Below are 287,262 nucleotides of genomic sequence, written 5' to 3' on the forward strand. Positions count from 1 at the left end.
TTTGCTGGGAATCTAAAACTGCTCTAGAAAATGAAGTTTATTAATTAAAAATAAAATTCATTCTTCAGTCCCACCAGCCAGCCACATTTCAAGGCCTCACATGTGGCCAGTGGCTACCGTATTGCCAGCGCAGATGAGGAAAGTTCTCCAGGACAGCACTGCTGCGGAAGATGAGTTCTGCAGGGTCTGAGCTGGTCTGACCCATTTTGTACAATTGTTTCCAGCATTTTCTCTCGAGGTCTAGCACTGCTTCTTCCCTCATTAACTTCTCCCCTTGTTCAGAGATTTAAAAGGTGGGCAGTGTTTGAATCCCACCCCTGCACTTCCAGGGAGTGAGTCTTTAGCTTCTGAGACTGATAACCCCCGATAAACTGGGAAGACCAATGTGACTGTCGGCTGAAAAAGTTGAAGGACCTTGAAAAAGTTCAAGGTCAAAGGTCTGCCAACTTCAACGAAAGCCAGAACAAAATTTGCCAGACCTTCACTTCCTGGCCAGACTTTTCACACTGATCACCTATCAATACGTTCTATATAATTTCCGATTTTATTTGGCTTATTTGTAACATGATGTCCTAAATTTGATTATTTCCAACACAAATTTCTGCGTGAAAACAGAGCTCTTCAAAACAGAAGGCTGCTATGTGTGGCTTTTTTTTTTTTTAAGCAAGTCATTTGATTTAAGGAAAAAAATTTAGCTGCGAAGTAATCACTATTTTCACTTGAGAGAATGAATTTCATTCCTCTGTCTTACAGAGAACTAACGGCCATGGAAGTGGGTCACAGAGTGGGGGAAAAAGCTCCTTTATGGAATGTTAAACATCTGTGCACAAGGCCTGGGTTCTCCAGAATAAGCAGCGTGCAAATGAGGCACGCAAAACCTTTCCACGCCAACGATGCTGCATAAAGATTCCATACTGGAAAAGTTTCACATAAGCTATTAGTAACTTACAACCCAAAGAAATAAAGCATCATTTCTCCTTTTTCAAGGTAAGTTTTACCACCTTTTATTTATAAAACATTTTGGGGATTAAGAAAAGAGCATTGTGTTTTTGGCCAGACTCTCACTGGCCTCGGGCTTCCTCCAGCACTTCGGTTTGTCCAAAGGAAACGTCTCTGGGTACCTGGGGTCGGGGAGGAGGGGGTGGAAGGTGCTCGGGGAAAACCAGACCGATCCCACCGAGAAGCATGGGAACATTTTTCAAAGAAAATTAGACAAATGACCACGTCTGTAGACATTTGAGCTTTTAAATGTTGATTTAAGTAGAAACAAGGTTTTACCAGTCATCTTTAGCTGGGGTGGGGATGATTAAAGTTCATTCCTCTTGTGGAATCCTTTGAAGATATTTTCTCTCCCACCAAACCTGCCCATCATCTGCTCATCCTCATCTTCCTCTCGGGCCTTCTTCTCTTCTTCCTTGGCCTGTATGGCATCCATCTCCCTTTCTGGGCCCTGGAGAAAGAAACAAAGACCCCGGCAGCTGGGGATTATGCTTCCTGTGGGCTGATTGGGTGTCAGCATGCAGCCTACCCCTGCCTTCTAGAAGCCTCCACACCAGCTGGGGATTGGCTGAAAAAGAACCCCCCAGTAATCAGGTCCCAATTCCTGGAACCTGTAAATGTAACCTTATACCTATGGGGAAAGGGTCTTTGCAGATGTGATTAAATTAAGCATGTTGAGATGAAGAATTTCTACTGGATTATCAGGTGGATGCTAAATTCTATCATAATGTTCTCATAAGAGAGGGGCAGAGGGAGATTTGACACAAACAGAGACAGAAGAGGAGAAGGACATGTGAAGATGGGAGCAAAGATTAGAAGGGTGCGGCCACAAACCAAGGAGCACCAGGACCCATCAGGAGCTGCAAGAGGCGAAGTAAGCGTTCTCCCCTAGAGCCTTTAGAGGGAGCAAGGCCCTGCTGATGCCTTGATTTAAGCCTATTGATACTGATTTTGGAATTCTGGCCTCCAGAATTGGAGAGAATACATTTGTGATGTTTTAAGCCAGCAAGTTTGTGGTGATTTGTTATGGCAGCCCCAGGAAATGGATACACCCTCCTTCTTCTATTCCCAGAGCACCTGGGCCGGTCCTTCAACCAGCTGACAAGTGAATGAGTAATGAGAAGAGGACTCAGAGCCTGAATGAGCAATTCCAGATATGTGTGATTAAAAGAAGGGTTAGATGAGTGAAGACACGTCAAGAAATGTCCCATAGTCATTCCTGAAAAAAGAGTTTAGGAAGGCTTTGCTGCAGAAATCAGATTCAAGAAGAAATGGCTCGGGACGTTCCTGGTGGTCCAGTGGGTAAGACTCCGCGCTTCCAGTTCAGGGGGCCCGGGGTTCGATCCCTGGTCGGGGAATTAGATCCCGCATGCATGCCGCAACTAAGAAGCCCGCCTGCCACAACTAAGACACGGTGCAGCCAAAATAAATAAATAAATAATTTTAAAAAAAGGAAAACAGAAGAAAGGGCTCATGAGAAAATCACTTAGCGATAACCACCTTTCATCAGTGGAGGGGAAATTTTCCCCTGAAATGCCTTAAAATGTTCAATTTTTTTTTTTTTTTTTACGGTACGCGGGCCTCTCACTGTTGTGGCCTCTCCCATTGCGGAGCACAGGCTCCGGACGCGCAGGCTCAGCAGCCATGGCTCACGGGCCCAGCTGCTCTGCGGCATGTGGGATCTTCCCAGACTGGGGCACAAACCCGTGTCCCCTGCATTGGCAGGCGGACTCTCAACCACTGCGCCACCAGGGAAGCCCTCAAATTTTAAGCACCTGCTTTGCAGTTGGTCCCAGTGTGACGGACATGACACAGAAGACGCCTTATCAGTGAAAATAAGGGAATGAGGAGATTTTGATTAAAAGCAGGAAGATGTTTTGTGTATCACCCTTAACTTAAACTCACCGGCATGCAATTTAACAACCCAAAGTTTCTGGCTTAAACAGTGTGGAGGGTCCTCCAAGACCTTGCTCTCTCAGTCATGGCACTCCCAGAAGACACTGACCACTCTCTCCTTATGGGTGAGCGGCGCCACCATTTAGTTATTGGCGCTTAGCAACATGAGAAACAAAATGTTTATGCCCATTAAAAGCATACATTTTAGTGTCAATACTCTAGCTCCAAAGAGTTATAAATGAATTTGTACTGATGGAAGATATTTTATCTTCTTTATGTGAAGGCAGAGCTAAGTTTTTAAGTTGGTTTCTCAGGATAGGGGCCTCAAAATACACACTAAAAAAAAAATACAGGAGTGCTTCACACTTGAGGGAATAGAAAGGCAAAGCACAGAGTGGTCAAGGACACTTACAATGCACTTATCTGACAAAGAACTTGACAGAATATATAAAGAACACCTACAACTAAATAAGAAAAGGTCAAATAACCCAATGCGAAAGTGGGCAAGCGACATAAACAGGCTGTATCAACCATATGTTTCTCTTGCTTTGATATCTGGGGCCTTGCTGACCCAGGAGGGATGGCCCCTCCAAGGGGGCCCATTCTTAGAGATAGTAAATGCCAAAAAGCACTCTTTTCATATGCAAACTACATTCAGAGCTCACATCCCTAACGACCTCCACTACTGGGCTCAATTCAGGGCTGATTTCTCCTTGCCTTAATTATCCCACAGCCAGGTACTAGACAACCAGTACCCCAGAGCCCACTGAAATTCTTAAAACTAGCCAATCCTAAGCCTGCTTATCCAGCTTCATCTGTTCCTTCCTGCAAAAAACCAAAACAAAGTTTTTTGCCTACATCTTCCACACTCTCCCTGTGCCACCTGACCAAACCTGGTGCTTCCCCATGTGGCCCTGAATGGCATGGCGTGGCCCCTCCTCTGGGGATCTGTGAGTAAAATAAACCATCTTTTTGATGGAGGTCATCTCCTGATCTGCTGGCCTCACCATACCTGAATAATAACAAAACTTACATATTAAAACACAGGTATTTCACAGAAAAGGATCTCCAAATGGCCACAAAAGCCATGAAACAGTACCCACCTTCATTCGTCATCAGGGAAATGCAAACAAAACAGAGATACCACTACACACCTATAGAAACCCACAGTCCCCAGTGCTGGTGAGACTGGAGAGACTGAAAAACAGTGCAGCCCCTCTGGAAACAGGTTGGCAATTTCTCATAGAGTTAAAGATACACCATACAACTCAGCAACCCCCTCCTGGGTATTTACCCAAGAAAAATAAAAGCACACGTCCACACAAAAAAACTATACGCAACATTGATAGCAGTTTTGGTCATACTGTTAAAAACTGGAAACACCCCTGGGACTTCCCTGGTGGTGCAGTGGTTAGGACTCCACTGCTGCCACTGCAGGAGGTGCGGCTTCGATCCCTGGTCAGGGAACTAAGATTCCGCATGCCCCGTGGTGCAGCCAAAAAAAAAAAAAGAAAAAAGAAAAAAAATTGGAAACAACCCAAATGTCCATCAGCTGGTGAGCAGGTAAACTACTCAGTAATAAGAAGATACAAACTACTGAGTGAACCTCAGCAACACGGAGGAATCTTGGAGACACTACGCTTGGTGTAAGAAGCAGGCTCAAAAAGACTCCATACTATATGATTCCATTTATATGACATTCTGGAAAAGGCAAAACTATAGGGACATAAACAACAAGGATCTACTGTATAGCACAGGGAACTATATTCAATATCTTGCAATAACCTATAATGGAAAAGAATCTGAAAAAGTATATATATTCTGAATCTGAAAAAGAATATACATTTATAAATAAATCACTTTGCTGTACACCTGAAACTAACACAACGTTGTAAATGAACTATACTTCAAAAATACTATAAGACGGATATCAGATCAGTGATTGCTGGAGTAGGGGAGGGCTTGGTTACAAGGAGACTTTTTGGGGTGGTGAAAGTGTTGTACATCTTGATTTTTAGTGGTGGTTTCATAACTATATGTGTTTGTCAGAATTCACAGAACTGTACATTTCACAGTATGTAAATTATACTTCAATAAAACTGACTCATCAACAACAACTGACAGTAATACCTAGCATGGCCAAAGATGCGATACAATTGAAATTCTCGACGATGAGGAAGGGAATGTAAACAGGATGACACACTGAAAACGTTTGTGTAAGAACTGGTGACCCAGCCTGTCCACTCCTGGGCATGTGTCCATTGAAAGACATGTACAGGAATGATGGGAACAGCTTTATCCATGAGGCCACAAATTGGAAGCATCCCAAAGCTGCATCCACAGAGAATGGATACATACCTTCTGGAATATTCACAAAGGAAGAACAAGCTACTGCTGTATGCAAAAATATGAATGAACTTCGCAACACTACCTGAATGAATAAATAATGGGTAGCTACATTTACATAAATTTCAAAAGGAGTCAAATCCATCTACAGTGATGGAAGTGGAACCATTATTCCTTTGAGGGTGGGTGCTTGCTGGGAGGGGTCGTGAGGAGGTTCCCGGAGCTCTGGCGACCTTCTATATCTTGATCTGGGTGGGGTGTTCATTAGTAAAAATTCATCAAGGCTTTTCCTATATGTGAGACTTAAGTACAGAAATAACTGTATTATGAAAGAAAAGTTCATTGTGTTCATTGTACCTTGGTTTCACCCCAGGTGGCCTTGCCAAAATTCTCAGCGTACTCTTCATCATCTGTGATCAGGAAGTTATCGAAGATGGTTCCGGATCTCACCTGTGGATAAAAATAAGGCCTTCGTTACTGATGTGAAAAATGAAACTTTCCACAAAATAAACAGCTGTAATTTGCTCAGTACTGTAACAGTGATTAGCTGTCAATAGTAGGACATGCAGATACCCTTTTCTAGAATATCTATTCCCTCCAGAGCACTGGTTCTCAAACTTGGCTGCATATGGGGACCACCAAGAACATTTAAAAAAACTCCTAATGCCTGGTCTCACCCCCAGGGATGTTGATTTAGCTGGTCTGGGGTACCACCGGGGCACTGAGACTTTCAAGAACTCCCCAGTGACTCGAGCATTCAGTGATGTTTGAGAACCGATGCTCGAGAACCTTCCTGTGCAAACTGTGAGCCATGGATGGGCAACATCAGCACCGCCAGGGAGCTTGCTGGGGATGCAGAATCTCAGGCTCCACCCTGGACATGCTACATCTGAAACTTCAGTCTTATCCTAAAGCTGACAGGCACCACAAGGTCAGCTCCAGGCAAATTCCCAGGGAGCAGCAAGGCAGACAAGAAGTACCCAGGGCAGGAAGGATGTCCATTTTGTCTACGACTGTATGTCTTGGGTCCAGGTAGGGGTGCCCGGCACACAACAGGAGCTCAAATACTAGCTATGTGAATTAAGGAGTTTAGGCTGAAGTCCAGAGTTATTAAACTAAAGCGAATTTAAAACCAAGTGACCTGCCAAAGCTCCAGTCCAATGGCACCAATGTTCTCAAATTCTGAGAGGTCATATTCCGTCAAATAATTGGTGTTTTTCATCTTCTGATGGAGCCAAACATCTTTGTCTATGCCCTCTGGTTTCAGGCCATCCTGCAACAACAAACTGTATGTGGTCGACCCTGGGGACACGGGTGGGGAGGGGGCTGGAGGGAAGAAGATGCCACGCACTTGGTATGGAGGCTTCTGCAGCATCGGTGCCTGCCAGTCCCCATCCAGTTCGCTGTTCCAGTCACTCGGCTTGCTGGCCCTGGCATCCAGAAGGTGCTTCTCCCAGTCCTTAAAATATGTGTAGGGGGAAAAAATTTAGATTCTCAGATTTGAGAAAGGAAATTCTTAACTCCCAAGAGGCAGGGGCACACCTGTGACCCTGGTTGCACTTTTCCCCGTGTCCTCCTCCATTTGATGGTCGAAGGGCTAAGTGCTGGGGTTCCCTCCCTCACCGGGGGCTTCAGGACCACGCACTGCCTGCTTTTTCTCCCTAACCGCACCTATGATGACAGCACTCTTCCCATGCTGTTGAGAGGAACGGTGCTGTGGAAAACTCGAAATAGTGGCCAAAGTTAAAATGATGGGGCAAAAAGTGATGTTGGGAAGACGGGCCATATTTACTGCTGATTAGGTTAAGTCTGTACTTCTACATCATGGTCATATATGGACTGTTCCAGAGAGAGGCTGGACAACTAAGGAATGTCCCAAGATTTACCTGAGGACTGCTGGGTAGCAGGAGAAAAGCAGTTATATTATTCAGCCCTTATATATATACTCACACTATACACATATATATAAAACACAGGGGACTTCCCTGGTGGTCCAGTGGTAAAGAATCCGCCTTACAATGCAGGGGATGCGGGTTCAATCCCTGGTCAGGGAACTAAGATCCCACATGCCACGGGGCAACTAAGTCCGTGCGCCACAACTACTGAGCTCATGTGCCTCAACTGGAGCCCATGTGCTGCAACTTAGAGAGCCCACGTGCTCTGGAACCTGCGCCCCACAGCTAGAGAGAAGCTCGCACACCACAACGAAGAGCTCGCATGCCACAACTAAGACCCGATGCAGCCAAAACAGTAATAATAAATAAAATAAATAAATAAATAATAAATCTTAACAAATAAAACACAGGTATACACATACTTATATACACACATACACATATATACATATTTCTACACATGCATATATACACATGTCTATGTGAAGGTGACTTAATAGGTGTTGAATACATTTTTTTTGTTTTTTTAAATGGAGCTTTCTTTCTTTTTCTTCCTCCCTCCCTCTCTCTCTCTCTCTCTCTCTCTCCTTCTTTCTTTCTTTCTTTCCCCACCACACGGCTTGCAGCTTGCAGGATTTTAGTTCCCCGACCAGGGATCCAATCCATGCCACCTGCAATGGAAGCAGTGGAGTCCTAACCATTGGACCGCCAGGGAAGTCCCAAATAAATATTTGTTGAATAAATGAATGGATGAGAAAAATTTGCTCTGGATTAATAATAATTCAGATAAACACATCAAAGCATAAAAATGGTGTACAATGATGTTTTCTCTTTCAGAATAACTGAGAAATAGTAAAAGTGTTGCACTGAGACTGTGGCTTTTCCACGTTACTCTAGAACTTCTCAACGATGGCACATGGCAGTTAATCATCTCTCCTACTGCTCTTTGCCCCGACCCCAACTGGCAACAGGTGAGCCAGTCTTGTGTTGGGATCCAGGAAATGATTACAACTCAGTCAGTAGCCGACTCTCTATAATGAGGGTTATCAAATGGTAACACCATAAAGAACCACACTGTTTAGGAGATCACACAGAACTGAACATATGGACAGAACACGGCCAGTTTGGGAACGAGCTTTCTGAAAGGATGATTTGGCTCTTCTGGGGACCTGCCTCATGTACACCCGGCACCAAGGCACACCTGCACTGCTAGGATGGCATCCTTGTAGCCCAGAGGCAGCCAGGATTTCAGTCCTAAGACCCGTATCTCCTGAGCTTGGGAGCCTCAGCGTCAGTTTCTTTGCCATTCTGTACCTTGTTTAAAGTAAATGCTCTTTCCAGGTGAAAAACTACTTTTTTTACTTTGGTTTGAAGGTAAGAAAGGGAGAGTAAAACTTCCCGCCTTTTTTTTTTTTCTTGAGAAATGATGGGGAAGCCTTATATGATTGGGATTTTACTCTAATCTGAAGACATTCTCATTGATTGGACACATGGATTCCAAATTCATGGAAGTTTACTTTTGATCATCTATGAAAGAAAAGGGTTGCCAAATAATTTAAGTCTAAACAAGATGCCATTTTAATTTCATAATTACATTCCATCTATGATGAAGTATTTGACTATTAGACAGCAATGCCACTAGTATTTTAAGTTGCCAGAAATTAATTGTAAACATCAGTTATAGTACTCTCAGTTATGGCAAAGACAATTGTCTTAAGATAAATAGCTTACATTTTGGCATAATGTTTGGTGTACAAAGAAGAATGTTACAACAATGACTAACGTAAATGGAAAAAAAAAAAAGTAGCTTAATAGCAGGTTGAGTTCCCCAAAAGATTTCTCAACGTCCTAAGTCTCAGAATCTGGGAATGTGACCTTATTAGGAAAAAAGGGTCTTTGCAGATGTAATTAAGGTAAGGATCTCTAGACAGGTCATTCTATAATTCTGGATTATCCAGGTAGGCCCTAAATCCAATGACAAATGTCCTTATAAGAGAAAGAAGAGACACAAAAAGAATAGAAGGCTATGTGGAAAAGGAGGCAAAGATCGGAGTGATGTGTCTACAGCCAAGGAACGCTGGGAGTCACCAAAAGCTGGAAGAAGCGAAGGATTCTCCCCTAGACCCTTCAGACGGAGTGTGCGGCCCTGCTGATTTCTGACTTCTGGCTTCAAGAAGAACTGAAAGAATACATCTCTGTTGTTTCAAGCCCCCAGTTTGTGGTCCTTTTTATGGCAGCCCTAGGAAACTAATATATACCTGTTACGATAATTGATTCTTGGTTGGCAGTCACACGTATGATGCTCAAAAATACTTATGCTCAAATGCAGAATGACAAGAAAATCATTTTTATAAAGGTTGCTGATACATTTTCCTTTTTTAAAAAAAAATTGGTTACAAAAACAAACCCTACTTGCTTTCATCTCAGATATTTTAACTCTTTCACAATACCTTGAAGTGTGCAGCCTGTGTGGCTGGTCTCAGCATGTGTGCTCTGAGGAGGGCACTTTGATTGTTCTAATGCTGTCATCATGATTCCCAGCCATGCAGCAATTGTACGGTACTTGGGTACTTACGAACTACACTTGTACACTTTCTAGCAGTTCTGCGGGAAAAATCCACACCTGGGATTTGCCCTCTGTAGCCTGGTCCCAGTCCTTAGACTCTGCTGAAGCCTTCTCCATTTTCTTCAGTGATGTGAGCTGCCAGTCATACTCTATGCTGCCGGATTCAATCGACTGACCATCAATTTTCACTTCGTAAGTGAGGTCTGGTCTTAAAATCAGAGTGTAGAGGTGTGTGAAGCCATCAACCTGAATGTTTTGGGGGAGAAAAGGAAAAGAATAAGACCCTTAACGTTTCAAGGCAGGTCTAGATATGCAGCATAAATCGTCATGGGTCAAAGCCTTGTTGTAAACAGAAAGCAGAGACGTTCTAGAAATAGGGGTTGACTTGACAATGAAAGGGTGTCCTACAGAAGACTCACCCCTTTGTAGAATACTTCCTCACTACTGGCAGCCTTCTCTTGAGTGGCTGATTCCCTTTTGTGCAAAGACAATGGCTTTCACCTATAATCCCCCAGGCAGTTATGATGGGGTGATTGGTGTAAACCGAGGGACCAGTGTGTTGTTGGACTTAAGAAAAGTTATATGCAAAACAACTTCTGGCTCTGCATTCTGAAAGACACCAAATGAAGCCCACTCTATTTCTCAACACAAGGGAGAATTTTTAACTCTCTGTGTTGTCCAACAATTTAAGCTTGGGGAGGGCAGGCCTGGTGTGCCTTTTGGTCATGGTTAAAGCCCCAGGCTGGACACAAGGAAAGCATTTAACATTCAATAAAGGAAGGCTGGGGACTTCCCTGGTGGTCCAGTGGTTAAGACTCCACGCTTCCACTGCAGGGGGCACGGGTTGGATCCCTGGTTGGGGAACTAAGATCCTGCATGCCACACAGTGTGGCCAAAAATAAATAAATAAATAAAATAAAAAATAAAGGAGGGCTGGAAGGTGGATGGGAGGGTGTCTGGGGAGGCTGGGGGTGACCAGGACGTATCTGACTGTCAGCAGCAGAGGGGACCCCTGCACCATACCCCAACAGCAGCAGCATCACTGGGGGAACATGGGCAATGCCCATTCCCAGGTCAGCCCCGAACTGCTGCATCAGAGCCTCGTGGACCCTCTGGCCACTTTCATAGGCCCTCCAGGGTCTCTGACGCTGCTCAAGTTTGGGAACCACTGCCCCAGTATAAAGGCTCTGTCAGGAGGAGTCTCTCCCTGCTAAGAACCCAATCAAAACGTCTTTTCAATACCCCTCTGCTCTGCCACACCGCAGACAATGACTCTGTCCCGGGACCAGTATTACAGCCTACTCTGTGTCCCCCTCAACCCTTGTAGCCTGCCGTGACAGCTGAGTGCACAATTCTCCAAACGCTTTCCCCCTGCTCTCTGCCTGCCTTTGTCTCCACTTGTCTTTCTTAATTTAGACTTTGGGCTTGCTGGCCCCATGGCTGGCACCCTCTGGGATTTGTCCACCGGCCCAGAGCCTCCTGAGGGGTAACATCGACACCCACACATATGCAAACAGCTTCAAGCCAACATCTTTAATCCCAACCATCAGCCGAGTTTCAGACCCAAAGTTTCCAACAATTTATTCGACACCTCTACCTCAATGTCTGCCTGGATTTCACAACCAACTGTTCTAAACATGCCCCCTGAGTCTGCCCTGACCCCTTTCTTGGCCTTTATTTCCCCTCAGAGCAACGCCACTGAGAGTCATCATCCATACCCTCAGCACCCAGAATCCAAACATCATCAAGACGTGTGGACCCTACACCTGAATCATCTGTCAAAACGCTCCCGTGTTCTGCATCCCGCTGAAGCCTTGACCTAACAATCTCACCCATCTCCCTGTCTGTTGATCGCCACCCCTTCCTCCCTAGAACATCCGAGGTCTTTTTTTTTTTTGGCTGTGTCGGGTCTTAGTTGCAGAGTGCGGGCTCTTCCTTGCCGCGGGCGGGCTTCTTTCTAGTTGTGGCATGCTGGTTTTCACTTCGCTAGTTGTAGCACTCAGGCTCCAGGGTGCATGGGCTCTGTAGTTGTGGTGCGCGGGTTCTAGAGTGCATGGGCTCTGTAGTTTGCAGCACGCAGGCTCTCTAGTTGAGGCTCGTGAGCTCAGTAGTTGTGGCGTGTGGGCTTAGTTGCCCCGCAGCATGTGGGATCTTAGTTCCCTGACCAGGGATCGAACCTGTGTCCCCTGCATTGGAAGGTGGATTCTTTACCACTGGACCACCAGGGAAGTACCTTTTTTTTTTTTTTTTTTGGTAGGTCTTTTTTCTTTCTATCCTTTTTTGTTCTTTTCTCTTGTGGTTTGATGACCATCTTCAGTGTTGTGCTTGGGTTGCTTTTTCTTTTTTGTGTGTGTATCTATTGTAGTTTGGGGGTTTGCTGTTCCCATGAGGTTTTGATATAGCAGACTATACATTTACAAGGTTGTTTTAAGTTTCTAGTCTCTTTCCTGCCTAGAGGAGTTCCTTTAGCATTTGTTACAAAGCTGGTCTGGTGGTGCTGAATTCTCTTAGCTTTTGCTTGTCTGTAAAGCTTTTGATTTCTCCGTCAAATCTGAATGAGAGCCTTGCTGGGTAGAGTGTTCCTGGTTGTAGGTTCTTCCCTTTCATCACTTTAAATATATCGTCACTCCCTTCTGGCTTGCAGAATTTCTGCTGAGAAATCAGCTGTTAACCTTATGGGAGTTCCCTGGCATGTTGTCATTTTTCCCTTGTTGCTTTTAATCATTTTTCTCTGCCTTTAATTTTTGTCAATTTGATTACTATGTGTCTCAGTGTGTTTCTCCTTGGGTTTATCCTGCCTGGGACATTCCGCACTTCCTGGACTTGGGTGGCTATTTCCTTTCCCAGGTTAGGGAAGTTTTCAACTATCATCTCTTCAAATATTTTCTCGGGTCCTTTCTCTCTCTCTCCTCCTTCTGGGACCCCTATAATGCGAATGTTGGTGCATTTAACATTGTTCCAGAAGTCTCTTAGGCTGTCTTCATTTCTTTTCATTCTTTTTTCTTTATTCTGTTCTGCAGCAGTGATTTCCACCATTCTGTCTTCCAGGTCACTTATCCATTCTTCTCCCTCAGTTATTCTGCTATCAATTCCTTCTGGTGTATTTTTCATTTCAGTTATTGTATTGTTCATCTTTGTTCTTTAATTCTTCTAGTTCTGTGTTAAACATTTCTTGCATCTTCTCAATCCTTGACTCCATTCTTTTTCAAAGGTCCTGGATCATCTTCACTATCATTATTCTGAATTCTTTTTCTGGAATTTAGTTGTTTTTCTGGGTTTTTATCTTGGTCCTTCATCTGGGACATAATCCTCTGCCTTTTCATTTCATCTATCTTTCTCTGATTGTGGTTTTCCTTCGGCAGGCTGCAGGATTGTAGTTCTTCTTGTGTCTGCTGTCTGCCCTCTGGTGGTTGAGGCTATCTAAGAGGCTCGTGCAAGCTTCCTGATGGGAGGGACTGGTGATGGGTAGAGCTGGGTGTTGCTCTGGTGGGCAGAGCTCAGTAAAACTTTAATCCACTTGTCTGCTGATGGGCGGGGCTGTGTTCCCTCGCTGTTGGTTGTTTGGCCTGAGTAGGCTCTTTGGTGGGGCTAATGGAGGACCCCGGGAGGGCTCACGCCAATGAGTACTTCCCATAACTTCTGCTGCCAGTGTCCTTGTCCCTGCAGTGAGCCACAGCCGCCCACCCCCTCCTCTGCAGACCAATCAACATTAGCAGGTAGGTCTGGTTCAGTCTCCTATGGGGTCACTGCTCCTTCCCCCGGGTCCTGGTGCGCACAAGACTTTGTGTGTGCCCTCTAAGAGTGGAGTCTCTGTTTCCCCCAGTCTTGTTGAAGTCCTGCAATCAAATCCCACTAGCTTTCAAAGTCCAATTCTCTGGGGATTCCTCCTCCTGTTGCCAGACCCCCAGGTTGGGAAGTCTAACATGGGGCTCAGAACCTTCACTCCAGTGGTAAACTTCTGTGGTATAATTGTTCTCCAGTTTGTGAGTTGCCCACCCAGCAGTTAGGGGATTTGATTTTATTGTGATTGCAGCCCTCCTACCATCTCATTGTGGCTTCTCCTTTGTCTTTGGATGTGGTGTATCTTTTTTGGTGAGTTCCAGTGTCTTCCTGTCGATGATTGTTCAGCAGTTAGTGGTGATGCCAGTGTTCTCGCAAGACGGAGTGAGCGCACATCTGTCTACTCCGCTATCTTGAATCAATCTCCTGAGGTATTTTTTTTAACAATGCAGGCCAGACCTCCTCCTTGAAAATCCTTGAGGGCTGACCACTGCGTTTCTTTTACAGCATTGCAGAGTGAATCGGAGCCCCGAGAAGATAACCTTGCTCCTCACCGAGGAGTCCGTGATGCTGACTAGCTGCTATGATCCAAGGCTCCAAGGCTCCTTCAGCAGACTTGTCTCTATTTTTCTAACAGGCTGCAGAAATACCAATACCTGCCTGAGGGAGTTGTGCGCCTGCCAGCGCCACTCAGGGCCCCGCAGGCTTGCTGCCCGCAAGTGACCGAGCTCTGGCCTCCCAGGCACAGTCCAGGCCAGACCTCACAGCCTCCATCTGGTAGTGTCATCCCCTTTCTCTCCTGCATGCCTGAGCTGCAACTGAACAAATGCTCGGGAATCATATCATGAAGACTGGTCCTCTGGTCCAACACTAAGGTGGAGGAGGAAGACTTGGATTTTGAGCTCCCCTCCATGCTCAAGGGAGGGGTGTCAGGCCTCTGAGTACATGGGGGACCTGCTGATCCTTTAGAACCATCAAGTCAGCAGGCAGGACCCGGTGAGAAACCATGCTGCCAACAGAGACTCACTGGGGCTTTGTGAGGGTGCCGAGCGCCCCCTGCTCAGGTAGAGACTGAATAAGGGACAGTTACGGATGCTTCCGTTCCTTGCTGTCAATGATCTTGAAATACACTGGCCTCCTGCCCAGATGCACAGAGGCTATGGGTGCTGGGGATGCCTCGGGGGACAGGTCCCTGCTTCCTGGTGCTTACCTTCAAAGTGTCGGGGGATGAGCTTTAGGGAGTGTACTTCCCCTTCACAGGCCCACACACCAGGGACTTAATGTAAGCTGCCTCTTTGGAGAAGCCCCGGGTAGGGCCATTGAGTTATAAACAGGCCCTAAGACCTAAAATGTCATTTTCACAGGATCCCCTGGGTAAAAATGTAAAGCATGTATGCATTCATTTTAGAAATATTCCCATTTTAAATTGTTTTGGTATTTTGAAGATTAATTTCACCAGAATTTTTTTTCACCCTGAATATTTCATTCCTTAATGATGATGGGTATAGCTGAAACGTGAGCATCCTGTCGTAACCCTTATGGGGCATTTTATAAATCAACGTCATGGCTCACAGTGAGAAGTGTACCCTCCCGGTGGGTAAAAACTTTGGAAACCAAACCAATCAAAGTGGTGGACAAGTGTCTCTAACAGGCCTGCTAAACTGGAAAGCAGGGACAGGACAGACAAGGCCCATCCATAGTTCACTTAAATAGTTTAAGGTCAAAACTATTTTCTATAAACTTACGTTATTATCTGGCAAGAGTTAACATGATCACTGATTTGAATATGAAAGAATTTACCTTACACCTGATTGATTTCTTGTTTGAGTGATACTGATTCTTGAAATGTAAAATAACATGAACTTTCTTGACATCAAATCCACAAATATCGGGTCCTACAAAAAAAAATATTAACTGCTCTCAATTTCCTTCTGTCATGCATCAACACAGGATATCCCCAACCATTCTCCTGAAATAATATACAAGGCACAGGAAGCTTACATGTCTGGGAATAATCAGATGTTCTTGTGGAGATATTTAAACGGATGGTGACACTCAGTTCAGGTCACGGTCAGTGCAGCCACTTTGGATTGGAGTGTAAGACAGAATGTGAGGAAGAAAAGGAAGGTCTAACAACACTCTAGTAAGCGTTCTCCCATGTGCTGTCTGAGCCTCAGGCCCTCACTCTGAAGCTCTGACCAAGGCTCCTGTACCCATAGGAGGGCTTCAGAGCTGTACTGACTGGCTCCGATCCCAGTTCTCCTTCACTGTTGAGATATATTTGCAACTAACATATTCACCTCCCATGCCTCAGGGTCCTGGTCTGTAAAATAGGGGTGTTAATCTTGACTTCACAAAGCTATTTTGCCAATTCAAGGGGCTAATGTATGTAAAGCTTTTAGTATGGCAATGCTCAATACTTGTTGTTATTATTGTTATGCTCCAAGACAACACACATACGTATATATATATTTTCTTAAAGATAACACCACATCTTAAGCAAAAAAGAGGTTATAATCAGTACGTAGGTTCCAATGAACTGTGAAATTTATAAAGAGTTCTATTCAAAGTTAATGATTTTTGCTTTTGACAAAATTCAACACCCATTTATGATAAAAACCTTACAGAAAGTAGGCATAGAGGGAACTTCCCTCAACATAATAAAGGCCATATATGACAAACCCACAGCCAACGTTGTTCTCAATGGTGAATAACTGAAACCATTTCCTCTAAGATCAGGAACATGACAAGGTTGTCCACTCTCACCACTATTATTCAACATAGTTTTGGAAGTTTTAGCCACAGCAATCAGAGAAGAAAAAGAAATAAAAGGAATCCAAATCAGAAGAGAAGAAGTAAAGCTGTCACTGTTTGCAGATGACATGATACTTTACATAGAGAATCCTAAAGAGGCTAGCAGATAACTACTAGAGCTAATCAATGAATTTGGTAAAGTAGCAGGATACAAAATTAATGCACAGAAATCTCTTTCATTCCTATACACTAATGATGAAAAATTTGAAAGAGAAATTAAGGAAACATTGCAACAAAAAGAATAAAATACCTAGGAATAAACCTACCTAAGGAGACAAAAGACCTGTATGCAGAAATCTATAAGACACTGATGAAAGAAGCTAAAGATGATACAAACAGATGGAGAGATATACCATGTTCTTGGATTGGAAGAATCAACATTGTGAAAATGACTCTACTACCCAAAGCAATCTACAGATTCAGTGCAATCCCTATCAAACTACCAATGGCATTTTCCAGAGAACTAGAACAAAAAATTTCACAATTTGTATGAAAACACAAAAGACACCGAATAGCCAAAGCAATATTGAGAAAGAAAAATGGAGCTGGAGGAATCAGGCTCCTGGACTTCAGACAACACTACAAAACTACAGTCATCAAGACAGTATGGTACTGGCACAAAAACAGAAATATAGATCAATGGAACAGGATAGAAAGCCCAGCCCAGAGATAAACTCACGCACATATGGTCACCTTATTTTTGATAAAGACAGCCTCTTCAATAAGTGGTGCTGGGAAAACTGGACAGCTACATGTAAAAGAATGAAATTAGAACACTTCCTAACACCATACACGAAAATAAACTCAAAATGGATTAAAGGGCTTCCCTGGTGGCTCAGTGGTTGAGAGTCCGCCTGCCGATGCAGGGGACACAGGTTCATGCCCTGGTTCAGGAAGATCCCACATGCCGCGGAGTGGCTGGGCCCGTGAGCCATGGCCGCTGAGCCTGCGCGTCCGGAGCCTGTGCTCCACAATGGTAGAGGCCACAACGGTGAGAGGCCCGCGTACCGAAAAAAAAAAAAAAGGATTAAAGACCTAAATGTAAGGCCAGACACTATAAAACTCTTAGAGGAAAACATAGGCACAGCACTCTATGACATAAATCACAGCAAGATCCTTTTTGACCTACCTCCTAGAGAAATGGAAATAAAAATAAATAAACAGGACCTAATAAAACTTAAAAGCTTTTGCACAGCAAAGGAAACCATAAACAAGATGAAAAGACAACCCTCAGAATGGAAGAAAATATTTGCAAATGAAGCAACTGACAACGGATTAATCTCCAAATTTTACAAACAGCTCATGCAGCTCAATATCAGAAAAACAAACAACCCACTCCAAAAATGGGCAGAAGACCTAAATAGACATTTCTCCAGAGAAGATATACAGATTGCCAACAAACACATGAAAGGATGCTCAACATCACTAATCATTAGAGAAATGCAAATCAAAACTACAATGATTTATTACCTCACACCAGTTAGAATGGCCATCATCAAAAAATCTACAAACAATAAATGCTGGAGAGGGTGTGGAGAAAAGGGAACCCTTGTGCACTGTTGGTGGGAATGTAAATTGATACAGGCACTATGGAGAACAGTATGGAGGTTCCTTTAAGAACTAAAAATAGGGCTTCCCTGGTGGCGCAGTGGCTGGGACTCCACCTGCCGATGCAGAGGACACGGGTTCGTGTCCCAGTCCGGGAAGATCCCACATGCCGCGGAGCGGCTAGGCCCGTGAGCCATGGCCACTGAGCCTGCGCGTCCGGAGCCTGTGCTCCGCAACAGGAGAGGCCACAACAGTGAGAGGCCCGCGTACCGCAAAACAACAACAACAACAAACTAAAAATAGAACTACCATACAACACAGCAATCCCACTCCTGGGCATATACCCTGAGGAAACCATAATTCAAAAAGAGTCATGTACCACAGTGTTCATTGCAACTCTATTTACAATAGCCAGGATATGAAAGCAACCTAAGTGTCCATCAACAGATGAATGGATAAAGGAGATGTGGCACATATATACAATGGAATATTACTCAGCCATAAAAAGAAACAAAATTGAGTTATTTGTAGTGAGGTGGATGGACCTAGAGTCTGTCATACAGAGTGAAGTAAGTCAGAAAGAGAAAAACAATAGCGTATGCTAACACACATATACGGAATCTAAAAGAAAAGGTTCTGAAGAACCTAGGGGCAGGACAGGAATAAAGTCGCAGACGTAGAAAATGGACTTGAGAACACGGGGAGGAGGAAGGCTAAGCTGGGAAGAAGTGAGAGAGTGGCATGGACTTAAATATACTACCAAATGTAAAATACATAGCTAGTGGGAAGCAGCTGCATAGCATAGGGAGATCAGCTCGGTGCTTTGTGACCTTCTAGAGGGGTGGGATAGGGAGGGTGGGAGGGAGATGCAAGAGGGAGGAGATATGGGGATATATGTATATGTATAGTTGATTTACTTTGTTATAAAGCAGTAAGTAACACACCATTGTAAAGCAATTATACCCCAACAAAGATGTTAAAAAAAAAAGTTAACGATTTTTAAATTGCCACGTAAGTTTCAGTCACTAAGGAAATGGAATGCTGTAGGACACTGTATTCCCGGCTCAGAGACAAAGAAGTTCTGAATATTCTAAGCAAGGTTTACAGGAGGGATCTGGAAAATCTGTGAAACCTTCCGAGACTGTTTGGAATTACCCTGCTGCGGCTTCATTGACTTTAAGCCATAGGAATGTACTAAAGTATCTGCGTGTCTTTCTGTCTCAGACAGAATTCCACCACATCCACTGACCCAGGCCTGCACCCACCCCTGTGAACGAACCCTGTGTAAACACAAGCAGATGACTGTGACTTCTTCTAGAACTTGCAGTGATGAACCTCCAGATTAAATAAGAGAGATCTAGGCTGCACATAATTACTTAAAGAATATTATGAATTTGCCAGAGTAGATGCGACGTTTTACTTGGAAATACCATCTACGGAACCGACAAAGAACACCACATCTATCTCCTGGTTGAGTTCCCGGAGGACGCGTGGTTTATGTAATTTCCTTTTTTGTCACTGCTGGAAAACATTCCTGTTCAATTTTTTAAAACAAAAGCTATGTAAACTATTTGTATGAAAGTCTATTATCTCAGGATTGAAACATGAAATTTATTTTTCCTTCGAAATTGGTCAGAATTTTCCTCTCTATTCCTAAGCACCTACACACTTTTACTATTAAATTCAGCTTCAGAATGTGCCCAGATCTGACCAGAAAAATCTGGACATTTTCCATTAACAGCGATCATAAAATAGTTATGCAGTAATGGAGTTTTGTGAACAATGGGGTAGGCAGATGGGCTCTGAAATTGGGCTGATCTGCCTTTGGGCAAGTATTTTAATCTTTCTGACCCTCAGTTTCCTTATTTGCAAAATGGGGCTGTGTTACCCATTTCCTAGGGTTTTACACATAATCTAAGATTGCATGGGTAAGGCCCCTGGCAAGGGCCCAATAAAACATATTTCTCTTTTCCTCTTCAACACTAGCAAGCTGCTCTCAAACCAAAGGAAAGAGCTGAGAAATCACAGGAAGTGTTCGAATAGTGACACAATGGGTTTGGGTAAAATGTAACTGATTTTGAGTTAAAAGCAAAATAATGCGGAAAATTTATATATATATATATTTTACTCCAACATATGCTGCTTTGCAATTTAAATGTAGCAGACATGCTGTGTATATTTAAAAGTAGTATTTTGGTGGATATTTGTGGTTATTTTGTTTACTAAATCTAACTAAATCAAATATTTGTGAAATCATCTCTAATTCAATAGGTATTATTTTTTTGCCAGATATCTCTGCCATCCTGTTTTAAGAGAATAATAGCCATAACCAAAACATTTAAATTTATTTTTTAATCTAAATAAAGACCTTTTCCATTCCAGATTTTAAATTCAAGAGTAAATGTGAGGGTCTTCCCTGGTGGTGCAGTGTTTAGGAGTCTGCCTGCCAGTGCAGGGGACACAGGTTTGAGCCCTGGTCTGGGAGGATCCCACATGCCGCAGAGCAACTAAGCCTGTGTGCCACAACTACTGAGCCTGTCCTCTAGAGCCCAAGCCACAACTACTGAGCCCACATGCGGTGACTACTGAAGCCCACGGGCCTAGAGCCTGTGCTCTGTAACAAGAAAAGCCACCGCAATGAGAAGCCCACATACCATAATGAAGAGTAGCCCCCGCTCGCTGCAACTAGAGAAAGCCCGCACACAACAATGAAGACCCAATACAGCCATAAATAAATAAATAAATATTTTAAAAAAGAGTAAATGTGAGGCGTGGTAGGTAGAGAGAACTCTGGGCAGGGAGTCAGGGAGTGCGCAATCTGTGGAAACTTTGGATCAATCTAATGCTCTGTCCTTGGAGAAGTTGCCTCACTCTCCAAAATGACAGAGCAGAATTAGATCTAAATCTAATAAGTAATCTAATATGTAATAAAATAATATTCTTTTTACTTCTACAATAACATCAAGACCAGCTGTATATAAATATAAGGACAGCATAACTAGGTGTCTGAAGCCGGATCCTGATCACGAAAAAATTTAAAATAAGCATGGGAAAACGTCACATGAGAGAAAATAATTTTAAAGAATAAGTCCCCAAATCTGGATTATGGATGGATATTTTAAAAATACATTTTCATCCTTAAAGCTTTTTCTTTTCCACCTTTTTTTTTATTGTGGCAAAATACGTACAACACAAAATTTACCATCTTAGCCATTTTTAGTGTACAGTTCAGTGGTATTAAACACATTCACATTGTTAGGCAACCATCACCACCATCAATCCCCATAACACTTGTCATTTTGTAAAACTTAAACTCTATACCCATTAAGCAATAACTCTCCATCTTTCCTTCTCCCAAGTCCCTGGCAACCATCATTCTACTTTCTACCTCTATGAGTTTGACTACTCTAAGTATCTTCCACCAAAGGGGAAATCACAGCCTCGGAGGGGCAGGTACTTAGAGAATCCATCTTCCTGAGTCACCTCTCAGCAAACCCTACTTTCAAGTCCCTGGATATCCTGTCTCACTTCAGCTTTAGTGTGAACAGGATGTGTAAGACATGGGGACACTGAAATGGGAGGGCAGGACAGTGCCACCAAAATTGTGCCCCAGCGCGGCTCACCGAATGACCCGCCGACACCAAGGCTGTTCTGGGGAGTTGGCTGCTGCCTGAACGTGGTTCTGGCAAAGAAAGAGGTGAGATGGGCTTTTAGGCTGTGACAGCATTAAAAATCATCAGCCATGGAGTTCCTTTGTCATGCAATTCCCAAACCCTTTTAATTTATTGAGGCAAAATTCACATCACATAAAATCAACCATTTTATTTATTTATTTTCTTTCTTTCTTTCTTTCTTCCTTTTTCTCTCTTTTTTTGGTTACACCGCACAGCTTGCAGAATCTTAGTTCCTCAACCAGGGATGGAACCTGGAACCTTGGTAGTAAAAGTGCAGTCCTAACCACTGGACCACCAAGGAATTACCTCTTAAAAAAATATATATATATATAGTTTAATTTTTATTTTATATTGGAGTATATTTGATTTACAATGTTGTGTTAGTTTCAGGTGTACAGCAAAGTGATTCAGTTATACATATATCTACTCTTTTTCAGATTATTTTCCCATATAGGTTATTACAGAGTATTGAGTAGCGTTCCCTGTGCTATACAGTTGATTATTAAAACCAACTTGTTGATTATCTAAAAACCAACCATTTTATTTATTTATTTTTATTTATTTATTTTTGGCTGTGTTGGGTCTTCATTGCAGTGCCCTGGCTTTCTCTAGTTGTGGCGAGTAAGGGCTACTCTTTGTTGTGTCACACGGGCTTCTCATTGCGGTGGCTTCTCTTGTCGCAGAACACAGGCTCTAGGTGCGCAGGCTTCAGTAGTTGTGGCACATGGGCTCAGTAATTGTGGCTCACAGGCTCTAGAGCACAGGCTCAGTAGTTGTGGTGCATGGGCTTAGTTGCTCTGTGGCATGTAGGATCTTCCCGGATCAGGGATCAAATCCGTGTCCCCTGCATTGGCAGGCAGATTCCCAACCACTGTGCCACCAGGGAAGTTCCAGTTATTGAAATTTTGATAGGGATTGGACTGAATTGTTTTGGAACTTGTAGATTGCTTTGGGTAGTATTGACATTTTAACAATATTAAGTCTTCCAATCCACAAACATAGGATGTGTTCCCATTTATTTATGTCTTAATTTCTTCCAGCAATAGTGTATAGTTTTCATTAGACAAGTCTCTCACTTCCTTGGTTAAGATGATTACTAAGTATTTTACTCCTTTGGATGTCACTGTAAATGACATTGTTTTTGTAATTTCCTTTTCAAATTATTCATTGTGTACAGGAATGCAACTGGTTTTGGTTTTGTTTTTTAACATGTTGACTTTGTATCCTGTTACTTTGCTGAATTCATTCATTAGTTCTAATGGGGTTTTTCTGTGCAAGCTTTAGGGTTTCTACACATCATATCATCTGCAAACAGATAATTTTACTTCTTCTGTTCCAATTTCTTTTCTTTTTCTTGCCTAATTGCTCTGGCTAAAACTTCCAGTACTATGTTGAATAGAAGTGGGAAAACAGGCATCCTTGCCTTGTTCAGATCTTAGAGGAAACACTTCGAGTTTTTCTGAGTATGTTCACTGTGGGGTTTTCATATATGCCTTTTATTACATTGAATTAGTTTCCTTTTATTCCTATTTTGTTGAGTGTTTTTTTTATCATGAAAAGGTGTTGAATTTTGTCAAATGCTTTTTCTGCATCAAATGTGATGATCATTTTTCCCCGTTCATTCTGTTGATGTGGCATATTACATTGATTTTCATATGCCAAACCATACTTGCATCCTAGGAATAAATGCCACTTGGTCATGTTGTATAATTCTTTTAGTATGCTGCTGAATTCTGTTTAGTAGTATATTGTTGAGGATTTCCATCAGTGTTATCTTGTAGTGTCTTTGGTTTTGGTATTTGGGTAATGTTGGCATCATAGAATGAGTTAAGAAGTGTTCCCTCCTCTTCAATTTTTTGGAAAAGTTTGAGAAGGATTGGTATTCTTTCAATGTTTGGTAGAATTCACCAGCAAAACCGTCAGATTCAGAGCCAGCCTTCCTTCCTTCCTTCCTTCCTTCCTTCCTTTTCTCTTCCAGTTTTATTGAAATATTATTGCCATACAGAACTGTATAAGCTTAATATACACAACATAATGATTTGACTTACATATACCATGAAATGATGACCACAATAAATTTAGTGAACATCCATCATCTCATATAGGTACAGAATTTTAAAAAAAGTATTTTTTCCTTGTGGTGAGAACTCTTAGGATTTACTCTATCAACAACTTTCATATATAACATTCAGCAGTGTTAAGAATATTAATCATATTGTACATTACAACCCTAGTATTTGTCTTATAACTGAAAGTTTGTACCTTTTGACCACCTTCATCCCATTCCCCCTCCTCCATGCCCACCTCTGGTAACCACAAATCTGATCTCCTTTTCTATGAGTTTGCTTGTGAAGTATAATTGTCCTAGAACATTATGTTAGTTCCTGATGCAGAAAATAGTGATTCAATATTTTTATACATTACAGAATTGTCACCATGATAAGTCTAATTACGTTGTTACCATACAAAGAAGCTACATTATTATATATGACTATATAATATATGACTATATTCCCCATGCTGTACATTTCATCCCTGTGGCTCACTTATTTTGCACCTGGAAATTTGTACCTCTTAATCTTCATCACCTACTTTACTCATCCTTTCACCCTCCTCCCCTCTGGCAACCACCTGTTCTCTACATTTATGACTCTCTATTTTGTTATATTTGTTCATTTGCTTTGTTTTTTAGATTCCACATATCAATGAAATCATATAGTATTTGTCTTTGTCTGACTTACTTCACTTAGCATAAAACTCTCTAAGTCCATCTGTGTTGTCACAAATAGAAATATTTCATTCCTTTTTATGACTAAGTAATATTCCATTGTATATATACATCTTCTTTATCCACTCATTTATTGATGGGCACTTATATTCCTTCCATATCTTGGTTAATGGAAATAATGCTGCAATGAACATAGGGGAGCATATATCTTTTCAAATTAGTGTTTTTGTTTTCTTTGGAAAAATACCCAGTGTGGAATTGTGGGATCGTATGTCAGGTCTATTTTTAATTTTTTTAAATGAACCTCCATCCATTTTCTATAGTGGCTGCACCAATTTAAATTCCCACCAAAAGAGCACAAGATTTCCCTTTTCTCCACACCCTCACTAACACTTGTTATTTGTTGTCTTTTTGATAATAGCCATTCTGACAGGTGTGAGGTGATATCTCATTGTGGTTTTGATTTGCATTTCTCTGATGATTAGTGATGTTGAACATCTTTCATGTGTCTTTTGGCCATCTGTATGTCTTCTTTGGAAAAATGTCAATTCAGGTCCTCTGCCCATTTTTTAATTGGGCTTTTTTTTTTGATGTTGAGTTCTATGAATTGTTTATTTTGGATATTAACTCTTTATCAAATCTATCATTTGCAAATCTCCTATCCCACTCAGTAGGCTGCCTTTTCATTTTGTTTGTGCTTTCCTTCACTGTGCAAAGGCTTTTGAGTTTGATGTAGTCCCATTTATTTATTTCTGCTTTTGTTTCCCTTGCCTGAGGAAACAGATGCAAAAAAAATATTGCTTAAGCTGAAGTCAAAGAGCATACTGCCTGTTTTCTTCTAGGAGTTTTATGGTTTCAGGTTGTAACTTAAGTCTTTAATCCATTTTGAGTTTATTTTTGTATATAGTGAGAGAGTAGCCCAGTTTTCCCAAAACTGTTTATTGAAGAGGCTGTCTTTTTCCCATTGCAAGCTTTTGCCTTTTTTGTTGTGGATTAATTGACATATATAAGCATGGGTTCATTTCTGGAATCTTTATTCTGTTTCACTGATCTATGTGTTTGTTTCTGTGCCAGTACCATACTGTTTTGATTACTATAAGCTTTGTTGTATAGTTTGAAATCAGGGAGTGTTGTATCTCCATCTTTGTTACTCTTTCTCAAAACTGTTCTGCCTATTTGGGGTCTTTTGTGTTTCCATACAGATTTTAGAATTATTTGTTCTCGTTTGTGAAAAATGCCATTGGTATTTTGATAGGGATTGCATTGAATCTGTATATTGCCTTGGGGAAGATGGATATTTTAACAATATTAATTCTTCCAATCCATGAGGTATACCTTTCAATTTGTTTGTGTCATCTTCAATTTCTTTCTTCAGTGCCTTATAGTTTTCTGAGCACAGGACTTTTACCTCCTTAGATTTATTCCTAAGTATTTTATTCTTTTTGATGCAACTGTAAATGGGTTTGTTTTCCTAATTTTTCTGATAGTTTGTTGTTGGTGTATGGAAAGAAAAGATTTCTGTATATTAATTTTATATCCTGCAGTTTTACTGAATTTATTAGTTCTAGTAGTATTTTGGCAGTGTCTTTAGTATTGTCTATGTATAGTATCATGTCATCTGCACGCAGTGACAGTTGTACCTCTTCCTTTCTAATTTGGATTCATTTTATTTCTTTTTCTTCTCTGATTGCTGTAGCCAGGACTTCCAATACTATGTTGAATAAAAGTGGCAAGAGTGGGCATCCTTATCTCATTCCTGATCTTAGAGGAAATGCTTTCAGCTTTTCACCACTGAATATAATGTTGGCTGTAGGTTTGTCATATATGGCCTTTATTATGTTGAGGTATATTCCCCATATACTCAGTTTGTTGAGACAAGGCTTTTTTTTGTTGGGATAATTTTGTTTACTGCTTCAATTTCCTTAGGACTTATAGGTCTATTCAGATTTCTTATTTCTTTGTGATTGAGTCTTGGTAGGTTTTGTGTTTCTAGGAATTTGTCCCTTTCATCTAGGTTATCCAACTTTTTGGTGTACAAATATTCATAGTGCTCTCTTCTAATCCCTTTTATTTCTGTAGACAAGGTAGTAACATCCCCACTTTCATTTCTGATTTTAGTAATTTGAGTCTTCTCTCTTCTTCCCTTAGCCCATCTAGCTAGTTATTGATGTCACAAAGTTACATCTTTATATGCTGTGTCCCCTAAAACATAAACTAATAATTCTTTAAAATGCATTAGTCTCTTAAATTATGTAGAAAACTAGATTTGTAGTTACAAACCAAAGTTTCAGTAATATTAGCTTTTACACAAATAATTGTTTTTCCTTAAATGTATTAGTCTCTTAAATCATGTAGAAAACAAAAAGTGTAGTTATAAACCATTGTTAAATAATACTAGCTTTTATAATTATATTTACCTTTATTGAGATTTTTATTTCTCCATATAGGTTCGAGTTACTGTCTAGTGAGTGTCCTTTCATTTCACCTTGCAGGACTCCCTTGAGCATTTCTTGCAAGGCAGTTCTAGTGGTTACAAACTCCCTCAGCTTTTCTGTCTTAATTTTTCCACATATTTGAAGGACAGTTCTGCCAAATACGAGTTTTCGTTGAGAGTTTTTTTTTCTTTTCACTTTGAATCCACTATCTTCTGGCCTCCAAACTTTCTGATGAGAAATCTGCTGATAAGCTTATTGCAAATGCCTTGTATGTGATGATTTGCTTCCCTTTTGCTGCTTTCAACATTCTTTGTCTTTGCTGTTTGCAAGTTTGATTACACTGTGTCTTGGTGTGGACCTCTTTGAGTTCATCTTACCTGGAGTTCATAGAGCTTCTTGGATATTTATATTCATGTATATCATCAAATGTGGAAGTTTTCAGCCTTTGTTTTTTCAAATATTCTCTCCCTCTGCTCCTTTTTCTCTCTTCTCCTTCTGTGCCTCCCACAATGTGTACACGTTGGTCTGTTTGATGGTGTCCCACAGGTCCCTTAGCCTCTGTTTGCTCTCCTTCAATCTTGTTTCTTTCTGCTCCTCAGCCTTGATAATTTCCATTATCCTATCTTCAAGATCTCTGATTCTTTCTTCTGCTTGCTCAAATCTGCCTTTGACTCTTCTAGTGAACTCTTCATGTTAGTTTACTTTTCAGCTCCAGAATTTGATTTTGGTTTCTTGTTAAGTATTCTATCTCCTTACTGATATTTCCATTTTACTCTCATTTTTCTTGACTTTCACTACATCTTCACTTAGTTCTTTTAGCATCATTCAGTTATTTAAGTCTAACAGATCTGCCATTAGGTCTTTTTTTCAGGGACAGTTTATGTTGATTTATCCTTCTCATTTGAATGGGCCACACTTTCCTGTTTCTTTGTATACCTTGTGATTATTTGTTAAACACTGGACATATGAGTCTAATAATGAATGTTAAGTCTGGAAATCAGATTCTCCTCCTTCCGCAGGGTTTGCTGTGTTGTTGTTGGTTTTTTGACTGATTGTTGAAGGCTGGCTCTGTACCAAGCGTCAGCCTGGGATGTAAACTTCAGGTTTTCTCAGGTCTTTTCTGAGTGTTTTCCTGTGTATGTGTGGTCACTTTCTAATTTTCCCTGCATATGTAGTTGTTTTTTAATGTCTTAGTCTTTAATGTCTACCTTCCTAAAGGGGAAAAGGTGAAAAATGAAGGGTGGGAGGGAAGGGTTCTGGCCCTTTAAGTCTCCTGGAAATCATTTCAGCTGGAGGGGGAAAGGCTTGTAACAATGGGGGTGTGTTTAACAACAATGGCTGCCCATCTCTTTTTCTGCACCTCTGCAACAAGAAGGGGCAATCAGCCATCAGAGTTCAGATCCTTGATATTCGGAGGACAGGGTCCTTTTTGCCTACCCTGGCTCCTGTAAAAGCTGCTCCAGGAACCTGGTGCACAGCTGTCTGTTTGCCATATGGCTGGAGGTGGGAATGGGTAGGTACTACTGTGCTAAGAACTGAAATTCACCCAAATTGACCTCCCCAGTTTTCTACTGGAAGTTGCAATACTTCCACAGACTCCATAGTTCCCTAACTGTTACATCAGACAGATTATGCCAGTGCAAGAATGTTGTCTTGTCTAGGTGGGGAGACAGATTCCTGGTGCTTCCTATTCCCCCATCTTCCCAGAATCCTCTTCATTCTTAAACGTTTTTGAATCCACACATTTCAGTTATGTCTAGTTCCTGCAGCCCAATGTGGTCCCTTCCCAATTCCAGCACAGATGTTAATCAATTACTCCTAGTGTCAGGAGACATTTAATGTATTCCAGGGGTCAATGATCTCCTTTTTCTGTAAGGAGCCAGACAGTAAATATTTTTGGTTTTGTGAGCTATATACTCTCTGTCATGACCATTCAACTCTGCCACTACTGCTTGAAAGCAGTCATAGACAAGACGTAAATGAACTGAGTGAGGCTGCATTCCAATAAGACTTCATTTGTGGACACTGAAATTTGAGTTTCGTATTATTTTCATGGGTTAAAAGTATTGTCCTTCTTTTGATTTTTTTAATCATCCAAAAATGTTAAGAAGCAGGAAGTTCCCTGGTTGCCTAGTGGTTAGGATTCTGGGCTTTCACTGCTGTGGCCCGGATTCAATCCCTGGTCGGGGAACTGAGATCCTGCAAGCCATGCAGTGCAGCCAAAAAATTTAAAAACCCATTCTCAGTTCATGGGCCATAACAAACACAGGCTGTGGGCCGATTTGGCCCATGGCCAAGGTTTACTGACTCCTGAGGCATTCAAAATACTTGGGGCTACATTAATGTTGAATAAATAACTTTCTCCCAAGAACAACAGAATGGAACAGCCGCCTTTTTTTAATACTAATTAGGTTTAACAGTACTAGAAACCTTTAGTTAGATAAACTCAACACAACTATAGCAAAGTCAGTCTAAGGATCCTACAGGTGGAAGGGTTTTCAAAATCACAGGAAATGGTTGTCCATACTATCTAAACTCACCAAACATAATATAGTACTGGGATTTTCCATTCAGGTTCTTCTGATCCACGTCTGCAGGGAAGAGCTTAATGTAGCCCCCTCCACAGTCCATCTTCTGTTCATGTTTCACGGTGTACTGAATGATCAGAGTCTTCCCTTTATTGCTAAATGGTTTGAACCGTGCAGAGATGGCGTAGAATCGGCTATTTTGAGTGGTCTGCAGACCTTTAAATAAAAAGTACTCATGAAGGATTAGGAATGACACTGCTCGGCAATGCAGGGAATTACATGGTTGTCCTCCCCCACCCCGATAATAAACCTTCCAACCATTTATGTTGATCCTGCACCTATAGCACATTTGTACAATGATATACAATGGGCATATCACTAACAGGCTCTCGCCACAGAACTTCTAGTTCACATACTCATGTACATGTTTTTGTACTTAATATACCACTGTTAGGTCTTAAGTTATAAAAACACTTCAGCTCTAACTGACAAATATGCAATCTAATTATAGATAAAAGATTAATTTTGCTTCATTTTCCAAGGGGTAGGAATGTACAAGGAAGCTTTGTAACAACTGGATTAAACAATGGAACATTCTACTTCTTTTCCTTCTCATCTTAAAACAGCTATTTAAGAGACACAACGGCTGATGGAGGACAGATTGCTAATCTGGGGGGGAAAAAAGTGCTTCACTGCACTGGATGAGCTGGTCCTTGGGTGTCATCTGTGTGGTGGCTCTTTTTATGAAGATACCATCCTTTTGTCATCTGAATCTTCTTGTACTTTATAAATTTAGCTGTTCACTTCAAGACCAAAAACCCCTTTTCAGTAGCCAAAAGGCTCTGTACCAATTCCTTATCTTATACTGGAGTATAAAACAAACCTGACAAGGACCTACTGTATAGCACAGGGAACTCTACTCAATATTTTGTAATAACCTATAAGAGAAAAGAATCTGAAATATATATAACTGTACTGTACACCTAAGACTAACATATTATAAATCAACTATACTTAAATTAAAAAAAAAAAGACAAACCTGAAAACAGAGCCAGTCTTCTTATAACCTACCCTTCCTTGTAACATACTCCAGCCTCCATAACTGCCTATGCTGAGAGCCATCATTAATGAACCTGGCATTTTGCGTCAGTATGTCTAAGACTGAACTCACGGTTGACTCCTCACTCCCAAACCTATCTCTCTCTCTCTCTCTCCTACATTCTTCCCCCACTCTTCCCTTTCTCAGGTGATCTGTAGCCCCTTCCCCTACCATCCAGGCAATTCCTAAGGCCATCTGACTCACCACCTCCCTCTGAGTCTCACCACACTCCTCAGCCACCACCATCACCTCTCACCCATCTCTGTCTGGTTAAATTCTATTGATCTTTCCATCCATGGCTTCTATGTTACGGTCCTGGGAGACCACAATGAAAGGGGTCAAATTAACCAGTATCCTCAGTGCCTTGCCTGTGTCTGCTCTCAGTAGACAAGTGCTGGAATGAATGAAACGCACAGAGTCTCAGGATTCCAGGTTGGAGGAAGGAAAAACATTGTGGGAAAAAAACAAATGACAACCTCGCTCCCTGTACAAGCTTCACAGACCACCTTGTTATTTTCACTCCATTTTTGCCATCACAGCCTGACAATTTGGAACAACGTGTATCCACAAAACAATGAAGGCAACACTGGAGTAACAGAGCCAAGATGGAAGTTGAGTGGAAGGTGGTAAAGAGGAAAATTTTTTAATCTAAATCAGGGGTTGGCAAACTTTTTTCTGTTAAGGCCAGGGAATGAATGCTTTACACTTTGGGAGCCATTCCTTCTCCATCCTAATTACTCATTTCTGCCTTTGCAGCCTGAAAGCCATAGACTGTATGCAAATGAAGGAGCATGAATGTGTTCCACTAACACTTTATTTATGGACCCTGAAATTTCAGGCATTTCATTGAATTTTGTGTAATTTTTATGCATCACAAAATACTATTCCCCTTTCTATTTTTCTCCAACAATTAAAAAACGTAGAAACCACTCTCAGCTAACTGGTTGTACAAAAAACAGGCAGTAGAGGAGCTTTAGTTTGCCTACCTTTGATCATCAGGAATGAGAAGTCAGAATACAGGTTATCCTTGGTACTTGGAGACTACTGACTTGGGGGGGGGCAAGCCAGAAGGGAAGACTCTGGGGGTGGAGGTGGGGCCTGAAAACGTTCCTATCTTGACCTCGGTGTGCAGTTGTAAACATTCGTCCTATTGGACCCCCAAAGATCCGTGTGCTTGACGGCATATAACTTTTACCCTGTTTTTCTTTTTAACGTGAAAATAAAAATGAGAAGTACCTTCTAAATTTTTTCCTTCTGTAGGGCAGGACCCTCGGCTCTCCAAACCCATTTGACTAGTGCTTGTAAAGAGGGGGTATCTTGGTCAAGAAAAGAGAAGACAAAAAGACCCTACCCATGCCTGTTTCCCGACCTGTGAAATGGGTGTTAGGGCTGTGCCACACCTACCTTGAAAGGTTGCTATGGGGGTTTAACATTCACCTTGATTTTCTCACGATTCCTACACTAACCTTTGTCTTTCTCTTTATGACCATAAAATTTCCCGGACGAGAGTCTAAAATACCCAAATTGGGAGTCATTGGTGGACTGCACCCATCGGTTCCTCCAGCGCTCTGTTGGGGGTAAATAACACCGGTTAGGGCTGAAAACTGTTAATTTGGGTGGTGGGGAGAGTGTTGGGGTCCCTCGAGGCCTCGAAGCTTCGAGGTTTTGCCACCACCGATACCTCGGCGACAGGCGGGGGCAATGGCAACTTGGGCCATCCGTTGGGCACTGGGGTATGAGGGAGCTTAAGCCTCCGCCACCGGCGGAGCCCCTTCACCTCCATCTAGAAAGTCCTCCTGGAAGTAGACTGTGGCCAGCGCCACCCGCAGCACACAGACTGCCCACAGCGGGACACGAGCGTCGGCCATGGAGAAGGCGCGGCCACCTCCTCTCATAACCGTCCCTTTGCGCCCAGGCGTCTCCGCGGCGCGCCGGGCCCTTCCCGGAACTACTCCCGTCATGCCTTGCGATTATGACCCGAGACACCATTGGGCCTTGACGCGCGGTGCACGCCGTGTCCCCCTTCAAACTACCATTCCCATGATGCCTCGCGATAGTGACATGGAGCGCTATTGGTCGTTGGGGCGCGGGGTGCACCGGGAGGTGTAGTCTCTTTCGCCCTGGCGCCTTTGCCGGGGTCAACGGTCCCTTCTGGCCCGAGGGTCCGGCCGAGAGCGGTGGCGGCGTCCGCGGAAGGACTTCGTGGGAGGAGGTTGGCGGGGTTGGCTGGGCGGTGGCCGGGCTTAATGCCCGGGCTCAATGCCCGGGCTCGGGAGAGGAGTTGCAGGGAAACGGGACGCGCTCCGGGGCTGGGCAGGTCGGGCGGCGGGAGAGCGGCCTAGCGCCTCATTTTCCTCGTCTGGGGCCCATGAGCGAGCGTGGTACGGTGTGGGTCGCTCCAGGCCTGGGGGAAGAGCTCGATGGTCTGAGGGGCGACTGTGTTTTCAAATTTTGGTTTATTTATTTTTAACAACTTTATTGATAATTCATTTACATACCATACAGTTCACCCCTCCTAAGGGTACAATTCCCGTTATTTTTAGTAAATTTACCAAGTGGTGCAAACATCACTACCATCCAGCTTTAGAACTTGTCAGTCACCCCAAGTGTCCCCTTTGCAGTCTATCTCCGCTACCACTCCCAGTCTCAGGCAACCACTGATGGGCTGAGTCTATAGATTTACCTTTTCTGGACAATCCTTATAACTGGAATTATACAGTGTGCGGTTTTTTGCATCATCTGGTATTTTCCCTTAGTATGGTGTGTTTGACGTATATGCGTGTTGTGTGTGTCATTATTTGTTCTTTTTTATTACTGAGTAGTATCTCATTTATGGATGGACCTCAGTTCTCATCCATTCACTAGTTAATGGATATTTGGGTTGTTTCCACTTATTGTCTATTATGAATAAGAACTATTATGAACATTTGCTTACATTTCAGTTATCTTGGGCTTCATGGGAGTAGAATTGCTGGATCATAAAGTAATGATGTTTAACTTTTTGAGGAACTACCAGACCGTTTTCCAGGTTGTCAGCTGCATCATTTTATAGTCTCTTCCAAAGGGGTATGAAGGTTCCAATTTCTTCATACCCTCCACCAACCATTTGTTATTTTCTGTAGTTTTGATTATAGCCACCCTCGTAGGTATGAAGTAGATCTTATAGTGGTTTTGATTTGAATTTCCTTCATGGCTGATGTTGAACATCTTTTCACGTGCTTATTGGCCATTTATATATATATATTTTTTGGTGAAATATTGGTTCACATCTTTTACCTATTGGTTTATTTTTAATTATGTGTTTTAAAAATACATCTATTTATGAAACTAACACAATATTGTAAATCAACTGTACTTCAATAAAAATTTTTTAATTAAAAAATATATATTTTAGTTGTGGTAAAATGTACATAACATGAAATTTACCCTTTTAAACATTATTGATTTATTTTTAAAATTATCTTATTTTATTTTATTTATTTATTTTGGCTGTGCTGTGCAGCTTGTGGGATCTCAGTTCCTGGAGCAGGGATTGAACCCAGGCCATGGCAGTGAAAGCCTGGAATCCTAACCACTAGGCCACCAGAGAGAAATCCCTTTTTCTTAAAATTCTTTTTAAAAAAATTATTTATTTTAATTAATTTTTTATTAAAAAATTTTTTTTAAACCTAGGGAAACTTTCAGAAGAACTAGATGCCAGAAAACCTGGCCTGGTGGTCAGGCTTTTCCTCTGACCCACATAGTGCCCTGGGCCTTGCCTACAAAAATACTCACAAGGATAGCTGTTGATGTTGTTCCAGTGCTTTCTACTTCCCCTTCACCATGTCCTTCCAGCTAAAAGTTAGCCGGTTATGCAGGTAGTCCAAATACTGTCATTACTGCTATCTAAATTTTATTGTATGCTTATTCCATGCCCCACACTGAACATAGGAATCCTGTGAGGCTAATAGTTATTATTCCCTTTTTACAGATGAGCAGGCTGAGGCACAGAGTGGTTAAGTAACTTGACCAGGGTCACTCACACTAGGAATTCTGCACTGTTTCTTTTGGGTGTGATTTTTGATTCACTGACTCCTGTGGTCAGGCCTGTGCTGGGCACTTATAGTACACGGGGTGGTTAAGATGGGGATGAGCAAGTAAGCACACTGGTCAGAGAAACAGACAGTAAAATAATAAAAATAATTCATTCTTGTACAGAATCTTAGGGGCTGGGTTAAATGCCTTGCACAAAATATTTGAACTCAGCTTTGAAAGGTATATAAGATGTATGGTAGCCAGGTTTAACAAATCAAAATACTGGACACCCAATTGAATTTCAGTTTCAGATAAACAACAAATAGTTTTTTAGTATAAAAATATTTAGGGCTCCCCTGGTGGTGCGGTGGTTAAGAATCCGCCTGCCAATGCAGGGGACACGGGTTCGAGCACTGGTGCGGGAAGATCCCACATGCCATGGAGCAACTAAGCCCGTGTGCCACAACTACTGAGCCTGAGCTCTGGAGCCCGCAAGCCACAACTACTGAGCCTGCATGCTGCAACTACTGAAGCCTGCGTGCCTGGAGCCCATCCTCTGCAACAAGAGAAGCCACTGCAATGAGAAGCCCATGCACCGGAACAAAGAGTAGCCCCCACTCGCCGCAACTAGAGAGAGCTGCACACAGCAACGAAGAACCAAAGCAGCCAAAAATAAATAAATAAATAAATTAAAAAAAATTTGAACATTACCTTTTAGGATAAAAATATTTGGGTCATACTTACATTTCTTAAATTATTTGCTATTTATCTGAAATTCAAATAACTGGGTGTCCTGTATTTAGTCTGGCAATCCCAATAAGGTTGTTTTCCAAGTGGACAGAGTGGGGGGAAGAAAAGGCTTTTTGGGTTCTCACAGTAAATTTTTTGAAATAAAAGTAACAAATGGCCTTGCTAAAACATTCAAACAGCATGGAGCTGAGGCATGGTTGTGCATCTTTTCTGCCTCACAGATCATTATGCTGGAGACATTATCTTGCACACAGGTCTTCCCCCATTCCTTTTAACAGGTGCATAGTATTCCATTGTCTGCCTTTGGTCATCTGGACTTCATTGAGCCTGTGTGGATGGGATCAGGATTCTGACGAGTACAAACAATGCTGCCAAGACATCCCTTGAACATACATCTCTATGGGCATTGTAGGGAAATTCCCAGACGTGGAATTGTGGTGTCACAGGGTCTGTGCATTTCACATTTTCATTGCTGTTGCCAGGTTCCTCACTAAAGGGCCTGCAGCAAACACACACCCATGCCATATTTTTCCATTTTTTTAAGTCTTTAAAATCTTTTGAAACCTTGGTAAATCTTGGAGTGAATTGTTCATATTCCTTCAGGGGCACATGGGAACTCTGAGAATATGATGGAAACGCTGGCCCTTTTTCCCAGAAAACTGTACGCCAGCACACACATACAACACATGGCCGACCTTTGGTGGGGGGGTCTGTGTCTGTCCATAGCCCCCATCCCTGCTCCCAGGGCAGTAGTTCACACACTGTAAGTAAAATAAGATTTCTGGGGAGCTCATTAAATATACAGATTGTGTTTCAACAGCTCTTTTTGAGAGAACTGAGGACACTTGGATAAAGGAGGAGACCAGACTTGGGGTGCAACTGGGTAATAGGACTCACTTGGAGCAGAGGTGGGGTAACTGGAGAGGCAGTGAAGCACTGTAGGGGCGAGTGGGACCTTTGGAATTGGCCTGAGCTTTGAATTTGGCTCTGTTACTCGCTGGCCAGGTGACCTAACCTGTGGAGGCCTTCATTTCCTTCCTCTTCTCTATGAAAGAGGCATGACAACGACCAACTCTCAGTGTTGAGTGAGGATTAAATGAGATACTGTAGCTCTGAGCAGAGTGCTAGGCATACTGCTGGGCCTGAGAAGCACTGGCTCTCGTCTTTAATATGTAACGTGTCTCACTTAAGACCTGGCCTTGAACGGCATAGTTCAATGATAACGTACCAGGTGTCTTATTATTTTCGTTGCCATCATCGGGCTTGAAGGGGAGGCTCTGGCCAGATGGCAAAGGGGGATGTGGCCTCTCCCAGGTGGTGGGAAGCGTTGAGAGATTTGAATGTGCAGTCTGAACATCAGGTATTCTTACTGTAAGTTTTCTTTCTTTACTCCCTAGAATGGCTTCAATAAGAAAAACCAGCCGTACTGTGCGTGATATCTTTGGCGACTTCAGTGATATTTCCTTAGAAGATTCAAGGATGGAAGAAATCCAGAACTTGGAAATCAGTAGAAGTCTTACCAAAATAGCACCCGGTCCAAGCAGATTTCTAAAAAGAAACCAGACTATGGGTGGAAAACACTTATTCCCGAAAGAGAATGCTTTCCTGGGGAGTGGGCCCTGGCTGTCTTCAGGTAGAGCTTCGACCACTGCCTCGAAGGTCAGGGCCAACGCTGCGCTCACAAAGCTGGCCCAGATAGAAACCAAGATCAGGAACCGGAAGGTGCAGATGGATTTGTCTGACGTGGAATCTGACCTGAAGACCTCTGAGGACTGGCTTCCTAGCAGAGCAGACGAAAATCCCCCTAGAAGGACGGTTGACCTTTCTTCACAGAACACAGACAAAACCTCCCAGAAACAGGCCCTTGAAATTCCTGTCCCTGAGAGTGACATGCCGAGTGGGAAGGTCAGTAGGTTTCTAAAGAAGAGAGAAGCACCTGTGGAAAAGATATCCCCTGAAGCACATGTTGGGAAAGAGAGGGATCTTCAAACACCCAAAGAGAAAAAACCTCCTAGAAGACTGGATTCTCCAGACAGTGATGAAGAGGAAATGAAAGAGTTGCTAGGAAGCTTGATGGAATCTTCTAGCGAAAAACAAGCATCCACAAATCAGGGTTTCACCAGCACCAAAGTCAGTGAGAAAGAACAAACAAAACTAGTCTCGGTAAGGTTTGCATGTATTTATTTTGTACTTGTATGTACTTTGCATTTGTACCTTTCTATCATAGCACTAGAGACTTTTGAAGAGAGCCATCACCCGTAAACACTCAGAAAGTGTTTGATGAGGAGAGGTTGGGTTTCAGCCAATCACGGGTACCCATTGCTGGTCTGCTCTGTAAGGGACAGGATTTGGGACACGTCAGGCAGTTTTGCACTATGTGGAGCCTCGTAGCTGTATACACCCCAGGACAGCACTTTGTATGACTGATCCAACACCAGCTGTGATCACTGCCATTGGTGATCCATGCCTATTTGTTGGTTGTACCACACGGGAATCACTACATTGGGAAGGCTGCATTTCCATCTTCCAACTGTTCAATGCCAATGAACAGTTCAGTGGCATTAAGTGCATTCACGATGTTGTGTAACCACCACCTCTGTCTAGTTCCAAAACGTTTTCATCATGCCAAAAGGAGACCCTTACCCAGTAATCCCTCCCTGTTTCCCCCTCCCCCAGACCCTAACAACCACTAATCTGCTTTGTGTCACTGTGGGTTTGCCTGTTCTAGACATCTCGTGTAATGGAATTATACAACCTGTGGCCTTTTGTGTCTGGTTTCTTTCCCTTAGCATGATGTTTACGAGGTTCACTCACATTGTAGCATGTGTCAGTGCTTCATTCGTTTCTATGGCTGAGTAATATTCCGTTGTGTGGATGGACCACATTTTATTTATCCATTTGTCCACTGACGGACATTTGGGTTGTTTCCACCTTTTGGCGATTGTGAATAGTATACAAGTATCTGTTTGAGTCCCTGTTTTCAATTCTTTGGGTTTATACCTAGGAGTCGAACTCTTGGGTCTTGTAGTAATTCTGTGTGTAACTTATCGAGGAACAGAAAAACTGTTTCCCACAGTGACTGCACCGTTTTACATTCCCACCAGCAGTGTATGAGGGTTCCAATTTCTCCACATCCTCACCAACACTTGTTATTTTTTGTTATTTATTTATTTTTTTTGGTTATAGCCATCCTAGTTGGTGTGAAGTGATGGGAAGGCTGCATTTTAAGGGGAAAAATCTGCATATTGATTTTGACTCTGTTGAAGATCCATGTTCTCAGGGGCCTTAGTTTAGAAAATGTGTAATTAACAATATGTATTTGAAAGCAAAGTGAATTTTTCTGATTATTTGTGGAGTATGTCTAATCCCAGTATTATCTTGTCTAAATGTTGTACCTTGACTTCCAGAGATGAGGGGAAGGGAAAGAAAGGGGCAGAGAGGGATAATGATTTGATCACCAAGGACTCATGCTCTCCACCAGCCATGATGTCCGATGATAAGGACTTATGTAGCGTATGTTTGGTAATTTCCCTTCTTTTGTTTCCACCAAAGTAGGATCAGATCCCAAATCAACTGAGAGTCCTTTCGCTGCCCAGGAAGGATCTTTCCAGCTCAAAGCCATTTCCGACATCACGTCTGCCAACCTCACGGTCAGCAGATGGGACCCTTCACAGTGCTGGCTCGAGAACTTGCTCCCCACAGATTCCCATTTCAGAGGACACAGCCTCCCACACGGCATCACTTTCCATCCCCGGAGCCTTTCCGAAGTCTGTGCCCTCAACAGTGGGGGATGGCAAGCTCTCGTCCTCCCCAAGAAGGAGTGAGTCTGGGCCTCAGGATGAGTCTCCCTCAGAAGCCGCCGATGAAAGTCTAAATGGTAACCCTCATCCCTGCGCAGAGTTGTCACCCTGGGGCAGGAAGGGCAAGACCGCCTCTAGGATCCCTGGTGTGGTGGTCACAGGGTATTGTCATGAGGGGTGCGAGTCACACCCTTGGCTTCCTGACCTTCTTTCCTAGTTGAGGGGCTATGTCAGATTTTTTTGTTCTGTCTTTAAAGCCTTCTTCTAGTAACCCTACCCAATGACAGAGCAAAAACGGAAATCCTTCTAGAGCCTCGTGCAAGAGGACGGCAATGCAGTTTTCCTTGTTGTAAAAGAGAAATTTGCTTCCTTTCCTTTTTAACTTCAGAAAAAGAAACCAATCTCTAACCAGTCACAAACTTTTCTTTTTATAAATTTATTTATTTATTTTTGGCTGCATTGGGTCTTCGTTGCTGCGCACAGGCTTTCTCTAGTTGCGGCGAGCAGGGACTACTCTTCATTGTGGTGTGCGGGCTTCTCATTGTGGTGGCTTCTCTTGTTGCAGAGCACAGGTTCTAGGCACGCGGACTTCAGTAGTTGTGGCTCGCGAGCTCTAGAGCGCAGGCTCAGTAGTTGTGGCGCACGGGCTTAGTTGCTCCACGGCATGTGGGATCTTCCAGGGCCAGGGCTCGAACCCGTGTCCCCTGCATTGGCAGGTGGATTCCTAACCACTGCGCCACCAGGGAAGTCCCTCATAAACATTTTTATTATTTCACCATCATTGAACGTGATTTTTATTTTAACATTGTATGTATTTAAGGAAGAGCAGAAAGAAAAAGATGTGCAGCCAACATTGATTTCTCCCATCTGGTGCCTGATCATCAAATCCGAGTTCAATAACTGTGTCTCGAGTACCTGCTGTGTGCCAGCACGTGCCAGGCATCATGGTGTCAGGAACAGGATGACAAACAAGCCAACTGTCCCCTGACCCCAAGTGCCAGGGTGATCCGTAGCCTGTGAATCAGTTGTAGGGGAGGAAAAATAGCTTTTTCCTTGTGTCCTTCTGGGTTCTTGGCTGGGGCTCTGTGACCAAAGACAGGTTAACAGGAGAAGAGCGTTCAGATATTAAATAAATATTTAATGTACGTTTTATGTGACACAGGAGCCTTCATAAGGAAATGGAAACCTGAAGAAACGGTCGCGCCTTCTGCTAGGTTTGATGGGAGAATAGTTGTGGGAGAATGTGATAGATGGAAGGGTATGAGCCAAGGGTAGTAGATGAGGGGATGTAGTTGGGGTTGCTCAGTGTTCCCCCATCTTGGACATAAGGATGCTCCTTTCCTCCAGGTAGAGGGAAGGCACATCTTCTTACCTGAGAGCCTTACGACCTGATTCAGGGGAGAAGGTCAGGGAGTCCTTGCAGCCCCTGCTGTGTCTCAGATTCCTGCAGGTCAAAATATTCAAGATGCCAAGGTACCACCACATAGGGGGTGGGGAGGAGAAGCACGGCCAGCAAGAGTCCCTGCCACGCGCCCTCGTGAGGGTTGGAGAAGGCAGTGAAACAGGCTCACGGATGTGAGGAAATCCCTTTGAGCCCCCTCAGGGGCCACCATCGGTCGGATGCCATTTGGCACCTCACCGATACGGTCTCGTATCTTTGGGCGCAAGGGGCTGGTGAGTGGGTGTCCACGCCAGCCTGGCAGGTGGGTGAGAAGGTGGGTGTAGCTGGTGGGGCAGGTGCCCATCCAGGCTGCCCCTCAGCCCTCCAGGAACCCAAGTTCCTGCCCTCCTGGGCCGCCCATCCAGGCTGCCCCTCAGCCCTCGCTGCTGGCCTGGAGGGCCCCCTCGGTGTCCAGACCCCACCTTCCCTCATTCTGATGCAGCCTCAAGGGAGGCACGTAGCAGGGAGTGGTGAGTACAAGTCTGAGTTTGGGGTCCAGCATACTTGAGGTGGACATCCTTGCTCCGCCTCTTTCTGGCCGTGCAGTGTCAGGCTCTCTGTGCCATGGTCTCCACATCTGTAACGTGGGGCAGAGCTGTGTCAGTGAGCTGGTGCCTGTGGAGTGCCTCAGTGGGGCCTCCTGCTTAGTAAGTGTGTGCATGTCCAGGTTGGTTGATGTGACAATAACGTCATTCCTCAGCCAATGACAACACTGTTCCAGAGAACTCGTCCACAGTCTCCTGCAGTGCCTTGGCCCGAGCCGGCTGGGATGGCTTAGTTCAGAGGCTCTGTCCATGAACGTATCTCTGGACTTACGTGTGACGTGCATTGTGGTAACTGGCAGTGTTAGAGGAGCTCGGAGGCGGGGGCGAGACCCTCACGCTAGAATGATGAGCTGGGCTTTGATCTGGGTCTTATGCTGCCAGACGGCTGCACTCAGCTGACCTTTCCAAAGAGAGTAGACGGCTCAGTCTTCCATCTCCTGCTCATCCCCAGCGCTGTGCCACCTGCGGGAGGGCCCTGCTCCTGTCTGCTCCTGCTAACTGTCCCCTGCTTGTTCCTAGAATTGGGGGTCTCGTCCTGCCTCCTCAGGGAGACTCATCCCTCCAACCTAGCATGTGCCCTCCGTGGAAGCCTCTAGACACCTTAGGCCCTCTTCGGAAGTGTCTGTTCAACTCAGCCATGATTGGATCATGTACCTGCTTGAGTTTTGAGGCCCCGCAGGGTGGACCCCCCCCCCGCACTGCACCCTTCCCATCCCCAGTTGTGTGCGCACGCGCGCGCGCGCGCACACACACACACACACACACACACACACACACACACACACACACACACACACACACACACACACACACACACACACACACACACACACACAGCGCCTCTGTGCCTCGGGCCTGAAATGAGCCACATGATGGGGTCCCTGCGAATACTGGCAGCCAGTCGGCCTCCCCCGTCCTGGGGAGGAGTGGGCTCACATACTGATGGGGCAGAAACCCGCTGGGACACCCGAACTGCGCAGAGCCTTCCTCCTCCTGAGTAACCTGCACCCAAGGCATTTGGGCGCTGGTGACTGGCCAGCTGGCACCACAGTTAAGTGTCCTTGACTTGCTTTAAATGAGAACTTAGGACGAGGTGCCAGTCCCCCTCTTCTACCTCAAGCACATGTGTCACTAGGTGTCCTTCCTTGCATCATGATCATCTCCTCTGTCTAGGCCAGAGGCCGAGAGGTCCGTGGTCTGTGTTTTGTTTCTTTGTTTTGCTTTGTTCTTTGGCCTCACTGCACATCCTGTGGGATCTTAGTTCCTTAGTTCCCCAACCAGGGGTTGAACCCGGGCCCTCAGCAGTGAAAACGAAGAGTCCTAACAACTGGGAATTTCCCCACCGTCTGGTTTTTTTTTTTTTCCTTTGCACTGGGTCCTGCAGATCCTGTGGCCAGACCTGGTGTCAGCTCCTCCTTCCCCAGCCAAGTCTCCAACCCCCTTGAGGTTATAACTCCCTCCTCGCAGACCTCCAGGGCCCCTGCACACATGTTCACAATACTTGGCTCTTCTTTTATTTAAAAAAAATTTTTTTAATGTTTTATTTATTTATTTTTGGCTGCGTTCGGTCTTCATTGCTGTGTGCGGGCTTTCTTCTAGTTGCGACGAGCGGGGGCTACTCTTTGTTGCAGAGCATGGGCTTCTCATTGGGGTGACTTCTCTTGTTGCAGAGCACGGGCTCTAGGGCGCATGGGCTTCAGTAGTTGTGGCTCGTGGGCTTACTTGCTCTGTGGCATTTGAGATCTTCCTGGACCAGGGTTTGAACCCATGTCCCCTGCACTGGCAGGCAGATTCTTAACCAGTGCGCCACCAGGGAAGCCCAGTCGTCTGTTCTTATGAATAAAGTTTTTTGTTTTTTGTTTTTTTGGCCGCACCGTGTGGCATGTGGGATCTCAGTTCCCCGACCAGGGATCGAACCCGCATCCCCTGCTTTGGAAGGCCGGAGTCTTAACTGAAGAACCATGGGGGAAGTCCCTATAAATAAAGTTTTACTGGGACACAGCCATACCCATTTGTTTACACATGGTCTGTGGCGGCTTTTGAATCATGAGGGCAGAGCTGAGCAATGGTGACAGAGACAGACTAGCCCGAAAAGCCAAAAATATTTATGACCTAGCCCTTTAGAGAAAAAGTGCTTGGATCCCTGGGCTCACTTTCTGAGGACAGGGACTGTACGCCTTCTGCTCTTCCCGTCCCTAGCACTTAGCCCGGTGCCTACAACAGGATGGTAAATGCATGTGGAGTAAATATCGACATGTTACATTTTTGATTACAGATTTGAGAATAAACATTTTATCCCTTGATGATCTGGCTCCAGCCCTCAGTGAGAAATCAGACTTGGAACAGAAAGTAAGTACAAAAAACTGATTTTTCGTTTTAGGTCTTTGGGTAGAACAGCTTGCAACCGTTATGCCTCATTTAGGTCAGTGGTTCTCACCTCGGGGCGACTGCTCCCCTAGGGGACACTTGGCAATGTCTGGCAACACTGTGGTCATGACTGGGGTGCAGGGTGCTACTGGCATTCAGTGGGTAGTGGTCAGGGATGTCCTGTGCCAGTGTCCCACAATGCATAGGATGGCCCCCGCTGCAAAGAATGTTCGTGTCTCAAATGTCAGCGTGCCATGGGTAGAGACCCTGATCTAGGTAATAACAGGATAGAGCTACTTAACATATCAGAAGATTAAAGCAGATCCCACTTCAACTTCCCCACAACTAACCTGTACTTGTTGCATCGCCCCGTGGTGATTCTTTCCATATTAGTAACCACCTCATTATCAACGCATGTTTTGATAATACATAATAATGACCCTTTAACAGATTTCACCCACGTGCCAGCTACACGTGCTCACAACATCAGTGCTAAGTGCAGCAGCCTCGTGCTGAAGGGTTTCAAGAGTTCTGCTCGCGGATACACAAGAGAAGGAAAAGACCTACAAAAACAAACCCAGAACAATTAAGAAAATGGTAATAGGAACATACATATCGAAATTACCTTAAACGTAAATGGATTAAATGCTCCAACCAAAAGACATAGACTGGCTGAATGGATACAAAAACAAGACCTATATATATGTTGTCTACGAGAGACCCGCTTCGGACCTAGGGACACATATAGACTGAAAGTGAGGGGATGGAAAAAGATATTCCATGCAACTGGAAATCAAAAGAAAGTTGGAGTAGCAATTCTCATATCAGACAAAAGTGACTTTAAAATAAAGACTATTAGAAGAGACAAAGAAGGACACTACATAATGATCAAGGGCTCAATCCAAGAAGAAGATATAACAGTGGTAAATATTTATGCACCCAACATAGGAGCACCTCAGTACATAAGGCAAATGCTAACAGCCATAAAAAGGAAAATCGACAGTAACACAATCATAGTAGGGGACTTTAACACCCCACTTTCACCAATGGACAGATCATCCAAAATGTAAATAAATAAGGAAACACAAGCTTTAAATGACACATGGACTTAACTGATATTTATAGGACATTCCACCCAAAAACAACAGAATACACTTTCTTCTCAAGTGCTCATGGAACATTCTCCAGGATAGACCATATCTTGGGTCACAAATCAAGCCTTGGTAAATTTAAGAAAATTGCAATTATGTCAAGTATCTTTTCCGACCACAATGCATTGAGACTACATATCAATTACAAGAAAAAGACTGTAAAAAATACAAACACATGGAGGCTAAACAACATGTTACTAAATAACCAATAGATCACTGAAGAAATCAAAGAGGAAATCAAAAAATACCTAGAAATAAATGACACGATGACGCAAAACATGGGATGCAGAAAAAGCAGTTCTAAGCGAGAAGTTTATAGCAGTACAATCCTACCTCAGGAAACAAGAAAAATCTCAAATAAACAACCTAACCTTACATCTAAAGCAATTAGAGAAAGAAGAACAAAAATCCCCCAAAGTTAGCAGAAGGAAAGAAATCATAAAGATCAGATCAGAAATAAATGAAAAAGAAATGAAGGAAACAATAGCAAAGATCAATAAAATGAAAAGCTCGTTGTTTGAGAAGATAAAATTGATAAACCGTTAGCCAGACTGATCAAGAAAAAAAAGGGAGAAGACTCAAATCAACAAAATTAGAAATGAAAAAGGAGAAGTAACAACTGACACTGCAGAAATACAAAGGATCATGAGAGATTACTACAAGCAACTATATGCCAATAAAATGGACAACCTGGAAGAAATGGACAAATTCTTAGAAAAGTACCACCTTCCAAGACTGAACCAGGAAGAAATAGAAAATATAAACAGATCAATCACAAGCACTGAAATTGAGACCGTGATTAAAAATCTTCCAACAGGGCTTCCCTGGTGGCGCAGTAGTTGAGACTCCGCCTGCCGATGCAGGGGACATGGGTTCGTGACCCGGTCCAGGAAGATCCCACATGCCGCGGAGCAGCTGGGCCCATGAGCCATGGCCACTGAGCCTGAGCATCCGGAGCCTGTGCTCCATAACGGGAGAGGCCGCAACAGTGAGAGGCCTGCATACCGCAAAAAAAAAAAAAAGAAAAAAAATCTTCCAACAAACAAAAGCCCAGGACCAGAAGGCTTCACAGGTGAATTCTATCAAACATTTAGAGAAGAGCTAACACCCATCCTTCTCAAACTCTTCCAAAATATAGCAGAGGGAGGAACACTTCCAAACTCATTCTACGAGGCCACCATCACCCTGATACCAAACCCAGACAAAGGTGTCACAAAAAAAGAGAACTACAGGCCAATATCACTGATGAACATAGATGCAAAAATCCTCAACAAAATACTAGCAAACAGAATCCAACAACACATTAAAAGGATCATACACCACAATCAAGTGGTGTTTGTCTCAGGAATGCAAGGATTCTTCAATATATGCAAATAAATCAATGTGATACACCATATTAACAAATTGAAGGATAAAAACCATATGATAATCTCAGTAGATGCATAAAAAGCTTTTGACAAAATTCAACACCCATTTATGATAAAAACTCTCCAGAAAGTAGGCATAGATGGAACCTACCTCAACATAATATAGGCCATATATGACAAACCCACAGCCAACATTCTCAATGGTGAAAAACTGAAACCATTTCCTCTAAGATCAGGAAGAAGACAAGGTTGCCCACTCTCACCACTATTATTCAGCATAGTTTTGAAAGTTTTAGCCACAGCAATCAGAGAAGAAAAAGAAATAAAAGGAATCCAAATCAGAAAAGAAGAAGTAAAGCTGTCACTGTTTGCAGACATTACATAGAGAATCCTCAAGATGCCACCAGAAAACTACTAGAGCTAATTAATGAATTTGATAGAGTGGCAGGATACAAAACTAATGTACAGAAATATCTTGCATTCCTGTACACTAATGATGAAAAATGATGATGAAAGAGAAATTAAGGAAACACTCCCATTTACCATTGCAACAAAAAGAATAATAAACCTACCTAAGGAGACCTTGTATGCAGAAAACTATAAGACACTGATGAAAGAATTAAAGATGATACAAACAGATGGAGAGATATACCATGTTCTTGGATTGGAAGAATCAACATTGTGAAAATGACTCTACTACCCAAAGCAATCTACAGATTCAGTGCAATCCCTATCAAACTACCAATGGCATTTTCCAGAGAACTAGAACAAAAAATTTCACAATTTGTATGGAAACACAAAAGACCCCGAAAAGCCAAAGCAATCTTGAGAAAGAAAAACGGAGCTGGAGAATCAGGCTCCCTGACTTCAGACTATACTACAAAGCTACAGTCATCAAGACAGTATGGTATTAGCACAAAAACAGAATATAGATCAATGGAACAGACAGCCCAGAGATAAGCCCACGCACATATGGTCACCTTATCTTTGATAAAGGAGGCAAGAATATACAATGGAGAAAAGACAGCCTCTTCAATAAGTGGTGTTGGGAAAACTGGACAGCTACACATAAAAGAATGAAATTAGAACACTTCTTAACACCATACACAAAAATGAACTCACAATGGATTAAAGATCTAAATATAAGGCGAGACACTATAAAACTCTTAGAGGAAAACATACACAGAACACCCTATGACATAAATCACAGCAAGATCCTTTTTGACCGACCTCCTAGATAAATGGAAATAAAAACAAAAATAAACAAATGGGACCTAATGAAACTTAAAGACTTTTGCACAGCAAAGGGAACCATAAACAAGACGAAAAGAAAACCCTCAGAATGGGAGAAAATATTTGCAAACGAAGCAACTGACCAAGGGTTAATCTCCAAAATATACAAGCAGCTCATGCAGCTCAATATCAAAAAAACAAACAAACAGCCCTATCCAAAAATGGGCAGAAGACCTAAATAGACATTTCTCCAAAGAAGATACACAGATTGCCAACAAACACATGAAAGGATGCCCAACATCACTAATCATTAGAGAAATGCAAATCAAAACTACAATGAGGTATCACCTCACACCAGTCAGAATGGCCATGATCAAAAAATCTACAAACAATAAATGCTGGAGAGGGTGTGGAGAAAAGGGAGCCCTCTTGCACTGTTGGTGGGAATGTAAATTGATACAGCCACTGTAGAGAACAGTATGGCGGTTCCCTAAGAAACTAAAAATAGAACTACCGTATGACCAAGCAATCCCACTACTGGGCATATACCCTGAGAAAACCATAATTCAAAAAGAGCCATGTACACAATGTTCATTGCAGCAGTCTTTACAATAGCCAGGACATGGAAGCGTCCATTGACAGACGAATGGATAAAGAAGATGTGGCACATATATACAATGGAATATTACTCAGCCATAAAAAGAAATGAAATTGTCATTTGTAGTGAGGTGGGTGGATGTAGAGTCTGTCCTACAGAGTGAAGTAAGTCAGAAAGAAAAACAAACACCATATGCTAACACATACATATGGAACCTTAAAAAAAAAAACGTTCTGATGAACCTATTCCTGTCCCTACGTTCTGATGAACCTAGGGACAGGAATAAAGATGCAGATATAGAGAATGGACTTGAGGACACTGGGAGGGGGAAGGGTCAGCTGAGAGTAACTTTGACGTATACACCAGCAAATGTAAAATAGATATTACATTTATTTTACATTTATCCCTAGTGGGAACAGCTGCATAGCACAGGGAGATCAGCTCGGTGCTTTGTGACCACCTAAAGGGGTGGGATAGGGAGGGTGGGAAGGAGATGCAAGAGGGAGGGGATATGGGGATAAATGTATACATATAGCTGATTCACTTTGTTATACAGCAGAAACTAGCACAACATTGTAAAGCAATTATACTCCAATAAAGATGTTTAAAAAAAAAAAAAAGAGTTCAGCTCACGATACTCAGCCTGCCTAAATCTAGGAAGGACAGCGTGGACCCTCACCTCCTGGGCCCTTGGGGTGTCCTCATCCTAACGCAGTTGTATTCCGAGCTTGTTCATTCGAAAACACTTTCCAGTGACCTCTGCCATCCTTTGTTTTAGAAAGGTCAGGGGGAAAAGGCATCCAGCAAAAACCCCTGGGCTGGGGCCCCCCGCTCTGGAAGCAAGATTTCTGAGTGCCTGAGCCAGCGGTCCGTCTCGTCCCTTGGACCCAAGGGCACTTCTAGCCTGGGGTCAAAGTCTCAGGAACCTACGGCCAGCACAGTGAGCTCGGCTTATTCGGATGATTTTGAAAAATCCCCCAGTCCAACAGCATCTGAGTCGACGCCCCATTCTGAGGAGTCTCCTGACAGGACGCTGGCGACTTGGTCTGAATTTTCTGCAAGCCTGAAGACAGACCTTCCTCCACCAACTCCCAAGTCTCGGAAAAAGTGGGCCAGGGGTGTTACAAGAGTCATGGTGAAGGAGATGGCTGTGCAGACCCTCGATCCCGCCTTCACCTACCAGTGGGCTAAGGGTAAGCATGTTGGTTGGAGGAGGGAGGGGCAGGCCAGAGGCAGCGACAGGCAGGAACCCTGGGGCCAGGAGGTCTGGGTTGTCGTCATTAGTCAGCTGGGGGGACCTCAGCACCCTGTTTCCTCTCCCACAGAAGAGGGGGCTCCTTGGGTACTCTCCACTGTCTTCCAAGCTCTAAAACACTGAAGGGTTTCAAACCAAAGACTAAGGCAGTGGTTCTCAGCTGGGGTGATCCTGGCCCCAGGGGACAGACATCGGCAAGGTCTGGGTGACGGGAAGCCTATGGGTGGAGGCCAGGAGTGCTGCTCAACATCCTGCAGTGGCCAGGACGGCCTGGCCAGAGAGTGACCGTGCCCCAAATGTCAGTGTTACCCAGGGTGACAGGAACCGCCTTCTGGGACAGCATGTGCTCAGGCACTTTGTGGGGCCCCAGCATGGGGGCTCCAAGGGCTGCTGTGTTGCCCAGCTGGCTGGTTGTCTGAACTCGCTGCGTTTGTCGGTGGATTCTCTTCTGGGGTGCAGCCGGCACTGCTCATCTTTTCTCGTGTCCCCAGCATTGGTCTTGGCCCTTGCGGATGGAAAGGTCGCTTTCTTTTAGCGAGTCTCCTGCTCCCTTTTCTTGTCTAGACAACACCCGCAATACGGACGGAGCTTGTTTCCAGACTGTGCGCTGGGGTGCGGTTCTCCCTTTGTCTGTTCATTTGGATTTGGGGGCTTAGTCATACATCCACTGGGACCTCACACCTGGCTGGGGCGTGACTGTTCTGTTTCTCAGGGAGGAAGATCAGTCAGACGAGCCAACTCAGATCACTAGAAGGTGTTCAAGGGGATTTTAAACCCTGGTTCTGTGTCCCTCTCCAGGTCCTCCTGCTGCCTTTCTGACAGCCTAGCCTGTGGGCAGCAAATGTGCCCATTTTTGTTTCTTTTTTTGCAATTTAAAGAGATGGACACGGGGTGGGGGGAAGGGCAAGCTGGGACGAAGTGAGAGAGTGGCATGGACATATATACACTACCAAACGTAAAATAGATAGCTAGTGGGAAGCAGCCGCATAGCACAGGGAGATCAGCTCGGTGCTTTGTGACCACCTAGAGGGGTGGGATAGGGAGGGTGGGAGGGAGACTCCAGAGGGAGGGGATATGGGGATATATGTATATGTATAGCTGATTCACTTTGTTATACAGCAGAAACTAACACACCATTGTGAAGCAATTATACTCCAATAAAGATGTTTTTAAAAAAAAGTGAAAAATAAAAAATAAAGAGATGCTTTCATAAAACATTGGTGGTGCTGATTTCCTAGACGCGGCCTGACTTTGAAAGGAGGGAGAAAAAAGGCAGCATAAATCAGCCAGCCAGTTAGAATCCAGGGAACATTCCGAAGCCCTTAAATAGCTGGGGAAGGAGGGCAGAGCCAGGGGAGGGCACGATGCCACAGTTGTCAGCCGTGCTGAGCTGTGGTGACCACTTCAGCCAGCACACCTGACTTGTATATTGAACAGGGAGAACCTACCAGAAAGATGGAGGCAGGTTTGGGAAATTTTTAAAAGGGGTAACGGTTAAAAAAGCAAGGAGGGTGGCCATCACATTCAGAAAGAGAAAAGGACAGATTCATGTAGCTTATTTCAGCCTCACACGTGTTGATGAGAAAGTCATTTGTCTGAATCCTGCCCACTCACCTCTCCCCCTTTGTCCTTGGGACAGCGGCCGGCGTAGCGGCCATCGGACCAGCCCTGGGAGGTGCCTATGTGGACCCCTCGCCCATCGCCAGCCACGTCATCAGTGCGGACGCCATAGAAGGTAACAGCCCAGTTCACCTTGTGGGTCCCTTAGGTCGAGGACACCGATGTTGGACAGAACAGGAAGGCTACCAGGAACATACCTATGAGCCTTCCACCCCCACAGGGCCATCTTTATTTTGTGTGTTCCCCTCAGAGCCTTTCTGTCCAGAATCCATAGGTGTTTTCCTCTGGAAGACACTCAGCCAGTACTGAGCGGCCCAGCCCTGTGGACGCGACACTTGCCTCCTTGCTGAGTGTGGGAGAGTCGTGGGGCCCTGGGGAGGCCCAGCCCAGCCTTGGGCAATAGGAAGACGCCCAGCAGCCACCTTGGGAAACCCAGTCTGTGTCAGGTCCCGCAGGGCTGCTGATGACTCGCATGACACAAGCAAGGATCCATCTAGAACCTGCTTTTTTCCCCCCATTTCCATTTTCTTAACATTTTTAGAAGATGAAGATATTAAAATATATTGGTTGTAATATGTGAAATATTTATATCCTTCAAAAAAATCTCCTGTTTTTAAACACAATATTAACCTCAACATTTTTTCCATGTTACTGTGTAGTCTTAGTAATGATCATTTTTAACAGTTGCAGTTATTTTTTTTTTTAATTTTTTTAATTTTAATTTTATTTTTTGGCTACAGTGGGTCTTCGTTGCTGAGCGGGGGATACTCTTTGTCACGGTGCGCGGGCTTCTCATTGCGGTGGCTTCTCTTGTTGCGGAGCACGGGCTCTAGGCGCGCCGGCTTCAGTAGTTGTGGCGCGCGGGCTCAGTAGTTGTGGCTTGCGGGCTCTAGAGCGCAGGCTCAGTAGTTGTGGCGCACGGACTTTGTTGCTCCACGGCATGTAGGATCTTCCCGGACCAGGGCTCGAACCCGTGTCCCCTGCATTGGCAGGCGGATTCTTAACCACTGCGCCACCAGGGAAGCCCCGGTTGCAGTTATTTTTAATTGTACTTTTATTTAGTTAATTATTATATTTTAATTGCATTTTAAATTATTTTAATTATGTGTTTAAAAATTCATAGTGTAAAATTTACCCTCTTCCACATTTTTAAGTGTACAGTTCAGGAGTGTCAGATTCGCACTGTGCGGTTGCAGTTTGGGGAGCCGTGTCACTGGCCTTCTTTCCTTGTGTTGGACGCCGAGGTGAGGCTTCCGGTTCTGCCTGGGAGCTGAGCTGAGGGTGTGAGATCCACACAAAGTCAGCGAAGAGAGCGGTTCCTTTACTACTGAGTAGAGAGAGGCACAGAATAGGCGAGTCCTTTGCTGCTTCTGAAGGTGGCAGCAGCTGCAGAGAGCATCCCGACACAGTCCACGGTTGGGGGCTGCAGGGCCCTTGCGGGGAGCGGGTCTGGCCAGGGGGATGGGGCCCCGGGGGCTGCCGACTGACACGGAACCCGGTGCAGCCCTGACAGCGTACAGCCCCACCGTGTTCGCGCTCAACGATGTGCTGAAGCAGCAACTGAGCCTGACACAGCAGTTCATCGAGGCCAGCCGGCACCTGCATGCATCCCTCCTGCGCTCCCTGGACCGGGACTCATTCCATTACCACACCCTGGAGGAAACCAAAGAGGTGACCATGGTGCAGCTAACCCTTCCCGGGAAAGAGAGGGCAGGCGGCTTCCCACGCTCAGCCCGGGGTGGCGGGGACGCTGGGGGCCCCGCCACCTTCACCTTCAGTCCTCGTGGAAGGAGTCCTGTTCTCTCTTTGGCCATGACCAGGGCTGGTGCGGGGCAGGGGCACTGAGAGCCAGCCGCAGCCCAGGCTCTGTGTGACCTTGGACCAAAGGTGACCTCCTCGGTGAGGGTCCTGTCCCTCTACCTACCGTTCCCGTGGGCCACCACAGGCAGGGCCCCTCTCCTCAGTCCCAAGGGCTAAGTTCAAGAGATGTCACACTCACCTCTATTTTTCCCTCCAAAATTTATTTTTTTGTCTGATTACAAAAAGTATTGTATAAAAATTTTGTTGGAGATATGTAGCCTATAAAGTTCTCCATAATTTCAGAGATAACTATTACCAACTTGATATATATAGTCTTTAGATTTTTCCTATGTAAAATATAAACTGTTATGTACATGTACAATATTATATCTTACATATTTTATACTATGTATAAAATATATAGAAGAGGTATAGTATTTATATATAATAACATGATATATATATTTCTTTACAGAAATGGCATCATACTATATGAGTTGTTCTGCATGGTGATTTTTATCATTTTATCTACAAATATTTCAGTATATATTTCTTAAAAATAAAGACTTTAAAAAAATAGTCACAATGCCAGTATACCAAAACCAAATTAACTTTTCTTTTTGGTTTTGCTTGTGGGATCTTAGTTTCCTGACTAGGGATCAAACCCGTGCCCTTGGCAGTGAAAGTGCAGAGTCCTAACCACCGGACAGCCAGGGAATTCCTGCAGCACTTTTTTTTTTTTTGGCTGCGTTGGGTCTTTCTTGCTGCGTGTCGGCTTTTTTCTAGTTGCAGCGAGCAGGGGCTACTCTTCATTGTGGTGTACAGGCTTCTAATTAGGTGGCTTCTCCTGTTGCAGAGCATGGGCTCTAGGCGCGCGGGCTTCAGTAGTTGTGGCTCGTGGGCTCTAGAGTGCAGTCTCAGTAGTTGTGGCACACAGGCTTAGTTGTTCCGCGGCATGTGGGATCCTCCTGGACCAGGGCTCGAACCCATGTCCCCTGCATTGGCAGGCAGATTCTTAACCACTGCGCCACCAGGGAAGCCCTAAGTTTTCTTGATATCATTAGATATCCAGTGTTCAGATTTCCACTCATCTCATAAAAGTTGTACCTTTTTCTCCTGTTTATTTCATCAGTGTCCAAAGTGGTACATCAAGATCGTTTGGGGCTCCCCTGGTGGCGCAGTGGTTGAGAGTCCACCTGCCAATGCAGGGGATGCGGGTTCGTGCCCCGGTCTGGGAAGATCCCACATGCCGCAGAGCGGCTGGGCCCGTGAGCCATGGCCGCTGAGCCTGCGCGTCCGGAGCCTGTGCTCCACAACGGGAGAGGCAACAACAGTGAGAGGCCCGCGTACCGCAAAAAAAAAATCATTTGATGTCTTAATCTAGAGCAGTGGTTCTCAGTCCTGAGCAGCGTCAGACCCCTGAGGGCCTGACCACTGGGGTTGTGTTGGCAGCAGGGTGGGCCTAGCAGTGGGCGTTTCTCCCATGGGCCCATTGGGGACCCACTTTGAGAACCACTGCTCTAGAGGTCTTCCCCCCTCCCCCATCTCTTTTGTTTCCTTGCAGTTTACTGGTTGGAAGAAAACAGGTTGTCCTGGGACTTCCCTGGCGGTCCAGTGGTTAAGACTCTGCGCTTCCAATGCAGGGGGTGTGGGTTCGATCCCTGGTTGGGGAACAAAGATCCCACATGCCGCACGGTGTGGCCAAGAAAAAGAAAGAAAATAGGTTATCTGACGGTTTCCCACATTCTGGACTGGGCTGATTGCTCCCTAGTGGGGTCCTTTTAACTTGTTCCTCTGTTGGATGTGCATCAGTTGATTGGATGCAGGCTGAAGTGATCTGACTACGTCACCTGCCTGCAGCCCACGTGTGGCTGCCTGCTCTCTGCTCCAGGCCCACACCCTGAGAGTGGCACCCAAGTCCTTCTCCCCAACCTGTGTCCTCTGAGGGCACCCCGGGTAGCCCTGCCCCTCACCACGGTCCCTTTTCCCTTCCAGGCTCAGTCAAGTCTCACCCCTTGCAGGGTACCTGCCCGGAGGCTGCCTGGGTTCACCTCTCCTCTTCTGTTTCCATTGCCACCTGGCATCCCTTTATTTTTTCTGTTAGCCCCTGGGGATAGGCACCATCTCCAGGACCCAAAGCCTCAGTAGACTGAGGCAGCAGTGGTGATGGCTTCCCTGTGTGTCCTCTGCCCCACAGTACATCAGGCAACACAGGCCCACCCCGCTGACCATGGAGGAGGCCCTGGAGGAGGTGAAGAAGGAGCTGTGAACGCCGGGAGGTGAGACAGACTCATGGGTCTAAGGAGCTGGTCCTGTAAACCAGCCGTGATGCTCACACCTTAGTTCCCAGGGGACATTCCCAGTGGTGGGGGCAGGTGGCACCCAGGACTCACCTGAGAGGAATCCCAGCTGCAGCCTTTTCTAGCTGAGTAGTTGAGCCTTCCCAGCCCCCATTTCCTCAGTGTGCATGGCACCTGAGAGGATGTACCACAGGCCAGTGGAAATGGAACCCCAGGTGGAGCTGTCACCACTCGTGGCAGGACAGAGGATGCCAGCCTGTCTGGAGCCACGAGGAAACAGGACCAGGCGTCCACGCCGGGGACTCCCAGGAGACACCAGGGCAGAGCTTCTGACCCGACTCCACAATTCAGACAAAGTCTGCACTCAGGACGCACCTCCTCCCTCCTCAGCCTGAGCACGCTTCTTGACTTAAATACACAGAGGAAAAAGGTCTTTAAAAAAAAAGTCTTTATTTGAAGGCAAAACAGTAAAATCCACAAGAAATTGTTAACAACACGTTTACATTTTATCCTGAATCAGACACGTTTGAACAATTCACAGCTACAGGAAATCTAGAACAAAATCAAATATTTTATCACATCAGGTGGAAAAGTTGGAGAAAATTTTGCATCTCATTGAAAAGAATTTTTCAAAAATGTTTCTGTACAAATAAATGGCACCGCACCAAGCTGCCTGCGGATGCTGAGTGCAGCCGATCCCAGGCGGTCACTCAGCAGCTCCCGGCAGAGGCGGCTCCCTCCAGCCTCACCTCCCTTTGGGGGCGGCTTGGGGCAGGCAAAGGAAGTGACAGAGCAGGAAGCAGGGCCGGTGGTCACTCTCCACACTCTGGATGTGAATGGGCCATTGCACGTGAGTGCTGGTGTGCGGGTTCCTCTCCGTGAAAAACACAAGTAGAGACACGAAGGGTACATATTCTCCAAGGGCGTCATCATTATGTGACCTGGAGATGCCTCAGATAAGTTTCTTCAGAACCTTTTGTTTCTGCAGGGAACAGCAAATGGCTAACGTTCAAACAAAAACAAAAAACAAAACAAAAAAAACCACTTCAACTTAAACAGCTTAAGTAACTAAGGGCTAGTATGTCTCAGAGGAATCAGGTTTCAAATTATCTCACTGGGTATCAACCTAGATCAGTATTTTTTTCTAAAACTAAACCATCTGGAGTAAAAATGAAAACCCTGTTTAACTTTGCAAATCAAAAAGGTTTTGTTTTTCCATTTTTAGAGTGAGCAGTACCAGCGCCTGGCCTGAGCCTTCTCACAACACAACTGATGGGGGGAGTGGGAGGGCCGGCCCCTTGGGCTGGGCTGGCGTGTGCCCTCAGGGCCCCTCCTCCATGCACTCCCACTGGTTTTAGAGGCTCAGGCTGAGGGGAGATGTGAGACAGCCGTTCCTGCAGATGACAAGAATTCTTATCCAGGGGCCTTATGTTTCTCGCTTCACTGTCCAGGGAAATAAGCTCATGGTCGAGTTGGCTGGGCATCTCCTCGTGACTCTTGCTGCTACGTTAGAGCTGGTTTGCAGGTGGGGCCTGGGCCTTCCGCGCCATCAAGCGTGGCACTCGTCACAAGGCCTGCCGAAGTCTTCCTTCTCTTCTGTCGCTCCCCACAGATGGAGACAGTGTGAGAACCGAGCTGTCCCTACCATCTTCCACTGCCAGTAAACCAAGAAGGGTCCAACCGTCCTCGCTGCCGGTGGCCGGCCACTGGCGTGGCTCCCTGCCCACGCCGCGCCTACTTGCACTCGTCCCTGGCCTTCATGCGGGCGATGAAGGAATAGCTCTTGTTCCTGCGGTAGTTCTCGTAGGGGTCGTCCAGGGCCACACCCACGCCCTTGTACTGGTCCCACTTATCCCGGACGTCCCCCCCCTTGATGGGGTCCTGGATTCCTTGCTCTTTCACGCCGAGGCCGCCAGATCCACTCCAGCCTGAAGAAGAGAGGGATGAGTGGTTACGACCCACAGAGGAAGCTGAAATTGTGGTGCATTTACCCTGACATGAAGTTAAATGGAAATGCGTTTGGAGAGTCAAACGACATGCAGACGTGCAGTTTATAAATGGGGAACTAAGGGTAGTAAGAAAGGACGCTCAGTAAAAACCCTGCAGGCTCAGAAGTTGGTCATGAGTTGGAGCTTCCTCTGACTTCATCATCCCCCAACCCTGAATGCCCAGAGCGGATTGTTCTGTCTTCCCAGGAACCTTACCCATTTTCACCAGCATCTGATGTCCTTTGTTCTCTTCCCCGAGCCTGGAGTCAGGTATAGGAGGTGCTGAATTAGAACCCAGACCAGCCGAGGAACTAAAATTAAGACAGGTTACGTCTTTTAAAAAAGAGCTGATACATTTATTGGAATGAAAACTTAGAATATTACAGCGTGTAGCTTATACGTAGGGTCACCAGCGTGAGATGGACACACACACACACATTTCGTGTCTCTAGCTTTCTTCTTTATCCTCTTCGCCGGCAGATAAGGGGGTTCCCTAAGACGGCGGCCCCTGCCTCACACTCAGCGGCACAGCCAGGCCACACTGGACCGGTAAAACGGTTAGAAAATAGCGCAGCCACTGCCTCAGGCTTTACAACGTGACTGCAGAGGTAACAGCGAGGTGTGAGATGAGGTGCCACTGTCACTGTGCTAGTGCTCAGGGGCCCCGAGGTGCTGCCTTGGCGCGGGCCACCGCCAGCGCGTCTTCTAACAACACGTTTCAACATTCACAGCAAAGCATCAGAGGGTTCCAGCGCTACCAGAGGTCATTCTGACAGTTAAGACAGAAATCTTACGGCGGGGTGGGGCTCCTGGACCGCGACCGACGTCTCCTTCCCGGGGAATAGGACTTGGACCGAGAGCGCGAGCGGGTCCGGGAGCGGCTTTGTGAGGAGCGTGATCGGCTGCGGCTCCTGCGGGGCCAGGGGAGAGGAGGCGGGTCAGCGCAGCTGCTGAGGAGCCTCAGGCCTTGCATCCCGAGAGGCGGGCCCCTGCCTACCTGGATCTGGAGCGGGAGTAGGAACGGGAGCAGGAACGAGACCTTGACCTTGAATAGGAGCCGGAAGACTTGGAGGACCTCGAGTTGGAGCGGGAGGAGGAGCGCCCTCGGCTTTTGGATCTGCTCCGAGACCTTGAGGGTCCGCTGCGGGGACAGGCCTGGTGAGCTGGAGCCCCTCCATGGACTGCGCCCAGCCCGCCCCAACCCCCAACTCTAAAAGACCCCTGATGTGCCCAGTCCAGGTGCAGACACACCCTTTCACATCAGGGTTGAATACAGACAATGACAAGCTTCTCTCTCGTACTGGTGTTTTAACTTCGGCCTTGTGGGAAACAGCTCCTGGTGGCTCACAGCACCTTTATTGTAGGGTGCCAGGCCCACGACCCCGGCAGAGGCCAGAGCTGACCCCCCTTTGCCTGTGCCGGGCACGACACCACAGCTCGCCACAGGCAAAGGCAGGGCTTGCTCCCAGCTGACCTAGGACGAGATGCACTGCGGAGGCCTGACCTCCACACAGGTGGTGGGGTGGGCGTGTGCGCTCTTACCTGTTCCTCTTCTCCTGGCCTTTCCTCCGCCGGGCCCGCATTTTCGCTCGGAAGAACTCATAGAGGCCGTTCTGCTCCCAGCCTTCACTGTAAGACATGGGCGTCCCCTGTATGAACGCAAGCCTCTCTCCCACAGGGAACTTGTGAAAAAGTCACCAGGAATAAGCCCTACCCGACAGGCCTTCCCTGTTTCACTCAGGATGCTGAGCAAGGCCCAGCACAGAAAGCACTCGGGTGGTCATTGCCACAGGGCTGCCCCTTCTCAGAGGAGCGACCAGGCCCAGAGGCCAGGCCGCCCGCTGGGAGGTGGAGAGGCTGGACTGCACTCCCAGCGCTTCGTGGCTCCCACGCCTTTCCACGCTGGGCTTTCTCCAAATAGTTGAAGAGGGTCTCAGGGTTATTGTAACTGGGGACGAGAACTCTTGATTTGTAGGTGGATAGGCCCGTGGCCCCAAACAGGGCAGAAGGCGATTTTAACTGAAGTGAGGAGGCCGCTGGAGGAGGGGATCCCGAGGTAAGCTCTTGTCCTGATATCGCTAATGTGATAAAAGCCTTTTATTTATGGCACACATCACGCAAGCTGGGGGAGAAACGGCATCTCCTAACCACACTTTCTCACCTGGGCCTCACACCGCCCTGGGTGGAAGGTGCGACAGTTCGGAGTCTTTCTTGTGAAGCAAACTGAGGAAGACGGGCCAGGAGAGGGGACAGGGGCCTCCCCTCCCATCACCAGCCCCAGCGCCTGGTCTCCCGCAGCCCCGTACCTGTTCCTGGGTCTGTCGTGTGAGGGAGGGCTGTAGAAGGCCTCCACGGCCGCCAGCAGCCTCTCACTGGGTGGCATGGGGGGTGGGAGGCGGATGTCTTTAGGATCCAAAGGCTTGTACTCGTGGTCTTCCAGCTGCAGCAGAGAACACAGCTGTCACTGCTCCCTGCTGGAGCCCATCCAGGGAACTGCGGGGGCTGGGGGAGTCGGGGAGCCGGAGAGCCGGGGGCAGGACACAGTTGCCCTGCGCATCAGAGTGCCTCATCCGGCCCTTCCTGGGAAACCCCACCCTCCTGGAGGGTTTGGCCACACCAGTACTTCAATTCCTAAATGGGGTGGTTGAGGGCTCCATGGAAGTCGATGGAAGCTACAGAATTCTCTCTACAAAAATGCAGAGGAGACGTGGCCTCCAAGCTCAGGTGAAGGAAAGACCCCTGTTAATTCACCGACACACCGTGGATCCCAGACACCCTCCCCTGCCAACCACCGCCCTGTGCCCAGGCGCCTACCCCAGGGGCCCTGCTATGTGCCCCTTTCTCTGCTCCAGCTCCTACCCCGAGGGCAGCCCCGCTGGCCCCTCTGCCTCCCCTTGCTGCCCCAGTGTGACCTGTCTCAGCTTCCAGTATGCTAATGTCTCAGAGGGGCTGGGGAGTGGCAGTGACCAGTACAGCCAGCATGACCCTCAGAGCGCCCTGAGCCCCAGCCCTGGCTCCCTTCTGACCCCCTCTCCTGCCTTGCTCACCTTGCTCAGCTGGAGACCACCCCTTTTCTGAGAAATCCCTGTCATCAGCCCCTGGGCAAGGTGACTTCCAAAGGCCAGGACCAAGAGGACCTGCACCTCACGCCCAGCCCAGCCCACTCTGAGCAGCTACCAAACTTGCAGCCCCAGGAGGGAGGCTCGGAGGAAGCAGAGGCGGACACGGGCCTTGCTCGCAGCCACATGTGAGCACGCGAGGCGGTGCTGCTGGCTCAGGCACATCCTCTCTGACTACTTGTCAGGCTCGCTGGGGTGCGGGAAATGAGAGGGGCAGGGGCCCTGGGAAGCAGTGTTTTGTAGCCAATCGGGAAATGGGTTCCACCTGTGAACTTTCCACGTGGAGACCGAGCATTCAAGGCTAAGCTTGGCATTCAACTCTGCAACATTACCTTCACAAGGGGGGCCATCAGCCCGGCAGGGAGATCGAAGTAGGGCACGTTGGGGACCAGGCTGGGGTCGTCGTGGTTGATGTGGGGAGGGCCCTGTCGCCGCATATGAGGGGGCTGCCCGTTGAAGCCGTGGGGAGGAGGGCCGAAGTCAGGGTGCTGGGGCCCACCCCAAGGTGGGTGCTCGTTGATCCCAGGGTGAGGCATGCGGTGGCCAGGATGGTGGTGAGGGGGTCCCATCTCTGCAAAACAGAAACTTGACTCAGGCCTACCGCAAAGTCGAGAGCTGGGCAACGCCAACAGCCCGGTCGAGATCTCCAGGGTAATAAGCGCCAGTGGAAAGGGGCTCAGAGTGGGGCAAGGACACCCACACCCACTTCCTGGGCAGCCCTGCCCAGCACCAACCCTCCGGCTGCTTCATTCACTGCTCAGGGCCACACAGCAACGGAGGAGGAGCCGGGGCTCAGAGTGGCCTGTCCTGCACCCATAGCAGCACCTGACAGACCTCACGGGTGAAAGAAGGAACCACAAGGGAAATCACATAACCTTCAAACAGCCATGTTATGAGCCAAACCGTGTCCCCTGCAAATTCACCCCCAGTACCTCAGAACGTGACTGCATTTGGGAATGGAGCCTGTAATGAGATGACTACTTTAGATGAGGTCCTATGAGTGGGCCCTGATCCAATACTGACTGATGTCTTTCTAAGAAAAGGAGATTAAGAGACAAACACACACAGAGAAGACCACGGGAAGACACAGGGAGAGGACAGCCATCTACAAGCCACGGGGAGAGGCCTCAGTAGAAACCAACCCCGCTGACACCTTAATCTCGGACCTCCAGCCTCCAAAACTAACTGTCAGAGAAGAATTCCCTGTTGTTGGAGGCACCCAGTCCATGGGACTCTGTTGCAGCAGCCCCAAGACACTCACACAAGCAAGAAACCTGCTACTGGTCTCCAAGCTCAATTTACAGCCAAGAATGGATTTGAGGATAAAGGTTGAAGAGTAGGAGAGTTGAAATGAAATTTTTTAGTAAACACAAGATCGAGAAAACTAAAGATTCTTCAAAAAGAAAACAGAACACCTGACGAAAACAGCAAGACGAGGAGCAGGGAATGGCACAAGAGCTGCCGGGCCTGGACTCAGTGGCTCGCTCACTACCTGTCTGTCCACCGTGGGGACTAGGGAGTTCCTTTTCCTTTCAGAACCCCATCGTCCTTCCTCTTTTGCGAGATACAGGGCCTCACACCTCAATAGCTGGCCTGGTGCCTTGGCGGTGCCCACACCAGGGTTGCCGGTCTGCCCTCCTCTCCCCACCTTCCTGAGGGACTGAGCTGGGCTCCTCTGGCCCTCCTCCTGTCACCCTGGCTCAGGGCACACCAGGCCACACGGCAGGACCGCCAGCAGTGCCACCAGCCCGCTCAGAAGGCCGGTCCGTCAGGCGCCTCTTCCAGGCCCTGCCGGCGAGTGATCTGACCTTCTCAGGGATCACAAGGCAGGAGAGGGACGTGATCCCTGGCCCGAGGACGGTGCCCCCGAGGGCGACCTTGCACTCACCGGCTTGGAAGTCCCCCTGAGGGTAGTCAAAGCGGTGAGGGTAGGGCGGCCGCTCGAAGGGGTGCCGAGGGGGGAAGTCGTCCTGCATGAAGCGGGGCGGGAAGCGGTTGAAGTTGTGTGGGTGTGGCGGCTGGCTGAACTGCGGGTGCTGCTGGTGGGGCGGGAAGGGCCCGCGGAAGTGTGGCGGCCGCTGCATGCGGAAGGGCGGCTCCCGCTGGCCCCCGCCCCAGGGTGGCTGCTCGTGCTGGCTGTTCCAGGGGCCCTCGAACTGGTTGTTCCAGTTGGGGTCGGGCTGACTGTTCCAGGGGGCGTCGCGCTGGCCATTCCAGCCAGGGTCCCCACGCTGCTCGCCCCACATTCCCTCGTGGCTGTTGTTCCAGGGCGGGCAGTGGGGCGGCCCGCCCTGGTGGTGTGGGTAGGGGGGCTGCTCAGGAGGCTGCAAGGCAAAGAGCAGACGTGAGACCCAGCCTGCACTGGGCACGTGGGGCACCCAGCAGACACCTGCCGACCTCAGTCTCCGGCGGTGGAGGTGGCCCGGCCCCAAGCACAGCACCCCCCGGAGCTGCAGGCCTACAGCCTGGCTGGGCGCTGCCACCTTCACTCTGACGCGTGCAGAGGATGCTGTGGTGCCCGCCCGTCCCCCAGGCCCAGACTCTCAAGTGCTGTACCTGCACCTGGGCTGGGGAGCACCCCCTGACCCCATGCCTGACAGAAGCTGGGGGATGAACAACAGCCCACGAGCCCCTCAGTGGGACAGTGCAGGGGTGCGGCCCCACCACTCCCAGGGCACAGAGGCTGAGCCGCAGGGCCCACGGCAGAGCCCGCCCTGACGACACCCCGTCCCTGCCTGTTCTCCCTTCCCTGTCACTTCTCTTCCCTACGCTGCCTCCTGGGGTCACCTGCCCTCTCACACCCTTATCTCAGAGTCTGCTGTGTTTCCAGGAAATGGCTTTCTGTAAGTTGAAGACCATAAGCCCTGGAGCTTGCCCAGCTGCTGCTTTGAAGACTTAAAGAGCCAGGACTGCAACCCAAACTCAGGGCCAGGGTGGCCTGTGCCTGGATGAGGCTGCCCAGAGGGCCTCCTCTAGGGTCAGGGCTGGGTGGCTCCACTGACCACAAGCACAGGGAGGCCGGCCCCGGCCGCCACACCCTCAGGTTTTCAAGAGAAGCCAAGAAGGCAGATTTTCAATATGGCAGCTATTTCAATATGTAAGACACCACGTGGGCAGCCCAGGCTGTGGTTTCCTATTGTGGACTGTGGGTGCACTGCTGGCCTTCAGTGGGGGAGCCCCACTGTTGTGAGCCTAACCTGCCGGTCCCCAAAAAGACTGAGCCGGGAGGCACTAGGGGCATCTGTTTCCACACCAACGAAAGGAGGGAAGTGCCCCCGCATGAGAGGGCACCCAACACTGCAGGGCTCACAGCAGGCACCCAGAGGCGGGAGCTGTCTTTGTGGGGATGCCCCGTCTTTTGTGATGTTAAATCTCTTGTCCGGAAGCTGAGGGTGGGCTGGGGGGACTCACAGCCATGACACTGCACTTGCCAGCCCAGAACTGTCTCCCTTACGCCCCCTCCACACAGGGTCAACCAGGAGGGCCACGTCCACTATGCCTGGTCGAGAGGCAAGTGGACACCCAGAGCTAGACCGGATTGCTCTACCCAGGTCCAGTGGCCAGAGAGCAAGCTGCGGGGTGTTTTCCAGTCATGTTATGCTGGATGAGAATGACCCCTGCCCTGGCCTAGAAGTTTCTGACTCCAAGAAACCTGGAGGGAGAGAAGAATGGACCAGCACCCCAGTCCCACAAAATGCTGCTAGCCTGGTATTTCTTTCCTTACGAAAGCACCATGTTCTTTCTAGGGTGATGAGATGTTGACACTGCTGGTCAAACGAGTTAAAAAGGGAAGGAAACAAATCGCCTTGCTGTACTTCATGGTGTGAAACTTCTCAGCATTCACAGGAAAATGGGGACCTGTGTTACAGAGAAGCCCAGAAAACCAAACCTCCCGGGAAGGATGTAAAGGCCCAACTTTCTTCCCAGCTCAGTTCCCATACTTCGGGGAGACTATCACCTTCTTGCCACCCCCCCAAACCCCAGGCCCTGCTGCAGAACCTCGTTGCCCAGGGAGCCCTAAAAGCCCATCAACCCGCATAGCAGCCATCACCCACCTGCCTGCCGTCCAGCTGAACCCAAGTGTGCCCCACCTGACCCTGCAACAAGTTCTAAGAGATACCTGCTGTTGGCCCCAAGGAGCAACGGGGTGAGGCTGGTCAAACCACGGGGGCTTGTTAGGTGGGATCTGGTCATGGGGCCCAGGGCCCCGGGGGCCGGTGGCAGCAGGGTCCTGGACCCCTCCTGAGGCGTCGTACTCGGAAGAGCCGGGTATCTGGATAGGAGGCTTGTTGTCATCTAGAACCAGGCAAAAAAGCACTCAGAGAAGGTGGCAGCAGGAGGCCCCAACCGAAATGATCTTCAGCAAGCACCCAGGGCCAACCCAGGCTGGGCTTACTGCCCACTAAACCCTTGCTTCTTGACCCCACTGAAAACTGCCATTGCCTCCGGGAAGGCAACACGAAGAGAGGCCTGACCTTGGCCAGGAAACACCCCTCACTCCTTTGAACGCTTTACAATAAGTATCCTACTTATTGATCGATAAGCCATACTGATTTTACTTTGCTCAATAGTTTTTATCAATTAAAATTTTTATTTGATTTTTGGCCGTGCTGGGTCTTTGTTGCTACGCGCAGGCTTTCTCTAGTTGCAGCGAGCGGGGGCTACTCTTCGTTGCGGTGCGCGGGCTTCTCATTGTGGTGGCTTCTCTTGTTACGGAGCACGGGCTCTAGGCGCACGGGCTTCAGTAGTTGTGGCACATGGGTCCAGTAGTTGTGGCACACGGGTTCAGCAGTTGTGGCACACGGGTTTAGTAGTTGTGGCTTGAAGGCTCTAGAGTGCAGGCCAGTAGTTGTGGCGCACGGGCTTAGTTGCTACACGGCACGTGGGATCTTCCCAGACCAGGGCTCGAACCCATGTGCCCTGCATTGACAGGTGGATTCTTAACCACTGCGCCACCAGGGAAGCCCCCATCATCTCTTTATTAAGTACCCTTTTTGCATCTAGTTGAAAGATTTCTTCCCATCTGATGTTAGATTTTCTGGTATTAAACCATCCTTATATATTCCTGAGACATATCCTATTTGGTCATGACACATCTTTTAAATACTTTGCTAGATTTCACCTGCTAAGACTTCACTGGGTTGGCCAAGAAATACCTTCAGTTTTTAAGTAAAAATAAAAGACACGTTTTTCATTTTCACCAAGAACTTTATTTTTTTTTAATTAATTAATTTATTTTTGGTGGTGTTGGGTCTTCGTTTCTGTGCAAGGGCTCTCTGTAGGTGTGGCGAGCGGGGGCCAGTCTTCGTGCGGTGCGCGGGCCTCTCACTGTCGTGGCCTCTCCTCTTGCGGAGCACAGGCTCCAGAAACGCAGGCTCAGTAGTTGTGGCTCACGGGCCCAGCTGCTCCACAGCATGTGGGATCCTCCCAGATCAGGGCTCAAACCCGTGTCCCCTGCATTGGCCGGCAGACTCGACCAATACGCCACCAGGGAAGCCCCAAGACCTTTACTGAACAATGTATTGACCCTTTTGTTCCACTACCTCCTGCCATTTTTCAGGCAACTTCATAATTCCATCTTCCCAAAACTTTTTATCTTTTTGAGCAAAGGACTGTTCCAGGTGCCTTTTACAGTGTTCCAGGGAATTGAAAATTTTTCCATTAAGAGAATTTTGTAAAGACCAAAATAAATGGAAATCCGAAGGTGCAACGTCTGGTGAATACAGCGGATGAATCAGAACTTCCCAGCCAAGCTATTAACAGTTTTTGGCTAGTCATCAAAGAAGCATGCAGTCTTGTGTTATCCTGATGGAAGATCATGCATTTTCTGTTGACTAACTCTGGACGCTTTCCGTCGAGTGCTGCTTTCATTTGGTCTAACTGGGAGCAGTACTTGTTGGAATTAATCGTTTGGTTTTCCGAAGAAGCTCATAATAGAGGACTCCCTTCCAATCCCACCATATACACAATGTCACCTTCTTTGAATGAAGACCGGCCTTTGGTGTGGTTGGTGGTGGTTCATTTCACTTGCCCCACAATCTCTTCCTTTCCACACTATTGTACAGTATCTACTTTTCATCGCCCGTCACATGTTTTAAAAACGGAACGTTTTCATTATGTTTAAGTAGAGAATTGCATGCGGAAATACGGTCAAGAAGGTTTTTTCACTTAACTTATGTAGAACCCAAACATCAAAGCGATTAACATAACCAAGTTAGTGCAAATGATTTTCAACGCTTGATTTGGATGTTCTGAGTATGCTGGCTATCTCCCGCGTGGTATAACGTTGATTGCTCTCAATTAATGTCTTAATCTGATCTTTATCAACTTCAACTGGTCTACCCGATGGTGGAGCACCGTCCAGCGAGATATCTCCAGCACGAAATTTCGCAAACCACCTTTGACACGTTTTGATCAGTCACAGCACCTTCTCTATACACTGCAGAAATCTTTTTTTGCATTTCGGTTGTGTTTTTACCTTTCTTGAAATGATAAACTGTAATATGTCAAAAATGTTGCCTTTTTTTTTTCTATCTTCAGTATTAAACGGGCTACACAAAAATTCACCAATTTTGATGTCTTTTTTAAAATGCACGCTGATATGACAGCTGTCACATACAATCTAACAAAATTGTTTTGAATGAAGTTAAAGACAACTAAGTGCTATCAGAGCCATCTTATGGAAAAAACCGAACGAACCTTTTGGCCAACCCAATATTTACTAATTCTTCATCTTTGCTCAGAAGTGACACTAGGTTACATTTTTCTTTCTTTCCCTGTCCATGTCCATCTGGTATCAGTTATCCTAGCCTCGAAAATTGACTTAGAGAGCTTTCCTCTCCATTCTCTGGGATGGTTTTATAGGAGAACTGTCTCAGTTGTAAGGGCGTGGTTACACTTACCTGTGAAATTACCTGCCTGGTGCTTGTAAATAGATTAGAATCTGCTCCTCGGATTGGGCCTGAGACCACAGAACCAGACCCCTTCCTGGGGGAGGAGACTGCTGTCTGGAGGCTGCCTCCTGGGGGCAGGTGCTCAGGGAGCCACGTACCAGGCTGGGTGGTTGGCGGGATGGCCGGGGCAGGCGTGGGGGCGGGGGGCGGCGCAGGCGGCGGCGGCGTGGCCTTGACTTCAGCTTCCATTTGCGGCATCTGGATCTGCGGCTGCGGCTGCTGCTGCTGCTGCTGCTGCTGGGCCAGGCTGTTGACAAACTCCTCATGCTGTGTCTTGAGGGTCTGGATCTGCTGCTGGAAGGCCAGCTGCACCGGCTGGACCACCGAGGAGTACTCATTGATGAGGGTTGCCTGATGGAGAGCAGGGCAGCCGGCACTCAGGACATGAGACTCAAAGTCCGAGACCCTATGGAGCAGCACGGGGACAAATGCCTGGGGAGCACCCAGAAGGTTGGGGTGATGCTACGGGCAGCAAGGCCCAGGGACCCAGGGCAAGCAGGCGATTGTCACGTAAAACAATCAACTTGAGCTTGACAACCACAGAGCATCTCAATCTAGCCGGACTTGGTGACTTTTGGTGCTGGGCAGTTTAGAATTCCCTAACAATGGGAATAAGCAAGGACAGCCGTGCCCTGGAGTGCCACGCAGACATTAAAATCCCACCACTGACAAACGTCCTAGGACATGCTCACAGGCGGTACTTCTTACTCACTGTATGGCTTTGAGCAAGTCACAACCTCCCCGGAGCCTCAACTTCCTCACCTGAAAAATTGGACAATAACGGGACCTACCTCCGAGGACTCGGGGAAAATGCAGTGAAAGGAACTTGGGTGACTCAGTAACCATGAGCTGCTACCGCCAACTCAATAGGAGAAAAGCAGTGAATATCACTGTGGTATGGTGGTATGAGCCCATTTTTATTTATCAATTAAAAAAAGGGAGTAAAACTTAGAAAAAGTCTGAAATGTACTTTCCTCATTTGCCTTTCTGAGCATGAAAGCTTCTCCCCTGTAGGGAGGGTGGCAGTCAGGAGCATCACCGAGGAAACGGTCAACATATAGCTTCTCACATTCAACCAGACCTGTGCAGGAAGACATCTTCCGGCCTGGGAAAAGGGGGTGTGAACTGTGCCTTTCACCCAAGCAGCTGTAGATGGGGTAGCAACGCTGGCACCACAGGAGAGGTGACCAAGGAGATCCGGCCCTCCTCTCCCTGCTCTGCGACCCCGACCTCTGAGCAGATGTCCCCTCAGAGAGAAAATGTGCACACGGGACACCGTGCACAACACGATGACTGTGGCAGCCTAGACTATGCCAGGGTTTCCTCATGCTCCCATCACACCTGGAGGACCAGAGCAAATGGGCCAAAGGCACCCCTGAGAGCAGAGCCTAAAGCAGGTAACCTGGTCACAAGCTCACCAGGAAAAGTCTGGCGGGCTCGCCTGGGAGGGCTCACTGGCTGCTGTGGACGGGGTGGGGGCCCCCGAAGCTGCTCCTCAGACTCTGCCTCCCACCCCTCACCACCACCCCAGGGGCACGCCGGGGAGTCCAGCTGGGAAAATGCCACCAGGACTCTGAGGTCACCACCCTACTGGTGGTGCCCAGCCCCCAACTTCAGGGAGCAGCACACACCTGGTACTGGCCGAGCCCCAGGGCCGGGCTCTGTAACTGCTGGATGATGGAGTCGTCAAAGTAGCCGTTCTTCTCCCAGAGCTGCAGGAGCTGGACGTTGGGGAGGAGGGAAAGGCCATGTCAGGGGAAAAACGAGTGCCACCCCCCTAGCCCCTGCTCATCTCCCGCCCCCCCGCCCCCCGCCGGCTGCCCCTTGTACCCGGGCAATCTTCTGCTGCTTGTCCTCCTCCACGGCCAAGAAGCTGGTACAGTAGATGGGCACCACGACCTTCTGCAGGGCGGCCAGCAGCTCCCGGGCCTGCTTGCGCTGGCTGTGAGGGAGAGACCTTCCGCGCGTCAGGGCCCTGGGGCGGGACCCGGCCACGCGCCCGTTACCATCGCGGCTCCAGCCACAGCACCCTCTGCCTTCTTGGGACACGGGCCCCCAACCCGGCTGGGACAAGGGCTGGGCTCCCCACAAGATGGATGGACGGCAGTGGGAGGAGGGAAAGAACACAGCCTGGGGACTTTCAGAGCAAGGCCTCTCACCCTGGTCCCCTTATCAGTAAGATAACCCTTCTCTCCCAGGGTGGCATGAGGATGGACAGACGCAGGCCTGTGAGAGCCCCAGCTGCCCACAAAGGCTGAGCTGGGGTTGCTGTAGGTATAGGGCCTTGTCCATGCAGCCTCACTCGGCACTGTCACCCCCTAGGCACGAGGAAACCTGGGCTGGGACCCCACCTTCCACGAGGCAGAGGGAGTGTGCGGGCTGCCAGATGCCTAGGAGCCTGAGGCCTGACAGGGTGAGGCGGCCTCTCGGGGGGCACGCCGCTGAAATGAGCGTGGAGGGCCCGCAGCTGTACAATGAGGTGGCAGAGCCCGGGGAAGAAGGTGGGCAGCTAGAACCCCTCTCAGAGGCGAGCTCACCAGAGGGAGCTCAGAGAGAGCAGCAAGTGCCCGGGGCCGGGAAGCCAGGTTGGGGGAGGGAGGGCAGCCCAGGCAGGAGGACGGGGCGAGCGCACTGGGCTTCCAGACAGTGAGGCTCAGGAAGCGGGTGGCTGGAGAAGTGCCAGAAACAGGGCTGTCTCTGCAGATCTGCCCTGAGCCAGCGGAGCGGCTGGCGGAGCAGGAGGCAGACAAGGTTCCGAACAGCTACTTATTTCCCAATGGCAGAGAAATAGGGGAAAGTGATGTAGGGAGCGCGGAGTGACACCGGAACCGCCCACATGGCACATGAAGCGGGGAGGGGCAGGGCCCAGCTGCACGTGGGCAGAAGGGGCAAGACCTGGGTCTGAGTCTGCTGCCCTCACAGGAGCTGTCCCCCAGCCAGCCAAGTTCAAAGACAAATGTGGCAGCCAGTCTTCACAGCTACAGGCTAGCCTTACTAGCACCACGAGCTTTCCCCTGTCTCTGGCCTAGGCATCTGGTTTCTCGACTTAACCTTTGTCAAAAGGCACCGAAGAGGCCATGTGGAAGTAAACACTGGCCTGGCCTTAGGAGGGCTGGGGGGTGGGGGTGGGGGGAAGAGGGTCAGCCAGGGGGACCCTATGGGAAGGTTCCTGAAGCAGAGCAGAGTCAGGTGACTGGGGTGTGCATAGGTCAGTGAAAGGGAGCTGGCAGCTGACAGAGACACTGAAAAACACCCAGAAACTGCCCTGAGAGCAAGGAGTGAGGGGACAGTGGCCCCAGGTGGGGCGAGGGGTCTGGGGTAGTGGCTGAGGTGGTGGGGGGTGCGGGTGGCTGTCCTCCCGATGGAGGGCTTGTGGCTCAGACCGACCCTCCCCCTGGGTCTTCGGAAGAGTGGTTCCCAGTCCCGGGACAGGCCAGGCTCTGGAGCGCAGAGCATTGGCCGGGAGAGGGAGAAGGAGCAGGAGGGAAGGCGGAGCTGGCAGGGCCCTCACCAGTGGTGCAGCACATCATTGATCAAGTAGATGAGGTGCAGCCGCAGCTCGAAGTGCGCCCCATCGGCCGTGATGCGGTTCCGGAGGTGGCCCGCCATCAGCTCGCAGTGAGGTGGGGACTTGGCGTTGCTGAACATCCAGTTCTTCCCAGCCTGCAACAGCCAGGGTGGTGGGTGAGTGGGGCTGGCCTTCTCCAGGCCAAAGTGTGTACAGACGCCCGGGAATGTCGGACGGCCTCTGCCTGCCTTCCACCTTTCTTGGTGGGGGAGCCCACGGAAGTGCTCATGCGGGAAGGAGATGCGGAGACGGGGTGCCCCTAGAGCAGCCCTGGACCAGACTGGCTGCAGGAGCTCCCACCTAGTCAGGAGCACCAGGTTCTGGGAGCACGCCCCCAGCCCCACCCCGCCCTCACCGAGATGGCATCTTTGGTGCAGGTGTCGATGATGGGCTGCAACAGGTTGTCAAACTCGTTCATGTCCAGCTGGGTCTCCTCCAGGAGCTTCTGCATCTGCTGTTCCACCGCGTGGGCCACGGCTGCTGTCACCTGCTCCTAAAAGGCCAAGTGGGACCGAGACTGTGTGAGGAGGGACCTTGGCCCAGGCCCAGCCAGGCTGGCCCCCAACACTCACGCCCAAAACCTGAGACACGCATCTGTAAGTCATGGCTGTAACACGCAGAGCAGGCAGAGGATAAAGCCAGACAAGATACAGGGGGATACAATGTCTCCCCGGAGATGACAGACAGAAAGATTAAGACCCAGAGGAACAAGGAACCTCTGCACATCAATTCACCAAAAAAAGAAAGAAAAATGAGTGGCAGGTGTGAACACGGTATGGCGAGGACAAATATAAACAGTCACCAGTCAAGTAAAAGCAGAACAACCTCACTAGCAACCAGGGAGTCCGAAATTAAAACATGACGCCAGACTTCTGCCCGTTAGGTTAGCAAACTGAGATATGGCTGAGACCCGGTGCTGCTGGGGGGACAGGCAGTCAGCCCAGGGCTGGCTGAAGCCAGACTGCCCAGTCTGTGACGAGCTCCGTATGGAAACTGAGGGTAAGCATTCTGGAGCGTTTTGTTTTCAATAATACAACCGTAACTTACGTCTTGATCCAGTACTAAAATTGGGGCTGGCGTTTCAGATATCTTTTCATTCATCTTATGTTTCTGGCAACTTATCCTATTGTATTTGGCCAAAGTACCAGACTGTGATGGATTGGGACAAAAGGGTCCTTCCCCACAACAGCTTGGGGTGACCTAACTAGCAGGAGCTGGTGCCAGTGGCACCAGAGGCCACCTGGATTCTCTGTCACACAATTTCCAATGTGCAGTCTCACTTGTCACATCCACTCCAGCACAACGGGTGTGTGGGTATCAAAGCTCGTGCAGTGACCTCACTGGGATGAGAAGCAACCTCCGTGTCCAGCATCGGGGTCAAGCTAAACACAACATGGGCGGTGGCAGCACTGGAGGGATAATGACTGTCAGGCGCCGAGCCCTGGACAACGGGACATCCCCGTCCTCAGCGCTGACACCAAATATTAGCGTCAATGTACAGATACAAAAACTGAGGCACAGAGGGTGAACTCTGGGTACCCACCTCAGGTCAAGAGGGGCGGGGGAGGGGGAGGAGCCGGCCCGTACCTGTCTGAGGGCCAGCAGGTGCTGCTCCTGCTGCTGCAGGTTCCACTGGCTCTGCTGGATGAGCTCGTCCATGGATGGGGTGCCCTGGGCTGGCGGGATGGGCGCCGCGGGGGCCAGCGGGGGCTGTGGCAGCGGTGGCAGGGCCGTGGCCGCTTCCAGCTCTGGGGCCTGCTGCTTGCAGATGACTGGCAGGAGAGGAGGAGAGGTGGCCCCTGTGAGGAGGTGGCTGGGGTCCAGGTATCCCCTTGGCCGCCTCTTGGGCAGCTCTGAGCCCCGGGGGCTCCCCTCCCTATACTCGCCACCCAGAACAGGGACCCCTGCGACGTGCCGCTGCCATGCGTGCCCTGTATCATGGGGCCTAGCCCTGGACCCCTTCTGCCTTCCTGCTCGTCCTCTCCTCGGAGACCTTTGGGACTGTCATCTCACCACTCGTTAGCCAACACCGTCCAGCCTTGCCCACTGTCCTTCGGCCCAGAGGAAGCCTGAGCCCACCCCCTCCACCTTCTCCACACCTTGCCTGGGCCTGAAGCAACAGCCCCTCCCCGAGGGAGTCTCTCAACCCCCAGCAACCTCCGCAGCTATTTCTAACGCCTGCTGTCCCCCAGTCTACTCTCCCCGTTCAAGACAGCAAAGCCACTGGACCTCTGGATGGCGACCAGCAAACCCACGCACCTGCGGCCCTACGGCAGGAGCACGGCAGCACCCGACACATGCTGTGGCCCCCCTACACCCCACCCTTTGCCTTCCTTCCACTGACTCTACTCCTCTGCGTTCAAGGGTCAATCCATATTGAGGCGACGTGGGATGCCCTATCCTGCTAGCAGGAGATTGCATTGGGCAGGTGCAGGCCCCAAACCTCGCCAGATGAGACGGGAGGGGAGGACTTGGGGGAAGGGTCCCTGGACAAGATGGCCTCCCCCTCTGCATTTGGGCCTCGGCTGGTCTGAGCGTGACCACGCTCTGCTGGAGCCCTTCTGAGTCCCACTCTAAGGGGGCCCAGCCTTTGGACAGAGCCATAAAAGGACGGTGGGGTGGAGGGTGTCATCCAGGGCCCACCATTGCTTAGGTCTGAGGCAGGCCTTCACCAAAGGCACCTTATGGGACCACCCCCACCCCCTGACTTGCGCTCTGGATCCTACCCTCCCAGAGACGCTGCTTCAGGAAATGTGTCCTCTCGCTCTCCTTCCTTCATTTTCTCTCTTTACTAACTCTGCCCCAGCAACATCTAAACACACCCAAGTCTTTGATCTTCAAAAGCTCCCTCTTCATCCATGCCCCGCTCTCGACAATTTTACAACCAAGATTCATCTTCAATTCTTCATCTCCCCTTTATCTCAACCCACGGAGGTCTGGCTCCGCCCACCCACCCCACCCCGAAAGCCACTGCAGTCATCCCCACTCAGCCTGATGGCCCCGTCTCAGCTCTTGTCTCACGTGGCCGGTGTGGCCATCCCCTTGGCCCCTTCTTCCTCTATCCGACCCTCACATACTGAGATGCCCGGTCTGAGAATTAAGCCCCCTCCTCTGAGCAAGCCCCTAGGGGAACATGACATCTTCCTGTGGCTGCAGTTATAAAGTGCACTCTATGACCCCTAAATCTATCATCGCCATCCTGGATTCCTCAAGCTTTGGCTCTAATTACAGACCAAATAGCCACTGCTTTCCACAGGCACCTCAAACAGGCATGGGTTCCCTCTCACCCTGCGTTCCACTCCCTCCAAAGCTCCCCTTCTGATCCGTGGCTGGCACAGCTACACCACGTACCCGAGCCAGAAGTGAGAAGGTTCATGCACCTTTCTCTCCCTTGCACTTCACACTAACAAGCTGCCCCACACAGTCAAGTCACCCTCCTAGATCACATGCCAATCTATCTGTGTCCCGCCATCACTGCCATGACTCTGCTGTCACCTGCATCAACCTGGGAACTGGTTTCCCTGCATCCAGTCCTGCCTCCCCTCTCCTTCTCTACTCTGCGGCTGTAGTGCCGCTGCTCAAAGTGTGGTTCAAGGGCCAGCCCCAGGTGACGCCAAGACTAGACAAGCACAGAAATGGCGAGGGAGTGTTTTGGCACTTTTACAGCAATTTGATGTTTCATGATGCATGTTTTTTTCCCCATTTTTTTCTTTTCTTGGTCGTGCCACGTGACTTTCGGGATCTTAGCTCCCCGAGCAGGGATCGAACCTGGGCCCTGGCAGTGAAAGCGCCAAGTCCTAACCACTGGACCGCCAGGGAACTCCCATCATCGTTCACATTTTTATTGTACTTTGCCAAACTGTACTTTTTGCAACAGATCAGAAAAAAACAAAAAACAGTCCTTCACCAGAGTCTGTGAGGCGCCAACCTCAAGCGGTCCCAGGACTCAGTCTTCTCAAACCACCAGGGTGAAGGGCTGGCTACAGAGTGGCTAGCCCTGCTCCAGAACACAGTTCTGAAACCCTTCTACAGCTTCCCCAAAGCTTCCAGAAATCCTAAGTCCTTGGTAAGCCAGCCCTCCCTGCTGTGCACCCTCACTTCTGGCCGCTCCAAGAATCCCTCCTTCTCTGGGCTTCAGGCACCCTGAGCTTTTGCCCCCCTCCTCCCAGCCCCTCCTAAGGCTCATGCCTCCATCCCAACACTCCTGGCTCCTCAGTTTCCGTGTGTCTAACTCTGACACGGACTTTAATGGCAACGGAGATATTCTTACCTGCAGAAAGCATTTCCTGAGTCCCGATCTTCCCCTGCTAGAAACACCCCAACTTCCCCCCATATGGCACCAAGTCCCAAGCAGCCCCCGAATTCTGACTTTCAGGGTGGGAGTGCTCCCCTCGCAGGGGAAGCAGCTCTCACCTCATGGTCACTCGAACCCAAACACCATCCTCCCCTGCCCAGTTATGCCACCGGCATCAATATCCAACTGGCGCTTCAGTTCACAGATTCTACCCCTTAACCCCACCTGTCCCCAAGCCCACTGCCTTTACTCAACTCGCCGACTCAATTCAGACTTTACCACCAATTGCCATCCCAGCCTCCACTCACGCTCCCTCCAGCCTGTTCTCCACGCAGGCCACACAAACCCGACCCACCTCTCCCTTGTTTCAACCTCCCTTGTGGCTTCCCACTGCCTACAGCAGAGGTTTTAAAGTTGACGTGCTGGGGCTAAGGAACGGTTGCTCCAGAAACACATAAATGGGTACATTTTGCCTAGGCAACCTGAAATCTTCCCCACCCTTATCTCAAACCTTAAACAGGCACCAGAAGAACCCCTGGATTAAGGAAGAAAACCCAAACTTTCCCCTGGAAACTTTCCCACTCCAGATCAACCCCCTCCCCCATCTACACACATCTACACTCCAGCTATGCTAGGCCTCTTATGATTCCTCTCCTGGCTCTCAAAACACACTGTGCTTGTTCAAGCCACTGTACTTTGCTATGTCTTACAAACTATCGATCACCTACTACCTGCTACCTATTAGGCACAACACTGACCCAAACAAGGTCTGGTTGGCCTCAGGGAGCTTGTAGTCCAGGGAGCATTCACCTTTCAATGTCCACCTACTTGGCAATCTGAAACACAACGTTTTCTAGAAGCTAGAGATTTGCTACTGAACAATACAGATGTGAACTCAGGGACTATCTATCTGTTATTCAAAGACCAGCTAGGATAACTGACCTCATCTTAAATTCTCTTAATTTCAAGCCGGAACCTTGAAGCCCAAACCAGTGAACATAAACAGCTGCAAAGAACTAAAGCCCACAGGACAATTAGTTTTGATCTGGACTGCAACCATCTGAAATGCACAAAAACCTTGCTGGACCGACAGAGAGCCCGCAAAGGGGGCTGGACGGTACCTGCCAGGAGGGTCCCACCCAGTCCGGCTTCTATCACTTCCTCCCTGGAAAACACTGAAGCAGTCACTCTACTCGCTGATCTCAGTCATCATGTTTGCAAAACAACAGAAATCCCTGATACGGAGCCCAGAAGGAGAATCGATAACCTCGATCTCCATGACACTCGGGCCCTGCAGCCGCAGGGCTGTGGGAACAGCCGAAAGAATCGTGAAGGCCAAACTAACTCATTTTCACAGAGAAATAGCATGCGACCCAAAAGAAGGCGTTTTGTGGCAGAGCCCGAAATTGGAACCAGAGAAAGGATTCGTTCGAGGGGGCGCCCTGAGAGCTGGAGAGGACTCACGCTGCTGCTGCTCTAGAGCCAACTTGCACTTGTAGTAACTGTAGAACTCGCCTCCGAACAGAAACGAGAATTTCGGGTTATCCTTCTGCTTCTCCATAGTCATCTTTTCAAACTCGGGACCGTTCCGGGCCACGAACTGGGCCAGCTTGTCGATGACATTTCGGAGTTCCTGGTCTGGAAGACGGAGAAAAGGCCACGCGGAGCGTCAGCGAGGACCGCCCAAATCCGGGGGCCCTGGCTTCCCGGCCCGCGTCCGCGGGGCCGGGGTCCCTAGGGGTGGGCCCAGGAGCAGCCGCCCTTGTACGGGTCCCGATAGGGGCCAGAAGCGCTCCGGGAATGCGGGGATCCGCGGGAGAGGCCGCAGGCGAACCCGGGAGGCCGAGCCCCGCCCCCTCCTAGGCCCGGGGACCCCGAAAGGCGGGGCGGGTCAACAAGGGATTCCGGGGAGAGAGAAACGGCCCCCGAGCCCGGGCTGGGCCTCACCATCGGGCGGCAGCGGCATCTCCATGGCTCCGGCCGCGGGGAACGTCCTCCACCACCACTCGATCGCCCACCAGGGCCGTCTGCGGAAGCCGGCCGGAAGTGGCGCGAGGGAGCCTTTTACGGCTGGCCTCGCGGGCTGCTTCCGCCCGCCACTTACGGCCGTCGCCGGGAAACCCCGGAAGTGAGGGCACAAGGCGGGAGGGAAGAAGCCGCGCGAGGCCGGGCGCGCAGGAGGGGCTCGCGAAGTGTACGCGCAAGGGCTTTCTCGCGCATGTGCGGAGTGGGCTGTTGTCGTGCGACGCCCAGGAGCTGCTAGAACTGAGCGGACGGCTGTTAGCCGCGGCCGGGGCGTTTTCTCAGCTCAGCGTTGCAACCCGAAGGCTTGACCGGCCTCGTTCTCCGCGGGACTAGGGAGCCTGGGGTGTTCCTGCCCCGGTCAAGGCCTGTTTCCTCCTCGCGGGGCGGCGGTAAGGAAAATACGAGGTGACGTGCGTCTGGGCGGCTCCTGGGCCGCGACGCCTGTCACATGCTCCCGGGGCCGCCCGGAGGCAGAAGCAGAACCGGGAGGCTATGGGCTTGGCGGGGATGTAATTGAGCTTATTGAGGTTCAAAAGAGCCTCCCGCTCGATTTCTTTCCCTCGATCAAACGTTTTGATAAGGAAGACTTCAGGGCGAGCGGACCCCACCCGCACCCCCGCCGGCCTCAGACTGAGTGCGCCTCTTTGGGGCTCGTGTGGCTTCTGTGCAGTCATTCAAGCAGCGGGGAAGGAGTGAGCGTCCAGGACCTACGGGTGCTGGGCCTTCTACACTGCGCGTCCGGAGGGCAGGGCGCCATCCTGCAAGATGCATTTACGTTGCATCCAAAACGATGATGGTAAAGATAACGCATGCTAATTGTGGGGAAAATTAACAAGCCGCAGCAAACATTAGGGAAATGTAGACTGTGGACTTGCCCCGTAATGTGACTCTCGCCGTTAACATTAACACTTTAGTTGGCTATACCTCTGTATTTTATGAAAATATATATCTTTGTGTTTTAGATACATTTCTTTTTTGTTGCTACGTAACTTCTGACGCTTATGGATTGTCTCCTGTACGTCAGATATTGCCTTAGACCAGAGGCTGGCAAACGTTTTCTATAAAGGGCCAGATAGCAAATATTTTAGGCTCTTCTGGCCAAGAGCCAAAATTGAGGCTATTGTGTAGTGCTTATATAACCAAAGAGAAAAATGTCCAGAACACTTTTATTGGTGGAATATAAAATATAGCAATTGAGTACAGTTTAAATAATTTAGGTCTAATGAGAAGAATGGAATGCTTTTCTGGGGATTCCAAGTCAGTCTTTCCTGTCATCAATTGATTGCAAATGTTCACCTGTAAAGACCATTCTTGGTTCACAAAAAGGCAGGCTGGGGCTTCCCTGGTGGTGCAGTGGTTGAGAGTCCGCCTGCCGATGCAGGGGACGCGTGTTCGTGCCCCGGTCCTGGAAGATCCCACATGCCGTGGAGCGGCTGGGCCCGTGAGCCATGGCCGCTGAGCCTGCGCGTCCGGAGCCTGTGCTCCGCAACGGGAGAGGCCACAACAGTGAGAGGCCCGCGTACCACAAAAAAACAACAAAAAAAAGGCAGGTTGGATGTTGCTTGTGGATGAAACAATGAACAAGTCAGACCTAAGTTCTTGCTCTCATGAGCCCACGGTCTGGGTAGGCAGAGAGACCCATAGATCAGTAAACAAATATATCATCTCAAAGGTGTTATTGAGGAAAACAGAGGGTGCTAAGACCATGATAAGGTAGGAGGGTGGTGCCTACACTGATAGGGTTATCTGAGAAGGCCCTTGGGCGGTGAGGTTTGCACTGAGATCCCACTCCGGAACCAGCTATGTGAACAGTCCAGGCAGGGGGAATGTTCTGTTTAGTAAATGCTCAGTAATCTGGATAGTGTGATTTTTCCATGCCAGTAAAGAACTGTATCAAGAAGCTTTAACTTCTGATCCACCACGGATAGATTTCAGAGATAGCACTCGTTTTTGTGAGTTGAAGATACACAGCACTTATCAGATTCTTAACGGGATCTGTGAACCAAAACACGTTACAAATCTGGTCATTTTTAATGACTGCATAGAACAATGTGGTGTGGATTTACCATAATTTTTTGAAGCCAGACACCATGGAGTCTCTTGAGTTGGTTCTACTTTTAAACCACTATTAAAAGTTTTAGTGTATACATAGATCTTGTGGTCAAAGGGTTTGCACTTTTAATGCTGACGTTGCTCAACTGTCCACCAGAAAGGTTGTACACCCATGACTACTGCTATCATACATTCATCTCATAGTGTTTAAAATGCCATTTGAGACTGGATATGTAAGCATCACAAGGCCTCCCCCAGGCTCCTTTCAGTGGGCCAAATCAGAATTCGTTGGTCAGGAGAAAGCAGTAGAGAGAGTTGCTAGAAGTAGAGGCTCCTGCAGACCGACATGGTCTCCAAGGACCTGGGAACAAAACTCTTAAGTAAGCAAGTAAAATGCACCCCCCTTGGTGAGATGAACTTGCTGAGGGGCCCACCTAACAAGGAAAAAGGAAAGAATTTAAAACCCACACGCATACCCACTTCGGTCCTGCAAATGTGCTGTGAGGAATTTATCCTAGATTAGAAGCATGTGCAACATTGTGCGCTGCAAACTCATCCCATTAAAATAGTATTTAATGTGCAGCAGTAGGGGTTGGTTAATTGTAGCACATCTTATAATACCATGTACACAGACAGAATCAAGGGATATTTAGTAACAAGGGAAATGTTTCTAGCATATTTTTTTAAAGCAGTTTACAAAATAATATGCACAGTATGCCAGTTTTGAAAAAAGTGCATATATCCTCTCCAGCGGCAACTGCTGTGTCCAGCTTCCTGTGTATCTTTTCAGAAATAAACTATTCACAAGCACCTTTATATATCTCAGCGATATATTTTGGAAGTTGTTCTTTATCCCATTCTTTTTGACATCTGTATAGTCTAGATAATTTTTTGGCTTTAATAATTTTTTTCTAACTTAAAAAATATATAGACTATAAAAATATATAGACCAGAAAAGTTGTTACTAAAAAAAGTAGGGGGTTGACTGAGGAAATCTAGGCCCATCTAGACCTATGGTCTCAGTAAAGCAAAGCTTGGTGTGACTGTCACCTCATCTGCAGTAACTGAATCCCATGTGATCAACTAGCTGAAGCCATGGCAGGAGGAATGTCCTGTGGGAACAGAGAAGGTGGTCCTGTCCTGTCCTAGACATGAGCATTCCTTGGGCCTGATCATGTGTCACCAAACGAACTTCTGGTCACAAAGGAGCTGCCCTGGGGAGAGAAAGGAGGAGTCCAGTGTCTGGGAGCAGACATCCCTGAGGAGGGGTTCGGGCTCTGGCATCTGAGCAATGAGGCTGTCCTTAAACCTGGCCCTGCCTGACTTATAAGGCAGTGACACCATCCCCAGTAGAGCCTCTTGAGGCCCTGCTGGAACCACAGCAGACAACTGCAAAGTGACTTGGGTCATCTGGACATCAGGGCTCCTTCAGGGTCTTACTTTAGCAGTGTGGCCGAGGCAACTGAATTGAAAGGATCCCCTTTGATTGCACCAGCTCCTCTTCGGAGTGTATGACAAACGTGAGGAAAAACAAAACCACTCACTTCATTGAGGCTGCTTTGCAGGGCAAAGGGCCCTGGGCTTGGAGTCAGACACTTGGGTTCCAGGCGTGTTCCATGGGCCAAGCCTGACTTTCTCTGTTGCCATTTCCCTCTGTAAAATAGGGCTAATACCTGCCTTTTGGGTCCTGATAGTTAAACAAGCATATATAATATAAAATGTGCAAATAAAATACTCTGTGAATTGAAAATGCAAGCCAAAACATTCCCATATGCCGCTTGAATAATTACCCTGTACTTCCTTTAGCATTTTCTGCCCCGCCTCCAACACAGCACTTGTGTGCTCCTTAGTCACACATCCATAAATTAAGCTGAGTGCTCTGAGGGTAGAAGGCTTACGTATCTGTTTCCTGTACTTGGCACAATATGGCAGTTTTGAAAAAAGTGCATATATCCTCTCCAGAGGCAACTGCTGTGTCCGGCTTCCTGTGTATCCTTTCAGAGATAAACTATTCACAAGCACCTTTATATATCTCAGCGATATATTTTGGTGCTCAGTAAATCACTGAACAAAAGGATTGTGAATTAAAAGGATGTGGGCACTTGTTTTAGGAGAAACTCCTACCCATCAACTGTGATTGAAGGAAATTGTCTGTTGGGAGTGGTTTCTGAGTAGTATGGGGGGAAATGGGCTTGGAGGCAGACTTCAGTGTGATCCTGGACAAATGACTTAACCCCTCTGGGCCTCACAAGGTGAAGAGTAATCCTTTGTGGATTGTGTGTGAAAAGCCCACACGTAGCAGGTACTCTGTTGTTCCTCATACAGATGTAAGCACAGCTCTCACAACATTCTTGGATTTTCCATGTTATTCTGTTCAATAAAGGCATGTCATTAACTGTTAAGCTGTGATTCTAGTTTTATCCTACTGGCTCATGAATTCACAAGTCACGTGTTTAAATTTTGGCTTAGAAAAGATAAAAAAGTTGCAATACACCTGAATGTGGGAACCAAGTTGGTTTGCTCTTTCTGCCTCTTACACGTTTTGTTGCTGGGCACACTGACGACAGGGTCACTCAGAAAGGGACCCTCACTGACAAACTGGGACCAATCTTGATTCCCTGGAGACCACCATTTATTTTTGGTAAATGCCAGCCACGAATATACACAGTATCATTCCCACAGAACAGTCTATAGCAAGAAAAGTCCTGAAAACAAGGTGACAATTGAAAAAAAGAATTCACAATGTTCAGATTCTTCAATAATTTAATGTTCTATGTCCTTAAGGCTGTTAGACCTTAAGGTGTCCAGGTCTGGTTATGTCCCAGTGATGACAGAGGGCCTGTTGCATGATGTATGCCAAATACACAGTAAAATCCAGAAATTCCAAGTGCTTCTTCATTTGAACCTATTTGGCTTCTCTCCTTTGTAACAGGGGTTTGATTTTCCCAATAACGAATGAATTAAAATAAGGTGCTTAAAAATTCCACACTGAGTCTCAAGATAGTGAACAAACACTATTTAAAAATGCCCTCTGAGCCTCAGTTTCCCCTTCTGTAAAACGAAGGAGTTGGGTTTGAGTTAGTTTTGCAGACCATACCACGGATGGGTGAACTAGCTGTCACAGTCCCTGGCAATGAGGAGGTGAGGGGAACCCAGCTGCAAATGTGGATTTGAGAGTGGGGTGGAGGGTTGAGCAAGGGCAGCAAGTGGCTGGAAAACTGGCCTTCAGGAGGTCAGTGTCAGCTTTGAACTTTCAAGTCTCAAAAGTATGTCTTTGTCTTTTGATCTGATGATTTGGTCTAATATGATTGTCTCTCATTCCAGTGTATGTACTCACTGTAGATTTATGTACAGAACTAAATATCCCATTTATTCATGTATAAACCGTAATAAAACCAGTCAGATATTTCCCCTCACCAGCAGATCTTGCACTGGAAAAGGAAAACAAATATACACATTTCAGCAACCTCAGAAATTTCATTAAACCTGCATAGAGGCATAATTCATTTTGGAGTTCAATTATACGTTCAAGAAATCAGCTCCTATCATAAAGACAACTACTGTAATGTCTATGCTGTGCAAAATTATCCCCATTTATTGTGGTTCAACTGCAGACTCTACTGCCTCTGGTGAAGGCACTCAGCAGGTTCTTTTCACAAATAACACCCTTCAGAACGGCCCCTTCCTGTTTTACACAGCATTGTCTCAGAACTTGTGGCCAAAGTAATTCAAAAGCAAGACAACGACAAACAGGGACTCCTTAGGCCAGTGGTACTGAACTCACAGGCCACAAGGGGTCCCTGTGACCTCTCCAGGAGTCGCCCATTCATAAGCTGACAAAAGTGTAACCTCTAAGTACAAAATTCTAATTACCAAAACAAACAGGAGTCAAGCGGTACTTCCTTGAAACAGAACCGTCTCACATGCCAGGAGGTAAAGGGTGACCCGATATCCCATCTGCTGATCAAGCCAAGTGCCTGTTCAAGAGGCCGGGGACAGGGCTGAAGGAAGAAGGCTGCCATCAGCGAAGACCCTCAGAGCCAAGCAAGTGGTCCTTTCCGAGGGCACAGTCTCTAGTGATGCCAGGTGTCCCGACCTGGACCTCAGCACATGGGTTACCCACTAGGGTCACATAATTTTCCTCGAGTGATTTTGCCAAAACCCAAACTTTTTCTTGACCAAAGACTGATTTGGCAAACCAAATCCTAGCTTGGTGCTTGCCGCTTCACTGGGACATGATTCAGATCCTAATGCAAACACCACAAGAACAGCTAATGGAAATCAGAGCACTGAGCTCTCATCTATGACACGAACTATCGAGATGACATTCTTGATTTATCTCACTTTCAGGGACTGCTCACTAGAAAAGCTAGTGACCAGCTTTTCAAAACACTTCCTTGCTACTAAACGCAGCAATGTGCCGAGACAGGCATCGCCAGCAACTTTTCTTGTTTTTAAATGCTTAAAAACAAAAGGGTTTTCCAACCATAAGCTGATCCTCATGCATCCTGCATCCCCTAAGGGGGATGGGGGCATAAAAGCACAGACAGCTACAAAATTTGCCCTAGGAAAATGCAAGATCCTCATAAAGCCAACATCACCCCCCCAAACATCCTACTAAGTCAGCACAGAAGTGGTGAAAGCTCAAGAAACAAAACAAATATAGAAATAGAGCCTGAAACACTGAACACGATTTCCTCATGATCCTTCTCACAGCCCTGTGTCCCCTCCTCCTTGCTGCTCCGAGAGGAGAGATGCCCTGCTCCACCAACGGAAGAGGGAGCCCAGGAGACAGTGGCCACCTTTCCCTCTGGATCCGGGCACACGCCACCTCTGACTTTTGTGTCAGAATTAGGCTCTAAGAATTCAATGCTAATTACAATAGCTTTGCACTGGGGAACATTTGCCAGAACTGCAAACAGCCATGGGCTGATCAGAAAGCTGAGTCCATCTTTGTGGCTGGAGATGTTTTCAATAACCGTTACACTCCTCTGCTCCATGGCTGCACCAGTCCTACGCCTACCTGAGCAGTGGAATTAAAGCTGCTAGCCTGTCACCAAGCACCACCCTTGCCACCCTCCCTGCAAACCACCTCTTGCCCACTCCGAGGTCTGTGTCCTTTCCAGAGAGGGTCCTGGCTGTTATCTGGAAAACAGAACAAGAACTCTGAAAAACATGACTTGGGAAGTAAGTCCACACAGAAAGGTAAAAGCCGGACGAGATTTCCATATGGCGACGCAGCCCTCAGAAGACAGACTCCAGGAAGAAAGGGCATGAAACACCGGAGCTCGGGAGCAGTGGTCCCCACTGCAGGGACGGCGTCCTGCTGCCCCCAGGGGGCCGGGAACCCCAGGGTCTTCTGATGGTTCTGCACCATCCCCCCTTGGCTGGGTTGTACATTCACTGGTTGTCAGAAGTTTCTGGTACTGCTGGGGGGTAAGAGGGAGGATTGGCAGAACGTCCTGCCCTGGTCGCTAGACTCTACACGTCGTAACGGTTCAAAGTGTACGAGTTTGGGTAGCTCTGCCGGCTGTACTGGAAGTGATCTGTCAAGATGTTGTTGCGGCCGTACTGATAGTCCCCGTGCTGGGGGAAGAGAATGCCGTTGTGGGGCTTCTCCAGGGCGCTCCGATGATGCTCCTTACTGCTCAGGTCCCCCGTCGTGACGGGGAGGAGGTGCTTCCGGGCTTGCTGATTCGCATCATACTTGGTCTGCGAGGTCAAGAGAGCAGTGAGACCACTGGCTCCTTGTCCAGGACACGCACAGAGGACAGAGGGGAGCTCGAGATTCACAGCCAAGCAGCCTTCAAGGCCAACACAAGTGTCATCCCTAGCGGGGCTGGGCATGGCCAGTGAACTGTTACTGGACCGGCCCTACCTGTCAGCCATCCCACAGCCTTACATCGGAACAAACAATCTTCGCAAGGAGGGAGGGAAATTCCTGATAAAGCCTCAGTAGACCCGAGAGCCACACTGGACTGAGGCATGAGCCTGGGGTCATCTACGCAGGAAAAGGAAGCCCCGGGCAGAGGGGGCTGAGCGTAGACCATAAACCAGTCAGTGGCAAAGCTGGCAGCTGGAACCCGGGCCTCTTAGTTCCTGGTGAGGCCCCTTCCATTCCCCGCCCCGGCCAACTCTTGGTAGACTCCCTGGGAGTCCCGGGGGACAGCCTCCCCCCACCCCAGACTCACCTTGTTGTACAGAAAGACTCCCAGGATGGCCGTCATCATGCCCAGGACGTTGGTGCTGGTGACTGGGTTTCGCAGCATGATCAGGGACACTGTGATGACCATGATTCTCTTGGTGGCGTTGGCGACCGAGTAGCTCAGAGGGCTGATGAGGTTGAGGATGCTGAAGGCAATGACGTTCTGGGCAAAGTTACAGAAGCCGCTGACAGCCAGGAGCAGAAGCATCCAAGGCCACTGGGACACATAGGTCTACAGAGACGGGGGAGCGAGAACAGCACTGCGGTCACACGCTTGCCCTGGCAGGGGGGGTGACACACAGCGGCTTATCAGGGTCACACATTCGCTGGGGAACAGACCCAGGTAGGGTCATCATGTGATACCAGGTGCTTTATCTATACAACCTCTGACCTTCACGACACTCTGCATGGAGCAACAATAATAATGATCACCACCCTTTCCTGCTGAGGAAGCGGAGGTTCGGGGGGACATCAGCTACCCAAGGGGTGCAGAGTATGACACAAACCAAAGCCTTCCCTCATCCCTGTCCAGTGAGGGCCGGGGCTCTGGGTTAGCAGAGCGAGGTCTGCATTCTGGACATCACCTCAGTCTGTGTGGGCTGCTAAGACAAAATACCACAGGCTGAGGGTGCTTACAAACAACAGATGTTTATTTCTCACAGTTCTGGAGGCTGGAAGTTCAAGATCAAGGCGCCAGTAGATTCCGCATCTGGTGAGAGCCCTTTTCCTGGTTCAGGGTGGCACCTTCTCACTGGGCCCTCACATGGCGGAAGTGGTGAGGGAGCTCTCTGGGGTCTCTCATAAGGGCATGAATCCCATTCATGATGGCTCCACCCTCATGACCTAATCAGCTCCCAAAGGCCCCACCTCCCGACACCATCACACTGAGAGTTAGGCTTCAACATATGAATTTGGTGGGGGGTGACAGACATTTAAACCATAGCAGACATGATGCATTGTATAAAATGGGGAGGTCCTGGGAAGGCAGCCTCTGGGTGTGTGAAGACCCTCCCCTCCCCGCCCAAGGCTGGGAGCCAGAGGCTCTGGGTCTGCCCCATTGCTGGGAACCCCCCCGGGCAAGCTGCTCGACCTCTCTGTTTCCTTCATCTATGAAATGGGAAAGACTGACCCCTGATAAGTCCACACAGCGCTGCTGCTATGAGGATCAAATGCAATCATGGCTTTGAAAGTGCTTTAAAACAATCCCAAGGCCAAACAAACAGGAGGTGATGCTATCGTCAAAATTTTAGTTACCATTTGACCCTCACCAGAAGTAAGCTACTCTAATGAAGGGGGCCCAGAAGAAACCACAACTAGCAGACGTCGGGGCCACAGAACTCCTCAAAGAGCCTGGGCTGATCCCAGGCCAGTTCCCAGGCTGCTCCGGCCTTTGACAGAGGAGGATGCAGCTGGGTCCGCCCAGGACAGTGGTGTCTAGTGGCCCTGCCAGGATGGGAGCTGCAGCAATCTTAGGGCAGCGGCCTGATTCTATCTCTACCACCCTCTGATAGGGAACGATCACGTAGTCCTCTTAAAGGTGAGGGAGATCTGAGTAGGCGACCTGCTCAGAATTGCCCAGAACGTTGCCCTAGTTGGGATAATAGCCTCTGTAAGGCATGTGAGCCCACCAGCACGCCTTCAGGGTGGGCTGGCCTGTTCTCCCAGCAGTTCTTCCCTGAGGTGACCCATATGGACTTCCAAGCTATTTTTACAAGGCAGCCAGCTTGCAAAGATATCTATCTTGCAGGAAAGGAACCCAGGCAATCCAGCTTTTTAAAAGAACTGACATAACAATAAAGTCAAGTGTTTCTTCCTCCCGGTGGATAGTTCCATGTGTTTTCACACATATATTGACTCATGTAGCCAACACTGCAATCAGGATTCAGAACAGCTCCATCACCCCATAACACTCCCCAGGGCTTCTTTGTGCAAACCCCCTCCCCCAACCCAGGCAACCACTGCTATGTTCCTCATGATAGGTTCATCTTTTGGAGACTGTCCTATAAATGGAATGATACAGCATGGAACCTTCTCAGACAGGTTTCTTTCATTCAGCATAATGCCTCTAACCGCCCCCCCCCCAAGTTGTTGTAAGGGATGACAGTTGTTATTGCTGAGAAATGTTCTGCTGTACAAACATACCGAAGTTACCTTAACCATTCACCCGTTGAGTGACATTTGGGTTGTTTCCAATACTTTGTGATCATGAATAGAGTTGCTATAAACATTCATGTACAGGCTTCTGTGTGAATGTGAGTTTCATTTCTAGAGTAAATACCCAGGAGTGAGACTGCTGGGACATATGGTCAGTGTATGTTTAACTTCAGAAGAAACTCCCAAATGTTTTCCAGAGTGGCTGCATGACTTTGCACTTGCTCCAACGATATATGAGAATTCCAGTTGTGGCCCAGCCTCGACAAACATGGTACTGCCAGTACTTTTCATTGTAGCCATCCTACTGGATACGAAGTAGCACCTCATCTTGGTTTTAATTTGCTTTTCCCTAATGACTAATGATGTTGAACATATTTCACATGCCATCTGTACAATCACGATGGTGAAGTTCAAGTCTTTTGCCCATTTTTAAACAAGTTGTTTTCCTACTATTGAATTTTGAGAGTTCTTCATATATCCTGAACATAAGTCCTCTGTCAGTATCGCATTGGCAAATATTTTTTCCCAGTCTGTAGCTTGTCTTTCTTTCACTTAATAGTGTATTGGAAAGCGAAAGTTTTTAATTTTGAGGAAGCCCCCATTTACCAATTATTTTCTTTATGGACTTTGCTTTTGGTGTAATGTCTAAGAACTAATCCCAAGTCGTGAAGATTTTTCTTCTGTTTTCTTCTAAAGGTTATCATTTTTGCTCTTAAATTTAAGTCTAGAGTACATTATGAATTAAATTTTGTATAATGTGTGAGGTTGAAGTCAAGCCTCAGTTTTTGCTTATGGATGCCCAATTGTTCCAACACCATTTTTTAAAGAAACTATCCTCTCTCCATTGAATTGCCTTTGAACCTGCATCAAAGATCAGTTACCCATATTTGTGAGTATAAGTTCAAACTGCCTATTCTGCTCCACTGATTGATGTCTCTCTCCACCAATATCCATACCTTTATACTAAGCCTTCAAATTATGTAGTGTGATTCCTCCAACTTTATTCTTCTCTCTCAAACTTATTTGGCTATTCCAGTTCTCTTGCCAGTCAATGTATGTAAATTTTCCAATCAGCTTTTCTATATTAAAAAATTTTTAATATATATAGGTATATATCTATCTCCATGTATACACACACGCACAGATAGATTAGTATCTCAACTTTTTTTTCATTTACACCTTTGACAAGGAGAAAAATTAAAATTTAAGTAGTGATTTATAGTTGAATTAATACTAAAGAATAAAATTTTGTTGGGTATAGAGAATTTTATTTTGTCCTTTCAAATCTGTATTTCTTTTTCTTGTCTTGTTGCCCTGGCTACGATGTCAAGTATGATGTGGAATATGCATGTTGAAAGTAAACATCTTTACCTTATTCCTGAACTTAGGGGGAAAAGCCTTCAATCTTTCATCATTATGATGTTAACTATATATGCCCTTGATCAAGTTGAGGTAGTTTCCTTCTATTTCTAGTTTGTTGACTTTTTAAAACTCATGACTGGATGTTGGACTTTGTCAAATGCCTTTTCTGCATCAGTTGGTATGAATACATGATTTTTGTTAGACTATTATAGTAGATTACACTGACTGATTTTCAAGTATTGAATTAGCTTTGCATTCTTGATTGAAATCCCACTTTTTCATAGTGTAGCATGGTTTTTATATATCACTGCATTTGATTTGTTCTAATACTTTGTTAAGAACTTTTGCCTCCGTGTTCATGAGGGATTTTGGTCTTTTTCTTGGTTTTGTTATGAACCAAAGGTGTTCCTTTCCTTTTCTGTTTTCTGGAGGAGATTGTGTAGAACTGGTGTTTATTTTTCCTTAAGTGTTTGGTAGAAATTACCAGTAAAACCATCTGGGCCTGATGACTTCTTTTTAGAAGGTTTTAAACTACGAATTCAATTTCTTTAATAGCTCTGAGACTCAGGTTATCTTTTTCATCTTGAGTGGGTGCGTTTTGATAGTTTGTGGTTTATGAGGAACTGGTCTATTTCATCTATTGTTGAATTTATGTGTATAGAGCTGTCAGTAGTATTCTTACGGTTTTAAGGTCTGTGAGTTCTGCAGTGCTATTCCCTCTTTCATTCCTCATATTTGTAGTGTCTTCTCTCTCTCTCTCTCGTTTTTGGTCAGTTTTGCTTAAGTTGAAAAAAATTTTTTTCTCCCTGAGACTTCCTCTTTGGCCCAGGGATTATTTAGAAATGTGCTGTTTAATTTCCAAGTGTTTGGAGATTTTTTCATTACCTTTCTGTCATTTACTTCCGATTTCATCATGATCAGAGAATATATTTTGCATGTTTCCAATCCTTTTGTTAAGGTTTGTTTTGTAACAAAGAATATGATCTTGGTGAATGTTCCACATGTACACTTGAAAGAATGACTATTCTGCTGCTCTTGGGTAGCGTATTCTGGAAATGTCAATGAGACATCCAGTTGGTTGACTGTGGCATTCAGTTCTTTATTCTTGCTGATTTTCTATAGTTCTGTTGATTTTGAAGATTCTATATTTGCTGGATATAATCTGTTGATAGTTCCTTAGTGTCAGTACTTTAAAAAAAATGTTATTCTACTTTTGCTTTTCATTGTTTCTGACGAGAAACCCGCAGTCATCCAAACTGCTGTTCTATAAATACTGCATCGTTTTTCTCTGGCTGTTTTCAAAGATTTTTTCTTTGTCTTTTCATCTTTTTCTCTCTGTGGTTTCAACTGGATAATTTCTATTGATTTATCTTCAAGTTATGGACTTTCCTCTGTCACCTCCATTCTGCTTAGCCCATCCAGTGAGTGTTTAAGCTGTTCCTTCCATTCTGGAACTTCCATTCGGTTCTATCTATCTTCTGTTCTTCCCATTTGTTTCAAGAGCATTCTTGGAGCATGATTATATATCATTGCTTTAAAGTCTTTGTCCAATAATTCCAACATCTGGGTCATCCCAGTGTTGGCATCTGTTGATTATCTTTTCCCACAAGACTTGAAATTTTCCTGGTTCTTCATATGCCAAGTAATTTTGGATTACATCCTGGACAGTTAGAATATTATAAGACTGTAGGTCTCATTTAAGTCCCATGGGGAACGTCAATATTTGGTTTTAGCAGACTCAGTTGGGTTCGGGCTACAAGCTTGAGCAGCCTCCTGTGGGTTGTGGTTCCAATGTCAGTTCTGTTTTCAAAGCCTTTTCAGTGGTACACAGCTCTGTCCTGAGTGTGCTCTACCCAGTTGTCACTCTTGGTCCTGGGTAGTAGTCTATCCTGTCTTTGTATGCTGCTAGGATCAGATTCCCACGTGTGCAGCTCAGGAGTGGGCCCAGGATTTCATGTTTTATGAGGTCACTTTCTCTGGGTTCCTCCTCTCCATGTCTCCTTGGTACTTTATGGTTTCTGAGGGCTCCCTCTTTCAGTCCTCCAGTCAGAAAGTTGGAATTAATTACCCCATTCTGCTGTGTCTTTCCCACAACTGCACCTCCTTTCGGGGGCCAAGCAGTGGGAGGATGAAGGGAGAAAAAAAATGCAATGGGGCTAATCCCATCCTTTGACTGCAGAGGGAGGCTGCCCCCCTCAGCATCTCAGGTGCCCGTGGGACCTGCTGCCGCCACTACCATGGGATTGCTGGGGGCCTGGGATGCGAGAGAACAAAGGAAACAGAGAAAATGGGGGATTTCCTCTACTCTCTCTGAACATCAGGAATCTCCTTTCCCCGTCTGCAAGCCAGCATAGAGGGCTTTTGACTCTCTTCTTCCCCAGTGCCCACTTCTGCATTTCCGGCTGCCTTGAGTCCAGGCTGGAGACACAGGAGGCAAAAGAAAGGCAAACTCACAGATGGCTCAGTGGTACTTTGCAATCTGGCTTTTTCTACCAGCCTGCCTGCTCCCATTTACTTTCCAGTTTTCAAATACCTGTTTCACACATCGTGTCCAAACTTTAAAACTAGGCTTCCTGCTCCCAAGTCTGGTGATCCGTGCCTGGCTTCAGCTGAACTGTTGGCATCAGGGCTGGGCGTGTCTGGGAACTGCCCTCTGTAGCCTTTCTTGGTAACATGGCGAATAGCAGGCCCCAGCTGATATTCTCCAACCTGAACCTCCTTCCTCCTACTATGGAGCGCCACACTGGAACAGAGCTAACTCACCTGGCTGAGAGACACAGGGCAGAGAGGAGGAGCCCCGACAGGAACCCCGCCTTCAGGCGGCAGCACTGTGGACTACTGCATGCTCCTAGGGCTGCTGTTAAAACGCACAAGGTCCCCATCAAGGTAAAAATTAGATGGCCTCAATGAGAAAAACTAGAAGAAAACCGAAAAATATCCAAAATACAAGAGAAACGCAAAGCAAAGAGAGCAGACAAAAAAATAAAAGAGAGAGAGCAGAGCAAAGCCTACGTATACCTGTTTGTGTGTATACACACAGACCCCAATGAGTTGTAACAGGACAGTGTAACAGAACTGAAGCCAAAACTATAGACAATACTATGCAGTCAATAAAAGGAACAAAAAAGACCTAACAGGTCAGTATGGAGTGATCTTCAGGACATGTCATTGAGTGAAAAGAGCAAGGCACTCTTTCCTAAGTATCTAAAAAGCTACTTTTTGTGTAAGGAGGAGGTAGGTATGAACACACTTGGCCCTCAGTATCTGTGGGGCGTTGGTTCCAGGAGCCCCCAATCTGAGGATGCTCAAAGTCTCTCATATAAAATGGCGTAGTACAATTTATAGTCGACCCTCCGTATCTGTGGGTTTCACATCTGCAGATTCAACCAACCTCGGATGAAAATTTTGATCCTGGGTTGAATACGGGGACTCGAAACCCATGGATATGGAGGGCCGACCGTATATAGAAATTTGCTTATGTCTGCGAAAAGAAACACTGAGAGGGTAAACCAAGATCATAAAAATGGCTACTTATAGGGGTCGGCAGTGGGGAGGCAACAGGGACTGAAGTTAGACTTCTTTGAATAAACCCTGTCATATCATTTGGGTTTAGAAATATAAAGGTTTGATATATTCAGTGAGGAAAAAAAATTGCCTAGAAATTGAAAACAAATGGAAGTAAAGGAACCCAAATGCACAAGAAGTTGGTGACAGAGGCACATAGTGAAAACAATTATTTCAAGTGCCCTTAGAACACAGTATTCCAGTTGTACGTCTGTAACGAAACCTGTTTTAAGGACAGACAGAGCTGCCAAGAAATCTTTACTGTTTCTCTGTACACTACCTGCAGTTGCCTGGTAGGGAGTCTCACTCTGAAGCAGTTATATGTGTGTACAGTAGAATCACGTATGAACAGTTTCCGTAGTGTATTGCGAATGAGAAACGTTGTGAGAAACCAAGTGTACCAGGAAAGACACACACACGCAAAATCAAAGCAGTAATAAATGCTGCAATGTTAAACTGGACTTAGAATGAATCAGGATAAGCTCTCCCCTCCACCACCAGATACGTCTTTCCTGGTTTTTTACTGCCAAGTCTTAAAAACAATGACAACCCAACAGCAGTGAGCACACGTGGCACTGAGATGGTATCTCTAAACACGAATCTCTCTCTGCTAAAAGCAACCCGGGTCCCTGAAGGAGTGGCTGATTGCAGGTCTGGGATGGGAGGCGCACAAGATGAGGGAGGACGTCCTGTGGGGCCAAAAGTTACCCAAGGCTGATATGTGCTATCAGAAGGGCAGGGAGCCAATAAGAAGGACTCCATCAGCCCAGACAAGATACTCTGAATATTTAACAAAATAACACATACAACTGACAAACACAAGTTCACAATGATACTGAAAAGTAAATAAATCCAAGAACCCTCCTTCACCCAAAAGAAACCCTCAACTCCCTGGTTAACACTCCCTGGTTTTCTTTACTTTGAAAACTGGTAACTAGAAGGAAAGAGAAGTAGTAAACTGCTTTTCGTGCACTGTACTTTCAGGTAACAAACTAGTTCCAGCTGATGATGGAAAGTTCTTCACAGAAACATTACAGCTAATCAACATGGAAGGGAAGTTAGAACACAGAGCCACAGTTGCCTCACCTGGAAACCAGAGATAACCTCCACTACATCCATAGGTGGTGGTAGGGATTAAAGACCAATGTCAAGAATCCAGTCAGACCTCATTAAGCCCTAATAAACACTGACTCCACCTAACTCGGGCCTGGAAGAACCTCCTTCTTATCACTGTCACCTGCATTAGTTTCTAGCACATTCTCTGGAGGCTGGTCCTGTAGGTGGTGGGAAGATGCTCTTTCCTGTGCCTAGAGAGCTATGGATACATCTGGTGCCAATGGAAGTACAGAGATGACACCAAGAAAGGACTCGAGCAGTGCAAGCACAGTTTCCAAAAGGCAAAGTGAGATCTGAACCAGACTGTCAAGATGGGAAACTTGCTTGTGCTTGTTTTCTTCCTTGAATGTACTGGCACAAATGCAGCAGCTATCAGCAGCTAGGATCTAGCATGACAGAGAAGGAAATGCACAGGCAGCCTTCTCGCTCAACTGCAAGCGGTGTGAGTCATCAAAGGGCTGAGGGCTAAAAGGGCTGCCTATCAGAGGCCTCAGATGCCCCAAAGTCAACACAGAGGCATAACCCCCTGACAAAGGGCCTACTTTGGAACCAGTTAAGAAAAGGCCATGTTCTTGACACAGGCCAACTCACCAGGTCGCTGCTGACCAGGAAAGCCGAGAGGTCCACCAGGACCCACGTGGGGATCATAAAAAAGACGGCATGGCAGCCCAAGATGTTCAGCAGCCGGAGATGGTGGATCCTTGAATCTCTTAATACCTGAAGGGAGAAAACCTCTTTAAAGGCTGATCGAAACTATTAAGTGGCAAGAGGGGCTCCGCTTACCCAGGCCCCAAACATGGTGACTGTACATTAACTCTGACATCTGACCTTGACTGCCAAACCTGAAAGTGCACCTATGACGAGACACACAGCCCATGTCCAAAACAGGCACGATGTTTCGTACATGAAGGATGGAGAAAAGAAACAAAACAAAACAAAACAAAAACAAAAAACACCAACACTCAATGCTGGTGAAGCTACAGTAAAACAGGCACTCTGAAGTGGCACTGGTTAATGTCTAAATTGGCATAAAGTATATCAAGAGCCATAAACATCTCATACCCTCTGACCCAAGAACTGTAAACCTATCCAAAGGAAATAACCTGAGAGACAGAAAAATGTTATGCACCAAGACGTTCATTACAATATTATTTATAGTGAATAGCTGGAAATAATCTGCGTCTGCAACAGGGAAACTGACTGCGTTACTTGTGACACCTGAAAAGATGTGATTATTACTGGAGTTAGGAGCAATAACTTTCAATGATATGGGAGCATGCAGTGTTGCAATAATAAATGAACGAAGCAGAATTTGAAAAGTATGTATAATATTACAAATCTAAAAACTGTGCAGGAAAAAACTCTAGCATTAATAGTAGTTCTCCTTAGGGGACAGCACTGCGACTTTCCTCAGTAAAGAGGAAACCCTGCGGCAGAGGGCAGGTCTCTCTTGATTCTTTGTCTCCAGCACCTACTGTGGTGCCTGGCACACAGTGGGTGCTCAATAAGTTTTCTGATTTCTTTTCATTGGGCTTTTCTCCATTTTTTCACATTGAATGTAGGCGAACTTTATAATAAAAAAACAAAAAAGCTATTTAAAAACCAAACAAATAGAAAACCAGCAGAAGGGCAACAGGATTTGTTTTGTTCCAACACCGAAGAAATCCCTACTTGGCCACTTTTTTTTAGATGCCACCCGCACACCCCTGCAACACCAGGTGCACCCTGGATGGCACCCAAATACCTTTTTGGAGAAAATATTCTGAAGCGAGAAGCACAGTGTGGCAGCAAGGGCACTGACAAGCCCCCACATGTCGAAGGACAACTCCGTGACAGTGGCCAGCAGGACGCCGCTGATGATGGGGATGAGTGACAGGTACACCTGTGAGAGGAGGGCAGGAGGGGCTGATGGGCCAGGGTTGAGCTGGGCCACCCAACACAGATGACCAGAGGAAAGCCTCAGCTGCTGTCTTTTCCCTCCCCAAAAGGACACTGCCTACCCCTTTTAACAACGGTGTTAGCCACGACAGTGATGCTCTAGGGGGCGCTGAGGGGGGTAGGACGCAGATGGTTCTCGGAGTACCTGAGGGCAGGGCTGTATCACTGTGGGTGGCCCCACCCCCTATACCATCACCCCCATTAAGAGCCACAAACCAGGGCTGGTCTCAATAGGATCTATCCAGCTGCTGCCACCAACACACCAGGGTCTGAAACTTCAATCGTCTGAAAGGCTGGCCGGGTCCCTCTTATTTTGGGCTCTTCCAACATGCAGTTATCCCTGGTAGGGACACTCCCCCGACACCTTCTCCAGCTGGAGACCTCCTTTCCCTTCAGGTGTCAGTTCACAAACACAAGAACTTTCCCTGACTCACCTCCCCCTAGACGCTGTCAGTTTCCTCTGCTGTGTGTTCCAGGGAATAGCGCTCTCCATTCACTATAAGCGCCCTTTACATTGTCTGCGTCCCTGCACTCGCTTAGGGCAGCTCCTTGTTCACTGCTCCTGGTGCCCAGCACACGGCAGGCAACCCAGTAACTGCTGGCCGAAAGAACGAGTAGCGAGTGCCATGATAGGGGGCCTTCCAGAAGGCTCAAGCTTTCCAGGGCCTAGGGCAAGGAATGGCCCTGGAACTCTGGTGGCTAAAATGGGATCCATTCCCCACACTTAGCTCTTCTTACTCCTGGCTCATCCTTCTACAAAGGATACTCTTAAAGCACTTGGGAGACTTTAGGAGGGGGTGGTGAGGCTTCCACCCCACCAACGCCCACACACAGGGCCGAGGGAAGCCTCTGAATTCCAGAATTCCTGCTCCCCCCACTACTGGCTGTCGCCCTCAGGCTCTCCCTTTTGAAGTCCCATTTCTTCCCCAGAGATCAGGAATGATTACCCAGCTTATCCAAACAGGGTGGGGCCACACTTACTCTATCATTATCCTTAGTCTCCTGCCTAAGCCATTCCCCTGTCTTTCCTCTCTGTGTAAGGTTCTGGCTTCCCGCCCAAGCCGGGTACAATGTCCCTTACAACAGGAAACCTGATAAACACAATGTGATATGGAGAGATGCAGCCGCACACCTCTCAGGCAACTCCTGACCTGGGGAGACAAGTCACACCTGACGTCACCCTGCGGGTGGGCTGCAGAGCGCGCCCAGATCTTGCAGGGGAAAAGACTGGCTGAAAGAAAACATCAGCCAGAGGTGGCCCCATTTCTATAAGCTGATCCAGGGCACCGCCGTTCTAAGTTACATAAAATACAGGATGCCAGAAACCAACCACATAGGAAAGAGGAGCTCTGTCCAGCATGAAATGGATTCCAGCTGGGACAACAGGAGTCCCACTTCCACTTAAGGACACAGGGGAAGGCTGTCTCTGGCTGACTCCACAGCTTCTCTCCCTCCAAGCCAGGAAATACCCAGGCCTGGCATCTTGAACAGACCCTGAATTGTGCCCGGAGCATCTTCCCTATGCAGCCCTGGGTTCTGCGTGTTGTTTTCACTTCCATTCCCAGACATTCACAATTCCTGGCTGTTTTTATTGTGAAGACTTTGCTGGGCTTTGCCAAAATCGGACTCCTCTGACTAGCATTTCACTTCTGACCCCAGAAGTCCCAACCTGACTGCTATCTCTTGCAAAGATGTGAAACTCTGTCAGAGTTCCGTTCCAGCAAGGAGTCGGATGTTCCAAGGGTGTTCCAACCCTGACCCCACTGGAGGGGCATGGGGTGTCTGGTCAGGATGGGACCAAGTTATCCAAGTTGCCTACCAGCAACCCCAGGTAGGTAATCAAAACAGGAAGGAACTTGAGATGGATGGCAGCATCCTGAGATCACCCAACAGAGACAACTCAGGAACACACACCCCACACACCACTGCCCCCAGGGTGATTCCAGAACATTAGCAGCAAAAGAGCCACCAGAGGTCTCTAAGCTGACTTCCTTCCTTGACAGGAAGCCAGGCAGCCTGCAGGCCAGGAACCTGGACCACGTCACCAGCTGGGCAACAGCCGGAAAGCCCTTGGGGCCCCCACTGGCCCAGAGCCCTCCTGGGTTACCTTGGTGCTCTGTTTCTCCTTCATGATGATCCGGGACAGGAGGACCACCCAGATGGGCATGGTGGCCTTGACTGCAAAGAGAGGCAAGGGGCGTTCAGGGAGCTGTTCTAGTCCCAGACCCACCCTGGGACTCTGTCCCAACTCCACTGGAGGGGCGGGAAGGCTTGGCAGCCCCTCAACCTGCTTCAGCTCTTCTATTTCTGTGGGCCTTCCCCCTAACCCAACAGTTCTGATCCGCCCTGCTCAGCTCCCAGCATTCTTCTCAGCCCCTTCCTTTCCCGAGACCCCTGTGCGTGTCCCTCTCTTGCTAAAAGCTTTTGGCGGCCTCCAGCGCCTTCCGGACATTAGCTGACTTCTCAGCCCGGCATTCCTGACCGTCGACTGCACCCCGGCCGGCGCGCTCCTACCCAAGAGCCGAAGCCCCAGGCGGCGTGCCCCGGCCGCCTTCCCCTAGGCCAGGTTTGGCACCCACCGGTGTGCGCGTAGGACACGGGCACCTTCCAGATGCTGACGTGCGCAGACACTGACGCGAAGTACTTGCCGAAGGCGAGCGGCAGCACGTAGCGCGGGTAGAAGCGCGGTGGCAGGAGCGGGCCCGGCGACTGATGCGGACCGGGCCCAGGGCCCGAGACTGGCGGCGCCGGGGGCACGCGCCAGGCGCGGAGCAGAGGCGGGAGCCCCGCGCACAACGCCAGGATGTGGCACAGCGACACGGTCACGGGGAACGGGAAGGCGCTCAGGATCACCTTGTTGACTACATTGCCGCCCGCGCTCAGCGCGTACCACAGCAGGCACAGCGCCGCCACCCGCGCGCCCTCGCGCGCCCCGCCGCTACCGCCCGCGGCTCCTGGGCCCCCGGCGCCAGCGCCCACTCCCACCGCCGCCGCCACCGCCATCCTCCCCGAGCACCCACCCCTTCCCGCCCGTCCGACGGCCCGACGCCGGGCGGGGGTGGGGCCGGACGGGAGCGGGAGCGCCAGCCAACGCCGCTCCCCATTGGCTGCCACCTCTTGCGTCACTGACACGCGCCGGCAGACGCGCCCGCCACCACGTAGCGCGCGCAGGCCCCGCCCCCTCCGGAAGCCCACAGGGGGAGGGAGGGGCCTGTCCCGGAAGCGGAAGGAAGGAACGGGGACCGTAAAGCCACAAGGGCTCTTCAAGCGGTGGGGTGGCCCGGGGGACCGGGGACGGGGGCCCAGAGCACAAGCAGGAGGGGCGGGCGGGAGCGTTAGGCCCCGCCACGTCGGTGTCCGTGAGCGGGCGATCGAGTTCGTGGGTCAAACCTCGATGTCCGGGCTGCATCGGCGCCCCCCAGCCAGATTCCTGATGGCCGGCGGCGGACAACGAAGGTAAAAGACCAGACCTTTCGGGGAGAGAAACCGAATTGTAAAAACCTCTCCTTGGGCCAAATTCTTTCTGCAAACCGGGAGCGAACTCCCGTGGCTGGACTCCAACAGAGGGGCCAATCTCAGAGCGCCCCGGAGCACGTTCTGGGAACTCGATGTGCGCTGTGCGGTGAAACGAAGATGGTATTACCATCTTCGTTTCACCGACTGACGGACCGAAGCCCAGAGAAGGGAAGCGACGTGGCTTAGATCCTCCGGCCAATTTGGGAGCCGTGATAATGGCAGCCTCCTCGGGCACCTGTCTCTAGGGGATCTGCAGGAGGGAGGGGCGTGATGCTGGCCCCGACTGCTGACGCCCAAGGACCGGCTGGGATAGAGCAGCCCCAAGCCGCAACGGAGGAAAACAAAACGGTGTTTTCAGCAAGATGATCTTATACTGAAGGACTTTGTTCGAAAAATCATGTACTTCCAACTTTTGGGGGGACAGGGAATGTTAAAATTTCCTTCTACTGTGTCCTTACTTGGCAAATTAAAAAGTGACAGCCCAACTTGATCCCCAAATGTTGGTGGCAGGTCTTAGCTTAGCCTTGTGTTCTCAAAGGCAGGCAATATTTGTACCCTAGGGCTGACCAGATACTCAGACACAGGACAGGTGGTCCCTGGAGGGGGTGGGGGAGCAGTGACCTCCCTCAAAGCCTAGGCCTGAGAGAAGGACAGGCTCATGGGATGCCAACCTGCACCCTAATAGTTTCCAGCTGTGCCTGTGACCCTTTGTCACAAGAATAATGTCACCCTCAGGATACCCACATGTCAGCTGGCCATATTACAAAGTGAGAAAACAGGCACAGTGGACTTAGGAAACTAGTTACTCCACAGCACAAATGGTCCTGCTGACATGCTTTCCTTTTTTCCACCCTAAAGTCTGATGATTTAATTTAGTCCTCACAACTCTGGGGTAGCACTTGCAGCTCCCAAATGGGGACAGGTGCACAGCAGTAAAGTGATTAGCCCAGATCCATACAGATGGTAGACGGCAGGGGCAGAGTTCAACCTCACACTGCCCTTAAAGTTACTTCACCTACTTTTTCTAGGAGTGGGTGTGTCCTGCACCACGGCTATGTCAGAATTCCCCATTGGCTCTGAAACTGTGGTTCTGGGTTGACTGAATGTTCCTGGACCCCATGGTTTGCCCTGTGGGGCTGCCCCTCTAAAGGGGTAGCTGCTTCCTTACCTGTGAAATTAAGTAGATATGGACAAGACCTATTCCAGAGTGAAAAAAACTAGAAAGCCGAAGCATACAGTTTCAGAGACAAGGGGGACGAATTAAAAGATTATCAAGGAAGTCAAGGAAGAAAAGTTATTTTTTAAAAAGTCAGCCCCAGCCAGACAGTAAGACAGCCCCAGGCCTGCATGGGGAGCTGGCAGCCTGGGGCTAGCTAGGGCCAAGGGCTAGGCTGCCAAACACAGCTTGGAGCCATGCCATTTAAGAACTACAAATATTTTAGGGGGTTAAGACAAGGTCAGTGAGACCTGGGTTGTGGAGCCGGCTTGGGAGGGCTTCTTTCTGGGGAAGATGAGGTCTGGATGGAGACAGATGTGGCCCCTTGTTCTGTCACCCAAAGCTAGCAGGTGACTCTAGAGATGGGAGAGGCATCTTGGCCCTGAGTGAATGAAAGGCAAGGTGAGGTCAGTCTCCATGCAGAAGGCTAATAGGCTGACTTTGTGACTTTGCCCTGCCCACCTCCCCATGGTCTGGCTAGCTGTGGGGCCTGAACCGTGGATATGGGGTCCAGGTCTTGGCTAATCCAGAATCCAGAAAGGGCTGATATGGCTGTAAAGGACCAAATTAAAAACAGTTCTCAGACTGGTTTGTGCAAATGTTTTTTTTTTTTATTTCCACATTTATATCACAAGGTGTCCATTTACTGGACCAAATAGCAAAGTTGCTCCCTTCTGCATCCTGAGAACACAGAAGTCTAGGTACTGTACATTCACTAAGGCTCCTTGTTTTTGCAAATCGCGTTTATGACAAATAACCATAAGGCAAACGAATCTAAAGGAATGGTTATGAGTGTTTCCAGCGTACAGACAGGTCTCTTCTCACCCAACAGTACAGCTTACACACCAGTAGCACCCACGGTTACTTTTGTGTTTTCTGGGGAGGAGACTCTAGAAAGGTGAACTTTTCTAGATATGTGCAGGAAGGGGAAAATGAAGAGGGAGGAACAAGGAACGTTATTCGTTTGATGGTCAGATGGAAGAGGGGGGTAAAATAAACTCCAGAAAACTTAAATTTTTGCAGCATTTCTTTAAAAATTGGGTTGTAACTGAAACCAGATACAAATGTGTGGACACCCAGGGAGCATGGGTCAAACTGGCTGGCAAGCTGGCCTGCCTGATGCCAGCAGCTCGCTACAGCTGAGAAGCTTCTGGCACCATGATGGAAAAGCTGGCCAGGTGGGGTGCAAACAGAGGCCACAGCGTTGCCCACTGCCTCAAACACTCAGGGCCATGTTAAAAAACAGAAAATGCAGAGATGAGATGCGTGCTTCTGTTGCTGTGTTAAAGGTAACCTCTTCCACAGGTTTTCTGTGCCTGCCTGCAACTGAGGTCCCAGCTCACCGGGGGCTGGGAAGCGTCCACACCTCTTCCGGGGTGGGGGGGCTAACGCTTTTTATAGCTAGTTTGCTATAGAGTTCTGAACTCACTTTGTTGGCCTTCCTTCCACGCGGTCCTTCCTTTGCAATTTTGTTAGTAAACTGGTAGCAGCATTTCACAAAAGAAGGAGAATTTTGAGGGAAGAGCACAGAGAGACCTAGAGACTCTCGTTCCCTCTCCCTCCCACCCCAGGCCGGACCTCCCCCCACCCTCCGGATTCCCAACCACTGGAGGCGCCGGGCTCTATGGCTGACTGCAAGGTGGGAATGCACTTAGAGCCCGACAGGCCAGTCAGTCCAAGCAGACATAAGGCAGAATGTTCAACCGCCCGTCGTCGCCGTGCGGGTCGAGCGATATGCACTGCGTCCAGTCATACCAGTTACCCTGTGTGTCATGACACCCGTTCACCCCCGGCCACTGATGGGCCTGGATCCTGTCCAGATCGTCCTGCGTGACCTCACGGCTTAGCCCTGGGAGGTCCGTGGGTGGGCTGTGAGGCACCAGCACGTGCGGCTTCCGGGCCCCGCGCCGAGTGCTCTCCTCCTGCTTCAGGTACTCGGACATGAAGTGGTGAGCGCCCGGGGTCTGTGCACCCGACGACGAGAGCAGGCTGCTCTGCTGGCTCAGGTAGGACTGGATGATCTCGTTGCGCGACAGCTCCTTCCAGTTCGTCTGTTCAAAAGGGCTCTGGAGGCTGGCCTTGGCCTCGGGCTTGTCCAGCTCTGTCCTCGGCTGCTCCGTGTGCACAGGGCTGTTGGCCCGCACTGGCTCTTTCTGGGTCAGAGGTTTGATCTGTCTCGTCATGGGGTCAAAGGTGAGCTTCCGCTCTTTTAACCGGACAGGCTTGACACCTGCCTCGGCCACCTGCCCGTCCAAGTTAACCGTGTAGTCACGAGGCCGGTACCTCTTCTTCTTTTTGCTGTCCGAGCCACCGGAGGAGGCAGCATCGCTGTCTGCCTTGGAGGAGTCCGGGGAGAAGCCTGCCCGGGGCAGGAGGGGCTCGGCCGGTGGCAGCCCTGCCTTGCAGCCCGACCCCGCGAGCCGCTGGTGGCCCTCAGGCTGCTCCAGCCAGCGCACCGGGCTCTCTGCGCTGGGCAGCAGCTCGAGCCGCCGCACGGGGGGCGTGGACGGCTGGGCCAGCGGAAGCGGTGACGGCACCTGTGTGGCATCGAGTGACTGGGGCCGAGGCGAGGGACTGGGCATGGAGCCCTTGTATGTGTACGGGCTCCGCTGCCGGGCAAAGGAGCCCTCGTGCCGTGAGTTCCGGGGACTGAAAGAGCAGCGAGGCGGCCCCTTGGGGTGGGGGGGACCTGGAGTCTCGTCCACCCTGTCCAGCTGCTGCAGCACCACAGCCTTCGTCTGCAAGCAGGGCCTGGGGGGCTTGCCCAGACCCGGGGAGCTGGTGTGTGGCCTCACGGCATTGACGGGGATCTTGCCACTGTGCTTGTCATTCTCGCTGTGCTCCAGGCGGCTGCCCTCGGGGCCCACGTGCCCGCTGCTGTCCAGGGGGCCGGGGAAGCTCTCAGGGCTCCCACTGATCCCATTGGTGGGAAGGGGGGACGAGTTGGCTACCAGGGAGTCGTGGCTCACTTTGGAGACCCTGGGAGGTGGCCCAGGGTGACCGAGGTCGCGCTGGTCCCCCCGGCGCTTGCGGCTGCCCAGCCTGTCCAGCCGCTGCCCGGGCAGCCTCTGGATGTCATTGCGGTTCTTCAGGTCATGGATGCTCTTGGGCGGGCCGCCCGCCCCTGCCTCTGGCCGGCAGTTATGGGCACCCCCGTTGGCCGAGCCGGGGGCACCCGCCAGCCCCCGCAGTGCAGCCTCATTCTGGTGCACGGGCTCGATGAGCTTCTGCCAGCTCCGCAGCAGCTTCTTGGCCCGCTTGGCGAGCTCCTCGTTCTTCGTCTTCTTGCGGACGTCGTTGATGAGCTTCCCAAGTCGGGTTTCCTACAGCCAGAGAGAGACGATGACACACTTTTAGGACAGGGACACCCCATGAAAAGGGAGCTGAGACAGAAATGGGGGGAAGGGCCCCATGTCTCTGAAATGACCCCACTGGCCCCTAAACCACTGGCCTCCCAGACACAAAACCTACGAGGATTTTGGGTCCCTTGTGACATTTAAATTCTCAACTCCCAAGTCCTCAGACCTTATGGTCCCAGAGACGGCAGTCTCAGAAGCATCATCTCACAGGCTCCCAACTCCTGGAGGCTGTGGACGGACCATTTAAGGCTACTGCAAAGCATCCTGGGGGAGCACGTTGTGGCAAAGGCAACAGCAAACAGAGGGCCCTGAGCCAGCGTCACTCACTGGAACCTCTGCTGGGCATGCACCCCAGGGTGTGCAGGGCCTCCTGCAGAGAAAGGGGCCCCAGACTAAAGCCACCCATTTCCTGCAGTGCCTGTGGGAAGATGGTACTCTTGGAGCATGTGCTGTGGGCTGGCACAGTGCAGGCCAGGAGGGCATGCCCCCCTCACTCCTCTTAAGGACCCACTGGGCCAGTGAGCAAAGTCTCTGAGGCTCCAAGAAGCCAGGAAAGACCTGGGTTGGGGCAGCCCAGGCCCGGCCCTCACTGCCCTCCCTAGTGTTCAGGCCAGAAATGCTCACCTCCAGTGCCTCTTTGGTAATGGGGTATTTCTCCAGGCTGGAGATGACTTCCTGCACCGCCACCATGTTCCGGATCTGCAAAACAAGAGCTACTGGTCAGACCCCAGGCACTTCTCCCCATGCCAGCCTGCTCCAGAATGCTCCCTTTCCCGAGAGCCAGTGGAGCCAGCATCACCAAAGCCCCCACCTCGTGCAGCCTCCTACCTGCTCCCAGGGGCCAGCATGGCACCCAGTGCACACCCTCCAGTCTGCCTCCTCTAGTGCATGGTGACCAGTTTACCATGAGCCTGTCTATGGACACGCCCACCTGTCCAAGTGGCTGTCACACAACTGAGATTCACTGTGTTTGTGAAACAAGATTCCCCTTCATATGGGAGATGCACTCAAATCTGCCATCTGATGGGAGGTTGAAAGATGTATCAAATAAAGTGCACCAAGTTGAAAAGAGCCATACATAATAATCTAATCAATTTAGTTAAATTAATGAGATCTCCAGAGTTCATCTAAAGACGCCACAAGGAGAGCAAAAGTCAAAGTGGGAGAAGACCAATGCCACAGGGCCCCGAGGTTCCATCTGGAGCATACAGAGAACTTGGGCCAGGAGACACGAATAAGAACTGGACAAAACAGGAGATCGTGCAGCAGTGCTCAACTCTCTTAGTCATCAGCAGATGCAGACCGAACCCACCAGTGACTGCTACACTGCATACACACCTGACAGGTGGAAATGGGGTCTGACAATACCAGGTAGTTCTGGGGTGCAGCCAACTCTGGGGAGCGATGGGGCTGTGTCTAGTCAAATCAAACACGTGCATATCTCATGACCAAGCAATTCTATCCCTCACACGATACTTGCTACGAGCCAGGCCCTGTTCTACCAAGGCCTGTTTCCACATAGCACTACCTTGTTGAATTATCACAACCTCAAGGGGAAGGTACTATTATTACCATCACACTTAATGAATGGGGATGGCACAGAAAGGTGTGGGTCATGTGGTCATATGTTATAACGACACCAATGTCTTCCAGGAGTTGAAGGAACAGACTGAGAAATTCAAGAGCACTAGAAATGAGCACACTGCAGCTTCAGTGCATTAACAAGGTGAAGTTCAAACCACGAAGGATGAAAAGTCACAGAAAATACATATTGTTGATTCCAATTACACCAAGCATCACAGCACACTCAAAAATTAACTCAAAATGAATCCCAGACCTAAATGTGAAAGCAAAAACTCTAAGGCTTCTAGAATAAACAGGAGAATACCTTTTCAACCTTGGGGTAGACAAAGATTTCTTAGGAGCCCCAAAGCACTAATATCCAAGAAAAATACAGACTGGGCAGTGAGGAGGCCAGTCCCACAGGGACGAGGCCACCCTCTCCCTGTCCCCAGCCCTGGGATTCTGGCCCTGACAGGGTCCTGGGCTTGCCACATGGCCTGTCTCCACTCCAGTGACCTCACCCTGGTATATTTAGAGCCCTGGGTCCCCACAAACTTATGAACCAGCAATCCCCGCAGAGCGAGCCCAGCGGCACAGAGTGTCCTTGTCCTTGGGCAGACACTGTCCTGCTGCCAGACAGGAGGGGGGAGGCAGAACACCTGAGCAACCCTAGGGGCTGGCAGCAAGCTGGCACTGTAGACCTCACACAGCTGGAGACCCTCCTGGAAGCTGCACAGGGGCAGGGATGCGGTAAGGCTTGCGGGCCCCACTGTCACAGCTGAGCAGCTCCTGCACTCGGGCGGGTGTGCAAGAGAGGCTTTCGGCTTTGAGGAGGCTCTCAGGCTCTCGGCCCTGTGGAAAGTGCTACGTCCTCTGCCTTCTTCTTTCTGCCCCTGCTGCGTTGAAGTTCAGGACCCCTGGGGGCTCATCCCTCTGGCTCCGCTCTGGCCCCCACTCTAGCCATGATGGCAAGGGCACTGAGCACTGTGTGGGGAGCATCACCTGGCATTCTGGAGGCAGTCAGGCCCTTGGGACCAGGAAGTGGACCAAGCCCTGCCCTCACCACACCAAACAGGCAGGAGTCCTGGGGTCTATGCAGTGCCAGGTTGGGCCTCCGGCCTCAGACACAGCAGACAGTGACACCCCGGCAGCCTGTGGCCCTTGCCTCCCACCCTCGATGAGAGGACCCTGTGCATAGCAGGGACGCCAAGGCTCAGATATAGATAGCCAAGGGGAGGCTCCCATCCAGGCTCCAGGCCTATAAAAAGTCCAGCACAGGACCCGTGGGGCAGGGAGATGGGTGTCAGGTACCAGGCAGGCCAGGGGTACCTGTGGTGAGGGCAGCATCTGAGCAGGGCCTCCCAGGGTGGACAGGAGAAGCCCCAACACCTCAGGAGATGGTGAAATGGCACCAAAGCCCTGGAGAGGGGAGAGGGGTCCAGAGCAAAGACAGTGGCATAAGTCAGGAGGCCAGGAGGACGAACAGACCCAGGGGAAGTAAGCTGGCTACACAACCTGCCTTCCATTAACTTCAGCCACTGTGGGAGCTAAACTGCTCCCACTACCCCAACAGGCCACCCTGTTACTAGGTACTTCCTGGCACCCATCTGTCTGAAAATACACTCACTCACGATCACAGCAGAGACCATGCCATTACTGTGTGGGGAGGAAGCCTCTGAGCTACTCCCAGGCACTGCTCTCAAAGAGGGCTTTGGGGCAGCTCTACAGGTCATAGTGCTCAAGGGTCACTCACACCCTCTTGCTGTCAGGAATAGCCTGGCACATCTGTGGCCCTTCTGTCCTTTGGATATCTCCCTTGGGATTCATTCCCAGGGAATGAAGTCAAACCAAAACTAATAAACAAAAAAACCACCTCTCAAAACTATATGCCAAACAGCTTTCCCCAAAAGGGCAGAATTCACACATGAGGGACATCTGAACACCTGCAGCCTCATCTTCTCATTAGGGCTCCTTCAACAGATACAGATTAATGTGAATTTCCTCAATAATTAGTGAAGCCAAATGTCACCTCCTTTCTACTAATGCTAACTTCCCATGTGAACTGCTCACTGTCCCAGCCCACTTACTTTCATTATTTGACTGGCCTCTTTATTGCAAGTAAATACCGTCCCAGGGTGGTGATGTCTGCCCCTGTGCACACAAGTGCCTAAATGTGCTCAGGGCTGGCGCTGCAGAGGGAGGTGTCAGGAGCGGGGAGGGCTACTCTGGAAGGGCAGGGCGCAGGTGAGGTGAGCCAGGCAGCGGGGGAGCACTCAGAGCAGAGCAAAGGCAGGGCAGGAAGTCAGTGGGCAGCCCAGGGTGTGGCCCAGGTGAACACAGTCAGCTGGTGACCACTGGTGGAACTGACTCTGTCACTACTGCACCGAGTGCTTGCGGATCCTAGACTGGAGATTCATGAGGGACAATCAGGTATCCACGGTCAGAAAGGAAAGCGAACGAACAACCATCCCAGGCAGAAAGGAGGTGAAGCAGCCAGTGTCTCCACATGGAACACACGGACACCCCCTAAACTGGCCTCCTCCAGGCCGGCTCAGGGAGAGGAGAGAAAGAACCCTCCTCAAACTGTCCTCACTCACACCTCAGGGACGCCCAGGGGCACACGCTGGGAGGCGGGGAGGGAACGCTCCTCACCACTGACCCAGTTCCCAGGGTTCTTATGCAGACCTCCCACCACGTGAGAACCAAGGGCAGGCGGGGAAGCATCAAGGCCTACCTTCTAGTGAGCCCCTCATCACTTGCTAAGTCACTACTCCAGCCAGCCTAACCCACGACATTTGCTGCTGAACTCACGGGAGGAAGGAAGGGGCGCTGGACACGCACAGGTGACAGGACCAAGGCAGGACAGCAGCCCTCAGAAGCAGCCTGGGTAAAAGTGTGGACTACACAGTACAGGATGCCACCACTCCCACATCACACGTCTGAAAACTGTTCTGTGAACTGGTTCAGTGGTCTGAACCTGGATCCACATGCAGAGGTGGGGACGGCTCAGGGGGGACAGACCCACCACTGACCAGCCTCCTCCTCGTGGTAATTCAGGGGATAGGCCCAGGCCCTGAGTAATTACCACCCTGTGGGGGATTTCCAGTCCTGATGTGAAACAAGGAACTGAGACTTCTTTGGAGTCCGCAAGGCCCCTTGCTCACTGCTCCCTTTTCTCCAGGCATCAAGGGCTCCTGCTCCACCCAAAATCCCCAATCTCTCACTAATTAAGCTGGACCTGTGCAGCCCTGGTGGCAAAGAGGAAACCCTGTACTCCCCAAGTCCAAGCACTGGTGAGACTCAAGGGCAGTAAGCCAGGGCAGGCCCACCCAGCCTGACTCTTCACAGGACCACTACTTGTTGGGTTCCTCCAGGGGCCAAGGTCTCTAGCTTTTCTCCCTTGAAACTCTACTTTACAGATAAGAAAAAACTGAGGGTCCAGGAAGGTAAAAGAGGTCCAGTGCTCACCACGCAGCTAGAAGGCAGTGGAGTGTGGCTTTATGCTAGCCTGGCACAGGGTCTGCCCAACACACACGGCCCAGCTGGTGCTTTACTAGGTAGGGTGAGGGAGGGCACCCAGACACCACCAGGCTGGTGATGCTGGCATCCCACCCACATACTCTCCCCGACTTGCCACAGCAGGGAAATGCACAGGTTACAAGAGTTCCACACAGGGCTGGCTTCATGCCCAGCAGGACCTATGGATGGCCAGGCTGCCTCTGTCTACCCCCAGGGTGCACTGGAGCCAGAGAGGTCCCCACGCCCACCCACAACATCAGGGGCTTGAGCCCACCCTCAACGCTTGCCCTAAGCTGCAGGACACCTGGTAAATGACAATGGCACTGGAGCCTCTCCCTGCCAGGCCCTGGAAGGAAATGGCACACACCGAGGATGGACTCACCCCGCCTGTCTAGCCAGGCCCTGACCACACTGTGGCCCTGCATCTATGCAGCACAGCCCACACCAACTCCTTCAGTGGGCTCAAAGCCCGCCGGGTCAGCAGCAAAAACTAGTTCGCTTTAAAACCAACCATGTGTAAGTCACTTTTTTTTCTTTTTCTTTTTAAAGCAGAATAGTCTAGACTAGAATTTACAAAACCCACTTAGCTCGAAAGGCTTTGGAAGTGTTCATCAGCAAGCAAGCTGTCCTTCCAAACCAAAACACGACACAGATGGCACCCAGAAGCAAGCAAACCTCGAGCCTTTCAATGTGCTGAGCATTGTAAGGCCATCCTTGGCTGAGTCACTGTGCCCTGCAAGCCACACAGTGGGCGTCAGTCGTGTCCACGTGGATGAAAGAGGCTTTGCCAGGCGAGTGCGTATCTGTGATTTGGTTCCAGTCTCACTCTTTTCAGCCACAGCAAGTCTTCCCGCTTCTGATGAACTCCACATGTTCCCAAGGTGGGTGCTATTCTGTGACTCTAACTGCTTCTACTGCAAGTCAGTGCAAGAGGCGGTGCCTGCATCTCCCAGAGAGCCTGGCGGTGACCAGCCCGTGTCCCACCCCATCTCCCTGAGCGAGGAAAAGAAGTCAATGTGCCTTGATTCTACCTCTCAGGTCGGAAGGTGCAGCCTCCTGGCCCTGTTCTGCCTTGCCTGGTACCACAGCCAGGCAGGAGCCAGGGGAACCTCCCTCAGGCAGGTGTCATGCCAGCGCCCTGCCTGGCAAAGCTGCCTTCCTCTGCCAGGACCCTATGGGAATCTCGCACTCACAAGGGTGAAGTTTCTCTCATTCACGGCTTCTGAGAGGAAGAACGACACTGGGGCAGGGGCTGTGTCTCAGCCGCAGCCACCAAGCTCACCACTTGCAAAAGCACAAAAGCACTTCCTCATCGGTGGGGCCCATCTGCTCCCCAGGAGCATCCACAGCTGGAGGATGGCCACTGCCTGCGTGGCCCTGACTGTTGTACACTCACAGCCCGCAGAGCGCCCATGGCCAGAGCAGCCGATTGCAGCTGCAACTTGGCCCAGAGGCAGCAGGCAGAGCACTGCTTGCACCTAATGAGCAGCCCAGGAAGAGGAAGCCCAGGGCCTAGGACAGCAGCCATGAGCGGCTACCATCAGTGGGACCTCTCCGAGAGGCTTGCAGAGGTGAGAAAGGGCCCTCTCCACAGTGCTGGTCCTCTCTCTCAACTGTCCCAGCAGCTATTCCCAACAAAACTACAAACTTAAATGCTCTTGAACTCTGAATCAGGTCAACATACAATTCTTGTTGTAATTCAGCCCTTTCTGAGAGCACAAGAGCTCTCAACATGTCATCTGGGAGCTGGTTCATTCCTACACTGATACAACTGGATAGTCAGAAAGCCAAGCAGAGCGTTTTCTATCTGCATCCATGCTCGCAGAAGGGTCCAGGTGGCAGTGCATCTGATGACAGCACGCCGGGTGAGGTTTCCTCCCTCTCAGCCGTGCTCTCGTGGGAACAGCCAGTAAGAATACTAGCTGCGCAAGACGAAACACCCGACGCCCAGGGGAGGGGCACACACAGTGCTCGGCCCACACACACGTAGAATACAGGCGATCCAAAACTAGAACAAACCAGCTTTTTAGGAAGTGATGGGGCCAACCTCCAAGAGAATGCTAAGTGAAACAGCAAGGTGACAGCAGTGCACTCTTGTGCTGCCGGTGAAATACGCCTGGTGCTGTGGCTGGGCAGAGAAGCAGCCGGGGCTGGGCAGAGACAGCCGGGCCAGACCTGGCTTCCAATGCTGGTCCAACTAATAAGACTTAAAGCAAGACCAGCCACCAACCTGAGCCCAGCTCTCCCTCTGGCAGCCGGAAAGCCTGGGCGGAATGTTGGGAAAACCACAGACTGTGTTTGTAGATCCTCAGTGGCACACTGACCACCATCCTGGGAGACTGTGCCCACAGTGGTCAGGCCAGGAGAGGGTCCTGTGCACTGTCCGCCAGGCCGCTCTGGGGTTTCTAAGATCCCTTCAGGCAGCACAGTGCCTAGTGTGGCGCCAAAAGTCTGCCAGTCTGCTCCTGGGCTGCTACAGGATCCTGAGAACAGGGGATATCCAAGAATTTCCCTCAACAAGTCACCAAATGCAGGCCTGGAGGATGCAGGAAGGGCTGGTTATGGCCCAGTCCTGAGGCATATGTAGAAATGGCCAGTGGCAAGGACAGAAGTAACAGGTGAGGCACCACAACTGAGGCTCAGCTGAGCGGCCAGGAGCACCAAAGTGGCGGTATCAAGCAGGCTCCTTTAGGACATGAGAAGGACTATGGAGAAGAGAACCAAGGACATACCCCTTCTCAGAGGGCCTCAAGCCCAGAACTAGTCCCAGAACCTGAGGCTGCCAAGCCTAGATGGGTAAAAGTGACCACACCCACAACCGACGACCAGGACTCCCGTGGTAAGCAGTAAGAGTGTGCTACAGACACGTGACTGACTCGCAGGGTCTGGTGGCCCTCACTTTCCTGGGCACTCCACACGGGGTCACCAATGTCTGTTCTGAGCTGGGTGGATGTGAAAAGAGTAACAGGAACTGCCAGAGCCTGGGTGGGGGCCACACTGGTTAAGTCATTTGGTGAGTCACAGGGTTAAGTACGGAGGAGCCCATGTCACCTTCCACAGAACAGGAATCTGTGAGATCCGCAAACTCACCAGGCCCTAAAGGTAATTGAGGGAGGGTATGCCTGTCCTACATGACACAGCAACCATCAGGCAGGACATGGTCTAATGGGCTGCGTGAACTCCATATCACATGCTCCAGGGCAAAAAGCACCAGAGAAGACTGTACACAGGAGTTGAGCAGAGAGCTCTGAGCCCACCCACCTATTCCCTCAGCCACTAAGTGGGAAGATGACAGAAGCTTCCTACAGGCTCCTGGGAGGGGGACAAGAGATACACACATGAACACCCAGGACAGGGCCTGGCTGGCACACAGTAAGCGCTCAAGAAAGGGGGTCACCACAGAGCCTGTCATGGGACTTGAGAGGGATCAGGTTCAAGGCCACCTCTTTCCCCCACCTGCTGCCCTGGGCTCTGTGTGGAGCTAGAAGAACAGCAGTGGGCATGGGGACTTTCTCAGTGGGCATTCCTGCAACAGGGGCCACCGTGGAGAAGACCAAGGACATCGTCACATGGAACAGGAAGGTAAGTCTGTGCACTGTATCAAACATCATGTAAGGATGAACACTCATACCCCAGGACCCAGCAATTCCACTCTGGGGTAGGGACCAACAGAAATGTGAGCATGCATGTGCTGAGAATGGTCAGAGCAGCCATATTCAGAACAGCCCCATCTGAAAACCACCCACGTGGCCACCAACAGTATAATGGATGACTAAATCATGGTCTAGCCATTCAACGTCGAATGAACACATTACTGCTACTCACAACATCAAAGATAAATCTCAAAACAGGCTGAGTGAAAAAGCCAGATACAAAAGAATACATTCTGTACTGGATTGGAAGCTCAAAAGCAGGCAAGACTTGTCCATGGTGACGGAAGTCAGGGAAGTTGGGGGTGCAGAGACACTAGGAGAGGGAACAAGAATGGCTTCTGGGGAGAAGCTCTATTCCATGACCTGGGTAGGGGTTTCTAGGGTATGTTCACTTCATAAACGTTCACTGAGATGTAATACTTACAACTTGTGTACTTTTCTGGATATATGCTACACTTTAATGAAAAATTGGTCTTAGAGGCCATCCCATCCTAGAAACAGATGCCAGCGCTACTGGGGTTGAAAAGGAGGGAGAGGTGTTGGCGAGCCAGCCCCTCACCCCCCACTCGGCAGCAGAGACCCTCTCAAGGTCTGAGAACTACCGCACCAGGAGCCCAGGCTACCTCTGAGATACCCAGTGTGTGCGACGCTTCACAGCTCACAGAGAAAGGTGTCCACACGCTCCTATCCTGGGCAGAGGCCAGTCTGAGGAAAACAAGGGCGCTCTTTAGGTTCCATGGAAGGAGCACCGAGCAGGTCAGAGTCCCCAGGAAGGAGCAAGCTCTAAAGTTACTGGAGAGAGGCAGGCAGGCAGGCAGCAACCACTGCCTGGGCATTACTAGCCAGCATCCTGGGTGGGTGGGCAGGCGGGCCTCTGTCTCCTACCACACAGTGGTTCTCTCCTGAGACCACAGACTTCCAAAGTAGGTGTTATGCCACTTCCACAATGAGGAAGCCAGGGTGCCCATTACACACCTGGCCACAGTTTCATTACTAACCTAACCTGCTAATCCTGTGCAGTTAGCCCATACCTGCCTCCACACAACAGGCCATCAGCAAGTCGTATTGGTGACAAGGGCAGAAACAGCTGGCTCAAGGGAGAACAGTGGAACAATTTGGATGAGGAAAATTCTGCATGCCTACACCAGGAATGAAGATAGCAAAGAAAGACTAGATATTAAAGTGGGGGAGGCAGATAACATTCAAAACTCAACTTTATCTGCCATATTAAGAGGCCAAAAATGAAAAGCCTTATGATCATTTCAATAGATGTAGAAAAAACATTTGACAAAATTAAACATCCATTCCTGATGAAAACTCTCAGTTGGCTAGGAGTGGAAGAGAACTTCCTCAGCTTGATAATACCCACGGCTAACATCATACATGATGGTGAAGGGCTGAATGTTTTCCCCCAGAAACAGGTACAAAACAAGGACATGTGCTCACCACTTCTATTCAGTCTCATCAGGAGATTCCAGCTAGTGCAATAAGGCAAGGAAAAGAGATAAAGAAAGGGAGGGAGGGAGGGAGGGAGGAAGAAAAACCATCCAGTTTGGAAAGGGGGAAGTAAAACTGTCTTTATTCACAAATAACAGAACAGTCTATATAGAAAATCTTATAGAATCTACAAAATAAGAATAAGTGAGTTTAGCAAGGTGGCAGGATATAAGTTCAATATAAAATTCCACTGTATTTCTATATGCAAGCAACATTCAGAAACTGAAAATTTAAAAACCAATTCCATTTACAATAGCAATTAAAACTATGAAGAAAATAGATAGCTAGTGGGAAGTAGCTGCATAGCACAGGGAGACCAGCTCAGTGCTTTGTGTCTACCTAGAGGGGTAGAACAGGGAGGATGGGAGGGAGGCTCAAGAGGGAGGAGATATGGGGATATATGTATATGTATGGCTGATTCACTTTGTTATACAGCAGAAACTAACACACCATTGTAAAGCAATTATACTCCAATAAAGATGTTAAAAAAAAACAACTATGAAGAACTTACAGATAAATTTGACAAAAGATGTAAGACCTCAACACTGAAAAGTACCAAACATGGCTGAGGGACACTACGAGAGGCCTCAATTAATGGAAAGATATACCAAGTTAATAGCATGGAAGAGTCAATATTGTTAAGATGTCAGTTCTCCCCCAAACTGATCTATAGATTCAATGCAATCCCAATCGGAATTCCAGCAGGGTCTTTGGGAGAGATTGACAAGTTCATTCTAAAATGTATATGGAAACACAAAGGTCCTAGAATAGCTAACAAACTTTGAAAAAAAGAAAATCAGAAGCCCCCATTATCTGATTTTGAAGACATTATATAGTCAAGACAGTGTGGTATTAGAGCAAAAACAAACAAACAGATCAATGGAACAGAGTAGAGTCCATTTAACAGGTCCACACATACATGGGCAGCTGATTCTTAACAATAGTGGTAAGGCAATTCAGAAGTGAACGAATAATCTTTCAACAAATAGTGCTGGAATAACTGGATAGCCATAGGCAAAAAACAACAACACTGAAACAAAACATCAAATCCTTGACCTCTATCTCATAAGACATACGAAAATTAACACAAAATGGATCATAAACCTAAATATAAGAGTTAAAACTACATAATATACAGAAGAAAACACAGGAGGAAAATCTTAGTGACCTTGGGTTTAAAAGGCAAAGACTTTAGTAATATGAAACAAAAAGTACAAACTATAGAGAAAACAAACTGGATTTCATCAAAATTGAAAATCTTTGCCCTTCAAAAGATGACACTGTTATGAAAATGAAAAGCCAAGCCACCACTGGGAGAAAATATACATGAATCATATATCTAAGAAAGGACTTGTCTCTAGAATATATAAAAATCTCTTTCAATTCAATAATTAGGCAAAGAACCCAAGGGGGAAAAAATGCTCAGCACTATTAGCCATCAGGGAAATTCAAATTTAAAACACCATGAGATACCACTACATACCTATTAAAATAGCTAAAATTAAAAAAGATTGACCACATGGAGTGCTCATCAAAATGTGGGACAACTGAAACTCTCATACACTGCTGGTGGGGTGGGAGTATAACATGGTATAATCACCTTGGAAGACATTTTGACAGATTATTAAGCAACCCAAAAGTCCATCAACACAAGAATGGATAAACAAATTGTAGTATATCCATAAAATTAAATGTTAGCAACAGAAAAGAATGAACTATTCATATATATACAACATGCATGAATCTCAAAATAAATATTAATGAAAGAAGAGCCCAGACACCACCCTGCCAAAAAAGTACATACTGCATGATTTCACAAAATTCTAGAAAAGGCAAATTAATCTACAGTGACAGTAAATCAGCAGTTGCCTGGGGATGGGGGTGGGCTGAAGGGAAGATTACAATGGGACAAGAAAAAACTTTTGGAAATATCTATTACCATGACTGTGATGATGGCTTCTCAAGTGTATTTACAGATCAAAATATATTTAATTGTACACTTTAAGTGTGCACAGTTTATTGTATGTCAATTATACCTCAGAGTTGTAAAGCAACTATGGAGGCAGATGACAGATGCAACAGGTCCTAGAAAAAGGAAGAGGGGTGGGAGGCAAAGAGAAGGAACACTTCTTTGTTGGAGGTTAGGCATCAGATGCCCCTCCTGGGCTCAGCCCTCCCTGGGGAGGAAGGTCAGACAGAAAGTTCCTTCCCCCCTCATGAAGATGAAATGAAGAAGCCTGTCATGCCTGGGCCTCCCAGGGGTATCATAAGGACTGCATGACAAAGGCACGTGTGTATAACGCACTCCTAAAAGCAGCAGGCATCAATCCATATATATGTTTTTTTCCTGGACATTCTGCTTGCCCCTGCAACACCTGTGCATCAACAGACTGCACATCCTAACTGTGGGCTTGGAAAAGGTGACTCCTGGCTTTCCTTCAGAAAACGCACTATGGCTGGAGCTGGGTGACAGTGTCTTATAGGTTGTGAAATGAAAGGCTCACTAGCCGCCGAGGACTGAACTTCAGGACATGTGCCCTCCTCAGCCTGCCTGTGGGGTTTTGTCATACTTCAACTGGAAACCCAGGAGAGGGAGCCAACTTCCCATGCTCACATGGGAAAGGCCAGCGGCCACAAATATCTACAGAAAGTCTTAGGCAAACAGCAGTCTGTTCTCCCCTCAAACAGTTGGTGTGAGCGATAACCTGTCTCCATCCTCCTGACATGAAAACAGCCTCAAAGCATCTGACAGCTTTTTTTCCCCCCTCACTCTTCATGGTTTTCTGCAATGTATTAAGCTTCTGTGACTGAAAGTGTCTGAAATCCTGACTTCCCTCAAGACAGCTGAGCTAGACCCTTACTACTCTCAAGTGTGAGTGAATGGATGAATGAATGAATGAAGGATGGATAGATAAATGAAGCCCCATCTTACTGTCCTTGGTTGCTGGGCACCATGTTTACTCCAATATTATAAACATCTCAGGGGTCTCCCTCTGCAGCAAGTCAGGATGTGCAGTCACCAAGTAAGTATCTCGAGAGCAAACAGGCCTTGTCCAGTTTCCAGCTGTCATCTGTACTGGCCACCCCACAAGGCTCATGGGAACAGGGAGGTGACTCTCAGTGCTCCTCACACAACCCCCATGGAAGACAAGGCCAAGGGTACCATGGCTGGGTGGCCGGCAGAGGGAAAGCTGAGGCAAGGGCAGGAGAAGGCTGTGACCAGGGTGGCACAGGCTCTGATACTGCTCCAGGCAAACACGTTTGCTCAGCAGGGCCCAATGGCTTTGGAGAGAGTCTCCCATTTTCAACACAGTTGTCCTAGACGTCACCACAACCACAAATACTTTCTCCAAATTACCTTCTTGGCCACCCTGAAATGATTCCGATGGGTTACATAAAGCAGGAGCAAGGAAAGCCAGGTGAGAATTTTGTGGAGGCAACATTAAAGCAATGGGGGGAACCAAACATCACAATCCACCATGGTAATTCAGTGACAGCATGATCCACAAGCAGCAGCACTGCATGGCATGGCGGATGAGTGGAAGTTTGCTGGTAGAAGGTGATGGAGGACCACCATGGCTCCCGAGGTCACTTGCTACCAAAAGCCAAACCAGCCGCTTCCTCCCAACCTTCCTTGCTGGGGACCCTGGGAAAGCATGACACCCAACAGCAGCCCCCGCTGGGCTGGCGTGGACCCCCATCGGCACTGCTTGCCTCACCCCAAACCACCTGCATCCCACAGGGCAAGGGGTGGCAAAATGGATCCTGAGGACAAGAGCCTGCCCCATGGCTAAATGTCACAGGACAGCCCTGCAGCGAGACACGAGGTCCCGGTCATCAAAAGTCCAAGGCAAGGCGGGACCCCAGCTGGGTTCCAGGAGAAGCACCATAGCAGCTTTCCCTTGCTTTAAACATACCAGGCAGAGAATACTGAGGAGCACTGGGAACACAGAGGATTTCCATTTTTACTGTATTTCCTTCGGTGTATCATTTTCTAACATTACTTTCTCACTATTTTAAACCTATTTTTTGAAACTTTTTTAAAGGTCTGTTTTTGCCCCTTTTCATAATCACCATACAGGTAGATACCAAACACGACTGACTATGGCAACTAGGTGAGGAAACAGAGCACAAGTTTTTACTAAAACCTACATTAACATTAAAAAGGAAATTAAAAAGGAGCTCTACCTCACCCCTACCTGTCACTGCACCAAAACTGCTCTGCCCAGGCAACTTTTCACCAAAGCCAAGGACCCGTCAGCCCTGCCTCGTCTCATCTCTCGGACCCTGAGCAAATCCTGACATCCCTCCACACGCTCACCTTCTTCCTCTTGGAGCTCTTCAAGGCACAACCCGAGACCCTTTCCTTCTCTCACTCCACTTCTCCACTGCCTGAGCAGTCCCACCCCCAGGCAGCTCCACATCTGCATCTGGGGCCCAGGTGCCACCTCTGGACACACCTGGCGGCACTTCTGCATCTCAAAGGCACTGAGGGTGTCTAGGTACCACTGGCTGACTCCATCCCTCCCCACCCTCAGAGGTGGGGCAGGACCCTCGGAGCAGGCAAGCCCCCTTTTCCCTCACCTCCAAATAAACACATTCACACTAGCCCAGTTAGGCATGTCTTCTTTGGACCCTGATTTCAACCCCGAAATGGTGGACCTGAGCCCACCTCCTGGCCAACTTGTGACGGGCACTTTGTCTGAGTGTGCCCACATCCGGTCCCGTAACTTTTTATGCAGACTGACCATGTCTGACCTAACACAGTGCTGACCGGGCTCACAGATGGGGACCTGAGGCTTCATGGTGCCCAAGTTCTTCACCCTAAATATCTCGAGTTCTCCTCCGCCCACTTTGGTCTTCCTTTTCTCTGAGAGTATCTTCTAGGCCACTACCTTTGTCACTCTTGAAACACAACAGCCCCAGGAGGCAGATGACAACATCATGGCTCAGGTCTGACCCCAGAGGCCAAGCTCTGCAGGACTGTCTCCCCTGAGCCCCTCAAGTCCCCCGAGCCCCCACCAGCCTAAGCCATGGTCACGTTTCTCTGGCTGACCTTCCTGCTCTTGTCCAGAGCCTGCAACAATTATGTAGTTGAAATTGCATCACAGATAGTTTTTTTTTTCGTTGAACACTTCTTCCTGTTGTTACATAATCTTCATAATGATCTTGTTTAACAGCCAAACGTCCCATTAATGCATCATTTCCTTGACCTTCTCCAACTGCTGGGCATCCCATTTCCTTCCGGGTTCCCCTACTGCAACCAATCTTGCAATGATCATCTTCACACGTACGACTTCCTTCTCTCATTTTTCCCTCAGAAATAAATTCTCAGGTGCTAAACTCTGTCTTAAGGGTCCAAATACTTTTATGGCAACTGGTTCTGCCTCAGCTATTTTTCACTCCCACCTTACACTATGCAATGACCCCATCACGAAGGGGAGGAAGAAAGCAGGGTTGAATCTGATGTACCCTGCACAGGGTCCCCAAGAGGCGGGCCCACCTGTCTGGCAAACTGCCCTCAAATGTCGGAGCTGTTATCCTGCCCTTGTCATCTATCCCTTGACTCCACCAGCAGGGAAGGGAGAGAGAACCCAGTGCACACAACTCTCCAGGACCGGCACTGAGACCACTCTGCTCACAACTGCTGACCGCTTCCTTGCACAGAAATGGGAGAGAACTGGGCCCCCTGCCTGCTGGCTCTAACTCAGAGGCTGTTGGGAAGACAGGCAAGGATTAACGCGACTGTCACTCTACCTGGGGAGGGCTCTAACAGCCCTGAAGGGACACAATGGCACAGGGTTGGGGGTAGGGGGTGTGGATAGGAGCAAATATGGCATTAGCCTTGCTGAAACCTAGAGCAATTTTTACAGCCCAGTGGTGAGGTTACCAAGAGTGACTCTGAGATCTGCAAGGAGAACACAGCCAGAAGACAGAGCTGCCGTTTCCAAGGAGAAGGGCACCCTGCACACACTGAGAGGGAATGGCTGTCTCCAACATTAGGAAAACCTTGGATGCAGGAGCCAAAATCATTCAGACTGCACACTGAAACTGCCGCAGCCAACAAAGACAAGACACCAGAGTTCATTCACCAGCTATGTATTTACCAGGAAAATAAAAATGTATACGTGCTGAGGAGGAACTCAGGGAGCAGAGGGAGCTGGAGGGACTTACATTCAGGGTGCGGAAGGCAGGCGACAGACAAGCAAACAGGACAAGGTGACTGTACTGAAAGCTATGAAGAAAATAACCAATGTGACATGCTAGAGGAAGGCTTCCTCCAGAGCCTGGGCCAGGAGGGGTGGTCGCCTCAGCTTGGAGCCCCAGAGAGAACCTGGGGCAGCAAAGGGTCTGGAGCAGACTTCTGGCCCCACCCCACCTTCAGAACAGCTGGCTCATCGTGTACTCGTAAGGGGCTCCAAGCATGGCCTCCATGACACTCGAGCCAAGAGAACCATCCCAGCAGCCAGCTGCAAAGGCACTGATGCCATCTTGGACAAGGAGCCTGTGGCCTGCAGCCCAGATCCAAGCAGGACAGGGGTAGGGACTCTGCCCAAGAGTGTGCTGGAGCCAGCTCACACCAGCCCATGAGAGCCTGTGGTGAAGCTTTCAGGAATCTTGGGAGCCAGATGTTAAAACACAGCCATTGTTAAAAATGCAATGGTAAGGCTGGGACTGACCACCTGAAGGCTGCTGTGGGCAGCTAGTTATCTCCTGCCTGGCAGCATTCTAAATTTTCTAGAAAAGTCACATAACTGGGTTTTTATAGAAAACCTCCATTTGTATTTCTGTAGCTAATTCCAGTTTTAAAAACACTGTACTAAGAAACGACACAAATCCTTGAGCTCTACCCAGCTCACAAACACCTCTATTTATACCTCAGGGTCAGGTACATGGTAGACACTAATAGCATTAAAACTGCACAAGCAGACCCATGTGCCAGGTGCTGTTCTAGACGTGTGAAGTGTATTAACTCATTTAATCTTCAAAACAACCTCGGGAGATAGGTATTATTACTTCCCCCGTTTTCTGTATAAGGGCAGTGACACTCCAAGATGTTAGGTAACTTGCCCAAGGCCGCACAGATAATAAGGCACGGAGCCAGGATCAGGTCCAGGCAGTCTGGCTCCAGAGTTGGTGCTTGTAAGCTTTGTTTAGTTCCTGAAAAAACAAAGGCACCAACATGCATAAGCAGACATAGTACCCAAGGAGCAGGAATGACTTATATTTCATTTGACGAAGATTCTGGTTGAAATAAATATCACTTGAGATGTTCCTCTGAGCAGCAAGGATGGACACTACCTCTGCCTTACTTCTACTGCCATGTTCCTGAGGTCTGGGGTGACCTCTGTCCTAGTTAACTCGGCGTCCTATCCATTTTAGCGTGTGTCCTGGATTTTTCATCTTTTAAACAAAGTTTTAGAATTTTATTAAAAATAGTTTTTAAATGGAATTTTTATTGCTTTTTAATAAACCATTTGTGGTCAAAAATTGTTTTATGTAATTTACTTTTAGCACTCTCTTTTACTTCTCAAGGGCATCTTCATTTGGAGATATATGTATTTTTTAATTGATGTATAGTTGATTTAAAATGTGTTAGTTTTAGGTATACAGCAAAGTGATTCAGTGTTTTTTATATATATATATATATATATAAAACGGCTGAGAAATTTACATATCATATGATATCACTTACATGTGGAATCTAAAAAAAAAATGATGCAAATGAACTTATTTACAAAACAGAAAGAGACTCACAGACATAGAAAACAAACTTATGGTCACCAAAGGGGAAAGGGGAGGAGGGATAAATTAGGAGTTTGGGATTAATATAAACACACTACTATACATAAAATAGGTAAACAACAAGGACCTACTGTATAGCACAGGGAACTATACTCGATATCTTGTAATAACCTATAATGGAAAAGAATCTGAAAACGGATATATATATATACATATATATATATAACTGAACCACTTTGCTGTGCACTTGAAACTAATACATTGTAAATTAACTATACTTCAATTTTTTAAAAAAGTATAACAGATTTTTTAACTTAAAGAAAATGCAATGACAGAAACTGTATACAATAAGTTATACTGAAAACAAAGGTGATGAAATACTCAAAACTCATCACTTCCTACTTATTTTCTCACATTTACTATTTTATCTAGGTTTCTGAGTTTATTCATTACTACTATATCTTCATGGTGAAAATGGTGTACTACTGAGGCATCTCTTCCCAACTCCATATTTGGTGACAGACATGTTAGTAGCTTGAAATCAGACACAGTGGAAGTATTTATACCATGGAAATTGGCGAACACTACAAATCAGGGCTTGATTTATTGTCGAGTTGGTGGCCTCTGTAGAGTCCTGGGCTGTATCGAGCTCAATGCCTGTTTTTGTAAAGAGTTTTAAAATTTCATTTTATGTATTTTTTATTGAGGTGGAATTCACATAACATAAAATCAACTATGTGAATATAAAGTTTTACTGGAATACAGCCACATTCATTTACAAATTGTCTATGGCTGCTTCTGTGCTATGCATAAAGGCAGAGTTGTGACAGAGACTGTATGGTCTATAAAGCTGAAAATATTTACTATCTGGCACTTTACAGAAATAGTTCACCAACCCCTGGGGTTTAGACTTAAGAAAATGTTGATTATGCAGATTAAACTTAAAAGTGTGTCATGCCTGTAGCTGTTACATTAGGAATAGCACAAACGATGAGGAAATATTCTTCCAGTAATTGAGAACTCTCTTCTGATTCGCTAAGACATTACTTGACTCATTAACATAAAAATTATCAGTCAACATTCATGTCAGGACTACACTCATATGCTGATTATAGATACAAAAAGTTCAGCAAAAAACAAGGAAAGCAGTCTGTGAGAATCAACTGACTACATCAAATTGACAATAAAGTGTTGTGTTTCATTATTATTTGTAAATTGTCTGCTACCTATCCTTTCTCTATCAGTATAATTTATAAATTATGTGTGTATAGGCATACTTTTTTTTCCTGGAGAGCCAGCTGTCAAACATTTATGGGCACACCACTAGAGTAAATTAGAGTTCTTCATTACTTCAAAGTGCTTGAAATAAAGTTTGAATGAAACTAAAATCCATTTGCATTACTGTAATTCAACATTACATATAAGTGAAAAGAGGAAAGAACCTGGATTCTTTAGATACCAACTATTATAAATTACGGTTTACTAAAAAAATGGTTCTAAGTTTTATCATCTCTGCATGCAAACTGAATTTCTCCATGGTGATTATCAACGTCAAGCAAAAACAAACAAAAAAGCCCACCTAACACAAAAAAGTTATGTTCATGGACACAGTGCTCCCTTTTATGAAAATCAATAATGTTACTTGGAAAGTAAACAGAAGTTCAATATTTAATACATTCCCTAACACTTTACTTTTCTCATAACTATACTGAAGAAATGTACTGCTCCTCCCCGCACTCCCACTTCTAGTTTCCCAGTGCCCTGCCTGGACGCCCTATTTCCTATGTGTGCCATGAACACACGTAGTCTGGAGGCAGGCAGTGTGACAGCAGGGAGGGGATGGGGCTCTTTACAGAAGCCTGAAGGAATCTGAGGTCACAGATCTGGGGAGCAGACGTGCACAGTCATGAATGAGGGAGACAGAAGTATAAACTGAGATGAGAAAGGAAAGAAGGGTCCAAGTCACATAGCACCTGTAGATCATGACAATGAGGAGAGGGGATGTCTATTCTAATCACATGGGATCTTAAGTGAATGATGTGATCTGATATTGGTTTGGAAGGGGCAAGAGGGAAGTGTTGCAAGAGGGTGATGGCCAGGCTTGGACAAGAGATGGAGAAAAGATGATGAAGGGAGTATATACATTTTGGTAGTAGAGCCACCAGGACTTACAGATAGACTGGACATACTAAGGTGGAGAAAAGCAGGGAGCACGGATGATGCTGGGGCTTTAACAGGGCCACAGTTATGGCCGCACTGACTGCAATAAAAACTCAAGAGTCCTGCACAGGACTTCCCTGGTGGTGCAGTGGTTAAGAATCTGCCTGCCAATGCAGGGAACACGGGTTCGAGCCCTGGTCTGGGAAGATGTCACATGACGTGGAGCAACTAAGCTTGTGCACCCCAACTACTGAGCCTGTGCTCTAGACAGGCAAGCCACAACTACTGAGCCCACGTGCCATAACTACTGAAGCCCACGCACCTATAGACTGTGCTCCGCAACAGGAGAAGCCACCGCGATGAGAAGCCCGAGCACCACAACGAAGAGTAGCCCCTGCTTGCTGCAACTAGAGAAAGCCGCGTGCAGCAACAAAGACCCAACGCAGCCATTAATTAATTAATTAGAATAAAATAAATAAATAAAATTTTAAAAAGAGTCCTGCACATCTTCTCTGTCCTGGGAGGCTGGACCCCAGTGCTCTGAGAGCATGAAAAATACGACTGGGGGACTTGACTGGGGTAAAGAGTTGCACACCCCTGCTCTGAATCTCCCAGAAAGGCATGAGAGAGGAAATAATCCTCTCCTCTCCACTGGCTGCAGTACACAGTGGCCCCACGATCCACTCCACATCTGATTGCTCTCAATAGTTCGAGTGCTCTTCAGGCTAAATCAATCTACTTTTATTTTCATTTTTTTACTGTTTAATTGAAAAAACAATGGAGCACAGGAAAAACAAAAACCGTTCCTATTGCCCCAATACAAATGCTTCCCATTTTACCCCAAGTTCTAGTTTTTGTGCCTTTTCTAGTTGTGCAAGGCTGACAAAAAATGCTCCTTTTCTTCATCATGGCAAGGCTTGTCCATTTTTCTTCAGAGCCTGCAGGATCATTCTTCACAGTTCTACTCCATTTGACTCTGTAGATACACCATGTTTCCTAAGCCTCTCCCACGCCATTTAATTAATGATATTAAAAATTATTATTACATAAATATATTCATTAACATTGTTATTAAAAATGACCATGTATCTGTAAATAAATTTCCAAGAGTAAAATGACCTGATCAAAGGACGTGGCCATGGCTATGCCTCCTGCCACGTAAATATTTTCCAAAAGGGTGAAGTATGAAGTTGCTCCTGGGTCCTGGAGCAAGGTGCTGTGGGATGAGGTGGGTAGAGTGGCAGATGCTCTAGGAGATATAAAATAGCAACAGGACAGTTTAACGCCGTCTTGATTACCTGCCAACAACATTTTTCCCCCACATATTTGAATATGAGGTATATTTTCTGATTATTAATCACATCAACATTTCTCTGTCTGGTGACGTCTCTGGGAGCTTGTGATTGTTAGTTCTGAGTAAGTTCTCCATACCAAAAGAACACTGCTTCCTAAAGGCAATTTCTCGCACACACACAAATCTGTATTTTGATCCCTCCCCTCCCTAGTCTGCAACCACAATACAGAGGGATTCGGAGAAGTTCAGGCAGGCTGTAAACCTGGTTGCGAGTTCCAACCCAAGCACCTCTTCCGAAGTGTGCCTTTCCTTCTACAACTGTGGGATTCTGTTCTACAACCAATTTCTTCCTGCTTCCCCCTAGGGAGCTTTCAGAAATGTGCAAAATTATGCAATGTTGTCTGGTAATTGCTCACACTAAAAGGAAGACTATCTTTGGCAAAAAATACCATCTGTGAAAACCACAGTTAAATATCTACAAACTCATCCAGGGGAGTAACTGCCTCCGCCCCCAACCCCCAAGAAAAGCAGGGAGGGGACTTATATGTGTTCAGTGTCTACGATGAACCCAGCAACTTCCCTTCAGGCATTATTTAACCCTTCAGTAGGGTAGAGCTTGTCTTCGCTTTATAGAGGACAGCAAGTCTGACAGATTGTCAGCAATATTTGATGTGATTTGTCCAAGGACAAACATCTCAGAAACAGAGCTATATAGATTTGAACTCCAAAACCCTTGCATATGAAATACTTTTCTTCCTCCCTCCCTCCTTTCTTTCCTTCCTTCCTTCCTTCCTCCCTCCCTCTCTCCCTCCCTCCCTTTCTTTCTGGCCATCCGTTTGTCTTTTTCATTTGGGGGGAGGCCCAGAGGATTTCGCATTCACCAACCTGTACTTAAGAAATGAGAAGAAGGGCTTCCCTGGTGGCGCAGTAGTTGAGAGTCCACCTGCCGATGCAGGGGACATGGGTTCGTGCCCCGGTCCGGGAGGATCCCGCGTACCGCGGGGCGGCTGGGCCCGTGGGCCATGGCCGCTGAGCCTGCGTGTCCGGAGCCTGTGCTCCGCAACGGGAGAGGCCGCAGCAGTGAGGCCCACGTACCGCAAAAAAATAAAAATAAAAAAAAAATTTAAAAAAAAAAGAAATGAGAAGAAGCCTTTCTTCTCCATCAGACAAGACCTCGTGAATGGAGCTGACATGGCTCAGGGGGCCCAGAGATATCAGAGAAACCAGGCTGTGTGACAGGGGAGGGGTCAAGACTTGAGGGTCGCTGGGAGGGGACAGGGTCCGTACTCTGTACCCCCATGCTACCCAACTCCCCATGTGGAAAAACACAGCACAGGCCCCAGCTCTTACCCAAAGCACAAGCGATGAGGCCCTGGAAGCACGCTGTCCAATTCAGGTAGGCATTAAAATTAAATAGAAATTTTAAAGTGAATTCCTTGGTGTACCACCCACGCATTAGGTGCTCACTAGCCACATGTGGCTGTGGCTACCATACAGAACAGTGCAGACAGAGACCATCTCCATCAGCAGCAGTGCTCAGCCAGGAAGGAAAGAGCTCAGCAGGGATTTTCGCAGTCCCCTCTCCTCCCTGCACTGGGCACAGTGTTGCCTCCTAAGAAAAGTAAAGGCTCTGAGGTCAGCTGTGCGGTGGCCAGCTACTTACCCTGGCTAAACCTTAGACGCATCTATTAAATGGTATAATACCTGGCACAGAATGAGCATATGATGAGTTGCTCCTGTCCCCCTGCTTCTGTTATGGTCCAAAGATAAAGTCCTTACAAAGAGATAATCCTTATAAAGATGATGCCAAAAGACACTGAACACTTGATTTGTTAAGTAGGGTTGCTCATTAGATTGAATGAGATCCAGTCCCTCCATGCTGAACTCCACCTTCAGGTCTATTACCCACTAATAGGATTAAAATCCACTCTCTGCTCCTTCCAGCTGCAAGGCCTCAGGTAAGGACAACCCCCCTCACTCTTTTCCTCATCTTTAACAGAGAAACAGTATCAGCTCCCTCACCTAGGTGACTAAACCAAGCCAGACACTGCACCAGGCACCTAACATGCTCAGCCCCTTAGGATGACACCACTAGGTGATGGCACCAAGAGCCACATATCACAGATAAAGACACTGAGGCCCGGAGACACTAAGTGATTCACCCCGAGGCCACTCAGGTGGAAGCAACCAAGTAGGACCTGGAGCTGCTGCTCTCACAGAACAGCTGGGGTTCAGAATTCAGAGCCTTCTTTTAGGGGGACTCCAGGCCTGGGGGACTCTTTTAGGGGGAGTCCAGGTCTGGCCCGAAGGAGGGAGGAGGCATGTGCACACCAGAGAGGGGGGCTAGGCAAGTGCTGCAAAACCTGTAGCTGCCCACCTCCCCCGCTTCCTGAGTTCTGTCTCCAGCCCCTAGAATCTCGACTCCCTAAAACTGAGTGACACACACAGGACAGGCTCAATGCCTGAGTGCTGACCATGCCACTATGGCTCCAAGGGAACTGACGCACCACAGGAGGACTCCAAAGACCTGAGGTCTGGAGAGGGCCAAGCAGTCATCACAGGAGGGGGGCATCCTCCAGGGAACCAGCCATCCCAACCCCAATACTACAAAGCCAAGCAGCTGCCCTGCCCAGTCCCCACCAAACTTGAACTCTTTCTTACCCCAAACCCAGCTTGGTCCTCCCAGGTTAGGCACTGCTTGCGCTTACCCACAGCTTGAAATCAGAGATGGATCCACAATAAACTGGTCATTGGCCCTAACAGAATGAACTATGCATCAGCAAAAGAATGGGGTGGGGCGGACACAGGCATGTCAGACAAGTTAAAGGTGGGCAAGATCAGACCAGGATGCCAGAACAGTCAGAAGACAGTGCTCCTGGGACAGCTGGCACTGGGCTTGTTGGGAAAGGCATGCTGGACCTGGAGCCCAGAGAGGCAGGTAGGAAGGGAAGGAAGGAGGGAGAATAGAGGGAGGGCAGGCCACCCAGGTGGGGATGTAACAGTGGGTCAGGAGCTGATGAGCAGCTGAGTGCGGCTGCAGCAGGGGAGGAGAGAGGATGCCTGAGCCAGAGGTTATAGGGCATAATGTGCTCAGCTGACTCTCCTGGTTGCAAGTGACAGAAAAGCCAGTTCAAATGGGCTTCATCAAGAAAAGAAGCCATTGACTCACCTAGGGCCAGCTGGGCCCAGGCAACTTATTCCTCCCCATCCCTCTGGGCCAGTCTCACTCCTGAGCAGGCTGTCCCTAGGCAGCAGACCCTAGCAGCAACCTGCTCACATCCTTCCCCATTCAAGTCTCCTCCAACTATCCCAGCAGAGCACTAAAACCTTCAGATGGCCACAGGTCCATCCCTGAACCAATCACTGTCCAGGAAGACGCAGCCCCATGATTGGCTAGACCCCAATCATTAAGCATCCCATGGGCATGGACCAGAGGGAGGGAGGAGGAAGTAGGGGATGGGAGCTGGGTGAGCTGCCCACCACCAAGTTTGTTTGCTACCATGCACACATCAACATCCAAGATGCTTCAGGCCAGGGACCACATCCTACTCTCAACAGCTTTCCTAAGCAGTGTATGGACATCCTCCTGAGAAAATTAAGGCTACAAACCTAACCTCTTCCAAAGCTACATGGTGAACAGCAGTCAAGATTCCAACTCAGTTCTGCTCAGCTCTAAAGCCCAAGTTTTCCACCCAGAGAAAGACTGTCTTCTTCACTATGTCACCTACAGAGCTCACATGTTACCCAGTCAGCCACATGGCCCCAACAGAGGGGGTGAAACATCCCAGTCTGTTTTTGGACACTCACTCTGGGGCCGGCACAGAGGCAAGACCAGGACACAGGAGACTGGCTGGGAAGCAGCTACATCTCCCTAGTGATGCTGCTTGTAGGAATGGGGCAACCAAGGGAGGTGGCCAGCTGAGCAGTGGATTGTGGCACCACCAACCAAAAGCACAGCATGCCGAGGGCAGCAGCCAGCTGGACTGCAAGGGCCCATGCACTGCTGGAAGCCATGGTGAGAATACCTGGGGAAAGTCTTAAAGGCCAGACAGGGGTCCCCAAAGCAAAGCCAAAATACTCAAGGGGAAGGAGGCACCGTGGGCATGAGGTTTGAAGAGAGCGGAAAGGCCAATGCAGTAAGGTACAGGGAGCCAGGGGACAATGGGAACCGCTCAGTGTTAGGCGTCAGGCTTGCTTCGTTCCCAAGGAGATGCATTCAGCACTGACCCTGAGGCAGGCCACTGAGGACAGCATGATGACCCAGAGAGACAGCCTGGAGTGACAAGCATAAGGGCATCCTCATGCACAACGTTGTTGCCTCATCTTACAAAGCAGATGATGCCACTTCCTATTTCCCCAACTTGAGGGAGCCCACCACCAACAGTACAGAAAACCATGCCCACTGTATGGTTGACACAGGAGCATCATCCCCAGGGCAACACGCAGATTCCTGCTCCCCTAACTCTGAGTGGGGCTGATAAGCAGGTTCACCAGAAACCCTGACAGTCCCTACCTACCCGCCCCAGACCTCACTGTTTTTGTCCTGCCACATGGGAGGGCTACAGCAGTCTAGGGACACCTACAGCTTCTGTCTGCACAACAGACCCTGCTCCTTCTGCAAGCTCCTCCCTGACTTTTTGAGGGCACTGCCATTTTCTTACAAAGCCCCCTTCACCCCACCCCCAAGCCAAGCTGGAGTGATTCTCCAGGAGTTTTCAAACTGGAAGCAAATCAGTGAATCCATTTTTGATTATGTCCTAGCTTTCAAGAGTTCAAATCCCAGAGCTGCTACATTTCCCGCCATGTGGAAGAAGTCTGTCCACAAGCCATACAGACACACACAATGCTGAGGACAAAAAAAAAGAACAGTTTCCCTCTCAGTTCTCCCACTCCAATTTCAATCCCAAACAGTATTTTGGCTCAGTGATGAGAGGAGAAAGGTTACAAGCGAATGCAGGATGAGCTCACAACACCTGGGAGGGTGATACTTTTGCCCTTTGGTGAGAAGTGAGGCTCCTGCACTCAGTGGAAGCTTTGGCCTGTTGACCAACCTTCAAAGGGAGAACTTTAAATGCTTAAGAATAAGAAGCTCCTTTAAAATAGAAGTGAAAGTGAAATAACCATTCACAAACCTCCTCGCTCCCAGACACGCCTAAAATGTAACATGTGGCCCACATCTGCCACTGCCAGGCTGCCAGCATCCAGCAAAGGGGGAGCAGACATCACCAATTTCGGGTGCTTGCCTAGAGCCCCTCAGATTGGAAGGGAAAAATGGAGGGACACGAAAGATCACCTGACCCAATGAATTTCAGTTAACCTAAGGGAAAGAAATGCAGGTACCAGTTTCTGGTAAGCAGGGGGGGGGGGTGGGGGGGTGGGGGGGTGCGGGGGGAGGACAACAATGACGACGACGGGATGGGGGGTACAGACAAGAGGAAATGGGCAAGACAATCAGCTCGGACCAGACCTCCGAGTAATCAGCCATACCTCTGAGCCCGAGAGAACAGAAGTCTGGAGAACTCGGCTCCTGCCTGGGTCACAGGCACGGTCTCCTTCTACCCAGGCTCATCCAGGCAGTTACTGCAGCATCAGGAAAGGTGATGGGACAGGAGAATCAGCAGTGCTATGGTGAGGCTCTCCTGGACTCCTAAAGGGCTCCTTAGCCCAGGACAGGGTCAGAAGCTGCAACCTAGCACCTGCACTAAGACAAGGTACCCAAGTGAGACTACAGGCAAATCAGAGTCTGCAGTTCAATCAGGAGTGGGTACTTAGAACCCTGGCTGTGATCTGACGCCATCCAAACAATCCCGTTGCTTACGCCAGACCTCATATTTCAGTTACATCCATTCTGTCATCTGGACCCAAGTCTCCCAGGCCTAGCATGACACCCACCTATTTGAAGGCGCCCAACTATTTGAAGGCGCTATCATATCAAAGAGGTGACTAAACCAGCACTCACTCAGGGATCACCGCCAGCCCACTCCCCATCCCATTCTCCCATTAACAGGACCTAATGTTTCTTGGGGGCACCCCCTCCACTCTGGGTCAGTCTGGGTGGAACTAACACCATGCCAAGATTCAGGGGTGAACCAACGAACACAGCCTATTTCAATCAAAGTCCAGAGAAGGCACCGGGAAATGTCTGCTGGGCCTTCTGGGTAAGACGTGACTTCTCTTTCTGCCCCTGGATAATGGTCAGTGAGGGTGAATCCCAAAGCTGCAGGGGCTGGGGAGAAGGCACCCACTATGCAAAGGCAACACAACAAAAAGCAAAACAGAGAGAGGGAGTAAAGCCAGGTCGTCACCTGAGAAGAGACCCATTTCTGGGCCTTTAAGTAACACAAGCCAATGAGCCCCTCTGCGTTTAAGCTGCTGTCATGAGTGCAGTGCCACCCTCCCTCTGGAGAAAAGGGGTTAAAAGAATTAGTAAAGGTGCTCTGCCTGCAACTATCTAACTGAACACTTGAAGGAAACAATGTGAAACAATGAGCAGAAAGGGTAAACTCTTCCTAGTTTATATACCTACACGTCAGTGTCATTCACCCCCCCCCACCCTCGCAGCTCTAAAAAGCTAGCTTGCCAACTATTTGCCTGGCACAGATGCAAGGTGCACCAAGGGGTAAAAAAAAGTTGGGAAGTGTTTACTGGAAGTGGCTTTCAGGAGAACTGGCTTCAAGAAGGAGGACACAGGTAGCTATCTTGGGAATCACCCAGGGGAAAGCGGACGTGGCCACCACCCCACGATCCAACCCAAGCTAGGCCAGGGACCTGATGGAAAGAGGGGTCAAGAGAGCTAAGGTGGAATAGGGGAGGCGGGAATATCCAAGTAAGGCATCGAGGGGACAAGGAGAACCAGCCCCCAGGTGTGTGCAAGCAGAGCTGGAGCCAGCTTGAGGGGCCAGGTGCCATGCGGAGCCAAATCTGACCGGACTGTGGGTAAGGGAAGGAGCTGAAGGTACAAGCAGGACAGCGGGGCCACCGGCACCTGGAGGAGGGCTGCCAGGCCACCAATGGCCTCTCGGTGTGAGCCACGGTCACGTGCAGCTGAGTTCTCCGTCAGTAACTCACCTGACTGCTGACGTTTGCACCACAGAACCCCCCATCACAGAGCCAAGGCCAGCCACCTACAAAATCACTTTGTGCACACAGTGGACAAGTGACTAGAGTCTCCACAGCAGCCATGAGGCTGACCCACCACAGGGTGTGGCCTGGAGAAAGCATCACCCATTTTTTGGCCCTTGACGAATGAAACTCGGGAGAGGGGGGTGTCCAGGAAGGGTTTGATTTGTCACATGACCAAAAAAGGACACAGGATCCCAAGGTAGCATTTGAACAGTGTCTCCAGGGATCACAGACAGCCAGGGAATCTAAGATCAAGAGCCACCTTCTCTGTCAGGGGTGAAAAATGCCAGCCAAGAAACAAAAAGGAAAAAACACTTCACACCTTATCCTCAGCCAGTTCAAGAGAAAGCAGAAAGTATTTCAGGTACAACTTTCCTCTGGGACAAGCATAAAAACGTTGCACAGATGAATCCAGCATAAGGATCCAAATCCAGGCAGGAGAGTGGAATGTCTGCCTTGTAATCCACTGCCCTCTCTCGAGTGACATGGGAGGCAGCAGCAGGTGGCTAAGGACTGGGTGGGTAGGTTCCAACCCTAGTGTCATCCCTTCTAGCTGTGTGTCCACTGAGCCTCAGTTTCTGCACTGGTACCTGCCTCCCAGGGTTGCTGTACAGATTAAAGGTGAAAAGTGCTGGCACCTCATACCTGCTCAGTAAGCGCTGACAGCCAATTCTGAAGACCAGCCCTTTTCACGGAAGATCAACAAGCATCTGAGCACCCACTTGCTGAAGAAGTTCTGGATACCTGGGGAGTAACTCATGCTCTGCCAGCAAGGAGCTTGCAATCCCATAGAAAACGTGTTCAACAAGACCTATACTCAGCAGGAATGTAGGATTTTTAAGTTATGTACAGTGCCAGAAGGAGACTGTCTTTGATTAAAGCAGGAAAGGTTTCTGGAAAAGGGAGAGCAGTAGGGACAACAGGAGGCCCCAACCAGAAGCAGTACAAAGGGTTCGATCCTAGGTGTCACACACATACAAGTAAAGTCGGCTTCCAGGTTTAAGTAGATGCTGTTCTGACAACAAGCTATAACTTCATTTCAAAACATTACTGGATTAGGAGTAGCTTCTGTCCTTGAGTTTTCTCCAAAAACAAAAACAAGAAAACAGCTACTCAAAGTACACCTGCCATTATGTGGAAGTTCCTGAATGTTTCTGATCATAAAAATGGACCCTAACACCCAAAAAGGTTAGGACCCACTAGGCTAGAAGATTTTAAGGGGGGAAAGGTGGTAGGATGTGGGAAGGAAATAGAAATGCAAAACTTAACGTTTAAAAACACTTCACATTTAAGGTTAACCTCAGAAGATGCACTGGAGTTCAACTTTCATGCTGGGCACTGCTTATGCAGGAGGTGGGACACTGTTGTTAAGCCCATCGGCTTCTGAGCCAACCAGCACTGGGTTTGGGCCCAGAGCTTTCCCATATCCACCTCTGTGACACTGGACAGATCACTTAACCTCTGCTCTCCCCTAAAATGAAGATGGAGCATCCACTTGCAAGAGTGGTTCAGAGAACCACCAAGCATGCAAAGCACTCTACACAATACCTGGCATATAGTAAGTGCTCAGTAAACAGCAGCTCTTCATTTTACAGCCTCTAATGGATGAATCCAGGAAACTCTGTTGCAGTCCCAGGAGCACTGGAAGGCTTTTAACCCCACCTGCCTGGAAGTGGCACATCACCTGACACGACTCTTCTTTTTAGCAGCCTCCATATACAATCACAGAACCTCCAGGAACTCACAGGTCAAGAATCTGAGGGCCCAGATAGAGGACCCAGTCCTGTCTGCACGCCCACCTGGCATGGTGGCCCTGGACTCTTGAGCCAGCTCTGACGATAATCAAGAGCTCCCCTGAGTGCAACAGCACCTACCTCCCAGGAACTCCTGCCTTCCAAGTCCTAGGTTTGCCTCCGGAAGCCACACAGAGCCTACCTAACTCCAGCACTGGAAACGAGCCCCAGGCCCTTCACAGAGCCTGACACCTGCCCCCTTCCCATCCCATTGCTGAGAGGGCAAACTGTTCAAGGATTTGCTACCAACTCCTCCAAACTCTCCATTCCCCTCAGGTCAGAGACAAACCAAGAACTGACTTCCTTTTCCTTCTGAAAACTCAAATGATGGAAAAAAATGATGATTCTAGAAAGCCATTTCATGCTCTTAAGAATTCTGAACTATCTTCGAATAAGACACATGAACTGTTCCACTTGGATCTAAGAGCTGTAGCCCTGTAAGGCTGCCGCACCCCAGACTATCCGTGTGCACGCTCTATGCCTGCTCCAGGTCCCTGGAGGGTTGCAGCTGGGCACCCCCAGGTCTGCACTCTCCATATCCAGCACCATAAATGCTTGCTAGAAATGTTTATTCAACTGCTGAGCCACCTTTTCCAGTTTTACCATATTTCTCCATAAACAGTGTGCATCAGTTGGTGATTGAAATGTAAGTGTAGGGCTTCCCTGTAGGCGCAGTGGTTGAGAGCCCGCTTGATGATGCAGGGGACACGGGTTCGTGCCCCGGTCCGGGAAGATCCCACATGCCGCGGAGCAGCTAGGCCCGTGAGCCATGGCCGCTGAGCCTGCGCGTCCGGAGCTTGTGCTCCGCAACGGGAGAGGCCACAACAGTGAGAGGCCCGCGTACCACAAAAAAAAAAAAAAAGAAAGAAAGAAATGTAAGCGTACTGCCTCCCAAGACCTGGAATTCATTCAGGGAGTACTTTTAAACACAGCATGCGGAATATTGGTAGGCCCTCCTTATTCAGGAAATGCTCTCCAGTTCATGGAATCCCTGTGTCAATACTTGTTCAGCGCTACTCATGTGCCTGGAGAGTGAAAAGGAGCAGTTTGAGAAGCGGCTCTGAGCATGGGCACTCACAAGGCTGGACTGAAAATGCGCTGCCTACGCAGCCGGCCACTGAGCCACAAACTCAGTCACCCAATCTGACAACCAGCTAGTGGGCCCCACAGGGACCAGGCGGACTCAGGCCAGAGCCACCACCAGGAATAAAAAGGAAAAGCACAACTTCTACTGAGAGACACAGCCCCCAGCTTCCAGAAGGTGGTTTACAGTGGGGGGGGGGGGGGCAGGAGACCCCCTGAGGCAGTCACCTAGAGGTTGGGCTGGGTTAAATCAGTTCTGGATGAACCAGAACTCCGTCTGAGAAGACACTCACATGGACACCAAAACTGAGGCAAAGTAAATACAGCTCTCCTCCTTCACCTAACTCCACGCTTGGCACCCCTGAGGGCATGTCCTACCACACGAAGCTGCATCATGAGCCCGGGTGACCATGGTGCCTGTTTATATCTGTATCAGGACAAAAACCCCTTCCCATAAGCTGATCTTGGACTGTCCTCCTAGGCCTCTGTGACCTCCAGCCAGGACAACATACCCTGACAAGAGCCTCCTCTGAGGACCTCCATGAAGACCGAATGTAAAGTCCACCTTCTTCTGAGGGAGAGAGTGAATCACAACAAGGTCTTACACCTGCTTCACAACCAACACTGTTACCTGCCTACTTCCCAAAGTCATAAAATGCCACACTGCTGTCCTCACACGTCCTGGCCACGACATAAAAGAGCAAAGACAGGAAGGCTACTGAATGTGGGCAACCAGTGTGATCAGGAAGAGTCCACATGCTTAGATTTCATATCTTCTAATATACTAATGAGAATCAGAACTAATAGTCTTCCATTTTAAAACTTATAAGATTCCTCTTTTCTGCAGGATCAATGGCATTTTAAATTAACATCAAAAGTGCTGTAATCTTGAAGCAGAAAAGGAAGCTGGAACACAAGACTCATGAAAAGTTCCACATCAGCTAGCAGTTGCCACACCACAGTGTGGTCTGGCCCAGGATTCTGTGTCCCTGACAGAAACCTTAAGATGTTTCCGGGACAGGCTGTCTAATGTCATCAACCTGTAAGATCTATCACAGGTAAATCGAACCCAAGTTGTAATCTCATATAAACTTGTGTGGGAGAGAAGAGACTCCCACATCTTTTCTTACCAGCTCAAGGACGCTGCCTTCTTGGCCTCTTCTGAAGCTGCCTCTCCATGTTTGAGAGCAGTATGGTGGCGTTTAACGTTGGAAGCACTATCGCTTAATGACTTTGGCTAAGTCCCTCCCTAACTTTAGGGCAGTCACCTCACATTAAGTCAGTAGGAAACAAAGGCATCTTGTCCTCTCCTGGCCATGGGAGACACTCACTAAACAGTACTGTCATGATGTCTGCTTCTGCACCTGCAGAAAGGGGAGACTGGCTACTCACTCCACCTCCCTTTATAGGCTGTTGGGAGAAAGCAGGATACTCTGCTGCACAAAGTCAGGTAAAGCATACATCTCTGTAGAAGTGTGTTGGTGTCTGTTATTCAGAAAATTCACACAATGTACCGTGCATTAAAAGAAGAAACTTCTAGAACAACAATTCATGTTAGCCTCTGCTGCACCTTCCAGAATCTGAACCTGGATCTGGAAGGAGCTTTTGGGGCAAATACACCAGTTCCCAATCCCACTTTGCAGATGAGGAACCTGCAGTCCAGTGAAGCTAAGTGGTATCTTAACCTTCACATTCCTAGGTGGGAAAATTATCCTTCCCGTGTCTCTCTCTGCAGAGGCCCTTTGTTCACCTCCCCTTGGCAGCTGAAGTCTGCAGAACAGTGAAGAAGAAAAGTAGTTCCTGAGGTTTCCTGCTGGACAGCCCAAGAAGGAGTCTAGGGTTCAGTCAGTTTAACCAGCACTTAGAAAGTACACCTAAGGCTTCTGCTCTAGACAGAGAAGACAAAGCCCGAACTCTGGAGAAACAATGAGTGTCCGATACAAACGGGAAACTAATCATTTGCTGATGAGATTATGCTTGGGTGGACTGACTCTGATTTCTGGGCAGGAGTAAGACAGTCCTCAACTTTATCCATAACAAAACAAGATTAAGATGGAACAAAGGCAGAGTGCACTTAAGAAAGATTTTCAACGCTCTGGGCTGCCATACACAAGAAGAGTAAGGCTTCGGCTGTTCTGAAAAACCGTTAGTTGCTTTTTGAAAAGGAATGTACAGAATTTACTTTATTACTGAGTTGAGAGAAATTATTAACGCAGAGCCTGATGCTATAGATATTCAAATACTCCAGAGGCTAGAATATAGAGCAAAGAAACAACTTTCCTCTTAAGAACTCCTTTGTCAGGGAGATGGTCAGAAAGTGTTACTTTGTTATTTCCCTAAGTTTTCAGATACCTGTGGATATTAGGTCAGCTGCCTGACATTGAGTTTTCAAGCAAAAGCTAAGTTTGTTAGCATACTTGCATGCCCATAAAGGTAAGCATTACATGACACAATTCTCTGTCGCTTCTCTCAGAAGAGGTTTAATTTTAGTGTTGGCTCTTCAACACTGTCCCCATTTTTATTTTCCAGGAGCACCTTAAATATGTGTCAACTAACTATACAGAAGTGGAGTTCCTACTTGAGCAAGGCAGAAGAGAAGAACAGCTGTGTGCTGGCACCGCCTGGTTGGAGCCACCTAGCTCTCACCTGAGCCCAGGTCAATCAAGAGAAACTGCAGAAATAAGGTCACACCATCTCTGCCAGCAACCTATCCCTCCACAGCTCTGAGTTTCTATATGGGGTTTGCTCCAAGCCACACGCCTGTCAAACGGCTTATAACAATACTCAGGGATGTCACTGACAACAGCAGCATTTAAAGGTGGCACTTTCTCCCCACTCATATTCAGAGACAATTTCCCAATTTCATCCACCACACTTATATTAGTAGGACTCTACACACACCTATCACAAGAGTCCACCCAAATAAGCCACGTGAAATGTGCATTCCATGACACGTAACACAACCGTGGGCTTGGCCTCTCTTCCTCCTGTACTCCTAGGAACCCTTTAGATTAGGGCCTTACACAACACTGGAACCCCTGAGGTCACTGCCCCACCTAATCTACAACATGGTGACTGCCCGTTAAAGCGCCTCCTGATCCCAAAGCTTTCCTAGGTGGCGTTAAGGATCAGTGCTAATATCTCAGCAACCTTTCAGACTCTCCGGAAGGCAAACAAGCACATGGAATTCAAGAAATTACACTCTGACTGATGCAAAAGTCACCAAGGCTATATATTTCAAGTCACTTGTTTTATCCTCTAATATTTCAGTCTTGGGAATTGCTGCAGCACCCGTTTCTGCAAAAATTCTGCAAAAATTCTGCAAGGTTTTTATATAGCTTGTGCCTACTCCACCCCCAAAGTCATAACAAAAATGTATACAATATTTCTTAAAGACAATTACCACCAAATCTATCTTAATGGGGTCTGAAGACCAGGAATGACAGAATTACTTATGATACAGAAATCAGAGTCTTACAAAAATAACTATTTCTGCCAGAATTGTACAATCCAACATGAATTATTCCCAAAATGCTAGGCTAAAGCCTACTGCTAAAAGTAATAAGCCAAACTCATGTAAAGGAAAAGCAAAAGCCCCCATAGTGACAGAAACCTAAGTTACCTAGCCAAGCCCAAGATGGTTTATTTCTTCCACCCCCAGCACATTAAAAAGTGGTTTCAATGGCCACTTCTTGGTCTCCCAGGAAATGCAGGGGCTCACTTCATATCTGGATGCTACTACATCTTCCCATTGCTCCACTGCTCCTGCCACAGGGGGAAATGACCCCTATGGCCGTAAACCACTCATAAAAAATATGAGAACACGATGAGTCTTTCCCTACACACACGGAGGCGGGCAGGGGAGATCCCTCCACAAACAGTAGCCTCTGTGGAGGAGCACCTGAGAAAGCGACACCCTGGGGTTAACCCTGATGGCCTAGGTCACAAACCAACAGGCTAGGACCCCAGGTAGGGCGTAGACAGCCGACGGAGGGCTCTGGGTGGAATGGGAGAGCAATCAATCACCTTTAATTCACTACCAAAAAGCAGGGCTCTGGCTTGGTCTGAGACGTAATGAGTACTTAGGCCCAGAAAGGTAACAGAAAGAATCCCACTCTCCACAAGATCATCTTCCGTCGGCAGGGACCCCAAGAGAGACCCGGCAAAGGCATGTCCACTCTCAGAACCAAAAGGGACTCTCCGAGTGCCCTGGGCAGCTGGCTAGGTGCAAAGCAGGCCAGGGGGGTTCCCTCCGAAGCCAGGAAGGTGCTTCCAGACGGGAGGAAAGAGAAAGAGGACTTCCCTGATCACCCAGAAGACCAAGACACCGCCGGCACCGGCTCCCCAAGTCATACCCCGGACACCAGTTGCTCCACAGCCTTCCCCCCTCCCCTCCCCCGCGCCGGGAGGGCTTCCCGGGGGTCGCGGGTCCCCCGGGAAGGGCGAGGCGGGGGAGCTCCGTCAGGAGCAGCAAGGGTCGTAGAGCTGGAGCGGGAGAGGAGAAAAAGCTCTGATCTCAGCTCCCATCTGCTCCCTCCGCCCAGGCCGCACGAAAGCCTCGGCCTCACGTACCGAGCGCCGCCGGGCTGCCCGACCAGCCCCCGGCCCGGGCCTGGGGGGCGAGAGGCCGGGATGGCAGCGGCCCTCGGGGGCAGGTGGGTGGCCGGTGGGTCCCCCGGAGCCCTGCGGGGGAGGGGCACTATGGAGGGGGAGGGTCCCGGGCCCACGCGGCCTCCACCTCAGCCCGTGCGGTGAACACTTACGTTGCTCTGGGGGTCGATGGCCTGCAGCAGCCGGTCCCTGATCTGCTGCGGAGACGGCGGAGCCGCTGTCATTGCCTGGGCGAGGCGGGGGGGAGCGGCCGGGCCAGCGGGCGGGCGGGCTGAGGCGGCGGACGGGGGTCACTCACTCGCCGGCCTCCGGGAGCGGAGCCTCATGTTCCCCGCGGCACCGGGGGAAGTGGGGGCGCGCGGGGTGGCGGAGAGGGGAGCCGGGGCCGGGGCTCAGGCCCGGGGCGCCGCCGCCACCAGAGGAGGAGGAGGAGCCGCCGGAGCCGTCGCCGCTGCTGCCGCCGCTTCGAGAACCAAACTCCAGTGAGCAGCCCCCGCGCGGAGCACTCTGGGTAACCCGCGCCGCACGCAGCGTCGGCACCACACTGAGGAGGTTGGGAGATGGGGCGGTCTGAGACGCCAAACTTGGGCGGGGCCACACGCGGGTCACGCCCCCTCGTTTCTTACGCATGCGCGCGCAGGCGCATTGTTCCCTCCCGGTCAAAGGTGACGTTGGGAGGAGGTTGGGCAGGGCAACGGCCACCGCCTGGAGGCCCCGCCCCCACCCAAGCTGGGCGGGGGCCGAGGTTTCCGACGGAAACGGTCGATACGCGCCGAGTCCTTGAACCCGGGCGCTGTGGGTGGCCGCCTGAGGGCAGCGGGGCGGAGAGGACAGCGGAAGGACCCCTCCTAGGGCAGAAAAGCTTTCCCCATTCTGACGGAGGTGACGGGAGTCGCAGGTGGGAGGAGCTGCCAAGTTTTCTGAGCCCGGGGGTCCTCCTCAGCCTCTCTTATCTGCGTTCCTGGGGGTCAGTAGGCAGACGTCCACGTTGTAATTCCGTGCGCGGGTCAACTGAGGAGCCGAGGAACGCTGCCGCCCCCGCCCCTCCAGAGGTCGTGGATGCGAACCCGGGGTCGGCAGCGCCGAGGGCCAGGATCCCCAAAGCATGAGACTGCAAAGTGCCTCACGGAGGAGCCGCTACCCCAAGCTGGGAAAGCCCCAAACCATGAGCTGACACCAACGTTGCAAACCTGTGTCCACGCCAGGGTTTCTCAACCTGGGCACCAGTAACATTTGGGGCCGGATCACTGTTGTTGCAGGGCCTGTCCTGTGCATTGCAGGATGTTCAGCAGCATCCCTGGTTTCTACCCACTAGATGCCAGTAGCACCCTTTCCCCGCTGGGGACGACCAAAAATGTCTCTTGTCACTGCCAGAGGTCCCCTGGTTGGCAGAACCGACCCCTGTTGAGAATCACTCGTTTAAAAGACCCTTCTACCCTGCTTTGCGTGGAGATGCTGGAAAATTGAAGCCCTCATTCTCTGAACCTCCTTTATAAAGGAGGAAACTGAGGCCCAAGGTCACCCAGAGTTATAGGTCAAACCCAGAATTGTTAAATGTCAAGTCTAAGGGCTTCCCCCCCCGCCCCCTCACTGCCTTCTTTCATTGCTGTCTCCTCTCTCTCTGGAAGCTCTGTTAAATATACGGTTATGCGAAGGGGTAGAAAGGCAGGCTGAGTGGATTATTAGCCGCAGCCTCGGAAGAAATAACTTTTTTCGTTGTTACAGGAAGGCCTAGATTTAAAACAGAGGCAGCTGATGAGAACCACATGTGCGCCTTGGATCTGTGCTACACCTGTTAGTCTTGCATTTGTCATGCTTCTGGGAAGCATTTTTATTTGCAAAAACGGCGGCTTCCGCACGTGGTTGTGGTTGCCTGCTTCTGCACGTGTGAAGTTTTACATCACACTTGTAGGAGGCAATAAATACCGGCAAAAGACTTCTCTTATTTACTCACTCTCCCTCCTAGAATGAGGTGCTTTGTGTACACGGTCCCGGTTGGAAACCAGCCCACTTGGAGATATTCTTTATCTCACTTCAGACAAGGAAAATAAACAAGCACTCCCCCAAGGATATTCCTGTCCTGCCTCCCTTTTTAATTTCTGACTCAGATATACAATATATTATTTTTTAAACCAAGGGTTACTTAGAAACAAGCAATTTGTTTCCCATGGGTCAGGTTACTTAAGAAAGATCTGGAAAGCACTCCATTTACCTACTCTTTTTAAACTAAGAAGAAACATTAAGATGACTGTGAGCTCCACAAGGGCACTGATTCCGTGTCCCCAGTAGATAGAGGAGTGCTTATTAAATATATGTGAAATAAGTGAATGAATGTCTCATCCAAACACATGGCAGCTGTATACACACACCCAGACGTACTTATGCAGTTCAGTTCCACAGATCTGGCACACAGTGGGGGCTCAATAAATATTTAATAAATGAAGTACTTCATTAGATATAAATACACATGAGGATGCACATGGGCACACACAGATTCTGTATATAGTATATGTAGTATTATTCCACATTTAACGTATATACAAAGGGTGCTTATAAAGATTAAATCAGATAGCCACTAAATGGGAGTCTTGAAAATGTTAGCAGTTCTCTTAGGTCCAGGGTAGATAATGCAGTTCACCTAGCAGACTTTTTGCTTTGAGGAAGAGATACTTGAAATGGCAAAGTTGGGGCTCGAAGTAAATCCTCTTGCTATAATGGTTCTTCCCTGGAAATATGTCCCTAAAATTATTTAGATAGCACCAGCCCCACTGTCCTGAGAGGACAAGATCTTTTGTGCTTGGAATGCCTCACCTCTTAGCAAGGTGGCCCCCAAAGAGGAAGGGAGAGGAAGTGGCTCTGACCCCTGACTTGCTCTTGCCACGGGAAGTGCCCAGCATCCTCAGCCAAGCTTGGCAGGTTGGGAGCGGACTCCTCCTCCTATCCGGACAAGCAACAGCATCACAATAGGAGGCCATGAGCAGGCCAGCTCCCACACCTGCAGCGGACCAGTGTTCAACAGTGACAGCTGGTGGTGGCGAGGAGCAACAGCAGGCATACCTGGGCAGACACACCTGAAGTGAAAAGCAGCTGTGCCCCTTTAGACACATAAACCCCTGGAGTTGGGCAACTTAAAGGAGAAGTTGTTACTGGACTTATCCCAATAAGGTATGTGAAGACTCCAATGATTAATAGGAAAATGTGTGCAAACCCACCACCCGACTTGGACCCATATGTTTGCTCTGAGTTTAACGGTCTGGTGGGAATTTTTAAAAAACACTCTTGCGTATTAACTCCTTCAGCCACATCAATGATCTCAGAAGCACCTAGAGATGGGTTTCAGAGTTCTGCGTGGCTTTGCAGCAAGTCCTGTTCCAAAGTGAAGCCAGTTTCAACTGGTTCTGAATAGCCCCTGATATGTCACTGCTTTTAGGAAGGGTTTCAAAGATAGGTGAGAGAACTCAATTTTTATCATGTCTCCAAGTGTGGGGATACAAACATGCACAAAGCCTGCTCCTGGGGAGCTAGTTTTGAAGCCAAGACCTGAAAACAGGTTAGGGGCTCATTAATACAATACCATAGTTGTACTGTCCAAGCAAAGTGTTGCAGAAGCACAAAGAGGGGAATTCTGGAGTACAGAGAAAAATGACTGACATGGAGGCAGCATTTCAACGGAGAGCGTTACCATACATTGACACCCTCTGACTCGGCATTTCACAATTTCTAGAAATGTATCTGGAGGAAGCAATCAGATGCAGACAAATGTGTCTGTACAAGGAAGATCACAGCAGCATCATTTCTAAGGGCAAAAGACTGGAAGCTACCTATGTGTCCAGTAATCGGGGGGTATATAAATAAACTGGGAGTCAGTTCATGAAAATGGGATGGTTACAGACTAGGAGGAACCATAGGATTCTGTAATTCCATTTGGGTGGTGGTCTTGTCTTATGTAGGCAACATATAGAAATTCACCAAGCTGTATGTCACTATAGATTAAACTTCAAAAATAAATAAAAGAATATAGAGCTGGCTAGCTAGATAACGTAGCCATTATAAACCAGCATTGAATAATACAGGAAAATGCTCCCAATATTAAATGCTTTTTAGCATTTAGCAACATATAAACTATATATCTTACAATCTTAATTTTAGTTGCATTAAAAAATATATACTTATGCACATAATTCATAGAAAAAAATAGTGGAAGAAACCAAAACATTTATCTCTGACAGGTGATTTTTATTCTGACACTTTTGCCTGAAGTTCCACATTTTCTAGAACGAATATGTGATGCCTCCTGATGATCTCGTCCAGTGCTGGTGTTATTCTGACCTCTAGCAGCCTCTAATTCTCACCTTCTGATTGAGGTACTGCTAATTTGAAGTATAATCATAATCTCCAAAATCCTGAAGATGGGTTTGCTATCAGGCTGACTGATGGTTGTCAATCTAAGTCCTAACAGTTTGTGTTTTCCCTACAGCCCCAATTTTGTATAATTTTTAGTAATCAAGAGAATAACGACTGGGAGTAATATTAAGTACCTATTATGTGTCAAGTTCCACTGAGGGCTTCACATGAGGGCCCTGATGAAGCCCTCTGGACAGTCAGACGCTTGCATCAGCTCCTCCCCTTGACTCTGTGTGGGGTCTGCAACTCACTTTGGCCTAGAGGATGCGGTAGAAGCCACACTCTGCCGGATCCAGAGTGAACCCCTAAGAAGGCCTGGCAGTTACCACACAGCTCAGCAATTCTACTCCTGCGAATCACCCCAAGAAAACTGAAAACATACACTGACACAGACTTGTACAGGTAAATGTCCATAGCAGCTCTATCCTTAATAGGTGCAACGTGCAAAGGCCAAAAACCCATCAACTGGTGATTGGATAAACGAAGTGTACATCTATACACTGGAATATTACTCAACCATAAAAGGGAGTGAAGTGCCAACACATGCCACAATGTGGATGAACCTTGAAAACATCATGCTGAATGAAGGAAGGCAGACACAAAAGACCACATCTTGTATGCTCCCATTTATATGAAATGTCCAGAATAGGCAAATCCATAGAGACAGAAAGTAGATTGATGGTTGCCAGGGCTGGGAGAGAATTTGCAGTGGTTGCTAATGGGTGCGGGGTTTCTTTTTGGAGTCATAAAAATGTTCTGGAATTAGACTGTAGTGATGCTTGCCTCTGTAAATATACCAAAAACCACTGAATCATCCAATTTCAATAGGTGGCCTGTATGTGAATTACATCTCAATAAAACTGTTAAAAACAAGAGGAGGCAGTAGCCTGGCAGTGTCCATCTGCCTTCGCAGTCCTGAGAGCACCAAGCTACCATGTCAGAATCTGGTGACCATACTGGAGGGGCACGTGGCAAGAGGGAGTGGCCTGGGGCCTCCATGGAGAATAAGGAACCAGGAGACACAGAATGCTGTGCCCCACATGTCTAACCCCATCAGCTGGGCCACCCGGGCTGAGGCGCCAAGATACATGAGTCGACAAGCCTCCTTGGAGCTCAGAGACAGCCTCACCGGGCTGGTCCAATTTCCTGCCCACTGAACTGTAACTAAATATAGATGTTTTAAGCCACTTAGTATTGGGGTCACTTGTTACACAGTGCTAGCGGACACATAGTTGCTACTGCAATCCTCAAATGACACACAGGGAGGAGCCTGAGGCTGAAGAATGAGGAGACTTGCCCACAGCCACTTAGCCCACAACGATGCAGCTGGGATTCCAGGCTGGATCTTTCTGATTCCAAACCTTGCTCTCTGGTCTTTACCACTGCTCAGCTCTGGCACCCCTGTGTCTCTTGTGTTCCCTCCTCCGCCCCAATCTTCTTGCCTGCTGACCATTTCTCTCTCTCATCTACTGAACGCACACATCCAGGCAGCTCTTTTTTTTTTTAAGCTTTAATTATCTTCTTTATTATGCTAACCTTCAGTACAGCGTAAAGGATAATCATATATAAAAACAACACAGTACACATAATTTTAACACACACACAGACACACACACGAAGGAAATAAAAGATTAATCTCTATTTTTTTTTTTTTGCGGTACGCGGGCCTCTCACTGTTGTGGCCTCTCCTGTTGTGGAGCACAGCCTCCAGACGCGCAGGCTCAGCAGCCATGGCTCACGGGCCCAGCCGCTCCACGGCATGTGGGATCTTCCCGGACCGGGGCACGAACCCGTGTCCCCTGCATCGGCAGGTGGACTCTCAACCACTGCGCCAGCAGGGAAGCCCTAATCTCTCTTTTATTTCCACTTTTCTACTGTCATCTAGTCTTTTTCTAGGAGCTTTAGGTATGCTTGTATCAATCTCTTTTCAATTTATATTTAATTCTTCAGAAGACAGACCAGGTAACATACTTTGGAAATTATAAAATCAATTTTGTCTGTCTTTTTGGTTTGTAGTCATAAAATTATTCTTTTTGCTTTATTTCTTTTTAAAAAGAAGACCTCAAAAATCTTGCTAAGACTCACAGATATAGAGAACAAACTAGTGGTTAGCAGTGGGGGTGTGGGCAATATAGGGGTGAGGGAGTGGGTGGTACAAACTACTGGGTGTGAGATAGGCTACAAGGATGTATTGTACAACACAGGGAATATAGCTAATAATTTTGTAAATGGAAGTAACCTTTAAAAATTGTATAAAAATTTTTTAAAATCTTGCTAAAATAGTGTGTAATGTATTTGAAGTGCTCAAATAACCTAATCACGATTGGAATGATCTAATCATTTGTTAGACTGGATCAGAAGCTATTCTTCTGTTTACTGCAGTTTTGTTCTCTCAATTACTCTCATGAAGCAAAGAAACAGTCACTCTACTAATTCTCTAGTTAATTTTTTATTTTATTTTATTTTAGTTCAGTTTATTTGTCTATAGAAGTAAAATAAGAAGTTCAGTGAAGGAACTGCAGGATAAATGATAAATTTGTCATAGCTTTTATCCGTGATTGGCTCTTTCTGATACAGGGTTTGAATCTTCTTGTCCCCTGCTCTAAAAATTTAGTAGTCTCCTAGTTCATCTTGCCTAAGTCCTTGGCCTTTCGAGGTCCTCTTGTCACACACCACACATGTCACACATTGATACATGCCATACACATGCGTTGCCCATGTTCCTGCTCAGCCTTATTTCTCACCATCCCTAAGTGGGTTTTCTCCACTTCTGTCTGTCACACTGGTCACCTAATTCTCCAACTGGGTGACTTGGATCCTCAGAGGACCTGGCCAAAGTCATGTGGCTGGATTGGGGGCAGGATGATGACTATGGTCCAGAGCTTGGGGTTCCCAGACTCACAGGGAAACACATGAACCAAATCAGGTACAAGCCATTTCCCTAAAGAGCAGACGAAGGCCAAGGGGTTGATGTCGAAAACCAAATGAGGAGACTGTGATGAGGGTGGAGCAGATAGAGGCAGACAGAAGCCACGATGAAAGACCCCAAACTGGCCAATGGAACTTCTCAGAAACACACACACAAACACACATGCACAAGATCAAGCCATTTATCAAAATTCCTTCTGGCCTTTCCTGAACCTTCCATGTGCTCTCCAGGGTCACTGAGGCCCACAGACTCCCAAGTGAGAGTACAATTTTGATGCAAAGTGGTCAGACATGGGAACCACCCATCTCCCATCCAGGCAACTAGAGTTTACTTGCCTTAAAGCAGAGCTGGATTATTGTATCAAATGGCTTGGACAAGATTCTCTTATCTTAGTGCAGTTTCAGGAGGAGAGGTCAGGAGACGTGAGCAAGCAGATTCTATTCAAAGGGCCTGACCCATGCAAGCCTATCCAATTTGAGAGCCCACTTACCCTGAGAACATCCTGAGCTCTGCCTACCTCCCAGGCTCAGGGAGATGCAGAAAAGGGTGGAGGTTCTAGAAGCTCTGTTTGCATCTTTTTCCTTTTTAGCCTCAAAATGCAGTGTTGGTTTCCCTCAGGTTTCCTGGATGCTCAGATGTTTACTTCTTTGTGTTTTTTTTTTTTTCTTTCCTGATTACACGAGTAGTAGATATTTGCAAAGTGTAGACAATTAGTCAAGTAGAGCAAAGTATGAAAAAAGATTGAAAAACTACTCCCTGATGAAAATCTCTGCACTGGTCTACTTTTGTGTGTGTGTGAAATTTTCCATGAGAAGGTTAAAGACAAAAAAAGGAAAAGAAACCACTCAGCCAGGCCTGTGCGTTTGCTTGGTTTTGTGTGTGGCAAATGCGAGTCATGTAGTTTGGAGATGGTGTTGTCTGCAAAGCCAAAAATATTTACTGTCTGGCAGAATAACACCCCCTGCCCCAGCCCCCAAAGATAGCCCCGTCCTAATCCTCAGAACCTGTAAATAAACTGTGTTAGATGGCAAGGGAGAATTAAGGTTGCAGATGGAAGGAAGGTTGCTACTCTGCTGACCTTAAGATGGAGAGATGTTCCTGAATTATCCTGGTGGGTCCAGTGTAACCACAGGGGTCTTAAATGGGGAAGAGGGAAGGAGAAGTGTCAGAATCAGAGAGACTGCATCATGAGAGAGAGTCGACCAGCCATTGCTGGCTTGGACGATGGAGGAAGGGGACCACAAACCAAGGATGTGGGCAGCCTCTAAAAGCTGGAAAAGGCAGGGAAACGGATTCTCCCCTACAGCCTCTAGAAGGAGCCAGCTCTGCCGACACCTTGATTTTAGCCCATTGAGAACCGTTTTGGACTTCTGACCTCCAGAACTGTAAGATAATAAATGTATTGTTTTAAGCCATGAAGTCTAGGGCCATTTGTCACAGCAGCCACAGGAAACTCATATAGGCCCCTGACTAAAAAAGCTTACCACCCTCTCTTTCAGATGCAGAGCTGCCCAATTAGAGCTTTCTGCCATGAAATACATGTGACATGTAGCTACTTGTGACTGCGGGACTGGGTTTTTCATTTTAACTCATTGAGATGGAAACTGAAATAGCCACAGGTGGCTAGTGGCTACTGAACAGATAGCAGAGGCCCTTGCTACTCAGAGTGTGGTCCAGAGACCAGCTACACAGGCTTCCCCTGGGAGCTGGTTAGAAACACAGAATCACAGTCTGAGCCCGCAGCCTGCTAAGTCGAACCCACACTTCGCCACGAGCCCCAGGGGATTCATGGGGACATCAGAGTCTGAGACACTGTGGTGGAAGCCACCATTCACTTCCACGCAAATAACTGACCATGGAACAACGGGAGGCAAGGCCCATTCTTAGCAGTTCTCAGGGTCGGATTTCCTAGACCACACGGAGTTTTTTGTTTTTTTAATTTTTAATGCTTCAAAGCATACTATTAGCCAAGTAGATAAACTAACAGCTATTGAATATCTACTACAGCCCAGACCCTTGACCATCTATTATGGACTGAACTGTGCCCTCCTCCAAATTCATACGTTGAAGCTGCAACTCCCAATTCAACTGTATGTGGAGACAGAACCTTTAAAGAGGTAACTAAGTTTAAATGAGGTCATAAGGGTGGGCTCCTGATCCAATACGGCTGGTGTCCTTATGAGAAGAGAGACCCCTGGACTTCCCTGGTGGCACAGTGATTGAGAATCTGCCTGCCAATGCACGGGACACGGGTTCAATCCCTGGTCCAGGAAGATCCCACATGCCGTGGATCAACTAAGCCCGTGTGCCACAACTACTGAGCCTGCACTCTAGAGCCCACGAGCCACAACTACTGAGCCCGCGTGCCACAACTACTGAAGCCCACATGCCTAGAGCCTGTGGTCCACAACAAGAGAAGCCACCACAATGACAAGCCTGTGCACCACAACGAAGAGTAGCTGTCACTCGACGCAACTAGAAAAAGCCCGTGTGCAGCAACGAAGACCCAACGCAGCCAAAAATAAATAAATAAAACAAAATTTTAAAAATTAAAAAAAAAAAAGGAAGTGATCCCAGGGATGCACACAGAGGAAAGGCCATGTGAGGACACAGCAAGAAGGTGGTAATCTGCAAGCTGAGGAAAGAAGCCTCACCAGGAACCAACCCTACTGACACCCTGATTTTGGACTTGCAGCCTCCAGAAACCATGAGAAAAGAAATGTCTTTTGTTTAAGTCACCCAGTCTGTGACATTTTGTTATGGCAGCCCGAGCAGACTAAAACACCATCTCATTTAAGCCTCACAAAACCCTGTTGAGAATGTCTTTTAATAAATGTACTGACCCTGATGAAAAGACCACCACTTTTTGAGTACCTGTCCCACATCAGGCAGGTTATAGACACATGTCAAGGCTGTCTCTGTATCATAGACAAGGATATGGAGGCACAAACAAGCCAAGATGCTGCCCCATGTCACACTCTGTAAGTGACAGATACCAGGTCTGAGGCAGACCTCCATCTTGCTTTCCGCCACAACCCTCTTTTCCACTTTTTTCCCTGATTCACATAATAAACTCTAATTAGATGCACCCAAGCTTTACTCCCCCTAAAATAACTTCTACAAACTCCCCAAGCACAGTCTCTCTCTCTATGTATGTGTGTGTGTGTGTGTGTGTGTATACACACACACATATATCCTTGTGGCCCATATGTACCACTAACAGCCACAGTAATGCAAACTAAACACAGATGAATATGATCCACCCATAAGATGTCTTTTTTTTTTAATCGTCTAGTCCAGGGGTTGGCAATCTTTCCACGAAAAGTCAGCCAGTCAACACGTTCACAGTTTTGTGGGTGAGATGGTCTCTGTCCCAAGGCCTCAAGTTTGTCCTTGCAGCTTGAAAGCAGCCACTGACGATACACAAACAAATGGGTGTGACAGAGTTCCCATAAAACTGTATGGACAAAGAAACGTGAATTTCCTTCCATTTTCATCTTGATTTGTTTTTCAACCATTTAAAAACATACCATTCTGCCTTCTGGGCCATGAAGAGACAGGTGGTGGGCAGTAAAAAGACAGGCGGGGAGCCAGATGTGGGCAGCAGCTTGCTAATCCCTGGTCTAATCCAAAACCACCCAACTGGCCAAAAAGAAAGCCACAGAGCCAGACGATGATGAGCCCTTGCCATTTTCTTACTGAAAAATGTGGACTTTGAATTTCCAAATTCAATTCAATGCTACAGATCCCTTTGCCCACTTTCTTATCCAGGCACACCTGTTATTACCAAACTCATTTCTAGGAACTCTCAAGTGGCAGAAAGGGCCTTGAATGGGATAAAGTGCCTTCCTCTGCATAATGAAAATCAAGGGAATGGTGAAAACAAACCCCCCCAAAAAAAAGAAACACCTTTTTTTTTTAATAGCATGCCTTTTTTTTTTTTTTTTTTGCGGTACGCGGGCCTCTCACTGTTGTGGCCTCTCCCGTTGTGGAGCACAGGCTCCAGACGTGCAGGCTCAGCGGCCATGGTTCACGGGCCTAGCCGCTCCGCGGCGTGTGGGATCTTCCGGGACCAGGGCACAAACCTGTGTCCCCTGCATCGGCAGGCGGACTCTCAACCACTGCGCCACCAGGGAAGCCCAATAGCATGCCTTTTGCTTTATACACAAACAGCACTTGTCTTTCATCAATGCGGGAAAACATCAGGTTTTCCTGATGGTTTGTCAAATATTTCATAATCTCAAATTTGGTTAAGGAGGAGATAATAAAAATGGTTGACACGAAAAGGAAATGCCTCGTTGACTTTTCTAATCTAACCACTTCAGAGGAGAGCCAATCTCATTATCACATCTCTCACTGCTACTTAAGAGGAATCCCAGGGAGCCCAGAGAGATTTCTCCCCTAACTATCCAAAGAAGTAAAATTGGGTTTGCTCTGTTAACCACATCACTTGAAAATGGCCAGCTCCATTTTCAGCAAGTTTGTACATGTCTTTATTAAAATCCAGACCACAAGGCATGCAGACTATTTCACCTGAGTGGCTTTGGGAGGAAGGGGCACCTTGAGACCCTCCATCATCCCTTCGCTCAGGGGTCGGCGAATTTGTTCTGTAAATGGGCCAGACTGCCAGTATTTTCAGCTATGTGGGCCAGTCTCTGTCGCGACTCTACCACCGTAGCAGGAAAGCAGCCAAAGCAACCGTACAGAGCACATACCCAAAGGGGTGTGGCTGGGTACCGATAAAACAAGCAGTGGGCCAGACTTGGCTGGCAGGCCATAGTTTCCGAGTTCTGCTCTAGAGCATCTGGAACTGAAGTGCAACAAGAAACCTAGAGAAAGGAGACGGGGTTCACTCCTCAACACGGCAAGCGTGGACTAAGCAAAAGGGGGTATATCCAATATGAACCCCAAAGTTTGCATCCAGGGCTTGTGCTGCAAATTTCTATTTTCTTTTTGTTCTCCACGTGTGGCTTCTCACCTTGGCAGCAACTCTATGTAACATTCTCCAGGATGAGCAATAGTGGGCATTTATTTATTACTTAGATGGTGGTTAAGATCCTTAACTACCAAGGCCAAGGTGGAAAGCCAGCTGGTGTGATGTTAACTGCTGTTGCTTGCATAAAGAAACAGTTATCTGGGTGGAGCTGAAAACCTCATCCTTACTCACAGATTAAGCAAAGTTAATCTACTTAAGTGGCTGGGACATCGCTCCTAGTCAAAGATGATAGGGACTTAGAACCAAGGTCTTTGAGATGTATGTACGTATGTATGTATGCATAAACATACATACATAGGAACGAATGAACATTAAGTAAATAAAGACAAAGAAGTAAGTTGTCAAAGATGTGTTTTTGGGGGCTGGGGGTTCTTAGCCTAAAGCTGTCAACGTGGATTTCTCTTTTTTTTTTTAAATGCAAGTTTCTTTAATAAGTTTAGTCATTTTACCATCCTTTCTTTTTTTTAAGGTGGACTGTTTTTTTTATATCAGTTTTTTTGAAATATAATTTACAATGTTGTGTTAGTTTCAAGTGTACCACAAAGTGATTCAGTAATACATAAATATATACTATATATAGATTTTTCAGATTCCTTTCCATTATAGGTTATTACAAGATATTGAGTATGACTCTCTTTTTTTAAAGTGACCCCCAAAAGCCATTAGGGATGATACACTGAGGTGTTCATTGCTGTGTTATTTATAATAGACAAACACTAGAGATAACTCAAGTCTCCATCAGCTGGGGACTAGTTAAATTAATTATGGTATGTCCTTACAATGGCTTATTTGCAATTATTAAGAATGGTAAAAATACAGAAGTGTGCTCATATTATCAGGTGAGAAGAGCAGGCCAGAAGATACAAAGATACCATCTGGATAGAGAAAAGGTATCTACCATATCCAGTGCACATGCATAGAGAAAGAGCCAGAGGAAAGTGTACCCAGAGTGATGCTCTCTGGGGAAAAGTGATTACGGGTGATTTTTTCCCTTACAGCAAAGCTGGACTTCATAATTTTTCTACAATGAACATGCATTGGTAGTAAGAAACTTTAAAACAAAATAAACAAAAGCCACTAAAGCTACAGTGGTAGTACATGACGATGTAGCCTTCCCGGGTACTCTGGGAAGTACCAGTGAGGGAAGCCAGCAAAGGTCACAACAATGGTGACCGCAGTGGCATTTATAACAGCGGATAAAGTACAAGTTCAAAGTACATATGAGAGGGCCAAGGTTAAAATGAGATTTATTGATGCTGCACGATAGTTAAAAATGAGACCCATGAAGCCTCTCTGGCAGCCCAGAAAATATGAAGGAAATGATGTCAAAATGAAAACAGCAGAGACTCACAGACATGGAAAAAAAAATTATGGTTACCAAAGGGGAAAGGAATAAATTAGGAGTTTGGGATTAACAGATACACACTACTATACATAAAATAGATAAACAACAAGGATCTACTGTATAGCACAGGGAACTACATTCAATACCTTGTAATAACCTATAATGGAAAAGAATAGGAAAAAGAATATATATATATATATGTATAACAGAATCACTTTGCTGTACACCTGAAACATTGTAAATCAACTATATTTTAACTTAAAAAAAAAAAAAAGAAAACAGCAGAACCCAAACTGCCTTACCACTGTTGGAACTATGTCGAATATACCAATATGTATAAGAAAAATGCTAGAAAAGGAATGGGAAGACAGGAAAAGGTTTTCCATGCTGGAAATTGTTTCCAATTTTTTAAAATGATGTGATTGCTCCTTTAACTGTCTGTGTGTGGACTGCTTGAATGAATGTAGGCAAGAAGAGAGAAAATTCGGGCAGTGAGGACACCCATAGGTACTGAGTGCTTACTGGGCGCCACCCAGTCAAGCACCTGGCTCACCTTCAAGTTCACTGAACCTTTTAATAACACCAGTAGGTTTGACTTTCAGGCCCATTTTAAAGATGTGGAAACTGAGGCTTAGAGAGGAGAAATAACCAGCCAAGGCCCCATGAGCAAGAAGCAGAGATGGGATTTGAACCCACATCTAACTGACCCAGAACATGAGCACTTACAAGCTGTGGGACCCTAGGTACTCAAAATTCAAACTTGGGTAACCTTTGGTGCCAGTGTGGGTTCTTGAAAAGCCTCCTAAAGATGCACACCCATGAGTTGCCACTTTAAAAATGTACAACAGCCTTTGATGTGCATCCCCCACAGCTCCACTGCTTATAAGAACTGAACAATGAGAAAATAGTTCTCTGGTGAAAAATACAACTATTGAAACAAAATCTCAATGACAGCATTCTCTCCTCCGAGCTCGATTCATCCCCACGACACACAAATGCCTCACCTCATTGAAACCTCAGCGCCGGTCTGAATAAGGCAGGGAGGTTTCCTCACATCATTCATATGGCTTGAGGACTGACCAGCCAAGATCTTGGCACGTCCATTCCTGCTGACAAGAACACCGACCTGCGAGAAGCTCGATTCAGCAGCCCTGTTCCCTGCTACTTACAAACCACGGGGTGATACTCGGCCCACATTTGACAAGGGAATAAATTACAGAAGCTATGAAGTAGAATGAATTAGCTGAGCAGCAAGACAAGTGGACTTGACCCTGCCTAGCAAAAATCCCACCATTATCACTAACTCGTTCGATTCTTCCAGGTGCAGCCCAAAATCGTATTTGCCCAATTCCTGCCCAACATTTATTGAACAAAAACTGAAAAGGAGTATCTAACATTGCCTCTTTTCTGACTTTTTGACAGCCTCCACAATAAATGAATCCTAGGTGTTTCCCAAAGTGTAATTTGAAACAACTCAAATTGACAGTTAACTTCTACAGTAGAAATTAATACAACATTTTAAATCAACTATATTCAATAATTTAAAAAAAAACCTGATGAAAGTATCAAAAATAAAAAAAATTTACAAAGGACTTCTTGGTTAAAAAATGTATAAACAAAAGGTCCTTTTTAGAAATGAGCTTTATTTTCAATGCTCTTTAGTTCTAAGAGCCTGCATATTTATTCCTTCCTCCTACCAGGTTACCTGCAAGTTAGGATTTCAAAAACCACAACAAACAAATCAAACACCTGTAGGATCCAGGCACTGACCACCAAGTGGTCATGTTGGCGATTAAACCAGGAATCCCTTTCAAAGAAGCTTCTATGCAAAATGCTGTATTTCCTCCAATGAGGCTTGTTTTTCAATCTTGAAATCATCCACTTGAAAAGCAGACCCCAAAACCCAAGCTTTCAGAACTGGGTCCCAATATCACCACATAAATCACTCTCATTCTAAAAACTATACAATTAATGGCCCCAAAAGTTACTTTAATAGAGGGCTTCAAGGCAAGGCAAAGTTTCTCATAAAACCGCCATCCGCCCTGCCAACTGCTCTGCACCTCTCTTCCACAGGAACCCATAACACTTCACCCTTCAAGTCCTGGGGACAACCTCAGCAGCATGGAGTGGCCAAGCAGAGCCCATTGGGATGGGGAAGGAATTTGGACACAGACCCAGCAACAATGAACTTGTTCATTCCTCACAAATGCAGTCCAATAAGAGGCTACATCAAACTTAAAAGCCAACCTTTCTGCTTCAGATCCCTGGATACAAAAGATTTTTAAAAATCTGTATAATTTGAACCGAAAAAGGATGGTTATTAAAAATAAACCAATAAATACCCAGATGGGTGAAAGTTTGGTAGAAGAGGGATTCTGATCTGATTAAACAATCTAGATACCACAGCCCCTCACATAAACACTCTTCAAACTCTTTTAAGTAGACAGCATTTCAAGGCAGAGATCAAAGTGAAAATATCTTTGAAAAGAAAACAGTGACGTGGCTGGGAAACTGTTCATCTTGGTGAACATTTTTTCCACCCACCACAAGCTTGGACTTTCTGGGAAGGTCACCGGTTTTCTGGTCAGAAACATTCTTGAAGTCGTCAGGAATGGAGGAAGAGACACTCTGAGAAGGCGTGTTTCTGGTTCTGTACCTGGAGCTCAGGAGCCAAAGAGCCTGGAAAAGTCAGAGGGCAGAAACATCCATGAGGATGGGAAGCAGCTGCCTTGAAAACACTTTCAGGAAATATTTTCTGGTTACTATCACTAAGATCATTTTACATCATTTTCTGATTTTGTAAGTAACTCTGTTACACAACAATGTGAACACACTTACCGCTGCCAAACTGTACACTTAAAAAAAAAGTAACTCTTTTAAAAAGTATCTACTTGGTATGAATCTGTAACATTTTATTTTAGCCCATTCTCTATCACTGCAAATCAGTGGTGACTTTCATAAATAAAAAGACCTTTGAGTAAACAAACGATTATTAGAGATAACTCTGTTAACTGAAGAAAATCTGGAATAGAAAAGGCCTAGAAACTGTATAAATGTTCATGAAGTTTGGGAATAGGTTATGATACAGGCCTACAGGGGAAAACCACAGAATTGTTAAAAAGATACACACTTGGCCCTTGAACAACACAGGTTTAAACAGCGCCAGCCCACTTATACGTGGATTTTTTTCAATAGTAAATACTGCGGTACTACACAATCCAAGGTTGGTTGAATTTATGGAAGCAGGACTGCAGATACGGATGGCCAACTGTAAAGTTATACTCAGATTTTCGACTGTGAGGTGGGTCGGCACCCCTAACCCCTGTGTTGTTCAAGGCTCAATTGTATATGGGAACACTCTGTGTTACCTTTGCAACATTTCTATACATCTAAACTCTTTCCAAAATAAAAAGGTTATTTGAAAAAATAGCAACAGATGGGGCAGGAACAACTGGGTCACCACATGCAAAAGAATGAAGTTGGATCCCTACCTCACACCATATACGAAAATTAACTCAAAGTGGATCACAGACCTACTATTAAAACTATAAAACTTTTAGAAGAAAACTTAGGTGTAAATCCTTATAATCTTGGGTTAGGCAATGACTTCTTAGCTATAACACAAAAAGAACAAGCAACAGAAGAAATAGATACATTGGACTTAATCAAAATTGTAGGATTTTGCACTTCAAATGACACCATCAAAAAACTGAAAAGATGGGCTTCCCTGGTGGCGCAGTGGTTGAGGGTCCGCCTGCCGATGCAGGGGACGCGGGTTTGTGCCCTGGTCCGGGAGGATCCCGCATGTTGCGGAGCGGCTGGGCCCGTGAGCCATGGCTGCTGAGCCTGCGCGTCCGGAGCCTGTGCTCCGCGACGGGAGAGGCCACAGCAGTGAGAAGCCCGTGTACCAGAAAAAAAACAAAAAAAAACAAACAAAAAAACAAAACTGAAAAGACAATCCACCGAATGAGAGGAAATACTTGCAAATCATATATCCGATAAGGGACTGGTATCCAAAACATAAAAAGAACTACAATTCAGTAATAACCTAACTAAAAAATGGGCAAAGGATCTGAAGACATTTCACCAAAGAAGATATACAAATGGCCAATGAACACATGAAAGCTCAATGTCATTAACCATTGGGGAAATGCAAATCAACCTTCACATCTACTAGGATGGCTATAATCAAAAAAACTGACAATAGAAAGTATTGGCAAGGATGTGGGGAAACTGGACCCCTCATACCCTGCTGATGGGAATGAAAATTACTGCAGCTACTTTGGAAAATAGTCTGGCAGTTCCACGAAAGGATAAATATAGTTACCATATGACCCAGCAATTCCACTCCTGGTTATATACCAGAGAACTGAAAACTTAAGTCTGCACAAAAACTTGTACACAGATGTTTATATCAGCATTATTCAAAATGGAAACACTGCAAATATCCATCAACTGATGAGCAGATAAACAAACTGTGGCATATCCATAGAATGGACTATTATTCAGCCACAGAAAGGAATGAAATACTGATAAACACTACAACATGGAAGAGTCTAGAAGACATTATGCTGAATGCAGGAGGCCAGACACAAAAAGCCATATACTGTATGATTCCATCAACATGAAATACCCAGAACAGGCAAATCCATAGAGACAGAAAGGAGATCAATGGTTGCCCAAGGCTGCGTGAAGGAGGAATGGGAAGGAAATGCTTAATGGGTACTGGGTTTCCCTTTGAGGGGGATGAAAATATTCTAGAATTAGAGAGTAGTGACGGTTGCACAACCATATGAAAATACTACAAAATACTGAATTGTGAAGACTGACTTCCACTTTTTACTTATTAAAACCCTTTTCCATGGTTTGACACTCTCATTTTCTCCCTGTCTTCTCGCCGCCCATACTTTTTTAATGAAGATTTCAACATATATAGAAGAGCTATAACAGTTCAGCAAACACCTACATACACACCACCTGCAATTAATGCTTTGCTTTACTGTGTATCTACCCATTGATCCATCTACTTTATTTTTCATGTTTCAAAGTCGCAGATATCAGTGCCCTTGGTCTCTAAGTGTTCAGACACCTTTCTCCCTGTATTTCAAGTTTTTTATGACTTTTTAAAATTTCCAATTGAGCTCAGCTCCAACAATACAGAAATGAGTACATGGAATAGCAAACTATCCCTTGAGCCCACTAACTTCCTCAGCAGTCACAGCACAGTCACCTCCGTGGACAGTCTGGAGTAGATCCTTCCAACTCTCTCACTGGAAGTTATTTCCCTCACACACCCACTAAGCATTTATTCAATGTTTACTGCGTGCAAGTCACAACTGACACCAGAGTGTGCATACAGGTGACACCCGACCTTCTTTACTTTCAAACCATTCTCCTGTGTAGACAGAACCTTCAGGCACATTATCAATGATGGTGTTTTGTCAGTTGGTCGTATGGGTGTCCTTCGAGTTACCTGACTCTTCTCCTATTCTTGGAGACTTAGGTGATTTCCGGTTTTTGATATCCTGAAAAAGCCAGTCACTGCCTCCCTGACAGAGCCCTTTCTGGAGAAAAGCTTCCCACACTCACGGCATGTGCTGAAAGAGCTGGCCTAGGTCAGGGATCTGTAAAAAGCCACACAGTAAGTAGTTCAGGCTTTGTAAGCCTGTCAAAATGGTCCAACCTTGCCATTGTAGTGCAAAAGCAGTGACAGACATGGGCTCCATTCATGAAAACTTCATTCATGAAAATAGGCAGAGGCCCATGCCCATGGGCTATGGTTTGCTGACCCCTGACCTAAGTGGCTGGAAGCAGGAACCCCCAATCCAAGTAGATCTGGGTGACACCTACATACTCCCAGAAATCAAAATCAGGACACTGGGCTACTGGCTAAGCTAGCCTTGGGCTGAGCTGGGAGGTCACAAAGCCTGAGGCTACCATCCTGGTCACAGGCCAGCAGGTAGAGCAGTAGAAGTAGCTAGTCAGGTAAGAGAGGATGATGAAACCAACGGACAGAAAAGAACAAAATGATGATACCACACCGAGCTCTTCTCTGCCCCAGGACCTTTGCCAATGCTGCTTCTGGTGCTACTGTGCCTCTCTCCAGCTCTGCAAATGGCAGGCTTTCCTCTCGTTCTGTAGGTCTTGAATTGAATGGCATCTTCTCAGAGGACCTCTCCCTGACCCTCCTAAACTGGGAGCCCCCTTCCAATTCTCCATCTCACAACCGATTTTTCCCCCTATTTGCTTATTTTACATCCCTGTTATTCTGTGCATTCGCTGAAGGCAGGGACTATGGCTGTTTTGGTCTCAACTGTAATCTCAGAGCACAGCCCTCAAAAGACAGTTTTGAATAAATAAATGAATGAATGGATAGGTGGGAATCTAGAGAGACAAAGGCTGGAGGAGCCCCCCAACACTTCTACTTCCTGTGAGAGCTAGTTATACTTCGTACACTCTTCTGCAAATTCCTTGATCTCTTCATGAGCCCTCTCTGTACCTAGGCAGGCCTCATCTGAGCTCCCAAAGAGGGTCTCTCTGGGCATACACTACAGCCCTCATTCTGGGCTCTAAAATACTCTCCAGCAGCACAGAAACCCCTCCTCCCCCGATCTCCTATGTCCTGGAATCATCCCCTCAAACAGCCACTGGGCTGGCAGAAGGACCGCACAGCAACCCCAAATTCAGCATCTCTATGACTCAAGACAGCCAACTTTTCACTCTCTTCCTCTTTAGGGGAAGCACATGGAGATGGGCACAGCCTGGCCCAGAACCCCAGATTCTCCTTGTTTTTTTTCCCTGAGTCTGTTTACTATGAGTCTCATAATTCACTAACAGCATGGTCTTGACACTGAAAGGAAAACCAATCCCATTGGATATTTTTAGTCTAATGAGAAAATAAAATAGGCATAAAAAGCAGAAATAAAGCTTGAATGCACTCCTGCTGGCTTCCAGCAGGCTGGGAGCAAGACCCGGCAGCACGCTGGCCTTTCAAGACGTATTTTCCACTTTGGCTAACGCCAAGTATAGGCTAAGCACAATCAACAGAGCTGGCGAGAGGTGATGGAGCCATGGGCTCAGGGGAAGGCATCTCTTGGCAGCCTCTGCTGAGGCACCAGGCACAGCCAGGACTTGAAGAACGCCATGTTCCAATCGAAGCTCCAGCCTGGACTGCAGTGACATAGTTTAATTCCTTCAGACCCCAGTTTCCTCTCTAGTGTGGAGAGTTCTTACTTTGAAAGCAGAAAGCATGACACAAAAGTGCAGACTGGGAGGACAGAAAACGACCATCAGAGGTTCATTCTGGAGAGCGACCCTGAGGATAATGACAATGAAGGAGAGAGGCGGGCTGGACTTACACGATCATGCAGAACATCATGAAGACATTCCATAGGGCGATGAAGATTCGAAAATATCTGAGGCTCAGCAAGAACTCCCGGATGTTGTCACCTGGAAGGTCAGAAAGCATTTTCACAAGCAGTGCTAACATTTCTGTTGTCACGGCTGCAGTGTGCTTCTGCCCACCCCACACCCACTGCCCCCATGTTCCAATGGCAGCATGGCTTTTCATTTGGGCCGCCTCTGTTTCCCAGCCCTGAGCACTCAGGCTATAGCTGCCACTGACCAACCCCCTGAGAGGACCAAGCACTCAGCCTCTGATTGGCTCAGGGAAGGGCACGTGACCCCAGCCTGTCCAATGAGAGCCAGCCCTGGGACTTTTGACCAAACTACCAGGAAAGAGGCACTTGCTTTCTGCCAGGCTAGCTGGACTGCAAAGATGTAAGCCCAGTCCTCTAAGGCAGGGTGCAAACCATGGCCTGTAGGCCAAAGCTGGCCTCTGCCACCTATTTCTGTATAGCCCATGAATGAAGAATGTTTTTTATACTTTTTAATGGTTAAAAAAAAAAGCCAACAAAGTATTTTGTGAGCCACAAAAATTACATGAAACTCAAATTTCAACAGCCATAAAGTTTTATTAAAATACAGCTATGCCCACTCATTTACATATTATCCATGACTACTTTCAACTTACAGAGGTGAACTGTTGCACCAGAGACTCTACGGCCCACAAAGCCTAAACTATTTATGATCTGGCCTTCTACAGAAAAATGTGCCAAGCCCTGCTCTAGGGTCATCTTTGTCAACACAAGCCAGCCTGATAGTAAAACCAATCAGGAGGAAAAAAGAGCTGGGGAGGGTCACAAGCTGGAGAGCCAGTTTAAGCCCTGAATCCACGTGTGCCCGAGGACCATTCTACGCTTCGATGTTTCAATTTGCTTTAACCACTTTGAGCTGGTTTTCAGAGTTTACAACTGAAAAAGCATACTAATTCAGGCAAGCAAAATGGGAGTTCTGCTTTGGTGACGACTAACTCCAGTCCCCTCTGATGCCAAGGAACAGAAACCACCCCAAGAAGAGGGAATTTGGTACATTAAGACTCCAGAGGGACTTCCCTGGTGGCACAGTGGTTAAGAATCTGCCTGCCAATGCAGGGGACACGGGTTCGTGCCCTGGTCGGGGAAGATCCCACATGCCGTGGAGCAACTGAGCCCATGTGCCACAAATATTGAGCCTGCACTCTAGAGCCCGCGAACCACAACTACTGAGCCCATGCACCTACAGCCTGTGTTCTGCAACAAGAGAAGCCACCACAATGAGAAGCCCACACACTGCAACGAAGAGTACCCACCCCCGCCGCAACTAGAGAAAGCCTGGGTGCAGTAACGAAGACCCAACGCAGCTATTAATTAATTAATTAAAAACAAAAGAAGACTCTAGAGACTCGGGTTCCAGGTCCTTCCTCTGGGGTTTTGAGTTGATTGCCCAGCATCTTGAGGCCTCCAGAATGAAATGAATGGATCCAGATTACATGATCTACAAGGATGTTACCCAAAGTGTCATCCACAGACCAGAACTGGAACACTGGGAAGCTCAGAAACTTCCACAGCAACCCAACATGACCGCCACCTGGCACTGCTGCACCGTCCAAGTGCATGAAGAGCACAAGGTGTTGCTCTACATGGTTTAGACAAGTCCAGTGTTGTCCAAGCCACGGGGTTAGCAACACGTAGCATAGCCTATATAAGTGTTGGCCCAGCACAGACTGCAAATGTCAGACAGATCCATTCCCAGAATGTCTGCAAGGCACTGCTTGGCAAGGCCCTTCTCTGAGCCCAGGATCACAAAAATGGCCTCTCTTACCATGAACAAACGCTGACTAAAGGCTACTCATCCCACGGAGTAGCTGAGTGCAGGGGATACAGGAAGGATTGAGACACGTGCCCCTGCCTTAAGGAGCTCACAGGGAGGACAAATACCAATATAAAAGCAAGTAACCACACACGCCTGATTATTCACTAGGACAAGTGCCATGGGAGCTGTAATGGGGGAACCCAACCTGGCATGCATCGAGAGGGGGGTGGAGTCAGAAGAAGACTCACTGGGCAAGTGTGTGAACTCCAACCTTAAACGTGAGCTGGGGACTTCCCTGGTGGTGCAGTGATTAAGAATCTGCCTGCCAATGCAGGGGACACGGGTTTGATCCCTGGTCCAGGAAGATCCCACATGCCGTGGAGCAACTAAGCCCATGTGCCATGACTACTGAGGCTGTGCTCTAGAGCCCACACGCCTAGAGCCCATGCTCCACAACAAGAGAAGCCACCGCACTGAGAAGCCCACACACTGCAACGAAGAGTAGTCCCGGCTTCCCGTTAACTAGAGAAAGCCAGAGAACAGCAACGAAGACCCAATGCAGCCAAAAAAAACGTGGGCTGGAGTTTACTGACCTTCCACACAAGTGACCTGGGCCTACATATGCCCCAGTTTCCTCCTGTGTAAATGGGGATGATGGGGGACTGGGAAGGCTGCAGCACGGTGCCTGATATATAGGACACTCTCAATAAATGAAGCCACTGTGATATTAGGGGTCAGCCAGGCAGACGATGGAGGGAGAGGAGCATGATCTACAGGGGCAACTGCCAACACAGAGTCCTAGTTTGAAGGAGCCTAGCAGGGAGCCCCCGATCAGAGGGAAGCCACCGTTCTGACTATCCTTGTCACCAATGCTCCCGCCACTTTCGAGCCCATGTGGCCAATTTCCCACCTACCATAGCTCCAACTCAGATCTATAGATCACAGCCCCAGGGGCTGGAATAGTGCCTTCCACATAGTGGGTAAGCAACATATACAGCTGTGAATGAATGCATGAATGAACAGACGGACAGCCTAGTGATTGAGAGGACAACCTCTGAAGTCAGAAAAACCCAGGCTCAAATCCCATTGCTGTCGCTGATTTGCTGTGTGGCCACAAACAAGTTGAGCCACATCTCTGAGCCTGAGTTTCCTCATCTGTAAAATGGGAAAATGGCTCCTTAACCTTTTAGGAATGGAGATGTAGTGAAACACCCATAGGAAGTACCTAACAAGGCAGCCACCACCTGGCAGGCCCCCAATAAAGGGGAGCTGTCAGACTGCCTTCAGATTCGCTGCCCCTTAGGGTTCCTATAGTCCTCATGCAATGCTCCATCATAGCACCCACCACCTTGGCCGCAATGCCACCTCCTCAGAGGGCCTTCCCTCCACACAACCCAGCCAGAGCAGCAACCCCATTGCTATCCTCCCAACATCTTCTTCACTGTGTGTTCCTTGTTTAGGGACTGTTTGTCCCACCCCATAGGAGTACAACCCAAAGGCAGGAATTACTTCTGTCTTGTTCCCTGCTGTGTCCCCAGCATCTAGCACAGTGGCTGGTACATAATAGGTATTCAATAAATGTTTGGTGAATGAATGAACGAATGGATACAATAGTCACGTACAGGTCCCATTAGACTCCAAATAGTCACATGTGTCAATTTAGCAGGAAGTATATATTCTAGGGCCTCCAGGGGCCAGTCATGTGAAATGATACAAAGAAAAGGGGGCGGGGGCTGGGATGAGGTAGAGGCCACAGGCCCAGTTTCAGTGGGGTCCTGCTTCTCAACTCCTATTCAACAGGTGTCAAAAGGTCGCTTGAACCCCAAGTTGTAGAATGTTCCAATTTTTCTTGAAAAATCATACATCTGAATCTTTATATGACATCTCCTGATTTATCTGAAAGCTAATCTAATTGAAAATTAAACAAACAGGTCTACAGCATTCTGGAAACAATAGGCTGTTCATTCATTCGCTCATTCATTCATTCATGCTGGAATGTTGGAACTGCAAGGACACAGATGAGCCAAAACAAGCTGGAGCCTCTTCTCTGGAGCTTAAGGTCAAGTGTGAGAGCTAGATATTAGCCAGATGACAGCATACATAAAAGAAAATTATAACTGTAAGAAGTGATATGAGTGCTGACCTACGCAGGGAGGTCTGGTAGGAGAAAGCAGTGGATGACAGAGGTGGGTAGAAGGAACAGCACAAACTCAGGCACGCGCGCGCACACACACACACACACACACACACACCCCTAAAAGAAAACTGGTGAAAAAGAACTGTCCTCTCTGAAATGTACCAATTCCAGAGTACAGAAAGGAGGCCTTACCTGTGCTGGGCTCCCTCGACTCCTCCCCAAAGCCTTGCGTGTCCTTCTTTTTCCTACAAACAGAAGCAGACAGTGACCACTTTCAATAGGACAAACAGACCACTTAGTCCCCGGGACCTGATCCCCAGCTCAGAGGGGAGCTCTAGCCCTACCGTTGGTTTGCTGTGTGACCTCTTTTGCGCGGTTCAGTGATGTTCCCTGGGCCACCCCTTGCCCAGCCAATCACAGCCATGCCTGCAGCCACCGACGGGGTGGAGAGAGTGGTTCGAGGCAGCCAGGTGCGGGGCTGCGGGTACAGATTAGGGCTAAGAGATTCTCGGGGGATGGGTCTGAGGCTCTCATGGGTGCGAGCAGAGGGATCCCGGGGGAACTGAGAGTCCGGAGTTCAAATCTCGGCGGCGCGGAGAGTCACAAAAGGATGGACCCGGTTGGAGGCGGAACTTGGGTCTGGGACCTGGGGGCGGGGCCGGCGGCGTAGGCCGTGCTCACGCTCGCGAAGGCGGGGCTACGGGTCCCCCGGATGGAGCCACGGTCCAACGCGGCCTACTCACAGCTTAAAGTTGAGCACCGCCCCGGCGTTCATCAACAGCGTCCTGCAGAGGGAGAATGCGGTTACCTGGACCGCCCCCACCCTGTCGGGCCCTCACGTCCCATCCTCTGGTCCCCCTAATTACCCAAACAGCAGGATGTCCCCGATCATTGTTACTGCCGGAGCGTCCGTCCGAACAGGAAGCGGAAGCCTCGGGAAGGGAGGGGAGAGGAACACGAGCCGACCAATCTCGAAGCAGCTCTAGAAAGGGCTGGACCAATCAAAGACCAAGGCCGGCAGGGTCCCGTCTTCTGCAGGCCAAGCCCCCTAAAGAAAGAGCGAGCGCCGCTCCTTGCTAGGAAGGCCTGGGGAGGGTAACCAAGAAAGGGCGGGGCGGCATCATGACGTCACCCAGGGGCGGAGCCATCTGGGGGCAGGGTTGGGTAACGGATTGGAAGCTTTTCGCGCATGCGTGAGAGACCAGCCAGCCAGAGCACTAGTCTTCTGCTGGGCTGGGCTCTCGGATGCAGCTTCTAGAGAAACGGTGCCCCCTGATCACTGAAATGCATAGGGGAATGAGTCCTGATGCAGTGGGCTCTACCGGGCATGGACGCCCCGACTGTTGCATTCCAAAAGGGCCTCCTCCTGGGCCCCACGGAAGGCGGGATCCCCACTAGGCAGGCACTACCCGGGGCGGGGGTCCCGACTGAGCGGTTCCCTAGGAGGACGGGATTCCTTGCGCGGCACAGAAGTCATGATTTACAGAGGGCTGGGATCATGACAGCTCGATAGAGGACGGGGGTCCTGACCGAATGGACCCTATGGGGCACGGGAGTATGTGGTTCACAACTGATCTGGTCCCACGGGGGATGGAGGTCCGGATCCAAGGGCTCCACAGAGAACTTGGGTGCTGATCAGCCCCACAGGAACGCGGTCCTGATTGGTCCGTCCCGCCTGGGTGGGCTCCGTGAGGAACGGATCCCGCCCCCCTCCAAGGACAGATCCCCTGTCCAACTCACACTCCACGGGGACCCCGCACCCCGCCTGGCTGGGCTGAATGGGGTCGTGATGGCCCGAGGGACAGTGTGGGACATTGGACCGACAGGCCTCCATGGGACTGGAGGGTCCCACCACCCGCCCCAAGGCCAGCCAGCGGTCGCCCCTCCTCTTCGCGGGGGCAGGGTTAGGGGCGGCGCCTGGCGGGCGGGGGCGGGTCCAGTGGGGGGGGGCGCAGTTGCAGGCGACTGGACTCACCGGGCCGGGGGCTGGGGTGGGACCCGGCGGGCGCCATGGAGCTGCTCTCGGCGCTGAGCCTGGGCGAGCTTGCGCTCAGCTTCTCGCGGGTGCCCCTCTTTCCTGTCTTCGACCTTAGCTACTTCATCGTCTCCATTCTCTACCTCAAGTATGAGCCAGGTGAGCCTGGGCCGGAGGCTGGAGAGGACTGGCATTCCGGGGCGAGGGACGACGGTTTACCCAGGGGTCTGGAGAAGGGGAAAGGCCTGAATCGTGGGGGAAGAGTCCCAGGGACCGGTTTGGGGAAACAGGCAGGTGCTGGGATCATGGGGTTCTCCCATACGGGGCCGGACAGAGGGGAGAGACAAGAGAGAGGGCAAGGCGAGAAGCTCCTGAGATTGTGGCGCTGGGGGAGGGGAAGCAGATGCAGGCTGGAGGAAAGGAAAGGAATGTGATTGCTCAGAGGAGAGGGAACAGGTGCTGGGGAGGATGCAGGGAGAGAAGGTCAGGGGTCCGAGCAGGGTACGGTCGCAGGAACTTGGGCGAGGGGCGTAGGTCGTGGTGAGGGCGCAGGCGGGTCGGCTCTGCTGGCCTGGCCAGACGTCCTAGCTGCCCGCAGCCGTGACCTCCCTCCTTGCCCTTGGAGCGGGGAGCCAGAACGGCAGCTGAGTGTCTATATAAGGGCCGGCAGTGCTGGGAGCTGTGATCAGGTTCAGAGAAAGTGACACCGGTGCCCCTTCCCCGCTGTGGCCCTGGGGCAACCTCCTCTCCCTTTCCCTGGGCCAAGGCTCTGCTGGATCTCGGAGCCCAGAGGGAATTCTTCCAGGTCTGGCCCGGATCCTTTTCACTTACTGAGCAGTACTGGCCCTAGGGCAGGATGATTTGGGGTCAGCCTCCTCCCACCAGCTCCAGACCCTCATGGAGAATCGCTGGGGGGAAAACCCAGCTTCTTGGATTGTTTTTTTTTTTTTTTGAACCATTTTTTTAAATGATGGTAAATGGCTTCCTTAGAATGCATTCTATTTTTATACAAGGTTCTGGGAGTGTTTCTTGTTCATCTCCTAGTATTTTAATAATTCTAGCACACCAGCAAACTAAATGGACAGTAGAATTTAGCTTTAGAAAAGACCAATCACCCGAAACTTTGTGATCTTTTCTCGCACTTAGATGTAAATTATCACTATATTCTCTGGAAGTAGCTTTTTTAAAGATGATAAAAATAGGTGTTTGTGTATATTTAAAAAAGAAAGAAAAACGAACTGAAAAGCCCAAAGGAAAAAGGGGATAGTTACAGTTGACATGGTGGCCACCATTCCAGACCTCACTTCTCTGCATTTATACCCCTGTAGTTACGGATGTAAATGCACAGTCTTATGCAAATAAGATCATACTCTGCCTGGCAAGTGTTTTTGTTCCATTTTATTTTAGTTCGTCCACATGCCAGAGTCTATTTCTTTAAAGGCTCTTCTGAAAAGCAGTTACTTTGCAAAGCAAAATAAGCTTTGTATTATCTTAGCCTGAACATGGGGCTGTATTTCCTGTCTGCAGATGAATTCCTGGTGGCTCAGGCCAGTCCCCTGGGCAAGTACAGAACCTAGCACACATTGGGAAATCGAAAATTGTGAAGGGCAGCAGCCCAGTAGGGATGTAGGACACAAGTCTCGGAAGGAAAGAGGTCTCTGGGCTGGCTGGGAGCATGCAGAGGGGTTGGGATATTTCTGCTGGAGTCACAGAGTAAATCACCTGAACTTGAAGGACTGCAGCCTGAAGATTCCTGAAGGCTGAAAGGGTTCAGTGGTTCTGAACCCCAGCAGCACATTAGAGGCTCCTGGGGGTTCTTAAACCCCCATCTCATCTCCACTCCAGACCAATAGAATCAGAATATCTGGGATAGGGCCCTGGCATGCTCGTGTTTCAAGCTCCCCTCCCCCAAGGATGCTATATGCTGTCAAGGTTGAGAACCCCCTGGTCTGATCAACATTCAACTCCCTCCTTTCATAACTGGGGAAATAGGAAATAGAGGCTAAGCTAATTTACATACACAATGAGCCTGTGGTCCCAGGGCTGGTAGATGACAGCCTTGGAATTCGAACCCCGGTCTGCTTGATCACAAGAATCACTGCGATTGCTCTGGGGTACTTGCCTACCCTTAGAAAAGGGAGGCATTGGACTTAGCTGTTAGTCCCCCAGTTTGGTATTCCTGCTAAGCCTCTCTAAAAGTTTCTTCTCAGAATCTGTGTGCTGATTGCAGGACCAGTTACAGAATATGTGTGACCCCTTGTACAGAAATTAAGAATTTTGTGAACCTGAGAGCCAAGCTGGCTTTAAGGGATAATCTTCAAATTGGGAGTCAGTTCTGCTTCTCACAGTGAGTAAACACCAGGCTGGTTGCTTTGCTTACATGAGCTTCAGTTTGCTCATCTGTGAAATGGGTTCATTGGTAAAATAATCCTGGACTCCCTTTCCTGGCTATTGTGAAGATCTATTGAGAACTTTGTCAGTAGTCAGATCTAAGGCACTTGTGAGAGGTAGTAGAATTATTTGTAAGGCATGGGGCAATGTGTTTTCCAGGATGCAGGCATTTTCTGGGTCAGACTTTTGTGAGAATCCTGAATGAGGATGAAGCACAAAGTGTGGTCCTCAGGTGAACAGCATCTGTGGCCCCTGGTTAAGAAATGCAGCATGCCAGGCTCCCCACCAAGACCTGCTAAAACAGACTCTGCATTTGAACAAGATCCCTGTAAGCATACTAATGTTTGAGAAATGATGGGCTAAAAGAGGCTGGAGCTCCTTAATAGGAAAGGGAGGGCCAGGTCTGGCTCACCTCTAGGACCCTTAGCTCTATGCAAGAAGAAAGAAAGAAGTCGTGGATGCTGGCGGCATGATTGAAGGAATGAGTGAATGAATGATTAAATGACAATCCTGGCTACCTTAAGCCCTGACCCATGCAAAGAGCCTTCCAGACCAGTGGTTCTCAAGTATGGCTACACATTAGAGTCACCTGGGGAGCTTTTAAGACTCTTGTTGTCCAGGTAGCACCCCTTTATCATTAGAATCAGAATCGCAGGGGGTGGTACCATCATCAGTATTTTTTAAAGTTCCCCAGATGAGAACCAACTCTGCACCAGTGTTTCCCAACCTCAACACTAATGACAGAGACAGATCATTCTCTGTGGCAGGGGCCGTCCTGTGAATTTCAGGATCTTTTGCAGCATCCCTGGCCTCAACCCACTAGATGCCATGAGCATACCCCAGCTGTGACAAACAAAAATGTCCCCAGGGAATTTCCTGGCGGTCCAGTTGTTGGGACTCCGCACTCTCACTGCTGAGGGCCTGGGTTCAATCCCTGGTCGGGGAACTAAGGTCCCACAAGCCATGTGGTGGGGCCATAAAAAAAAGAAAAAAGTGAAAAAAAAAATGTCCCCAGGCATTGCTGGTGTCCCTGCGGGGGGACACACTTACCCCCACTTAAGACTCACTGATCTAGACTGAGTCTCAAACCCTAATGCTTCCAAGGGCCAGGCAGGTCATATATGGAAAACAATAAGACAGCCAGGTGAGGACCGTCCCCAGGTGAGATCCAGCCATGTGCATCTCTCCCTGATTGGGGCTAGAACCAGCAGAACTAATTTTTCAAGGGAAGCTAGAAATGTGATTTGTAGCTCCCTATGTTTATATGTTAGCTATTTGAACATGTCTTTTCTTTTTTAAAATTAATAGACAGTTTTTTAGAGCAGTTTAGGTCCACAGCAAAGTTAAACTGAAAGTAGTTTCCATATACTTTGACTACCCACCCACACCAACCTCCCACACAGCCTCCACCACCATCAACATTCTGCACCAGAGTGGAAACATTTGCTATAGTCCATGAACAAACATTATTGTCAACACCATTATTGTCCTATTACCATTATTATCAGGTATTATCAACATCATTATCAACTAAACTCTGCAGTTGACATAAGGGTTCCTTTGTGTTGTACGTTTTATGGATTTTAACAAGCGTATAATGACATGTATCCATCATTGTAGTATCATGCAGAATAGTTTCACTACCCTGAAGCTCTACCTATTCATGCCACCCCCCCCTTTTCCCTCCCCAAACCCCTGACAACCTCTGATCTTTTCACTGTCTTCATAGTTCTGCCTTTTCCAGAATGTCATAGAGTTGGAACCATACAGTATGTAGCCTTTTCAGACTGGCTTCTTTCACTTAGCAAGATAACATTTAAAGCTCCCCTATGTCTTTTCGTGGCTTGGTAGCTCATTTCTTTTTAGTGCTGAATAATACTGCACGATACAGATGTTCCATGGTTTAATTATTCACCTATTGAAAGACATGTTGGTTGCAGTTTGAACATTTAAAAACTACGGTGGGAGCCAAAGAGAACTGTTCCTTGATCTCTGGTTTGAACTATAAGCTTTTTGAGGGTTGGGGACTGCTCACCCTCCAGCCTTTTGAGGAGGGGCTACTATTCCATTTTACAGTGGGGGAAACTGAGGAAGAGAGCTGAGCACAGAGGCTTGGGAGAGGGTGACTTTCTTAGAGAAACTCTGTGAACACACTTCCTATGTTTGGACCTCACACTAAACAGCGCAGAATGGCAGCAGTGCTAAAAGTGCCCTGGGAAACCTTCTAGCACTTCCTGGCCATCCACAGACAGGACACCGACCCCCAGAGAGGGAATGTTGTGGAGCCCGTCACAGGTCAGAACGAGGGTCCTGATAGGGGTTTCTTCCTTCCTCCTTAGGCAGACCTGATTTTTATAAGTCCATCCACTAAAATTTCCACCCACAGGTACTTTCCATTTCAGTTCAGTTCCAGAAATAACTCTCATATAATTGTTAAACACTAAGCAATTTCTTTTCATCTTCTCAGATGCCCTCTGAAATGAATGATAGCGCTGGGTGACCAACTCGCCCACATTCGCCCGAGACAAGCACCCAAAGTCCCAGAAACCCCTCAGCCCCAAGCAAACCAGGACAGTTGGTCACTCTAGACAGCATCCTCATTCTACACATGACTAAACTGAGGCCCAGGTAGGGGAGTGAGCAACCAGACTCACCCAGTGAGAGGGGAGTGCTTTGGTGGCAAACCTGGAATTGAAACCCACATTCTGCTGCTTCTGGGTGCTGCCCCAAGTACTCAGCAAGAGAAACCAAAAAGAAGCATGGCAAAGGGAAAGAGCCAGGGGGCAGTTTCTTGACCACTGCCTTGCTGTGGATCCTTGGGGTAGGGCATCCCCACCAGCCTCAGTCTTCTCATCTGTAGCAATGGGTAGACTCATCCCGTCCTTCTAGGGTTGCTGGGAGGGTATTGATAATGAAAAGAAGCTCACAGACGTAGAAAACAAAATTGTGGTTGCCCAAGGGCAAGGGGGGCAGGGATAAAATAAGAGTATGGGAGTAACAGATACACACTACGGTATATAAAATAAACAACAAGGGTTTACTGTATAGCACAGGGAACTATATTCAATATCTTGTAATAACCTATAATGGAAAAGACTCTGAAAAAGTATACACAGACAACGTATAACTGAATCACTTTGCTGTACACCTGGAATTAACACAATATTGTAAATCAACTAAACTTCAATTTCTTATTTTATTTATTTATTTGGCCACACCACGCAGCTTGTGGGATCTTAGTTCCCCAACCAGGGATCGAACCCAGGCCCTTGGCAGTGAAAACACGGAGTCCTAACCACTGGACCACCAGGGAATTCCCTTCAATTAAAAAAAAATGCATAATGATGATAATACGCAGAGCACTGAATCATCAATATAACTTGGTGGAGGGAGTGCTTTCATTCTCCCTTTGACAACAGAGGAAACAGGCTTGCGGGGAAGAGGGGGCGAGGGGCGGTTATTTGCCCAAAGCCATGCCAGAGTGAACAGCAGAGCCAAAACCCAGGTGTGTGACTTTTCTACCAGGCCTCACTCATAGTGAGGAGCCTACTTGGTTCCCGCAAAACCCAGGCTCCCATCCCCACCCCCACCCTCCCTGGCCTTATGGTCCCAGAGGGCACAAGAAAGACCCTGGAAAGAATTCAACCCCTGGGGGTTATTTTTAGTTGCAGAGGTATCCATTTCTGCAAAACATGGGTGCCTCACCTGACCCGGCCCCTGTAGGACCCACCAGCTGCTCTAAAGGATTAACTCTCAGCTGGCGGCGTTTTAAATAGATGCCCCAGAGGAGAAAAGAGAGCATTCGGCTTCATAATGGAGGAACTTGGTAGATGTTGAGACTCAGGATAACCTCGAGGGCGGGGAGAAGATGCGCTTTGGGCTTGTGACTCCAGGGTGAGATTGAGGAGGGAAAATTTGATTCCAACCTCTACTAGGAGTTGGGCAAAGAAGGGATTAGGGTTCCCACCTGACAGAAGGAAAGAGCTGGAGAAAGAAAACAATGATTTGTCCAAGAACACGTGGTTAGTCAATGGGGGTGGTAAAGAGAAAGGGAAGAATGTTGCTGACTTACTCTGAAACAACTTTTATGAGACGTGTTTCCTGATTATAAAATGTATATGCAAGAAAGTGGATAAATAACTTGCAATCTGTTCCTATGATGGAATACTATACAGCAGTGAAAATGAATATTACCCTTGAAAATATTGTGCTCAGTGAAAGAAGCTAGATGCCAACGGCCATGTCTTATGATCCCACCTATATGTAATGTATAAGTTCAAGAACATTTTTATCACTTCCAAAGGAAGCCCTCTCCCTATTAGCAGTCACTCCCCATTTCCCCCCTCCCCCAGTCCCTGGCAACCATTAATCTGCTTTCTGTCTCTATGGATTTGCCTGTCCTGGACATTTCATAACAATGGGATCATGCGTTATGTGGCCTTTTGTCTTTGGCGTCTTTCACTTAGCATGTTTTTGAGGTTCATCATGTTGTAGCATGTATCAGAACTTCATTCCTCTTTAAGGCTGACTTGTATTCCATTGTGTGGATGGACCACATTTAGTTTATCCATTCATCTGTTGATGGACATTTGGGTTATTTCCACCTTTTGGCAACTGTGACTAGTGCTGCTGTGAACATGAGCATGAGTCTTCCAGAACCTAGTGATGGGTTCTCGTGCATAGGGCAGCATGGTACCATGCTGCCTACCCTAGGCTATGAGACCTCCTGTTCCTGGACCCCCATCCACAGCCATCAGAGAGGGGGCAGGCAGTGAGGGGCCCATGAGGGGGCTTGGTACAGACTGTGGAGCCTAGTGTGATGAGGCGGGAGAGCACCCCAAGTCCTTGCTTATCAGCTTTAAGGGCACCCTTGTTTTTTTGCAGTTATGGTGATTAAATATTTCAAACATACAGAATAACTATCCCCACTGACACCTCCGTACTCTCGCCGTACACAGACTTACCAGATGTGAATGTAGATTTGCTTCAGATCTGGGTTTTCTTGTTGTTGTTTTTTTAAAGAAATAGTGGCAGGCAGAGCTAACCCCATCTGTTCCTCTCCCTCCCTCTCTAGATGTGACCACTGCCCTAAAGGCAGCCTATATTCTTCCCATGCCTGTATGTATACCTTTACCACTGTTTATGTATCTATGAACTGCATGGAGCATTTTGTGTTGTTTTACATATATACATAAAATATACATAAACATAATCATTTTGCAATCTAACCTTTTGACTCAGCAATAACGTTATGGGATTTATCCATGTTGATACATCTAGAGCAGGGGTTCTCAGCCAGAAGGGAATTTGTTCTCAGGGGATACTTGGTAATATCTGGAGACATTTTTGGTTGTCACAACCAGGGTGGGGGTGGGCTACTAGCCTCCAATGAGTGGAGGCCAGGGATGCTGCTTGACATGCTGCAGTGCACAGGATGGCCCCCGCTGCAGCAGAGGATGATTCTGCCCCATACATCAGCAGTGCTGAGGGTGAGGAGCCCGGATCTAATTCATTTTTAAATATCTCCTCTGCGATATTCCATTTTGCGTGACTCTACTCCCTCACTAAGAAACAGTAGACTCCACTTTTCTCCTGTTGTAACAGTATGGCAGTGAAATCCCCCTCCCCATGTCTCTTTGCCCACATGCACTAGTTTCTTTTGAGCAAACAGTGAGGAGCAGAATTGCTGGGGCACAGGCGACTCACAGCTTCTGGCTTCCTCAGTATTGTCAGATTGCCTCCAAGCTGGTTATGCCTGTTGACCCTCCCAACTGTGTGTGTACAAGGGAAACCTGGGCTTTTTCCCTCTGGAGGAGGGGCAGATAGTCCCCTCCCCACTTCTCTGTGAGGTTGACAGACTTGAGAAGAAGGCAGCTCCCTCTATGGAGTACAGTAGACTTCATGTTTCTTTCCCCAACACGGGCTTAGAACATTGGACATCAAACCCAGGAAAGAGGCTTGGATGCCATGTTGAAAGGTGTGGGGTCTGTGTGGCCCTGGCCTGGTCACTTGCTTTGCTGGATATCCAGCCCATGCCGACCTGACCAGTATATCTGGCATTGAGTGCCCCTTAGCTCTTAGGTTTCCTCTCTCCTCCCCCTTCCACCTTCTCCCATGCTCTCCCTTTGCCTGGATCATCTTCACCCCTCCACCCCCGTCCTCTAGGAAATCCCTGCTCATTGTTCAGATCTCAGCTTCAGTGCCACTTCCTAAATGAAGTCTGACCTCCTCAGCTGGGACAGTTCCCCAATTAAACCCTTCAAAGCACCATGTGTCTCTCCCTTATGAGGTTTAACCTTCATTTGTGGGATTATTTAACCACGTTGCCTCTCTACCACACTATGGGCCCCACAAAGGTAACGCCTGAACCAGCTCTTGCTTATGGCTGCATCCCCAGTGCCTAGCAAGAGCCCAGCACATGGTCAGAGCTCAAAAATACTCACTGAATGCCTGGGTGATCTTGGGTAAGCCATTGACCTTGGGGAGACTCTGTTGCCTCATCTGTCAGATGCTATGTTAATTTCCTAGGGCTGCCATAACAAATGACCACAAACTAGAGGGCTTAGAACAACAGAAATTTATTCTCCACAGTTCTGAAGGCCAGAGTTCAAAGTCAAGGTGTCTGGTTCCTTCTGGAGGCTCTAGGGGAGGATGCTTCCATGCCTCTTTCCTGGTTTCTGGTGTCTTCCGGCAATCCTTGGCATTCCTTGGCTTCTACATACATTACTCCAGTCTTTGCTTCTGTCTTCATATCGCCATCTGTATGAATTTCCTTTGGCTGCCATGATGAAGTACCACAAACTGAGTGGCTTAAAACAGAAATGTATTGTCTCACCGTTCTGGAAGCTAGTAATGCAAAATCAAGGTGTCAGCAGGGCCATGTTCTCTCTGATGGTTCTGGGAAGGAATCTTTCTATGCCTCTTCCTAGCTTCTGGAGGTGGCTAGCATCCTTGGGTTCCATGGCTTGTAGATGCATCCCTATAGTCTCTACCTCCTTGTTTATTTGGCCTTCTTCCCTGTGATATGTCTCCTCTTATAAGGAACACCAGACATTGGATTAAGGCCCACCTAATGACCTCATCTTAACTTAATTACATCTGCAAAGACCCTATTTCCAAATAAGGTCACATTCACAGATACCAAGGGTTAGGACTTAAACATATCTTCTTGTGAGTTCAACTTACAACACCTTCTTCTTTGTGTCTGTGTCTCCTTTTTTTGTCTTTTATAAGAACACTCTCATTGGATTCAGGACATACCCAGATGCTCCAGGATGATCTCATCTCGAGAGCCTTACCTTATTTGCATCTGTAAAGACCCTATTCCAAATGAGGTTTTGAAGGACATGAATTTGGGGTGGGGGGTGTCCCTCCTATAACTCACTATAGGCAGGGATATCGATCCCTACATTACCTGTGGTTGAAAGCCTGGGCTCTGACGCTGAAGCCTTGAGGATGGTGTGAAGGTATGTAGTTGCCTGGGACACAATAGTAACTCAATTAAAAAAAAAGAAGTAACTCAATAAATAAAGGGAGCAGGGGAAGTTGTTGTTATGATGTAACCAAAAGTGCCCAACACAACCTCAGTGCCTAGGAGTGTTCAGTCCACATTTGCTAGAATGTAACCTCCATGTGGACAGTTCTTTCACTAACAATTATTTATTGAGTAACTACCATGTATCAGGCACAGTGCCAAGCACACGGGGTCAGGGGAAGGGGGTGGTTCAGCAGCAGATAAGACTGATAAGGTCCCTGTACTCACGAAAGGATTAAGATCAAGTCAACTTGTTGAGTGTATCAATAGTATATACAGGTATTTATGTCAGTAGCTTCACACTTAGTACACAGCATAAAGAGGCCAAGCATTCAGATTTGACACTTTAGAGACAAAAGGCATCCAATCTCTAGAAACAAAGAGAAACTTTCCCCCCAAACTCCCAAAACCTGAACTAATTATTTCTTTTGATTAGCCTTTTGACTAATAGATTACATATTGTAAGCTTGTCATCTCACATCCACACTGAGTAGAGTTTTCATTGGATTAAGTAAATTGTTCATTAAAGAGAGGCACTGGGGAATACTACTTGGCCATAAAAAAGAATGAAATAATGCCATTTTCAGCAACAGGGATGGACCTAGAGATTATCATACTAAGCAAAGTAAGTCAGAATGAGAAAGACAAATACCATATGATATCACTTACATGTAGAATCTAAAATATGACACAAATGAACTTATCTACAAAACAGAAAAAGACAGATGTAGAGAACAGACTTGTGGTTGGCGGGGCGGGGGTGGGGGGTGGGGGAAGGGAAGGTGTGGGAGTTTGGAATTAACAGACGCAAACTGTTATATATAGGATGATAAACAGCAAGGTCCTACTGTATAGCATATATAGCACAGGGAAGTATATTCAATATCCTGTGATAAGCCATAATGGGAAAGAATATAAAAAATAATGTTTATATATGTATAACTGAATCACTTTGCTGTATAGCAGAAATTAACACAATATGGTAAATCAACTATATTTCAATAAAATAAAACTTAAAAAATAGAGTCATTGGTACCAGCTCTGGCTGTGAGAGCTAAGTAGCTGTGTCTTATGACTTAATTCTAAATTCATTCTCTGGAAAATGAAACTAGTGGGGGAGGGAAGGAATCAAGATGATGAAATAAGTTGTCACATCAGGAGACACCCAGGTTCCAACTCAGGGGTGTGGCTATAGAAGATTAGGACAATAGTAGCATAAAGATAGAACCTAACTATCTCAAAAGATTCAAAAGAATTTGTCCATTTCTTCCTTTTGAATCTTTTGAGATAGTTAGGTTCTATCTTTATGCTACTATTGTCTTAAGATGCAGATCTACTAGAGAATGGACTTGAGGATATGGGGAGGGGGAAGGGTAAGCTGGGACAAAGTGAGAGAGTGGCATGGACACATACACACTACCAAACGTAAAATAGATAGCTAGTGGGAAGCAGCCGCATAGCACAGGGAGATCAGCTCGGTGCTTTGTGACCACCTAGAGGGGTGGGATAGGGAGGGTGGGAGGGAGGGAGATGCAAGAGGGAAGAGATATGGGGACATATGTATATGTATAACTGATTCACTTTGTTATAAAGCAGAAACTGACACACCATTGTAAAGCAATTATACTCTAATAAAGATGTTTTAAAAAAAAAGATACAAAAGACTTAAGTGTGTAGTATAAAGTGTATTTGACTAATAGACATTAATCCTGTACCTCTAGTGTTTTTTGTAAACGTGTTTTTAAAGAACTAGACCCCCTGCCTTCATTTTAATTTGGGATCTTAAAATACAGTTTATCTTGAAAGAGTTTAAGACTCATAAGAAATTGCAAAAATGGGTTCTTTTTTTTTTTTTTTCCTGTGGCCATGCCACAGCTTGCAGGATCTTAATTCCCCAACCAGGGATTGAACCCCTGGCAGTGAAAGTGCTGAGTCCTAACCACTGGACCACCAGGGGAGTCCCAGAAGTTGCAAAAATGGAGCAAAGTGTTTTCAAGTCCCCTTCACCGAGCTTCCCCCAATGACAGCATCTTACCTAATGGTAGCTCATTATTTAAACATGAAAATTGGCGTCAGAATAATACCATTAACACCAACTACAGACTTTATTCAGCTGTTTTTACATGCACTTTAAAAAATATAATCCTTTGAAATTTTATCACATGTGTAGATTGGAGTAACCACCACCACGATCAGGATTACAGAATGGTTCTGACACTCCAGAGAAACTCCCCTGTGATGCCCCTCTATAGTTAGATCTTCCTTTGAACCCTAACCCCTGGTAACCACTGATCTGCTCGCTGCCACTCATCACTATGGTTTTGTCACTTGGAGAATGTTATATAAATGGAATCATACGCAGTATGTAACCTTCTGAGATTGGCAGTTTTCGCTGAGCGTTACACCGTTGAGATCTGTCTGGGTTGTTTTGTGTATCCCTGGTTTGTTCCTTTTTCGTTACTGAGTAGTGTTCCATGGTACAGATGTACCATGGTTTGTTTATCCATTCACCCATTGAAGCCATTTGGGTTGTTTACAAATAAAGCTGTTATGAATATTTGCATGCACGCCTGTGTGAATACCAGGTTCTCCTTTTCAAACAAAATCTTATGCCGAACTCTGAGATGAAGCAGTAAACGAAGTTGTGCTCTGGTTGAAACAGGGGAGGAAGACCCAGGACATACTTGCTTGGTTTCTCCTTTGCCCCTGCAAACCCTCACGGTTCCCAGGAACACAGTTTGAAAACCATTGCTCTTGGGAGCCCATCCTCTCAGACCATGGAGGTCTTGGGTTATCAAGGCTGCAGGATGTCAGGACATGGGCCAGTTCATTCCCCTATCTCTGTGGTGCTCAACTTTGTTGCACAAAGGAATCACCTAGGAACATTAAAAAAATCCACAAGCCCAGCCACATCCCACACCGACAAACCGAGACCCTCTGGGATGGGAAGCAGGCATCAGGTGTTTGTAAAGTCCCCAGGTAACGGATGTACAGCCAGGTTGGAAACCAATGCACTGAGCCATCTTCCTTAGGTGTGGGGTCCCTATTTCTGTTCGCTAAGTTAGTCCAGTGTTTTGCATTTTCTTGCCTTGGGTTTATAAGAAGACTCAATTTAGTATCATTTATGAATGTTTATCCTCAGTTGCAGAAACTGTGAACTGTTACATTTTTTTTCTTTGTTATCCTTTTATTTTTTAACAGCTTTATGGAGATGTAATTCATACACCACCCAATTCACCCATTTAAATCATCCCATTCACTGGTTTTTAGTATATTCACAGAATTGTGCAACTATCTCCTCCAAGCTGGATCCTCTAGCTTTTACCCTCCCATCTCCCCCATCCCCTCCAGCCCTAAGCAACAATTAATCTACTTTCTGTTTTTCTATGTGAAAAATTGAATAAAGTACCAAGACCAAAAATGGGGTGGAGTCCACAGAGTGGTGAGAGCCCAGAGTCGGGAGTGACGGGCTCAGTAGAGCAAGGAAGCCTTCCTGGAGGAAGTGGCATTTGTGCTTGGCCATTTTTGCTTGTGTCTTTGTTCTTTCCATGCTGCTAGCATGGGATGCCCTCTCTCCCTCCTCACCCTGTTAGTTTAATTCTGCCTTCAAGGACTCCGTTATCCAGCTTTGCTCATTGCTCTTTCTACACCGTTCCTCACATGTGGGCATGCCCTGCACTGTCCCCTTCGGTACCAATACCTGGTGACTTCCCTCTGCACTGATGGCTCTCCCCCAGCAAGATAGGGCTCCGGAGCTCTTCAGCTCCACCTTTCAAATTTCTTCTATGCCTTCCTATCTGGGGCCAACCAAAGCTCTTTACTCAGCAAATGAACATTCTCCATAAGAGCACAACTTAACAACAGAAGGACAACCCAATTTTTAAAAAAATACACAAAAGACTAGAATAGATATCTCCCCAAAGAAGATATAGGAATGACCAATAAGCACATGAAAAAGTACTGAATATCACTGATCACTAGGGAAATGCAAATCAAAACCACAATGAGATATCACCTCATACCCATCAGCATAGCTATTCCTAAAAAACAGAAAACAACAAGTATTGCTGAGGAGGTGGAAAGGTTGGAACACTTGTGCATTACTGATGGGAATGTAAAATGGGGCAGTTGCTGTGGAAAACAGTATGGAAGTTTCTCAAAAAATTAAAAATGGAATTAACATTTGATCCAGCAATTCCACATCTGGAATATACCCCAAAGAATTGAAAGCAGGAACTCGTGCAGATGTTTGTATGTTCATGTTCTTAGCAGCACTATTCTCAATAACCAAAAGGTGTAAGCAACCCAAATGTCCACTGATGGCTGAATGGATATGTAGAATGTGGTAGATCCATCCAATGGAATATTATTTAGCCTTAAAAAGGAGAAAATTCTGACACATCTTATGACATGGATGAACTTTGAGGACATTATGCTAAGTGAAAGAATCCAGTCATACAACAACAAATACTGTATGATGCCACTTACATGAGGTCTATAAAGTAGTCAAGTTCATAGAGACAGAAAGTAGAGTGGTAGGCGTCAGGGACTGGAATGAAGGAGGAATGGAGAGTTAGTGGGTTTTTTGGCTGCGTTGGGTCTTCGTTGCTGCACGTGGGCTACCTCTAGTTGCAGCGTGCGGGGACTACTCTTCGTTTCAGTGCACGGGCTTCTCACTGCGGTGGCTTCCCTTGTTGCTGAGCACCGGCTCTAGGTGCACGGGCTTCGGTAGTTGTGGCGCACGGGCTCTAGAGCGCAGGCTCAGTAGTTGTGGCGCACGGGCTTATTTGCTCCATGGCATGTGGGATCTTCCCAGACCGGGGCTTGAACCTGTGTCCCCTGCATTGGCAGGCGGATTCTTAACCACTGCGCCACCAGGGAAGTCTGAGTTAGTGTTTAATGGGGACAGAGTTTCAGTTTTGCAAGGTGAAAAGCTCTGGAGATGGATGATGGGGATGGTTGCACAATAACATGAATGTGCTTAATGCCACTAAACTGTACATTTAAAATGGTTAGAGTGGTACATTTTATGTATATTTTACCACGCACACAAAAATTTTTTAAATAAGGATAGACCAAAAGTACAGGTATAAGCTTATAGGGATCTTGGCATCAGCCCAAGGCAGGAGTAGCTGCCTCAAAGCTTTCCCAACTGCGTGTTGTCCTGTCTCTTCAAGCTTCAGTCTCCTCATGGGGATAATAAGAGTGATCACTTGGCTGCAGTTATCAATGAAGATTTAATGTCCTTCCTATAAATGCTAAACCCAGTGTCTGAGACCTGGGAATGCTTGCTAATGAGCTGGTGTTATTGTTATTGCCACCTCTCTGAGCTTGGAGGAAAGAGCCCCAGCCTGGTTCTGCCTTCTCTCTGTGTGACCTCAGACATGTGTGCACCCTCTCTGAGCCTTGCTTCTTCCTCTGAAATGGGCAAACTGCAAGGCATTGCGTGGGCACTCTCTGAGGGCAGCTGAATTAGGATGGGCAGAACAGAGGGCATAAAGGGTGAAGCATGTCCCAGATGCCCTGGTGATGGTGGGGGATGCCCCATGCCCCTCAGGAGCAGTCGAGCTGTCCCGGCGCCACCCCATGGCATCCTGGCTGTGTGCCATGCTGCATTGCTTCGGGAGTTACATCCTGGCTGATCTGCTCCTCGGGGAACCCCCGGTCGACTACTTCAGCAACAACTCCAGCATCCTGCTGGCCTCAGCAGTCTGGTAGGAATCACTGGTCTGGCGGGATGTGGGAGAGCAGAGCAGGCGGGCAGGGTGACCCTGCCACCTGGGATTGGGGAGGCGGGAGGTTGGAGGAACTAGAACCCACCAGCACAACCTCCACAGTGGTCCTGACCCATCACTTTCCACTGCCCAGCTGTCCTAAGCCCGGCAAGTGAGAGCGAGGGTCTGGACACAACCTCATCTCCGAGGGGCCCCAGGGTCTGTCTCCCCCTGAGGCTTGGCATTCTCTCCCCAAAGGTACTTGATTTTCTTCTGCCCCTTGGACCTCTTTTACAAGTGTGTCTGCTTCCTGCCGGTGAAACTCATCTTCGTGGCCATGAAGGAGGTGGTGAGAGTCCGCAAGATCGCCGTGGGCATCCATCACGCGCATCACCACTACCACCACGGGTGGTTCGTCATGATCGCCACTGGCTGGGTCAAAGGTAAACAGGGCCATGATGAGAACAATGGAAAGGCACCCCAGCTGAGAACCCCTGTTCAGTGGGACATATCGGGCACCCCAGCTGGCACAGCCATTGCTCTGGGCTAAGGGATGTCAGGACAGCCTCCTCATCAGTAGACACCTTTAGGGTAAATGAGAAGATTCTTCCAGAAATTTAACGATCAAAGGTAAATAGGACAACGAGGCAATGACAGCTGATGTCTCTAGAGCAGGATTTCTCAACTGTGGCCCTACTGATGTTTGGGGCTGGACCATTCTCTCTGGTGGAGGCCATCCTGTGCATCGTAGGATGTTGAGCAGCGTCCCTGGCCTCCACCCACTAGATGCCTGTAGCACCTACCAGTGTGACGACCTAAATTGTCTCTAGACATTGCCAGATGCCTCCTAGAGAGGAAATCATACCCCTGTAACTACAGAGGTTCTTACGCTTTGTGGACTACAGCCCTTTTATCAGCCCAGAAAAGCCTACAGACCCTTTTCTGTTTTTTAAATGCATAAAGTAAACTATATAGGAGAATAAAGGAAGCCTGTTATTTTAAAGTAGTTATAAATTTTTAAAAAAATATGCTGTAGTAGCTTTATCCATCTTTCCTAGTGATTAAATAGCAGACCTTACAGTGGCTCCTAGTAACTCTCAGACTTTTGAAGTGGTGTTGAGCACAAATGATATTTTGAAACCACCATCTGCAACAATGGGAATGTGAAAAGAAAAACATCCATGAATTCTGTTGGTGACAGAATCACAGACTTGCAAATCCTGCTGAGGTAACTGCCTCCCCTCATGATGGAAGGAAAGGCTGGATTTCAGTGAGGGATGTGACAATGAAGATGTAATTCTGTTTCCTGTCTGGGTTCATAGACTCCAGGTTAAGATCCCTGACCCAGGGCAAGTTTTGAGTTGAGGCCTTTGTGCATCTTTTCTCATTTGATCCTTAAGACTCTCCTTTAGGAGAAGGCTAACATCATCTCTTTTTACAGAGGAGGGAAATGAAATGACATGCCCAAGGTCACATGGCTATGGGGACACAGCTGGGTTTGACTCCAAGTCCTCTGAATTCAACATCCACTCTCCTAACAGCTTTGGAGCCCTCCTTTTTATCCTCCTCCATTTATGCTAAGAGGTAGACCAAGATAGACTTTGAGACAAAAAAAATATTACTAAAAATATAGAGGGACAGTTTATAATGTTGGGTCACTCCACTAAGAAGATGTAACCATTATAAACATACGTGCACCTAAAAACAGAGCACCCAAATACATAAAGCAAAAGTAGAGGGAAGTTAAAGGAGAAATAGATAATTCAACAGTAACAGTTGCAGTGGTGGACCAAGGAGTAAAAGGAAGGCAGGGAAAGAAGGCTTGAGCAGGTGCTAAACGCCACTGGGCACCGAATCCCTGCTTCCTGCTCACCAAAGTGGGTACCTCCCAAATGCCTGGGTCTAGAATCATCCTCCATTGAGTCAGAGTATCCTCAGTACCACTGACATTTACGGCTGGATCATGCTCTTTGGTGGGGGCTGTCCTGTGCATTATAAGGTGTTGAGAAGCATCCCTAGCTTCAACCCATTAGTTGCCAGTAGCAGCCCCCTCCCCAGTTGTGACAACCAAAAATGTCTACAGATACTGCCAAATGCCTCCTTGGGGGCAAAGTCATCCAAGATGCAAACCCCTGGTCCAGTGGTGCCTATCAGGCATCCCAGTTAGCACAACCACTCCTGGAGTGGGCGTCCAAGCCTCTTTAGCCAATACATTTGGGGTAAATGGGAAGATTCTTCTAGAAATTTAACCAGAAATCTTGACATGGGTCTCATTCTCTCTCCAGGAAGCCTGTACTACAGAGCAAATTCCCCAGGGGTATGACATGCCTTCCAGAGGGCAAGTGGCTTGAAAAAGGTTGAAAGCTCAGAACCCAGAGAGAAGAGAGGCTGGGGGTGGGGAGCCCTCTGGAAGCCTCATGCACAGCTCAGGGTCCTGGATTGGGAGCATCAGGGCAGACAACCCAGATTTGTCCAAGACATACCTTGCAGGTGGGATATGACCTCGATTACTTCATGCTGGTTTTGCTCCAAATGTGCTGTGTGACCCTCAGCAAGACTGTCCCCTCTCTGGGCCTCAATTCCCCCACCTGCAACTGATGATCATACACCCCAGGCTCAGTATCCCTCTGGAGGAGACTCCAGAAGCAAGAAGCTGCTTCCTTGGGAATTCAGCCAAGAACAGGGAGCTGGAGGTGGCGGGCTTGTTTAGAAGTACCCTGTCCCATAGGCTCTGGTGTCGCCCTCATGTCCAACTTTGAGCAGCTGCTCCGAGGGGTCTGGAAGCCAGAGACCAACGAGATTCTGCACATGTCCTTGTGAGTATCCCATCCTCCCTATTGCCTGGGCCTGACCCTGGGTTGGATACTTCTGGTAACTTGGAAGTCTCAGCCCCTGATTCTCCTTTCAGAAGCTTCCAGAGACCATGGCTGGGGGACCCCGGAGGTAGAGCCCTAACACTACCTAGGGGACAGGGGCAGGCAACGTTGCAGGGTGATGAGGCACTTGATTTGGGTTTTGAAGAGTGAATAAGAGTTTTCTGGCAAAGAGGGAGCTTCTGGACAGAGGCCAGCACCTCTGCCAACTCTCAAGTCAGAAAAAGAGCAACGATTCTGCCTGGTTCTGCAGGGTCAGGGTACAGATTGTGGGTGGGAAGTGAGGGATTCAGGATGTAGAACACAGAGCGTGGGTGAGGAGTGTGGCTGCGGCTAAGTGGGGAACATTGGGCAGGGCCAGATGGCAACATACAGGACTCAACCCAGGACCCCACAGGGCATTTAGCCTAATACATTTTTAAAAGACCTAAAGGTTCAAGCTAGTTAAATTTTCTCCCAATCTACAATAACGCTGTTGCCATTAAAATATGACAACATTAAAAGGCTCACCCATATGCCAATGAAAACTAGCTTCCATTTCATATGTTGGAAAACATAACTTTATCTCACTTTATGCCCATGAGAGGTCTGTTCCCACACTCAGCTCATGGACAGGGAAATGGGGGCTTAGACCCTTGTGTCCCTTGCTACTAAGAGGGCAAGTGGCTTCCCCTCTCAGATTCTGTTTCTGCCTCATCAGCTGAGTGTGAAGGCGCCATCACACACATAACCCTCTGACCCTGGCTCCTGGTGCGTGCTTTGGAAATATCAGGTCGAATTATCATCATTAAGTACGTGCAGTGAGCGACAGACTTCAGAAACAGAAGTCACTGGTCTGTCTTCTGCAACAAGTCAAAATATCGGAAGCCTATTCTTCAAGGAAGAAAAGGAAAATTAAGAAGAACTGTGTGTTGTAATCTCACCTTCTGGGGGAGTGCACTGTTCAGAAATCCCCAAGACCACCCTCAGGTCTGACAATTTGCTAGAAGGACCCATAGCGCTTGGCCAAGCCATTATACTTAGGATTATAGTTTATTACAGATTAAAATTGGCAAAGGTAAAGACATGTGGGGCAGCATCCAGGGAGAGACCAGGCGCAAGCTTCAAACTGTCCTCTCTCAGTGGAACTGTGTGGACAGCACCTGTTTCTCCCAGCATCCATGTGTGACTGTATGCGTTGAAGATTGCCGACCAGTAGTGCTCCCCTGAGCCTTGGTGTTCAGGGGCTTTACTGGGGCTTGGTCACACAGACATAGCTGACTGCCTGCATGGCTGACCTCAGTCTCCAGTCCCTCCAGAGGTTCAGCTGATACCATGTGGCCCAAGACCCCACCCTAAATCACACCATTACCGTCTGGTATGACCCCAAATCCCCAGGTAAACAAAGACACTCGTATCAGGCAGGACATTCCCAGGGCTTAATGGATACCTTCCAGGGGCAGGGAAAAGGAGAGACCTCTTTTGGGGCCAAGGTAGCTCTTTACTGTACAGGGAGATCCCCCGTCATCCATGTCACATGGGCACCTTCTCACCATGCACTCTGGAGAAGCTGGGATGGGTGCTGGGACCAGCATGGGGTGGGCAGAGAAGGGGGCCTGGGACAGTGGTACAGGGGCCTGAGCCATGCAGAACCTCCCAGTAACCACAGCTACCTCCTCCAGCCCCACCAAGGCCAGCCTGTACGGAGCCATCCTCTTTACCCTCCAGCAGACCCGCTGGCTCCCAGTGTCCAAAGCCAGCCTCATCTTCATCTTCACCATGTTCATGGTATCCTGTAAGGTAAGCCTTCCTGTCCTGACGCCAACCCAAACCTCCCAGGCTGAGGTTAGGGAGCTTAGACTCATGGCCTTGAGTGTCTGGGGAAAGGACAGCCCTAAGGTCAAGGGGTGGGGAGCTTGTCAGTAGGTTCATGCATGGGAGAAGGGTATGAGAAGATTAGTGTCCAGCAGGTGGGGATGGCGGTGAGCAGAACAAGGTCTTCCAGGCAGAGGGCCCAGCAGGGGCAAAGGCCAAGATGGGGGCAGGAGTGTACGGAGTCTGTTTGGAGTATCAGGGCCTTGTGCCTCGGGCATGGAGAGCGGGCTGGACCAGGAATGGTGCTGGTCTGACCCTCAGGCCTTGAGTTAGGGTCACCCCCTACCCAGGAAAGGTCTTCTGGGGCCCTGCACTCTTCCCTCCCCGTGGAGCTGAGGGACTTCGCTGCTGGCTCCCCGGGAAGGGACCACAGGCCATCGCATAGGGAAAGGGAGTGAGCGACCCCAAGCCAAACACAGCTCCTCTCTGAGCCCAGGTGTGTGTGTGGGATACTCCTGGGGAAAAGGTGACCAACTGTCTTGGTGTGCCTGGGTTTTTAGCACTAAAATCTCGCCTCCCAGAAAACCCAGGACACTTGGTCACCTTCTTAGGGGTGCATGCAGCCAGAAGGCTGGGTCTGGGCTACCTCTGCCCTTCACCTGGCTGACCTTCTCCCTTTTTCCCCCCCAACCCCCCACTTTGCTTCTGCCTCATCCTCCCTCTGGCTCTGCTGCCTCTCCTGTCCCTCTGCCACACCACCTCAGGTGTTCCTGATGGCCACTCACTCCCACAGTTCCCCTTTTGATGTTCTGGAAGGCTACATCTGCCCTGTGCTGTTTGGGTCGGCCTGGGGGAGCGACCATCACCATGACAACCACGGTGGATCCCAGGGCGGCAGTGGGCCCGGCCCCTCGCACTCAGCCCTGCCCACCAAGTCCAAGGAGGAGCTGAGTGAGGGCTCCAGGAAGAAAAAAACCAAGAAGGCAGATTAGAGGGCAGCCCTGGGGGCATTCAGGGCACCAAGGAGAGGACCCAGACCCAGGACCCGGGCTCAGTTCTCCCCTCTCCAGGCCTCTACTTCGCCATCTACAAATTGGAGCCATTAGCCCCCCCTCCAGGGCTGATGCGGGGGTTAAATGAGATATGGAGGTGAAGGGCATTTGTAGGAATGGGGGGGTCCCTTTCTCTTTCTGCCAGGTCCCCATAGAGTTACAGCTTTTGTGGGGGGGAGAGTTCACAGAATCCCAGCAGCAGCTCCAGCCGGAAACCCTGGCCGTTATGTTCTTGGTTCTATTATTTCCTCTAAAATTACACCTTGACTCCAAAAGAATTTCAAGCCATGTTGAGGCTCACTCATTTGACGGACGTTATACTAAGGGTCTGCTGTAAGGTAGCTGCTGTGATTTCCACGTCTCTTCTTGCCGACTTCTCCTGGACATCCCTGGGCAAGTTGCCTCCTGCTCTGAGCCTCGCGTGCCCCATCTATATAGTGGCTCCTCACCCCATTCTGTATGCAGGGGCTGATGTGAGGCTGGACGTGAACCAGATTTCTAAGCTCAGAAGCACAATGTAGGAGGGGAGGCCTTGGTGGATGTTCATTGTGCGTAAAAATGGCTTTGCATTTTAGATCTTTTGTGTTTGTGGACTGGAGAACCCCACAAGTTACTTGGCACAAAGGAGGCCTTCAGGAGACATGTCTAAGCCAGACTTGAGAGCATGGAGGGTGGGGAAGGCTTGTTCTCATCCTTGGCTTCAGGTTGTTCCTAAACCAAAGAAATGCAGCTGGCTGGTCAGGGGTTCCAAGATCTGGCTCTGTCCAGGGGCTCCAAGAACTCACGGTTGGACCTGGGAAGCTCCATGAGACCTCCCTCATGCTGTCATCCTTCATTGCCACTCACTGAGTCATTCAACAAACACATGCCTACTATGTGCCAAACCTTGTGCTGCTGCTAGACAGGCTGGGAACTTGATTCAGGGTGTGCGAGGGGGATGGGAGCTGAGCACCCCTCCTGGCCATCTTCATCTCAGCCTAGGTCACCAGGACATCTGAGAGGGTAGGTGGGTTGGGCATGGCCAGTCTCAGATGGGGTTGGGGCCCAGACCAGGCCAGCTTGGGGCTGCCCTTTGTACACGATGCTGAGAGCATGCTCAGGGCATCAGCCTGCAGCTGTGTCAGAGTGGTGTGGGATTGTTGGGGTTCCAGGTGTTGCCCAGCTATTGGGAAAGTGCCTTGATCTGGTGATGCCTTGGAGCTAGGTGGGTCCTGAGGCTGTAGGGCCCCCAAATTCCTCCTTTTGCATGTCCATCAAGGCTCAGCGTGAAGGGTCAGCAAATAAATTTGTTGTGAAAGAACCCTGATGGCTTGTCTGATTCATTCTTGCTCTTTTGGCCTCACGGCACAGTGGGAGTCCTGCGAACTTAGAGACGCATGGAGTCTCCAGGAGAATGAGGCTCATGGCAGCCCTTGCTCACCAGTGGGAGATAGAGGCAGTGGGTGAAGTCTGCGGGGCTTGGAGTTAAGCAGAAATGGGTTTGATCCTCACTCTGCCATTGACAGGTCATGGGGCTTCCCCTTCTCTAAGCCTGTTTGCTTCTTGGGAAAAAGAGGATGATGATTATCACTGCCCTTCAAAGACAGGTGGGAGGATTAATGGGAGTGGTTGGGATTTGCAGCTAAGAGTCTGTGCAAAACCCTGTTAAAGAATGAAAGTCAAGCCACAGACTGGGAGAAAAATCTTTGAAAATCACACATCTGATAAAGGGATTGTATCCTGCGTATGTAAGGAATTCTCAAGACTCAATAATAAGAAAACAGCTCAACTTAAAAGGATTTGAGTGGACACTTTGTCATAGAGAATATACAGATGGTATAGAAATAAGCACATGAAAGATGCTCAACATCCTTGGCCATTGGGGAAACGAGTGGGAAGACACCACTTCACGCCCACTAGGAGAGCTAAGAGTAAAGAGACTGACCATACTAAGTGCTGGTGAGGATGTGGAGCAAATGGAAATCTCATACATGGCATGTGGGAATGGAAAACAGTGCAACCACGTTGGAAGACAGTTCAGCAGTTTCTTAAAAAGTTAAACAAAAGTTAAGACAGTTTGGCAGTTTCTTAAAAAGTTTTGTATGACCCAGACATTCCACTCAGGTATTTATGTGCCCAAGAGAAATGAAAATATGTGTCCACACAAAGACATGGACACGGGGCTTCCCTGGTGGCGCAGTGGTTGAGAGTCCGCCTGCCGATACAGGGGACGCGGGTTCGTGCCCCGGTCCGGGAAGATCCCGCATGCCGCGGAGCGGCTGGGCCCGTGAGCCATGGCCGCTGAGCCTGCGCGTCCGGAGCCTGTGCTCCACGGCGGGAGAGGCCACAACAGTGAGAGGCCTGCGTACCGCAAAAAGAAAAAAAAAAAAAAAGGTGAATGGGAACTTCCCTGGTGGTGCAGTGGTTAAGACTCCATGCTGCCAATGCAGGGGGCTGGGATTTGATCCCTGGTCAGGGAACTAATATCCTGCATGCTGTGCAGTGCGGCCAAAAAAAAAAATTTGAATGAATAGTACTCAGCAATAAGAAGGAACAAACTATAACATGAATGAGCCTCAAACGCATCATGATGGTGAAAAGAGCCATACAAAAGAGTATGCATATGGGATGATGCCATTCATATAAAATTCTAGAAAAGGCAAATTCACCTGTAATAACATCTGATCAGTGGGTGTTCGGGGAGAGAGACGAGACAGGTGCTGGGGTAGAAGGGATGGCAAAGAAGCAGAAGAAAACTTTGGGTGATGGATGTCTTCACCCTCCTGATTGTGGTGATGGTTTCACGGGTCTATATACATGTCACAACTTATCAAATTGTATAGTTTAAATCTGTGCAGTTTATTGTATGTCAATAGTATTTCAATAAAGCTGTAAAAAAAAACTTAAGAAAAAAAACTCGATAAAAATTGGGCAAAAGATTTGAACAGACAGTTCACCAAAGAGAATAGATGTATGACAAGTAATCACATGAGATACACATTAAATCCATGATAAAATGCCACTGAAGTATCTGTTATAGGCCGAATTGTGACACCCCCCGACCCCCATTTTGGGAGTTGGAGTTAATGAAGTGATTAAATTCAAAAGAACTCTTTAAGGTGGACCCTAATCCAGTATGATTAGTGTCCTTATAAAAAAGGAGATTAAAACACAGACATACACAGAGAAAAGACCATGTGAGGACACAGGGAGAAGATGGCCATCTACAGGCAATGGAGAGAGGTCTCAGAAGAAACCAGATGTGCTGCTGACACTTTGATCTCGGACTTCCAGCCACCAGAACTGTCAGAAAATAAATTTCTGTTGTTGAAGCCACCCAGTCTGTAGTGTTTTGTTACGGCAGCCCTAGCAAACGAATACTATACCAGTTAAAGTGAGTAAAATAAAAATAACTAAAAATGCCAGGTGCTGGTAAGGATTTGGAGCAACTGGAATGCTCATGCACTGCTAGTGGAAAAGAATTGGGTCGTTTCATATAAAATTTAACATCACTGACCATATCACGCAGCAATCCCATTTCTAAGTAAAGCACAAACTCATGTTCGCACAAGAAATGTTTATAGTGGCTGGTTTTGGTAATCACCCAAAACCAGAAATATCCCAAATGCCCATCAGCTGGTGAGTGGATGAACATCATACAATGATCCCATCACACCATGGAATACTACTCAGAGAAGGAATGGAACGAATTTTTGACACACACAGCAATGTGAATGAATTTCAAAAGAAGCCGGACTCTGGTTACATCCCGTGTGCTCCCTTTATAGGATGTTATAGGAAAGGCAAAAATGATGGAGACGGAACACAGATCAGTGGGTACCAGGGACTAGGAGTGGGAGGGGAGATTGTCTTCAAAGGGGCCAGGGGAACTTCAAGGGGAGAGGGCAGCAGAACTGTTCTGTATCTTGATCGTGGTCAAAACTTACAGAACCGTATGCTGAGAATTCTACCTTAATCAAAAGAAAAGGAAAACTAGAATAGGCTCTGAAGCTTCTCAGACCTGTTCCTATCCTGCCTTTTCACCTTCGAGGTGTGTGGCATTGGGCCAGTAACCCCCCTTCTCCGAGCCTCGCTTTCCTCCTCGGATGACCAGCAGGAGTGTCTGGAGTTGGATTACAAAGACAGCTCTGTAAGAGTGCACAGAATGCTTCTGCGTGGACTCATCTAGCACCTGGTGGGTGTTGGCAATAAGCTGGCTCCCTGCCTTCCAGCACAAATGTTCTGAGATCTCATTTTATGAGAGAACAGATTGTATCAAAATAGCCTCTCAGCCTATTTTGGGAAGGGGGTGGGCAAGCCACTGGCTGGTTGGGGAATGACTGGCAGGGCAGGCTGACGCTGCCATCCCATGTAGGTGTGAGAACTCTGATGGCCAGCTCTCAAGTCCAGCCTAATTTTAGATGCAGGTGTCGCGCTCAGTAGCTTCTTTGGTCTTGAGTTGAGAGGAAGGTTCTTTTATTGTTATTGTTATTATTATTATCGTAAAATACACAACATGGTTCTCTTATTATTGTTATTATTGTAAAAGACACAACATAAAATTTTCCATCTTAACCATTACTAAGTGCACAGTTCAGTGGCATTAAGTACATTCACATTGTTGTGCAACCGTCACCACCATTCATCTCCAGAACTCGTCCATCTTCTCAAACTGAAACTCTATCCTCATCAAACACAAACTTTCCATTTCCCCTCCCCCAACCCTTGGCACCCACCATTCTACTTTCTTTCTCTAAGACTTTGACTATTCTAGGGACTTCACATTACTGGGATCATACGGTAACTGTCCTTTTGTGACTGGACTATTTTACTCATCATAATGTCCTCAAGGTTCATCCATGTTGTAGCATGGGTCAGAATTTCCTTCCTTTTTAAGGGTAAATATTATTACTTTATATGGATATACCACATTTTATTTATGCATTCATCCATTGATGAAAACATGGGTTGCTTCTACCTTTTGGCTATTTTGCAAAATGCTGCTGGAACATGGGTGTACAAATACCTCTTTGAGACCCTGCTTTCAGTTAAGAGGAAGATTGTTGTAGTGAAAAGGATGGGGTGGATGCAGAGCCACTGGGTGCCAGGGTCTAGTCCTACAGAGAAAGAGAACAGTAACCACATTCCGAGGGCTTTCTTTCTTGGTGCCACACCCTTTGATGAGCACTGTACATGCCTTATTTTCCTTGGTCATTGCAACAATCCAATGAATTTCCTGTATGAATTTCCTGTGGCTATGGTAATAAATTACCATGAACTTGGTCACTTAAAACAAGAGGAATTAGGGCTTCCCTGGTGGCGCAGTGGTTGAGAGTCCGCCTGCCGTTGCAGGGGACACGGGTTCGTGCCCCGGTCCGGGAAGATCCCACATGCCGCAGAGCGGCTGGGCCCGTGAGCCATGGCCGCTGAGCCTGCGCGTCCGGAGCCTGTGCTCTGCAACGGGAGAGGCCACAACAGTGAGAGGCCCGCGTACCGCAAGAAAAAAAAAAAAAAAGCAAGAGGAATTAATTCTCTCACAGTTCTGGGGGCCAGATGTCTGAAATCTAGGTGTGGGCAGGGCTGTGCTCTCTCTGAAGGCTCTAGGGGAGGATCCTTCTTTGTCTCTTCCAGCTTCTGGTGGCTCCAAGCATTCCTTGATTTGTTGCTGCCATCACTCCAATCTCTGCCCCCAACTTCACATGGCCTTCTCTCTCTGTCTCTTTCCCTTTCTTTTATAAGGACACTTGTCATTGGATTTATAGCCCACTCTAAATCAAGGATGATCTTATCTCAAGATCCTTACTGCAAAGCCTCTTATTCCAAATATGATCATATTCACAGGTTCTGGGTAGACATTTATTGGGGCGGTGGGGGTGGTTACAATTCAACCCATTACGGTGGGAAACTGTTATTCCCACTGGACTGATGGGGAAACTGAGGCTCAGAGAGGGGAAGGAACTGACACAAGATACTTCTGCTGTTCCAGCCCTAGAACCAGCCATTTCTCCAAGGAGCCCTGGTTCTTTTGTTGGAGAATGGTATTTAGAAACCAAAACCTGTGCATGAGGTGTGCTCATTACTACTGGGATATCATTGCTTCTAGTTCCAGCTCAGCAGTTGATGACCAACCACCCTAGGGTTTCCCAGAACGTGGGCATTTCAGTGTTGAAACTGGGATAGTCTCAGGCAAACTGAGACAGTTAGTCACCATGTCCAGAGGTCAGAGCTTTGAAATATGCGTATGAATATGACACACACATCCATACAGGCACACCTAAGAAATATTGCAGGTTCAGTTCCAGACCACCACAAAAAGTGAATATCACAATAAAGTGAGTCACATGAAATTTTTGATTTCCCCGTGTATATAAAAGTTACACTATACCGAGGTCTATTAAGTGTGCAATAGCATTATGTCTAAAAATTGTACATCTCAATTTAAAAATACATATTTGCCAACAAACGCAAACCATCATCTAAGCCTTCAGTGAGCCATAATCCTTTTGCTGGTGGAGGGTCTTGCCTCAGAGTTGATGGCTGTTGACTGATCAGGTTGATCATTGCCAAAAGTTGGGGTGGCTGTGGTAATTCTTAAGACAACAATGAAGTTTGCCATATTTATTGACTCTTTCTTTCATGACCAATTTCTCTGTGGCATGTGATGCTTTTTGACAGCATTTTACCTACAGTAGAACTTCTTTCAGAATTGGAATCAATCCTCTCAAACCTTGCCACTGCTTTATCAACTAAGTTTATGTAACATTTTAAATCCTTTGTTGTCGTTTCAATAATCTTCACAGCATCTTCAGCAGGAGTAGATTCCATTTCAAGAAACGACTTTCTCTGCTCATCCATAAGAAGCAGTCCTCATTCATTAAAGTTCTATCATGATATTGCAGTAATTCAATAACACCTTCAGGCTCCACTTCTAATTCTAGTTCTCTTACTATTTCTGCCACACCTGCAGTCACTTCCTCCACTTGAGTCTTGAACCCCTCAAGTCATCTATGGGGGTTGGAATCAACTTCTTCCAAACTCCTGTTAACATTGATATTTTGACCTCTTCCTACAAATCACAAATGTTCTTAATGGCATCTAGAATGGTGGCAAATGCTTTCTAGAAGATTTTAAATTTACTTCGCCCAGACCCATCAAAGGAATAACTATCTATGGTGGCCATAGCCTTACAAAATGTATTTTTGAACATAAGACTTGAAAGTCAAAATTACTTCTTGATCCATGGGTTGCAGAATGGATGTTGTGTTAGCAGCCATGAAAACAACATGAATCTCATTGTACATCTCCATCAGAGCTCATGGGTGACCAGGTGTATAGTCAATGAGCAGTAATATTTTGAGAGGGACCTTTTTCTTCTGAGCAGTAGGTCTCAACAGTGGGCTTAAAGTATCCAGTAAACCATGTTGTAAACAGGTGTGTTATCATCCAGGCTTTGTTGTTCCATTTATAGAGCACAGGCAGAATAGATTTAGCATGATTCTTAAGGACCCTAGGATTTTCAGAATGGTAAATGAGCACTGGCTTCAACTTAAAGTCACCAGCTGCATTAGCCTCTAATAAGAGTCAGACTGTGCTTTCAATCTCGGAAGTCAGGCATTGACTTCTGTTCTCTAGCTATGGGAAGTCCTAGATGGCATCTTCTTCCAATATAAGAATATTTGGTCTACACTGAAAATCTGTCATGTAGTATAGTCACCTTCGTTAATTATCTTGGCTAGATTTTCTGGATAACTTGTTGCTTCACCTTATATTTTTATGTTGTGGAGATGGCTTCTTTCCTTAAACCTCATGAACCAACCTCTGCTTGCTTCAAACTTCTCTTCTGCAACTTCCTCACCTCTCTCAGCCTTCATAGGATTTAAGAAAGTCAGTGTCTTGTCCTGAATTAGGCTTTGGCTTAAGGGAATATCGTGGCTGGTTTGATCTACCCAGACCGCTAAAATTTTCTCTGTATCAGCAATAAGGTTGTTTCGCTTTCTTATCATTCATGTGTTCACTGGAGTAGCACTGTTAACTTCCTTCAAGAACTTTTCCTTTGCATTTACATCTTGGCTGTTTGGCACAAGAGGCTTAGCTTTTGGCCTGTCTCAGCTTTTGACATGTCTGAGCTTAGTCATTTCTAGCTTTTGAGTTCAAGTGAGAGACACGTGACTCTTCCTTTCACTTCAACACTTAGAGGCCCTTGTCGGGTTATTAACCGGCCTAATTTCAATATTGTTGTGTCTCAGAGAGTAGGGAGGCTGAGGAGAGGGAGAGAGACGGGGGAACGGCCAGTCAATGGAGCAGTCAGAACGTACACAACATTTATCAATTAAGTTCGCCATCTTACATGGGCATGTGGTTCATGGCACCCAAAACAATTACAACAGTACCATCAGAGATCACTGATCATAGATGACCGTGAAAAATATAATAATAATGAAAAAGTTTGAAATATTACAAGAATTACCAAAATGTGACAGAGACATGAAGTGAGCAAATGCTGTTGTTAAAATGGTGCCGATAAACTTGCTCTACACAAGGTTGCCACAGATCTTCAATTTGTAAAAAATACTCAGCAGCACAGGGTATGTTGTAGTCTTCTCCAGTAGGGAGAAATCTGCAACGTCTTTTCTTTTAACCATTAAGTGATGCCTCTTCCTACTCTCCACCTAAGAAAGGGAAGGAGGAAGCAAAAGAATATTTATCAAGCAAACTACTGTACATTAGGTATTTGCATCTCTTACAGATGTTAGCCATAGGAGGCCACAGAGCTGGTGACATGATTAGGGGCTCAGTGTCAGGGTAAACTTATTAAAAATAAGCAGGTGGCTTTACCTCTTGAAATTCAAGCACCTTGCCTCTACAATGGGCTATTTCAAGGATTAACTAAGAGCCGTGAGGCTGTGGTCTCATCTTGAGGCTTGACTGGGGAAGAATCAGCTTTCCAAGTTCACATGGTTGTTGGCAAGAGTTTTGATTCCTGTGGACTGTTGAACTGAGGACTCAGTTTTTCACGGGCTGTTGACAGGAAGTTGCCCTCAATTTCTTGCCATGGGGGGTTCTTCAACCCGGCAAATTCATCAAAGCCAGCAAGAAATATCTTTCCTGTTAGGAAAATGGAAGTCACAGTTGTTGTTTTTTTCTAAATTGAGGTGAAATTCACATAACATAAAACTAAGCTTTTTAAAGTGAGCAATTCGGTGGCACTTAGTACATTCATAATGTTGTATAACTATCACTTCTATTTAGTTGCAAGACATTTTCATCACCCCAAAAGGAAACCCCATGCCCAGTAGCAGTCATTCCTCATACCCGCTTCTGCAGCTCCCGGCAACCACCAATCTGTTTTCTGTATCAATGGATTTGCCCATTCTAGACATTTCATACAAATGGAATCAGAGAGTACGTGACCTTTTGTGTCTGGCTTCCTTCACTTAGCGTAATTTTTTATAATGGTTTTGAGCTTCATCCACTTTGTAACATATATTGAAACTTTATTCCTTTTTATGGCTGCATAATATTCCACATGTTGTTTCTCATTCATTCATTGGTGGACATTTGGGTTGTTTCCACCCTTTGGCTATTGTAGACAGTGCTGCTCTAAACATTTGTTTGAATACCTGTTTTCATATCTTTGGGTTATATACCTTAGAGTGGAATTTCTGGGTCATATATTTTTTACAACCTAATCTTGGAAGTGACATTTCATCGCTTCTCATCCCCATTTCAAGTGTACCATTTAATCAGTTTTGCAAAATGAATATGCCCACATAATCACCACCATAATTAAGATATGGAACATTTTCATCACCTACAAAGTTTTCTTCTGTATTCTTTTGGATATATGCCAAGAAGCGGAATTTCTGGATCATATGGTAATTCTATATTTAATTTTTTGAGGAATCACATTCAATCAGTTGTTGATTTATGTTCATTCAAAGCAAATTCCAAGTACCCTACAATCAAGGGTAGGGATTATACAAAGCTGCGGGCACCAGGTGCAGGGACCCACAGAAGCCGCCCACTATTTCTCGTAAGCAAATCCAGACCACAGTTGCAGCCAGAAATTTCTATTAAGCACTCGAAACATTCCAAGCACATAGCAGGTATTTTCTACACAGTATGTCTTTGAAGTGGGTTGTTACACTCTAAGGGAAAACATTTAGGCTCAGTGGCCAAGTGACTCGACATCAATCACCCAGAGCTGACAGTGGGGCAGAATTGAAATCCATACCTATCTTATTCCAAGAGATAGGCTTCTTCCTTTACACTTCACTTCTCTGGTTTTCTTTAAGGAAGCATAAGATACACACGTGGGAAGAGTTTGGCAGAGTCTCTGATGCTGAGCAGGTGTTTAGCAAAGGTAAGACCATCATCCAAAGGTTACCACAGACGTGGGCGGTTATAACTGTGTTTATTTTGCACCTTCTGATTGGTACCTGCCTGGAGGCATCTGGGAAAAGTCATAGCTTAATCAGCGGAGGATACAAGCATCTGAGCTCATAGAAGCCAGCTGAGAGGTCAAAGTGAAGGCACCAAGACAGGATGTTGGCAAGCCTAAGAGTGAGTTCTGAGAGTGAGTGCTTCTCACCTGCTGCATGATCCCGGGCGAATTCCTCCTTATTAAATGAAAATGTTGGACCAGGTCAAGGGTAGGTAAACTATAGTGCATAGGCCAAATCCGGCCCACTGCCTGTGTTTGTCAATAAACGTTTATTGGCACAGAGCCACGCTCATTTGTTTACACATTGTTATGGCCCCTCTCAAGGTATAACAGCAGAGTGGAGTCATTTCAACAGAGACTGGCCTGTGCAGCTGAAAATATTGACTGTCTAGCCTTTTGAAGGAAAAGTTTGCCAGCCCTGGACTGGAAGATTTTTAAGACTCTAACTCTAAAAATCTGATAATTAATGGAAGAAATGAACAGTACAATTAAGTAGGTAAAACCAAGGCGGTCGTATCAAACTCTGTGCCACCCCACAAATGGGCATCTCACCATCCCTCAAGTATACACGTTTCCTCATAAAAACCTACCATAATTAGGTATCTTAGGCCAGGCTGCTATAACAAATTACCACAGACTGGGCTCCTTAAACAACATTTATTTCTCACAGTTCTGGAAGCTGGGAAGTGCAAGATCAAGTTGTCAGCGGATCCAGTGTCTGGTGAGGGCTCTCTTCCTGGTTTGTGAATAGCTGTCTTCTCCTCATATCTTCACATGGCAGAGAGCAGAGAGAGATCCACCCACCATGTCCTCTGCCTGCCTCTTGTTTGTAGAAAAACCTTAGCCTCCTAGGCCTTCCCCAAGTTCCAAAGAATAAATTTAGAGAAGTGAGAAAGTGAAGAAGCAAAGAAAAACAGTCAAGCAAGACAAAATAATAATAGTTTAGCCATTAAACAAAATCAAAGACCTTTAGTTCCTCCTCAAGGGCTATAGATAATATTCTGAGCCATATTCTTGAGCTATTTTGCAGATACTGAAAACCCAATTCAGGTGGAAGAAGTTAACTCTATGCTGACCACAAACACATAGACCCCAGACTCGTTGGAACCAGAAGGTTGATGATGTTGACTCCTGATTACCTCACCACCAGCCAATCAGAAGAATGAACTGATCATGCACCTTGCAAGCCTCTCCCTCATCCTGTCCTTAAAAACCTTTCCCTGAAAGCCATCAGGGAGTTCACGTCTTTTGAGTGTTAGTTGCCTGGACTCCTCGTTTGGTGCCTGCAATAATTGCTGTACTTTCCTTTAACACAACCTGTTGTCAGTAGATTGACTTTACTGTGTGCTGGTGAGCATACTTAAGCTTGGTTTGGTAACAAAACCGTCACACAAATGAAGAGAATGATGAACACGAGATGCAAGATCATGGCTGGGAACATGACTGGGTGAGGTGCAGGGAACTTTCAAGTATTGGAAATGTTCTATTTTTTATGCTAGGTCAGGGTTGCCTGATTTTGTACAACCCTAGAGCTAAGAATGGATTTTACATTTGTTTAATGATTGGGGGGAAAAGAGAGGACAATTGTGTCATGACATGTGAAAATTATATGAAATTCGAATCACGTGTGTCCAGAAATAAAGTCTTGTGTGTGTGTGTATTCATTATTTATTTATTTAACATCTTTATTGGAGTATAATTGCTTTACTATGGTGTCTTAGTTTCTGCTGTATAACAAAGTGAATCAGCTATACATATACATATATCCCCATATCTCCTCCTTGCGTCTCCCTCCCACCCTCCCTATCCCACCCCTCTAGGTGGTCACAAAGCACTGAGCTGCTCTCCCTGTGCTATGCGGCTGCTTCCCACTAGCTATCTATTTTTCGTAGTATATATAAGTCCATGCCACTCTCACACTTTGTCCCAGCTTACCCTTCCCCCTCGTGTCCTCAAGTCCATTCTCTACATCTGCGTCTTTATTCCTGTCCTGCCCCTAGGTTCTTCAGAACCATTTTTATTTTTAGATTCCATATATACGTGTTAGCATACGGTATTTGTTTTTCTCTTTCTGACCTACTACACTCTGTATGACAGACTCTAAGTCCATCCACCTCACTACAAATAACTCAATTTCGTTTCTTTATATGGCTGAGTAATATTCCACTGTATATATGTGCCACATCTTCTTTATCCATTCATCTGTCGATGGGCACTTAGGTTGCTTCCATGCAGAAATAAAGTCTTATCGGCACACATTCATGCCCATCTGTTTATGTATTGTTTATGGCTGCTTTCAAGCAACAATGATAGAGATGAATAGTTGAGCCATAGACCATCTAACCTGCAAAGCTGAAAATATTTACCATCTGGACTTTAATAGAAAAAGTGTCTATTTTGTTACTTCTCATGGCTTATATCTAAATTTGTTATATCTTATGTCTAATATTGAGCCTCTCCAAACTATGCAGTTCTTAGAACATGCCACGCTGTCTCTCACCCCAGAGCATTTGCATGTACCATCCTCAAGGGGAGAATCCTTCTTTGCTTATTCTAGCTTCTGGTGGCTCCAGGCATTCCTCAGCTGGGGCTGCCTCACTCCAATCCCTGTCTCTATTCACCACGTAGCCTCCTCCTCTGTGTCTATGTCTTCTCCTCTTCTGTCTTTTATAAAGACACTTGTCATTGGATTTAGGGCCCATCCGGGTAATCCAGGATGATCTCATCCTGAGATCCTTAACTTAATTACATCTGCAAAGACTCTTTTGCCAACTAAAGTCACATTCACATGCTGGCAGTTAGAGCATGAATATGTTTTTGGCAGCCCCCATTCAACTCACTAGGCTTGGCTACATTAAAATCTATTGATCTGGGACTTCCCTGGTGGTGCAGTGGATAAGACTCCGTGTTCCCAATGCAGGGAGCCCAGGTTCGATCCCTGGTCAGGGAACTAGATCCCTCATGCATGCCGCAACTAAGAGTTTGCATGCCACAACTAAGGAGCCCGCCTGCTGCGGCTAAGACCTGGCACAACCAAATAAAATAAAATAAAATCTATTGATCTGTCTTGCGCTCTGAATACATCTCCTGTGATGATTGTAACATCGATCATTTGGAAAATATTGGTTCCCTGGGTTATGCAGAAGTTGTCACATTTTATTGTTCAACATCAGAAACCTACATTTGTTAATATCATCACCATTCTGTCTCATAAGAAAAGCCTTTTAAAAGTGTTAGAGGGCTTCCCTGGTGGCACAGTGGTTAAGAATCCACATGCCAATGCAGGGGACATGGATTCGAGCCCTGGTCCAGGAAGACCCCACGTGCCGCAGAGCAGCTAAGCCACAGCTACTGAAGCCCGTGCGCCTAGAGCCCATGCTCCGCAGCAAGAGAAGCCACTGCAATGAGAAGCCTGCGCACCGCAATGAAGAGTAGCCCTTGCTCGCCTCAACTAGAGAAAGCCCACACACAGCAACGAAGACCCAATGCAGCCAAAAATAAATAAATAAAAAAATTTAAAAAGTGTCAGAAAGTGGTCAGACAGTGGCAGACATGGGATTTCCAAAATTTTGATTTTACCTTGAAAGCTTAAATCTTATGTTGGCAACAGAACTGTGTTGTTTTCCTTGAAGTAACAGGCTCCTTTTGTTTGTTTTTGAGAAAACTGTCTGCCAAACAGCCAAGTCTGAATCATAGTTTGTCAGATATTTCAAATAAAAATGGTGTTCCCTGAAAAAAGATGCCAGCTGGACTCGAAAATTTGTTCTAGTGTCTTTTTTTAGAGATGACCATTGAACTTAATGCTCGTTAGGAGGACTTTATGTGTATTTCCCATTTTGTTACACAAAATATTAAAGAGACATGGACTCATCTATTGTGGGGTAAATTGTGTCCCCCTAAAAGATGTACTGAAGTTCTAACCTTCAGTATCTAAAAATATGACCTTATCTAGAAATAGGTTCATTGCAGATGTCATTGAGTTAAAATGAGGCCACCAGGCTGGGCCCTAATCCAGTAAGACTGGTGTCCTTACAGGAAGAGGAAAAGTTGAACTCAGACATAAAGAGGAAAACGTCATGTAACAGCGGAGCCAGAAACTGGAGCGATGCATCTACAAGCTGGTTATCGTCGCTAAGGACTGACAGCCACCACCAGATGCTGGAAAAGGCAAGGAAGGATCCTCCCCTAGAGCCTTGGGAGGAAGTATGGCCCTGTTAGTGCCTTGATTTTGAACTTCCGTCCTCCAGAACCCCGAGGGAATAAATCTGTGTTGTTCTAAGCCCCCCAGTTTATGGTGCTTTGTCATGGCAGCCCCAAGACACTATCCATCACCCAAATATCTTGAGTAGAGACTGATATATGCGTACAATGGAATACTGCCCAGCGATGAAAAAGAGAGAGCTTTGGATACGTGACAATATGTACGACTCTGAAAGGCATTATGCTGAGTGAAAAGAAGCCTCAGAAAGTTACCTACCGTATGATTCCATTCATGTGACATTCTCCAGAAGAAGAACTTACCTTGACAGAGAAACGGGGAGGTACCAGGAGTTGGGGAGGGATGTCCAATGGGACAGCCTAAGGATGTTTTGAGGGCTGATGAAGCTCTTCGGGTCAGCATCCTGATTGTGGCGGCGGTTACACGAATTGCGCGTGCGCTAAAATCTGCTACGCCCCCCCCCCACATCAAAAAGAAGAGTCAATTTTATCGTATGTGAATTACAAAATAACATGAGAAAGTGAATAAGGAGGAAAAACATACTCAAGGGTTGAAATTTTTTAAAATTAGTAATTTTTACTGTTTCACCAAGCTTCAGTAATAACATCAAGAGACACTGGCTCCCCCGCCCCACCCCGCTTTTTGCTTTTTCTGCGCATGCGCTGTGGTGAGCAGCCGCGATTCCTTGTACACTTGGCGCTGCTGTCTTGATTCCTGCTAAGGCACCAGCAGGTTGCTAGTGTACCGTCAGGGCAGATGCCAACCCAGAGAAGAAGGCAAATGACGTAGTATTAATGTCATGGTCAGGGGTCTGACCTTGTAGATCCTGGAAAGGATTTCGGGGACCACATGGGTGCACTGAGCACATTTGGAGAAGCGGTTTCTAGCACGTGGGAGGCACGATGACCTTCCTATTTTGCAGGTGAGGAACTAACATTCAGAGAGCTGAATTCGCTTATCCGAGAAGGACAGGAAGAGGCATAAACACTGGACTGCCAGACACAGAGCAGGTGCATCTGTCCAGGGAGCTGAACCGTTCAGCACTTGCAAAACTCAGAAGGCATCGAATAACTTAGGATATCTAAATTATATTGAATATATAATTTTATATTTAATATCATTAGTATAACAGTATACTATGATATAGTATAAGTAAATTAATATATTATATGTAATTTGATTTCATATGTACTATAAAATAGCACATAGTACGTTAATGTACTATAGGTCATTTAATTTACTATGTACTGTAACAGCATATAGTAAATTAATATACTACGTATAATTTGATTTATTATGTACTATAATAGCATATGATAAATTAATATAGTATCAATATATGTCATTTAATTTACTATGTGCTATCATATAAAAATATATGTGATTTAATTTACTATATACTATAGCATAACATATAGTAATTTACATTAATTTAATGTGCTATATATAATTTACTATACTATTACATTGTCGTATATAATATGCTATATAGAGAGAACAATACATACATATATTTCTAAAAATAATGTAAACTCATTACAGAACATTTGGAGAAAGAAAAATAATCCCCATTTCCAGGTGTGGGTTGTGTTTTGGTTTATTTCTTGTCATTTTTCCCCCTTGTACTTCTAGCTGTTTTTTTTTTTTTAACATAATATCCTCCAAATCCTACCTCCACTTCTGGACCTGGCTCTTTTCACCTAATATGTTATCCTAAGACGTTGTCCACGATGCTACACAGTGGCACTGTCCAATTTGGTAGCTGGTAGCCATTTAAATTTAAATGGATGACACTTGCATAAAATTGACAATTCCCTTTCTCAGTGGAACTAACCCTATTTCAAGCACTCAATCGTCAGGTGTGGTTGGTGGCTGCCTGTATTGGGCAGCACCGACAGAGAACATTTCCATCATCATGGAAAGCTCTATGGGGGCAGCACTGCTCCAGCTTTCTAACCAGCATTTTAAAACAAAGGTGATCTCTGTGATACATGCACGTGATAAAAGATGTAAAGACCCAAAACGTGAGCAGTGTTCCCAAGTCTCCTCCCCATCCCCAACTTCTGTCTCCCTCCCCCAGACACCACCATGCCCCCTTGCTCTCCTCACTTTAAAAATATTCTTTCCCAGGCTTCCCTGGTGGCGCAGTGGTTGAGAGTCTGCCTGCCAGTGCAGGGGAGGCGGGTTCGAGCCCTGGTCTGGGAGGATCCCACATGCCGCGGAGCAACTGGGCCCGCGAGCCACAACTACTGAGCCTACGCGTCTGGAGCCTGTGCTCCGCAACAAGAGAGGCCGTGATAGTGAGAGGCCCACGCACTGCGATGAAGAGTGGCCCCCGCTTGCCACAACTAGAGAAAGCCCTCGCACAGAAACGAAGACCCAACACAGCCATAAATAAATAAATTTAAAAATATTCTTTCCCTATGTGAGCATGTATACATATATGTGTCCCCATCTTCTCTTTTTAAAATACCTGCTGTTTTGCATCTTGTTTTTTCCACTATGTACATTGGAAATTGTTCCTTATTAGAACCACAGAGCTCCATCTGAAAGCTCTAGGGGAGGACGCTTCCTTGCCTCTTCCTGCTTTTGGGGCCTCCAGGTGTTCCTTGTCTTGTGGCCACATCACTCCAATCTCTGCCTCTGTCTTCACATGGCCTTCTTCTCTTTCTTCCTCCCAAATCCCACTCTGCCTTTCTCTGATAACAACACTTATTGGATTTAGAGCCCATCCTAATATCCGGGATGATCTCTTCTCAAGATTCTTAAGTTAGTTACATCTGCAAAGACCCTTTTACCAGTTAAGGTCACAGTCACAGGTTCCAGGGGTGAGGACATGGACATACACTTTGGGAGGGCCACCATTCAGCCCTCTACCATGGGTCTGTGGGACATACAGCAGTGATGAGGTCGAGGAGACAAATTGGGTCTTCTTTTAAGAAGACCGGATTTTGTTCTAAATGTCAGGGGAAGAGATTAGCCACCAGCTGGCTGAGAAGTGGAAAACAGACCTCAGGGGGTCAAGGTGGAGATGCGGAGATGAGTTGAGAGGTGACGGTGGAGCTTGGGTTGGGTGGATGGCTCCTGAGGTGACAGACTTGGGGTGACGGGGAGGAACTGAGAATGACTCTGGGTTTGGAGCCTGAACAACTGGGTGTATGGGTGACTGTTAATGAGATGCAGAAGGCTGGGAGACAATCAGATGGGCCAGGAGGGGCGTGTTGGTCATCACCATGCTTCAGCAGAGTCTCAGAGAAGGAAGAGCTTGACCAAAGTCACAGTACTAAGTAAATTAACCCCCATGCCTGTCTCCTCCAAACCCATGTATGGTGGGTTGAATTGTGTCCCCTCAAAAAGATATTTGATTCAAGTCCTAATCCCTGGCACTTGTGACTATGACCTTATTTGGAAATAGGGTCTTTGCAGATGTTAATCAAGTTAAGAAGAGGTCATAACTGAATTGGGGTGGATGGTGTCCTTATAAGAAAAGGGAAATTTGGACACAGACACATAGGAAGAACATCATGTGACAATGAGGCAGAGGTTGGGTGATGCAGCCATGAGCCAAAGAATGCCTGGAGCCCCCAGGAGCTGGAAGAGACAAGGAAGGATCCTCCCCTAGAGCCTTCAGAAGGAGCTCGGTCCTGCTGACACCTTGATCTCAACTTCTGGCCTCTAGAATTGTAAAAGAATACATTTCTGTTGTTTTAAGCCACCTTGTTTGTTATAACATCCCCGGGAATCCGATCCACCTGACTGGCTCCACCATGATGTGACCTGGTATCCAGCAAGCTCCATCTCAATCTGCTCATGCTGCTATAACAAAATACAACAGGCTGATATGATTTCAATATTCTTAAATTTTCTGAGGCTTGATTTGTGACCCAAGATATGATCTATCCTGGAGAATGTTCCATGCGCAGTTGAGAAGAAAGTGTATTCTGCCACTTTCGGGTGGAATGTTTTATAAATATAAATTAAATTTATCTGGTCATTGTGTCATTTAAAGCTTGTGTTTCCTTATTTATTTTCTGTTTGGATGATCTGTCCATTGGTGTAAGTGGGGTGTTAACGACCCCTACTATTATTGTGTAACTGTCGATTTCCCCTTTCATGGTTGTTAGCATTTATCTTATGTATTGAGGTGCTCCTATGTTGGGTGCATAAACATTTATAATTGTTATATCTTCTTCCTGGATTGATCCCTTGATGATTATGTAGTGTCCTTCCTTATCTCTTGTAACAGTCTTTATTTTTTAATTTTTTTTAACATTTATTGGAGTATAATTGCTTTACAATGGTGTGTTAGTTTCTGCTTTATGACAAAGTGAATCAGCTATACATATACATGTATCCCCATATCTCCTCCCTCTTGCGTCTCCCTCCCATCCTCCCACCCCTCTAGGTGGTCACAAAGCACCGAGCTGATCTCCCTGTGCTATGTGGCTGCTTCCCACTAGCTGTCTGTTTTACATTTGGTAGTATATATATGACCATGCCACTCTCTCACTTCATCCCAGCTTACCCTTCCCCCTCTCTGTGTCCTCAAGTCCTTTCTCTACGTCTGTGACCGTCTTTATTTTAAAGTCTATTTTATCTGATATGAGTATTGCTACTCCAGCTTTCTTTTGATTTCCATTCACATGGAATATCTTTTTCCATCCCTTCACCTTCAGTCTCTATGTGTCCTTAGGTCTGAAGTGGGTCTCTTGTAGACAGCATATATATGGGTCTTGTTTTTGTATCCATTCAGCACATCTGTGTCTTTTGGTTGGGGCATTTAATCCATTTACATTCAAGGTTATTATCAATATGTATGTTCTTATTACCATTTTCTTAATTGTTTTGGGTTTGTTTTTGTGGGTCTTTTTCTTCTCTTGTGTTTCCCGCCTAGAGAAGTTTCTTTAGCATTTGTTGTAAAGCTGGTTTTGTGGTGCTGAATTCTCTTAGCTTTTTCTTGTCTGAAAAGATTTTGATTTCTCTGTCGAATCTGAATGAGATCCTTGCTGGGTAGAGTAATCTTGGTTGTAGGTTTTTCTCTTTCAACACTTTAAGTATATCCTGCCACTCCCTTCTGACCTGCAGAGTTTCTGCTGAAAAATCATCTGATAACCTTATGGGGATTCCTTTGTATGTTATTTTTTGTTTTTCCCTTGCTGCTTTTAATATTTTTTTCTTTGAAGTTAATTTTTGTTAGTTTGATTAATATGTGTCTTGGTGTGTTTCTCCTGGGGTTTATCCTGTATGGGACTCTCTGTGCTTCCTGGACTTAGGTGACTATTTCTTTTCCCATGTTAGGGAAGTTTTCCACTATAATCTCTTCAAATATTTTCTCAGACCGTTTCTTTTTCTCTTCTTCTTCTGGGACCCCTATAATTTGAATGTTGGTGCATTTAGTGTTTTCCCAGAGGTCTCTGAGATTGTCTTCAATTCTTTTCATTCTCTTCTCTTTATTCTGCTCCTCAGCACTTATTTCCACCATTTTGTCTTCCACCTCACTTATTCGTTCTTCTGCCTCAGTTATTCTGTTATTGATTCCTTCTAGTATTTTTCATTTCAGTTATTGTTGTTCATCTCTGTTTGTTCTTTAGTTCTTCTAGATGTTTGTTAAACATTTGTATTTTCTCAAGCTGTGCCTCCATTCTATTTCCAAGATTCTGGATCATCTTTACTATCATTACTCTGAATTCTTTTTCAGGTAGACTGCCTATTTCCTCTTCATTTATCTGGTCTGGTAGGTTTTTACCTTGCTCCTTCATCTGTGACATATTTTTTTGCTGTCTCATTTGTTTTTTCTTTGATGGCTGGGATTGTGTTCCTATCTTACTGGTTGTTTGGCCTGAGGCTTCCAACACTGGGGTTTGTAGGCCGTTGGGTAGAGCTTTGTCTTGGTGCCAAGATGAGGACCTCCAGGAGACCTCACTCCGATGAATACTCCCTGGGGTCTGAGGTTCTCTATTAGTCCAGTGGTTTGGACTCAGAGCTCCCGCTGCAGGAGTTTCGGCCCGACCCCCCGCCTCATGAACCAAGATCCCACAAGCCACGTAAGTTGGCAAAAAAAATAAAAAGGAGAACAATAACAAAGAGTAAAAAATAAAATTAGACTAGGAAACTAACAGATATGTTAGAAAGAATATAAGAATAAAAAAAATAGCTGAAACAACAACTGGAAGGTAAAATAGAGCCACAATGGTAAAAAAGAGGAGAAGAAAAAAAAAAAAAGGTGGAAAAGGCCTTGGCTGTGGAGGGTGGGGCCTAAGCAGGGGCGGGGTTTGGGCGGTGGGCAGGGCCTATGCTTCGGACCCACAGGGCTGGAAAAGGCCCTTGGGGGTGTGTATGGCGGGCTTAGGCTCAATGGAACGGAAGGGGCCCAGGCCGAGCCTCCGGCCTCAGAGGGTGGGGCATGCCGCCTGGGAGCGCAGCAGGCTTCCAAAGCTGAGTGAGCCGGGCAAACGGCCCCCACTCCTCTACCGCGGTCCTGGAGGGCCCCTCCCGCCTGCCTCTCCTGTTCTCCCTCACCTCCCTCCTATGCCCCCAGGACCAACGCAGCCTGGAAGGGGCCTCTGAGGGCGTAGGACCCGGCCCGAGAGCCAGGCAGACTTCCCCTGCCAATTGGGCAGGAGAAACACTCCGCGCACTACCCACTGATCCGAGCCGCTGAGGGTCCCTCCTGGAGTGGGAACCCCCCTCGCCCTCAGGGGGCGCCGGTCCTGTCCTCCACTTTTCCTTCCCCCTCTCTCCCCACACGTCCTACGGATTCGCTTGGGGGTTCCTCCCGTCTCCTTGGGCATCGAGGTCCCCCACCAGGGCCTGCAGGCACCCTAGTTGTGGGGAGACTGGAACTCCACGTCTTCCCACGCTGCCATCTTGACTCCGCCCCTCAATATGTTTTTCTATTTAAAACTATTTTTTTAATTGAGGTAAACGTGACATATCAAAATTAATCATTTTGACACGTACAATTTTGTGCATTAAGTATCAATACATTCACAATGTTGTGCAACCATCACTTCTGTCTCGTTACAGAACATTTCCATCACCCCCAAAGGGAAACCCCCTGCCCATTATCAGTCACTCTCCATCCCCTCTCCCCCAGCTCCGCTCATCTTCTTTCTGTCTCTGTGGATTTGCCTGTTCCAGACATTTTATATAACCTGACTAGTACACTCTGTGACCTTTTGTGTCTGGCTTCTTTCACTCAGTGTAATGCTTCTGAGGTTCACCCACTTTGTATCATGTATCAGTGCTTCATTCCTGTCTATGGCTGAATAATATTCTGTTGTATGAATTTACCATATTTCGTTTATTCACCAGTTGATGGACATTTGGGTTGTTTTCACCTTTTGGCTATTGTGACTAGTGCTGCTACAAATAAGTGTGTACGAGGATTCGTTTGAACATCTGTTTCAATTCTGTTGGGTATATACCTAGGAGTGGAACTGCCAGATCATATGGTAATTCTGTGTTTAACTTTTTTTAAAATAATATTTATTTATTTATTTGGTTGCACCAGGTCTTAGTTGTGGCAGGCTGTATCCTTAGTTGCGGCCTGTGGGATCTAGTTCCCTGACCAGGGGTGGAACCCAGGCTCCCTGCATTGGGAGCACGGAGTCATCCACTGCACCACCAGGGAAGTCCTATGCATTTAACTTTTTAATGAATTCAAGCTGTTCTCCACAGCGGCTACATCATTTTACATTGTCGTTAAGCAGAGCTCATGAGGGCTCCAATTTTCCCACATCCTCACTAACACTTGTTATTTTCTTTCTTTCTTTTTTTTTTTTCCGATACGCGGGCCTCTCACTGCTGTGGCCTCTCCCGTTGCGGAGCACAGGCTCCGGACGCTCAGGCTCAGCGGCCATGGCTCACGGGCCCAGCCGCTCCGCGGCATGCGGGATCTTCCCGGACCGGGGCACGAACCCGTGTCCCCTGCATCGGCAGGCAGACTCTCAACCACTGCGCCACCAGGGAAGCCCATTTTCTACTTTTTTGATGATATCTGTCCTAGTGGGTGTGAGGTGGTATCTCATTGTGGTTTTGATTTGCAAATAAATAATATTTTAAAGTAATTTTTAAAAAATGAAAATCAATGCAAACAAAAGTCCATGATAACCAAAATATCAAAATCTTAATAAAAACAGGATCCTACATTTGTATACTCATCTCACTCACCTCACTGTATTTTTTTTTTTTTTTTTTTGGCCGTGCTCCTCAGCTTGTGGGATCTTAATTCCCCGACCAGGATCAAACCTGGGTGCAGGGCAGTGAAAGCGCCAAGTCTTAACCACTGGACCGCCAGGGAATTCCCACTTCACTGTATTTTAAATTGTGATATTCAATTGATGTGGATTTTTCTTCATTGATTTGATTTTTTAAAAATATTGCATTGAAATATTATTTATCCTTCTACGACAATAAAAAATATTATTTATCTCTACTGCTGTGTTGTTTTGGCGCCCCCCCCCCCCGCAAATATTGCACCTCAGGCCAGCCAGCACCTCTACTGCATCCCTCTCCTCCGCACGGGGTTCAAGCTCACGAGCCAGGCCCAGCGATGGCCTCCAGGGGGCGCTGCTTCCCCACTCATGCTCACTCCCGGAACCACCTTCCAGGCTAAGAGCTTGATTCAGGTTATTAACATCTCCTAGCCAAGATTCTTCTTCTGTAAGGTGGGAATGATAACATTAGGCTTACGGGATGGCAGAGGAAGTTTGGAACTCTGACTAGGGCTCAGGCCCTACTCAATACATAATGATAATCACGACTATTTCCTAAGAGCAAGACGTAAGAATATTTTACAGTTTTACTGCAGAGAATTGGAAACACAAAAGTAGGCAGAGTGGTAAAATGAGCCTTCAGCCCCAGCCCTGACCACCATTACCCCCTGGCCAACCGCACTCCATCTACCTCACCTTCTAAGATTATTATTTCAAAGCAAATCCCAGTCATTCTATAAATCTTATCGTTCTGTAAATATTTTGTTCTGAGTCTCTAAAAGATAAAGACTTGGAAAAACAAAAAAAATTAACCACAATACCATTATCATGCTTTAAAAACTTTGTCAAGAATTCTTTAATACCCACAGATTCCAATGTAGCCAACAAATGGGGTTTGCCTCTCAGCTCTGTCTTTTCCTTTCCAAGAGAACTTGGGCAAATTCTTGAATTTCTCTGAAGTTTATTTTCCTCATCAGGAAACCAGGGTAGCAAACTGAAGTCCCCAGGTCCCTGGGAATATTGGAGACAGTATGTGTATTAGCACCTGCAACTTCAGAGTCCCTCGAAATATAATAATATGACTATGCACAGATGTAGAAAACAAATTTACGGTTACCGGGGGGGATGGGGAAAGAGGTGTGGGGGAGGGATAAATTGGGAGATTGGGATTGACATAGACACACTACTATAGATAAAATAGATAACTAATAAGGACCTACTGTATAGCACAGGGACTCTACTCATACTCTGTAATGACCTACATGGGAAAAGAATCTAAAAAAGAGTGGATATATGTATATGTATAACTGATTCACTTTGCTGTACAGCAGAAACTAACACAACATTGTAAATCAACTATACTCCAATAAAACAATTTTATAAAATCACAAAAAATAATTTCAAAAAGTAAATAATATGACTATGGTGACATGAATATAGTAACACTGTATTCATGTGTTGCACGTGCCATACCTGAACTATCCTCCCCGAGTCCTTTCATGTCATTCACATTTTCAGCTTAAAAGTCACCTCCTGAGAGGCTCTCCCTGATCATCCCGTTACTTAATGACCTCCCAAGTCATTCCCTATTTTAATTCTCTGCACAATACTCACCACCAGCTAAATTTTCCTCTTTGCTTGTTTCCTGTATGTCTCTCCTGCGAGAACATGACTTCCATGTCTGCCGAGGTCAGTGAGCAGTTCTCAACCAGGCAGGGGAGGTGGGGACTCTGCCCCCCAGGGGATACTTGACCATGTCGGGGACCTTTCTGGTTGTCGAGACTGGGAGGGGTGGGGCTACGGACATCTAGTGGGTGGAGGCCAGGGATGCTGTTGAACACCCTACAGTGCACAGGACGGCTCCCCAACAGAGTGATCTGGCCCCAAAGGTCAGCAGGGCCAAGGCTGAGAAACTCTGTTCTAGAGACTTAGAGTCCATTAACACTTGTTGAAACACTGACATCGGAGCCTTTGATTCCTGACTCTGCTACTAGTTGGGTGGACCTAGTAGCAGTAAAAAATAGTAATTAATTACAGCCAACATTTCCTGGATCCTTTGCATGAACCAGGCATGGTGCTAGCCTCACACTCTCTATAAGTGCATTTCATTCTCTTACCCACCCAGGAGGTGGTTGAGAAAACTTAAACCCAGGGAGGCCAAGTGGCCTGCGCAAGGAGCTTCATTTCTTTGGACCTCATTTCCTTCATTGGTGCGACGGGATCATGATGTCAGCCTCTTGAGATTGTTGTGAGAACTGCCCTCCACAAAGGGCATCTGCTAGGATGAGTTCAGTAGCCCGGCACACAAGAGTTAACGACCAATTCTGGGTAAGCGCCCAGCTAAGCCAGGGCTGGAGAGCCAAACAATTTCTTTCATTATCCCAGTTGCTGGGAGAATTGGCCGGGAGAGACCTGTGAAGTACCTAAGACAAAAGTTACTAGGATTGCTGGGGGCACGCCTTCCCAGCAGCGCCAAACCCAGAAAACTTACTTCTCCAACCTACTTCCCCAGAAGATTCTAAATTGGCCCTTCCACCACCAGCAGGAGCCAGAGGGAGGCTGGAGTCCCCAAGGAAAACCTCTGTCCTTCCTGGGGAATCCAGGCTTGCTTAGTTGTCTGCAGTGACAAACAGGAGTTGAGAAAGATGGATAATTGTGCATGAGCCTGCCGATGTGACACCTATTAACTCAGCACCTACTATGTGCCAGGCACACCGACCTTGGCAGACATGGAAGGCATGTTCTCGCAGGAGAGACAAGCAGTAAACAAGCAAAGAAGAAAATTCAGCTGGTGGTGAGTATTGTGCAGAGAATTAAAATAGAGAGTGACTTGGGAGGTCATTGAGTAACGGGATGATCAGGGAGAGCCTCTCAGGAGGTGACTTTTAAGCTGAAAATGTGAATGACATGAAAGGACTCGGGATGGTTAGTTCAGGTATGGCACGTGCAAAGGCACTGAGACTGAAATAAATTGACCAGTGTAGACCAGGGATTCTCAATCGGGCAAGATTCTGCCCCCGGTAGACATTGGCAATGTCTGCAGAGATTTTTGTCACAACTTGGTGTGTGTGTGTGTGTGTGTGTGTGTGTGTGTGCGCGCGTGCGTGTGTGTATGTGTGTATGGGGGTGTCTGCTACTGGCAGCCAGTGAGTCAAGGCCAGGATGCTCCTCAATATCTTACAATGCAAAACATGGCCTCCACTCCAAAGAATGACCTGGTCCCAAATGTTAGCAGTGCTGAGATTGGAAAAGTCTGGTCTAGAGGAATAGAAAAAAAGCCTAGCATGTGTGTCAAGGTCAAAACCTTCCAATCCTCCTAGTCAGGAGGTGGTAACCAAGAGAACATGGCCACGCACTGGAGTGAGGTCTGGTCCAAGGGGTCTACTGGGGACCCAGGGAAATGGGGGAAGGAACAGAGATTTAGGGGATGAAAATTCAAGGTCAGGAGACTTGTGAGGAGGGGCTAAGAGAAAGCCTAAACCAACATTGGAGTCCAGAGCTGGGGCCTGGGTGAGGTCATCAGGGTGCACCTGAATCAGAGGGTCCAGTGAGTTGTGGGAAGGTGGCTGGATGGCCAGGCTGGCCTTGGGAGTTCCCTGGAGGACAGGGTCCCAGACCAGCACTCGCTCACTGACTCTGCCCTTCCAGGCTAGTGAAAGTTCTCACTCTGAGCCTCAGTTTCCTTATCCATAAAATGGTGACAGTCAACTCAGTGTCACAATATTTATTGAGTCTGTGCAGCAAAGAATTAACTCAGCAGGCCTGGGTTGTCCACACTCTGAACGTGAAAGATTTGGCCCTTGCCCAGCTCCTGGGAGGTGATCTCTAAGTCCTTGGAATGTCCTGCCTGATAAAAGTGTCTTGGTTTACCTGGGGACCTTGGGATATGCCAGATAATCTATGCTAACAATGTGACTTATAGTTGGGGACTTGGGCCAAGTAGTATCAGCTGGACCTCTGGAGGGGCTGGAAACTGAGGTCAGCCATGTCTATGTGACCAACACCAGAGAAAACCCTGGACAACAAGGCTAAGGTAAGTTTCTGTGGTTGGCAGTACACCGTGCATGTTGTCACACACTGTTGCTGTGAGAATTAAAGGCTGCCCACATGACTCCACTGGGAGGGGACAAGTGGAAGCTCAACACTGTTTTTCCTGGATGCTGCCTGCCTTATGCATCTCCTCTTCCCTTGGCTGTTTTCATCTACATCTTTTTTTTTTTTTTTTTTTGGTGACTTTCTCAAAGAGGCCCTCATTAACTACCCAATCTCAAGTAGAACTTGCTTGTTAATCTTTTTCACAGAACCAATATTCTTACATTCACAATCTCCTTTCAGCTCACAGTTCTAGCGATAAAACATTTACAAAAATAAGACAGCATCAAACAGACATCAAGTGTAACTGTTTTTCTCTCATTTAGAAGAGGCATTTTGGAGTTCTGAAAGACTACCGGGATGGCGTCCTTTCTGTTATTTACTAGCATTTAAAATGGAAAATGCAATATTTAAAATCAACCTTAAGTTGTATAAAAGCTTACATCATGACAAGTAAGTTTCCCTTCCAATCAAGGCCTTTAAACTCTCTGCCCAAAGGCAACCGCTGTTAATCTGTATCTTTTTTTTATTTTTTGGCCGCACCATGTGGGGTCTTAGTTTCCCAACCAGGGATTGAACCTACGACCCCTGCAGTGGAAGCCCCTAGTCTTAACCCCAGGGAAGTCCCAATCTGTATCCTTTCACTGTAATCAACCATCACGGTGAGTAAAAGAGCTTTTGTGAATTCTGCAAGTCCTTCTAGTGAATCCTCCAAACCTAGAGTGGTCCTGGTGACCCCTGAACAGCAGAGTCTTCGCTGGGTGGACAGGCAGGGAAGGGCAATTGAGGCAGAGAAGGGAAAGGTATGAAAAAGTTCAGACTTTTAGGTAGAACTGATAACATTATTTATTGAGTGCCCGTATGTAAAGTGGGGACGTTACCTACCTTTCTCCCAAATACCTCGTTCACATTTTGTTCATCACAGACCTTTTGGCATTCATTCTGATTTTCAGGCACGTTGTACTTCCTTACATGTTGATCCTGAGGTGAATGCCTCTCTCTCCTCACCCTAGCCCACCCCTGAGTTGTTCTCACTCCCATTTCACAGAAGGTGCAGCTGATGTCCCAGGAGAGAGGCTGTTTGCTTAAGTCCTCCAAGAAGGTGATGGAGGAGCCGGCACTCCAAGCAAGCCCATGGATGGCAAGGTATCCATTTCTCCTGTCTGTGGTTTACTAACATTGAGAGGTGGGTGGGCATGACCAAGATCACCAAAGCATTTTCAATAAGGTCACATCCTGAGAAGGTCTTTCCCTGATCATGTTTTTGATTATTTCCCCCCCAGGTTTATTGAGATATAATTGACATATACCATTGTGTAAGTGTAGGGTATATCGTGTGTCGATTTGATGTACTTATGTATTGCGGGATGGTTACCACCATAGCATTAGCTAACATGACTCCATCATGTCACACAATTACCATTTCGTTTTTGCGGTGGGAACATTTAACTCTCTTAGCAACTTTTGAGTGTATAATACAGTATAATTCATTATAATATCCATGCTATACGTTAGATCCCCAGACTTATTCATCTTATAACTGGAAGTTTGTACCCTGTGGCTAACATCTCCCCATTTCTCCCACCCTACTGTCCCTGGCAACCACCATTCTACTCTCTGTTCTAAGTTGGGCTTTTGCTAGATTTCACATATAAGTGAGATCATACAGTATTTGTCTTTCTCTGACTTCTTTCACTTAGCATAATGCCCTCAAGATCCATCCATGGTGTTCAAGTGGTGTTTTTGATTATTTCAAAGAACACATCTCAGTTTCATATGGGTAGGTCCTTAACTGCTCCTCTGGAGACTTGCTAATCTCCCTTCTTACCAAGGAGAGCGGTCCTCAGGCTCCACACTTCCTGCAGGCAAAGAGACTCAACTAGAGTTGACTTAAAGCTGCTTGCTCAGTTTCTCAGCACTGCTGCCATTTGCAGGCTGGTAATTCTCCGTGGTGGCACCATCCCGTGCATCATGGGGTGTTGAGCAGCGTCCCTGGGTTCCACCCACTAGATACCAGTAGCTCCCCTTCTCCCAGTCGTTACAACCAAAAATGTCTCCAGACATTGCAATGTCCCCTGGCGGGGGGGGGGGGCCAGAATGGCCCCCAGTTGAGAACTGCTGGCTTAAATAATACACCTGGCACCTGTGCTTCATTGGTGAGCACAGGATGGGGTGTGGGGGGGGTTCCACTGAGTTTGTCCTTCTTGCCTGTCCTGCCAGGACTGGGCATGCCTCCCAGCATCACACGGCCTCCATCTGCACAGCTGGGCCCAGGCTCAACTTTCATGGAGCCCCAAGAGACCCAGGTGTTTGGGAGGCTGGCTGGTCCCTGGGCCCCAACACCAAGCGCCAGGAAACCACAGTTGCTATGGTGACCGCTGAGCTCCCGGGGTGAGGAGCTATTGGTTGAGGGGCAAAAGGCTCCGGTGCCTGGAGGAATCAACATCCAGGGGCCTTGGCGGGGAGGCCACTGTCCAACATTCCCCCCATTAGCGCTCGCAGACCAAGCAGAGTAGTGGAGAGCCACTGGTTCAGCCCCCCGGGGGCGCTGGAGGTGACAGAGCCCTGCAAGTAGCCGAGGGGAGCTGAGAGAGTGAGATGGGAGCCCCGCTCCAGATGGCCCTGCCTGGCTGGCCTCCTAGGAAGGCCATCTGGCCACTGGCGTGAGGTCTCTGAGGCCCAGGTCCTTTCCTGGGGAAGGACTGTCCAGGTGGGCAGGCAGCATGAACGTCAGGCCCCTCCGCCCGGGCACCCGCCGGCGGCCTCTCCAGGGTCAGTCAGGCCCCCTCCCGGCACTTCCATCCAGCAGTGTGGCCATCTTCATCAGCTCAACGGTCTCAGGTAAGGGACTGGGCAGGGCTGAGAGCTCAGGGGATGCCAGGGCAATGGGCATCTAAGACACCTGGTTGTGAAAGCAGCTGGGACAGTGACCCACGTAGGAACTGGTGAGGGAGAGCCTCCCTGACCCTCTGTTTCCTCTTCCATAAGCCAGGCTCAGAGTCTGACTTGACAGAGTTACTCTGAGTAGCAAATGATATTGCAACAAATATGAATGATGAACATTCTACCCTCTAGGCTTAAAAAGTGCCTGAATCTTCCTGTAGCTACAAGGCTCTGCATGAAGGGGACCCTGTTCACTCCTCAGCTATATCTGGTTTGATTCTTACTTCACCCATGTGTTGTAGTCATACTGGGCTCCAGCAGGTCCTGGAACCCATGAAGCCCCAGGCCCCATAAGCTGTAGCTATTCAAGTTATGTGTTTATTTAATGTCTGACTCCTCCAACCAGGCCGTAAACTCCGTGAAGGCAAAGACTACATGGTGTGTACTGGCAAATGTTTAATAACCTCTTCTCCGGATATTAAAACAAAACCAAAAACACCTGAGTTATACCAAAAACAACATTTATTGAGCCCCTGGGTTGAAGGCTGAGAAATTATCAGTGCCCTAGACAGGCAGAGGTTCTTGACTTTGGGGAGCTTGCAGCCCTACAAAGTAGAGGCATCACCCCATTTTACAGAGGGGGAAACTGAGGATAGCCTGACAGTTGGCACAAGGCCACACAGTGAAGTCAAGTGGTGGGAAAAGTCTCAGAATCCAGGTTTACTCTATAGGCAGGGCTGCCAGAGTTGTAGCAAAAATAAAAAACCAAACCACCACCACCAGCAACAAAACCAGGGCTCCCAGTTCAACTTGCATTTGAGATAAACAACCAATAATCTTTTAAGCGTAAGTATATCCCAACTAGTGTGCAGAGAGGGGCATACTTATGCGAATAAATGATTTGGTGTTCATCCCAAGTGCAAGTTGAACAGGGCTTATCAGACATGCAAATTCTGGGATCTATGGAGTGGGCTATACTTAGGCTATCAAGTTTTTCATCGTTTATCTGAAATGTAAATCAACTGGGTGTCCTGTATTTTATCTGGCAATTCTAGCCTGAGGTGACCAACCATCCTGGTTAGCTGGAACTGAGAGGTTTCCTGGGATGTGGGACTTTTAGCAGTAACAACAGGAAAGTCCCGGGCGTAGTTGGTCTTTCTGGTTTTCCTCCTGTTTTTTGTAGCTTTTGATTCACTGTGAAGGGTCCCAGCCTTGGTGGGAGCAAATGAGGCTAAAAGCAGAGCCGTGGGGCAGGGAAGAGTTCTGGGTTCTTCCTATTCACATCCTCCATGCCACTCCTTGCAGATACAGATGCAGAGAGGGAAGCCCTACAGAGCACCGCCTACCCCGTAGTACAGACCTTCTGCCAGAAGCACGGCCTGACGTCCGAGGTAATTGCCCGACTGTTCCTCACTGCCTCAGCGTCAGGGAACGAGGGTGTGCCACCCGGGCAGTCACACGGGCTCTTTGCTTAGAGGGACCCTGTGCCAGCGTTACACCACGGAGGCGTAAAGTCTTCTTAAATAAGGAGAGTGGAGGGGTCGTGGCCACAGGCCCTGCGGTCAGCACAGGTGGTACGGCAAAGTACTAGGAGTGGCTGCCTTGCGACCCTGCTCCTTGGGCGTGTCACTTTTGTTGTTGTTTTGTCCTGCCTTCCCGGGCTCTCCCTGCACTGGGGCAGCTTCGGGGGCATCTAAGAGGGCCGTGGGATATCCGGGGTGGGCAGGCAGGTGAGACGTGCCTTTTCGCTGGGACACTAATGGTGTACCAGCTGGGCAGTCACCAAGGGCCCCAAATAGAGTGCACCGATCCCAGGGCGGGGATGTTGCTGCCTGCACATTTCCAAGCGGAAACCAACAAACTGTCTTTGGAGTCTCAGCTTCAGGTGATGCTGCCTCCTTGCCATTTACAACTGTCATCCATCACACCAACGGCCCCCACCAGCATTTATATACTACTAAGAAAGAAGCAGTGCTGTGATGGGAATTTGACTTTGCCCGCCACTGATCATGAGACATAGTTCAATGGCAGAGACACTAAAAAGGAAAACATAGGTGCTGAGCACCGATGAAACACCCCGTGTTCATCCCTTTAATGTCCACCAGGTGCTGTGTGGCTAACACAGTAAACATCCTCAAGACGCAGTCAGAGAGACAGTGGCCCAGAGAGATGAAGGTTCTTGCCCAGAGCTGGTGGCTGACACTTTTTCCTTCTCCCCTTCCTCCTCCAGCCACATCCAGTACTGTACTCCTTTCACCCCATGCTGTAGTTTATTAGGAATTTTATGTCTTTCCCTCTGGACAAAGGAATTTAGGAAGGCAGGGAGCATTCTGATTCCCATCCCCCTCTCCTCACCCAGCTTTCTGTGGGGTCAGCTTCACTACTTGAATTGAACCCTTCTGCCTGGCCGGCTTCAGCCTAGCAGGCAAAAATGGACCACAAGCGTGCGGTTGCCAAGGAGACTTCGCCACATCTGATTCTGGCCAAACGAAAACCTCCTTTGCGAAGAAAGCTCTGGGAACAAGTGTGGACATGTCCTTGTTTAAAAAGGAACAGTTTGAAAATGCCCAAGCTCTTTAAAAATTTTTTTAATGTTTTTAAGTAAATTTTTGAGTTCAGAATTTAGATTTGCAGGAAAGTTGCCTATGGTACAGAGTTCCCATATGCCCCACACCTACTTCTTCCCCTATATTGTAAACATCTATTATTGGGGCATGTTTGTCATAACTAAGAAATGGACCTCAGGACGTTACCACTAAGCAACCTCTGGACTTTATTTGACTGTCACCAGGTCTTCTATTCGTGTCCCCTCTCTGGTTGAGGACCCCGGCCAGGGAACCCTGTTACGTTTAGTTGTCACAGCTTCCCACTCTCCTGTGGCTGGGACAGCTCCTTGGTCTTCTCCTTTGTACTCATGACCATCACAGTCTTGGGGATAACTGCCCAGGTGTCCTGCAGGGTGTCTCCAATCTGGGTCTGTCAGATATTTTTCTCATGATTACACTGGGATTATGGGTGTCATTCAAATTCTTTTGATCCAGATATCCCTCTTTGAGGAGAGGCTATCAAAAATTACTGAAGAGGGACTTCCCTGGTGGCACAGTGGTTAAGAATCCACCTGTCAACGCAAGCGACACAGGTTCGATCCCTGGTCCGGGTAGATCCCACATGCCTCAGAGCAACTAAGCCCGTGTGCCACAACTACTGAGCCCACACGCCACAACTACTGAAGCCCACATGCCCTAGACCCGCGTGCTGCAACTACTGAAGCCTGCAGGCCTAGAGCCTGTGCTCCGCAACAAGAGAAGCTACCTCAGTGAGAAACCCACACACCACAATGAAGAGTAGACCCCACTCTCTGCAACTAGAGAAACAACAAAGACCCAACACAACCAACCAACCAATAAATACATAAATAAATTAATTAATTAAAATTTTTTTTTAATTACTGAAGAAATTTTACACCTTTATCAAAGGGAATTAAAAAAAAATCACCCATCCTACCACCTTCCTGACAAACCCACTCTTGTTATTTCCAGGTGGTTGATCTGAGGTGGGGTATTTGGAACACAGAGGTCACCAACCACATGACCACGGAACTCTGCTTGGAGGAGCTTGGCTGGTGTCAGAAAACATCCATAGGGCCAGCTTTTGTTGTGAGTCTCTTGGGAGGGATGGATTAGCTCTTACTTCTCATTCCACCACCAGGATATGGCCCCTACTTCTTATCCAGACCCGTCAGTGGAGGGAAGTGGGTGGCATTTCTGCTATCATACCCAATCTTCGTAGCCTGCCTGTGGCAGACATTGCTAATCAATCACAGCATTCATTTTTCTGTGGAGCTAGCTGGGATCCAGACATTAGCAGTCAATTAGAAGCAGCAGGTGAGTTGGAGAGCAGAGTGTTGAAGCCCAAAGGGATCTTAGAATTTGCTCCGAAACTTCCCCCGGGTTTTTCACCTCATTCACTTTGTCTGGGGAACGTTGAGGTCCTAGAAAACCATAGAGAAAGTGGAAATCTACAGGGTATCGAAAATTTTTTTCTCCAGTGTGCCCCATGGTGTTGGGAGCAGACTCTGTGGCCCTATCTGGAGCCTGCCTCAGGGGCAAACTTCCCGAGACCAATCAGGGTCTTCTCTCGTCCCCAACTACATTCCCTCTGACACCAGAACAACCCCCAGCTCACATTTAATGGTTTGGTTTATGACCAGCAAATGATATTCCAGGGTTTTGATTTATTACATCACCAAGTTTCAGAAACACCAAGAACTGTGGCATTTTGGCTCATAAATCCTAGAGCAGGGGTCAGCAAACCACAGTCTATGGGGCAAATCCGGCCCCCTACCTGTTTTTATAAATAAGGCTTTATTGACACGCGGCCATACCCATTCATTTACGTATCACCCAAGGCTGCTTCCCAGCTTCAATGGCAGCGTTCAGTAGTTGCCACGTAGACCGTCTGGCCTGCAAAGCTGAAAATATTGGCTATTTGGCCCTTGTTGGAAACATTTGCCTACCCCTGTCCTAGAAAGTACAGACGAAAAAAGTCAAGAAAGTAGCTTTGCCCAATACATCTTCATCACAAAGAAGCTTTGAGCAGCTCCCAGAAAAACCTCTCCTGGAGATAAGAATGTAGGAATTAGGAGAGGGTGGTCCCCATATGAAAACGGTTTTCTAGGGAAATAAAGACAAATAGATGAGGCCTGTTTGGCCTTAAAACTGCACTGCCCAATGCGGTAGCCACGAACCACATGTGGTGATTTAAATTTAAATGAATTAAAGTCAAGTAGAAAGAAAATTTCAGCTCCTTGGTTGCACCAGCCACATTACAGTGGTTCAGTTGTCACTTGTGTCAAGTGGCCAGCATATTGGACAGCAAGGATATGCTGTTCCAGCACTTCCAGAAGTTCTAGTGCTGCCTTAGAGATTGTCTCCTTCAAAAAAAAGACTAAGACCTGGCAGCAGATGCGAAAAGCTTTCTTTATTATGTATCAAGTTTTATCTATACAGTTACCATTGTGTTTTCATTCTTTTGTTCTATACTTTTCTTTGTATGTTGGCATCAATTTTTCTTTTTTTTTCCAATCTTATTGAGATATAATTGACGTGTAGCCCTGAAAGGGTACAGCATAATGACTTGACTTATATGTGTTGTGAAATGATTATGAAATAAGTTCAGTTAACACCCATCCGCTCATATAGATATGAAAAAGGAAAATGTTCTGCCCTAGGGATGAGAATGTTTAGGATTTAGTCTCTTAGCAACTTTCAGATATACTCTACAGCAGTGTTACCTACATTCATCATGTTGTACATTACCTCCCCGGGACATATTTATCTTACAACTGGAAGTTTGAACCACTTAATTTAATTTATTTATTTATTGAAGTATAGTTGATTTACAATGTTGTGTTAGTTTCAGGTGTACAGCAAAGTGATTCAGTTATACATATATATTCTTTTTCAGATTCTTTTCCCTTATAGGTTATTAAAAAGTGTTGAGTATAGTTACCAATTTTAATTATTGCTTTAAAATACATCCTAATGTTTGAAAGGCTGTATCATCTGGCTTACGTATCTCCTTCACACATTTTTTTTTCCAGTCTTCTAATTTTGCTGATGATTGAGCCTGATGATTGATCATTTTGTTGTGTTTCAAAGAAAAAAGAAAAGAAAAAAATTTTGTAAAGAAAAAAGGGAGGTGGGGAGAAAATGAACTCCAGGAAGAATTCGATTTTGCAACTCAAATTGCAGGCAATCAAAAGCACAATGCAGGGCTTCCCTGGTGGCACAGTGGTTGGGAGTCTGCCTGCCGATGCAGGGGACACGGGTTCCTGCCCCGGTCCGGGAAGATCCCACATGCCGCGGAGCGGCTGGGCCCGTGAGCCATGGCTGCTGAGCCTGTGCGTCCGGAGCCTGTGCTCCACAACGCGTACCGCAAAAAAAAAAAAAAAAAAAGCACAATGCAGAGGGATCAGCACCTGTGAAAGCTCGAGGTGAGAATGAGCACATTTATTATAGAAACAGAAAGGTCAATGTGACAGAAGCAAAACGGAAAAGGGGATTAGTGGTACAAGATAAACTTGGAGAGACAGGGAGGCGGGAACCAATTCACAGGGGCCTTACGGGCCAAAGCTAAGGGTTATGTTAAGTGTCATGGAAAGCCTTCGTAGACGTTTTATTGTTTGTTTTTGTAAGCAGAGGAGTGATGATAAAATACAATTTCTGGTTTTTCCAAAAAAAAAGCACAATGCAGCTTCCAGGTGGCATGGGGGATGGGGGACAGGAGGGAGGATGACCTCTGAGCTTTCCCCCAGGCCCAAACGGCCCAGGGACCTTGCAAATCCTTCCAAAATCTTAGTTATCAAGATAATTAATATTTTAATGCAATGTTTATTTTTAATATCAAAATTGACCCCCCAAATCCATGAGGAACAAAATATCAAACTCTAAAGACAGGATCCACCCGGCACTTTGGAGGCCCATGTTCACCTCCCCCCCCCATCTGGCCCTGCTCCCTGGCTGCTACTGGGGACAGTCTGCCCCCAGGGCCACATCAGAGCGTGAGATTTGGGCAGAGCCAAGGGAAGCCTTTATTCTTGTCACAGCTCTACTGTTGGGACAAGCCAGCACCTAGTAATAGGTAAACAAGGTGTTTCCTGTGGCTGTCATAACAAATGACCACAAATGTGGGGGGCAGGGAGCTTAAAACGACAGAAATTTATTCTCTCACAATCTGGAGGCCGGAAGTCTGAAATCAAGGTATCAGCAGGGTCGCACTCCTTCCTAGCTTTCTCAGGGAGAATCTTCTCGTCTTCTCCAGCTTCTGGGGTCTCCAGGTATTCCTTGGCTTGTGGCTGCACTCCCCCAGTCTCTGCCTCTGTTGTCACAGCATCTTCTTCTCCTTTTCTATTTGTGTCAAATCTTCCTCTGCCTGTCTCTTGATAAGGACTCTTGGGATTACATTTCAGGCCCACTTTGATAATCCAGGATAGTCTTCCGGTTTAAGATCCTTAGATAAATCATGTCGACTGAAAAAAAAAATGCACAACCTAAAAGTTGAGTTATATTTTATTTGGTGGACATTCTTAGGACTTCAAGCCTGGGAGACAGCATCTCAAATAACACAGAGAGACTGCTCCAAAGAGGAAAAGGAGAAGCCAGGATATATAGATAGGAGTTTTTGCAACGAAGACCATGTAGTAAGAATATCAAAAGATTACTGTTAAAGAAAACCAGATATCTTAAGTTAAGGAATTTATTGCTTTCCTATGTATGGGAAGATGCAAGAGTTTGGGCTCACTGAAATTATTCCTTTGATATGCACCTCAGCTATCTGGGGCCAGCATCCTGTGTTTTCACATCCTGAGTCTCCTCAGGGTGCATCTTTGGGGGTGGCTGCAGTGGCGGACTCCTTGACGGCAGGCATCCTGTTTCCCTCCTGAGTTTCCTCAGGGCTCACCATCGGGGAGGCTGTAACGTGATGGTTCAATGGCTGCAAGATCCTTTGTTTACTGGCATGGCAGGCAATATTGTTTTACTCACGAGTGGAAGATCAGGAGAAGGATTTATTATGACTTGCAGCAAGTAAGGGGAACACCAGAGACCTTTCCCAAAGCAGTGTCTCCCCAAACAGCAAAACTGGGGAAGTTTGAAGCTCAGGGTACATGTATATTCATGAAGGGGCTTGAGCAGAGGAGACTTCAGCACAGAATTGGGGCAAAGGTTCACAGAGTCCAAGTTTTAGTTGATTGAAGTCAGGAGGGTCCACGTCATCATTCTACCCTCCACCTGGGTAGGGGTCTTAGTTCCTGCAGAACTCAAAGATATATTATATGTATATCCCTTGACGAGGAGCTGGGACTCTTTTTATCACTGGACTATTGGTTCTTGACTGCTTTTCCATTATTCCTGCATTCCCTCACTTCCCTTAAGATCATTGATTACTGAGATGTGTTCAAGGACAAGCATTGCAGCCAGGCTTAGATCACAAAATGGCTTAGGCCAAAATGGTTTCTCTCATGTCAAGAGAGCCATTGCTGGTACTCTTCCTCTGGGGACCCACTAACCTATCTGCTTACTTTAATATAATTGTCTCCATGGTACAACCACCAGGACCACTTTAAGGGCTCGGCATGCCTCACCCAGGGTCACAGATCTAAGTGCCCAAGCCAAGATCTGAACCTCTACTCCCCACACCCCTGTCTCCTCCAGGCCCTCGTAGGTGACCAGTACGGCCCCCGTCCCATCCCCTCGCTGATCAAGGAAAAGGAGTGGAAAAAGGAAAAAATCGAGCTCAGCTCAGCTGAGCGCCAGGCCACGTGACCTGGAGCTGGTGGCAACGACGCTTCCGGACAGACAAGAACGCCGTTCCCCCTACCTACCTGCTGCAGACCCTGGGCAGCGGGGAGGCCCGTGGGCCCGAGGAGGCCACCCTGATCTCTGCATTGCGCTCTGGAGCCCAGGAGGCTGGCAGGTTGGACCTCGTCACCCAGGAGAAGTGGCACCGCTACCACCGGTCAGGTGAGGCTGCCGGGACTCCCCTTGCAGGTCCCCAGGAAACATCCACCCGTTTAAAATACACATCACGTTTTGTCCAAATGCCACAGTCTGCATTTCTATAAATGCCAAACCAACCTAGCTCCTGGAGCCCTAGTTCTGAGAAAGATTATTTTTCTGATCCAACAGAGTTAAGTCAAGTCCTGGTTAATTTCAGTCTCTTAGGATTCTTCTCTCCTTCCCTGGCTCTTTTCCTTTTCCCAAGCAGGCTGCTGGCTTTGGGGGACGTGTACTACGATGACCCTATACCTGTTTGCCTGGGACTGAGCCACTCCCACGATGCTGGACTTTTAGGGCCAAACCCAGGACAGTTCCAGGAAAACTGGAAGAGTGGGTCACCCTGTGTTAGTCGAGAGCCGTCCCCTGCTAAGGAGTCGTCCTTCATCAATGTACCTGCCTCTGAGGTGAAAACTGAGGCAGAGGAAGAAGGAGTCTCTTTTGCCCAAGTGGGAGAATAGGGATTCCCCCCTGTGACTGTCTGAGTCCACCACCCAGCTCCCAGCTGGTCCCTTACCTCTCATCCCTGGCCTTGTCCTCTGCCCTTTCCATCCTCCACACTGGCTACCAGAAAGGTTTTTCTAAAAATACATTGTGATCAAGCCATTGCCCCACTGCAGGCTGTCAGCAAGAGATCGGTTCTTCTTATTATTTATGAGTTAGTAATGTCAGCTTATGGATTATTAGTATGTCAATTTACATCACCCAAACTATTAAATATATGAATTTATATCGCCCACACTATTGAATGTATGAATTTATATCACCCACACTATTAAGTGTATGAATTTATATTACCCACACTATTAAGTATATGAATTTATATTACCCACAGTATTAAATATATGAATTTATATTGCCCACACTATGAAATACATGTATTTATATTACCTACACTATTAAATATATGAATTTCTATTATCTATACTATCAAATATATGAATTTATATTATCAAAAATATTAAATATATGAATTTATATTACACACATTATAAAATAGATGAATTCATTTTATCAACATATTAAATATATTGATTTAGTTAAAGATATTGAATGTAGTGATATTTATTAATAGTATTTTAATTTTATTAAAATATATGATTATTATCTATTATATATATACATTCTAGTAAAGACATACCAATTTTTAAAATTTTTATTTCAGGATAATTTTAGATGAACAAAAAAGTTACAACATTATAAAGCTACAAAGATAGTGTAGAGTTCCCGAAGGTTCTTCACCCAGCTTCCCGCAATGCTAACATCTTATGTGACTGAGGTACATTTACCAGAACTCAGAAGTGAACATCGGTATTTAATATTGGTGCATGACTAGTAACTAGACTCCAGACTTTATTTGGGTTTCCTCAGTTCTCCCATCAATGTCTTTCTGTCCCAGGATCCCCCATTGTATTTAGTCCTTTGTCTCCTTAGGCTACTCTGATCTGTAACAGTTTTTCATGACCTTGTTTTTCATGACCTTGACTGATTTTGAGGAGTACTGGCCAGGTCTTTTGTAGAATGTCCCTCAATCTGAGCTTGGCTGGTATTTTCTCATGATTAAATTGGGATTATAGGTTTTGGGGAGGAAGACTGCAGAGGTAAAATTCCCTCCCCATCCCATCGTATCAGGGGTACCTGAGGCCTACTTGACATCACAGGTGATCCTAACCTTGACCCTTTGGTTAAGGTTAGTAATGACATACCAGTTTTTTCTTTTTTGTCCCCACTGTGCGACATGCGGAACTTCCCCGACCAGGGATCGAACCCATGCCCCCTGCGTTGGAAGCACAGAGTCTTAACCACTGTACCACCTGGGAAGTCCTGACATATCAATTTTGAATACACTTTTATATGGATAATAATGTTAAGGCTACTGTTTCTTGTGCACTTACCATGTTGCTATTGCTTGCTCTGTGACACAAAGCCAAGTGAGCTAATTGCTCTCATAGAGATGTCTGACATCGGGACTGTAATCAGCGTCTGGGGTCAAGCATGGGATGGGCCGGGAGTTACATCTCAGCCCTGCCCCTTTCCAGCCCTATTGACTTTGGGCAGCTTGGACTCTCGTTTTCCTCATTTGTAAAATGGAACTAGTCAGAGGTAGTACCTAATGGAGTCATTATAGGGATCTAAAGGGTCTTGTCCCGGCCATGATCTCATCCAACAATGAGCTCTCTAAGCAATCATGTCAAACCTCGCCCATTAAGAAGTCCCACTTGAAAGAACAAATAGAAACTCCTTGACGTCAGCAGAAAGCACAAACAGTTGTGGAGTTCAGGGGCACGTCATGGACGGCACCTTCAGAGCATATTATTTTCCAGGCACCTCGCTCAACTTTTTTTTTTTTTTAATTTTTATCTTGAAATAGAGATTCATAGGAAATTGCCACAAGAAAAAAAAAAAAAGGAGGAAGAGGTATCCTTTACCCATTTTCCCCCCAAAGGTAACATCTTGCAAAACTAGAGTGCAATATTATTACACAACCAGGAAGTGGATATTGTCACAATCCAGAGAGAGCACACTTGTACAAACACCCTTTGTGTGTGTGAGTGTGTGTGTGTGTGTGTGTGTGTGTGTGTGTGTGTGTATGTTTGTCTCGCCCATTTCCTTCTCTGCAATTTTCTCACCTGTGTAGCTTCGAGTAACCACCGTGGTCAATACACAGGACTGTTCCCTCACCACGAGGACCCCCCCCCCACTGTCCCTTTAGAGCAGCATTCACCGCTTCCCACAAACCCCAGCACTGGTAACCACTAACCCATCTCCATCTCATTTATTTTGTTATTTCAACCATATCATAGAAGATAAAATCACAGACTGTAAACTTCTGAGTTTAGTTTTGTTCCTTCAGCATAAGGTGCTCAGCTTTTCACAAGCATTACTTCATAGAAAATCCTCACAACAGCCCCTTCAAGGTTGGACTAGTACACCCATGTTACAAGGGAGGAAACAGAGACTCAGAGAGGTGCAGTGATTTGCCTAGGGTCACACAGCCTGCTGGTGGTGGAACAGATGGTATTGAATTAGTTCATGCCAAAATATGTCCAAGAAGGATCCTGTTTGGGGACTGTTAGCTGCCTTCGTCTCTGACCTTCACTCATGGGGCTGAGGGGCACGTGAGGTCAGTCCAAGGAGGACTTTTGAGTGGTTCTTGTCTTTGGCTCTGAGACTGAGTCCTGTCTCCAAGGGCCTGACTCGCTCAGCTAGAGAGCTGGGATCCTCTGCTGAGCCCAGGGAGGCTTCAAAAATAACTCCTCAAGTCTGACTGCTATTTCAAAACAATGGCCTCCAGGGAGAAGTCAGTGTGAGCTCTTGGCTCTGGAAAATACAGGTCCTCAGGGCAGCTGCTGCATGCTCTGGGACGGGGGTCAGCAAACCATGGCCCAAGGACAAAACCTGGCCCACTTCTTGTTCTTATAAATAAAGTTTTATTGGAAAACACTGGAGTGCATTCGTTTGCATGTTGTCTGTGGTTATGCCAGGTGACTCTGAAACACACTAAGCTTGAGAACCAATGTTTCCATCCCCGGAATGTGTCTACCAAGTGCTCCCATTCGAGCCAACTGATGACATAATGCTGACCACACTCACTTCCCGTCTCCACTTTTGCAGCCATCGAGGGGGAAATAGAACGGGACCTGCTGAACGCAATAGACTGGGACCAGGGGCCGACCGTCTCCTGAGAGATATCCAAGACCTCAACAAACACATCCTGGAGGTCTGCGCCCTCAAGATAGTGGACGAGCTTGCAGCCGGCTGCCTGGACACAGACGCCCAGAACCTTCTCAGCAGCCTCAAGGAGCGCATCGCTGACATGCAGCCCGGAGTTCTCAAGGCCCACCACCTGGCATGGAGCCGAGACCTGGTGGACCCCCCAAACAAGGCTCATGGACGGTACCCAAAGGAGCTGGGGGAGCAGTTTGTGGCCAGGGCTAACCATCAGGTCCTCGAGTGCCTCCAGAAACTGGAGGCAGGCAGGCAGGAGTTGGCTTGGCTCTATCAGGAGATCCGCCACCACCTGGGGCTCAGTGCCGAGGCCCCCCAGACCTTCTGTGGGCACCAGGAGCTCCTAACCCAGCTGGGGCAGCGGCTCCAGCAGAACGACGGCCACCCCCACCCACCCCTGGTGCTTTTTGGACCCCCGGGCATCGGAAAGACTGCTCTGATGTGCAAGCTGGCTGAGCAAATGCCAGGGCTGCTTGGCCACAAGACAGTGACCGTTCTATGGTTTCTGGGGACGTCACAGATGAGCTCCGACGCCCGAGGCCTGCTCCAGAGCATCTGCTTCCAGGTGTGCCTGGCCTATGGGCTACCCCTGCCCCCTGCCCAGGTCTTGGAGGCCCATACCAGGGTGGTACAGTTTTTCCACACCCTCCTCCACACCATCTCCTGCCGAAACTTTGAGTCCCTTGTGATCCTGCTGGATTCGGTGGATGAGGTAGCCTCTGTCCACCGTGCTCAGAGGGTCCCCTGGCTGCCTCTCAAGTGCCCCCCAAGGGGCCACCTCATCCTCTCGGTCTGCTCAGGACAGCGGGGCGTTTTAGACACTATGCGGCAGGTGCTCACGGACCCAGGTGCTTACTGGGAGGTGAAACCCCTCTCTGGAAACAAAAGGCAAGAGATGGTTCAGCTCCTGCTGGCCGCCTCGAGGAGGACGCTGCTCTGGACCAGCCTCCCAGAGTGTGGGCACCCAGGGCGGCTGAGGCTGGCCTTCGAGGAGGGCTGGAAATGGGCCTCCTTCACCATGCCGGCCCCTCTGGCCTCCACTGCTAAGGAGGCGATGCACCAGCTGTGTGCCCACCTGGAGCAGACATGTGGGCAGCTCCTGGTGGCCTGAGTGCTGGGCTATACATTGTGTCTTCCCGGTGAGTCTCTGTTGTTTTCACTCTTTTCTGAATTGAGATAGAACACATGCATTCTTCTCCAAGGGCAGCCATAACAAAATCACAAACTGGGTGGCTTAGAACAATGGAAATCTATTCTCTCGTGGTTCTGGAGGCCAGAGTCTGAAATCAAGGTGTCAGCTGAACAACACTTCCTCCAGAGCCCCTAAAGGAGAATCCGTTCTAGGCCTTTTTCTTAGTTTCTGGTGTTGCTGGCAACCCTCAACATTCCTTGGCTTGTAGACGCATCACTCCAATCTCCACCTCTGACCACATTCTGGTTTTCTCCCTGTGTGTCTCTCTGTCTGAATTTCCCTCTTCTTGGAAAGACATCACTCATTGGATTAGGGCCCACTTGCATCCAGTATTGTTACCGACTAAGGTTCTTGGCCTTCTTTTTTTTTTTTTTTTGCGGTACGCGGGCCTCTCACTGCTGTGGCCTCTCCCGTTGCAGAGCACAGGCTCCGGACATGCAGGCTCAGCGGCCATGTCTCACGGGCCCAGATGCTCCGCGGCATGTGGGATCTTCCCGGACCGGGGCACGAACCCGTGTCCCCCGCATCGGCAGGCGGACTCTCAACCACCGCGCCACCAAGGAAGCCCTCTTGGCCTTCTTAATCAACAGAAATTGATAAGAGGCCAGAAAAGAAATTCAGGCAAGGCAGAGGGGAAGGAGAACAGGTAACAGGTTCCCCTGCTTGCTCGCTCCCTGAGGGGGGAGTGAGTTTGTTCCGTATATGGGGTAAGGGTAGGGGCAGGTCCAGGGGTCGAGCCAGAGGGGCGGCTTAGGTTGTTTGCCCACCCCTCTGGTGGGGTTGTGTGCAGGGGGCATGCTCAGTACCCTGCTTTCGCTCCCGGCTCTTCAGAAGTGGCAATTGGGTTTTGGTCTTTTTGTATCTTGTCCATAATTTTCCCAACTGTGCGTGCGCGCAGTTCTTTTTAGTCCCTTATAATTTCTTCGTATTTTGTCGCTGGAAGAGACATTTGGCCAGGTGCAAGCACTGCAGCAAAGGGTCCCAGGTCCCAGGTCCCAGCCTGTCTCTGTATGACCTCATCTTAACTTGACTACTTCCCCAAAGACTGGTTTCAAACAAGGTCACATTCACAGTTTCCCCGTGGGTACAAATTTTGGAGAACACTATTCAACCCAGTCCAATTCGTATCATAATTTTCACTCATTTAAAGTGTATAGTTCAGCAGCATTTAGTACATTCACAGTATTAGGCAACTGCTATCCATCTCCAGAACAATTCCTCACCCCACAAGGAGACCCCGTCCCCGTCAGCGGTAACTCCCCTTCCCCGACCCCCAGCCCCTGGCAACCACTAGTCTGTCTCTATGCATTTGTCTAGAGTATTTCTTCAGAAAACGTTTTACTTAGAAATACTTTCAAATTATAGACTAGAGGAAGAACTCCCATAGTGCAAAAATAGTGCCGAGAGCTCTCATAGAGCAGAATTTTTCAGCCTTGGTGCTATTGACATTTGGGGCTAGATCATCCTTTGCAGTGTGTAGGGCCATCCTGTGCACTGTAGGATGTTGAACAGTATACCTGGCCTCTACCCACTAGATGCTGGTAGTATCCCCCAGCTGGGACAACCAAAAATGTCTCAGGACATTGCCAAGTGTCCCTTGAAGGCAGGATAGGTCCTCGTTGAGAAATACTGCCATACTTCTTCCCCCCACAATCACCAATTTGCCATATTAGCTTTCTCTCTCTCCCTTTTCCTTTTTCCCTCTCTCCCTTTCCTATCTCTCCTTTCCTTCCTTCCTACATCCCTCCCTCCATCTCTCTCTCCCCTCCCTCTCTCTCTTTATTTCTTTCCATTTTTCTATCTATCTTCTATCTATCCATTCATCTATCTGTCTCTGTCTATCCACACACACACCCACAAACAAAATTTTTCCCTGAACCATTTGAGAATTCATTACAGGCGTCATTCCCCTTCACCCTTAAATACATCACATATAACCTAATAACAAGGGCAATCAGAACCCCACATCACCACAAGACAATTTTAAAACTCAGAAAACGTATCATAAATGCAGTAATATTATTTAATACACAGTTTATAGTCAAAATTTACCAATTGTCTCAAAAATGTCCTTTACAGCTGTCCCCTCCCCTTGCCCCCATCCCAGGATCCAATCCAGGATAACATGTTGCATTTAGCTGTCAAGTTTCTTTGGCCTCCTTTAATCTGGAATGTTCCACTCTCTGTCTTTGTCCTCTTGAAGAGTACAGACTAGCTCTTCTGTAGCTCAGCACTCCTTAAGCCTCAATGGGTGTATGTATCTCAGGTCTTGTTTTTGAATAAAGACTGATTCAGCAGGTCTGGGGGTGGAGCCTGGGATCTTGTATTTCTCCCAGGCTCCCTGGCGATGTTGATGCTACCAGGAATGCACCTGTGGGTGGAGGGGAGTTGGTACACTGTCATCTGGGTTGATCTGATGTCTCCTCATGATGACATTCAGGTTAAACTTGGATGGTATTTGATCCTTCTTGTGCATTTTTTTCCTACCACAAATTTGCAACATACCCCTTTGTAATTAATAAGCAATGTGTGCAGATATCTCAGAAAAATCTTTTTAAAGCAAACTTCTCTGAAGAATTGACCACAAGCCTGGGTCTACAGTTAATTCCAGGCTTTGTAGCATGGGAATCAGCAAAAAGCAATAGGAAAACCCAATTCCAATGTGTTTATAGAGTTTAAGGAATGAAGGTTTAAATGCAGTTGCTGAACAAACTCCGATAAACCAGGGTCATGATGGTCAGAGATGCCAGATGTGGATGGTGAGTCAGAAATAATGAGCAGGAGAGAGGAGTGTGTTCATCACAGGCACCCAGCATCCCATGCGAGGGTGGGATGGAGGGTGGGACGGAGGCCGATTCGCAGGCACACCGAGCAGCAGAGCTTTACCTTAATGCAAACAGCCATCGGGAGACGCTCATGCCCATTATTAGAAATGTAGTTGCATTAGAAATGCAGTTGACCTCTTCTCAGCTTGGGGGACCTTTGTCTTTTGCCACAAATCAAGGTGGCAGCAACCAGGCCAGTAAGTGGGCTTTTTAGTTGTCTGTTTATTTGCCAGGAACAGAAATCCACTCACACTATCACATTAGAAATAAGGGCTTTATGCCATGGCCATGGGAGAAACTCAGTGGATGCAGGGCTACCCGATAGCCAACTCCAGGGAGGGGTAGCCCAGATTTCATGTTGTACCCCAGATTTTGTGATTGATGCCCACAGCATGGACTCTACAAGAGCACAGAGACAGACCAGGGAATGTTCCAGAATAAAAGGGTGGGCCGTCAGGCCAAACTGATGAAGTGTACATGGAAGGTGGGGTTGTCATGGGAACCAGAAAGCCACAGAATCAGGGAAGTTGCTCATCCCCTCTCCCTCTGGGTCCTCTCTGCACATTGGCTTCTGCTCTAGACTCTTCCTTTCTCCTCTGTAAGTGTAGCTTGCCTGCCACAGCTGCTGTTGGCGTCATGGGCTCCCATTTTGGAGAACTGGCACCATCATACTGGCTCTTTCTTGAGTCCTGGTTGGAAAATCTGGGGAGATAGACATCCATTGGCATTCCTGGCCCCACGTCTGGTCCAATTAGTAAAGCTGGGGGCCTCCTGGGGTGGAGGACCACCCTCCTTTACTGCCTGGTAGGGGAGGTGGTCTATGGAGGGTGACTCTAAGGGAGGTGATTTTGGTATGTCCTGTTGCATGAAAATATGTTATGTTTACACACAGAGTTGACCTAGAGTGATGAGAGCCTGGCTTTCAGAGCAGATCTGAGTACTTCTGGGCCAGTGGTTCTTACCTAGGGAGATTCTGTGTACCCCCAGGTGGACACTCAACAGTGGAGACATTTTGGTTGTCACGACTGGGGGATGGGGTGCTACTGGGATCTAGTGGATGGAAACCCGGGATGCTTCTCAACACCCTATAGTTCACAGGACCCTCCCCCAACCAGAGGATCATGGTGCTCCAGTTGTCAGTAGTGCTGGAGGTGCGAAACCCTGGCTTAGCATGAAAGATACTGTCTGGCTATCTCTCTATCCAGCTACCATAATACCTATCTATCCATCCATTCATCTATTTATCTACTTCATCTATCTATAATCTATCATATCTATCTATCTATAATCTATCATATTCGTCTGTCCATCCATACATGCATCTATGTACACCTATCTATAAGCTATCATCTATCTATCTGTCTATCTATCTCTCATCTATCTATCATGCTGGTGACACCTAGTGGGTGGAGGCCAGTGATGCTGCTAAACATCTTACAAAGTACAGGACAATCTCCACAACAAAGAATGATCCAACCCTTAGTGTCAACAGTGAGAGGCTGAGAAATGCTGTGTTAGGCATGCATTGTGGCCTTTCCGAGCCCCCTCTGTAGGGGGGTAGCTGGGAGAGTGTCTGTTCTGTGTGGCTTCTGGAAGGAATAACAAGATCATACTTGCAAAGGGACATCACTGGCCAAGATCCCTCAGCCAGGATCAAACACAGGGCTGTGTGACCTCACACACAGAGTTTGGTCTGCAGTGCAGGCAAGGCAGGTCCCATGTGGGGGGCAGATGAGGTCTTGGGTCCACATTGTCAAAGGGATGTCTTTGGGGATGGAGGAGGGCTCTTAACCTAGTGGTTCAGCTGTCCGTGGGCACATTCTCCAGTCTTTCCAGCACCGTCCAATAGAATATTGGTGATGCGGGCAATGCTCTTTATCTCATTGTCCAATGTGGTAACTACAAGCTGCAGTGGCAGTTGACCACTTGAAAGGCAGCTTATGCAATCCAGAAACTGAATTTTAAATTCTATTAATTTTTAACTTTAAACGCCCATGTGTGGCTGGTCACTACTACATTGGACATCATAGCTCTAGACTTGATGAGACATAAAATCTTTAAGAGCAGGGATGGAATTGAATTCCTGTTCCCCTGGCCATTCAGGGACATGAATACACAAACCTCAGTTTCCCCATCTGACAAATGGAGGAAGGCTTCTGCTCTGCCTCCCTCCAGCTGAGTTTGGAGACTCAGCTGCAAACTTGGATGAGGAGGTGCAAAGAGGTACAGGTCCTAATATTGAGCTGAGCAGGTTTAGGGAGGACAAGAAAATGGCACTGGCCCAGGATTGTTCACAGATCTTCACCTGCTCTTACGTCCCTTTGGAGTCTCCTTCCCCCCTATTGTAGACTCCTGCTACTGAAGCCTAGACAGACGAGGTTGAGGCATGCCCCCAGGCAGGGGGTTGTCAGTGTTGAGCACAGATGATATGACATATGATCCCACTTATGTGAAATGTCCAGTATTGTCAGATCCACAAAAAGTAGATTAGTGGTTGCCAGGGGCTAAGAGGGGGCAGGTGTCGCAAACATGGTGGTACCTCATGACTGTGTCTAGCAAAGTCTCTTGCCCCCAAACCTGCTCCAACAGAGGATTCCTCATTTCTTTTTTTTTAATTTTTAAATTTTAATTGATTATTTATTTATCTTTTTGGCTGCACTGGGTATTCGTTGCTGCATGCGGGCTTTTCTCTTGTTGCAGCGAGAAAGGGCTACTCTTCGTTGCGGTGCGCGGGCTTCTCATTGTGGTGGCTTCTCTTCTTGTGCAGCATGGGCTCTAGGTGCATGGGCTTCAGTAGTTGTGGCTCATGGGCTCAGTAGTTGTGGCTCGTGGGCTCTAGGGTGCGGGCTCAGTAGTTGTGGCACACAGGCTTAGTTGCTCTGTGGCATGTGGGATATTCTAGGACCAGGAATTGAACCTGTATCCCCTGCATTGGCAGGCGGATTCTTAACCACTGCGCCACCAGGGAAGTCCCCCCATTCTTAGTAGTGGGGTCACCTTCTGCATAACTAGAAGTCATGCCTGTTTTCTCTCCTTCCACATCCTTTTTCCCTCCATAATCAGAAAGTCCTCTTGGCTCTGCCTCTAACACATCCTAAACCAACCATTTTTTTCCCCATTCCTACTGTCCCTATCTTGTCCTAGGTCATCCCCGTCTCCACCTGAACAAGTGCCCCAGGCCCTCACTTGTCTCCATGTCACTGTGTTTATCCCCCAACAAGCCCCTTCCCCAGAGAGGCAAGAATGAGACTTTTTTTTTAATAAACCGCTATTTGGAAATAATTTTACATTTACAGTGGAGATAAAAAGGTTGAACAGAGTTCCCATAGATCCTGCCCCTTATTTCCCCTCGTGTTAACATCCAACATAACCACAGCATTGCTGTCACAGCCAGGACATTAGCATTGATACGTGACCGCGATCTCAACTCCAGACTTGATTTAGATTTCACAAATTTTTCCACCAATATCATCTTTTCTGGTCCTGGAGCCAATTCAGTATTCCTCATTGCATTTAGCAGAGTGAGATTATTTAATTGAGGTAAAATTCACATACTATAAAGTTAAAATTTTAACGTGTTACAATTCAGTGACATTAGTACATTCACAATGTGGTGCAACCGTCACCTCTATCTAGTTCCAGAACGTTTCCATCATTACTGAAAGGAGACCCTGTCCCTGTTAGCTGTCATTCCCCATCCCTCCTCCCTCAGCCCTTGGCAACCACAAATGGATCTGCCTTTATGGATCCTGATCTGGATATTTCATATAAATGAGATCATACAATATGTGGTCTTTTGTGACTAGTTTCTTCCACTCAGAATGTCTTCAAGGTTTACCTGTATTGTAGCGTGTATCAGCATTTTGCTCCTTTTTATGGTCAAATAATATTCCATTGTATGGATACACCCCTGTCTTAGTCCCTGTGGGGCTGCTATAACAAAAATACGGTAAGACTGGGTGGCTTTATAAACAATCTATTTCTCACAGTTTTGGAGGCTGGGAAGTCTAAGTTTAAGGCACCAGCAGATTTGGTGTCTGGTGAGAGCCTGCTTCCTGGTTCACAGACCATCATTTTTCACTGAAACTTCATATGACAGAATAGACAAGGGGTCCATTAGACAAGCTCTCTGGGGTCTCTTTTATAAGGGCACTAATCTCATTCGTGGGGGCTCCACCCTCATGACCCCACCTCCTAATACCATCACCTTGGGGATTAAGACTTCAACATATGAATTTGGGGGAGACACACATATTCAGTCCATAGCAACCACATTTTTCTATCTTTTCATCTGTTGATGGACATTTGGATTATTTCCACCTTTTGGCAATTGTGACTACTGCTGCTGTGAACATTCTTGTACAAGTTTTGGTAGGAACACCTGTCTGAAATGAGATTTTAAAATCATGAATGAGACTGAATTTCTTCTGTCCTGATTAAACCCTTCCAGTGACTTCCCAATGCTTTTAGAAAAGTATCCAAACTCCTTACCAAGGCCTGTTGGATCTGGCTGCCTCCCATCCCTGGCCCCAGATTTTCCCACACTGGCTCCTTCCCTCCTGCACAATCCCAGCTCTTGTGACACCTTCTCAGAGGGACCCACCTGCTCCAAGAAGCATCTCTCCCCTACCACTCACCTTGTCACTCTCCTTCATGTGATTTGGCTTATCTTCTTCCTAGCAATTGGTGTTACCCAAACTCTTTGTGTTTTTTTTTTTCTGTTATTTTCTATGTGGCTGTCTGCACTAGAAGATAAGCTTCATGGGCGTCTAGCTCTCTGTCCTCCAGAGGACAGCACAAGAGATGACACTCCGTGAATAGTGGTTAAGCAAACATGCCAGTACTTTACTGATGTCAGTGGCCTTCCAGGTTGCAGCTGTCTGCTTCCCTGAGAATGAATGGACTCACCTGGCCCCTGCCCAGAGGGCCCTGTACAGTGATGTGATGCCAGAGAAGTATGAGACTGCTTCCCTGGGATATCCATGTCGAAAGCCTGCTGGGATGTCCCATTTTTATCTGGTGGATAAGCCATTGTGCCTGAAACCACAAAGAGAAGACCCAAGCCTGGTTTGTATTGAGAGTGTATTGAAGAGTGAGAAAGAAGATTCTATTCTTTTTTTTTCTTTTGGCCGCACCGCAAGGCAGGGAGGATCTTGGTTCCCTGACCAGGGATCGAACCTGTGCTCCCTGCATTGGAAGCACAGGGTCTTAACCACTGGACCACCAGGGAAGTCCCAGAAGATTCTATTCTGATGGAGGAAATTTTTGAGGAAACACAGGCCCACACCATGGTGCTACCAAGTAAACCCCAGTGGTGTGGCTCCCAGGAATTTTGGTTTGGAAAGACCCGTCAAGAGGAGAAAAGCAGGTTAGGGAAAAGGTCTGTCTACCCCAATGGAGAAAGTGTGGAGAACACCACCAGTGACATACCTGTGATTGTCAAAGATGAGATGGTCTCAGTGGAAGAGATCTCAGAGAATACTGATGTTAATCGCCACCTCGTTGGACAGCAGAAAATTCCAAGTGAGCAGGTATTCTATGTGTGTAAAGAATGTGGCAAGTGTTTTGATCAAAATGAAGACTTTGATCAATATCAAGGAATTAAAAAAAAAACACAACTCTCGGCCTTAGCGCCATCTTCTGAGAAACCTCTGCGCCATGAGAGCAAAGTGGAAGAAGCAAATGCTCAGGCTGAAGCGCAAAAGAAGAAAGGTGAAGCAGAGGTCCAAGTAAACTTGTACACCCATGGAAGCCACAGGAGCAGGAACAAGGGGAGCCAGAGGACAGGGACGCTGGTACAAATCGTTGGACTGCTTGCCTACTGTCTAGAGCTTGTCTCAGTGGATCTGGAACATCTATGGCCATTCTGATCACCTCAACCACCTTTGAGAGACCCACCTTGCTTGTATCAAAATGGTCCCTTCCTTTGCCCTGGACCTGTGACATTCTGGACTAGTTCTGTTCTCAGTTGTGGCTGAATGTAACATGTGTACAATAAATCATCTCTTTTGCTGTCTTAGCTATAGAAAACACACACACACACACACACACACACACACACACACACACACAAGGTGTTTGTACTCCCTGTAAGCAGAAGCCAGCCTCCCTCTCTCATCTGCTCTGAAATGAACTCTGATTGTTCTCCAACCCTGAGGAAATTTGTCGGCAAGTCCCATAATTTTTCCAGGCAAATGCTCACAGGTATTACGAAGTCCATTCCAGTCCAACGCTTATCCTGTTTAAAGCCACTTCCTTTTTAAGGCAAGGACACATGGGGGTGGTTTCTGCATTATTTTCCTAAGTTACCTCCTCTCTCCCTCCCTGTGCTGCCTGACTCCTCTGAGGTCAGGAAGGGGATGGTTCAGGGTTCTGTAGGTGAGTGAGAAAAGGAAAGATCAGGAAACGTCTTACTTGATGGGTACAGCTGTAACCAGGTGTTGGTACTGGCTGGCCGTGGGCACCGTCCAAATAAATGATCCCCATGGTGAACACTTTGGTGATGGGCAGGATGCCATAGAGCTGTCCCTTCCTCGGCTTCTGAGTCCTCCAAGTGCAGAAGACACAGGTGTGTTCCAATGCCTGTCCTTTCTCCCTGCAGGCATGGGCTCTCGGAGGCAGAGATGAAGGATGTCCTGTCCTTGGATGACGAGGTCCTGCAGGCTGTGTACCAAGACTGGACCCCGCCCAGCAAAGAGCTGCTGCGTTTCCCACCCCCGCTGTGGGTGAAGCTTCGTCGAGATCTGGGTAACTGCTTGGCCAGGCAGCCCGTGGATGGCTTCATACTCCTGGCCATCGCCCACAGGTAGGTCGAGCGGGTTGGTGACACTGTCTAGGTGGGACCCCGAGAGCGAGGACTCACTGACCAGGCTCCTCCTTGTTCCAGATCCTTCTTCACTCCCCATTCCCAGGAAACCAAGTCCACAGAGTGCAGCATTTACCACCAGCTCTAACACAACGACCTGGTTTTTTATTTTTATCATCATCATCATTATTCTTCTTAATTTTGGCCAAGCCCCGCGGCTTGTGGGATCTTAGCTCCCTGACCAGGGATCAAACCGGGCCCTCGGCAGTGACAGCACAGGGTCCTAACCACTGGATTGCCAGGGAATTCCCACAACTAACTGCTTTTTTAAATTGAGAAGAAATTCACATAACATGACATTCATCATTTGAAAGTGAACAATTCAGTGACATTTAGCATAGTCACATGTTGTGCAACCATCACCTCTATCTACTTCCAGAACATTCCTACCACCCTAAAAGGAAACCCCGTCCCCATGAGCAGTCACTCCCCATCCCCCCTCCCCCAGCCCCTGGCAACCACGAATCTGCTTTCTGTCTCTATGGATTTGCCTGTTCTGGAAATTTCGTATGGATGGAATCACACACATTGTGGTCTTTTGTGTCTGGCTTACCTCACACAGCATAATATTTTCATGGTTTATCCACGTTATAGCAGGTGCCAGTGCTGCATTCTTTTATGGCTGAAAATATTCCCTTGTAGGGATGGACCACATTTCATTTATCCACTCATTCGTTGATGGACACATGGTTGTTTCTACCTTTGGGTCATTGTGACTAGTGCTGCTGTGAACATGCATGTACAAGCTTTTGTTTGAAAACCTGTTTTTCCATTCTTTGGGGTATGTAACCAGGAGTGAAATTGCTGGGTCATACAGTAACTTACTTTATGTTTAACTTATTGAGGAACCCAAATGTTCCTTTTTTTATTATTATTGTTTTATTTTTTTGGTGGACATTTGGGTTTCCACCTTTAAAATATATATATATTTATTTATTTTTGGCTGTATTGGGTCTTCTTGCTGCGTGAGGGCTTTCTCTAGTTGTAGCGAGCGGGGGAGGCTACTCTTCATTGCGGTGCGTGAGCTTCTCATTGCCGTGGCTTCTGTTGTTGCGGAGCACAGGCTGTAGGCACATGGGCTTCAGTAGTTGTGGTGCACGGGCTCAGTAGTTGTGGCGCACGGGCTTAGTTGCTCCACGGCATGTGGGATCTTCCCGGACCGGGGCTCGAACCCGTGTCCCCTGCATTGGCAGGCAGATTCTTAACCACCGTGCCACCAGGAAAGTCCCTGTTCCTTTTTTTATTTTATTTTACTTTTTATTATTATTTTTTTTTTGCGGTACGCGGGCCTTTCACTGCTGTGGCCTCTCCCGTTGCGGAGCACACCGGACGCGCAGGCTTAGCGGCCATGGCTCACGGGCCCAGCTGCTCCGCAGCATGTGGGATCTTCCCGGACCGGGGCACGAACCTGTGTCCCCTGCATCGGCAGGCAGACTCTCAACCACTACGCCACCAGGGAAGCCCCCGTTCCTTTTATAAAATTGAAGTATAGTTAATTTACAATTTTGTGTTAGTTTCAAGTATACAGCAAAGTGATTCAGTTATATATATATATACTGCCATATATATATATATATACTGTTTTATATATATATACTGTTTTATATATATATATATATATATATATATATATATATATATATATATATACACACACTGCTGTGGCCTCTCCCGTTGTGGAGCACAGGCTCCGGACATGCAGGCTCAGTGGCCATGACTCATGGGCCCAACCGCTCCGCGGCATGTGGGATCTTCCCGGACCGGGGCACGAACATGCATCCCCTGCACCGGCAGGCGGACTCCTAACAACTGCGCCATCAGGGAAGCCCCAAACGTTCCTTTTTAAGTAAATTTCTTTAAGGAATAAAAGTAAGATGGGCCGACTGAGAGATAAAGAATAGGTAACAAATAGTGGTCAGCTAAGCCAGCCAGCATCTGGAAGGTGGTTTAGGGTGGACTGGCACTGGGGAACCGCCTCCTAGAAGGCCAGTGACCACCTCTGAGCTCGCCCAGTGTCCCCTCTCTGCAGACAGCTGGCCGAGGTGGTCCGAGAGCGCTTCCTGTCATGGCCCGAGAAAGCCAAGGGTCACGGAGTCTTGGCCGACTTATTCTCAGGGACCTGGAGCCAGGGAACCAAGAAACTCATCACGCTGCCACTTGTGGGGAAACCCCTGAACCTGGACCACAAGGTGAGGTGCCCAGGGCCCCCTGTTCCCCACTTGGAGCCTCCAAGCTGCTGCACCTACAAGGCAGGGACCACAAGCCTCCTTCTGTCCATCATTTCCACCCCAAACTCCCTCCTGACCACCTTCTCTTCGCTACCCATGGAGGGTTAGACGTCACCTCCGCCGCTGAGCATTATTTGGAGGGTGGCGAGCAGCAGATGAGGACTATGCAACCCCCCCTGCCCAACTTTCCAGAGGATAAAACAAAATCACAACATTCAGAGGCATATCCCCAAAGTCATGGCATCCCAGAATTTTAATTCCCTACGCTTCGATTCCTCCTGAGACACACCAGTTTCCTCCCTGTTTTTTTTTTTTTTTTTTTGTGTGTGTGTGTGTGTATGCGGGGAGGGGGGTGGGTTTTGACGTTTTCCTTTGTGAATTCCCTGGAACAATCCAATTTCCAGTTATTGGTACCCCCAAAGCATTGCTCATTTTAAAAATAACACATTTTGTTTTCCACTTAGGACAGTAGTGTGTGATTGTTGGAGAACACAGAGAGGATCAAACAGTAAAATAAAACTGTCCACAATTCCCCCTTTGGGGAAGATCTGCTCCTATACTCCCTCCCCCAGGTCACTCACTATTCACACATTTCTTTCCAGTCTTTCTTTTGTTCCAGGGAGCTCTAAGACTTGGGGTCCTTAGCTTGCAAGTCACTACCTCTTTTTTTTTTTTTTTTTTGTCTCTCAAACATCCTCAAGGCTCAGCTCAAATGCCTCTTCCTTCAGGAAATCTTCCGTGATTTCCTTCCTTCTTGATTACTTGTTTTGTTTTGTTTTTTGGCTGTGCCTCGAGGCTTGTGGGATCTTCCCAGACCAGGGAGCAAACCCATGTCCCCTGCAGTGGAAGCTCAGAGTCCTAACCACTGGACTGCCAGCGAAGTCCCTTGATTACTTGTCCTTTACTCCATGCTCTCTTCACTCTGAGGCAGAACTCAAACTTTTCAAAAGAAACTTTTAGTTTCAAAATCATTTTAGATTTCCAGACAAGTTGCCATGAGTATTCAGAGAGTTCCTGTGGACACTTCTTTTAAATTCCCCTGTTGTTAACATCTTGCGTAACTGTAGCACAGTGATTTCAACTAGGAAATACACTTTTAAGTAGTGGTTATAGTTTGATTTTTCTTTTTTCTTTGTCTCTCCTCCTGGACAGGGGAGGCCAGAGGCTGGGCCAGGTCTGATTCTTTCTCAATGCTTCCCTTTCTCCTCTCCGGTACCTCACAGATCCTCTCCTGTGGACCCAGAACCCCTGCAGGCTCAACCACATCCTCTCTTTGGGATGTGGTTTGATGCCTTTCCTGGTCTCCTAGCCCCAGGATCTCCTGCTCCAGTCTGTCCTCCATGGTCAGATGCTTCTGACCATCCAATCTGATCATGCTTCTCCTCTAACACCTCCCATGGCTCCCCAGTGCCCTCTGTCTCCAGTCCAACCTCTTCAGTACCTTTGTGATCTACTCTCTACAACCTCCCTAGCCTCAGTCCCCGCCATGATCCCCCACTCTGTCTTATAATTCAGCCCTTCCCAAACTCTTGTCCTGCTCTCTCCCACCTCCCGGCCTTTGCATATGGCAGTCCCTCGCCATGAAATGCCAATGGTTCCGACACACTTCACCAGACAGACTTCTATTTATCCTGTGAGACCCAGTTTCAATGCCCCTTGGATCCTGAGCCCCAAGCCCCTCCTGTCCCAGCCCAGCCTGTGGGTGGAGGATGGTGTGGGCCATCTCTGTCTGGAATTGTGTCCCCACCCCCACGCCCTCCAGCATCACCTGGTGCCTTGCCTGGCCCATGTTTGTGGAGTGAATGAATGAGCTTGTGTCGTAGTGGCCTGGCTGCCAGCCCCCTCCTCCTCTGCAGGTGGCCCCTCAGCCCCTGTGGTTCTCAGACACGGTTGCAAACCTGCGGAAGCTGAAGGAGTTAGCCTACCACCTGATCCACTCAGGCCGCATTGAGGAGCTGAAGCAGGAGGTGCTGGGTAAGGACCAGACCCATCTCGGAGGGGGCTGAGCAGGTCCCCAACCCTCTGCGGTGCTCCCGCCTTCCAGAGCCTGACAAGGGGGAAGGGGGGAGGGGAAAGTTCAAAATCCTTGGGTCCTTTAAGGCACTGGTTCTCATCAGGGGTGGTTCTGCACCACCATCCCCTGCCCCCCCCCCCGAGGGGACACTAGGTGATGTCTGGAGATATTTTGGTTGTCACGAATTGGGGAGGCATGCTGACGGCATCTAGGGCTAGTTGATAGTACACAGGGCAAGAAACTGCCTTAGAATGAGAGTGACCCTGTCTATCTATCTGTCAATCTATCATCTACCATCTCTATCTCTATTTATCTACCATATATAGTTGTCTGTTTATCTATCCTCTATCTATCTGTCAATCACCTACCTATCCACATCTATCTATAATCTATCATATCTATCATCTCTTCCTCTCTCTCTCTCTATATATATATATAAATATAAAATCTCATCTGTCATATCTCTCTCTCTCTACCATCTGTATCTATCATCTTTATATCCATCCATCTAAATGTATCCTAACTATCTATCTACTTACCTACCTATAATTTCTATCTCTCTATCTACCACCTATATCTATCATCTTTATATCTATCCATCTATCCATCTATCTATCAATCTTTTATCTCTATTTATCTACCATCTATTTCTGCCTATCTATCTATCGATCATCTACCTGTCTATCTCTCCATCCATCCATCCATTCATTCATCCGTCATATTCATTCCTATGATTCTCAACCAGGGGTGATTCTGCTTGCCAAGGGACACTTGTCAATGTTTATATTTTTGATTACTGTGACTGCAGAGGAGTTACTGGCATCTAGTGGATGGAGACCAGGGACACTGCTCTATACACCCTACATGACGGCCCCACCACAGAGTATGACCCGGCCCCAAATGTCAGCATGGCTGAGAATGAGAGCCCTTGGGAGAAATGGGGAGGTGAGGACCCACCTCCCAGGATGAGCTGGAAGGAGACGCATGCTCCCCACAGCACCACGACTTCTCCCCACAGGCAGCATGAACTGGATTTCCTGCCGGGGCATCTCGGGGGGCATTGAGGGTCTGTTGGATGACTTTGACCTGTGCGCCCCTCACGTGGACTGTCCTGAGGTCAGCCTGGTCCGGGAAGCCCCCCAGCTGTGCCACCCGGCAGTGGAGCTCCGACGCATGGGTGAGTCAGGCTGAGCGGGCTGGGTCGGGGGGAGGGGTGGTCCACTTTGCACTGACTTCTAGAAACCCACTCTCCCCACCGAGCCGCCAGATGGATTTGCATTAGCTCATACGCCTTTCCTGTCTATAGCTGAGGGGTTTCTCCCAGCTCCAGCTTCTAGAATTTTGAGTTGAACCTGGGAGAGCTTAGGAGTGAAAATTACCAAGGCAGAGCCGATCCCCTCACCAGGACGGCCCAACATCTTAGTCTATTTTTTTTTAATTTTGATTTATTTTTTGGCTGTGCTGCGTGGCTTGTGGGATCTTAGCTGCCCGACCAGGGATCAAACCTGGGCCCTCGGCAGTAAGGGCGTGAAGTCCTAACCACTGGAATGCCAGGGAATTCCCCCAGCATCTTACTCTGGAAAGGGCCACATAGGAGATATTTCAGGCAAAATCGAGGAAATTATGTTGACACTTAATATAATGAGAGATAAAACATGTTCCCACAGATTTTTTTATTGATGAAATTCAAAATAGAATGATAATAATTGAGCATGACTTTTAAAAATATTTATTTGGTTGCACTGGGTCTTAGTTGCAGCACGCAGGCTCCTTAGTTGTGGCATGCATGCGGGATCTAGTTCCTTGACCAGGGATCAAACCTGGGCCCCCTTCATTGGGAGCGCAGAGTCTTAACCACTGCACAACCAAGGAAGTCCTGAGCACAACATTTTTGTAAGTCAGTTCTACTCACGAGAAAGATGAGGGGAACTCTTGTTCAGGGGGATAACATTTTGCTCAGCTGGGGTTCAAAGTTGGTATTTCCTGTCATCCCACTAATTACAAACATCAATCCGAAAACATTAATGTATTTTACAAAAACCATTCTTAGCTCTCAGGACAAATCGTTCAGCTGGATTTGGTCCACACTCTGTCCTAGAACTTTAAGAATCTCTGAATCCTCCGTTGATACTCTGTCCAGGATGGTGTTTCGTTTGTTTGTGTTTTTAAAAATTGTGACAAAATACACGTAACATAAAATTAACCATTTTAATTGTACAGTTCTGTGGCATTAAGTACATTCACACTGTTGTGCAGCCATCATCACCATCCATCTCCAGAACTTGCTCATCTTTTCAAACAGAAACTCTGTCCCCATTAAACACTCACTCCCCATCCCCTCCTCCCCCAGCCCCTGGCACCCACCCTTCTACTTCTGTCTCTATGAATTTGACCACTCCAGGCACCTCGTATAAGTGGAATCATGCAGTATTTGTCCTTTTTGTGTCTGGCTTATTTCACTTAGCATAATGTCCTCAAGGTTCACCCATGTTGTAGCATGTGTTAGAATATCTTTCCTTTTTAAGGTTGAATAACATTCCATTGTGTGGAAGAACCGCATTTTGCTCATCCATTCATCAATGGACACTTGGTTTGTCTTTACCTTTTGGCAATTGTGAATGATGCTGCTGTGAATATGGGTGTACAAATATCTTTTCGAGACCTTGCTTTCAATTCTTCTGGATATATACCCAGGTGTAGAATTGCTCAATCATCTGATAATTCTGTGTTTAATTTTTGAGGAACTGCCAGGCCATTTTCCACAGTGGCTGGACCGTTTCACATTCCCACCAACAGTGCATAAAAGTTCCAGTTTCTCTACATCTTCTCCAACACTTGTTATTTTCTGATAAAAAAAGCCATCCTAATGAATGAAGTGACCAGGATGGTTTTTTATCATACATTTCCAAGCTGGTTCTTTTTTTTTTTTTTTTTTCGCCACACCACGTGGCTTGTGGTATCTTAGTTCCCCGACCAGGGATACCCGGGCCCCAGCAGTGAACCTTGGAGTCCTAACCACTGGACTGCCAGGGAATTTCCATCCCAGCTGGTTTTGATTTGAGGGCGTTTACAAGGGGTTTTATAAAGGTGCTTAATTCCTATATCCCTTCCGTGGCTTGCTCAGACCTGACAACTGTTGCTTGTCCGAGAAGCCTGTCTGGCCACCGCTCACGCTGGACACCCCTGGCCACCACACCCCTGCATATTTCATCATTGCATGTTGTTTCCATCTATCTTAACTCTTAGTTATTATTTCTGCTGGCTTTCTTTTGCATCATCTGCCTGCCTCTGCTCCCTGCCAAATGTCCACCCCTACTACATGGACCAGTCCAAGAGTATGGATTTTGAGTCCCATTATGCTGATTCAAATCTGGGCTCTGCTACTTACTGGCAGTGTGACCTTGCAAGCCCCTAACTACCCCCACCCTTCCCCCATCCTCACTCCCACCTTGCAGCCTTCAGTTTTCCCATCTGCAAAATGGGGATGTTGGTCGACCCTCCCACCTAGGGCTGCTGGGAAAGTTTTGCTAGTCAATTCATGCTGAGCCTGTCCCCATGGCGCCATCCGAGAATCCCGTTATGGTCATGTGACAGCACCAATGTTTTGACGTGAACGGCCTTGGAGAAGCCATTTCTGTCCTCTGCTTCCCTCATCAGCAAAATGTGGGATAGAACTAAAGTGTGTCTAGGATCCCACCCAAGTGGGAGATACTGGTGCCCATGATCAGTTACACCTTTCTCCTACATTCACGCTCGCCAGCAGTTTTAAACCTCGAAGGGAGTGATTTCCCGGGAAAACAGCCTTGGGCTTACATGCCCAGTTTAAGGGAAGATTTAAAAGCCCAAATCACAGTATGTTCTTCGCAGTGTTTCCTGATTGACAACCTGTGGCTGCCCAGAACAAGGAGGAGGTGTAGGAATGAATGTTCCCACCAGATGGCGCGGCTGAGCAACCATGCGCTCTCACCACATTCCAGTACTGTACAGCCAGCTCCTGAAAGCCCGTTGGTATTCCCTATTTCTCCCATTGCCTCAGGCTCCAGGATGACTTGGTGTGGTGCCATTTCTGTCCCTGTTTTTATTTTAAAAGACTGATATTTTGTTCATCATGGATGAGGGGGCGGGCGCATCAGTTTTGATTTTTTTAAATATTGCCTTAAAATAGTACTTATCTTGGTGGTTGAGTTTGTTGGCACCACTTTAACTTTTGTACCCGTGGTGAGTGGGGCACTTGCCCCTGATCCTGGCCCTGCCCCATCCCACCCACCAGCAAACGCAGGCACAGGGCATTGCCACCATTGCCCCAGGCTCCAAAGTTAGGATGCTCCAACAACAGGGACAAAATGAACTGTCTACCTTCAATGTCCCTGGTCTTCACTTGGCATTGCAATCAAACGTTGGGGGTCAGATTCCTGCCTCTTACTGGCTGTGTGACCTTGAGTAAGTTGCTTAACTTCTTCATACCTCAATTTTCCCTGTTATATGCTTGGGCACTTGGGATAGTAATGATGATACCTCTGTGTGGTAGACAGAAAAATCTGCCCCCCACCTCCCCACCCCCTGCCAAGATATAGTCACTTCTTAATCCCTGGAACCTATGACTGTTACTTTATATGGCAAAAAAAAAAATGTGATTAAGATTCTTGGGATGGAGAGTTTATCCTGGATTTTCTAGGTGGGCCCAAAATTCAATCACAAGTGTCCTAATAAGAAGGAAGCAGAGGGAGATTTGAAACAGAAAAAGGGAAAATGTAGAGATGCACAGATGAGAAGGCCATGTGAAAACAGAGGCAGAAACTGGGGTGATGCGCTTCTATACTGCTGGTGGGAATGTCAGTTGCTGCAGCCACTGTGGAAAACAGCATGGAAGTTTCTCAAAAAAACTAAAAAATAGAACTACCATATAACCCAGTAATTCCATTCCTGGGTAAAAAAAAACAAAACAAAAACACTAATTCGAAAAGATACACGTGCCTCAATGTTCCTAGCAGCATTATTTACAATTGCCAAAATATGGAAGCACCTAAATGTCCATCAACAGATGAATGGATAAAGAAGATGTGGTATATGTATACAATGGAATACTACTCAGCCGTAAAAAAGAACTAGATTTTGCTATTTACAGCAACATGGATGGACTTGGAGGGCATTAGTCTAAATAAGTTAGAGAAATACAAATATTGTATGATATCAATTGTACGTGGAATCTAAAAAAATACAACATACTAGTGAATATAACAAAACAGAAGCAGACTCACAGATACAGAGTAAAAACTAGTAGTTACCAGTGGGGAGAGGGAATGGTAGAGGGGCAAAATAGGGGTGGGGGAATGGGAGGTACAAATTATTGGGTGTAAGATAGGCTTCAAGGATGTATTGTACAACATGGGAAATATAGTCAATACTTTGTAATAACTGTAAGTGGAGTGTAACCTTTTAAAATTGTATAAACAATTAAAAATTTAAAAAGAGATTACGGTGATGTGGTCACAAGCCAAGGAACGCCTGAAGCCCCCAGAAGCTGGAAGAGGCAAGGAAGCATCCTCTCCCAGAGCCTCTGGAGGGAGCACAGCCCTGCCGACACCTTGATTTCGGACTTCTGGCCTCCAGAACTGTGAGAGAAGGAAGTTCTGTTGTTTGAAGCCCCCCAGGTTGTCTTGTTATAGCAGCCACAGGACACTAACCCACTCAGTAACTATGAAGTGCTGGAGAAGTGATCATTATTTCTCTAACAGACACTTGTTGGGTGCCTGACATTCAGAACATAGCAATAAACAAGACAGGCATCCTCCCTGCTATCTGGAAACCCAAGGTCTAGGGTAGGAGAGGGGGAAACCACCTGCTGCAATTGAAGTAGGGGCAAGTGTGTGTGGAGCACAGAAAAGGAGGCAGGAGGGGGGCTCCACCCAGGGAAGCAGGGCCCCTCCCCTTAACCAGCATCTCCTCTGTTGCAGAGAGAAGCATCCTGTGTACAGAACTCCTGGCCAGCCTCCATTTCTTCGCCACCTCACATCCGGCGCTGGTGGGACAGCTGTGCCAACAGGCACAGAGCTGGTTCCGGATGTGCCCACACCCTGTGCTGGTGCCCCTCGGAGGATTCCTCCAGCCCCCGGGAGGACCCCTCCAGGCAACCCTCACCGGCTGTCACAAAGGTGCGTCTCCCAAGCGTAGCCAAAATCCCACCAGGCCCCTGCCTGCCTGGGGGCAGTGGACTGCAGGTGTTTTGGGCTGCTCTCTGGGTCTCCCCTCTGCCAGCTGGGAAGCCCCAAGGGTGCCATCAGGACCTGGCCCTGCAGTCTCATGCTGACTCGGCTCCCTCTGCCCCCCAGGGACTGTAGATTACTAGTGTAAATACTGCTAATGAGCCCAGAGCGAGAGCATGCCAACTGCCTCTGGGGTTTCATCTCTAAGAGTTCGGTGCCCGTCTTATAGATAGCTTCTGAGATTTACAGCCTAATGCTAGTAAGTCTGGAAACTAGGAACTGGTGCCTGACTGGACCCTGAGAGGCTGGTGGAACTTGTAGGTTCTCCCTGGGACACCAGAATGTCAGAGGGACAAGAAGATTTAGTTCTCTCCATCCATTCTTCAACCATCCTTCCTTCCTTCCATCCAGCTGTCCATCTGTCTGTTCATCCCTTCACCCATCCCTCCATCCATTCATCCTTCCACCCTTCCTTCCATCTATCCATCTGTATGTCCTTCCATCCCTCCTCCCTCCTTTATTCCTTCCTTCCTTCCCATCCATCCATCCATTCATCCATTCACCTATCAGTTGTCCGTATTTCCAATAGTCACCCTTCCTTCCACCCTTCTATCCACACCACTTACCTTCCATTTCCCCCAGTTTGCCATCTTCTATCCCCTCGCTTTACCCCTTCACACACTCAGCCAACTCACCCACCCATCTATCAAATAATTCATCCAGTTACCCATCTAACACCCACACATTCACTCACCCACTCATCTAACCAGCCACCTATCTGTCCACTTACCCACCAGTTCACCTCCATTCATCCATCCCTTTGTCTTCCCACCCATAATCTCTCACATTAATCACTGAATACAGTTAGCTTTGGTTCAAATGCCAGTTATTGTGACTCAGGCCATTTTTGTGCCATATAGCCTTGTAGGGAAAGCTACACTCCCAAGGCACAGAGCTTCCAAATCAGAAATTCTAAGAGATGCTAAGGACAATGCATGGAAGAACTGATTTAGGGACAGCTACTAGAATGCTGTGTTGAGAAGGATTCTGAGACTCAATCTGGTTTAATGGTATATTGGTTACAATACAAGTTCTGATGCTGTAACAAAGGCCAAAGTAGCAGTGGCTTAAATAAAACAGGAGTTATTTTCTCTCACACACAATAGTCCAGGCATAAGAAAAGGTAATATGGTATCTCCAGGGGGTCAGGGACCCAAACTCTTTCAAATTTGTTGCTCTGCCATTTTCAATGTGAGGTTTCCATTTAATGGCCCAAAATAGCTGCTCCAGCTCTTACCATCACAATGGCATTCCAGCCAGTGGGAAGAGGGAAGGAGAAGTAGATGGCAGGCCCCTTCCCTTCAAAGGCATGGCCTTGAAGCAGAGCTTACCACTTCTGCTCCGGTCGCGCTGGTGAGAACTTGGCCATTTTCGACTGTAAGGGAGCGTGGGAAAAATGGTCTTTGAGTAACCACGTACTCACCTAAAACCTGTGGGCTGTGGGTTTTATTACTGAAGGAAGCATGATAGAATGGCTATTGGGGGCGCCAAATCACAGAGAGTGCGGTGATTGACTAGTGATGTCTGCCACAGCGTAGGCAGAGGAAGTCACAGCTCAAAGTGAATTTTTTCTTTTTCTCAGCTCAGTAGGGAAATGTGCCACTTGTACGAGCTCTAGTCATGTTGAAGTTGAGAAAGTTCCTACGCACTCTGGGCTTCAGTTTCTTCATTTTTAAAATGAGAAGTTTGAGTTCACATTTCCAAGGTCACACAGTGAGTGAGTGATCCTCCCCCACAAAAAGGGAAAAAAAGAAAGAAAAAAAAATCTCATCTCTTCATGCCCTGTCCCGATGAGGTAGAAACACAATTCTGGATTCTCAGACCTGGACTGGCTCTGATTTCAGCACCTCCCCCATCACCTTAAAAATGAGGAAACTGAGGCACAGAGCAGGAAAAGGACTTAATCAGGGCATTCAGAAAGTTTGGTCTCCTGATATTCGGGCTGTTTTCTCCAGTGTAACTTGGTCCCTGTCTGTCTTCAGCGATGATCCAATCAAGATCCACCCAGCAGAGAGCCTTGGGCTGTGTTTGCTCAAACTATTGGCAAATATTTTTTTCTTTGGGGCACCAGCCCTTCTTTTCCCACACAGATCGAGCTCAAAGAGAAGTCGAAAGCAGGGTTCTCATCCTCAGCCAATTTAATTCCATTCCTGAGTCTTCTCCAACTGTGCACTCAACCATGCATCACTGACATTTGCGGCTGGATCCTTCTCTGAGGTGGGGCCATCGTGTGCACTGCAGGATGTTGAGCAACGTCCCTGCCTCCACCCATCAGATGCCGGTAGCATCCTGGTCCCCAGTTGTAACAACCAAAAACGTCTCCAGACATTTCCCAGTGTGCCCTGGGGGGCAGAATCGCCACTGGGTAGGAACCGCTGAACTAGAGACACTTATGACTGAGGAGTGGTTTAGTCCATTTTCCTACCTCAGATCAACATAAACATTTCAACCCAGAGTCTTCATCTGGCATCTGACAGCGCTGGTTTTGAAATCCTGGCTCTGCCACTTCTAGGTGTGTGACTCTGTCTGTGCCCCAGTTTCCTTATCTGTGAAGTGAGGGGCCCATTAGAGTACCTCATGGCTGAGCACTCAGACACATGAGCTCTTGTTTCTGTGTGGCTGCAGGCATCACTGCCATGGCATGGAGCCTGGAAGAGAAGCTGCTGGTGGTTGGCACCCAGGAGAGCATGGTAGCTGTGTGGGATATGGAAGAACAGCAGGTGATCCACATCCTACCTGGACACACAGGTGAGGCTCAGGAAGTGGGGTTTATGATCAGCTTCCTCCTAGAGTCCCACAGCAATCAGTCAGTCCCCTGGGGCCCCTTCACTACCAATTCATTTCTCTGTATTAAAACCCTGACCTTTGTTCCTGCATCAGCTAGCTATAGCCACATAACAAAACATCCCAAACAGGAATATAAATTGGTGCAGCCACTGTGGAGAATAGTATGGAGGTTCCTCAAAAAACTAAAAATAAAGTTTCCATATGATCCAGCAGTCCTACTCCTGGGCATATATCTGGACAAAACTATAATTTGAAAAGATACATGCACCCCTATGTTCATAGCAGCAGTATTGAAAATAGCCAAGACTTGGAAACAACCTACATGTTCATTGACAGATGAATGCACAAAGAAGATCTGATATATATATATATATATATATATATATATATATATGTATGTATACACAATGGAATATTGCTCAGCCATAAAAAAGAATGACATGATGCCATTTGCACCTACATGGATGGCCCTAGAGATGATCATACTAAGTGAAGTAAGGCAGAAAGAGAAAGACAAATACCATATGATATCATTTATATGTGGAATATAAAATATGACACAAATGAACTTATCTACAAAACAGAAACAGACTCACAGACATAGAGAACAGACTTGTGGTTGCCAAGGGGTAGGGAGGCAGGGGAGGGTTGGATGGGGAGTTTGGGACCAGCAGATGCAAACTGTTATATATGGGATGGATAAACAACAAGGTCCTATTGTATAGCACAGGGAACTATATTCAATATCCTGTAATAAACCATAATGGAAAAGAATATGAAAAAGAAAAAACAAAACCCACCCCAAACAGAGTAGCTTCAAACAAGAGCTGTTTATTTAGCTCACCTCTGTGACTGGGCAATTCAGGCTGGGCTCAGCCAGGCAGCTCTTCTGGTCTCAGCCAGGCTTGCTCATGCATATGTAGTCAGTTATGGGGCATCTGGGAGCTGGCTGGTTCAGGACGTTCTTAGCTGAGACAACTCAACTCTGTTCCACGTGATCTCTCATCCTCCAGCAGGTGAGCCTGGGCAGAGGCAGGGTTTCAAGAGGGCAAGCAGAAGTGTATAAGGTCTCTGAAGGCCTGGAACTGGCCTTGGAACTGGCACCCCTTCACATTCCATTGGCCAAAGGAAGTCCCAAGAACAATCCAGAATCAATGGGTAGGGAAATTTGCTTCATCTCTTGATGGGAGGAGCAAAGTCACACTGCACAAGGTATAGATCTTGGACGGTAAAGGATTGTGGTCATTTATGCAATTTGTCTACCACAGTCTCTCAGAGCCTAAGTAACGTTTTCATTTCTACAAAACCATCACAGCTATGGTTGATTCATTCCAACAATTATTGAGTGCTTACTGTGTACCAGGCCCTGACCTGAGGCTGAAGAGAGACAGATCGGGGCCGAAACTTGGGTAAGGGGAGTGAGGCACACCCCTTGGGTGTAAAATTTAGGAGCATCCCAAAGTTAAAAAAAAACTTGGTCATCATGATAATATTTCAATGCAATGTGTTTATTTTTTATTTATTTTGTTTTGGCCGTGCCACACAGCATGCAGGATCTTAGTTCCCCAACCAGGGGTCAAACCCATGCCCCCTGCAGTGGAAGCATGGAGTCTTAACCACTGGACCGCTGGGGAATTCCCGAATGCATTTATTTATTTATTTATTTATTTATTGGCTGCATTGGGTCTTAGTTGCAGCACGCGGGACCTTTCGTTTAGGCGCACGGGCTCTTCCTTGCAGTGCATGGGCTTGTCTCTAGTTGTAGCGCACAGGCTCCAGAGCATGTGGGCTCATTAGTTGTGGCGTGCGAGTTTTAGTTGCCCCGCCGCATGTGGGATCTTAGTTCCCTGACCAGGGATCAAACAGGCATCCCCTGCATTGCAGGACGGATTCTTAACCACTGCGGAATGCCCTGCAAATGTAATTTTTAAAAATGTTTTTAAAAATCAAAAAATTAATGCAAAACAATCCACAATGAATAAATATCAACCTGTCTTAAAGACAGGATGAGTTATAGCGCTGTGTCAATCCATACTGGAGAGAGAGGCAAAAGGAAAACTCAACAATTTGGTACCTCCTTAAACTTTGCACCCGAGGTAAGTGCCTTACTTGCCTCACCCTGATCCCGGCCCTGAGTCAGATCCGTGTATTTGAGAAGGCAAGCCGGACAAAAATGTAGTTACAAATTGCAATAAATGTAATGAGGAAAACACGGTGTCATGAGCTACAATAACCAAAGTGACTGACTTAGGGCAGTTAGGGAAAGGATTTCTCTGAGCAGGGACACTCAACCAAGATACAAAGGCTATGAATAAGTGTGCAAAGGGCAGGAAGGTAGAGCATCCCAGGTGTGGGAAACAACCAGTGCAAAGACCCTGAGAAGATGAGGTTGGAACATGGATAGAGTAGGAAGGAAGCTGTAAGGCTGGAGCTTAGGATATTGTATCAAATGAAAGGAGCCACTCACAAAAGACTACATTGTATGTGATTCTTTTATATGAAATGTCTGCAACAGGTAAATCTGGAGAGACAGAAAGCAGTTTAGTGGTTGTCAGGGGCTGGTGGAAGGGGAATGGAGAGAGACTGCTAACGGGGACGGGGTTTCCTTTTAGGGTGACAAAAATGTTCTGGAATCTGATAGAGGTGACGTTTGCACAACATCGTGAATATACTAGTATCACTGATTATACAATTTAAGATGGTTTAAATGATAAGGGGAGAAAAGGGAGGGAGTGACAGTTTTTGAGGTTATGAAAATACTCTAAACCTAGCCTGTGGTGATGGTTGCACAACTCTGGGAACGTTCATTTCCCAGAACAGTGAATTATACTGTTGTACATGAATAGGTGAATTTTATGCTTGTGAATTATATCTCAATAAAGATGTTAAAATATTACATGATTGCAATCTCAGTATGTACATGGGTTTATTGTTTTTTTCTCAACATTTTGCCATAAACATTCTTTTGTCTTCATGGAATCTTTTTAAAAACAACTTTATTGAGGTATAATTTACATACCATACAATACACGTGTTTTAAACATATAGTCAATGATTTTGTAGTAAATTTATCAAATTGTGCCACCATTACCGTAATCCTGCTGTAGCACTTTCCATCACCCCAAGGAGATCCCTCCTGCCCCCTTTGCAGTCCATCCCTTCTCCCACCCCCAGCCCCATGGTAACCACCAATATGCTTTCTGAGTCTACAGGTTTGTATTTTCTGGACATTTCATATAAATGAAATTGTATAGCATGTGGTCTTTGGCATGGGACTTCTTTCACTCCACGTAACATTGTCTGAGTTCATCTGTATTGTTACATGTATGGTTAGTTTTTCCTTTGCATTGCTGAGCCGTATTCCATTGCATGCAACGAACAGAGGGTTTTAATCCATTCATCACTTGAAGGACATTTACACTGTTCCCAGTTTGGGGCTCTTATGAATAATGCTGCTGTGATTCACTGAATCTTCATCTTTATAATGCTTAACTGCACCAAAAATATTTCATTTCTCTTGATAGATCATGTTCCAGAATTTATTAAACTATTTAAAAATTTTTTTGGGCTATTTAGGCTATTTGTAGTTATCTGCTATTTGGACAACACTGGGATGAATCTGCGATTTTTTTGTTTGTTTTTAATTAATTTATTAATTTATATTTATTTTTGGCTGTGTTGGGTCTTCGTTTCTGTGCGAGGGCTTTCTCTAGTTGCGGTGAGCGTGGGCCACTCTTCATCACGATGCGCGGGCCTCTCACTGTCGCAGCCTCTCCCGTTGCGGAGCACAGGCTCCAGACGCGCAGGCTCAGTAGTTGCGGCTCACGGGCTTAGTTGCTCCGCAGCATGTGGGATCTTCCCAGACCAGGGCTCGAACCCATGTCCCCTGCACTGGCAGGTAGATTCTTAACCACTGCGCCACCAGGGAAGCCCGAATCTGTTTTTACTCTTGCCAATATTTTTCCGTTCTGTTGAATATTTCTAGTGAGTGGTATTCTTGAATTGAAAGGTATGAACATTCTTAGGGGTTTTGAGAAGTGTTATCTTATTGCTTTCCAAACAGATTGTAACAGATTAAAACACTCTCCAACCCCAAAGCTCCCAGCATTACATGTTTTCATTTTACTCTTTTTGTCTGAGGGGTTGGAGCGGGGTGGATACTGACAGAGTATCTGTCAAATAAGATTCCCTCTATTTTATCATCATCAGGATAGCTATTTTCCTAGAGGTCTATTCAATCTCTGTATCTGTGTGTGAGAGCCATCTCTTCAAGACTTGAGCCCATTTACCAACGGTGACCTTGATTCATTTTTTAAAGTCCTCAAACTCTTATTATTTGTAATCAGAAAAACTCAATAATCTATTTGCCGAAAAAAATGAAAATATTATAGACCTACATAATAGGGGAAGTGAAAGTTTCCGATCCTGTGACAGCAATGCTGGAGGTGGTTGGTACTGGCTTGTGAGAGCTGTCTGAAATTTTCAAGAATTTGGTGAGGTGATTGTCAAACACAACCATTCTTTTTTTTAAATTTATTTTTGTATTGAAGTATAGTATATTTACAATGTTGTATTAATTTCTGCTGTACAGCAAAGTAACTCAGTTATACACATATATACATTCTTTTTTTTTTTTTTTTTTTTGCGGTACACGGGCCTCCCACTGTGGTGGACTCTCCCGTTGTGGACAGGCTCTGGACACGCAGGCTCAGCGGCCATGGCTCACGGGCCCAGCCGCTCCACGGCATGTGGGATCCTCCCGGACCAGGGCATGAACCCGTGTCCCCTACATCGGCAGGCGGACTCTCAACCACTGCGCCACCAGGGAAGCCCTATATACGTTCTTTTTTGTATTCTTTTCCATCATGGTTTATCCCAGTATATTGAATATAGTTCCCTGTGCTATACAGTAAGACCTTGTTGTTTATCCATTCTGTGTGTAAGTTTGCATCTACTAACCCCAAACTCCCAGTCCATCCCTCCCCCACTTCCCTCTCCCCCTTGGCAACCACAAGTCTGTTCTCTATGTCCAAACACAGTCATTCTTAAACATTAAATTATAGAAACATACAATTAAATAGATTATATTAAAACAAGGTAATAAATACCCAAAGCTCATCACTTTCTAAATATTTTACCACACTCTACTCTTATGTCTCTTCTTGGCTGTTATATCCATGTGATGGAAATGATGTGTTACTGACCATCTCTTTACAACTGCATATATATATATATATATATATATATCTCCAATAACCAGGTTGCACAAGCTTATATGACCATGGTCTTATATAACCATGGTCTTTTTTTTTTTAGTTAACATCACATATTTTGCCTCTTTCCATATCATGTATACATCTCTAATTCACTTTAGCAGTGATATAGTATCCTATGTATAGGGATATATTATAAAGCATTACTATTTATAGAAATTTTGGTTGAAAAATACCGCAATTGCAAGAAATAAAAGTCACCCCTAATACTGCTGACATATGAATTCTAAAGTAAAATTCCCTTCCTTTACTCTCCCCTCACCCTTCAGTGTCCCCCTGGAAGTGATCAGTGCACACAGTCTGTTATATGCCATTAGCAATTTTTCTCTAGGCTTATGCAGACATAGCTCTGTCCTTTGAGCTTTCGTCAAAAGTTACATCATGCTGTTTTATATACTGGGTTGCAACTTGCTTTTGTTGCAGTAGGTTGTAACAATGTTTTGTGGTGATTGAGAGCCTGGGCTCCAAGCTGAGATCCTAGCTCCATTACTTATTAACCATGTGGCTTTGGATAAGTTACTGTACTCAGCTGTGGCTCAGTTTCCCCATCTATACAATGGGATAACAATAGTACCTCACGACCTGTCATGAGATTAAAAGAGTTTAATGCATGTTAACCACTTACAACTATGTTTGGCACACATAAAGCACTAAGTATTGGCTGTTGTAATAATAATTATTATTAGGTGTATGTATATATCCATTTTATTATTTTTAATGCCTGCCTAATATTCTTTACATGGATGTACCCTATTACTTAACCAACTCCCTTTTCATTGACAGGTTGTTTTCAGTTTTCTTTTTTTTTTGCGGTACACGGGCCTCTCACTGTTGTGGCTTCTCCCATTGCGGAGCACAGGCTCCAGATGCGCAGGCTTAGCGGCCATGGCTCACGGGCCTAGCCGCTCCGCGGCATGTGGGATCTTCCCGGACCGGGACACGAACCCGCGTCCTCTGCATCGGCAGGCGGACGCTCAACCACTGCGCCACCAGGGAAGCCCTCAGTTTTCTTTTTACACAGACAGTGTTGCATTTAAAGTCCTTCTCCATCTTCACACACTTATGCTATTATTTCTGTAAGACACATTCCTGGAAGTGGGATTTCTGAGTCAAATTGTATGCACATTGTTCATTTTCCCCTCTTTTTCTTAGCTTTTTATTCTAAAAATAACTGTAGATGCAGAAAAAGTTGCTGAAATAGTACAGAGAATTCCTGTGTACCTTTTATCTACCTTTCCAGGCTAGCAATGTCTTACATAACTATAGTATATTATCAAAACCAAGATATTGCACATTTTAACTTTTAATAAATGTCACCAAATTACCCTTCTGCAAATTTATATCAACTTATACTCCCATCAGCATGGTATGAGATTAACTGATTTCTTGTACCTTTGCCAGCACTCCAGCAATTAATTCATAGTTTTTGCCAATACTATGGATAATAATGATATTGGTATTTCATGTTGCATTTTGTGACTACTAGTGAGATTGAACATCATTTTCAAATGTTTATTGTCCACTTGTACTATTTCTGTAAATCTTTTGTTATACGATTTGTCCAATTTGTAAGTTGTTTGCGTTTTTTTGCTTATTTGTAAGAACTCTTTGTTTATTAAAGAGGGTCTCCATTTATCTGTTATATACTGCAAATATTTCCTCCTAATGTGTCATATGCCTTTCAAATTTATCCTCCTGAAATTTTACACTTTTATGTAATCCATTTTGTCAATTTTTCCCCTTTATGTCTTCCAAATTTTGTTCTCCTTAGAAAACTATCTCTCCAGGAGTATGAAATCTTCTCTTATAATTTTATTTTGGTTTACTTTTTGTTTATTAATTTTAAATACTTCCTGGATGATGATAACCTTTTATACATTTCAATGATCTCTATTTAATACAGATTCAACATTTGGGCAATTGATTTAATCCCAACCAGTTGTTACACTCAGTTTAGCTTTGCCACATTCCATTATTTGTAATTTGGATATGTTCTAATCTATCCATCTTTCCTTTGGGAAACCAGGGAATTTCTAAGCCAGGAGAGGTTATGGTAGTTGGAAGGTCAAAATGTTCCCAGCTAATATACTATCCTCCACCCTGGCCTGCTGCAGGAGGGGTGAGGTGTGTGAAAGTGTTTGCCAAAGGATCGTTTGCCATCTCTACCTCGAAGGATCACACGCTGTGCTTGTGAAACTTACTCTCTAACCAGGAGAAATTCACCATTTGGGATGGAGGCTCAGAAGGTCCCACTGAACCTCAGATCTTGAGCCTTCATGTGGATGAAGCAAAGAAGGTTGTGCATTCAGCATCTAGCTCAAAAGTAACAAACACTTGCCCCGTTTGCAAAGTAAAGCTGAGACCAGAGCAGTCAAAGATGGCATATGGTGTTTATATAAGGAGGGGCTCCCTGATATGGGACAGGGGGACTGTAAACAGAGGTACACAACTACTTGGGAGGGTGCCATAAAGGGCTTCAAAACTTATAGTTGGATTAGATGATCTTGATAGATCTTTCTGATCCTAAGGGTTAAGACCTTTCACCATTTTTAATGCAGTCATTTTTTTAGTGCTATAAATTTCCCTCTGAGTACTGCTTTACCTACATCCCATGAACTTTGATATGTTATATTATCATTTACATTCAGTTCAAAATATTTTTAGCATTTCCCTTTTGATTTCTTCTTTGATATATGGGCTATTTAGCAGTGTGGTATTCATTTCCAAATATTTGAGAGGTTCCCAGATAGTGTTCTCTTATTTTTTTCCTAATATAATTACATTTGCATTATGTGAATCCTTTCAAATTTATTGAAATGCTCTTTCTTGGTAAATGTTCCACATGCATCTGAAAACAATATGTTTTCTGCTGTGTTACTCCATTATGTCAATCATAACTCTATAATCTGATCATTTTATGAATAGAAACACACAACAGAATAATGGGTTAAAGCTTAGCAATTAAAGGCCAAATCTGTATCTAAGTCCCAGTTGACTTCTTTGCAAGCTGAGTAATCTTGATTATATCACCTCACCTCTCTGCCTCAATTCTTCCTCTACCTCATGAGATAATGAATGTAAAACACCCTTCATAGTGTTGGGTACATTGTAAGCAACAAATAATTAATAGCTATTAATTATTCTATTTTATTAGTAATTGATGGTTGTTAATGTAAGTAATATTGGTAGCTTACAAACTATGCTGTCCAAAGTGGAGAACCACCAGCTAGATGTGGTTATTGAGCACTTGAAATGTGGCTATTCCAAGTTGAGATGTGCTGTAAGTATAAAACACACAGTGGATTTCAAAGACTCAGTATCATGAAAAAGTAAAATATTTCAATAATAATTTTATATTGATTACATGTTGAAATGATAACATTTGGATATACTGGGTTAAATAAAGTATACCATTGAAATTGATATCACTTGTTTCTTTTTACCCTTTTTAAGGTGGCTAATAAAAAATATAAAGTCATGTGTGGCTTGCATTATATTTTTATTGGACAATGTAGGCTTCAATATTACAGAAGTGTGGGTTGATTTCAAGACTGATTATAGAAATCAGCTTTGTTATCAGCAAAAGTTTGGAAAATATAGTAAAGAAATAATATATAATAAATAATTGCAAACATTACCATTATTAACATTTACATGATTTTGTTTTACATGGTGCATGTGTGTGTATGCACATGTACATGTGTGTATGAAACAAAATGGGGATAAAACCATATACACAGTTTTTAAAAATAAATTTATTTATTTATTTATTTTTGGCTGCGTTGGGTCTTCATTGCTGTGCGAGGGCTTTCTCTAGCAGTGGAGAGTGTGGGCTATTCTTCGTTGCAGTGTGCAGGCTTCTCACTGCGGTGGTTTCTCTTACTGTGGAGCACAGGCTCTAGGTGTGGGCTCAGTAGTTGTGGTGTGTGTGCTCTAGAGCTCAGGCTCAGTAGTTGTGGCACATGGGCTTAGTTGCTCTGAGGCCTGTGGGATCTTCCCAGACCAGGGATCGCACCCATGTCCCCTGCATTAGCAGGTGGATTCTTAAACACTGTGCCACCAGGGAAGTCCCTAAGCAGTTTTATAAAGCTATTTTTGCCCATAACTTTAAACATTCTTCAAAAACAGCATGATTAGTGATTTCACAAGATTCTGTTGCATGGCTCTGCTGTAGTTTATTTAACTAATCCCTCATTACTGAACATGTAGGTTGTTTCCATTTCTTTGCACTTTCAAATAGCTGAGGTAACTTTCCTTGTACATATATCTTTGTGTGTATCTCTCCTTATTTCTTTAGTGTAAATCCCACAAATAGAATTAATGGGAAATGTTTACTATTTAAATGATTACTGCTGATAAAAAGGTACTTTTGGGGGTAAGGTTAAAAATGAAACCTCTTTAATTATTAATCAGCAATTACTTGGAATGAACATATAGGCACTTGGCATAGCTGACTGTTCTTCTATTTTTAAAACTTTTTATTTTAGAACAAGTTTAGATTTATGGAAAAGCTATAAAGATAGTAGAGAGAGTTCCCGTATGGCCTTGTTCCAGCCTTCTCCAAAGTCAACATCTTATATAACCAGTGTACATTTGTCAAAACTAAGACATTAATATTGACAATTACTATCAACTCAGTTCCAGAATTTATTTGGATTTTATCCATTTTTTCATGAATGTCCTTTTGCCATTCCAAGATCCAATCCAGGATCCCTCTTCCTTCCCCACTCCTTTTTTTAAAACTGACAGAGTGTCGATGATAAAACGCATGAACTATAAAAAAAAATAGGTCTTAATATAGCCAATATTTTGTAATAACTGTAAATGGAAAGGAACTTTACAAAATTGTACAAAGATTAAAAAATTTTTTAATTGCAATGACAAAAAAAAAAAAGAAGAGGTCTTGCATTCGACTCTGGAAAACTTGCAGACTAGGTCTCCCTCTGACATGGCTCTTTCTTTTCATCATTCCTTTAGATCAGTGCTTGGAATCTGGAAACTGAAGAGCTGATTTTCCATATCCTGGGGGATGCCTCTGACCCCTGGGTGTGCATGGCAGTGCTGGCTTCCAGGGCCACGTTGCTGACGGTGTCGCAGGGTGACGTGGTCAGTCTGTGGACTTCAGCCACAGGAACACTGCAAAGGAAGCAACATTTGTCCAGCATCAAAGAAGAAACAATAACCTGTGGGGTCTCAGTCCAGAAACAAAGAAAGATGGTGACCAGGTCCAGCAAGGGCTCCATCTCTTTGGTAAGCAACTTGACTGAATAGGATGCCAACATTAATTCAGCTCCAAAATGCTCAGATGGCCTAGAAGTTGCGAGAAACCATCTCACCTTTGATCTTTTAATAAATGACACTGGGCTTCTTCATTCTAGGGATCTGCAATTCAGCGCAGTCCAGGAAACATCTCTTGGTGTCTCCTGGGGGCTGGCCAGTGTGGGCGATTGTTGGTGCTCAATCCTGCTGGGGATGATCTGGGAGGAAGTATAGAATGTGCATCAGAACTGTCCCTGCTGAGGGGTCAGGAGCTGGGGTTCTATCCACCAGCTCCATCAGTGGTTAGGTGAGGGCTGCTCCCAGGAACATTAACACAGAGGCCAAGTGTGTGGAAGGATAGGGTCAGAAAAAACAACCCAGTGCAGAGTTGCAGGTGTGTGGTGAGCAGCCTTCAGGAATAGAGGAGTATGCTGAGAAGATATGGATGGGGCACCAAGAGTGAGTTATATAGAAGTCGTAGGCGGAGGAACAAGGGCAGCTTGCCAGGCATTGGAGGGGCTGTAGAAGTATAAGAGTCCAGCCACATCCTCAAGGAACTCAATCTAGGGAGGGAGCCAGGTTTGCCAATGACTTATAGTGACACAGAGTAACAGGGTCTGTTTTCAGTAGAGGTAGAAATAGTGTGTTCTTGGCTGGGGGAAGGAACAAATACTTCTGAAAGAGGCAGTCTGGGAAGGCTTCCCTCCGGGGCGGGGGGAGCCTCAGAAGAAGAAGGATTTCCAAGATGAATAAGGGAAGACGGGGGGAATAGGGGATATCATGGTGGGAAAGTAGGAACACGCCTGGTGTTATAGGGAAAAGAGAGGTGGCGTGGAAATGGATCGCAGATGGTCTTGTATGTCCTGTTGAGGAAGTGAGAGTTTGAGGAAGGGAGGAATATGACCACTAAAGAATCATCCCAAAGCCCCACATTTCTGGACCTCATACCTTGTAGCCTCCCTGAGCAATCAAGGCACCAAACACGATCGTGGAGGACGTCCCCAGCCCTTTCATCAGGCCTCTCGGTTGCTTCCCTTTACTCCTTCATTCACTGATTGTCCTCAGTAATATCCTTCAGCCTAGCAAGGAACTTGGACTTTAGGGTCAGACATACTTGAGTTTGAAAATCCTAGTCCTGAATGAAAATTGGTGCAGCCACTATGGAAAACAGTATGGAGGTTCCTTAAAAAACTAAAACTAGAGTTGCCATATGATACAGCAATCCCACTCCTGGGCATAAATCCAGAGAAAACTCTAATTCAAAAAAATATATGCACCTCAGTGTTCATTACAGCACTCTTTACAATAGCCAAGACATGGAAGCAACCTAAGTGTCCATCAACAGATGAATGGATAAAGAAGATATGGCATATATATACAATGGAATACTACTCAGCCATAAAAAGAATGAAATAGGGCTTCCCTGGTGGCGCAGCGGTTGAGAGTCCGCCTGCCGATGCAGGGGACACGGGTTTGTGCCCCGGGCCGGGAAGATCCCACATGCCGCGGAGCGGCTGGGCCCGTGAGCCATGGCCGCTGAGCCTGCGCGTCCGGAGCCTGTGCTCCACAACGGGAGAGGCCACAACAGTGAGAGAGACCCGCGTACCACAAAAAAAACAAAAAAAGATTGAAATAATGCCATTTGCAGCAACATGGATGGACCTAGAGATTATCATACTAAGTGAAGTAAGCCAGAAAGAGAAAGGCAAATACCATATTATAACACTTATATGTGGAATCTAAAATATGATACAAATGAATTATTTACAAAACAGAAACAGACTCTCAGATGTAAAAAACAAACTTATAGTTAGCAAAGGGGAAAGGAGGTGGGGAGAGGGCTAAATTAGGAGTTTGGGATTAGCAGATACAAACTACTACGTATAAAATAGATAAACAACAAGGTCCTACTGTATAGCACAGGGAACTATATTCAATATCCTGTAATAAACCATAATGGAAAAGTATATGAAAAATGGAAAAGAATATATATATATAAAACAGTCACTTTGCTGTACACCAGAAACTAACATAACATTGTAAATCAACTATATTTCAACAAACAAACAAACAAAAAAAACAGAAAAGAAAATCCCACTCCTGCCTTTACCTAGTTGTATTCTTGGGCTACTCAGCCCTTCTTTGAGCCTCAGTTTCCTCATCTGTAAAATGGGGAGAGGGAACATGGCACCTACATCCAGGGTCACAACAAGAGATGGACAGATGGGCACTTGTTCAGGCTTCCAACTGGGGTGGGGATGCTAAGATAACACTGGAGTGAATTGGAAACATGGTGCTAGTTAACTCAGATTTCTCCCTGTATAACTCACCTTTGGTGCCCCATCCCGATCCCCTCGGTTCTGAAGACTATTCTGTCAGTCCCAAGCCTACTGATGGCAGTGCCCTCAGTTAGGAATGCCTATGGTGCTTGTCTGGGCACACATCACTCATAGGGGGCTCTACACACATTTCTCCCACAGAGCCCCTATTTATGACTGGGCCGGCTCTTGTGGCTCTTCTTATGATCACAGGATGCACTTCAGCAAGAAACCATCAGGGAACTTTGAGGAAGGTGAATAGCATGCCCAAGGGCCACACAGTGAAGTTAGGGGAGAGAGAGAGTTGAGAGAGGGAGTGAACAAACATGGACTTGGGGCTCTGCCTTTATTGGGGTCTGAGGGTGGGGTGTCTAGCATTTTGTGGATTCACTCTTTATTGGCAAATTTAAAACATATGGGGAGGAATTAGGACACAGGAAGGGGAAGGGCGTCACCCAAGTGGTCAGTTATCTAGGTTCTCCAGGGCTTTCTGAAAGAGGAACCTTCATGGGTGGACATCCTGGTTCCTTATCTAGTTGTTTTGCTAGTAGCTGCCTACATGTTTATTCAAGATGGATGTCTTTTGAAATGGCTGCCTCAGCAATCAAAAAGCTTGTTGTCAGGCACCTACATTACAGCTGCACACCTGTGACTCTGCACCTGGTTGAGGTTTTTTTCTATCTCCTCTCCCCCCACACCAGCACACTTGGCCTCTGTGTTAATGCTCCTGGGAGCAGTCCTCAGCCAACCTGAAATAGAGGTGGTGCATAGAACCCCACCCAGCACTTGGCCCCTCAGTGGGGGCATCTCTGATGCATGCTCTACACTCTCTCTCAGAGCATCCCCAGCAGGACTCAGCTATGTTTGCCTGCATTGATCACTGGCTTGATGAGCCACATTTATTGGCTGCTTCCCTTCCCCATCTCAATTCTCCACTCTCTACCAGTCAAAAGAAGGAAAGCCATAATTCAGCAATCATAATCAAACTGCCAAAAACCAAAGATAAAGAGAGAAATATCAAAAGCAGCCAGAGGAAAAAAGACCCATTACAGACCATGGTTGTCCATGCTAAGATCTACAGCTGATTTCTCATTGAAAACAATGGGGACAGAGACAATGGAAGGAATGGCATCTGTAATTTGAAAGAAAAAGCCAAAACCTGTCAACCTAGACTCCTATTTACAGGGAAATTATCCTTCAAAACTGAAAGCGAAATAAAAGACATTTTTAGGCAAATAAAGGCTGAGAGAACTTGTCTCCAACAAATCTGCACTATAAGAAATGCTGGGGGGGAAAAAAAAGAAATGCTGGAAATAAGTTCTTCAGGCTGTGGGGATATAACACCAGATGAAAGTCCAATGAATAAAGGAAGAGCACCAGAAACAGTAACTAGAGGAGAAAGCTCAGCTCAAAGCTGTCTGTGTCCTAGGAAAATCAGAGCTTGAAAAAGTAGGTATCCAAAGACTCTAGAACTATTTGGTCTTGGGAAAAGCAGTGCTCTTGCACCAAAGTTCCTGTGTGGTACCCAGCCATCACTCCTCATCCAAGCTGGCTCTGAAATATTGAAGTCCAAGTGGAACTCAAGATGCTAGAGCCTCTAGACCTGCAAGCTATGATAGAAGATCATGTATATGTCAGCTTAGAGCCTGGGGTTGAAATAACATGAAACCTACAAGGTAAAAATGTAAATAGGGCTTCCCTGGTGGCGCAGTGGCTGAGAGTCTGCCTGCCGATGCAGGGGACACAGGTTCATGCCCTGGTCCGGGAAGATCCCACATGCCGCGGAGCGGCTCGGCCCGTGAGCCATGGCCGCTGAGCCTGCGCGTCCGGAGCCTGTGCTCCGCAACGGGAGAGGCCACAGCAGTGAGAGGCCCGTGTACCGCAAAAAAAAAAAAAAAAAAAAAATGTAAATAGACCCCATCCTGCTCTGAAATAAACACATGCATTTCTTTTGAGCACAACTGTAATGTTGCATGTGCTGCCTGCATAGGGCAATTCCAACCTTGAGACCAGAGAGCCTACTAGCACCTGCCTTTAGTCATTGCAATTCAGTGAAACTTTGAAACTGACTAATGCATGGAAGGATGATTTTGTCAGGAAGGGAGCTTTATTTTACTATCTAAATGTTAATGTTTTAAAAACACCTCCCCAAATTTATCTGGTTCAGCAAAGTGCATGTAACAGAGCTCTTATTTTGAACATAAAAAGTACGTATTTTTGTGAAAAGGAAATCCATTTCTTGGGCACTTTGCCTTCTTCATGGGGGTATAGATTGGTGAAACCCTTGGGAGAGAAGTCTTGCAGAGTCTAAGATTAAAAAGTCACATCCCCATCTTAAATACTTGCCCATGTGCACACAAATGTAAACAGAGTGTGGCCTCATTTCATGTGAATTTGACTTAGGTAAATACGAAATAATATTATAAAAGTATTCAGTCTCATTTTATGTGCACATTTAGGAAATATGCACATAAATAGGGAAAATGCAAACACATTTAAAATTTATTTAGCATCTTATGATCTCGCAGCGAGGGGTGGGGGTAGGTGAATTGAAGACTGTGTTTACACTAGTGTGAGTGACAGCAGCACTGTAGCTGGTGGACAGAAACACCAACCATCCTTCATCCATCCAAGGGGAAAATCCCTCTCAAATCTGTCATGTTTTGTATTATCTGAGATCTTCAGATATATACCCCTCACTTAAAATGAGACCAGCCTTGACGATAGTATCCCTCCGTGTAATAGCAAAACATTGACATGATCTGAAATGTCCATCTATGGGAAAATAGTTAAGTGAATTAAGGAAATTTTATACCATGGAAGATTACATAACTATAAAAAATTAGATAGCCTTGAGCAGTGGTCAGCTAACTCTGGTTCACTGCCTGTTTTTGCTCAGCCCATGAGCTGAGAATGGTTTTTCTGATTTTAATGGTTGAAAAACGATTTTTAAAAGAAGAATATCTTGTGACATGTGAAAATTCCATAGAATCCGTATTTAATGTCCATAAATGACGTTGTCTTGGCACATAACCACAGACCGTTTGTCTACATACGGTCTGTGGCTGCATTTGTGCTCTAATGGCAAAGTTGAGACCACATGGCCACAAAGTCTAAAGTGTTTACTATCTGGCCCGTTACAGGAAAATTTGCTGACCCCTGGCCTAGAGATACTTTCATGGAAATAATAAACTCTCACACAGTGCTCACTGTGTACTAAGGGCTATTGCAGGGACTTTTATACCTGTTATCTCATTTAACCCTCAAAACACAACTAAGATGTAGCTGCTGCCATTATCTGTATGTTACAGATGCGTTAAACTGAAGCACAGAGAGATGAAGTCATTTGCCTAAGGTCACACAGCTAGGAAGTGTCACAGACAGGATTTGAACTCAAGCAGTCTGGCTCTAGGGTCCATGCTCTTAAGCGCTATGCTACACCTGGGTGCCATTGACAGCTGGGGCCAGGTCCTTCTTTGCCATTGGGAGCCGTCCTATGCGTTGTAGGGTGTTCAGCAGCATCCGTAGCCACTGCCCACTCGATGCAGAGCATCTGCCCTATCTTTACAACCAAAAATGTCTCTAAGACGTTGCCCAGTGTTCTCAGCGGGGAGGGACAAAATCACCCCTTGCTCCAGTTGAGAACCGCTACCCCAGACACATTAAGCGAAAAAAGCAACTTGCAGAACAATATCTACGAGGGATGGTGGAGAAAGGAGGCTTGTGTAAATGTTTACCTACACAAATGGATTCTCAGCAAACATAGACAAAGATGCCTTCCAGGGAGAAAGCAGAACGGCGGGGAAGGTGAAAAGATGCTCGCGGGGAGCTCTGGCTATTTCTTCTTCTTTTTTTTAATGATACAGTATTACAGTTTAATTTTTTTAAGTTTTAAAAGAATCACGTTTTTGAAAAAATCAACAATAACACTGTCGACGAAAATTCAATTAACTATCAAGTTAAGAAGAAAAAGGGGAATTTTATTCGAGCTAAACTGAGGATTATAACCCGGGAAGCAGATTCTCAGAAAGCTCTGAGAACTGTGCTGCCTGTTGGAAGTCGAAGGCACAGTCATATACATTTTTGAGACAAACGATCATACATCAGAATGACATGCTGGTATTGCCTGTTCACCAAGGATATACCAAGGATATACAGGCCCCGTAAACAAGTAAAAAGCGAGCAGCGGGTCACCACGACCCCCTACAGAGCTGGGAAAGAACACTATTCTTTTTTTTTTTTTTAACATCTTTATTGGAGTATAATTCCTTTACAATGGTGTATTAGTTTCTGCTTTATAACAAAGCGAATCAGTTATACATATACATATGTTCCCATATCTCTTCCCTCTTGCGTCTCCCTCCCTCCCACCCTCCCTATCCCACCCCTCTAGGTGGTCACATTTCACCGAGCTGATCTCCCTGTGCTATGCGGCTGCTTCCCACTAGCTATCTATTTTACATTTGGTAAATATATATATATATATATATTTTAACATCTTTATTGGAATATAATTGCTTTACAATGCTGTGTTAGTTTCTGCTTTATAACAAAGCAAATCAGTTATACATATACATATGTTCCCATATCTCTTCCTTCTTGCGTCTCCCTCTACCCTCCCTATCCCACCCCTCTAGGTGGTCACAAAGCACCAAGCTGATCTCCCTGTGCTATGCGGCTGCTTCCCACTAGCTATCTATTTTACGTTTGGTAGTGTATATATGTCCATACCACTCTCTTGCTTTGTCACAGCTTACCCTTCCCCCTCCCCATATCCTCAAGTCCATTCTCTAGTAGGAGAAGTCCATTCTCTTTATTCCCGTCTTGCCCCAGGTTCTTCATGACCTTATTTTTTTTCTTAGATTCCATATACATGTGTTAGCATACGGTATTTGTTTTTCTCTTTCTGACATACTTCACTCTGTATGACAGACTCTAGGTCCATCCACCTCACTACCAATAACTCAATTTCGTTTCTTTTTATGGCTGAGTAATATTCCATTGTGTATATGTGCCACATCTTCTTTATCCATTCATCTGTTGATGGACACTTAGGTTGCTTCCATGTCGTGGCTATTATAAATAGAGCTGCAATGAACATTTTGGTACATGACTCTTTCTGAATTATGGTTTTCTCAGGGTATATGCCCAGTAGTGGGATTGTTGGGTCGTATGGTAGTTCTATTTTTAAGGAACCTCCGTACTGTTCTCCATAGTGGCTGGATCAATTTACATTCCCACCAACAATGCAAGAGTGTTCCCTTTTCTCCACACCCTCTCCAGCATTTATTGTTTCTAGATTTTTTTTTTTTTTTTTTTTTTTTGCGGTACACGGGCCTCTCACTGTTGCGGCCTTTCCCATTGTGGAGCAGAGGCTCCGGACGCGCAGGCTCAGCGGTCATGGCTCACGGGCCCAGCCACTCCGCGGCATGTGGGATCCTCCCAGACCGGGGCACGAACCCATGTCCCCTGCATCGGCAGGTGGACTCTCAACCACTGCGCCATCAGGGAAGGCCCTGTTTCTAGATTTTTTTGATGATGGCCATTCTGACTGGTGTGAGGTGATACCTCATTGTAGTTTTGATTTGCATTTCTGTAGTGATTAGTGATGTTGAGCATTCTTTCATGTGTTTGTTGGCAATCTGTATATCTTCTTTGGAGAAATGTCTACTTAGGTCTTCTGCCCATTATTGGATTGGATTGTTTGTTTTTTTGATACTGAGCTGCATGAGCTGCTTGTAAATTTTGGAGATTAATCCTTTGTCCGTTGCTTCATTTGCAAATATTTTCTCCCATTCTGAGGGTTGTCTTTTGGTCTTGTTTATGGTTTCCTTTGCTGTGCAAAAGCTTTTAAGTTTCATTAGGTCCCATTTGTTTATTTTTGTTTTTATTTCCATTTCTCTAGGAGGTGGGTCAAAAAGGATCTTGCTGTGATTTATGTCATAGAGGAACACAATTCTTTTAAGAAGTTACATTGCTAGTGTCAGAAGAAAGGGGGAAAAATTGATGTTTACGGTTGAGCAGGCACTCCCATCTTTGAGGAGCTCTGGTTAATGTGTAATGCAAATCACACCGCACCTTAGGGGAGGAGAATACCCAAACTAACACAGAGAGAGAATTTTATGTTTAATTTTTTCTTGTCCTGCCTTAACATATAAATTAGTTTTGTAAACGATAAATTAAAATATAATTTTTATTTCATCAACAGCCATGTAGAAACTCACTTCCTCCTGCCCTTGCTTAAAACAAAAACAAAAGCAAAAAAAAAAAGAAAGGAAAAAAAGAAACCCCAAACCTTCCTCTTAGATCTGAACAAACCCAGTTCATTTCTGCCATTCGAGAATGGGGAGAATGATGCTGCCCTCCTCCGGCTCCAACCTACCTTTCGACCTTATTTGAGATCTTCAGAGCGCCTCTGGGGGTAGAAAACTAGAGTGCTGGGATGTTCTCTGGGTCCCCGAGTTGGTTATGACAACAATGTCAACAGTAATAATAATAGCTGCCACTTTGGGAGGACTGATTATGGGCCAGAGGGAACCATCCTATGCACTTCTTAACCACGATAGCCCTGTGAGGCAGTCCTGGTATCATCTCCCATTTAACAGATGAGGTAACTGAGGCAGCCAGGGGCTAAGGAATTTGCTTAGGATCACAGAGCTGGTGAGTGGCAGAGCCCTGCGTCAAATGCAAGCTCTTGACCCTGAACGCTTAACCCAGTGGAAATGCTTGATGGACACCCTTGATTCTGCTCAGGTTTCCTCCGAAGGAGACAGCCTGCTGGAGAAGCTTCCAGAAGCCGTGGGGTTCCTGGTGGTCTCTGAAGATGAGTCCCTTCTCGCTGCAGGTAGCATTTAGCTCTCATTTGGAGTCATGAGGCGGCAACTCCGGATTTGGTTGGAAGTAGAGAGGGGCTTGGGGAAAGGGGGAAAAGGGTCAGCAAACTTTTTCTGCAAAGAGCCTCATAGTAAATAAAGATCATTGCCTGTCTCTGTCACAACTATCCAACCCTGCCCTTGTAATTCAAAAGCCTCCATGGATGATATTTCAAGTGAGTATGGCTATGTGCCAATAAAACTTTCATGGATGCTGAAATTTGAATTTCATACCATTTTCATGTGTTATGAAATAGTAATCTTATTTTAGTTTTTTCAAGCATGTAAAAAACTTAAAAACTATTAGCTCACATATAAAAATCGGGGACCAGCCAATTTTCACCCACGGGTTGTAGTTTGCCAACACATGTTCTGGATAAATCTCTGAAACTTTCTGGGCTTCCGGTCCATTATCTTGGAAATGGGAGTGGTTATTCCTGCCAGAGAGTCACAGGGATAGAGGGAGGTAGGGTGAGAGGACAGGGTACACTCAGCCCACACTACCCCAGCCACAAGAAAGACTGGTTGGTGCTATGTCAAGATAAGAAACAGGGGCTATAGGAACATGTGACAGGATTCCCTTTCCTTAGTCTGAAGCAATCAGGGAAGGCTACCTGGTAGAGGTGACCAACAGGTGCTCCACATCCTGATTTTTTTTTAAAGAAAAAAATTTTAGAGCAGTTTTAGGTTCACAGCCAAACAGAAGATACAGAGAGTTCCATATACCCATGTGTGGGGCTGTGCTCCCACTCACACACAGCTTCCCCCATTTTCAATATGGCCCACCAGAGTAGTGAATTTGTTACAACTGATGAACCTACACTGACACAGCATCCTCACTCACACTCCATAGCTAACATTATGGTTCACTCTTAGTGTTGCATATTCTGTGGGTCTGGACAAATGTATAATGATGTATATCCATCGTTATAGTATCATACAGATTACTTTCACTGCCCTTAAATCAGTCTGATTTTTACAAAGCCATTTCCAGGGGCCAAAGACACTTTAGACCAGCACTGTCCAGTAATGCAGACTACGAATGTGAGCCACATTTATACTGTGAATTTTCTCCTGACCCTCGTTAAAAAGGTAAAAAGAAACAGGTGACATTTGTGTTAATGATATATCTTATTTAATACCATAGACCCCAAAAGCCAACAGGAAATCAGTATGATGTTAATGGTATATTTCACATTACTTTTAAAATTCTTGTGTGAAGTTTTTGATATCTAGCATGTATTTTATACTTATGGCTCATCTCTTGAGACCAGCCTCATTAATAGCCACGTGTGACTTGTGCCAACCGTATTGGAGAGTGCAGGTCCAGTAGATAAATGCTTATCCTCTAAGATTGACTGACGGCAGGTTGAATGATGTATACCCTCCATCCTGTTTCCAAAAGAATTTCAAGTGACTTAAGTGTGTATAAAATAAGCATGGGGAACGGGAACAAAAGACAAAAGAAAATGAGCATGGTGGCACAAGATAGAATCAAGACTGAGACCAAAGGCATTGAGGACCTCAGTGACCTAGAAACTTGTTACAGTTGGGTTTCAAGTGTGGCTCTTTCCAGCCTCCAGTGAGAAGAAGGAGCCTGAGCAGTTTTTCCATCCACAGTTTTGGGAACCAACCTTTGCTTGCAAGATGTACCTCAATCTTAAGTCAGCTAAGATGAGGCAAGGATTTCATTGATAAATAGAATCAGGGGTCCCCAAGATCATCTTCAGGTCTCATGATTTTTTAGGGCTCACAGAACTCAGAAGAGCTGTTACACTCACAGTTACAGTTTATTGCAGCAAAAGGGTACAGATTAAAATCAGCAAAAGGAAGAGGCACACGGGGCAGAGTCCAGGAGAGACCAAGCACGGGCTTGTCCTCCTCCAGTGGAGTCTTACTTACCCAGCAATGATGTATGACAACATCCATGGCGTCCTGCCAACCAGGAAATCTCACCCCAGCCTTGGCGTCCGGGCTTTTTACTGCTAGATGGTCATGTAGACACGGCTGATCCTTGCACAGCTAACCTGAATCACCAGCCCCACCCTTGAGGTCAAGCTGATACGGCATGTCCCAAAGCTCCCACCATACATCACGCTCTGAGCATAGACCATGCAGTGTGGCCCAAGGCCTCAGGGTAACAAAGATACTCCTTTTAGGCAGGACATTCCAAGGGCTTAGAGGTCACCTTCCAGGAGCCAGACGAGGACCAAATCTTTCATGTGCAGGGTGTGGATGACCCAGGCCTGCTGAGCTCATCCTTTACTGCATAAGAGTATAATGCAAATATCCTTGGACAGCAGATATTTTGGTGCATTTCTTCAGTTTCCCACACACATGTTTCATCCATAACATCCTTCCATGCGAGGCTATCATTCAAGCACGGTTCAATAAAAGTAATTCCACAGGGAGCATGGAGAGACATAAGGCAGACTCAGCCCCCAACCCTCAGTGACCTGACCTGATCCAGGGATTGTCTTGAGGCTAAACCGAGATGTCACATGTGAGGTGCACAGCAGACAGCCTCATACCGTAACTCCTCAGTGAGAGAGTTAACCTTGTAATAACAGTAGTTAATACTTGGGTATTTACAGTGTGTTAGAACCCATCCTAAACAGTTAACATGTGTTAATTCCTTTACACCCCAATAGCCCTGGGAGGTAGGCACTTTGATTATTCTCATTTATAGATGAGGAAACTGAGGCACAGAGAAGTTAGGTAACTTGCTTGAGGTCACACAGCTGTAAGTGGAGGGGCTGGGATTTGACTTCATAGTCAGGCTTGACTCTGCAGCCTCAAATAAGATGCTGAATGTTTGTTTATTTACCGACAATGTTTTATTTCTGAACCTCTGGAAGAATTGATGGCTTGCCTATCTTGTCAGCAATAACTCCTGGGAAAGCACAGGGTATCCACTTGAATGAGGTCATGCTAACCCAGCACCCACAACGAGACCTGAGCTGTCGGTGCCAATGGAAATGCGTGACTTAGCAGGTGATCTGTGGTGTTCCAGGGACAGAGATCTTTTTATAAAGTAAGGGGGCGGCTTCCTTCCCACTCAAAAAAAAACAATAAACACACTAACAGCTGAGTTTCTCTGCCAGCTGCTGCGGTGTGTCCCATGGTGCATTTACTGGCTGAGCAGAAGCAGGGCCTGCACTCTCTCCTGTATGGGGCCTGGAAGGCCATGCATAATCTGGCCTTCACCCACCTCCCTGCGCTGCTAGGGGTCCTCTCAACAAAACGTTCACTCAGACAGTATTTGGAACACAAGAGAACAAGTCCCCTTGGGTAGGGTTGCCAGATAAAATACAGAACACTGGGACTTACCTGGTGGCGCAGTGGTTGAGAGTCTGCCTGCCGATACAGGGGACACGGGTTCGTGCCCCAGTCCGGGAGGATCCCACATGCTGCGGAGTGGCTGGGCCCGTGAGCCATGGCTGCAGAGCCTGTGCTCCGCAACAGGAGGCCACAACAGTGAGGGGCCCGCGTACCACAAAAAACAACAACAAAACAAAACAAAACAAAACAAATACAGAGCACTCAGTTAAATTTCAGGTAAACAAATCAAGTTTTTAGTATAAGTATATCCCACATAACATTGTGGGATATACTCATAAAAATTTCACTGTTCCTCTGAAATTCCAATTTAACTGGGTGTCCTGTTGTTGTTGCAGTTGTTGTTTTGCTAAATCTGGCACCCCTTCCTCTCACTCACCTCCCCTTCCTTCACTCTGCTCCAGCTGCACTGGCCTCCATGCTGGTCTTCAAACACATCAGGCCTTTCCTACCTCCTGGTTGTCCCATGCTAGTCCCATTATTCCAGTGCCTGCCACTTCCTCATCTCTCTAAAATCAAAACAAATGTCCTGTAACAAATTGCCATACAAACCTGGTGGCTTAAAACAACAAGAATTTCTTCACTCACTGTTCTAGGGGCCAGAAGCCCGAAAGCAAGGCATTGGCAGGGCTGGCTCCCCCCAGAGTCTTCAGAGAAGTACTTTTTTTTTTTTTAACGTCTTTATTGCAGTATAATTGCTTTACAATGTTGTGTTAGTTTCTGCTTTATAAAAAAGTGAATCAGGGCTTCCCTGGTGGCGCAGTGGTTGAGAGTCCGCCTGCCGATGCAGGGGACACAGGTTCGTGCCCCGGTCCGAGAGGATCCCACATGCCGCGGAGCGGCTGGGCCCGTGAGCCATGGCCTCTGAGCCTGCGCGTCCGGAGCCTGTGCTCCGCAATGGGAGAGGCCACAACAGTGAGAGGCCCGCGTACCGCAAAAAAACAAACAAACAAAAAAACAAAGCAGCAAATACATGATGGTTGGGGTGCAGCAAGAGCTTTGAAGAAAAATAGGGCAAGATAAAGAGAGGTAGAGATGGGCAAGGGCTGCTATTTAAGACGGTCAGATAAGTCTTGTGGAACAGCATTCTAGGCAGAAGGAACAGCAACTGTGAAGGCTCTGAAAAGGGAAACTGGTGACTTCTTTTCATACAAAATGTCTAAGACAGTTTGCACTGTCCATCTTGTAAGGAGTTATAATTTTTGTATCAATATGATTAAGAGCTGTATTATATATTTACAAATTCACATTATGTAATTATGCAAAATATACATATTAAAATATCATTCTATAATTTAATCCTCACAACAATCTTGTAAGGTTGTTGCTATTATTCCAGTTTCTCAGATGGAGAACAAAGATTATACCTTAGGTTGCAAGATATAAAAATTGTTAATAAACTAAGGGAGACGATCTTGTAACTAAGAGAACAGAATATGTGTAGTTTTGTCTTTAAAAGCCTTCATCCCACTTGACATTTATTTTTATGAAGCCACTGTAAGGCTCAGATGTAAGTAATCTTTTGCCTCGTTGAGATGGGAAATGTCACCACAGCAGTTAAATACACCTAGCTTTTTGGTTTTTTTTTAAAAATAAAACTTAATTTGGAATGATTTTTTTCTGAGATCTTTTTTTTATGGGGACCATTTTTTAAAGTCTTTATCAAATTTGTTACAACATTGCTTCTGTTACATGTCTTGGTTTCTTGGCTGCAAGGCATGTGGGATCTTAGCTCCCCAAGCAGGGATCGAACCCGCACCCCCCGCATTGGAAGGTGAAATCCCAACCACTGGACCACCAGAAAAGTCCCTGGAATGATTTTAGATTTACAGATTAAGTTGTGAAGGTAATGCAAATGTTCCCATTTACCTACCCCTCACCCAGCTTCCCCTGATATTAACATCTTATGCAACTAGAGTACGTTTTTCAAAACTAAGAAAGTAACATGGGAACAATATCATTAGCTATCAACTTTATTGGGATCATATGTTTTTCAGTGAATTCTCTTTTTCTGTTCTAGGATCCCAAATTGCATTTAGCATATAGCTTTTAATTAAATACAATTGGAGCTAATACTTGTATAACCAAGGTCATTTAAGAAATTAAACCCTATAATTCCCATTCTCCAGTGCAAAATGTCACTAATCCTCTCAATCCAATCTCTCTGAAGACATGTTTTGGTCCTGGGAATATCGATGCTACCCATCTTTCCAGGTTTTAACTTGATCCATCTCTCAAAAGGTGCTTATAAGTCTGGCTTCCCATACGAGTGCCTTGAGGCTGCACTCCTAGGTGTCTTTCAGTCTGAAATCAAGATCACATTACCTTTTTCAGCAGAGTTCTTACTGTAGAGGAGTCCAATGTGCTTGCTTCTCCAAGGATGACAAGTACGTCTACGCAGGCTTGAAAGATCACTCCATAATCGTCTGGAGTGTGCTGGATGGTGAGTCATTTTGCTTTGCAGGTAGGACTGAGCTTAGATCTGGAAATGAAGGACTCTGTTCTGGATCCTGGCCATTAGAGGGCCCCACTCCAGCCTCCCCTAGCTGGGTCCCTCTGCTTAGAGAAGTATCTGCAGGCTCAGGGGACAGACCCAATGGGAGCTTACCTCCTCCTCTAGACCCATGCTCTGGGTACCTAGAACTCCAGAACAGCCTCCCCACCTGCCCAGGAGCCCTCTTTAGGGCCTGTGCAGGCCTCTTCCCCAGCTCTATCTTTCTGAAAGTGGGCTGTGCCTCTTGTGTATACACCCCCAGACTTGGAGGGTGGTCTTGGAGTGGTGTGCATGGAGTCTGGATGTGTGAGCTAGGTTGGGGGGTTCACATGTATGTGTCTGAGGCCTCTAGGGATATAAGATGGAGCTGGATGTGGGAAGAGAAGCGGGCAAGCCACAGACAGCTGGGCTCTCCCACACCATTACATTCTGGCATGTAACTGAGGAGCCCAAGAATCCTCAACCCAAACCTGATCTTCCAGGTGGTTCTGAAGGTACATCCATCAGCGTAGAAGGATAGAACATGTTTCATTGAATAGTTTATTAGCTAGATTTGCAATGTTCACATGTTGTATCTTATAGGATGTTGACCTTCATTCATTCTCTTTCCTTAGACCCTGTAAATGTTTGGGCATCTTAAGATCAACCACTTTGAAAACCTCACATCTCTCACTCTGTTCAATATTACACTAAGGACATAGTAACAGGAGTTAACATTTCTTGTGTCCTGGGTACTGTCACCATGCCATTTAATTCTCTCAATAGGCATCACCACTTTACAAAATTTGAGGCTCTGAGAGATGGGGTGGGCTGTGGTTTCAAGCTGGTCTGCCTGGTCCCCATGGTCACCTCTGTCACATTCTCCTATAGAGAAAGGAACCCTTATGACACTGGCAGGGGTTTAGGAGCTATTGCTATCTCCATCTGACAAATGAAGAAGCTGAAGTTCAGAGTGATTAAGGAACTTTCCCAAGGTCACAAAGCAAGTAAGTGGCTGAGTGAATATCAGGTAGAGTGGAATACACTGTAATCGAATACAGTATAACTGAAAACATTGTGATTGCATCATTATAATTGAATACATTATAATCCAATACATTGTAGTCTAATACAGAGTAACAGAGATGCCTGGCCAAAAGATGATGGCTCAGAAGGTGAGGTCTGTGGATTGTGGCCTTAAAAGCCCATCCTGTGCAGGTTCACAACACGTCTTCCCATTCCTCCTCCAATAATAATATTTACTGAATTCGCTCTGGCTGAAACTGATAGTTAGCACCTGACATGCATGACATCTTCAAATCTTCAGAATTCCCCTCAGCAGGTAGGCTCAGTTATTGTTCGCATATTGCAGATGAAGCAAGAGGGACTCTGAGAGGCTGGCTTTCATGCCTAAGCTAGTAAGGGGCATAGCAGAGATTTGACCCCATGCAGCCAACTCTCAATGTGTGAGATTGGATCTCTGTGGCCACATTTTTATCTGTTGTACCCTCCCCTCCACTTCCCCCGACAGGCACACTGCTGGCCATCCAGTTTGTCCATGCCGTGGTGAACAGAATCATCCCAACCTCCAATGGCTTCATTGCCCCCACCACACATGGCTATCTCATCTGTGAACGTTTCCAGTGCCCTTCATCAAGAATCTCACAACAGGACTCTCTCAAAAACTTCAAAAAAAGCAGTGTAGATGGTCAAATCCAGGCAGAGAGAAGAGCTGATTGCTGCTGCAGGAGCACTCCAGGACTCAAGATCAGGGAGTGCCCAGGGAAACGAATCTAAATCAAACAAATGCTCACAAGTCTGCCTGCTAGTGTAAACCCCCCCGTGTCTCCAGTGAGTTAGCCCCATTCAACCTGAAGCAAAAAGACTGTATGTGTTGATGTATATCTGGACCCAAAGCCTCCGATTATGTGACCCAGACCTTGCTTCCTACCATCTTTCCGTTTTTTTCTCCTCCTTGTCAGCTCCATTTACAGACCCAACACCCCCAAGTTAGCAACATGACAGCAAAGTTCAGTAGAAAAGAGAGTTTCCCTTTTCCAACAGTTTGAACCAAAGTCCTGGTTCTAAGTCTATTGGCCCCAATTAGCTCATACACCCATCCCGGAACACAAAGCTATCTCTGGGAAGAATGCAACACTCTGATTGGTGGGCCTGACCCCATGCCCATCCAGGCTGAGGATGGAGTCAACACCACCTAACCATGTAGACTGAGAAGGGGAGAGGCTATTCCCCAGGGAAACTAGGGTGCTTGTAGCAGGTCAAGCGGGGATGGATGGATGTGAGACCAACTAAAACACAAATGTGGACCACAGAGCTTTATAGATTATAAAGCACCAGGTGCTATAGTCTGATCCTTATCACAGCCCATACGTTAGGGAGGGCAGGAGTTTCTGCATGCATTTCAGAGATGAAAAAACAGCCTTGCAGAGGTAGCTGTGATTTGCTCAAAATCATGAGCCCGAGGTGCAAGAACTCTGAGAAATGAAAGCCCAGAGCCTTCCTGTCCCAATTATTATTGGGACCACCTCACTTTAATTTTAGGCTCAGAAGCACAAACATCAATTCCATGGGTGGCACATTCAAATGCCCACAGGGGCCAACGAGTAATCTAGACAATTGCTGTGCACCTGGGTGACCAGCAGAGAGTGATAGTGACAATGGGAATATGGAGGGCACTGCTGTGTCTTGGGTAGACACAAGTACCTTGACTACCCCAGAATCACCATGGGGAAAGCAACCTACTGGTGCCAGAGCTTCCTGTTGTCATAAGTAAAGCCAGAAATCCAAACTTTTGTGAGAAACGTTCTCATTTTTTAAAGTTGGCAATTGGCTCAAATTTACACTTATAGACACATTTGGCCCATGTCTCTAGTTCCTGAGCTGACTCATGACCCAACTTGGCATTAAAACAGCAAACCTGTTATCATTCTTCCATCTCTACTCCCTGGCTCCCGCACTTTAAGAATAATGATACTTTTTATCTTAAAAACTGGAGGCTCTTGGAAGCAGATGGAAAAAGTTACCGACATCTCCCTGCTGTGCTTTTGGACCACTTCTGCCTTGTGCAAGTTCAACAGTCCAATTGTTTGCGCTCCACTTAAATGGCTCTTTCTTCTTTGCCTGCAGCCTTCTAAAAGCCCCACTTGCTTCTGGGCCTTTTGCTATATGGATAGTAGAGTCCAAACCTTCAAGGTGCTATTCCTTCCTTCCCCCCCTCCCATTGGATTCCAGACAAGAGTTTCAGAAAAAACCACCTTAGAAACAGAAGCTTTTGAGCTGCATGTGACCTGACTCTCATTCAGTTGTTTCTCAAACGAGTGTTCCAATGAGGGCTTTGACAGTTCTGCGAACGCTACTTAGCATCAAATTCCATTAAAAAATATTTTATAACTGTACTTTTAAAATACATGTTGGGTAGCAGTTTTTTAAGGTGTTGGACATAACTAATGTAGGATTCTCCTGCCATATCCAGTTAACTTAGATTGTGAAAGAAGCCCTTGAAAAAATAGCTACTCTTTGCCACCACGTCTTCTGTGAATCCGGGGTTTACCCAATGTGGAAATAAAGTGGATGTGACTAAGATTTCAGCTACAACTTCTGGCTTAAAATGTGTGTGTCCATCTCAACAGCCTCAGTGGGAATCAACTGCTTTGTACGTAAACACTAATTTGAACACAGGAAAGAAATTTTTACGAATAAAATGCTACTCCGAATTGTTGCTTACGTTGGGGTTTTTGTAGCGAGTTGTCATTTGAGAAGGCGTTTGGTTGCTATGAATGTTTGACAAGCACTGTGCTTTGCAGCAGAGTGACTTGTTTGAAGTCCCCCAGCCATGGTGGAGCCAGAGTGAGAGCGTGGTTATTGTGTGAACAGGACTATATTAACACATTATCCAAACTGGGACACTTCTAGAGAGTGAAAAGGAATGCTCTTAACAAGTACTCTAGGACAACTACAATAAACTGGACTGTCCCAAGGCAATTGGAATATACAGCCCCTCTAGTTGCAGCAGGAATTAATTTATATTAAATTCTAGAGAGTCCTTTTAAAAGTGAGGTATAAGTAACATATAACATTATATTAGTCTCAGGTGTACAACATAATGATTTGATATTTGTATATATTGTGAAGTGATCACAGTAAGTCTAGTTAATGTCCATCACTACACATAGTTACAATTTTTTTCTTGTGATAAGAACTTTGCTTTTAATTGAAGTGTAGTTGATTTGCAACTATACTTATACATGACCTGTGTTAATTTCAGGTGTACTGCAAAGTGATTCATATGTATGTATGCACACACACACACACACACTTTTTCAGATTATTTTCCCTTATAGAATATTACAAAATATTGAGTATAGTTCCTTGTGCTATACAGTAGGTCCTTGTTGGTTATCTATTTTATATATAGTAGTGTGTACATGTTAATCCCAAACTCCTAATTTATCCCTCCCCCTCCTTTCCCCTTTGGTAACCGTAAGTTTGTTTTATTTACTTATTTTTTGAATTAATTAATTAATTTTTATTTTTTGGCTGCATTGGGTCTTCATTGTTATGCACAGGCTTTCTCTAGTTGCGGCGAGTAGGGGCTACTCTTCGTTGTGGTGCGTGGGCTTCTCATTGCAGTGGCCTCTCTTGTTGTGGAGCACAGGCTCTAGGCATGCAGGCTTCAGTAGTTGTGGTGTGTGGGCTCAGTAGCTGTGGCTTGCGGGCTCCAGAGAGCAGGCTCAGTAGTTGTAGCACATGGGCTGAGTGGCTCCACGGCATGTGGGATCTTTCCCAGACCAGGGCTCGAACCCATGTCCCCTGCATTGGCAGGCAGATTCTTAACCACTGTGTCACCAGGGAAGCCCCCATAAGTTTGTTTTATATGTCTGTGGGTCTATTCTGTTTTGTATATAAGTTCATTTGTATCGTTTTTTTTAGATTCCACATATAAGCAATATCATATAATATTTGTCTTTCTCTCTCTGGCTTACTTCACTTAGTTAGATAATCTCTATGTCCAACCATGTTGCTGCAAATGCATTATTTCATTCTTTTTTTGATAAGAACTTTTAAGACGTATTCTCCTGCAACTTTCAAATATACAGTACAGTATTATTAACTATAGTCACCATATTGTACATTACGTCTCCAGGACTATTTATCATAAATCTTCTTTTGATGAGAAATCAGTTTCTTTATTAGGTAGTTATGTAAATAATAATAATACATATTCATGGTAAGCAAATCAAATAGAACAGAGGAATAAGAAGGACATAAGGTAAAAATAAGAAGTAGGGTGATCATGGTGACCCTGTTTATAGGGGACTATCCCAGTTAAAAGTGAAAGGCCCATGTCCTGATAACCCTTCAGTCACTGGGAAATCAAGATATCTGGTCACCCAAACAGCCCTTAATTCTCCAATTCCTCTCCCTGGAGATGTACCTTTTGCCCAACTTCACCCATTTCACCCACACCCACACCCTACTTCTGGCAACCACCAATCTGTTTTCTGTACCTATGAGTCTGGGGGGTTTTCAGTTAATTAAAAATTTTTAACTTTAAAAGTCTAGAGATTTTTAAATTTATTTACTTAACTTGAAAACGCTCGGGACTTCCCTGGTGGCACAGTGGTTAAGAATCCGCCTGCCAATGCAGGGACACGAGTTTGAGCCCTGGTCCGGGAAGATCCCACAGGCTGCAGAGCAACTAAACCCGTGCGCCACAACTAATGAGTCTGCGCTCTAGAGCCCCTGAGCCACAACTACTGAGCCCACGTGCTGCAACTACTGAAGTCCACAGGCCTAGAGCCTGTGCTCTGCAACAGAGACAAGCCACCACGATGAGAGGCCTGCTCAGTGGACTGAAGAGTAGCCCCCGCTTGCCTCCAACTAGAGAAAGCCCGCACACAGCAATGAAGACCCAACACAGCCAAACGTAAATAAATAAATTTATTTTAAAAAAAAGAAAATGCTCAAACCCACAGCAAAGTTGCAATATTGAGAACAATGAACACTCATTTAGTTACTCTCGAGATTCCTCTATTGCCCTATCTCTGCCAATCTCCTGCTAAACCAGTTCAAAGTGACAGCTGGGACTAGGGTGAGGAGAGTGGGGCACTCAGACACAAAGTTTAAGAGGCACCAAAGAAATTCAACCAAAATAAACATTGTATTACCATAACTTTTTAATCAAAATGAATAAAAATGCATGATGAACAAAGTACCAACATTTTAAATAAAAATAGGATCTGATCCTGTACTTGGCACAAACTTTCCTCACTCTCCTCATCCTAATTCCGGCCCTGGTGATATCAAGTCACTTCAGTCCCTAAATACGTCAGGAGGCATCTTTAAGGAATAAGGTCATTCTCCTACATAGCTGCATTCACCTACCAAAACTAACAATCATTATTTAATATCTTTTTTTTTTTTTTTTTTTTTTTGCGGTATGCGGGCCTCTCACTGTTGTGACCTCTCCCGTTGCGGAGCACAGGCTCCGGACGCGCAGGCTCAGCAGCCATGGCTCACGGGCCCAGCTTCTCTGCGGCATGTGGGATCTTCCCAGACCGGGGCACGAACCCGTGTCCCCTGCATCGGCAGGCGGACTCTCAACCACTGCGCCACCAGGGAAGCCCCCCATTATTTAATATCTTTTAATAGGCATTCCTACTTTTCCTAATTAGCCTGAAAACATTCCTAATTAGCTGTTTCTTTCAAACTAGGACTCAATCAACATTTCTTCACACATTACATTGCATTTGGTTGTTTTATCTATTTAGCCTCTTATATTCTAGAGCAGGAGTCAGCAAACCACAGCCTGCATGCCTGTTTTTTTTTAAATATTTATTTATTTATTTAGGCTGTGCTGGGTCTTAGTTGTGGCACGCAGGATCTTTTTTTTTAGTTGCAGCATGTGGGCTTCTTAGTTGCCGCATGCTGCCTCTTAACTGCGGCATGCAAGTGGGATCTAGTTCCCCGACCAGGGATCAAACCTGGGCCCCCTCCCTGCATTGGAAGCACGGAGACTTAACCACTGGACCACCAGGGAAGTCCCTGCATGCCTATTTTTGTAAATAAAGTTTTATTGGAACACAGCCATGCCCGTTCATTTGCATATTGCCTACAGCTGCTTTCATGCTACAGTGACAGAGAATGTATGGCTTCAAAGCCAAAAATATTTACAATCTGGCCCTTTATATTTATCTATATTATAAACATTAATATTGTATATGTAATATATAAATATTGTATAATAAGCATACATATTTGTATTATATATAGCATTTATAATATTATTTTTATTATATATTTATTTTTGTGTGTGTGTATATAAAAAGTTTTATTTTTATTTATTTTTTTAATTTTTATTTTTTTAACATCTTTATTGGAGTATAATTGCTTTACAATGGTGTGTTAATTTCTGCTTTATAACACAGTGAATCAGCTATACATGTACATATATCCCCATATCTTCTCCCTATCGCGTCTCCCTCCCACCCTCCCTATCCCACTCCTCTGGGAGGTCACAAAGCACCGAACTGATCTCCCTGTGCTATGTGGCTGCTTCCCACTAGCTATCTATTTTACATTTGGTAATGTATATATGTACACGCCACTCTCTCGTGTCGTCCCAGCTTACCCTTCCCCCTCCCGGTGTCCTCAAGTCCATTCTCTACGTCTGTGTCTTTATTCCTTTATTTATTTCTTTCTTTAAAATATAAAATATTTACAATCTGCCAATCCTGGTCTTAAAAAGCTTGATTAGATTTAGGGTAAACATGTTTTTTAAGAGACTATTTTGGGGAGCAGTTTTAGGTTCACAGCAAAATTGAGTGGAAGGTACAGAGATTTCTCATATACCCCCTGCCCCTACACATGTGTAATTTCCCCCATTATCAACAGCCCTCACCAGAGCAATACATTTGTTACACTTGAAGAACATACATTGACACCTCATCATCACAAAGTAAACATTTTTTTTTTTTTTTTTGCCGTTCGCGGGCCTCTCACTGTTGTGGCCTCTCCCGTTGCGGAGCACAGGCTCCGGACGCGCAGGCTCAGCGGCCATGG

At 46.8% G+C, this 287,262-nt stretch overlaps 7 protein-coding genes and 3 long non-coding RNA genes across 30 annotated transcripts; 5 read left to right on the top strand and 5 right to left on the bottom strand.

Annotated features, from left to right (window-relative positions):
* Positions 1-1,306: 1,306 nt before the first annotated feature.
* CALR3 (calreticulin 3) lies at positions 1,307-32,243 on the bottom strand. Its single transcript, XM_060146628.1, has 9 exons — positions 32,086-32,243; positions 31,775-31,876; positions 29,222-29,425; positions 15,283-15,377; positions 9,760-9,948; positions 6,593-6,700; positions 6,383-6,514; positions 5,599-5,691; positions 1,307-1,450 (listed from the first exon to the last, which is right to left on the bottom strand). Exons 1-9 carry the CDS (start codon positions 32,201-32,203, stop codon positions 1,307-1,309), a joined length of 1,185 nt encoding a protein of 394 aa, XP_060002611.1. The 5' UTR covers positions 32,204-32,243.
* A 197-nt stretch (positions 32,244-32,440) lies between these two features.
* On the top strand, positions 32,441-64,575 carry C3H19orf44 (chromosome 3 C19orf44 homolog). Of its 13 annotated transcripts, XR_009539737.1 has the most exons (11): positions 32,441-32,520; positions 36,470-37,235; positions 38,628-38,949; positions 43,134-43,207; positions 48,353-48,767; positions 50,469-50,564; positions 51,954-52,120; positions 53,382-53,582; positions 53,814-53,972; positions 54,447-54,528; positions 57,269-57,827. XR_009539737.1 is itself a non-coding variant. In XM_060144640.1 (10 exons), exons 2-9 carry the CDS (start codon positions 36,471-36,473, stop codon positions 54,516-54,518), a joined length of 2,112 nt encoding a protein of 703 aa, XP_060000623.1. In that variant the 5' UTR covers positions 32,441-32,520; position 36,470; the 3' UTR covers positions 54,519-54,528; positions 54,712-57,827. The 13 variants fall into 13 exon arrangements, 11 of the variants coding, with proteins under 11 accessions (XP_060000623.1, XP_060000625.1, XP_060000626.1 ...); XR_009539738.1 differs by lacking the exon at positions 53,382-53,582; XM_060144640.1 differs by lacking the exon at positions 53,814-53,972 and having other exon boundaries at positions 54,712-57,827.
* Positions 54,983-76,502, bottom strand: CHERP (calcium homeostasis endoplasmic reticulum protein). Of its 6 annotated transcripts, none has more exons than XM_060144637.1 (17): positions 76,419-76,502; positions 75,936-76,109; positions 71,765-71,949; positions 70,533-70,670; positions 70,121-70,272; positions 68,440-68,551; positions 68,241-68,330; positions 66,708-66,960; positions 63,777-63,952; positions 61,545-61,980; positions 59,989-60,227; positions 58,844-58,977; positions 58,080-58,166; positions 57,535-57,678; positions 57,332-57,448; positions 56,754-56,848; positions 54,983-56,477 (listed from the first exon to the last, which is right to left on the bottom strand). In XM_060144637.1, the coding sequence occupies exons 1-17, from the start codon at positions 76,441-76,443 to the stop codon at positions 56,284-56,286; spliced, it is 2,751 nt and encodes a 916-aa protein (XP_060000620.1). In that variant the 5' UTR covers positions 76,444-76,502; the 3' UTR covers positions 54,983-56,283. The 6 variants fall into 6 exon arrangements, with proteins under 6 accessions (XP_060000620.1, XP_060000617.1, XP_060000619.1 ...); XM_060144634.1 differs by having other exon boundaries at positions 66,708-67,041; XM_060144636.1 differs by having other exon boundaries at positions 68,440-68,584.
* Positions 76,503-76,620: 118 nt separating this feature from the next.
* On the top strand, positions 76,621-80,950 carry LOC132517432 (uncharacterized). Of its 2 annotated transcripts, none has more exons than XR_009539739.1 (2): positions 76,621-76,901; positions 77,033-80,950. It is a non-coding gene; the product is annotated as an uncharacterized LOC132517432 (long non-coding RNA). The 2 variants fall into 2 exon arrangements; XR_009539740.1 differs by having other exon boundaries at positions 77,082-80,950.
* Positions 80,951-83,224: 2,274 nt separating this feature from the next.
* Positions 83,225-97,890, bottom strand: SLC35E1 (solute carrier family 35 member E1). Its single transcript, XM_060144652.1, has 6 exons — positions 97,467-97,890; positions 96,995-97,065; positions 94,694-94,831; positions 93,541-93,666; positions 84,740-84,985; positions 83,225-84,260 (listed from the first exon to the last, which is right to left on the bottom strand). Exons 1-6 carry the CDS (start codon positions 97,888-97,890, stop codon positions 84,030-84,032), a joined length of 1,236 nt encoding a protein of 411 aa, XP_060000635.1. The 3' UTR covers positions 83,225-84,029.
* Positions 97,891-98,231: 341 nt separating this feature from the next.
* On the top strand, positions 98,232-98,888 carry LOC132517435 (uncharacterized). Its single transcript, XR_009539741.1, has 2 exons — positions 98,232-98,343; positions 98,649-98,888. It is a non-coding gene; the product is annotated as an uncharacterized LOC132517435 (long non-coding RNA).
* Positions 98,889-100,633: 1,745 nt separating this feature from the next.
* On the bottom strand, positions 100,634-164,807 carry MED26 (mediator complex subunit 26). Of its 3 annotated transcripts, XM_060144654.1 has the most exons (5): positions 164,766-164,807; positions 164,215-164,267; positions 160,052-160,142; positions 103,603-103,677; positions 100,634-102,942 (listed from the first exon to the last, which is right to left on the bottom strand). In XM_060144654.1, the coding sequence occupies exons 3-5, from the start codon at positions 160,082-160,084 to the stop codon at positions 101,290-101,292; spliced, it is 1,761 nt and encodes a 586-aa protein (XP_060000637.1). In that variant the 5' UTR covers positions 160,085-160,142; positions 164,215-164,267; positions 164,766-164,807; the 3' UTR covers positions 100,634-101,289. The 3 variants fall into 3 exon arrangements, with proteins under 3 accessions (XP_060000637.1, XP_060000636.1, XP_060000638.1); XM_060144653.1 differs by lacking the exons at positions 160,052-160,142; positions 164,215-164,267; positions 164,766-164,807 and adding an exon at positions 139,172-139,488; XM_060144655.1 differs by lacking the exons at positions 160,052-160,142; positions 164,215-164,267; positions 164,766-164,807 and adding an exon at positions 123,439-123,464.
* Positions 164,808-165,974: 1,167 nt separating this feature from the next.
* TMEM38A (transmembrane protein 38A) lies at positions 165,975-188,655 on the top strand. The gene is made up of 6 exons (XM_060144656.1): positions 165,975-166,156; positions 181,480-181,636; positions 181,895-182,079; positions 184,365-184,452; positions 186,171-186,288; positions 187,068-188,655. Exons 1-6 carry the CDS (start codon positions 166,033-166,035, stop codon positions 187,293-187,295), a joined length of 900 nt encoding a protein of 299 aa, XP_060000639.1. The 5' UTR covers positions 165,975-166,032; the 3' UTR covers positions 187,296-188,655.
* A 7,268-nt stretch (positions 188,656-195,923) lies between these two features.
* Positions 195,924-202,368, bottom strand: LOC132518647 (uncharacterized). Its single transcript, XR_009539924.1, has 3 exons — positions 202,300-202,368; positions 196,170-196,439; positions 195,924-196,003 (listed from the first exon to the last, which is right to left on the bottom strand). It is a non-coding gene; the product is annotated as an uncharacterized LOC132518647 (long non-coding RNA).
* A 16,131-nt stretch (positions 202,369-218,499) lies between these two features.
* On the top strand, positions 218,500-281,014 carry NWD1 (NACHT and WD repeat domain containing 1). Its single transcript, XM_060146406.1, is given in 21 exon segments — positions 218,500-218,533; positions 218,536-218,579; positions 220,728-220,844; positions 225,402-225,476; positions 225,478-225,528; positions 225,530-225,710; positions 229,359-229,421; positions 229,424-230,602; positions 239,014-239,020; positions 240,091-240,294; positions 242,384-242,543; positions 244,439-244,556; positions 245,615-245,773; positions 250,551-250,748; positions 253,485-253,607; positions 261,034-261,242; positions 263,897-264,169; positions 273,250-273,336; positions 279,042-279,150; positions 280,712-280,869; positions 280,871-281,014. Coding segments are annotated over 21 exon segments (3,693 nt in total).
* Positions 281,015-287,262: the final 6,248 nt, after the last annotated feature.

Source organism: Lagenorhynchus albirostris, chromosome 3, assembly GCF_949774975.1.
Source record: "Lagenorhynchus albirostris chromosome 3, mLagAlb1.1, whole genome shotgun sequence".
NCBI classification, from domain to species: domain Eukaryota; kingdom Metazoa; phylum Chordata; class Mammalia; order Artiodactyla; family Delphinidae; genus Lagenorhynchus; species Lagenorhynchus albirostris.

Excerpts from the sequence above, each read along its gene's own strand:
- CALR3 (XM_060146628.1), bottom strand. The coding sequence starts at position 32,203 with ATGAGAGGAGGTGGCCGCGCCTTCTCCATGGCCGACGCTCGTGTCCCG. Across the intron at positions 15,378-29,221 it reads CCAGTACTATATTATGTTTG|GACCCGATATTTGTGGATTT; the intron begins GTGAGTTTAGAT and ends TTTTTTTTGTAG. Across the intron at positions 6,515-6,592 it reads TGCAGAAGCCTCCATACCAA|GATGGCCTGAAACCAGAGGG; the intron begins GTGCGTGGCATC and ends TTGTTGTTGCAG.
- C3H19orf44 (XM_060144640.1), top strand. The coding sequence starts at position 36,471 with ATGGCTTCAATAAGAAAAACCAGCCGTACTGTGCGTGATATCTTTGGC. Across the intron at positions 48,768-50,468 it reads CACCTACCAGTGGGCTAAGG|CGGCCGGCGTAGCGGCCATC; the intron begins GTAAGCATGTTG and ends TCCTTGGGACAG. Across the intron at positions 50,565-51,953 it reads CAGTGCGGACGCCATAGAAG|CCCTGACAGCGTACAGCCCC; the intron begins GTAACAGCCCAG and ends AACCCGGTGCAG.
- CHERP (XM_060144633.1), bottom strand. The coding sequence starts at position 76,443 with ATGGAGATGCCGCTGCCGCCCGATG. Across the intron at positions 68,331-68,439 it reads AGCAGCAGAAGATTGCCCGG|CTCCTGCAGCTCTGGGAGAA; the intron begins GTACAAGGGGCA and ends CCCAACGTCCAG. Across the intron at positions 58,167-58,843 it reads CACGACAGACCCAGGAACAG|TGAAGGCTGGGAGCAGAACG; the intron begins GTACGGGGCTGC and ends CATGTCTTACAG.
- SLC35E1 (XM_060144652.1), bottom strand. The coding sequence starts at position 97,890 with ATGGCGGTGGCGGCGGCGGTGGGAGTGGGCGCTGGCGCCGGGGGCCCA. Across the intron at positions 84,986-93,540 it reads TCCTGGTCAGCAGCGACCTG|ACCTATGTGTCCCAGTGGCC; the intron begins GTGAGTTGGCCT and ends CCGTCTCTGTAG. Across the intron at positions 84,261-84,739 it reads GAGTCTTTCTGTACAACAAG|ACCAAGTATGATGCGAATCA; the intron begins GTGAGTCTGGGG and ends TTGACCTCGCAG.
- MED26 (XM_060144653.1), bottom strand. The coding sequence starts at position 139,243 with ATGACAGCGGCTCCGCCGTCTCCGCAGCAGATCAGGGACCGGCTGCTG. Across the intron at positions 103,678-139,171 it reads CCATCGACCCCCAGAGCAAC|ATCCGGAACATGGTGGCGGT; the intron begins GTAAGTGTTCAC and ends CTTGTTTTGCAG. Across the intron at positions 102,943-103,602 it reads TTACCAAAGAGGCACTGGAG|GAAACCCGACTTGGGAAGCT; the intron begins GTGAGCATTTCT and ends CTCTGGCTGTAG.
- TMEM38A (XM_060144656.1), top strand. The coding sequence starts at position 166,033 with ATGGAGCTGCTCTCGGCGCTGAGCCTGGGCGAGCTTGCGCTCAGCTTC. Across the intron at positions 166,157-181,479 it reads CTACCTCAAGTATGAGCCAG|GAGCAGTCGAGCTGTCCCGG; the intron begins GTGAGCCTGGGC and ends CATGCCCCTCAG. Across the intron at positions 184,453-186,170 it reads GAGATTCTGCACATGTCCTT|CCCCACCAAGGCCAGCCTGT; the intron begins GTGAGTATCCCA and ends TACCTCCTCCAG.